This window comes from Molossus molossus, unplaced genomic scaffold (genome assembly GCF_014108415.1).
Source record: "Molossus molossus isolate mMolMol1 unplaced genomic scaffold, mMolMol1.p scaffold_m16_p_26, whole genome shotgun sequence".
Classification (NCBI taxonomy): Eukaryota; Metazoa; Chordata; class Mammalia; order Chiroptera; family Molossidae; genus Molossus; species Molossus molossus.
Genome location: NW_023425362.1, coordinates 3,201,501 through 3,428,764, shown reverse-complemented (window position 1 = coordinate 3,428,764; position 227,264 = coordinate 3,201,501). Strand labels below are relative to the sequence as shown.

Below are 227,264 nucleotides of genomic sequence, written 5' to 3'. Positions count from 1 at the left end.
AGAGCCCGGGGGACATCAGAGCAGCTCTCAATGCCAGGGATTGGGTCCTGGCAGGGAAAGGGTGGGGGCCTAGGATCTGATCACGGAATGGAAGTCTTAGGATGAGGGGCAGGGAGGGGGGAGGCCACATGGGGTTCCAGTGTCCCACCTGCCTGCAGAGGCAAGTCTGGGGGCCAGGCCCTTGGAGAGGGAGTTTTCTGGAAGACTTCTTCCTGAGGCCTCAGTGGGGCAGGGTGGGAACACAGAAAAGGGCCCTTCCCATACTCAATAGATGTTAGCGTGAGAGCTGCCATTGGTGGGCAGAGCCATGGCTCCTCTGTGGATTGGCTCTCAGATGAGCACGTGATCCAGGCTGGCCAATCAGCCCTTCCTGAGGGCGGGCGCTGGGGCGTGGGAGCCGGCAGCGGGGAGGCTGAGCACAGGAGGGCTGCCCGGTGGGGAGTCGGAAGGGAAAGGGGGGCGCCGAGTCCCGGCCCGGCCTGATTCAGAGTCAGAGAGGCCAGGGGCACCCTCCCCTGGCAGGGCTGGCGGAGTGAGCCACTGCCGGCTGCCCATCCTCAGTTTGCGCGTCTGCAAAATGGAGCAGCAGCCCCCGGCCGCGCCTCCAGCCAGGACCCAAGGAGGTAAGGCCGCGATGCCCAGTGGCGTCGAGCCCTCACGTCGGTTCAGGTGGACAGACACCTGGAAATCATGTCGCATTTTTTTTTCTTTCCTAATAGCTTATTAGGAAAAATTTCCAACACCGCAAAGTTGAAAGAATTTGACGATAAATGCTTTTAAAAAAAAAAGGGTAGCCGTCCGGGGTATTCCGCTACGCAGTCCGAGCTGATTTACACACTGAAACAGAGGGGACCAAGCCAAGCGGTGACTGCACCACCAGTGTGGCAGCGGGTGTGAGCCCTGGCAGGGAGTGGGAGCCGGCAACGGGGCTCCAAGGGGCTTCCTGATCCCAGAGTCTCACGGACGTTCTTTCTTTGATCTAACCTAAATCCACCCCCTCACCCTCCTCTTGTCTCCCCTGCTACACCTTCCTCCAAACCAGGGTTGGCCAGACTTCTGCCCCAAACCAGGCCTGAAGCACTGGTCCCTCCCCAGGATCCTCTGTGCACCCAACCGATTGACCTCTCCCAGTGAAAGTCCTCCGGACCCAGGGTTGCCAAACCCCAGCAGCTCTGCCCCCTGACCTCTGACCTTCCACTTGACCCAAGGACCACTGTATCCTCTTCAAATTCTATGCTGCCAGATTGTGTTAATACCGCTGTTATCATCAGAAGCGGTAATGATGATGATAAGTGCTTGTGTGGCGGACACCCCTGTAACGACCATGTAGGTGGAAAACGGCGGGTGCATGCCCGAGCGGGGCTGCCCCCCGGTAGCGGGCACTCGGCCTGCGCCGCCAGGTGGGACTTAGAAATTAGACAGGAATGTTTTCCAGTCCGCGCGGTGGCGGCGACGCTCTTATCCCGCGCCTATCTTGACAACTTGATGGTTGCTGTTCCCCACCCAGCCTCCATAATTGCTTAATTAATTGCGTGCTGGTAACTCACCCGGAGAAGGCGGCTATTAGGCGCGGGAAGCCCGACGCCCACTCCGCTGGGCAGTGGCCAGGCTGGCCTGGAGGAGCCACCAACGCTCAGGGCTTCTGCGCTCAGTCTGGTCAGGGGAGCAGCTCAGCCTGAGAGCCCAGCCGGCCGGCTGCTGCCCACGTGCTCTGCGGGGGTCAAGTGCCAGGCCACTCCTTGGAACCAGGCCCTTGAGCCTGGAGAGTCAGGGTTCCCCTGGGGCTTCAGCCGTGCCCACTTTGGGTTTCAGAGACACTGCCCATCCCTGCCATTGTCCACAATTGTGTGTTCTCTCCAGGGTCCGATGCGCCCATGCCTGGCTGACACACACACCACCCCCGGCAGCCACGATGCTGGGAACCACTGCAGGCTCTCCGCCTTCGGGGTCAGACCATGGCTCAGAGGGCTGTTATCCAGAGCAGGTGTGCCCTGCATGGGCCCTGGCTCCACAGCGCCAAGTGCTTTGGGTATGGGGGGCGTGGGGAGGGTCAGGGCAAGGGTCCCTAAACCAGACTTGATTCTCTGCCTGAACCCCATCCCACCACCGTGACCACCACTGTTGGCCTCCGGCGCCTCAGCTGTCAGGCACAGCGCTCCGAGGGCCTCTCCCCACTCTGCTGCCCCATGTGCTGGAGGAACGAGAGTGGAGGGGGTCGGCCCCGGGGGGCTGTGAGAGGGGCAGTGGGGTCACCATGTCACACCACTGGCCTGCAGACCTTCATCTCCCTGCCTCTTGCTTTCTCTCTCCTTCTGCACAAAATGCAGGGTAAAGCCCAGGGCCTGTTTATGGACAGCTTGTGCCCCTCTGCCTGTGAACCTGGGTGACCTTAGGGTGCAAAAGCCCCATGTGGGGAAGCCTGGAGCCCCTCCAAGCACCCCTCTCCCCCCACACACCCCTACATGAACCTAGCATACTCTGGAACACTGGCTTTGGGTGAGACTATTAAGACTAGGAACAGGTTGAGTGGGTGGTGGGTCAGAGAGAGTGGTGGACACCCCCTATGGCACTGAGAAAGGGGCATGGCAGGGGTCACAGGGGCATGGTACTAGGCCAAGGGATAGGGAGTCACTAGGAGGATAGGACCCAGAAGCTATTGAATTATCACCAGAGCAAAGGTGGCCATCTAACATCCCTGCTTGCAGACCTTTTTGGGGTGGTAGCAAATTCTAGTGTCCGTGATGGGAAAGGTAAGCAGTTAGCAGAGCCAAACATAATGGTAGAACAACTTTGACCCTGACATTGTGTTAACTGCCCGAGACCCTGAGTCCCACGCCCAGGCCACCTGCCCCTTTTCTGCACCTTTACAGGTGAGTGATCCCAGTCAGTCTGCGGAGTAGCCAGTGAACTGGGATCATCCCTGGGATTCGGGTGCCTGTGCCTCATTTCTCGTGGGCTAAGTCGGAGAGATGCGGGAAGGAATTTGCAGATTCCCAGAAGGCACGCTCCTGGACCACCTTCCCTCTCTGCCCCACACTGCTGTGCACACGGGGGGCTTCGTTCTTGCTGTGGAGAGCAGAGCATGATGGGTTTGAGTCTGCACAACAGAACTCTTGCCACAGTGACTCCCTAGGTCAGCAGAGACCCCAGGTCAAAACTGCTTCTGCGCCTCAACCCTTCCTTCCAGCAGCATCGCCCGTTGCCCGGACACCTGAGCCCATCCGCCCCCACAGCCAGCTCATGGCAGAGAAAGGGTTGGCAAGGAGGTCCCCGGAGAACCCTGGCCTGTGCTGATGGTGGCTTACTGTTGATAATGTCAGTGTTTTTGGTGAACGGGAAGAAACCCTTTCCAGCATAATGAATCCAGTTGGGATTTTGGAGGACCGGGGCATTTTCTACATTCTAGACTTCTTCGGTTCCATGGGAGGAAAAAAAGGGGGGCTTTTTTTTTCCTGTGCCACAAAAATTTGGCAGCGAGTACTTACCTGGAGTAACATGAGGACGTTTATTAGGTCGGTCTGGGGCTTTCCTGCCGACCTCTCTGGGTATCGTATGGTGGGACACGGATGCCAGCCCCTCAGGGCCCAGGGCTTTGGGACCTTTGCAGCTACAGGTGAGGCCTGGCTTGGTGGGGCAGCGCCCGGGGGCCTCGGGCCTCGCATGTTCGGGGAGGCAGGTGGGCGCACCAGGAGAGTGCTGAGGAGCTCACGGGGGGGCCTTCCAGTGCGCACGGTCTTCGTGGCGACGGGGAAAGAAAAGGCCTTCCAACTGGACCAAGATGACTCTCTTTGGAGAAATACCACCAACTTGGCACATGCCACCTCAGCCAACCCTGGGAGGTTGATGTCCGATTACCACTTGACAGAGGACAGCCTGAGCCTCAGAAAGGAAGGGACTCGCCAGGGCAGGACGCAGTGGGGCTGCTTCTCGCTCTGGCCCCCCTGGGCTCTTCCCGCCACAAACAGGAAGGACAGACTGCTTCCCGCTAAGCCGCTGGCCAACTGTGGTGTTGGGGAGCCAGCCTCTCCTCCTTGCAAATGACATTCAGTTCAGTGTGCTAAGTATCAATGGAACATTTATTATGTGTGAATCTCAGTATCCAGCTGCGAAATACAAACAACAGCGCAGGAATAGCCAAGGCCCAGGCAGGGACACGGGGCCCAGGCAGGCAGAGGGCCTGGGCTGGCGTTTCATCACTGGGCAAGGACCCTTTCCTCACTTAGGACTAAACCCCATTTGGTGCTTTTCTGCAACTCATGCCAAGATGCTCCTGAGGGTTTTCTTCATTGTCATCCGTTTTCTTGTTGGAAGAGTGGGCCTAATCACTCCCCTGCTGGGCTTTCGTGGGAAGGAAGCGGGACGGTGAATGAACAGGGTGGTGCCCGGTGAGTGTGGAACAGGCACGCGGCGCCCGGCGAGTGTGGAACAGGGACGCGGCGCCCGGCGAGTGTGGAACAGGGACGCGGCGCCCGGCGAGTGTGGAACAGGGACGCGGCGCCCGGCGAGTGTGGAACAGGGACGCGGCGCCCAGGGAATGTGGAACAGGGACACTGTGCCCGGCGAGTGTGGAACAGGGACGCGGCGCCCGGCGAGTGTGGAACAGGGACGCGGCGCCCGGCGAGTGTGGAACAGGGACGCGGCGCCCGGCGAGTGTGGAACAGGGACGCGGCGCCCGGCGAGTGTGGAACAGGGACGCGGCGCCCGGCGAGTGTGGAACAGGGACGCGGCGCCCGGCGAGTGTGGAACAGGGACGCGGCGCCCGGCGAGTGTGGAACAGGGATGTGGATGAACTTTGAGGACATTGTGCTCAGGGACATGGGCCAGTCACAGAAGGACAAACGCCGTGTGATTCCGCCTCTCTGTAGTACTTAGAAGAGTCACATTCATAGCAACAAATACAGTGGTGGCTACAGGAGCCCTGGGGGAGGTGGTGGGGGAGTGTTTATAGGAGTTTCCATGTGGGAAGATGAGCAAGTTCTGGAGATGATGTTGGAGGCAGCACATCTGTGTGAGTGGACTTAGTGCCACTGAACTGTCCTCTTAAAAATGGTTAAAGTGGTCGATTTCATAGTATGCATATTTTGCCACAATAATAATAATTTTTTATTTTATTTTTTTTTATCCTCATCCGAGGACATTTTTCCATTTTTTGTACAGACAGAGTGGGAGGGAGAGAGAGGAAGAGAGAGAGAGAGAAACATCGACATGAAAGGGACACATCGAGTGGCTGCCACCCGCACTACCAACCAGGGCCGGGGGCAAATTGCAACCGAGGTACATGCCCTTAGCGGGAACCAAACCCGGGTCTCTCCGGACCGCAGGTGGACGCTCTAACCGCTGAGCCAAACTGGCCAGGGCAATAATAATACTTTTTTAAAAGGGCTAGTAAAAGAAAAAGAAGTCTGAAAATGGGCACTGGAGCCCTGGCCAGTTGCTCAGTGGTTAGAGCGTCGACCCTTGGACCAAAGGGTCTCAGGTTCAGTTCCCAGTGAAGGGCATGTAGCTGGGTTGCAGGTCAGGGTGGTGCAGGAGGCACCCAGTCGATGCGTCTCTCACATGGATGTTTCCCTCGCTCCCTCCCTCCCGCCCTCCTCCCTCCCTATCTAAAAATCAGTGGAAAAGTATCTCGGGTGAGGATGAACAGCAACAACAAATACAGGAACACTGGGACACTGTGTGAGGGAACGTGCCCTGGGCCGCCCTCGGCTCTTGTCCGGGTGGAGGGATCACGTAGTCACTTCCCAGTGTGATTTCCCTCCCTCCTGCCACAGTGAACTGTGTCCTAGAGCTCTCCAGGGAGCCACCCGTCCTGCACATGCTGACTCGCCACCGGCCGCAGCCCCACAGCCCGCCAGGGCTGCCCCAGAGCAGAGGGGTGTTTGCTGAGCAAGGACACAGGCCACCGCGGGAGCACAGCCCGCCCCCTGCCCCCGGCCCACAGGCCGCGCTGGAAAGGAACACCGTAAATGTATCTTTCAGCGGCCACAGCGACTGTCATCACCGCTTTATTTTATCTCTGGCCTCCGGGTATTCACACTGCTTCCCCGTTATTAGTCCTATTATATCATCATCCACAATTTTGCTTGTCAGCCGGTTGGGGGAGGGGCGCTGAGGAACGAGAGAGAAGCAAGTCCGGAGAGGAGGAAGTCGGGAGGGGGGCTGTGCAGCCGGGTGCTTTAACTGTGGCTGGTGACAGATGGGGGCCCAGAGAAAGGCTTCCTCTGGCCGGGACCTCGGGCGCACTCGCTGTGGTCTCTGGAGACAACCCTGGGGGCGGTTTTACTAAAGGTGGACAGAGGCCGCCTCAACCCTGAGGCTGGTCAGGGACACAGTTTCTTTAGCAACTGACTCTAATAACAGCCAAAGGGTGATGGTGAAGGGCTCAGACTGCGAAGCCAGATGGCCTGGCTCTGCTATTGACAAGCTGTGTGATGTGACCAAGTTGCTAAACCTCTCTGAGCCTGGTGCAGGGAACAGGAACAGGATGCTGTTCATGAAAGTTCCTAGCATGTTCCAGATACCCAGTCCCCTCTTCCCTCCTCCTCCCCATCAGCATCTGGGAAACACTATTCTAGCAGCTAGACGCCAGGCCGCTCATGGTGCCCGACCCTTCCAGCTGCCCTCCACCCTGGAGAAGGCGGCCTGTGAGGGACAGTGCTGACAGCCTCTCGGAACTGCTCTGGCTGGCGTCCTGCAGAGTCGGAAAGCCTAATTCCTAAGGATTTGACTTGGATATTCATGTAGCCAGACGCCAGGCTGCTGCCCAAACAACAGGAGAGGGAAGCGTTGCAAACAAAGTGTTAAATACACAGAGGAAGGACCATGGGCCACAGTGACCGAGGGCGCACCCATAACACGTGTCTGAGTTGTGTGTGCAGCCTCCTCGCAGGGCCAGCACAGCCCGCTTGCAGGGAATGCCAGCTTGCTTTCTCAGCCCCTTCTCTCCGGGAATACAAACGACCACTTTCTACAGCTAAGGGTTGGCCAGCACAAGGCAAGGCGAGGCCCAGGCCCAGTAGAACCAGGGGTGAAAACAACGGGCCCTCTTTAGATTAGACAGCGAAAGCAACAGCCGCAAGGGCCAGTGACAGCAACGCGAATGCCAGGCTGCCTGTTTCAAGGAGCCCATCCTAGACCACAGCTTAGTGGCTTTCTGGTCGGTAGCTGCACCCTGAGGGATGAGGCAGAACATCTCAGACCTCATCAGAACCCAGACGTGGCGAGGAACTGGATGTCCAAATGCTTCAGAAACTGGCAGCCTCCTTGGCGGACAGAGAAGAGAGTGAGGAATGGCCTTGTAGCAGCTCCTCAGAAGTCTTCCAAGATCTCATGGTCCAGGAGGACCACAAGACCAAGACAGACGAGCTGTGCTTGAAGTCTTGCCCATGTGACCTACATTGGGTACCTGCGGGGGCCAGAATGGAGCTGTTTTCCTATAAGAATATAAACAATATTACAATAAAATACTCAATCGGCTCATAGAAGAAGTTTTTTTCAGCTACAATAATAGCTTTAAAGGGTGATTTCTAGACTTGGGTCTTAGTTGTTGTTTTAGGTGAGGTTTAATAGACCCATGGTGATGTGGGTTAAGTCTTAAGTGTACAGCTGAAGGAATGTTTATATTTATATGCACTCATGTAATCACCATCCAGATATAGAACATCTCCAGCATCCAAAAGGCTCCCCATGGACCCTTTTTGTTTGTGCCCAGCCTCTAGGAGGCACTCTTGTCACAATTTTACTTATTCTTAAACTTCATATAAATGGAATTATGTAGTATGTACTCTTCTGTATCTGGCTGCTGCTGCCCCCCCCCTTCTTCTTTATCTTCATCTTCATCTTTAATTGGTTTTAGAGAGAGAGACATCAATTTGTTGTTCCATTTACTGATGCACTTGTTGATTCTTGTATGTGCCCTGACCGGGGATCGAACCCGCAATCTTGGCGTATCAGGATGATGCTCTCATCAACTGAGCAACCTGGCCAGGCTGCAGCTTGTATTTTCATTCACTTAATTGGTTTCTCTTGATGAACAGAATTTCTTGATTTTGATGAAGTGCAATATATCAGTCTGTTTGGTGTGTTTGTTTTTTGTGTTAGGTTTCCTGGCTCTTATGTCCTGTTTAAGAAATCTTTGTTTATTTGAAAGTCATGAAGATATTTTCCTATGTTTTCTTCTGGAAGCTTTATTGTGTTACCTTTCTCATTAGGAATTCTCATTAGTTCCTCATGAATTACTATTTGTGGATGCTGCAAGGTAGGGGTCAAGATTTATTTATTTTTCCTCATGGATATCCAATTCAGCATCACTTAGCAACAAAACCATCCTTTTCTCTGCTGTCTTGCTTAAGTTCTTTTATTGTAAATTAAGTGGCTAAGTATGTGTGGGTCTGTTTCTGAGCCCTATTCTATTCCATTGGTCGATGTCTACTGTAATGGCAATGTCACACTGCTAAATTACCATTGATTAATTATGGTTGCTTTGTAATAGGTGTTAATAGCTACTAGAGTCAGTCTTCCAACTTTGTGCTTCTTCAGCATTATCCTGGTCGCTCTAGGTTTTTTCAATTCCATATAAATCAGTTTGTCAATACCAGTTACAAACACTGCTGGGATTTTTTTATTGAGATTACACTGAATTTATAGATCAGTTTGAGAAACTTGGTATCATACAATATTGAACTTCCCAACCCATAAATGTGGTATAGCTCTCCATTTATTTAGGTCTTCCTTATTCTCTCTTAGAAATGTTTTATAGTATTCAGTGTAGGTCTTGCACATCTTTCAAAAGAGTAATTCCTAAGTGTTTTCTATTTTTGTTATTTTAATTTGTTTTTCATTTTATTTTCTACCCATTTGTTGCTGTTATATAGAAATAAAGTTAATTTTATATGTTATTTTATCCAGTGATATTGCTAAATTTATTTATTAATTTTAACAGTTTATAGATTCTTAGGGGTTTACTATGTAGATAATTTTGTCATCTTAAAATAAAAATAGTTTTACTTTCTCCTAATATTTATACATTTTCTTTTTCTTGCCTTATTGCACTAGCTAGGACTTCTAGTATCATGTTGAACAGAAGTGGTGATAGTGGACAACAATGGAAAAGTGCTTAATCATTTCATTTACATTAATAGCAGAGTTTTAAATATATACCCTTTATTAGATTAAGGGAGCTTCTTTTTATTCTTAATTGATGGACAGTTTTTATCATGAACAAGTGTTGAATTTTATCAAATATTTTTCTGCGTCAATGGGCATGATCAGATTTTTTTTCTTTGTTATTCTGTTACTATGTCAAATTATACTGATTTGTTTACAAATGTTAAACCAACCTTTCATTTCTGGAGTAAACTCTACTTGGTGATGGAGTAGTATCCTTTTGTAATACCTCTGTATTAGGTTTATTAATGTTTTGTTTAATATTTTTCATCCTTATTTATGAGAGATATAAGCTTTTAAATTACTGATAGTATAATGTCCTTGTCAAGTTTTAATATCAGGATTTTGCTGGCCTCATAAAATAAGTTGGGAGGTGTTTTCTTTTTCTCTGTTCTCTATAAGAGTTTGTATAAAATTGGTATTATTCCTCCCTTAAGTGTTTGCAAAATTACCCATGAAGCTATCTGAGTCTGAAGTTTTCTTTGAGAAAACATTTTTAATTACGGATTTGTTTTTAACAATATAAGATTCTTGTGATTTTCCATTTCTTCTTGTATTAGTTTAGCAAAATTGTAGTTTTTAAAGGATGTGCTCATTTTATCCAGGTTGTCACTTTTATTGGCATAAAGATTTCATAATATCTTGTTATTACACTTAAAATATCATTGAATATTATTGGGACCTGCAGTAATGTCCCCTTTTTATTTCCGATATTGGGATGAAAAATGTGGGGGTTATTTTTTTCTGTTTCTTTTTCTTGACAGTCTTAATTGGATTATTTTGTTGGGCAGGATTATCAATTTTATTATTCGTTTCGATCGCCTCATTTGGCTTTATAATTTTTTCCATTGTACAGCTACTCTCTAGTTCACTGATTTCTACTCTTGATTATATCCTTCCTTTCGGTTTAATTTATTGTTTTTGTTGTTGTTTCAGGTTTATGAGATGGAAGCTTAGATCATTGCTTTTCAACCTTCTTATTGTCTAATCCATGCATTGAAAACGGAAAATTCCCACTGAAGAACTTTAGCAACTTCTCCCAAGTTTCAAGGTGTTTATTTTCATAGTCATTCAGTTCAAAATATTTTCTAATAGCCATTGTGTTTTCTTCTCTGGCCCATGGCTTATTCCAAGGTGTGTTGCTTAATTTCCAGACACTTGGGGATCCTCCAATCACCCGGCTGTTACTCATTTCTCCTTTAATTGCACTGTGGTCGGAGAACACGCTCTGTGACTTCAGCGCCTTGTTGAGACCTGCTCCGGCACTGGGCTGCTCTGATACAGGTTCCCGAGCCCCACGGAGCCCTGTGCTGCCCTGGGGCCATCGAGGGCATGCTGAGCACTCAGTCACTTCCCAGTGCTCTGCATAGTTGGCATTGCCCACTGTTTACCCTCTCCATGCCCCTCGCCCCTTCCTGCGGTCCAGGGCTCCTCGGGGTCACTTTCCCGAGGGGCGTCCGTGGGCTTGCTTGTGGTTTCGCTCTGCGGAGACCGGTTCCCCGTGCTTTTGCTGCACAGTTTTGCTCGGCCTTCGTCCCTGAAGAGCTTCTCCGAGAAGGCTGGCAGGGCTGCTTGCCGTGGTCCTTTTCCTCAGCCAGGGAAGATGCCACCCCGTTGTCACGGATTCCAGACACGAGCTGCTCCACACATCTGCGTGTCCCGCTGGGGGCCAGGCCGTCTGCCGCGTGGCCCTGCAGTCTTGGCGGAGGCGCTGCAGCACGTGGGCATTTACACTGCCCTTGTGTTTATTTATTTATCTGCTAATCCTCACCCGGGGGTATGTTTCCATTGGTTTTTAGACAGAAACATAGTGGAAGGGGGTGGAGAGAGAGAGAGAAACCTCGGTGTGAGAGGGACGCAATGATTGGCTGCCTCCTGAATGACCCCGACTGGGGCTAGGGACTGAGGCTGCAATTCAGGTACGTGCCCTTGACCGGGAATCGAACCTGTGACCCCTCAGTCCGGAGGCTGGCACTCTGACCGCTGAGCCAAACCGGCCAGGGCTGTACTGTCTTTTTAAAAACAGTTTTCCTTCCAGCTTGTCTGTTGGTTCTCTCTGAGCAGGGGCAGGGAGAGTCCCCACACCCTCTGGATGTTGTCTTCTGGGGGGAATTCCAAAAGGGCCCCAATAAATAATACCCCCTTCCCCTCACCCAGGTCTGAGGAAGCCGTGCTTGCTGCTGAGTCAATGGCCCTTTTATCTGGACACCTGGGTCCCAAGCTGAGGGGGGCGGGGTGTTTGGAACAGGGACACCGGCTTGCCATATGCCCAGCACCATCCTGGGCACATCCCACACACTTCTCCACCCGCTCGGAGCCCCACCCTCGGAGGCGACTGTGATCCGCTCCACCCGACAGCCAGGGAACCAAAGTTCTTAGAATTAAGTGGTTGCTGCCCTGGCCAATTTGGCTCAGCAGTAGAGCGTCGGCCTGTGTATTGGAGAGACCTGGGTTCGGTTCCCGCTAAGGGCACGTACCTCGGTTGCAGTTTGTCCCCGGCTCTGGTTGGGGTCCTGCGGGTGGCAGCCAGTCCATGTGTCTCTCTCACATTAATATTTCACTCTCGCTCTATCTGAAGATAAAGATAAATGCAAAAATGTCCTCAGGAGAGGATAAAAAATAATAATAATAATAATAAATTAAGTGGTTGCCGGCAGGATCAGATCCTGACCCGTCACCCTGAGCAAGGTTCTCAGAGTGAAAGGGACTTTCAGGTCCCCACATGGCGCTCACCCCTGGCAGGTGACAGATGGGGTGTCGTGTTTATCGGGTGCCCTGTCCCTCGCTTCCAGTGCTGGGGCTGCGTGCATCAACCTCCCGTCAGTCTCTCATGCGTCCCAGACTCTCGCCCCTTGGAGTCCTTGATGCTGTCACCTCGGTGAACATGCCTGTCCTCGCCCTGGGCCCGGCCCGCTCCCACTCCTGCAGGTCTTACTTTAAATGTTTCTTTTTCTACATTGTTTTATTGATTGATTCTTTTTTTTTTAAGAGAGAGAAACATTGACATGCCGTTCCACTTACCCATGCAATCTCTGGCTGACTCCCGTATGCGCCCTGACCGGGGATTGAACCAGCAACCCTGGCCTGTTGGGACGACGCTCCAACCAACTGAGCTACCGGCCAGGAGTTAAATACTCCTTTTAAGGCCTCCATTTTGGTCCCTCTCCACATGTAAATCAAGTACCCTATATAAGCTTTTGTCATACCCTGTCGTCGTTTTCTCTCTAGAACTTACCATCCTTTGTATGATCGATAGTGAGTCTCCCGTAATGGATAGGTGTTTCCTCCTTGGGACTGGAAGCTTCCGGAAGGCTTGGGCCCCTCTGCTTTGTCCCTGGCCGACCTCTGGGCCCAGCGAGACCTGGGCACTCAGTTGCGTTCATGGACCGAGTCTCCTCTGCGTCCTCTCCACAGCTCTCCGCCGTGTCCTCCCTGGAGGGGGTGGGCCGCCTGGTGCCCTCCTCTCTCATCCTGGCCCTGGTGGAGACAAGCCGGGTGTTTTCTGGGAGTTGCACAGGTGAGCAGCCTGGATACCGGGGGTGCCGGTGCCGGCTGGATGACGTGTACCTGTCATGTTTGGCAAAGGCTGCCAGGCCCGGGGTGGAACATGTGTGTGAGAAATGCGTCCTCAGTGGCATGCCCGCCCCTCTCCGAAGTTAGACAAGGGCGGGCTGGCGTGGTCCCCAGGAAAGCAGTCTGGGGGCTACCAGAGCTGAGGAATCCAGGTGCCAGGCGTGGGCTGGGTTTCACGTTCAGGAGGCCGAGCAGAAAGCCCTGCTCTGGTGGGAGCACTTTTACCCCGTTTGTCCTGTGGTGCCCGTGTCAAGTCAAGTCTTCACAGCCGCTTTTGGCTCCTTGGAGGAAGGATTCTGCATCTTTGCCTTGTTTCCCTTGTCGCCCACAAAGCACCCAGCCGGCGCTCAGTGGCACAGGCCTTTGTCACAGCAGTGCGGGTGGTCAGAGCAGTGACGGTGGGCATGTGGGCCCCACGCATGTCATCTCTCACCCTCACCAAGTTTCTTTCTTTATTTTCTTTATTTATTTATTGTTTTTTTCAATCCTCACCCAAGGAGGATTTTCCATTCATCTTTAGATAGACTGGGAAGGAGAGAGGGAGAGAGAGAGAAACATCGATGTGAGAGAGACACATAGACTGGTTGCCTTCTGCTTCACCCTGACCAGGGCTGGGGACGAACCGCAACCAAAGTAGGTGCCCTGACTGGAATCGAACCCGCGACTCTTCGGTCCCCGGGCCGACGCTCTAACTGCTGAGCCAAACTGGCCGGGGCCCAGGTTACTCTTTCTTAAAAATACCTATTTGACGAGTGAGGAAATGGATGCCCAGGTCTGGCCACATTCACACCGTTCGTGGAAAGAGGGTCCCAGGTGCTTACCCAGGTCTGATGGGCGGAGGTGTAAGTAGGGGAACCGTCTCGAGTGGAAATAATGACGGAAGATGTTGAAATGAGATGTCTAAGCCCTGTGCCCTTCTTTGCAGAGGCTGGGCGTGCCGATGGGTGTGGTCAAGGTGTCAGGTGTGCCCCTCCCCAGCCTGAGCTGCCCTGGCTTCTCGGTGGGGGCCAGGGAGCAGGGCAGAGGCGAAGGTCGTGCCCTTGAATTCCTTTTCTGGGACCCCATGGAGCAAAACGAACCCCCACACTCTGCGGACGGGCTGTAACGAATCAGCGAAGCCTGCGGCCAGGCCTGCTCGCGTCTGCGAACTACTCCCAGAGCCCCAGCTCCCGCTCCCTTGCGGGGCGCTGCCCTGGCGGCCGGTGCCGGGGCTCCGTCTCCTCCCCAGCACCTGGAAGTGACTCGGGGGCACTCAAGGTTCCCGGGTCAGCGGACTCGGCCAAGCTGATGTGTGGCCGTCGGGTTGTGAGTACTTGGAGTTCACTAATCACGCTTGATCGCGGGAGGGATACATGGAGCAAAACAATAAAAAACCAAAAAGTATGACCTGCGGCCACGTCGTTGGTCCGAGCGCCACTCCCAGCACACCCGATGGCGACTTCCTCGCATCCTTGAGAGAGTCCTCTCTCCGCTTTCTTTCCTTCCGCGCATGTGTGTGCGCGCGCGTGTGTGTGTGTGTGTGTGTGATGTAGCGAGCTGTTGTGCACAGTCGCGATGTCTCGAGGGAGACACAGCACAAGTGGTGTGAATGGCTGTGAGCAGGCTGCCACCAGCTGACAACACAGGCTCGGGGCGAGGCGGACCTGAGTCCCCGCAGCCGTCACAGCTGTGTGGGTCTGGACAAGTCCCTCAGCCCCCGGCTCTGTTTCCGGGGATCGAGGGGACGCAGGCAGGAGGCCTTGCGCTGCGGCGATTCCGGGGTCGGCTGGCACCCGGGGCTTCCTCGCCATTTAGTACGAGCTCTCTCTCTGAGCCATGCAGGGGTCTGAAGCTGATTCTGGCTGAGAACCCACTGGAGTCTGAGCAGGAGGTGAGACAGTGACACCCCACACTGGTCACGCGACTCGGCCAAGGTCACAAAGCTGGGAAGAAGCTGAGCTGGAATTAAAGGGCAGACTTTCTGTCTGGCCGGTTTGGCTCAGCGGTTAGAGCGTCGGCCTGCGGTCCGGAGAGACCCGGGTTCCGTTCCCTCTAGGGGCGTGTGCCTCAGATGCAGTTTGTCCCCAGCCCTGGTTGGGTCGTGCAGGTGGCGGCCACTCAGTGTGTCCCTTTCACGTCAATGTTTCTCTCTCTCTCTCTCTCCCTCCCACTCTATCTGAACAAAGAAGTGGAAAAGTGTCCTTGGGTGAGGATTAACAAACAAACAAAAAAAGGCAGATTTTCTGTCTGGCCGGTGTGGCTCAGTGGTTGAGCATCGACCCTGCACCAAGAAGTTGCCAGTTCAGGGCACATGTCCAGGTTGTGGGCCTGGTCCCCAGTGGGGGGCATGCAGGAGGCGGTCAATCGATGTTCTCTCTCATCGATCCTCTATCTCTCTCTCTCCTTCTCCCTTCTTCTCTCTAAGAAGAAAAAACACCAATAAAGAAAATAAATAAGTAAATAAGTAAATAAATAAATAAATAAATAAATAAATAAAAGGCAGAGTTTCTTTTTCTTTCTTTCTTGTTTAAATCCTCTCCCCGCCCCGCAAGGTGTTAATGAGTTCAGCGTTTTAAAATGGGACCTTTTAAAAAAAAGAAATCAATCTACAATTTATTTGTTTATTTTTATCTTTGTTGGTGAAAGAGGTCCCCCCTTTGCTCCCCCATTGACCCCCTCCTCCCTGCTCCCACCCCCCTCCTGCCTTCCCCACACTGTTGTCTGTGTCCACTGGTTATGCATATACGCATAGAAGGTCTTTAGTTTATCTCTTCCTGCCCCCCGCCCCCTTCCTCTGCGGTTTGTCAGTCTGTACCCTCCTTCCATGTCTCTGGATCTATTTTGATTGTCAGCGTATTTTGTTCATTAGATTCCACACATGAGGGAGACCACGTGGTGCCTGTCTTTCCCCGACTGGCTTACTTCGCTTCTTTTATACTCCATCGTCACATGAATAGTTATTATAGGGCCCCCCCACTCCCTCTCTGTCAAAGTCGGGAAGGGGACATGCAGGGACGTCCGCGCAGCGGTCAGGCAGGCCGCGTCTCACTGGCCCAGCCTGAGAAAAAGTCTTATCCTTTATCTGAGCCAAACTGGCGACAATCGCTGGGAAGCGAATCTCCGCGGGCTGAGGAAACGCTCCGGAGAATGGCAGTCCGACAGCTTAGTTCACACTTTAGACTCAAAGGAGGAGGCGGAGGGGGAGGGTTACAGAAAACCCACTGGAGAGAGATCCAGGGGGTGGGAGAAAGCAACGCCGGGGCTGGGATTGGATAAGAAGTAAAATGATAGACACACTTCACATGGGTGGGCAGAGGGCAGTTAACAATGAACAGGTACAGCACAGAGATGATGCGTAGCAACAAGATAACAGTGAGGGGCTGTGTCTCTGCTCTGCTGGGAGGGTGTACCTGAGGGGTCTGGAAACGGGGATTACTCTGCCTTCCAGGGTGTTATCTTAGATGGGAAAAGACAACAGACAGGCTCATGGAAGGTGAAGATTGACCTTTGTCAGGGGAGCAGCAACCCTAGAACGTGACTCCCAGCCATGACTTGCTTTCAGTTAGGGACTGAAGGTTCAGACCACCCTAGGGGGTTACTTGCGGTCTGAGTCGATGAGAGAGAACATTGATCTGCCGCCTCCTGTGTGCCCCCCACTGGGAATGGGGCCCACAACCTGGGCATGTGCCCTGACCAGGAATCGAACCGGTGACCTCTTGGTGCAGGGTCGACGCTTAACCACTGAGTGTGGCTCCAGTTTAAAAGTTGGAGGGACGAGAGGAGGGAAGCCGTAGCCGCCCAGGTGCCCAGTGCAGGGAGAACGGCAGAGAGATGTGCCCACAGACATGCACTGCGGTCCCGGGACAGAGCGGGGCGCTTGGAGCATAACACAGGTAACTGCTAGAGCCAGTCCTGGGGACCCCAGTGCTCAGCGCCTCATGCACAGTCTCATGAAGCATCACAAGAACCCCCGAGGTGGCCCCATGGGGGGTGGGGGCAGAGATAATAGGAACAGAGTTCACTGCACCCGAGGAGGGCTGCAACCTCTGAGTTTGCCAGGAGACATTGAGGGAGTCTGGGGCACACGTAAGTAGAAGTCACCCAGACCGTGCAGAGAAACGGATATGAGCAGAAGGTGCTTCTCGGGGCCACGGCACAGCGGCAGCTGGCCCGGAGATGCCAGGGTCTCCCTGACAGCCAGCTAGGGAGCCAGCAAGCCAGTCTGCTCTCGGTTGCCTGGCAACACAGCCACAGAGGTTCATGGAATTATAATGAAAAAGCCACATGCAAATGAGGTAAATCACAATTAGCGGGAATCACACGGGGTCTGTCCTTGAGGAAGTGCTGGTGGGGGAGGTCTGGGAGGGATCCGCACAGCAGACAAAGGAGGAAACCAGCAAAGAGGTTGGCATTGTGCAGGAGCGGCACAGGCGGCCGGGGGTCCCCAGGTCCCTCCGCTCCCGGTGTAACTCCCTGAATGGCCGGGTGGCCAGATGAAGAGTGTGTGTCAGTGTGGGGCCCAGCCTGTGTGACACCCTTGCTACCTAGACAGAGGAGCAGGGTCCACAGCCCGGCAACCAGAATCCTCTCCTGGATGCGGGTCTCCCAAGATAAATCCAAAAGTCGGTTTCTAGAATACTCAGTCACCCACTCCTGAGAACCCCAGGTGGTTAGGCATTGCCCCTGCCCCCCGCATTGGTCTCTAAAGACCAATCTTCCATATCCTGACACGTAGGGGGCTGCCTGGTCCCCCCGAAGTGCAGCCGCCATGCAGCCCTGCCCCCCGCACAGGGCTCCCCCCAGCTGGCGTGTGCCTCCCTGGAAAGTGTGGAACAGCCGAAGGGCAAAGCGTCTGACGTTGGAGACTAAAGACAACAGAGAGAAAATAAAGAATCCTGAAGTAGCAGAGCATCAAGGGAACGGGTGAGAGCTACAACGACCTCAGAAGCCTCCCATCAGGATCCTTAGCAAGACTGGAGGAGATAATGCGTTCATCAAACAAGAATAGAACACACTGAGAAAGGACTCCCAGGACAGGAGGAAGGTCCTGACCCCAGTGGTCAGCAGCAAGAAATAAAGGAACAAGTATGTTTCCTAAAAGGCAGGAGAGAAGAGGAGGAGAAGTGTGGGAGAGAGGCGTTCTATCAGAGGAAAGTGCAGGAGCCAGGATTTCGGGGTGCCACCTACAGGTCCTCGGAGACCAACCTGCCACCCACCAGACAGGACCAAGTCCTGCAGCAGCGGTTCATGGGCCCCGTCCCCACCTCCAGCCACAAAGTGACCTGTCTGTCCTTTTCCCATGGGTCAGGGGGCAAGTTGGCTGATTTTCCTCTGGGTAACCCCACCTTGCAAGTGACTCTTTATCCCCCAGAACAGGATGGAAAAAGCAAAGCATTGTGTTCAGGTTCACATCCCGCCTTCCCCTCCTTGGGGGGTGGAGGGGGCGAGTGGGGGCGCCTGTGTTTATTTTCCTAACTGATAGATAGCCTGGGAGTGTGACCTGACTTCAAACCACCCAAGCAGGAATGTGCTGCTATTGTTCTGTCTCAAGAAGCGACCTTAGCATGTAGTTCAGGGTCGAGTCTGGAAAATACTAGTCATGGAAACTAAGACGCGACCAGGGACCCAGCTGATAAATGCCCGCTAATCACTGCTTCCCAGGAGCGAGGACGCTGACTCCCACCGAGCCAGGCCACAGGGGACAGATGCTGGCAGTCATACCAGCCTGGCCTGACCTGTGGCCACCGGGTCACTGACATGCAGATGGGAAGGGCCAGGCGGAGAGCCAGAGTCCGGGAACACACATGGCTGGCGGGGACACTGAGGCATGGAGGGGCTGCATAATGGCGCTGAGGTCACACACCAGTAGTAGCAACACCAGAATTTGGGGGGGATGGGGGTTGTGGCAGGGGACCAAGGCCAGACTCTCTGCCTTTCCCCCCATGCTCTAGGGCCTCTCAGAACGTAAGAATGTATGTTCTCAGATGGGGTTTAATGAAGACCCTCCATGGTAAGCCACCAGCTTTGGTTACATCGGGCGTTTCCTGTTTTTTTTATTCTCACCCGAGAACACTTGCATTCATCTTCAGATATCACGGGAGGGAGAGAGGGAGGAAGAGAGAGAGAAACATCAATGTGAGAGAGACACATCGAGTGGTTGCCACCCACACGACACCGGTTGGGGCCAGGGACAAACTACAACCAAGGTATATGCCCTCAGCAGGAACCAAACCCGGGACTCTCCCATCCGTGGGCCGATGCTCTAACCACTGAGCCAAACCGGCCAGGGCAGGGCATTTTCTTTCTTAAAAGTCCAGTTGAAGTTCCCTTGACTGGGTCTGTAAGAAGAAACAAAGGTTTCCCAAGGAAAGGCACAGGTGAACAACGGTGGCAGGGGCTGTGCAGAACCTCCCCCACCCGCCGCCCACCGAGCTGTCAAGGCAGCTCGGAACGTAGGTCCCGGCTGGCCGACGCCAGCACAGGCCACAGTTGTCAGCTGCAAGCAGCCCCTGCTTGCGGCAGAAGGGCAGGGACCCCTCACTCATGTGTCACAATAGCATAGAAATGTCCACATGGCTTCTTCCCGCGAATTTAGCCCAATCAGACGCACAGCGGCGGGGTGAGCGCTAGTCCGTGTGCTGCGGATTCTAGGCAGCGGCGTTTGGCTGGTTTTCTGTTTGTTTGTATGTTTGTTAATCCTCACCCGAGGTTATTTTTTAATTAATTTTTAGAGAGCGTGTAAGGGAGGGAGGGAGAGAGAGAGTGTAAGAGAGAAACATCAGCGTGAGAGACACATCAGTTGATTGTCTCCCGCACAACCCTGGGGTCAGGGATCGAACCTGCAACCCAGGTACATGCCCTTGACTGAAATCGAACCCAAGACCCTTCGGTCCTTGGTCCACGGGCTGACGTGCTAACCGCCAAGGGCTCGAGTGTTCTTTGTCAGCCCTTCAGAATCCTGCGGAACCTCCGCCAGGTCGGAAGCTGGGACCGCAGTTGGTTCCAGGAGCTTCTACACTTTCCCAGGCCTCGCTTCTATGCGCAGTGGCTGCAGGTCACACGCGGACAAGTCGGGGGGCGCCCGGTAAGAGGGGACGGGGTACCCCAGCTCCTCCAGCCGCCCCTGACCCCTGCTCATTTGGCGGCACCTGGCTGCAGGGGGGCTGCCTGGTCTGGGTGCCGTTTATAAAACTTGTCGGTCGCATTTCTTCTGGAAAACCTGAGCAGCGGGGAGACCAGACGGCTTGGTCTCGCGTCCCCCTGCAGACATGCAGGCGAGCTGAGCTCCGGCCCTCAGAACCCGGGTCAAGTTGTAGATAAGGGAAGGTCGAGTTTGGTAAAAACAGTGGAAAATTTTTGTGGTTTCTCATGGTTTTGCCCGGGGCCAACTGGATCTCACTCAGGAGGTTCTAACGTTCCCAGCCCACAGCTTCAGATCGCCAGTTAGTTTCAGAAAGGCTGGACCCCTGGCAGTCTGTGAAATGGGCCACCTCAAAGTTCACTTTCCTCTTCCCCAGTGTGACCTCAGAGAGCTGGGGCTGTCTCTCGAGTGTTTATATTCCGAATGCTTATGACTAGCTGACCGATGTGTTTGAGGGCCAAGTCTTCACTGGCTTTGAGTATGGACGGGAGTGAACGGGGTGATGAGCAGTTAACACTGGCCAGTAGTTTGCCCTGGGGCATCTTGCCAACATGGGAAGGGAGTTTGGGAATCCGATTTTTGCCGCAAAACAGTGTCTTCTCCCCTCACCTGGGCACCTGCCAGGGCCTTGCTCAACCTCTGTGTCCAGGTAATGCCTTTCCGCACCCCTCAGGCCACGTGAACCCCACTTCTTTGCACTCCCGTCTCTATGACAACACCCGTTTTGTTGCTGCCCGGATGCTAGCCAACTAGACCAGGGCTCCCCAAGGCCAAGCCCCGTGCCTTGCCTCCGAGGACACCCTCATTTGGGTGCAGGCAAATGGCTCCTTCTTCAAGTCGCCCTGACCACTGGTCACCTTGACTGTGACCGGTGCTTCTCAGCCCCAAGAAGTAGCAGCTACTGCAGAAAAGGGGAAACAGATAAAAATTAAGAGACATTGCCTAGCCAGTGTGGCTCCGTGGTAGAGCGTCGACCCTGCACCCAGAGGTCGCCAGTTCGATTCCCGGTGGGGACACATGCCCAGATTGTGGGCCCGATCCCCAGTGGGGGGCATGCAGGAGGCAGCCAATCGATGTTCTCTCTCATCGATGTTTCCATCTCTCCCTCTCCTTTCCTCTCTCTCTAAAAATTAATAAAGAAAAAAAAAAGAGAGAGAGATGTTCATTGACCCGAGGGAACATTGCCCTGACCTCCTACGTGTGTGTTCGTTGGAAAACATTGACTATGCCTTTTAGTTTTCTTCATCTCTCCTCTATTTCTTTTATAATCTGTCCCCCAAAAAGGAAAATCACAACCTCCTCCTTTAAGAGCATTCTCGGCGGCAGTGGCCGATCAGAGAAAAGGCTGTGGGGTTGGGCATGGCTCGTGTCCATGTTGGTGCTATTCTTAGCCACGCTCGTCTGTCTGCTAAACTCCTTTGTAAGTATTTGCACCAGGGAGATCTGACTTGCTGCCACTTGAGCTGTTGTGGATAAATGGACTCTCTACTCGGCAAATCCAGAACCTTCCACCCTCGTCGACCAAGTCTTTGTGAGCACTTCTTCAGTCTGCGGCACGGTCCTGAACGTGAGCCGAGAGATTACCGAGGGTTTTCAAGTCAGCCGAGAAAACACATCAACATTTTTGTTTGTCAGTAAGAAGCTGATGGCATGTGCGCGCGCGCAGACGCGCACACAAATAAATGACACACATCGGTGAAAGCGATGTTATTTGGTTAAGACTAAAGGCATTGTTGGGAAGGAAGGGGGTGGAATTAGATGTTGATACAGTAGGTGTTCCAAATGTCAGGTCTCAATGGTAATGGGAAGGAAAAGGAAAGAAGAAAAATGCCTCCTTTAGAACATATCCATTCATCATTTTCCCTTTCGCAAACATTGAAAAAAGCCCGAGAAGCGGCGAGCTTTTCCTTGAGAGGTGCTCCTTGGTTCTCCGAGAGATGGAGTTCGGTCTGATGTCAGGGTTGCTAAGGAAACGCTGTATGCCTACGCACAGCAGAGCAAATAGACATGTACAGCGCGGGTAAATCATTAATTCATTAATATTATGAGTGATGGGATCTGGAGAGACTTACGTTTTCCTTCTTTATCCCAAGTTCTCAAAAGTTTTCTTTCATCGCAAAGCAAACACTCCGATGGCCACTTCGCGGATAATTATTCCCTCTTTGCCTCGCTCAAGAGGCGCAGGAGGACTCGCTCTCCGATTTTAATGGATCAAAGAAAACGGTCAACCGGGCAGAGGAGTGTGCTTCGTGGGTTGGTTTTGTTTTCTAATTGGCGGCTGTGGTTTTTGCAGAGAATGGAAAGTGCATTAAGGATAGTTTGACTTAAACACAAAGCACCTTTCCGTTGGGCAAACAGATTTGAGTAGCGGCAGAGCCACGCGATTTGACCCACAAGTATGCCTGCTTTAAAGGTGGCCTTTTTCAGTGGCCACATTTCGTGGCGCAGGGGTAGGAGGAGACGATGAGGGGCGCCTGCCACGGGGTGCTGTTGGGTGCACAGACCTGCAAGTTCTCTGGGCGTTGATGCAAAACATGGAGGGACACAGGCCTGGCCCCCGGGCAAGGTCAGAACACCTCCAGGAGGCCTTGGTTGTGAAGGGGTGATGGGCCCAGCTTCCTAGTATTCATGGCCGCCAGGGTGACTCCGTGTTTTCTTTTCTGGTGCCCACAGGCTGGTTCCCAGGAAGGCACACGAGAGGTAAACTGTCTCTGGGGTTCGCAACTGGCCCTCTTCGGGGATCCAGCCCACCTTCATAGAAACCCTCCCTTCACTACTGCCTCCTCCTCCTCTCGGGACTGCGGTGCCCACGGTTATGCCACGATGGCCCCCCAGGGAGCGTGAGGCTTCCTACCACACGGCCACGCCTGGGGTAGCAAGAGCGCCGGCCAATAGCATGTACCGTGTGGGGCTCCTGGAGCTGCACCTTCCAAGCTGTGTGACCTGAACAAGTTGCTGAACCTCTCTGCCTTGGTTTCCTCCATGAACCAGCATCAGCCACAGCACCTGCCACGAAGGGCCGTTGATCGCGTGGCCCAGGAGGACTCCCTGCATCGCTAGTGTACAACAGCGAGGGACGCAGGGGCCAGCAGCCGTGCAGCTTGGCGGGCAGTGGGGCCACTTTCCGGCCCTGCTCAGTGCCCAGTGCCTCAGAGCCTCCGGACCTTCAGTGAGGAAGCGCCGCGGGCCTCCGGTCCATCCCCTCTCCTCCCCGTAGTCCAGGAGGATGAGTTGTGTGTCTCCCATCACCCAGCAGGTGCAGAGAGAAGTGTGACCGTGCATTTCCTCTGCGTCGGGGGAGAGGCGAGCGTCCGCGGCCAAGGTGAGAGCCACCTGGTGAAACGCTGGCCAAGAGAGGACCGGCACAAATGTCCCCTGATGGGATGAACACGGATGTGCTGTTGGGAAGAGAGACGGGAAAGCCATGGCCACAGGCGCACACGGGCTTGAGCTGCCTGGAGCACCAGGTGGGAGCAGACGGGGGTGAGCAGTTCTTATGATTGAGGCATCAAAGGTGGGACCCGGGAAGGCTTCCTGGAGGGGGTGGCTTTTGAGGTGAGTCTTGAATGGAGAGCAGCTGGCAGGGACTCAGGAGGTCAAGGGAGCAAACCCGTGGAGGTGCGGGGTTGCAGGGATCCGTCCCAGTCAGCAGGGCTCGGGGGTCAGTAGGAGGGACCGAAGGAGTCCCATTTCCCCTCTTCCTCCTCCCCATTCATACTTGAGGTCCTTGGAATCTCGGCAGGGACACAGTTTCGTTGTCAGGTCCTAAGGTCTCTAGAGCAGACCCATCCTAACTTCCCTAAAACCAGGGCCTGGTGGGCGGTGCTGGGAGTTTATCTTCTGGGGCACCGGGGGCAGCAGTGCCCCGGCCTCAGGGACAGTTGGTGATGCAGCCTTTCCGCCCTGGTGGTCCCTGGTCCCAAGGGGCCTGTCCCAAGCTGCAGGTTGGCACCAGTGGGGGCAGGTCCTAGGGCCCAGGGCAGGGGCAGGGAGAGCTTCGGGGAGAGTCCCTGTGTCCCTGAGGGAAGGGGCTCTGGAGGTGCTGGTGGAAAGCAGTGCCCAGATTTCCCTCCTGAGCCTGCTGGTTCCTGTTCTGAGTCACACACACGCCGCTGCCCTTCGGAGGGACCGGGCCTGCAGCCTGGGGAGTCCGGGTGGGAGACTGCAGGTGGCCTGTGGGGTCAGCTGGGCGCCCCGTATCTGTGGCAGCCACTCTCAGCTTGGAGGGCGGCCAGGCGGTCACGTCTGCCAAGAGCCGAGCGAGCGCTGGCACACCGTCTACACGCCCCCTGTGCTCAGACGGGGTGGGGAGGTCAGCACCTCCCTGCCCTGCCCTGCCCTGGGCATGCGCAGAGCACCCTCTCCCCTAGAGGAGGCAGGTAGGCGCTCCCGTTCCTGTGCTTACAGACAGAGCAGACGAGTTTCAGAGAGGTTAGCCTACATACCCGAAGCCACACAGCGAGGAAGAAGCCACAGTGGGCCAGACCATGCTCCTCTGCTACCCTGTGCCCCTCCCATCATGCTCCCAGCTCAGCCCATGGACGGTCCTGCCCCCTCTCCCAAGCAGCAGAAAGGCTGGCTCAGTGGCGTCCTCACATTCCGTAAGCACACTGGTGAGCTGAGGGACAGTGGCCCTGGACCCAGTTCCAGCAGTAGGAGCTCTAGACTCAGGCTTGCGCTCTGGGCCCCCCGTGGCCTGGCACTGCCAGCCTGTGGGGTGTGAGGAGACAGGCGGCAGAGGGCCGGTGTGCGACGTTCCGGGAGGACGTGGCAGGAGTGGGGGTTGGGGCTTCAGCAGATGTGGTATCGCAGGTTCGATACTGACATGATCTCTTTGTGAAAGTAACAGATTCCGCTCTGGCCGGTTTGGCTCAGCGGTTGGAGCGTCCGCCCGCAGACCAGAGAGGCCTGGGTTCTGCTCCCACTAAGGAAACTGACCTCGGTTGCATGTTTGTCCCCGGCCCCAGTTGGGGTCGTGTGGGTAGCAACCACTCGATGTGTCTCTCTCACATCAATGTTTCTCTCTCTCTTTCTTCCTCTCTCTCACCCTCCAGCTCTATCTGAAGATAAATGCAAAAATGTCCTTGGATGAGGATAAAAAATAAAAAATAAAGAAATAAAAAGTAACAGATTCCAACCTGTGCTCTGATTCTGTGCAGAGGTGATATCAGGGCCCCACAGAGTGACGGACCGCCGTGTCCGAGTCAACCCTGGGCGAAGCCAAGGCATGGAAGGCAGGACTCCACCAATCACCAACGCTCGCTCTGAGGTTCTTTTGTTGTTGCTGTTCATCCTCGCTCAAGGATATTTTTCCATTGATTTTTAGAGAGAGAGGAAGGGCGAGGGGGAGAGAAAGAGAGAAACATTGATGTGAGAGAGACACATTGATCAGTTGCCTCTCACACGACCCCAACCGGGGCTGGGGATCGAACCTGCACCCCAGGTATGTGCCCTTGACCAGAGTTGAACCTGCGACCCTTCCGTCGGAGGGCCGACGCTCCAACCGCTGCCGGCCAGGGCATGCTCTGAGGTTCTTGATTTAGTGAGAGGCCAGATCACCAAGACGGCGGAGGTCCTGGCGCGGAAGGTCTGGATGGAGCCACAGAAGGTGCGCTTCAGCCAGCCCTGCTGCTGACGGACCTCACGCGGGGGCTCTGCGGCCGGCGCTCGGGCCTTGGTCCAGGGCTGGCTGGGTCCCGGTGGTGGCTGGGAGGCCCTGGGAGGACAGGGCCCACAGGGAGGGCTCCCCCAGGCTTGGGGTGGAGGCCACATCCGAGGGGCACTGAGGGAGCAATCTGGAATTGTGGGCCTGGGACAGCATCCTCTTTCCTCCCCCAAATAGTGTCATTATTAAGAATAAAATACCTTTTCACTTGCTGCCTTCTAGGCCCTTCTGTGGGCCTGCCTACAACACATTCCGGAGCCAGAGACGGTTCAGAATAATCAAATAATAGGTTCGAATCGAAACCCGCCCCTTCCCCCGTTCCCAGAGGGCCTGTGTAGTCTAGACCCCAGTGTGGATGGAAATGGGTCTGTCCTCACCCTCTCTTTCACTGAAACTCTTTTTACCTGGCTATTGTTTGTAGATACGATGTTTCCATTATCCTGTTCAAAAAGTCACCGATCCCATCTACGGTCTAATCTTACGGAGCACAAACTCACCTGGACGGGAGCCCTGTGGTTTCGGATGGCTGGCGTGGGGCCCGACAGGGGGCGACGGAGGGGATGTGCCGGTAAACTGAGGAAGCCTCGCAAAGCTGCCCCAGAGGTCCCCACATTCCACCCACGTTACCCCCGCTCTCTGCATTGTTGACAGCTGAGAACAGATTCTTCCCACAGGGAAGCGGCCCGAACACGACATGAATGGGCTCGTTTTATATCAGAAGGCTGAATTTTAACTGACAAATTGGACAGGTTCCCTAAGGCAAGGGTTACTGAGCTTTGTCACTCTCACTAAAAATGTGATTTATAATATATTCCTCTTTGCTAGACACTCCTGTTCCCAGGAATGAGGGCCTAGCGCAGAAACAGGGTGTCTTGAGCCCATATAAAACACGCGCCCCAGCCTCCAGGAGCGTAAACCAGATGTGCGTGCGTTGAGCTTCCACAGGGCCAAGTGAGCTTAATTTCATTACGTTTAATGATAGTTTAGGCAGGCAAACACTTAAAATTCAGGACAGGGCAGGAGTAACCCGCAATTTCCTCCAGGGTTTTCTCTTCTGAAGGAAAGACCTGAGGCGCGGGTGAAAGGACCTGTGTTTCCTCTGCTTCCAGTTTATAAAACTAAAAAACAGTGTTTGTTGTCCCTTCCCTACCGACATTTATGCCTACAGACTGTCGGCTCTCAGAGATCAACCCGCACCTCCAGCCAGGCTTCGTCAGGGACCCTTTGTGAAAACCACACACACAGAAGCGGCGCAAGCAGCCTGACTTCTTGAAAGTCGAGTTAAAGTTGCAAACTCATTCCGCCCGAGATAACCAGAGCCGCTCTCGGCTAAGTGGGCAGAGATGGATTTGATCTCTGGATCTGATTGCTTAGCAGACGGCAAGCGGCCGTTTTTTTCAGCGACGTCTCCATATCATGAAACTTCCTAAAAATCTTCAAGGGGGTAACCCGAGCTCGTGAAAAATGATCCCGAATGTCAATAGGACAAAGCTTCCCTTCCAAGATGTAATTAGGGGAGCCGGAGCACACCTTTCATATTTTCCTCGACAAGCATCTTTCCCTTTGTTCTCCTGCTCTGGAGATCGGCGGCGGGGCCCCGCCGTTTCTTTGTTGAGAGGAATGGTTAAGAAAACATATTAATAGAGCAGGGGTGGTTTAAAATGGAATCTGCCCAGGAGGAATGTTCATTTTACCCAATATTTTGGCGTGTGAACATAATACGAGTTTTTCTAGGTGATAGGCGTCTTTTATTTCATGGCACGCACCTTTCAGTTTATAAGTTCTTTGTTCCGAACCGTTAAGGACATAGTGACCGTATGAGAGAGGTGATGGGACCTTTAGGCTCCGTGGAGAGACGTCCAGCACGCAGACCCCAAGATGGTCAGAGCCGGGCTGGACTTCGGCACCGCATCGCCGTAGGGATGTCAGCGACCAGTGAAGAGTGTCCACCGAAGGGACAGGATGCTGGGAAGTCTCAGAGCTCCGGCAGGTTCCCCAGCCTCAGCGCTCCTGCATTGGGGGCTGGATGGCTCTTTGTGTGTGTGTGAGGTGGGGGTGGGGCCGTCCTGAGCATCGCTGGAGGTTTCAGCATCTTGGTCTCTGCCCACTAGGTGTCAGTAGCAGCCTCTCTCCACCAGGTGTGACAGTCAGAAGGTCTCCAGACACTGCCAAAGGTCCCCTGGGGGACATTGGTCCTGGACTGAGAACCACTGCCCTGAGGAATAAAGGTATTTGTGCACAGTTAGCCCACAGTGTAAAGATGACAGTATTTACAGGGAGCATGCAAGCTGTTCGCAGGCATGGCGTTAAAGCCAGTCACTCTGAATTGCTTCAGAAGGCTGAACAAGGACAGATGGGGTAAAACTGTAGAGGCCAATTTTGACTAAGGCACAGGGAGAACTTTCTAGAACTGTGCAGCATCCAGTTGCCAAGGTGCCTATGTTTGGACTGGGCTGAAATCCTGGCTCACATCCAGGGCTCTCTCTCCCAGCAGGACCTCCGGTAGCTCACGCGCGCAGAGCACCGTCCTGGCAGCAGCCCCCACGAGGGAACGTGGTCTTACGTCAGGAGCAACCTGAAAGCTTAAAGGTGGGTCTCGGGCCCTGAGCACCTGCCCTTCCTGCCCGCTCCCTCCAGCTAGGGGGGCAGGGCAGCAGAGGGAGGGCTGTGCGAGGCGGGCTGGGAATCCAGGGCTCTTGGAGCAGAAAGAAGAGCCCTCCCTGCTTCCCGACAAAGTTCCTGGCCTGAGGTTGCCCAGCTGGTGCCCGCCAGGACTGGAATCCTGGCTCCTCCCAGCACGAAGGGAGGCGAGCTCTGGAGGTGAGCACCTGGCCCAGGTTCTCTGCACTGGGCACCCCGAGCTCCCGGAGCCCACCTGAGCACCACCAGCCTCAGCGGCGGGGAGCACCTCCCCAGGCGTCCAGTAGGTGTCGCTCTGTGGTCTTGAATGACTGCCTGCTGGTGTCCCAGATGGAGAGAGGGGCTTTTTTTTCAGACTTTCACATTTTTCTCCTCTCTGCCTCGGGCACAAACATTCCAAAATTCTCCACGACAGATATCTTTGCTCTCCTGCTAAATGGTCTTCCCTCTTCTCTCCCTGCCCCTGCCTCCTCCACACACGTCCTCCCCCTGTTGAGGACCTTTCATTAGGTGCTCCTGGGGTTACAGGGCCCTGGCCGGACCCCATGGACAGGCCCCCAGTGAGTGCCCAGGGAGCAGGAGAGTCCAGCCTGGCCTGGCCTGGCCTGGGAGCCTGTGCCCGGCGGGCATGCCCTTCGGGATGACTATGTCCTGCCCCACAACTCCCGGGCACGACGTCCGCTTCTCGTGGTCTTCAGCCACAGCCGGGGCGCAGTCTGTCTTGCCTTCTCAAGCCCTGAGAGTGCCCACGTTCTATCCTCTACACCCCGTAGCACAGCACGGGGCAGAATGTAGTGTTTGGGGTTGATATCACTGCAAGGGAAAAGAAGGAAAATAAACTTCTAAAAAAAATTAATTTATTTTTGTTACAGATGTTTCTCCCTTTCTCCCCAGTGACACCCCCTCACCCCCCGGCATTGTTGTCTATGTCCATTGGTTACCTATACATGCATATAAGTTCTTTGGTTCATCTCTTCCCTCCCCCCACCCCCTCTTCTGAGGTTTGTCAGTGTGTACCCTTCTTCTATGTATCCGGGTCTATTTTGTTCATTAGCTTATTTTGTTCATTATAGTCTACAAATAAGTGAGATCATGTGATATTTGTCTTTTTCTGATTGGCTTATTTTGCTTAGCATAATACTTTCCAGGTCCCTCCATGTCATCTCAAAGGATAAGAGATCTTTCTTTCTTACAGCTGCATAGTACTCCATTGTGTACATGTACCACACTTTTTTTATCCATTTATCTACGGATAGACACTTGGGCTGTTTTCAGATCTTAGCTATTGTAAATAGTGCAGCTATGAACCTAAGGGCACATAATTCTTTCTGATTGAAACAGAAACATTTTAAACATAAATCACTGAGTCAAAGAAACATTCAAAACCAATTACAGTTCTAATCATAAGAGTGAGAACCCAGGGAGGTGTTGTGTCCACACGGAGGAGAAATCGGGGCTGGGAGGAGGCGGCTTGGAAAGCTTAGTGGTGGCAGCAGGGGTCTGTGCTGTGTCCAAGCCCCAGGCGCATGGAGGGGCCGCGCAGGGAAAGGCGTTTGCTCTGGCTGGGGGCAGACATGAGAGACACCTGTGTGAGGAGCAGAGACGGGGTAACCAGGAACCCCTGTAAGTTATGAGAGGTTTAACCCACTCCCCACCCAGGGTCTCACCTCCTGTCTCAGGTCATGTACCATTGCCTCCCGTCTAGAAGCCTAGATTAAAAAATCTCCAAACCATCAACAAGTTAACGTTCTTTTCTGGGCGGTACTGCCTGTGGTCATGGGTTTGTACGTGACATAAAAATAACAGAGAACAAAGTGGGGAAGCAGGGAGGAAGGGTGGGGTCACTCCATGGATGAGTGTCCAGCATTGGAGGCACTCAGCCCGGGACATCGAGTTGTCTGGGACAACACTTTGCTAACTTACTTGAAGCTAAACATCACCATTTGCAAAGTATCTTTCCCCTACGTAACCATATCTGATTCTCCCAACAGCCTTGTTCAGTGGGCAATGCAGACGAAGAAACAGGCTCGGAGGTCAGCGGGTGGCATGAGGGTGCAGCAGGGCTCAACTCTGGCCCGGAGCCCCTCCGCCAGGCTGCGCACCGTGGGTGAGTCCACAGCGGGGTGGTTCTACCGGAAGGGGTCAGCATCTGTCGGGCACCTACTACGTGGAACCCACATCTGTCTGGCTATGAAGTTGTGCCCCCCTCCCCCCATCTGAGGGCTTCTCCCCACCCGTTTCCCTGCACCCACCACAGACCGGCCCGTGTCTCAGCCCTCACTCCCAGGTCTGTGCTGCCAATTCTTGAGCAGAAACTCCTCTCTGAAGACGAAGGGCCGGCCTAGCCGAGCGCGCAGTGGACGGAGTGTGCATGAGGCTTCGTCACAGGCCAGCTGGTGGAGGCAAAGCCAACAGAAAGGAGCGGAAACGCCTGGCATTAAAATTGGGGGCTTGGGAAGACGACGACAGGGTGGTTGAGAAAGGGAAGGATCTGGGAGAAAGAAAATAAGCTCTGTCTGCGGAATGTTTGGTGGTCGGTGGCGGCGAAGCCTCGCTCACATGTTAGGTAGAAGGAAAACATAAAAGAGGGATTGCGGGCCAGAGGTGGGGGCCGGGGTGCATCTGTGAGTCATCAGGAGGCCCGACCGAACCCCGGAAACTGGGCACCGAGGCCTGGAGAGGGGGAAGCGATGAGCAAAGGAGATGAGAGGGAGCTGCCAGACCTGTCCATCCTTCCCACACCTCCTCCTCACCGGCGACTTTCACCTCCGCTCCCCTCCAGCCGCCCACACTCTGGGCTTGTCATCGCTCGGACAGTTCCAACTGCGCTCCAGGATCCCACTCCCTGACCACAGCTTCCGACAAGGCTGCCAGTCCTCGACCGCCTCCGTCCCACCACACCCCCTGCTAACCTCGTCCCGATCTCCACTCCCCAGACTTTCCCATGCGGACCAGCACCCCCTGGCTCCCACCTCCAGCCTTCCAGACCACACAGGCCACCGTTGCTCCATTCGCTTGCCAGGACCCTCAACTGCTCTGCCCCTTTGCCCTTCCGCCCCGCTCACCCGGCCACGGCTTGCCCAGCACCTGTCTTGCCCGCCCTTCTGTGCGCGGTGGAGGCCATCCCACGCCAAGGATGCTGCTGCCCCAGAGCCAGGCACCCGGAGCCAGCTGTCACCCCGCACGACTCCGCCTGCTCCTCTCACCATCTATTCCAAGCCTCCGCACCTTCCCCCAGCAGCTGGCCCTGCCTCCTGGCTCCCAAAGGAGAGAGCAGGCTCCGCACCCCTCCTCCTGCGCCCGTGTCTCTGTGTGCGCCACGCTAAGAGCTTTGTTATTGGTTCTCTGGTTTCTCCTCGAAACAACCCTCATCTGTCCTCATGAGGAACCAGGGGCTCGGTGACTCGGTGGGGAAGAGGTGGCGCGGGGCCAAAGGAGGCTGCGAGTCTTCAGCTGTGTGCTCTGAAGCCGGAGCCAGGGGCTGTGCTAGATGCTAAGGGTCCCGTGGTGAACAAGGCAGACACGCTTCCAGCCCTCTGGAGGCTCGCATTTTAGAAGGACCGACACAATAAAAGTAACTAATTCAGCACTGCGTCAGCTCCAGCGAAGGGAGGCGCAGAGTTCAATGACCCAGAAGGCGGAGCAGGCTGGCTTAGAGGGTGGTCAGCGACACACCGCCGCCTTGTCAGGGCTGCATTCACCCGAGCTCTGGGTACAGTCCCTAGCAAACCCGTCCTAGCCACACTGGGAGCCGAGATCTTCCGTGTGGACGACGCGCTTGCCCAGTGAGACCAACGGAGAAAAGGCAGGACAGTCACCCTTCGACTGTGCAAACCTCAATTGAACAGACTTGGATGTAATGCACAAAATCTCCGGTCCCTAAGTCATGTGTGAAAATTAACACCCTGTTAATTTTTAAATGTTTTCAAGCAAATTTGCTTATAATTAAATTAACAGGTTATTTTTTTGTTATTAATTCACTGTTACCTTTGACAAGTTTTAGTGACTAGGCCATATGTTGGACAAAACACTGTAGCAATTTCGCCAAGATAAATATTACACGTCTACAGCTAGAGCCTACATATTTAAATCCAAGAGTCGCCGCCGGTAAACCATGTTCGGGAAGCGATTAGCCCGCGGTCACGCTGCACGGAGGGTGGGGATTGGTTCTGTGGGCGCCTGGCCTGGCTTCCGGCAGCAGTTTTCACACGTTGGCAAAGCCACGCCCCAGCTGTGTGCATCTGTGGACGTGCAGACTGGCATGCGCACGCACTTACTAGACCTACTCAGTATACATTTAAAGTTATGGTAACACGTATAGAAAACTTTTCTGTGAAATTAAATGTTTCATACATACTTGATTTTAGTTACACAAATGTGGCGACGTAAGTGAAACCAGGCAAATGAACTAATTTGTCAGTTTTTTAATGTACGCGTTTGGAAACCCTACTTTATTATATAACAGGCTTTAACCCCTTGCCCAAATTATATCGAGGTTTTAGTGTATTTCTCAGTCAATCATCCAGGAAGGACACCAGTCCTTAGAGACAGATCACTCGCCTTGGACGGCTGTCACCCGCATTCCGCCACGGTAGGGAGAAAGACAGCTGACCACAACACAGTCAGGTGAGTTCAGATCCATCCAGCAAAGTGTTGTTGAGTATCTTGTCCCGGGTTAGGTTCCCCATAGAGAGTGGAGGGATGACGTTTATTGGGAAGTACTCTCGGGATCAACACCTGTGAGGAGAAAGGCGGCAGGATGGGGGGGCAGGTTGGGAGAAGATTGAACCTTTGCCAGAGTCAGTAGGTAGATCAGCTCTAGTGCATGGTAGCCATACTGCTGGGTCCCTGCACAGCCTCAGGCCCTGCCACCGTGGCTAATCGCCCGTGAGGACATTGTGCCAGTTCCAGGATGGCCGATGGCAAAGGCTGGTGGCTAGAGTCGTTCTGCCTGCTTGGTTGTTTAGTACCCCTATTGTATTGGTGGCATTAACATAGGACACAAAGATCTTGTTTCTTGGTGCCCAATCTCTTAGGTTCATTCGCATCTTCTTCCCGGGGTCGTCTTGTTCCCAACTTGCTGCTATTTCTTCTTCCAGGCCGCTGCCCAAGCAGCGAGCTATTTGCCATGGCTCATGAATCCAGATACATTGTAACCTTGGGCTACTTCTCTTTCCACGGGAGATGAACCAACAGGTCCACCACTCTAAGCTCTGTCCCTTCAGATTTCAACTCACTGCTGTCTTCCAAAGCCACCTCCCAATCGGGCTGTACCACAGCCACATTCCACTCTGGCTTGTACCCACATACCAAGGGTCATAAGCAGAAGAATGGTCCCCCAAAGAGGTCCCCAACCTAATCCCTGGAACCTGTGTATATATTAAACGACATGGCAAGAGGGAATTAAGGTTGTAGACGGAATTAGGGTGCTGATCAGTTGACCTCGAGATGGGAAATTATCCTTAATTAACTGAGTGGATTATCTAAATTGTGCATAATAAGAGGAAGGCAGGAGATTCGGTGGGAGGGTGAGAACAGGTGCGGTGATGGAGCAGGCCACCGGAGGGATGGCGGCGTGAGAAGGACTCAAGCCTTCAGCTCGGTGTTGCTGTCTAGGATGAAGCAGGGGCCATAAGCCGAGGATGGCCCTAAAACTAGCCAAGGCAAGGAACCAGATTCTCCCCTAGAGTCTCCAGAGGAATACCGGCCTTTCCCTGCCAGCACCTCCTTTTGGCCCAGTGAGATCCATTTCCGTCTTCAGAACAGTAAGATACTAAATCATTTCAAGCCACTAAGTTGGTGATAATTTGTTACAGTGGCATCAGAAACCAGTATTACACCAAGCAGTCCCATCTGTGACCCAAGCTGACTGTTTTCCCTTCCCATCTGATCATCAAAGACTCCCATCCGTGTGGCCAGAGGTAGTGAGAGCTTAGGGACATGTGCAGGACGACAGTGGTGGATGTCACGACGTCCAGCTGCTTGCTGGCACCTTGTGAGAGCTCAGTCCCCGTTATGCTGCTGCCCCCTTGGAGGGTCTGAAAGAATCCTGCTCATGATGGGCGGTACAGGCCTCATGATCGCGTGATGTTGTCAACTGCTCCATAGGAACAGGGCCCAGGAGCATGCTGGGAGCTTTCACACTTAGATGAGTTTTGTTTTTTGTTTTTCTTTTTCTTTATTAATTTGAGAGAGAGAGAAAGTGAGAGGGAGAGAGAGATAGAAACATCGATGAGAGCCCTGGCCGGTTTGGCTCAGCGGTTGGAGTGTTGGCCTGTGGATCAGAGAGTCCTGGGTTCGGTTTCCGCTAGGGGCATGTACCGAACAAACAAACAAAGAAACATTGATGAGAGAGGAAATCGACTGGCTGCCTCCTGCATGCCCCCTACTGGGGATCGGGCCCACAACCTGAGCATGTGCCCTGACCGGGAGTCAAACCGGCGACCTCTGGGTGCATGGGTCGACACTCAACCACTGAGCCACACCAACTGGACTTTGATGAGTTTTTATAAATTTATTCATCTGGCCCTGGCTCAGTAGTTAGAGCGTCAGCCTGTGGACCAGAGAGTCTCAGGTTTGGTTCCTGCTAAGGGCAGGTACCTCGGTTGCAGTTTGTCCCCGGCCCTGAGGGAGGCAACCACTCAATGTGTCTCTCTCACATCAATGTTTCTCTCTCTTCCTCCCTTTCTCCCTCCCGCTCTATCTGAAGACAAATGCAAAAATGTCCTCAGGTGAGGATAAAAAAAATTTATTCATACCATGTAATCCTCACTATTCCCGTTTTAGAATCCTTTCATCATGCCCGGAAATTTCCCTGTCTATTTGCAGTCTATCCCTGTTCCTGCCCTCCACCCCAGGCAAATACAGATGTATTTTCAGTCTCTGTATTGTTTGCCTTTTCTAGAAATTTCATATAAATGTAGTCACGCTACACGTAGTCTTTGCTGCTTGATTTCTTAATGTATTGGGGTCCATCCATGTTGTGTGTGTCTCTCCAATCTAACCGGCCAGAACTCAAACATCTCCCGGCCCTGTGTGAGCTCTGGGGTTGTTTTGTCTTGCTTCATGGACTCTCACTCTGTGCATGCTCAGTTTAACATTTAGTCCGAGGCTCAGATTCCTATCTGGCTGCTAGAGTGTGTCTTCTGCAGGGCGCCCACCTCCGCAAGTGCCAGCCACTTCGGTTTGCAATCTGTGATCCCTGTCTCCTTAATTCAGGGAGACTGTCCTGCTAGCCTGGGCCCATGCTTTCTGTGCTGTGATGTGGAGAGTGAATCCAGGCTGTCTCAGGGACCCCAGTGCTATGTTGCCCACTTGTCAATGTCTGAAATTCTTGATTTCCATATGTGTTGTCCACTTTTCTAGTTGTTTATAGCAAGAGGACCAGTCTGCTACTAGTTATCCATTATGGCCAGTCATGCTTTTCTTGTTAAGAACTTTTTTTTTTTTTTAATCCTCACCCGAGGATATTTTTCCATTTTTTGTACAGATAGAGTGGGAGGGAGAGAGAGGAAGGAGAGAGAGAGAGAAACATCGACGTGAAGGGACACATCGAGTGGCTGCCACCCGCACGACCAACCAGGGCCGGGGACAAACTGCAACCGAAGCACGTGCCCTTAGCGGGAACCGAACCCGGGTCTCTCCGGACCGCAGGCCGACACTCTAACCGGTGAGCCAAACTGGCCAGGGCTAAAAACTTTTTTTTACTATCACTTATATATAATCAATTCACCTTTTTAATTTTTTTTTTCCTTTATTGATTTTAGAGAGAGAGGAAGGGAGAGGGAAAGAGAGATAGAAACACCGACGAGAGAGAATATTGATTGGCCGCCTCCTGCATGCCCCCCAATGGGGATCGGGCCCACAACCTGGGCATGTGTCCTGACAAGGAATCGACCCGGTGACCTCCTGGTGCATGGGTTGACACTCAGCCGCTGAGCCACACCAGCCAGACCAATTCACCTTTTTAAAGTGTATAATTTGAACAATTCTAGTAATTGTATATAGTTGGTAGCCACCACCACAATTATTTTAGAGAACAGTTCCCTGACCCTAACATGTTTGCTTATGCCCCTCCACACTCCACGCTCTCCCCTCCCTTCATCCAACTTCTTTCTGTCACTATTGTTTTGCCTTTTCTATAACTTTGAAATTGCATAGTATATAGTCTTTTATGTTTGATGGCTTTCATTTAGTATGATTTTTTAGATTATCCACATGATTGCACAAGTTAATATTTTGTTCCTTTTTATTGCTGAGTAGTCTTCCATTGTGTGGATATACCACAGTTTGTTTATCCATTCACTAATAGATGGACATTTTGTTCCTTCCAGTTTGGGTCTATGAAAATGTTACTTTGTCTAGAAAGACATGTACATATACTTTGTGTACATGGAAATGCTTGGACATGTTGTAAGTATATAACTTTTAAAGATAATTGCCATAATGTTTTGCAAAGTAGCAATACCAATTTGCAGTTCAATCAGCAATAATTGTTCTGTATCATAAGTGACACTGTTATATCTTTTAAACTTCAGTCTTTCTAATGGTTGCCTAGTGGTGTCTCGTTGTTTTCCCTTTTGAATTACCTTGGTGCTTTGTCAAAAACGAGTTGACCATGTAAGTGTGGGTTAATTTCTGGTCTCTCTATTTTAGTCCATTCGTCTATGCTGTCTCGAAAACTATAGCTTTATAGCAAGTCTTAAAATAAAAGACTTAAGTTTTCCAACGTTGTTCTTATTTTGCAAAATTGTTTGATATTTTAGGTCTTTTGTCTTTTTATATATATGTGAAAGTCATCTTGTCAATATCTTTGTACCAAGTCTGTTAAAATTTTGATTGGAATTGCATTGAATCTATAGATCATTTTGAGGAGGACTGGCATCTTACCAATATTAAGTCATCTTGTCTATTAGCATGGTATATCGTTTCATTTATTTAGTTCTATTACAATTTTCTTTGGCACTGTTTTATAGTTTTCATCATACGGGTCTTGTACAACCTTCATTAAATTTATTTCTAAGTATTTTTGATGTTATCGTAAGTGAAGTTATTAAATAGAATTTGTAATTGTTCATTGTTAGTATATAGAAATACAATTGATTTTCATTTAACTTTGACTCTTCCAACCTTGCTACATTCACTTAGTCTAGTACTATTTTTATAGATTAATTAGGACTTTTTACATACATGCCTAAGTAGTCTGAAAAAAATTTTTTTTCATGTCTTTTCTAATTTGTATATCTTTCATTTCTTTTTCTAGTCTTGGCTAGGACTTCCAGTAAAATATTAAATAGACGTAGTGAGAGCAGACATCCTTGCCTCGTTCCTGCCTTCCGTAGAAAGCATTGATCTTTCACCACTGAGTTAGATATTGGGTGTAAATTTTTTTTTGCTAGGGTTTTGTAAGTTCCCTTCTATTTTTAGGTTTCTGGGTTGTGGTTGTGGTTGTTTTTAACAAAGAAAACATGTTGAATTTTATCAAATATTTTTACCTACATCTATTGAAAATGATCATATGGTTTTTCTCTTTCATTCTGCTAATATGGTGAATCATTGAGTTTTGGATGTTAAAAAGATCTCACATTCCAAGAATATGCCCCACTTGGTCCTGATTTATCATTTTTATGTATCGTGTGATTTGCTAATATTTTGTTGAAGATTTTTGTGTCTATGGTCATGAGGGATATTGGTCTGTAGTTCTTTTTTCTTGTGAGGTCTTTGATTGGTTTTGGAATCAGGGTAATACTAGCCTCATAAAATAAGTTGGAAAGTGTTACCTCTCTATTTTCTGAAAGAGTTTGTGTAGGATTGATATTATTTCTTCCTTAAATGCATGACAGTATTTACCACTGAAGCTGTGTCACTCTGGAGTTTACTTGATGGGAAGGTTTTTGCGTATAAAACAATTTATTTCATTGCTATCAGGCTGTTCAAGTTTTTATATTTTTTCCTTGATGAGTTTGGTAATTTGAGTCTTTTAAGGAATTTGTTACATGTAGGTTGTCATGTTTATTGCATAGAGTTGTTCATAATATGCTCTTATTCTTTTAATATCTATAGAATCTGTACTATAGATTATCTGTACTATAGTATCTGTACCATATATTAGTATCTTCTCTTTTACTCCCAATATTGAAAAGTTATCCCCTTCTCTTAGTCAATTTTATTACTCTTTTAAAAAACCTGGTTTTTGCTTACATTGATATACCATATATTTTTTTCTATTATTTCATTGATTCTTTTTTCTCATATCTTTATTGTTTCCTTTCTTATGCTTGTTTTGGGTTTAATTTGCTCTTCTTTTTCTAGTATCTTAAGGTGAAAGCTTAGATAATGTATTTGAAATCTCTTTTTCTAATCGAGGCATTTAAAACTACATGTTCCTCTAAACATTTCTTTAACTTTATCCCACAAATTTTGATGACTTTTGTTGTTGTTGTTAATACTCACCAGAGGATATTTTTTTTCTACTGATTTTTAGATAGAATGGAAGGGAGGGAGGGAGAGGGAGAGAATCATTGATGTGAGAGAGACACATTGATCGTTTGCCTCCGAAGGATCCCAACCGGGGCCGAGAATGAAACCTGCAACTCAGGTATGTACCCTTGAGCAGGAATGGAACCATGACCCTTGGGCCGACGCTCTAACCGCTGAGCCAAACTGGCCAGGGATGATATGACATTTAAAAATTTTTTATTTTTATTTATTGATTTTTAGAGAGAGACAATTGACTTGTTGTTCCACTTATTTATGCATTCATTGGTGGCTTCTTGTATGTGGCCTGACCAGAAACTGAACCCACAACCTTGGCATATGGGGATGATGCTCAAGCTACCCGGCCAGGGCTGATATGACATTTTCATTATCCCTCAGTTCAAAATAGTTTCTAATTTCTTTTGTGCTTTATTTTTGATCCAGTGGTTATTTAGAAATTTGTTTTTCAAATATTTGAGGGTTTCCAGGTTATTTTATCATTACTTATTTCTGCGATAATTCCATTGTTGTCAGAGAACATACTTTGTATGACTTTAATCTTTATAAATGTATTAAGACTTCGTTTATGGCCCAGAATATTGTCTACCCATGTGCACTTTAAAAATATGTACATTTTATCACTGTTGGGTGTTGCCTTGTATAAATATTAAGTAAAAGAGGTTTAGAATATTGTTCAGATATTGTATGTCTTTGTTAAATATATACTATTTCATTTTTTATATTTCAGTCTCTTATTTGAACTTTTGAATTGTGTTTTGTTTCTTTCAATATAGGAAACATTGGCCCTGGCTGGTTTGGCTCAATGGTTGGAGCGTTGGCCTGTGGTCCAGAGAGGCCCGGGTTTGGTTCCCACTAAGGGCATGTACCTCGGTTGCAGTTTGTCCTTGGCCCTGGTTGGGTCATGTGGGTGGCAACCACTCGATGTGTCCCTTTCATGTCGATGTTTCTCTCTCTCTCTCTCCTTCCCACTCTATCTGAACAAAAAATGGGAAAATGTCCTCGGGTGAGGATAAAAAAAAATATATATATATGTATATATATATTTATATGATATATATATATCAAACATTGTTCATTGTTTATGTGTGATAATTCCAATACCTTAAAACTTTGTGGGTCTGTTTGTGTTGTATGTTGCTGCTTCCTCTCATAATGTTTTTTATCTTTGTAGATCTAGTCATTTTTGTGCTATTCACTATTTCTGAGTATTATTTATAGGAATAATTTTATGCCTAGGACACCACCTTTCTTCAAAGATAGTTTTCAATAGCCTCTGCCACACGTCTAAATGCGCTACCGTTCTGGGGTGTGTCAGTCCAGTTCCAGTGTTTTGGTTGCCTGGATCAACTAGGTGACAGGGAAATTTTTGAAATATTTCATTCAGTATTTAAAAATTTTTTTTCTCATTCAGAGGATTGCTTTAAGTAACCTAGCCTGGCATTACTAAAAGTGAAACTTTTTCCATTTTGTGCGGCTTCTTGTTTAAGACAGAGATGATACCCTTTGTGTTTGGTGGAACTCATCTATAAAACTAACTGCTTAGGCCGTGCTTTCGGTGCTTCATTTTCTGGAAGTACTGCCACAACTTGCCTGTCCAGCATTCATCTAAGTATTTAAGACTCAGCTTCAATGTCTTCTTTAGTAGTTCTTCTTCACCTAACTCTTTGTGTATCCTTTCTGGTGTTATCACATTGTATCACCGGTATATGTTCCTATCTCCGGACTCCCTAACAGAACCAGAGCCGCCTGACGGCGAGGCATCGTATTACTCATCTTTATAATAGTGACTCTAATCTGTGATAGATACTTAAACAAGATTGGCTAAACTGAAATATAAAAATTAAATTGAAAGTGGATTGGTAGCTATAATAGGGAATTAGGTTGCTAACTTACAAATTGTATAAAAGTTGTTGATCCCTACAATGCAACTATTACTAGGAAGATCAGAATTATTGCCTTGAATACCAGTAGTCTATTGTCAGTCACTTATTACTAATTAAGTAGTATTATTACTGTTTCATTTTACAAATTAAAAAAAAAAAAGGGCTTACCCTGGCCACCGGCTCAGTGGTTAGTGCATCCACCTGCAGACCAAAGGGTTGCGGGATCAATTTCTGTCAAGGGCACGTACCGGGGTTGCAAGTTCCATCCCCAGTCAGGGTCCTGCGGGAGACAACCAATTGATATGTCTCTCTTACATGGATGTTTCTCTCCCTCTCTCTCTCCCCTTCCCTCCCTTCCAGTCCATCTAAATATCAATGGAAGTATATCCTCAGGTGAGGACTAACAAAAAAAAGGCTTAAAGAGATGGTTGCTTGTCCAAGGTCAGGTGCTAAGAGATGAGAGCAGGATTCATATCATCTAGGTTTGTATGACTTCATCTTTATCAGAGATTGGCAAACCTTTTCTATAAAGGACCGAAGAGTTAATATTTTAGGTTTTGTGGGCCATACAATCTGTCACAATTACTCAACTCTGCCATTACAGCATCAAATAAGCAATATGCAAATACATGTCTGTGACAGTTTCCAGTACCATTTATAAAAATAGATAGTGGGAAAGATTTGGCTCAAAGGCTGTAATTTGCTGATTTCTGCTCTTAACAGTTACACTATTCTGTTATTTTTTTCCTTCAGTCTCCAAAGTTTTCAGTTCAACACATATTTATAGCATTGCTTCTAAGTACAAGGCACTGAACTTAGTTCTGGTTGGAATGAGGAAGACAAGATCCCTGCCTTGAGGGACCTCAGATGTGAGAAGATGGTACGTAAACACGTTTATAGCACAAGGCTGTCTGACAAGTCAGAGCCAAGAGAGAGGTTAGAATAACTGGAGCTTTTCCTGGTTGACACATGATGTTTTGGTGGAGTAGGTGGCAATGGCATAAGCTTTCTAGTGAGATAATCATAGGCAGAGATGATAAGGACAAAGGGAGGTTGAGGAGCCAGCACAAGCAAGAATTTTTCTCTCCATCTGTCATTCGCCTTCCATTATCTTTACCAGTATCCACTTCCTCTCTCTTTTCTGTGCCAGAACCATATGCACTTTGGTCCAAATATTTTTGCCTGCACCTCACCTACTTTCTCCCTTGCTTTCCATTTTTTCATTTCCTTTCTTTTATTTATTTTTACTTTGTAATTACTGAATCATTGCTGATCCAGTTCTTCTGCAATAGGCTCAAGACACAAATTCATATCAGAGATTTCATCTGAAGTCTAGTTTAGGTGCATCAACATGGTGGCACGTTTATCTAAGGCAATGATTGTCAACCTTTTTCATCTCAGGGCACACACAAACTAATTACTAACATTCTGTAGCACACCAAAAGTATATTTTTTGCCGATTTACGAAAAAAATAGGTATAATTTTTATTTATTCACACCAGACAGCTATTGTCATTTTTTTTTTTTTTTTTTTTTTTTTAATTTGACAGTCTAAGGGAAAAGAGGTCAGTGCCCCTGATTAAATAGTCAGGTATTGCATGGTTTAAAAATTCTTGCAGCACACCGGTAGAAAATTGCTCATCTAAGGTAAACAATTACATAACATTATGTAACACTAAAAAATGCCTTTTAGTCCAAGTGAAATATTAACTTAGCTCTGTCAATTCAGTCAAGGTTGAAAATCCTCCAGTCGATTTCAGGCAGTAGATAACCACTGTTTGACCACTTTAATATCCTTTTGTTTCTCCTGTTTGTCTGTACCTCTAGCCTGTCCTGTTAATGTCTTTCTCTTTTAATCTTCCTCATACACTCTTTCCTGTACTTTGTTGATTGTTGTACTTCTTCTTCTGAAAAATATCTCCTTTCTGAAAATACCTTTTTTTCATAGGCTGTAGACCACTTTTATGACATGAGGCAAGATAGTTGGGAGGAAGATTTGTTTGCCTCTCCAGGCCTTGATTTTCCTCAGCTAGAACTCCAGCGTCTTGCCCTCCAGCACACCGCCAGTGCTGCTCGGTCACATCGGCCTGGTCTTGAAGGGATGCAGGCAAGACACTTGCCCGGCTGGAACTGTTTCTCTAGAGGACTGCTGATGTTGGCGTTATTTTTCCTTTCATCATATTTCTTTTGAGTTTTCTTTGAACGTCTTTTGTTTAAAATCTCTTCCTCCTTAGGCGTCAGCCTGGCCCCCGTCTTGCGGCCCAGGGGCCGTGCATAGTGGGACTCGTACCGCTGTCTGTCCGGGTGTGCTGTCCATGAGCACGATGCAGTTCTTCACTAGGGCCCTGGTGCAGACCAGTTCACTGCTGGATGCATTGCAGACAGCATCAGTGACCCTTGTTTTGCATGTACAATTCTTGGACCCCAGGAGAAGCTGCCCACGTCTAGCCTCAAGGCATGGTTCTTTCTGCTGCCTCCTTACACACACACTGTGTGTATGTGGTGGGCGCCAATCTTAGTGTTGGCAGCAGGGCGTCCCCGCTCATGTATCTGCTGCTTGTGGTAGGGCTTTCTCTTGTCCACAGCCTTGTGGCACTTGTGCCCGCTGTCCTGAGAGATGCCCGTGGCTCAGTGCCTCATGGAAAGAGAAAACGCAGAGTCACAGTCCTAAAATATATCTTTAAAAAATATCCTTTGTTCATTATTTATTGAACAATTACATTATAGTAGGTCCTTTTCTGGGTGCTGGGATACATTCTGCCAGTAAACAAAATAGATAAGTAACAATAAACGAATTAAACATAAACTATGATATAGAAAGTGTTAAGTGCTATGGAGAAAAATTCCTGAGGATCAGGAATTTGGATGGTATATTACAATTTTAAAGATTGATTAAGGACATTCATTAGGTCATTTGAGCAGATAAGTTGAAGGAAGTAAGAAAGCAAACCCTGCAAGTATTTGACTCGCATTAAACATTTTTTTCTTTATTGATTTAATTTTTTTTTCCTTTATTGATTTTATTATTATTATTATTTTTTTATCCTCACCCGAGGATATTTTTTTCCCATTTTTTGTACAGATAGAGTGGGAGGGAGAGAGAGGAAGGGAGAGAGAGTGAGAAACATCGACGTGAAGGGACACATCGAGTGGCTGCCACCCGCACGACCAACCAGGGCCGGGGACAAACTGCAACCGAAGTACGTGCCCTTAGCGGGAACCGAACCTGGGTCTCTCCAGACCGCAGGCCGACGCTCTAACCGCTGAGCCAAACTGGCCAGGGCTCCTTTATTGATTTTAGAGAGAGAGAGAAAGAGAGAAGGAGAGAGAGAGAGAAACATCAATGAGAAGGAACATTGATTAGCTGCCTCCCACATGTACCCCACTTGGGATTTGGCCCACTACCTGGGCATGTGCCCTGACCAGGAATTGAACCGGTGACCTCTTGGTGCCTGGGTCGACACTCAATCACTGAGCCACACCAGCCGGGGACATTATCCTCACCCGAGGACATTTTTCCATTTTTTGTTCAGGTAGAGTGGGAGGGAGAGAGAGGAACAGAGAGAGAGAGAGAAACATCGACGTGAAAGGGACACATCGAGTGGCTGCCACCCGCACGACCAACCAGGGCCGGGGACAAACTGCAACCGAGGTACGTGCCCTCAGCGGGAACCGAACCCGAGTCTCTCCAGACCGCAGGTCGACGCTCTAACCACTGAGCCAAACAGGCCAGGGCGTGACCTGCATTTTTAAAGGATCTAGAATATAAACAGGCAAGAGGAGAAGCAAAGAAACCAATCAGGATTATATTGCAATAATCCAGGCAATAAATTTGAATATTAGGGGGAATGTTTTCTAAGGATTGCTAGGCATTTTGAATCCTCTTGAGCACACTGCTAGGTGACCTCATGCTTGGCACACAGTATAGGCACATGACTGAATTACAATACCAAGTAACATGCTTGTGCACGATTCATTTCTCCTGCATCCTCTGGAGGTGTTTATTATTGTGTCTAAATTTTATGTAGGAAAGCTAATCAAGGGCACCATATTATAAACACTCTCCTACTCTTCCAATCGCATTGTAGAGGGCATGTGTTCACACTGTAGAGGGCATGTACACTGTAGAGGGCATGTGTTCACACTGTAGAGGGCATGTGTTCACACTGTAGAGGGCATGTGTTCACACTGTAGGGGGCATGTGTTCACACTGTAGGGGGCATGTGTTCACACTGTAGAGGGCATGTGTTCACACTGTAGAGGGCATGTACACTGTAGAGGGCATGTGTTCACACTGTAGGGGGCATGTGTTCACACTGTAGAGGGCATGTACACTGTAGAGGGCATGTGTTCACACTGTAGGGGGCATGTGTTCACACTGTAGAGGGCATGTACACTGTGGAGGGCATGTGTTCACACTGTAGGGGGCATGTGTTCACACTGTAGAGGGCATGTGTTCACACTGTAGAGGGCATGTGTTCACACTGTAGAGGGCATGTACACTGTAGAGGGCATGTGTTCACACTGTAGAGGGCATGTGTTCACACTGTAGAGGGCATGTACACTGTAGGGGGCATGTGTTCACACTGTAGAGGGCATGTGTTCACACTGTAGGGGGCATGTGTTCACACTGTAGGGGGCATGTGTTCACACTGTAGAGGGCATGTGTTCACACTGTAGAGGGCATGTGTTCACACTGTAGAGGGCATGTACACTGTAGAGGGCATGTGTTCACACTGTAGAGGGCATGTGTTCACACTGTAGAGGGCATGTACACTGTAGAGGGCATGTGTTCACACTGTAGAGGGCATGTGTTCACACTGTAGGGGGCATGTGTTCACACTGTAGGGGGCATGTGTTCACACTGTAGAGGGCATGTGTTCACACTGTAGAGGGCATGTACACTGTAGAGGGCATGTGTTCACACTGTAGGGGCATGTGTTCACACTGTAGAGGGCATGTACACTGTAGAGGGCATGTGTTCACACTGTAGGGGGCATGTGTTCACACTGTAGAGGGCATGTACACTGTGGAGGGCATGTGTTCACACTGTAGGGGGCATGTGTTCACACTGTAGAGGGCATGTGTTCACACTGTAGAGGGCATGTGTTCACACTGTAGAGGGCATGTACACTGTAGAGGGCATGTGTTCACACTGTAGAGGGCATGTGTTCACACTGTAGGGCATTACACTGTAGGGGGCATGTGTTCACACTGTAGAGGGCATGTGTTCACACTGTAGGGGGCATGTGTTCAACACTGTAGAGGGCATGTGTTAACACTGTAGGGGGCCATGTGTTCACTGTCGAGGCATGTTCCCACACTGTAGGGGGCAATGTGTTCACACTGTAGAGGGCATGTACACTGGGAGGGCATGCACACTGTAGGGGGCATGTGTTCACACTGTAGAGGGCATGTGTTTACACTGTAGGGGGGCATGTGTTCACACTGTAGGGGGCATGTGTTCACACTGTAGAGGGCATGTACACTGTAGGGGGCATGTGTTCACACTGTAGAGGGCATGTACACTGTAGAGGGCATGTGTTCACACTGTAGGGGGCATGTGTTCACACTGTAGAGGGCATGTGTTCACACTGTAGAGGGCATGTACACTGTAGAGGGCATGTGTTCACACTGTAGGGGGCATGTGTTCACACTGTAGAGGGCATGTACACTGTAGAGGGCATGTGTTCACACTGTAGGGGGCATGTGTTCACACTGTAGAGGGCATGTACACTGTGGAGGGCATGTGTTCACACTGTAGGGGGCATGTGTTCACACTGTAGAGGGCATGTGTTCACACTGTAGAGGGCATGTGTTCACACTGTAGAGGGCATGTACACTGTAGAGGGCATGTGTTCACACTGTAGAGGGCATGTACACTGTAGAGGGCATGTGTTCACACTGTAGGGGGCATGTGTTCACACTGTAGAGGGCATGTGTTCACACTGTAGAGGGCATGTACACTGTAGAGGGCATGTGTTCACACTGTAGGGGGCATGTGTTCACACTGTAGAGGGCATGTGTTCACACTGTAGAGGGCATGTACACTGTAGAGGGCATGTGTTCACACTGTAGAGGGCATGTGTTCACACTGTAGAGGGCATGTACACTGTGGAGGGCATGCACACTGTAGGGGGCATGTGTTCACACTGTAGAGGGCATGTGTTTACACTGTAGGGGGCATGTGTTCACACTGTAGGGGGCATGTGTTCACACTGTAGAGGGCATGTACACTGTAGGGGGCATGTGTTACACACTGTAGAGGGCATGTACACTGTCGAGGGCCTGTGTTCACACTGTAGGGGGCATGTGTTCACACTGTAGAGGGCATGTGTTCACACTGTAGAGGGCATGTACACTGTAGAGGGCATGTGTTCACACTGTAGGGGGCATGTGTTCACACTGTAGAGGGCATGTACACTGTAGAGGGCATGTGTTCACACTGTAGGGGGCATGTGTTCACACTGTAGAGGGCATGTACACTGTGGAGGGCATGTGTTCACACTGTAGGGGGCATGTGTTCACACTGTAGAGGGCATGTGTTCACACTGTAGAGGGCATGTGTTCACACTGTAGAGGGCATGTACACTGTAGAGGGCATGTGTTCACACTGTAGAGGGCATGTACACTGTAGAGGGCATGTGTTCACACTGTAGAGGGCATGTGTTCACACTGTAGAGGGCATGTTACACTGTAGAGGGCATGTAGGGCTGTTCACACTGTAGGGGGCATGTGTTCACACTGTAGAGGGCATGTACACTGTAGAGGGCATGTGTTCACACTGTAGGGGGCATGTGTTCACACTGTAGAGGGCATGTACACTGTGGAGGGCATGTGTTCACACTGTAGGGGGCATGTGTTCACACTGTAGAGGGCATGTGTTCACACTGTAGAGGGCATGTACACTGTAGAGGGCATGTGTTCACACTGTAGAGGGCATGTGTTCACACTGTAGAGGGCATGTACACTGTAGGGGCATGTGTTCACACTGTAGAGGGCATGTACACTGTAGAGGGCATGTGTTCACACTGTAGAGGGCATGTGTTCACACTGTAGAGGGCATGTACACTGTAGAGGGCATGTGTTCACACTAGAGGGCATGTGTTCACACTGTAGAGGGCATGCACACTGTAGGGGGCATGTGTTCACACTGTAGAGGGCATGTACACTGTGGAGGGCATGCACACTGTAGGGGGCATGTGTTCACACTGTAGAGGGCATGTGTTTACACTGTAGGGGCATGTGTTCACACTGTAGGGGGCATGTGTTCACACTGTAGAGGGCATGTACACTGTAGGGGGCATGTGTTCACACTGTAGAGGGCATGTACACTGTAGAGGGCATGTGTTCACACTGTAGGGGGCATGTGTTCACACTGTAGAGGGCATGTGTTCACACTGTAGAGGGCATGTACACTGTAGAGGGCATGTGTTCACACTGTAGGGGGCATGTGTTCACACTGTAGAGGGCATGTACACTGTAGAGGGCATGTGTTCACACTGTAGGGGGCATGTGTTCACACTGTAGAGGGCATGTACACTGTGGAGGGCATGTGTTCACACTGTAGGGGGCATGTGTTCACACTGTAGAGGGCATGTGTTCACACTGTAGAGGGCATGTGTTCACACTGTAGAGGGCATGTACACTGTAGAGGGCATGTGTTCACACTGTAGAGGGCATGTACACTGTAGAGGGCATGTGTTCACACTGTAGGGGGCATGTGTTCACACTGTAGAGGGCATGTGTTCACACTGTAGAGGGCATGTACACTGTAGAGGGCATGTGTTCACACTGTAGGGGGCATGTGTTCACACTGTAGAGGGCATGTACACTGTAGAGGGCATGTGTTCACACTGTAGGGGGCATGTGTTCACACTGTAGAGGGCATGTACACTGTGGAGGGCATGTGTTCACACTGTAGGGGGCATGTGTTCACACTGTAGAGGGCATGTGTTCACACTGTAGAGGGCATGTACACTGTAGAGGGCATGTGTTCACACTGTAGAGGGCATGTGTTCACACTGTAGAGGGCATGTACACTGTAGGGGGCATGTGTTCACACTGTAGAGGGCATGTGTTCACACTGTAGGGGGCATGTGTTCACACTGTAGAGGGCATGTGTTCACACTGTAGGGGGCATGTGTTCACACTGTAGAGGGCATGTGTTCACACTGTAGAGGGCATGCACACTGTAGGGGGCATGTGTTCACACTGTAGAGGGCATGTACACTGTGGAGGGCATGCACACTGTAGGGGGCATGTGTTCACACTGTAGAGGGCATGTGTTTACACTGTAGGGGGCATGTGTTCACACTGTAGGGGGCATGTGTTCACACTGTAGAGGGCATGTACACTGTAGGGGGCATGTGTTCACACTGTAGAGGGCATGTACACTGTGGAGGGCATGCACACTGTAGGGGGCATGTGTTCACACTGTAGAGGGCATGTGTTCACACTGTAGGGGGCATGTACACTGTAGAGGGCATGTGTTCACACTGTAGAGGGCATGTACACTGTAGGGGCATGTGTTTACACTGTGGAGTATTCACACTGTAGGGGCATGTGTTCACACTGTAGGGGGCATGTACACTGTAGAGGGCATGTGTTCACACTGTAGAGGGCATGTACACTGTAGGGGGCATGTGTTTACACTGTGGAGTATTCACACTGTAGGGGGCATGTGTTCACACTGTAGAGGGCATGTACACTGTAGGGGGCATGTGTTTACACTGTGGAGTATTCACACTGTAGGGGCATGTGTTCACACTGTAGGGGGCATGTACACTGTAGAGGGCATGTGTTCACACTGTAGAGGGCATGTACACTGTAGGGGCATGTGTTTACACTGTGGAGTATTCACACTGTAGGGGCATGTGTTCACACTGTAGGGGGCATGTACACTGTAGAGGGCATGTGTTCACACTGTAGAGGGCATGTACACTGTAGGGGCATGTGTTTACACTGTGGAGTATTCACACTGTAGGGGCATGTGTTCACACTGTAGAGGGCATGTGTTCACACTGTAGAGGGCATGTACACTGTAGGGGGCATGTGTTCACACTGTGGAGTATTCACACTGTAGGGGCATGTGTTCACACTGTAGAGGGCATGTACACTGTAGGGGGCATGTGTTCACACTGTAGAGGGCATGTACACTGTAGGGGCATGTGTTTACACTGTGGAGTATTCACACTGTAGGGGCATGTGTTCACACTGTAGGGGGCATGTACACTGTAGAGGGCATGTGTTCACACTGTAGAGGGCATGTACACTGTAGGGGCATGTGTTTACACTGTGGAGTATTCACACTGTAGGGGGCATGTGTTCACACTGTGGAGGGCATGTGTTCACACTGTGGAGGGCATGTGTTCACACTGTAGAGGGCATGTGTTCACACTGTGGAGGGCATGTACACTGTGGAGGGCATGTGTTCACACTGTAGAGGGCATGTGTTCACACTGTAAAGGGCATGTGTTCACACTGTGGAGGGCATGTACACTGTAGAGGGCATGTGTTCACTGTGGAGGGCATGTACACTGTAGGGGGCATGTGTTCACACTGTAGAGGGCATGTGTTCACACTGTGGAGGGCATGTACACTGTAGAGGGCATGTGTTCACACTGTGGAGGGCATGTGTTCACTGTGGAGGGCATGTGTTCACACTGTAGAGGGCATGTACACTGTGGAGGGCATGTGTTCACACTGTAGAGGGCATGTGTTCACACTGTGGAGGGCATGTACACTGTAGAGGGCATGTGTTCACTGTGGAGGGCATGTACACTGTAGGGGGCATGTGTTCACACTGTGGAGGGCATGTGTTCACACTGTAGAGGGCATGTACACTGTAGGGGGCATGTGTTCACACTGTAGAGGGCATGTGTTCACACTGTGGAGGGCATGTACACTGTAGAGGGCATGTGTTCACACTGTAGGGGGCATGTGTTCACACTGTAGGGGGCATGTGTTCACACTGTGGAGGGCATGTACACTGTAGGGGGCATGTGTTCACACTGTAGGGGGCATGTGTTCACACTAGAGGGCATGTGTTCACACTAGAGGGTATATATTTGCCTACTTTAAGCTGTCCCACACCAGTCGTACAGCCCTCTGTCATAGCCCTTGGCTGCACTGTTAGGCTTGCCTGCCTCAGTAGTCGGGAGCTCCTTAGGGTTGGGACCATCTCACCTAGCACAGAGCTTGGCAAGGATGCCTGCTGAAGGCACCCCTGATATGATCAGGGCATGGAAAGAAGAAAGCAGGTGAGTTACCGACACCCTCCAGAGAACCTTGTCTGGTTCCTGAATAAAATGTTCATTTCCCTTAGGGAATAACCTGTTCCTTCCCTTCGGCTGTAGAATTGAGCCCCTTGGCTTCTCCTTGCGCCTTAGGCCCTGGTGAGCTGGAGCAACGTGTTCTCGCCCGCCCTGGGTGGCGGGCCTGGTAAATGGTGAATGACCAGTGATCACTACATCTCGGAACTGAACACAGCGCAAGCTGGACAGACTGCTCCCAGCAGTCAAAGTGGGGCGTTGATCACTACAACCGCAGGCCCCTGGCCTTCAGTCGGCTGGGCTCCCCTCCCCCACGGCCCCCTCAGGTGCACCGGTCCAGTGCCCTCCCTCAGGTGACCATGCCCAGTGCCCCTCCCCCTCAGGTGACCATGCCCAGTGCCTTCCCTCAGGTGACCATGCCCAGTGCCCTCCCTCAGGTGACCATGCCCAGTGCCCCTCCCCCCAGGTGACCATGCCCAGCACCCTTCCCCCCAGGTGACCATGCCCGGTGCCCTTCCCCCCAGGTGACCATGCCCGGCGCCCTCCCCCTCAGGTGACCATGCCCAGCGCCCCTCCCCCTCAAGTGACCATGCCCAGCGCCCCTCCCCCTCAGGTGACCATGCCCAGCGCTCCTCCCCCTCAGGTGACCATGCCCAGCGCCCCTCCCCCAGGTGACTATGCCCAGCGCCCCTCCCCCAGGGGACCATGCCCAGCGCCCCTCTCCCCCAGGTGACCATACCCAGCGCCCCTCTCCCACAGGTGACCATGCCCAGCGCCCCTCTCCCCCAGGTGACCATACCCAGCGCCCCTCTCCCCCAGGGGACCATGCCCAGCGCCCCTCTCCCCCAGGGGACCATGCCCAGCGCCCCTCCCCCTCAAGTGAACCTGTCCAGCGCCCCTCTCCCCCAGGGGACCATGCCCAGCGCCCCTCTCCCCCAGGGGACCATGCCCAGCGCCCCTCTCCCCTAGGGGACCATGCCCAGCGCCCCTCCCCCTCAGGTGAACCTGTCCAGCGCCCCTCTCCCCCAGGGGACCATGCCCAGCGCCCCTCTCCCCCAGGGGACCATGCCCAGCGCCCCTCCCCCCAGTTGACCATGCCCAGCGCCCCTCTCCCCCAGGGGACCATGCCCAGCGCCCCTCTCCCCCAGGGGACCATGCCCAGCGCCCCTCTCCCCCAGGGGACCATGCCCAGCGCCCCTCCCCCAGGTGACCATGCCCAGCGCCCCTCCCGCAGGGGACCATGCCCAGCGCCCCTCTCCCCCAGGGGACCATGCCCAGCGCCCCTCTCCCCCAGGGGACCATGCCCAGTGCCCCTCCCCCCAGGGGACCATGCCCAGCGCCCTTCCCCCCAGGTGACCATGCCCAGCGCCCCTCCCCCCAGGGGACCATGCCCAGCGCCCTTCCCCCCAGGGGACCATGCCCAGCGCCCCTCTCCCCCAGGGGACCATGCCCAGCGCCCCTCCCCCTCAGGGGACCATGCCCAGCGACCCTCCCCCCCAGGTGACCATGCCCAGCGACCCTCCCCCTCAGGGGACCATGCCCAGCGCCCCTCCCCCTCAGGGGACCATGCCCAGTGCCCCTCCCCCTCAGGTGACCATGCCCAGCGCCCCTCTCCCCCAGGGGACCATGCCCAGCGACCCTCCCCCTCAGGTGACCATGCCCAGCGCCCCTCTCCCCCAGGGGACCATGCCCAGCGCCCCTCCCCCTCAGTGAACCTTGAACCCAGGCCCCTCCTCTGGGACCCGGGCTCCTCCTCTGGAACCGACTCCCCTGGCGTGGCGCCCTCGGCCCACGCACAACTCCGCCCGCGCCCCCTCCCCTCCGGCCGCACTTCCGCTGCGCGCGTCCCCTCGGGCGCACTTCCGCCGGCGCCCCCTCCCCGGCGGCGCTCCCCGGCGGCGCAGGCGCTCCCGGCGTGTCCCCTCGCTCTCCCGGGCCGCGGGCTGCTGCGCGAGCAGGTCCCAGGGTGCGGGGCGCCCTCCGCTGCCGGCCCCGCCGCCGCCGCCCCTCCTGCGCCGCGTCGTCCGGCCCGGCCTCGGCAAGATGGCGGCGCCCAGGCCGCCCGCGCGGCTGTCGGGCGTCATGGTGCCCGCGCCCATCCAGGACCTGGAGGCCCTCCGCGCGCTCACCGCGCTCTTCAAGGAGCCGCGGAACCGGTAACGGCCGCGCGGGGCGCGGGGGCCTGTGCGGGGCCTGTGCGGGGCCGGCCCGGCCGCTGCCCCCGCCCCGCCCCGCCCGCCGGGGCGGCGAAGCCGGCACCTGAGCGCCGCGGGCCCGGCGCCCTGCGAGGTGCAGCTGCGGGCGGGGCGCCCTCCCCGCGGGCCCGCGTCCCGGCCAGGGGGCTGCGGTTGGCCCGCGGCCGGCCGCCCTCGGCCCGCAGCAGGCCCGGTCGCGGGGAGCCCAGGCGCCTGGCGGGCCGGTGTGGTTCCGGGCCAGGGCCCGGGAGCCGGGACTGCTGGTCCAAAGCGGTGCACGGCGCAGATCCCCGCCGCTGGGTCGGGGGGCGGGCCGCGGTGCCGCCGGGGGAAGGCCAGGGGTGCCCGTTGTCCTCGCCTGGCCCCCGTGCCCCGCTGCGGGGTGGGAACGACGCTGGCCCCCGGGGGAGAGAGGGATGGAATGACGTGGGAGCTGGACCGCCGCCCTGGCCGGGCGCAGTGGTCAGCGCCGCCCGGCCCTGCGGGTCGCGGGTTGGACTGCGGGGCCCAGGGCGCGTCCCTGGGGTGGGGTGTCCCGCCCCGTGCGGGTGGTCGGGAGGCCGCTGGTCCGCGGACAGGATGGTCCTCCCTCCCGCCCTCTCTGAAGATAAATGGGAAAATGTCCACCGGTGAGGATTTTACAGAAAGAAACCGGACAGCACGTGGGTCCGGGGTGCCTGTCACGAGGGAGCCAGTTCAGCGGAGACCCACTGCATTGTGTGTGAGCGCTTATTCCAGCAGGCCGGCCAGTGTGGGGGCGGCAGGGGCCCTGCACACCTGCGCGCCCCTCCCTCCGCAGCCTGGCTTCTGGTGGGGGTCACGTGGGGACACGGGGAGCAGCGTTGGGGGAAATGTTGGAGAATCGGCCGAGGGAGTCGCAGCGAGTAAAACAGTTACAGATCCCGGGCATGCGGAGATGTGGGCTGTCTCCAGGCACAGCCTGCAGACTGCAGGGGGTTAGTGTTCCTGGGATGGGGGGCAGTGCTCGGGTAGGGGAGCGGGCAGCATTCCCGAGGTGAACGCCCAGGGTGCACAGCTCCAGCCGGGTCAGAGGGGCTCTCGTTAATCAGAACAGAGCAGTCATGAACGTTCAACCTTCCTTAGAATTATGGCTAGCGCCCCATAACGATCAGTTCTCCATCATTCTACCTCCCCTTTCTTTTTTTTTTTTTTATCCTCACCCGAGGACATTTTTCCATTTTTTGTTCAGGTAGAGTGGGAGGGAGAGAGAGGAACAGAGAGACAGAGAAACATCGATGTGAAAGGGACACATCGAGTGGCTGCCACCTGCACGACTGACCAGAGCCGGGGACAAACTGCAACCGAGGTACATGCCCCTAGCGGGAACCGAACCCGGGTCTCTCAGGACCCCAGGCCGACGCTCTAACCGCTGAGCCAAACCGGCCAGGGCTCTACCTCCCCTTTCAAGGTGATGCCTAGTAAACCCTTAGTATGTAGACTTGACATCAGCTAAGTGAACATTAGCGGATACTATTTTGTATATTTACGTCCCCCGTGTACCAGGTTTTGTGAAACCTGGCTGTGTGTAGGAACGAGTAGAGAGCGCAGAAGAAAGGGACAGCTAGACTTGAGTTGGTCCAGGTGATCCCTGGAGGTCCTCTTGTGTTTAAGCCAGACCCTTGAGTCTGACCACTTCTAGCTTAAATCACAGGAGGAGGTGTCTATTGAGAGAGTGCTGAATGCCCAGGGCACTACTCCTTGGGCTTTTTGGGAGATGATAATTGATAGGACACTTTCCGGGAGATAATGTTGATTGAGTTAATGCTTCAGCATATCTTTATTGAGTACCTACTATGCGACAGGTTCTTTGCTAGGGGCTGAGGGTAAATGAACGCAGCGTATTAGGGAAATTGCGGTGTAAATAAACTGTAATGGGAAGTCTAGACAAGAAGAGGTGGTGGCACAGGAGACCTTGTGGATATGTTTGTGGGATACATGGATGGGCCAGGAAGGGCTTTAGATTTCATTGGCTGCATGGCTTACAGATGAGAGCGCCCCTGAACACGTGCAAGAGGGACCGTATGCCGATTTTGCAGGGTCCCTGAGAGGATTGAATGAAGTAATGTAGGTGAGATGTCTGGTGCAGAAGATCCTCTATAACCTGTCGGATAGAATCCAAGACCCTGAGCCAATTCACAAGGCCTTTTTCTACTCTTCTGTTGTGAGGGGAATTAATAGGGAACGAGTGGGGGTTCTTTCCAGGGAATGGCGTGATGAAATCTGCACATTACAGAGTTCTCTGACTGCCCTTGGGGATCCGTCAGAGAGGGAGAGACGAGGCAGGGGACGTTTAAGGAGCGGATGCAGAAGCCCAAGTGGAAGAGCAAGGTGCCTGAATTAGGACATTGTCTGTGGGATGGATAGGATACGCCCTGAAAAAGATTTGCCAGTTGTATGGACAGGACTCAGGGACCAAATGGATTACTGGGGGAGAACGAGGAAACAAGGGTGCTTCCCACATTCGGCTCCAGTTTTTCTTAAGCATTGTCCCCGTTCCAGGCAGAGTTTGGAGACCAGGAAAGGTGACCTGACGTGCAGGCCTTGGGATGGGGAGGCAGTTGTGTTGTGTGACAGAACCAGAACATAATGTTCTCGATAGAAAAATAAATTACAGAGCAGCAGAGCTCTCTGCAGTGATGGGAATATTCTGCATCTGCACACCAGTGATGTAGCCACTGGCGATGTGTGGCTATTGAGTACTTAAAATGTGACTAATGTGAATAAGGGACAGATTTATTGATTTTACTTATTTCTAAGTAGTCACATGTAGCTAGTGGCTACTTAATGGACAGCAGAGGTATAGAGTATGACAAACCACTCTCACTTGGCTAACACAGGATGGGGTCTGGATACATCATAAAGGTTTGTAGATAATGTAGAGACAGATATATAATAAAGGTGACTAAAGTTAGAAAATAATACCTCTAGGAAAAGGCCAAAAATCAAAATTTTAATATATTTATATCTTACTTTGCTCCAGAAAGAATTTAACGTGACTTGCAAAGAGTCAGAGCACAGGTTCAGGTGGACAAGGGGACATAATAAAGATGGTCTCTGGCCCTGGCCAGTTGCTCAGTGGTTAGAGCTTCGGTCCTTCGACCAAGAGTCTCGGGTTCGATTCCATTCAAAGGCACATACCTCGATTGCAGTTTGGTCCCTGGCCCGGGTTGGGGTCATGTGGGAGGCAACCAGTCAATGTGTCTCTCTCACAGGGATGTCTCTGTCTCTCTCCCTTCCCCTCCCACTCTATCTGAAGATAAATGGAAAAATATCCTTGGGTGAGGATTAGAAAATACATATATTTCCTCCCAAAAGCAGAATCTAAGGCAAGGACTTGGGTGAAGAATGTGGGAGAGGGGAAGCTAGGCTCGAAGGAGAAACACCAATGTAAGGAGCCCTCTTTACTGAACTGGTGACTGTTGTGGGCAGCTGGGGCTCAGTCCTACTGGGTATCTCTGAGGCATGTACCTCTGAATTGTCTGTACAGCTGGTCATCGCTCTATTAATTCTTGCCCACGGAGAATTGCCCCTGCGGTCCTTAACGAGATGGACCGAGGGTGTGGCGTGAGGGACACCGTGAGCATTTTACAGTCTGTTCTTCTGTAGTTCACTCTGTCACTCAGTGTTCTAGGTCATAGCTATTTGGAGTCTGAAAGGGCCTAGATAGGAGTGTCAGTGCACCCCTCACCCCTGCTGCGGCCCGGCCTTTGTCTGTAATTGGTAAGAATCCTCCTTCCCCGCCCCCCAGTCTAGATGACTTAGCTAGGCTCTGATACAAAGGGGTCTTCCAGCTCATGTCATAGATAAAAATAAAGGAAATTGTCATCAAAAAGTTCTTTTTATAGTGTAACTTAATTGATGTTCTTTCTCTTGTCAAGATGGTTGCTGCAGACAAATATAAATGTCCTGTGCCTTCATTCCTTTGATGATACACACTCTTGATTTTCCCTGAAGATTTAATTTCCATTCCACCTCCGAGTGAAAGCCTTTTCGGCCCTCTAGATGCCCCTGTACTGTATTCCCTTTGATGCTCTTTCCTTTCCAAAGAACCTTACGTAGAATATTGTAATCACTTAATCACCGACAGGCCTGCTAGGATGACAGCAATCTGAAGGCAGATTCTTCTTCTTTACCTCGGTGTTCTCAACCTACTTTAAGACCTAGCCCATGATGGACACTTTATAGTATTTTTATTCTTTTTTTTATTTATCCTCACCCGAGGACATTTTTCCATTTTTTGTTCAGATAGAGTGGGAGGGAGAGAGAGGAAGAGAGAGAGAGAGAGAAACATCGATGTGAAAGGGACACATCGAGGGGCTGCCACCCGCACTGCACGACCCAACCAGGGCCGGGGACAAACTGCAACCGAGGTACATGCCCTTAGTGGGAACTGAACTGGGGTCTCTCTGTACCGCAGGCCGACGCTCCACCCTCTGAGCCAAACCGGCCAGGGCTATTCTTTCCTTGAATATTTAATTTTCTTGAGTCATTGGATATATATAGAGTGAGAGCGTAGAGGAAAGACTCTAGTAAGGAAAGTATAGAAAATGACCAAATGGTGATGATGGCTATGATTTCAAGAGGTGAACAGTGTCTTGGTATTGCTCATTGCTTGTGTAAGTATGTTTACTAACTCATAAAGGAAATGGAATGAACAGAGGTCACTGTACTGCAGAACTCAAAAATAAACCTAGCCTCTGTGTGTACACACATTCACTAGGCTTCCTCCCACATCGCTGGACCCTTGTCTTTGGACGCACCAAAAACGAAACAAAACAAAAAACCCACACGAATTGTCAGCTCAGTTCAGGGTGCCATATCATCTTGACTCAACCATGATTCAGATCAACTTTGTTGAGAGAGAACATCAATTAAGTTACGCTATAAAAAGAACCTTTTGATGACAGTTTCCTTTATTTTTATCTATGCCATGAGCTGGAAGACCACATGGAACTATTTGGTAAGGTGTTCTGACTCAACTTCAAAATACAGATGTGGTCAGTGTGAGCCACCCCTCACATTCAATTATCTTAAATGGACAAAGTAGACAGGAAGAAGTTAGAGCCAGCAAATCAAAATAAATAAGGTTAGAGCTGTGACCAATAGTGCCCTCAGAGGAGAGTTTCCCAGCTCTTTCATTCTCCCAGTCTTTTGTAGTGGTCCCTGGACCCAAGGGTGTGGTCACTGGACTGTGGGCAAGGACACTCACTCAAAGGCAAAGGAACCCTGGGACTAACTCTAGGCTGAGTCAACCTCTCTGAAGGCCACCAGCTAGAGAAGTCACATTAGAGTTGAGAAGACCATTTTTGCAAGCAAGCGATACTCATTCCAGCCATTGAGTTTACATGTGTAGCGTTTGGAAGAGCGCTGGGCACGTAAGAAGCACAATGCAAGTGTCAGCAGCTATCATCATCATCGAGAACATGGCAAGACGTAATCAAGAGATGGTACAGAAAACTTAAATGGTGCGATATACCATGACATGGCAGGAAACCTCAATAGCGTAGACATCAGTTCTCCCAAAATTGAGCTGTGGTTTCAGTGACGTTCAACATAAAATTTCAACAGGGTTTTTATTAGAAATTCACAAGCTGATTTTCTATTTTTTTCTTTTTTAAAACTTTTCAATTATAGTTTACATGCAATATTATTTTGTATTAGTTTCAGGTGTATAGCATAGTGGTTAGATAATTACATACTTTCCAAAATGTTCCCCCGATATTTCCAGTAGCCACCTGGCACCATACATAGTTATTACAATATTATTGACTATATTCCCTACGCTGTACTTTATATCCCCTTGACTGTTTTGTAACTACTAATTTATACTTCTTAATCCCTTCTCCTTTTTCACCCAGTCCCCTAACCTCTCTCCCCTCTGGCAACCATCAGTCTGTTCTCTGCATCTATGAGTCTGTTTCAGTTTTGTTTGTTCATTTATTTTCTTCTTTAGATTCCACATATAGGTGAAAACATGGTATTTGTCTTTCTCTGACTGACTTAATTTCCTCTAGCATAATTCTCTCTAAATCCATCAGTGCTGTTGGCAAGTGGTAAGGTTTCATTCTTCTTCTTCTTCTTTTTTAATCCTTATCTGAGGACATGCTTATTGATGTGAGAGAAAGAGAGGGAGAGAGAAAGAGAGAGAGGGGGAGAGAAAGAAAGAAAGGAAAGGAAAGGAAGGAAGGAAGGAAGGAAGAAAGGAAGAAAGGAGGGAAAGGGGAAAGGGAAAGGAAAGGAAAGAAACATTGATGTGAGAGAAACATCAATTGGTTGTCTCCCGTATGTGCCTGACTGGCGATCAGACCTGCAACCTAGGTATGTGTCCTGACTGGGAATTGAACCCACAACCTTTGGTGTATGGGACAATGCTCCAACGAACTGAGCCACACCAGCCAAGGGAAAGATTTCATTCTTTTTTATGACCAAGTAATATTTCATTGTATATATGTACCACAGCTTTTTTATTCACTTGTCTATTGATGGGCACTTGGGATGCTTTCATATCTTGGCTCTTGTAAATAGCTGCAATGAACTTAGGGGTGCGTATATTCTTTCGAACTAGTGTTTTGGGTTTCTCCAGATATATACCCTGAAGTGGAATAGCTGGATCAAATAAGGCAGTTCCACTTTTAATTTTTTGAGGGACCTTCGTACCATTTTCCATAATGGCTGTACCAATCTGCATTCCTATCAACAGTGCATGAGGGTTCTCTTCTACACATCCTCACCAACACTGGCTATTTGTTGATTTCTTGATGTTAGCCATTCTCACAGGTGTGAGGTGATAGCTCATTGTGCTTTTAATTTCTCTGATTATTAGTGACATTGAGCATATTGTTATATGTCTATAGGAGAAGTGTCTATTCAGGTCCTCGGCCCATGTTTTAATTGGATTGTTTGGCGTTTCTTTTGGTGTTGAGTTCTTTATGAATTTTGGATATTAATTCCTTAACAGATGTATCATTGACAAATCTTTTCTTCCATTCAGTAGATTGTCTTTTCATTTTGTTGATGGTTTCCTTTGCGGTGAAAACTTTTTAGTTTGACGTAATACCATTTGTTTATTTATTTTTTCTTTTGTTTTCCTTGCCCGAGGTAATATTTCAGAAAAAATATTGCTAAGAGAGATGTCAGAGATTTTACTGTCTATGTTTTCTTCTAGTAGTTTTCTGGTTTTGAGGTTTACATTTAAGTCTTTAATTCATTTTGAGTTTATGGTATATGATGTAAGAAGGTGGGCTAGTAGTTTCTTTCTTTTTTTTCTTTTTGCATGTATCTGTCCAATTTTACCAGCATCATTTAATGAATAGATTGTCTTTACCCCATTGTATGTTCTTTCCTCCTTTGTCATATATTAATTGACCGTAAATGTGTTGGTTTATTTCTGTACTCTCTATTCTGTTTCGTTGATTTATGTGTATGTTTTTAATGCCAGTACCATGCTGTTTTGATTACTGTAACCTTATAGTATAGTTCGATATCAGGTAGCTTAATACCTCTCCAGCTTTGTTCTTCTTTCTCAAGATTGCTGTGGTTATTTGGGGTCTTTTGTGGTTCATATAAATTTTTAGATTATTTGTGCTAGTTCTGTGAAAAATGCCATTGGTATTTTGATAGGAATTGTGTTTGAGTGGTATGGACATATTAATGATGTTAATTCTTATCCATGAGCACAGTATATGCTTTCCATTCATTTGTATTTTCTCCAGTGTCTTATAGTTTTCTAACCGCAGAGCCAAATCGGCCAGGCCTTATAGTTTTCTAAGTACAGGTCTTTTACCTCTTTGGTTAAATTTATTCCTAGGTATTTTATTTTTTTGATGTAGTTGTAAATGGGATTGTTTTCTTTGTTTCCCCTCCTGATAGCTCATTATCGTTGTACAAAAATGAAACTGATTTCTGAATATTTTATATCCATTTACTTTATTGAATTCATTTATCAATTCTAGTAGTTTTTTGGTGGAAGCTTTAGGGTTCTCTATATACAGTATTCTAGTCTCTGCAAATAATAACAGTTTTACTTCTTCCTTTCCAGTTGGGATGCCTGATATTTCTTCTTCTTGCCTGATGATGTGGCTAGACTCCCAGTACTGCATTGAATGACTGGCGAGAGTGGACATCCCTGTCTTGTCCCTGGTCTTCAGGGAAATGCACAAGCTGACCTTCTTGTTTCTGTGCAGAGCGCCTAGGTTTTCTGTTACTCTCTCACGTCCTTAGGGCCTTGTATGACCTTTTCCAGACTCCTCAGCTTGCAGACCCTCCCCGTGTGCCCTCAGCAAAATTCCCTCTGGCCCAGCTTTTCTGAAAATCCCCTGCACCTTGATCTGAGTGCACTGTGGCTCACTTCTGAGGACACACCTTCGCCAGCGAGTCTTCAGATTGGGAGGCTGGGACGCTTGGCCTGGGGGTGTGGTGGTGTTCTCCTCCGTTGTCATTGTTGCTCTCAGACCTCTTTCCTTCATCATCCCTTCCACTTTTCTTGTCAGGCCATCAGAGTATGCCACATACATAATCCCTTTTGCTGTTAAGAGACCTGTAAGTCACCCACCTCATTTCTTGAAGAAATTTAGCTCTAGTTCACTGTTAATTCTGCATTACTTCTCCTGTCTTAAATCTTGGTTATTTCTGTGTTTACATAGGCTATCCTTTCAATACCCTGGCCTTTTATTTCTTTGACTTTATCTCCTTCAATGAGCTTGACGCTCCCCCCTGCCCCACACTGCCATGTGCTACCTAGGCCCTGTCATTAACTACGGCTGTGTTCCCTCCACAGCCTTATGGTCAGGTGTCACCCTGGCTGCTGATTCATCTCTCAGGTCCCCTACTCCACAAGTCTCCCACCTCACTGCTCACATTTCCTTCTCAGTTCAGCTTAGATCTATGGACTTTGAGTTAAGAATGGTTTTTACATTTTTAAATGGTTGGGGAAAATAAATAAAATTTCACGACATGTGAAAATTATATGAACTTGAAGTGTTGGTGTCCATGAAAGGAGTTGTATTAGGACACAGCCACTTTAGTCCCTTTAGGTGTTGCATGAGGCTGTTTCTCTGTTACAGCAGCAGAGGTGGGAAGTTGTGACCCAGACTGTGAGACCCTCAAAGCCCAAGTGTTTCCTCTCTGACCCTTACAGAAAAAGTTTGCCAGCCCTGCAGAATGGAGTGGTCTGGGCTGTCATGGACAGCTGCAGTCCTGGAGGTGACACGAGGGAAAAGAGTGTGAGAGATGAGAGTTTTGAGGTCTGCAAAGATGAATTTCAAAATGTTGCCCTAGGCTGTTTTTGGCAGGAGATAGAAATGTTTTATTTTCTGTTTTGCTCTATCAACCCTGTCAAATCAGTAGGCAGGGCTTATGGTTTTAAATAACAACCAGTGATTGTTACTTTAATCTCTGAACTTGTGTGTATTTTAATAGTTTTTCTTAGTGACAGTGGTTAAACTACTCTAAACCACATATGCCAGTTTTTTAATTAAATGTAAGGTATTAGAATAAATCTTTTAACAAGTATGAAAGTCTTAGTTGTAGCATTACAATGACTAGCGTTCAGTTTCCTTTTCCTAGGAGGTTCCGCCTGATGAATTAACTGTAAAATGTGTATACGTATAGTATCTTAGACCTATCTAACCTGTTACATGTAATCGTGTAGTTTTCTTTAATTTACTCAAACGGGACTTGCCGAGATTAAACCCACAGATCTGTTTAAACTTGAAGGAAATGAAATTCTACCTTTTGTATAATTCAAAGGCTTTTTGGGGGCCTTTTTTTGGTTGTGTAATGTAACATTTCATTTATATGTTGTCTTCAGGGTATGCATTCCTATCTAATAGGAATGTCTAACGGTTGAATTTTAATTGTCCTCTTAAGTACTTTCTGCCTCCTGTGAATGAAGTAGCTAAGCTTGTTAAAGTCCTTGTGAATATTTTGTGTTAGTTTGGTTAAAAGCAGAAATGACAGCGGTTCTTATTACTAATAACATTTGTAATATAGGAACGATGGACTAATCTTTACCAGCTCTTTCACTGTTGTTAATCATCACACACGCTCCGCTGTGCTGTCTCGACAGTGAACTTAGGATTTGAGGCCGGGTGCGCTTGGTTACTTGGATCTGCGATGCGGGAAAGCTGCTCCCGGCTGTTCAGGACGTGGAGCAGCAGGGGGAGTTCAGTCTTTCATAGTATTTACTGTAGTGAGTAAAAGCTTTTTGTCTTCATCTGATGAAAGTAGGTATTGTGTAATATTGTATAAAAATATTGTAAATAAAATCCATAACTCTTTATTACATGGCTCGAGATGAAAGGGTCCCTACCCCACCCCCACTCTTCATAGAAGGATACAGACATCTAAGAAAGTCTCTGCTCTCAAGAAATTTAAAATATAGTTAATCAGGTTACAACTCCTCTCCCTTTAAACTTATTTATCATGTATGGAAGAAGAGAAATTAAATGCTGCTTAAATGTTGAGATTTCAAAGAGGGACATCAGGGAAGACCAGTCCCAGGAGGAAGGTGCTGCCCGTGTGAGCTAGCTCGCAGAGGGCCGGCTTCAAGGAGACATAATGGCTCCTTTCCACAGGTGTGAGTGCACATGGTTACCATCTTACTAGAAAGAAGAGGCTTTCCTGTAGATTATTCAAGTTGTAGGGCTCTACTTTTATTTGACTGCAAGATTAAATAATACATTTATTCTTTGTTGTAGAAGTCGTGATCACTCTTGGCATCCTTTGAAATGTTTTATACTCTTGGGTATTTTCTTAGCATATTAGTGTCTGTACTAAATTCGTATTCCTTACAGCTTTCTTGAGAGAGTTAGTGAATGTTCTGTCATGGCGTATTGTCACTGAAGATGGCATACATACTTCATTGTTTTATACAGTTATTGCGGCACGATCAGTGTTGTTCCCTTGAACTTTTCCTTTTCTGTTTGGTCGCTCAGTCACTGTGACACTGAGTCAGAGCTTCCCAGTCCACATTTAGAGAGGGCTGACAAGGGAGATATGGGGACATTATTTTATTTTACGTGGGATTTCTCAATTTTTAATTGGTTAATTTGCACTCTGCCACTTTCCCAAAACACATTTGTAGCACCTGAAAAAAATAAATACAGTTAAATAAAATAAAAGGTAAGGGAGGAGCCTGGCCCGTGTGGCTTACTGGTTGAATGTTGACCCTGCACCAAAAGGTCGCTGGTTCGATTCCCAGTCGGGGCACATGCCCAGGTTGTGGGCCAAATCCCCAGTGGGGGCATGCAGGAGGCGGCCAATCAGTGTTCTCTGTCATTGATGTTTCTATCTCTCGCTCCCTCTCCCTTCTTCTCTCTCTAAAATCAATAAAGAAGCCCTGGCCAGTTTGGCTCAGCGGTTAGAGCGTCGGCCTGCTGTCCAGAGAGACCCGGGTTCGGTTCCCGCTAAGGGCACGTACCTTGGTTGCAGTTTGTCCCCGGCCCTGGTTGGGTCATGTGGGTGGCAGCCACTCGATGTGTCCCTTTCACGTCTGTGTTTCTCTCTCTTCCTCCCACTCTATCTGAACAAAAAATGGAAAAATATCCTTGGGTGAGGATAAAAAAGAAGAAAAAAAGTAAAATCAATAAAAAGGAAGAAAAACAAGATAAGGAAGGAGATTGGAGAGGAGGGAAAGCCAGATGGGAAAAATAAGGCTAGTACTCAGAGTCGCGCCGTGGGGTTCACGGTGTTCAAGATGAGCTCTAGATTTGGCTGCAGGCGTCTTGGGCCCAGGCAGAGATTCGTGTCATTTATGTTAGCTGTCCACGGGACACAAGCACGCCACTGGGAGTACAAGTGCTCGTGGTCCTGCGCTCAGGAGGGGAGTGACTTCCGGGTGGGAAAGGAGGGACATACAGTGTCTTCCTGGCGCCAGAGCAAGCCCGGCACCTCGAGGCGTCCGAGGTCATAGTTCTGCGGAAGCGTGCAGCTCCCTGACGGTCTGGCTCAATCGAGGCTGCCACGTAGGGTGTGTGATTGCAGGGTGAGAGCAAAAGGGAGGGTTCATCTGGTCAGAATTAATCTGCAGGGATCTGTTACATTGTCCGGCGTAGTGATATTTCTTCCAGCATTGAAACAGATGGCTGTTTCTCTGGGGGAGTCACGGAACGAGGAAGTTGGCTTACATTTGGGTGCTGTATTGTACAAAACAACTCGTACCTTCATAGCTTTGGGATGATAGTAAGTGCAGGCCCCTCCTGGCTTGAGAGGCATGTGGGAACGGAGGTGCCTGAGGGGACAGCGCAGGCTCACTTCTCCCTTGGGGGCACACTCGGTTCCTCTGCCTGCCCCCTCCCCACAGTTGAATGAATACGTGCACACACACTCTCACTCAGAGCAGGTGTCACCAGCTTCTCTATCTAGTTGAATGAATACGTGTGCACACACACTCTCACTCAGAGCAGGTGTCACCAGCTTCTCTATCTAGTTGAATGAATACGTGCACACACACTCTCACTCAGAGCAGGTGTCACCAGCTTCTCTATCTAGTTGAATGAATACGTGTGCACACACTCTCACTCAGAGCAGGTGTCACCAGCTTCTCTGTCTAGTTGAATGAATACGTGCACACACACTCTCACTCAGAGCAGGTGTCACCAGCTTCTCTATCTAGTTGAATGAATACGTGCACACACACTCTCACTCAGAGCAGGTGTCACCAGCTTCTCTGTCTAGTTGAATGAATACGTGCACACACACTCTCACTCAGAGCAGGTGTCACCAGCTTCTCTATCTAGTTGAATGAATACGTGCACACACACTCTCACTCAGAGCAGGTGTCACCAGCTTCTCTATCTAGTTGAATGAATACGTGTGCACACACTCTCACTCAGAGCAGGTGTCACCAGCTTCTCTGTCTAGTTGAATGAATACGTGCACACACACTCTCACTCAGAGCAGGTGTCACCAGCTTCTCTGTCTAGTTGAATGAATACGTGCACACACTCTCACTCAGAGCAGGTGTCACCAGCTTCTCTATCTAGTTGAATGAATACGTGCACACACACTCTCACTCAGAGCAGGTGTCACCAACTTCTCTAGTTGAATGAATACGTGTGCACACACACACTCACTCAGAGCAGGTGTCACCAGCTTCTCTATCTAGTTGAATGAATACGTGCACACACACTCTCACTCAGAGCAGGTGTCACCAGCTTCTCTATCTAGTTGAATGAATACGTGCACACACACTCTCACTCAGAGCAGGTGTCACCAGCTTCTCTATCTAGTTGAATGAATACGTGCACACACACTCTCACTCAGAGCAGGTGTCACCAGCTTCTCTGTCTAGTTGAATGAATACGTGTGCACACACACACTCACTCAGAGCAGGTGTCACCAGCTTCTCTATCTAGTTGAATGAATACGTGCACACACACTCTCACTCAGAGCAGGTGTCACCAGCTTCTCTATCTAGTTGAATGAATACGTGCACACACACTCTCACTCAGAGCAGGTGTCACCAGCTTCTCTGTCTAGTTGAATGAATACGTGTGCACACACTCTCACTCAGAGCAGGTGTCACCAGCTTCTCTATCTAGTTGAATGAATACGTGCACACACACTCTCACTCAGAGCAGGTGTCACCAGCTTCTCTGTCTAGTTGAATGAATACGTGTGCACACACTCTCACTCAGAGCAGGTGTCACCAGCTTCTCTATCTAGTTGAATGAATACGTGCACACACACTCTCACTCAGAGCAGGTGTCACCAGCTTCTCTAGTTGAATGAATACGTGCACACACACTCTCACTCAGAGCAGGTGTCACCAGCTTCTCTGTCTAGTTGAATGAATACGTGCACACACTCTCACTCAGAGCAGGTGTCACCAGCTTCTCTGTCTAGTTGAATGAATACGTGCACACACACTCTCACTCAGAGCAGGTGTCACCAGCTTCTCTGTCTAGTTGAATGAATACGTGCACACACACTCTCACTCAGAGCAGGTGTCACCAGCTTCTCTGTCTAGTTGAATGAATACGTGCACACACACTCTCACTCAGAGCAGGTGTCACCAGCTTCTCTATCTAGTTGAATGAATACGTGCACACACACTCTCACTCAGAGCAGGTGTCACCAGCTTCTCTGTCTAGTTGAATGAATACGTGTGCACACACACTCTCACTCAGAGCAGGTGTCACCAGCTTCTCTATCTAGTTGAATGAATACGTGTGCACACACACTCTCACTCAGAGCAGGTGTCACCAGCTTCTCTATCTAGTTGAATGAATACGTGCACACACACTCTCACTCAGAGCAGGTGTCACCAGCTTCTCTGTCTAGTTGAATGAATACGTGCACACACACTCTCACTCAGAGCAGGTGTCACCAGCTTCTCTATCTAGTTGAATGAATACGTGCACACACACTCTCACTCAGAGCAGGTGTCACCAGCTTCTCTGTCTAGTTGAATGAATACGTGTGCACACACACTCTCACTCAGAGCAGGTGTCACCAGCTTCTCTATCTAGTTGAATGAATACGTGTGCACACACTCTCACTCAGAGCAGGTGTCACCAGCTTCTCTGTCTAGTTGAATGAATACGTGCACACACACTCTCACTCAGAGCAGGTGTCACCAGCTTCTCTGTCTAGTTGAATGAATACGTGTGCACACACACTCTCACTCAGAGCAGGTGTCACCAGCTTCTCTATCTAGTTGAATGAATACGTGCACACACACTCTCACTCAGAGCAGGTGTCACCAGCTTCTCTATCTAGTTGAATGAATACGTGCACACACACTCTCACTCAGAGCAGGTGTCACCAGCTTCTCTGTCTAGTTGAATGAATACGTGCACACACTCTCACTCAGAGCAGGTGTCACCAGCTTCTCTGTCTAGTTGAATGAATACGTGCACACACACTCTCACTCAGAGCAGGTGTCACCAGCTTCTCTAGTTGAATGAATACGTGTGCACACACACTCTCACTCAGAGCAGGTGTCACCAGCTTCTCTAGTTGAATGAATACGTGTGCACACACACTCTCACTCAGAGCAGGTGTCACCAGCTTCTCTAGTTGAATGAATACGTGCACACACACTCTCACTCAGAGCAGGTGTCACCAGCTTCTCTGTCTAGTTGAATGAATACGTGCACACACACTCTCACTCAGAGCAGGTGTCACCAGCTTCTCTATCTAGTTGAATGAATACGTGTGCACACACACTCTCACTCAGAGCAGGTGTCACCAGCTTCTCTGTCTAGTTGAATGAATACGTGCACACACACTCTCACTCAGAGCAGGTGTCACCAGCTTCTCTGTCTAGTTGAATGAATACGTGTGCACACACTCTCACTCAGAGCAGGTGTCACCAGCTTCTCTAGTTGAATGAATACGTGCACACACACTCTCACTCAGAGCAGGTGTCACCAGCTTCTCTGTCTAGTTGAATGAATACGTGCACACACTCTCACTCAGAGCAGGTGTCACCAGCTTCTCTGTCTAGTTGAATGAATACGTGCACACACACTCTCACTCAGAGCAGGTGTCACCAGCTTCTCTATCTAGTTGAATGAATACGTGCACACACACTCTCACTCAGAGCAGGTGTCACCAGCTTCTCTATCTAGTTGAATGAATACGTGCACACACTCTCACTCAGAGCAGGTGTCACCAGCTTCTCTGTCTAGTTGAATGAATACGTGCACACACACTCTCACTCAGAGCAGGTGTCACCAGCTTCTCTATCTAGTTGAATGAATACGTGCACACACTCTCACTCAGAGCAGGTGTCACCAGCTTCTCTATCTAGTTGAATGAATACGTGCACACACACTCTCACTCAGAGCAGGTGTCACCAGCTTCTCTGTCTAGTTGAATGAATACGTGTGCACACACTCTCGCTCAGAGCAGGTGTCACCAGCTTCTCTATCTAGTTGAATGAATACGTGTGCACACACACTCTCACTCAGAGCAGGTGTCACCAGCTTCTCTGTCTGGAGGGTAGAACGTATACCTGCCTCCCAGGCGATCAGTGCTTCACGAATAGTTTCCCTAGTTGTACTTGGGGCGCACTCCGGGTGACGGCAGGCCGCGCTCCCCCTGGAGCATGAGTGTAGCTGTTCCGTTCGGGGTAAGGGCAGACCCGGAAGCACGACAGTCCCCTGAGCGGGGTTTCGGATGAACTGTGGAGTGGAGGGTCAGAAGTCAGACTGCTGCAGTTGGAACTGTGGCTCTGCCAGCAATGACCTGCGGACATGGGCAAGTTGCTTAAACGCCCTCCGCTTTAGTTGTCTTTATTTATTTTTTTATCCTCACCTGAGGACACTTTCCTATTTTTTTTGTTCAGGTAGAGTGGGAGGGAGAGAGAGGAACAGAGAGAGAGAGAGAAACATCGACGTGAAAGGGACACATCGAGTGGCTGCCACCCGCACATCCGACCAGGGCCGGGGACAAACTGCAACCGAGGTACGTGCCCTTAGCGGGAACCGAACCCGGGTCTCTCAGGACCGCAGGCCGACGCTCTAACCGCTGAGCCAAACCGGCCAGGGCTGCTTTAGTTGTCTTTAAATGAGGAGGACAGTATTGGCTTCATGCAGAGATGAAAGGAGACAACGCGTGAAACGGCGGACAAGGACCGTGCTGGCACGTGGTGTTGTAGATTAGGGCGCTGGATCAGACAGGCCTAGCCCACATCTCCACGGAATAGGACAGGCTGTGTTCTGAACAGGACATGTGGAAATTAGGTTATTTTTTTCTGGTTTGTGACAGTTTTGTCTTTTTTTTCAGAGAAACTGCACCCAGGACTATCTTCCAAAGAGTCCTGGATATCTTAAAGAAATCTTCTCATGCTGTCGAGCTGGCCTGCAGAGATCCATCCCAAGTGGAACATCTGGCTTCCAGTCTGCAGTTAATCACAGAATGCTTCCGGTGTCTCCGGAACGCTTGTATAGAGTGCTCTGTGAACCAGAACTCCATCAGGTAGCGTTCTTTGTCCTTACACGTACGCCTTCGCTTCCTTTCTGCCTGTGCATGCCTGTCTGACCTGCAGTCTGTCCGCGGGAAACTGTTGGGCATCGCAGTCTCACCGGGGACAAGCACTCTGAGGGTAGAACGGCATAACCTGGAATAGAGGGTGTTTAGCACCAAGGGTTGTTTAGATTTCTCATTTGTACTTACATGTTTTGAGGTACTTGGTTTCCTACATAGCATGGTGATTGGAATGTAATTTTGAGCCGTTGATCCTAGACTGCCTAAGTGCATGTGTAGCTCACTTGTCTTAGTTGTAAGTGTTTCAGTTCGTTTCGGTGTTTTCACCAGTGGCCTCGTGTTTACTTTGAACAGGGAGCACGTTCTGTGAAGGTCTGAGATGACCTAGCTTAAGGCTGCCCTGAGACTGTGTGAAGCTGCCCGCGCCCCTGCCACCTGCTTTATAATAACATGGCTGCAGAGCTGAGCAGAACTGCTCAGAGCTGTGCATGTTCTTTGACATGTTCTCTCTCCTCCCAGAACTGAGCACCTTCCTCTTTGATTTTATGGAATCTGCTTTTTATTAAAAATTTTTACTTGAGATGAAGTCAGAGCCACAAAGAGCATGCTCACCTTTCTTTCCTGAACTTGAATGTAGACGAGCCTCCAGGCCTCCCTGTCACTGCTGTGACGGGTGAAGCCGGTCTGGTCCAGAAGCCACTTGAGGGACGCCCTGCGCTGCCTAGACAGTTCTGATACCTGAGGCTTCTATATGATTAATGGGATTTTTAAGATGAAAGGAGAAAGGAAAAAAGCTTGGGTTGTTTAACTTTAATTCTAAACCAAACCTGCCATCCATTTGCAGATAAATGGATAGAAACAATTATAATCTTGATAATAGTAGTCAACATTTAAAAAGCATAACTAGTTATGTGCTGGAAGAGTGGGCCAGAGGCAAGTTTCCTTGGTCCCTCTGTAGGCAGGGAGGCGCTGGGGTGATGGGCAGGGGAGGGAGCCCTGGGGCAGGACGGGCTGAGGGCTGGCGGGTGATCGCAGCGCTTTGCCAGCCTCCCTCGCAGGGAGGGAGCGGCGTTCTGCCAGCCTACCCCAGCACCAGGCTTTGTAACCCTGGGCTCGACTGGCAGTGTCTCGTGTAATCCTGAGGACAAACTCAAGAAATACTTTGCTGCTATTTCTCTGGTCTTACAAAAGAAGAACTGTGACTCAGAGAGGTTAAAGAACTTGTCCGAGAGTACTCATTCCCTAAGAGCCCAGGACGGTTCTTTCCCGCTGCAAACTAGCTCAGCTCAGAAGCGGTCCCTTAGCGAGCCCGAGACACAGACCCTGTTTGTGCGACTCTGCACCCCTCTAACAGCTCTCGACCCTGCAAGGGCTTTTGCCTCTCCGAGTACTGGCTTTCTCCTCTGTAAAACAGGGCGAGGTGTTTTTCACAGGACTCTCGTGCGTTTTAAATGAGATTACTTCTGTAGGCTGCCCGCTGCGGCCTGTGTGCCCGGCTCGGCGGCAGTAGGTGTTTCTGCCCTGCTGGGGACGGTCGTGCAGAAACAAACACTGACCCTGCTCCTCTCTGTGAGCACAGTCCATTTTCATTTTCCTTCCTGAGTGCAAAAGTCATGTGTGCCAGCCAAAAGCATTCAAACTCCAACAGTCAGTACTATGGCAAATGAAATACCAGGGGGCCGGCTCCTGGCTGTTCTGTTCTGTGTGCTCATGGTGTCTCATGGTCAGGTTGAAATGAAAATGAACGTTTAATAGTGTTACTTTTTCTGCCTCTTACCTTCTAGATTTGTATTTATTTACTGTTGATTTTTTTTTTAAATCCTCACCCGAGGACATTTTTTTTTATTTTTTATTCAGATAGAGTGGGAGGGAGAGAGAGGGAGGGAAGGAGAGAGAGAGAGAAACACTGACGTGAAAGGGACACATTGAGAGTGACTGCCACCCACATGACCCAACCAGGGCCGGGGACAAACTGCAACTGAGATATGTGCCCTTAGCGGGAACCGAACGCGGGTCTGTCTGGTCTGCAGGCCGATGCTCTAACCGCTGAGCCAAACCGGCCAGGGCTTACTGTTGATTTTAAAGGGAAAGTCCAACCATTTAGGGAATTGATTCTCAGAAAAAAATATTTTCTAGTTAGATAGACAACAAAGATTCTGTAAGGACTCCAAGGCCAACCTTAACCAAAGCCAGTATTTCTGAACCTGTCAAGATTCAGATCACAACCAATATATATTTTTATGGTGTTTTATTTGAAATTTATTTAAGAGTTAGTCAAAAGGTGTGATTCTACTAAGGCTTAGATCTTTTCACATCATCTGTATGAATACTGCACGTTGTGTGAGCCTGGCTTATACTTTACTAGGATGTGTGTAACGGGGTCTAATACAGCAAAGCACATAGTCTGGGTCACGCGCATTCCAAGTACTCCAAGAACACTGTGGGAAGTGGTTAGCTCTGCATGTAAACATAATCCGAATTGCTATACTTTTTCTGTAAAAGTCCAGATAATAAATAGTTTAGGCTTTGTGATCTCTGTCAGAATTTCTCCGTTCCCCTCTTGTAGTGTGAAAGCAGCCATGAATAACAGGTGAGCCAGTGAGCCAGGTGGTTATGAGCATGACATGTGAAACTAGAGAACAAGTTTTTATTCTAAAATACAATGGTGGGTCCCAGCCGGTTTGGCTCAGCGGTTAGAGCGTCGGCCCGCGGACCAGAGAGACCCGGGTTCGGTTCCCGCTAAGAGCACGTACCTCGGTTGCAGTTTGTCCCTGGCCCTGGTTGGGGTCGTTTGGATGGCAGCCACTCGATGTGTCTCTCTCACGTCAATGTTTCTCTCTCTCTTCCTTTCTCTCTCCCTCCCGCTCTATCTGAAGATAAATGCAAAAATAAAATAAAATAAAATAAAATACAATGGTGGGACAGGCACAGGGTAACAGTTTTAGACATTGCCCTTTAAAAGAGGAGAAAACTGAAAGAAAAAGGAGTCACTGGTCCTGAGCAGTTTCCAAATCCAGCTGGGATCCTCTGAGCCTTGAGACCTGCCCTTGGCCCCGCCTCCGAGCCTTTCTGCCTTTTCCTGCGAGGAGAGCACATTGCCGCCCAATGGTTTTCTCAGCCTCTTTTCCTTTTTTAAAAAGAGAGAATGGAAGGGAGGGAGGGAGAGAAAGAAAGAGACATCGATTGATTGCCTCCCACATGACTCTGACCTTGGCCTGGGATTGAACCTGCAACCCAGATTCATGCCCTTGACCAGAATTCAACCTGCGACCCTTTGGTCCACAGATTGACACTCTAACCACTGAGCAAAACCAGTCAGGGCTCAATATCAGCCTATTTTCTACCTGTAGAATTTTGGGGGTCTGACTGCCTTTTATTTCATTCCTGTCTCTGTGTGTTTTGTTCAAGCTGGTAGAGTGTCTAGTGATATAACATTTTCAAAGTCCTGTGGGTCTCACATGTATGTCACGGGGATTCGCTTTAGACAAGAGGGTGTACCACAGAGCCTTCCTAGATAATGCCGTCTGACTCCTGGTGTCTGCTGAGGTGACAGGGCGATCACGAGAGTCACACCCAGTGCCCTCAGGGCCCGCTGTGTGTGTGTGTGTGTGTGTGTGTACCTTCTCCTTCTGCCACACCCATGGCTTTCTGAGAGCACACTCTCCTGACTGTGCATTCAGTTTTAGCATCTTTTGCAGTCTGCATAGGCTGAGAATCTCCCACATCATCAAGACCTGGTTTCCTCTTTGTTCCTTTGTCTGTCTCTCTCCTCTCGAATTTTAAGCAGCAAGAAGAAACCAGGCCTTCAAGGAGTTGCTTGGAAATTTGCTTAGCTAAACGCCCCAGTTTGGCGTTGCTGTGGTTTGCTCTCCGCACGCACGTCAGCTCAGCTTCGACCCGGTGTGAGGATGGCCTCCCCTGCAGTTTTCAGGAGTGCGCCTCCTCTCCCCGGCCTCGCCAGCGGTGCCTGTCGTCCGTGTTCCCGCCCAGTCTGTTCGAGGCTGGTTGGCTGTTTCCTGTCCTGCTCCTCGGAATGCTTCCAGCGCCTGCCCACTGTCACATTTCAGAGCCACTCCCCCTCCTTGGGCGTGTCCTGCAGTGGCCCTCCGCTCTGCCCCTGAATCCGCATGTTTCCTGAGCTCCTTGACAAAGTGACACAGCTTCGTGCTTAACACGGCAGATTTACTGTCTTGCGGTTCTGGAATTCAGAAGCTTGAGATGGGTTGGCCTGGTGCAGTCCTTCTGGAGGCTCGGGGGAGGACGTTGTCCAGCCTCGAGAGGCTGCCGGCATTGCTGGGCTCTTAGTCTCTTTCCTGACTCTGATCTTCCGCCTTCCTCTTATAAGGACCGGGTGATTCCACTGTCCCTACCTGATACTCCAGGACACTCCTCCCCCTCAGGATCCTCAGTATACTCCAGACTGTGAAGCCCCCTTTGTCCTGTGAGCTCACGTACTCACAGGTTTGGGGAGCAGGGGGGCACCTTTGGAGGCCATTGTTCCGCTGGCCACAGAAACTGTCAGCGTAGGCTCAGTGCTGTTTTTGGATCATTAAAATGCAGGCTTAGGAAGGTGTCTAACTTTGTCTCTTTTAACAACATAATACAGGAACTTGGATACAATCGGCGTTGCTGTTGATCTGATTCTTCTTTTTCGGGAACTTCAAGTGGAACCTGAAGCCCTGCTGACAGGTAACGTGCAGTACGGCTCATGAATCATGTCTCTGGAGAGGGTTTAACGACGACACACTGAGTGCAGTACGGTTCATGAATCATGTCTCTGGAGAGGGTTTAACGACGACACACTGAGTGCAGTACGGTTCATGAATCATGTCTCTGGAGAGGGTTTAACGACGACACACTGAGTGCAGTACGGCTCATGAATCATGTCTCTGGAGAGGGTTTAACGACGACACACTGAGTGCAGTACGGCTCATGAATCATGTGTCTCTGGAGAGGGTTTAACGACGACACACTGAGTGCAGTACGGTTCATGAATCATGTCTCTGGAGAGGGTTTAACAACGACACACTGAGTGTTACAGTATTCATTAGAGCAAATGGTCTGTAACGATACAGAGAAACTTTATTAAGATATTGAAGAATTATCACTAAAAGGTTGCCGTAACTTCCTTTCTTACCTCTGTTACGGGTTGAGCTGTGTCCCTCCAAGTTCACATGATGAAGCCCTCACCCCCAGTATCTCAGATGTGATGTATTTGGTTGGAGACAGAGCCTTTAAAAAAATTAAGGTAAAATGAGGGCATATGTGTGGCCCTAATCCAGTGTGACTGGTGTCCTTGTAAGAAGAAGACCTCAGGACACAGACACACATGCAGGGAAGACCATGTGAGGGTCCAAGGAGAGAAAGCCGTCTGCACGCTAAGGAGAGAGGCCCAGAAGGGACGGCGCTGGAGCGCCCTCCTCGCTTCCAGCTTCCAGAGCTGGGAGGTAGGCGCGTGGTTGCTCACGTGCCCCAGTCTGTGGCCCTTCGTTATGCAGCCCTAGCAGAGATTCGGTGTCTGTCGTACTCTGGATGGGGTAGGACCTGATCGAGGTGTTGGTGTGATCCCAGCAGTGACCCCAAAACCCCACCCTCAGGGTGCTTACATTCCATTGAGGGGAGCCAGATACTAAATGTGTTCAAGAAATTATCATGTGACAGATGGCAAGTTAGCTCTGATGGCAAGTTAGCCCTGATGGTTAGTGGCTGTTGATGTGGGATTAAGAGAAAAACCAGGCTTCTTATTTTGAAGGCCAGGAAGCCTTTCTAGACTCTTGAACTATTAGCATCACCCCTTTTCCTTTAAACTAGTGTTATTATCTTAACATCATATTAAAAAAAAAATAGAATTTTAATATATGAGATTTTTACCCAAAGAATTAAAATACTTTATGGGTAAACCTAAGTCACTTAATAAGAAAAATCTCAATGTAAATATCTGGCTTTTAAATAGATGTAGTTAAAAAAATCCTTTTTAGTAAAGAAAGTGTAATCTCCGGCTTTATTTAAAATGATTTGATATATAGATTAACTTATACGCAGTTCTTCATTGCCTGTACTTACATGAAGTGAGGCGTACTTACTCAGTGTGAGATGGCCTGCCCCGTGGGGAGGTGGGGGGAGCCGGGGCGTGGGGTGAGATGGCCTGCCCCGTGGGGAGGTGGGGGGAGCCGGGGCGTGGGGTGAGATGGCCTGCCCCGTGGGGAGGTGGGGGGAGCCGGGGCGTGGGGTGAGGTGGCCTGCCCCGTGGGGAGGTGGGGGGAGCCGGGGCGTGGGGTGAGATGGCCTGCCCCGTGGGGAGGTGGGGGGAGCCGGGGCGTGGGGTGAGATGGCCTGCCCCGTGGGGAGGTGGGGGGAGCCGGGGCGTGGGGTGAGGTGGCCTGCCCCGTGGGGAGGTGGGGGGAGCCGGGGCGTGGGGTGAGGCGGCCTGCCCCGTGGGGAGGTGAGGGGAGCCGGGGCGTGGGGTGAGATGGCCTGCCCCGTGGGGAGGTGGGGGGAGCCGGGGCGTGGGGTGAAATAGGCCGAAAGAGGCGCTGCCTGGCGTGCTTTGATTCTCATTCCATTCTGTGATTTTGTGATGTTTTTTTATTTAAAGCTCATTTGTTAAAATTCTTGTGTCTTTCTAGTTGATATAGAACTTTTCCTTTGAGAAATCATAATTATTTTTTGAATTAAGTTATCTAAGAATTTACAAAGTGTTTGCTCTCAGTTTTTTTTTAACAGCAGTAATTTTTCGAATATTCTCAAGAAATTGATAGGATGTAGGACTTAGTTGTAACGTGTTTTTAAGATCTAAAGTTATCTTTGTTGCTCTATTTTATAATAAAACAGAGGTGTCATTGCTCAATTTGGGGGATTAACAATCAGCAATAAAAGGCAGATTTCACTTCTTCGTGGAAATGCCGCTGTTTTTGAAGTCTGTGTGGTACGGTAACTCAGAGAGAGTTCAGAATGTACTACGTTCTGTAATTGCTGAAAAATACTCGTGGTAGAGTTGTCCCTGGCAGTGCTGTGGAGCTGTGGTGGGCAGTGGGCTTCTCCCGTGAGGATGTGCCCCGAAATAAGGCGCCCAGAGGGGGTGCCCTGTGAGCGAACGTTGCGGTTAGACAGCTGCCCGCTGGACACAGTGCTCGGCAGGCGGGCAGGCGGGCATCGGGCGGGCAGGCGGGCATCAGACGGGCGGGCGGGTGGGCATCAGACGGGCGGGCGGGCATCAGGCGGGCGGGCAGGCATCAGGCAGGCGGGCAGGCGGGCGGGCATCAGACGGGCGGGCATCAGACGGGCGGGCTCTCAGACACGCGGCCCGAAACTGCCCGCTGTCCGCCGCGTCTGCGTCCCTCCTCTCCCTCCCGGCGCGTAGGGGCTGCCGTCTCCAGCTGCAGGCCTTCCTGGGTCCACGTCCCTCAGGTCACCCGTCCTCCCTCTGCTCTCTCCCATGCCTGCTACAGGGGCTTGTTATTTACTGTTTACAGGACATGATAGGGGACACTTCATCTCACAGGATTAACTTTCTCTTCACTGAAGCAAGTAGGTCTGTCACAAAACTTAAAGGAGCCGATTTCTGAAACTTTTTAGTTGTTTTTTTTTTATCCTCACCCGAGGACATTTTTCCATTTTTTGTTCAGATAGAGTGGGAGGGAGGGAGAGAGAGAGAGAGAGAAACATCGACGTGAAAGGGACACACCGAGTGTCTGCCACCCACACGACCCCAACCGGGGCCAGGGACAAACTGCAACCGAGGTACTTGCCCTCAGTGGGAACCGAACCCAGTCTCTCTGGACCGCAGGCCGACGCTCTAACCGCTGAGCCAAACCGGCCAGGGCCGATTTCTGAAACTTTTTATGAACCAGTTTGAAGTTGGCTGTTTGGTTGTTGGCTTGGCTGTTCACGGACACCCCGCAGTTGGAGAGGCTGGACCTGCAGACCTGTTTCGAGTGAGGCGTGTGAGAGTTGCAGCGACTTAGGCTGCAGTTGTGTCAGCTCAGTGTTTTTATTGACAGGAGAGTCACAGGAGATAAAAATAACCAATTTAAGCTGAGTGGCATCTAGTGCCTTCACAGGTTTGCACACCTGCCACCGCCTCTGTCTTGCAGATATTTTCATGATGCACCCCAAAAGGCGACCCTGTGCCCTCTGAGCACCTTATTCCCTTTCCTGCCCCGAGCCCCAGCAGCCACCATTCTGTGCTTCGTCTCCGTGGGCTCACCTGGTTTGATGTTTCCTATAAATGGAATCATAGAATTATGCATCTTTTGAGTCTGGCTTTTTTCACTTATAATTTTTATTGAGGCTCATTCATATTGTAGCATGTATCAGAACTTTGCTTTTTTTTTAATGCCAGGATAATTCCATTGAATGCTTATACCACATTTTCTTTATCCATTTGTTTGTTGATGGGTATTTGGGTGGTTTCCATCACTTAGCTATTGTGCCCTCTGTAAAAACATGCTCGCACATGGACTTGTCTGAGTACTTGCCTTCAGTTCCTTTGGGGATATACCTAGGAGTGGAATTAGTGGGTTAATGTTATGTTTCAATTTTTAAGGAACTGCCAAACTTTTCCACAGCAGCTGAACCATTTTATATTTTCACCAAAAATGTGCAAGGTTCCAGTTTCTTCATATCCTTGCCAACATTTATTTCCTTTTATTCAGATTATAATCATCCTGGTGGGTCTGAAGTGGTTTTGATTGGCATTTCCCTAATGACTAATGATGCTGAACATCTCATGTACTTGTTGGCCATTTGTCGATCTTCTTTGGGGAAATGTGTATTCAAGTCCTTGGCCCAGTTTTTAACTGGGCTGTTTGTCTTTTTCTTGTCAAATTATAAAAGTTACTTATATATTGTGGATGCTAGGAATTATGTGGAATTCATAGATCCTTCTGGAGAGACTTACCATGTTAATGATACTGTGTCTTCCAGTCTGTGAGTGTGGAACATCTGTTTATTTAGGTCCTCTTCAGTATTTTAGTTGTATCAATTTCAAGTAGAGAATTTGTGTTTATTGGTGGAGTTGGAAGACCATTACTGAGGAGAGAAGGAAAACAAGCTAAGTTTTCTCACTACCTTCTTGAAAAAGGCAGCTAACAATATTACCGAATTTTATTTGGAATTCAACAATGAAACTTTAAAAATATTTATAATATGTTAGTTCAAACCTAATACACATCTTTTAAAAGGTATTTTGGTTCCTAATAAAGTTTGTATACTATTTTTTTTACTATTTCTTGGTGAGAACCTTATTCTTGGTAGAATTTTAGCAGGATATCTGTGCCAGTTTTTTGTTAACCACTTTTGAGGTAAGAACTATAATTACATTGTCAAAATAATATTTAGAGTATTATTTTCAGAGAATAATTACAGTGGTGTGACGAATATATTATACTCATCAAATTTTATGTAAACACAAGCATGAGTTATTTTAATTGAGTTATTGGTGTTATTTTTGGCTTTTATTCTTTTCTAATCTGTAAAAATAATGTTGGGATTTTTGAGGGGCTTTGTAACATTTGCAGTATTTACATAAAGATCATTTGATAAGCTGTTTGGTAAAAGTAAACTGTCATTTGTACTTGTCTGGAGTTTTCTTTTCTTGTTTCTGGGACATCTTTAAACCATTTCTTTCCCAGAATTGTGTTCTGATTCAGAGTGCTGAGTTCTAGTTGCCTGATGAATTGTTGGGTCAGTTGGTTTTCAGACCAACTGACGTTGTTACCCTTTTATTTTGTGTTAAATTTTACAAGGTGTGAGTGTTAATATTCTAAAATACTCAGTAGAAATATAAATGTCATTTAAAACTATGACTTATCTTAGGGTTAAAGAGTTTTTTATTATAAACATTTTATAACTATAGAGTAATTTTTAAATCAGAAAAGTAGGAAGAAAAATAATCATCTTTGTCTATGCAGGCTACATTAAACAAACACTTGATGAGTTTTTTTTTTTTCTTTTTTTTATCCTCACCCGAGGACATTTTTCCATTTTTTGTTCAGGTAGAGTGGGAGGGAGAGAGAGGAACAGAGAGAGAGAGAAACATCGATGTGAAAGGAACACTTCGAGTGGCTGCCACCCACACAACCGACCAGGGCCGGGGACAAACTGCAACCGAGGTACGTGCCCTTAGCAGGAACTGAACCCGGGTCTCTCAGGACCGCAGGCCGACGCTCCAACCGCTGAGCCAAACCAGCCAGGGCTTGATGAGTTTCTTTAGTCTCTTTTCAGTACTTGTGTATATGGGTATGTAGGTGTATGTGCAGTTTTGGACCCGGCGTCTTTGTTTTAGATAATATTAACTTAATTCAGTTTTGATGTCCTTGGCTCATCATTTTCTTTGTATATTTTTTGAATTTCAGTGTTCTGATTTTGGGCTGCAGCGTTGCAACTCTTCTCTGAACCACCAGTTGTTGGGGTGTGTCAGTGAAGAGTGCGACACATCGTACACCGATCCTTTTCATCATTGCAGCGCGGCGCTCTGCCTTTGGGGTTTGGAGTCAGCAGCCTGCCCTGTGTTGAGCCAGGGCCTAGGCTACAGGGTTTAAGGGAAGGCCCAGGCTCTGACCTGGGCAAGGGTGGGAGCTCTGGGCTGGACCAACAGGCCAGCTTCTCTCTCCTCGCAAAGCAGAGATCTGGAAGCTTTAAGGTCTTTGGAAGCTCACTTGCCCTTAGAAGATGCCTCCTGGTTGGTGCCTGGTGGGAGTTTCTTTAACGGAGGAAAATCTTTCATTTCAACTCAGATTCTCCAGTGGCTTTGACCTTTTGTCATCAGCCTTAACCCCTGTCCCTGGGAAGGGCCGTACGGTTTTGCCAGCTGCACTTGCACCACTTACAGGCTTCATGTCCTGAGTAAGTCAGTGACCATTTGAACTTTGGTCTACTCTGTGTAAAGTGGGGAAATGTCACTATCTCCCCTCTAAGGTTGTCGTCGGGCGCAGGAAGGGACCATGCTCGGCCGTGCTGAAGCCCTCCTAAGGCGGTCTCGGGCTGTGGGCCATGCTGGTTGTCAGGCTCTGCAGGAGCGCATCAGCAGAGGCTGATAGAGGACCCGGGACTGCAGAAGCCTGGCCCAGGTACCCAGTCTGGGGAGGAACCCGCTCCCCCCGCATTCCTCCCAGACCTCTGCTGCCAAGGCGGCCGTGCCACCCGACATGGAGACGCTCGAAGGGCCCAGCTTCCCTTTTGCAGAGCAAGCGCTGAAGCGTGTGTTTGGGGCTGAGAGGCACTTACTGATAACTGGTGCTCACTCTGAGACAGTGCGCGCAGTCTGACAGCTCCTGGGTCTGGGTGTGGGTCTTTCCAGAACCTTGTGTTCCTGTTGCATTACATCCTCACAGACACTCCGTTACCTTCTGACGGTCACGTTCGCCAGTCTGGTGGGTTGTAGTAGAATCTGATGCTTTTTCCATGGCGTTGAGCACTTTTCCTATATATATTTGCCTTTTGGTGATCTTATTTTATTAAGTATTTTCCAAGTTCTTGGGGGTTTTTGTTTTGATTTTTTATCCTCACCCCAGGACATTTTTTTCCATTTTTTTTTGTTCAGATAGAGTGGGAGGGAGAGAGAGAGAAACATCGGCGTGAAAGGGACACATCGAGTGGCTGCCACCCCCACGACCAACCATGGCCGGGGACAAACTGCAACCGAGGTATGTGCCCTTAGCGGGAACCGAACCCGGGTCTCTCTGGACCGCAGGCCGACGCCCCAACCGCTGAGCCAAACTGGCCAGGGCATGTTCTTGGGTTTTTTTTTTTGCCTATTTTTCTACTGGATTGTTTGTCTTCTTTAAATGATTCCTAAGAGTTTTAATATACTCTGTATATGAAGCTTATTTTAGTTATATGTTCTGTGTCTTTTCCCAGTCTATGGATAGTAATGTCTTTTGAGGAAAAAAACGTTCTTAATTCAGTGTAGTCTATTAATGTAATATAGTTTATTAATACAGGGGTATTATTTTATGTGTCTTGTTTTAAAATCTTTATTCTACAGTGTTGTTTTTCAAACCTTTCTATTTTGAGTTTTTACATTTAGGGTTAGTACATGACATTGAATTTTCTGTGTTAAGTGAGCAAGGAGTCCAATTTCCATTTCTCCTTACTGATACCCAGTTGTCCCAGTTGACTATGTTTTTTATTTTTTAAAAATATATTTTTATTGATTTTTTTTTAGAGAGAAAGGAAGGAAGAGGGATAGTTAGAAATATCGATGAAAGAGAACATCGATTGGCCTCCTCCTGCACGCCCCCCCCATTGGGGATCGAGCCCGCAACCCAGGCATGTGTCCTGACCAGGAGTCGAACCCGTGACCTCTTGGTCCATGGGTCAATGCTTAACCACTAAGCACACCAGCTGGGCATCCCTGTTTATTTTTGAAGACTGTCTATACTCAACTGTCTCTTTAATCACATGTTAACATAGGTTGAGTCTGTTTCTTGTCCTGTTCTATTGCTTCGTTTATCTGTTCCTGCCCCAGTGTCACACGGTCTTACCCACAGCTGCCTACTGTCTGTGAAGACAGATCCTTGCACCTCAGTGCTTTGAACAGCATCTCAGCTGTGCTTGGCCCTTTGTATCATCACACAGATTTTAGAGTCATGTCAGATCACGTAGGCACACAAACACATGCATATCCTCCAGTGTGTGAAGTTACCCCCCCCCCCCATTGTGATTCAGACTGGAATTTCATTTACTCTCTGGTCCTCTAACCTGTGAACATGGTATAATTCTTACTAATTTAGTTCTACTTTAATTATCTGTCTAGTTTTAGAATATTAAAGTGGCGTACATTTGTAGTTGTGTTTTTGATGCTTTTATAAATGGCATCTTTCTTGATCTTTGTTCATTGTTTACTTATAGAAATATTATGCATTTTAAAATATTGACTTTGTATCCAGCAACATTTATAAGCTCTTTTATTCAGTTTTTAAAAATATGTTTTTATTAATTTTCTATAGAGAGAGGAAGGGAGAGAGAAAAAGAAACATTGATGTGAGAGAGATACATTGATTAGCTGCCTCCTGCATGCCTGCTACTAGGGATCAAGTCCACAACCCAGGCATGTGCCCTGATCGGGAATTGAACCGGGACCTCAGTCCACGAGACGATGCTCAGTCCATTCAGCCACACCGGCTGGGCATAAGCTCTTTTATTAATTCAGGTAACTTTTACAGGTTTAAAATATATTTTCCACATAGATTAGAAATGACATTTCATCTGCTGAGGGTAAGATGACAGTTTCTTTTCCTTTCCTGAGAAAGGCCTTCATGCCTTTGTCTTGCTGACTGAGATTTTCAGTGACTGTTGACTAGGAATGGTAACAGCAGGATCTTTGACTCATTCCCTTTCAAAAGGAACATTCTTTTTCTACAGTGGCCGTTAATTATAATGTGTGCAATAGATTTTTTTTCTTGATACTTATTTTTAGGTTAAAGAAGCCCCCTTTTATTCTTTGATGGCTAGGAGGGTTTTTTTTTGTTTTAAATTATGAATGGGTGTTAAATTTTATCAAATACATTTTCTGCAGTATTTGAGAATGTCATATAATTTTGTCCTTTGCAAGTTAAGGTTGATTTCTAATGTTAAAGCAGCTTTCTAGGCTGGTATAAATTCAACTTTGTTATGTTACCAGTTACTGGATTTATTTTGTTAACATACTGTTTCACACCATGAGTGTTATTTTCCTTTCTGTTACTGGCTTGACTCTGATTGGGGTCTCACAGTTATGCTAGCCTCATAAAATTGGTTTGGGAGTCTACTACCTCTTTTTGTGTTCTCTGGAAGAGTTGTGTCAATTGGAATGATTTTTTCCTTGAATGTGAACTGGCCACATTCTAGGTCTGGGGTTTTCTTTTTGGGAACATATTTGACTACTGATCCAATTTCCTTAATGGTTAGAGGACTCTTCAGGCTTTTCTTGAATATTTTACAGAATTTTTTTACAGAGTCAGTTTTTATTAGTTATATTTTGGGGTTTTGGTTATTTTATTTAAATTTTCAAATAGTTTGACATAATGTTATTTGTAATGATGTGATTTTCTTTTTTTTTTGATGCCTGTAAGATCTATGGCAATATCCTCTTATTCTTTTCTGAATATTTTCTTTTGTTATTTGTGCCTTTTCTCTCTTTTGATCAGTCTTCTCAAAGGTTGATTGATCAGTATTGATCACTTTTGGGTTTGTTGATATTCTCTCTTTTTTATTGTTTTCAATTTTTTAAAAATATGGTTTTTAAATGGATTTGAGAGAGAGAGACAGAAAAGTCTGTGAGAGGGAAACACCATTCACCGGCCGCCTCCTGCAGCCCCACTGGGGGTCAAGCCTGCGACCTGGGCACGTGCCCGGACGGGGCTGCGCCAGGGCCTCTTGGTGCGGGCGCCAGGGCCTCTTGGTGCGGGCACCGAGCCACACCGGCTGGGCTTGCTTTCAGTTTTGATAATTTCTTGCTCTTCATCTTTCTTTTATTCCTTCATTTTGGGGAGTTATTTTACCACTCTTTTCATAAAGAAATTTTTCGAGAAGAATCGCAACTCATTATCTGCACCGTCTGTCTTCCTCGGCACAGGCGTTGGAAGCTGTGCGTTTCCCCCACGTTCCGTTTCAGTTGCATCTCGGAAGTTCTGGTTCGTAGTGTTTTTGTTAACATTCGATCTGAAAATTTTATTTCCATTATGATTTAATTTAGTCCCCATGGGTTATTTAGAATTATATCTTAGTTTTAAACAATGGGGATATTCTAATTACTTTGGGGGTTTATGTTTATTATAAAGTGAACATTATCCATATATCAGTTCTTTGAAATTTGTCGAGGTTGTTTTCTCCGCTACTAAATGGTGAAATATTGTTTTAGTGTGCCAAATGTCCTTGGGAAGACTGCATAGCTGAAGTTTTTTTTTTAAAAAAATCCCTTTTTATTAATCAGATTCATATATAACTACCAACTACAGCTTCTAATAAGCATGAGGTAACACTCATACCACATTGGTTGCTAAAATCACAGGGATACATCCAGAATTGTGATTCTTCATAGTTGTGTAACTTTGGTCAAGTTATTGATAACCTCTGTGGGTCTTGGTTTCTTGTGCTTCTCAATGAGATTGAAAGTGCCTGTCTCAGTAATAAGATCTTACAAGGATCTGTATGGTAAGCCATCAAGGTTTCCATGGAGAGGCTGACCATGGGACCAATGGGAAATCTGACTTTTTAAGCCAACGTTTATCAGGGTCATATTATGTGCTGGTAAAGAGGGGGGCCAGGTGAGCATTTAATGTTCTCTGCTGCTTGCTCACCACGTCTAGTGAGTTCACACTTCACCCTTCCAATAGCTCTGCAAAACAGATCCTGTTGTCCACATCCGTTATGTGATGAGGAAATTGGATCTTACTGAAGTTAACTTTTGCATATTCTCACTGAAAGTTGGGAATTGAATTTAGGTCTTCTTTTCTTTTGGGTCACTAAACAGTTTTATTTTACTTTTATTTTTTTATTAAAAAAAATTTTTTTTAATCCTTACCCGAGGACATTTTTCCATTTTTTTGTTCACATAGAGTGGGAGGGAGAGAGAGGAAAAGAGAGAGAGGGAGAAACATTGATGTGAAAGGGACACATCGAGTGGCTGCCACCCACACAACCCAACCAGGGCCCGGGACAAACTGCAACCGAGGTACGTGCCCTTAGCGGGAACCGAACCCGGGTCTCTCTGGACTACAGGCCGACGCTCTAACTGCTGAGCCAAACCGGCCAGGGCTATTTTTAATTTTTAAATAGACTTTATGTTTCAGAGCAATTTTAGGTTCATAGCAGAATTGAGAGTCGATGCAGAGATTTCTCGTGTGGCTCCTGCCCCCACAGCCACACAAGCTTTCTCACCAGCAGCGTGCGGCAGCACATGGTTCACGTGTTGCAGTTGATGAGTCTGCCCTGGCACGCCATTGCCACCCAGTCTGCCGTTCATGTTCAGGATCACTCTTGGTGTGTCACATTCTGTGGGCGGGACGAATGCGTAATGACACGTACCCACCACTGTAGTATGAGAAAGAATAGTCTCACTGCCCTAAAGATCCTCTACGTGCTCCTCCCTCCTGCCCCAGCCCCTGGCAACCACTGTTCTCTTTGCTATCTCTGTAGTTCTGCCTTTTCCAGAACGTCATAGGGTTGTTATCACAGTGTGTAGCCTCTTTAAATTGGCTTCTTTCACTTAGTGATAGGCATTTAAGTTTCCTCTTTGTCTTTTCACGGCCTGCTAAGTAATTTCCTTTTCAGCTCTGAATGCTGTCCCATTGTCTGGGTGTACCACAGTTCGCCGACTGAGGACGCCTTGGCTGCTCCCAAGGTTTGGCAATTAAGAAAGATGCTATAAACATTTGTGTGCAGGTTTTTGTGTGGACAGAAATTTTCAGTTCCTTTTGGTAAATACCAAGGAGCGTGATTGCTGGATTGTATGCCAAGAGTATATTTAGTTTTGTAAGAAATCATTAAATCTTCCAAAGTGGCTGCACCATCTGCATTCCCAACAGCTATGAGGGAGAGGTCCTGGTGCGGCACGTCCTCCCCGTCCTCGGTGTGTCAGCGTGCTGCTCTGTTTTGTCCAGTATTTTGCACTTTTATTTGGTGAAATATTCTAAACATGTCAATAAGGTTGTCAGTAAATCATATTCAAATCTTTTAAATGTACTGATATTTTTGTCTGCTTATTCTATAAGTTACTTAGAAAGATGTATTATAATTGCCCGACTTAATTGTGGACTTTTCTCTTTATACGTCAGTGTTTCTTTTATTTATATATTAGAGGCCATGTTATTAGGTTATTCTTGTTACATCTTTCTGGTGAATTAAGTCATTCTGAAATGACTTTTTATAAAAATCTCCAGTAACAATTAAGCATTAGCCTTAAGGTTTATCATGTCTGATTTTAAATGGTCTATAATGTTCTTTTTAGGCTGTATTTACCTAGTGTGTGTGTGTGTGTGTATTTTTTTCTTTTACCATGATTTAACTTTAAAAACTCTAGTCTAAAAGTAACTTTTTTTTTAATCCTCACCCGAGGACATTTTTCCATTTTTGTTCAGATAGAGTGGGAGGGCGAGAGAGGAAGAAAGAGAGAGAGAAACATCGATGTGAGAGAGACACATTGACTGGGTGCCTCCCGCACGACCTCCCCAAGGCTGGGGACAAATCACAACCGAGGTCCGTGCCCTTGACCGGAACCGAATCCGCGAGTCATTGTTCCGCGGGCTGATGCTCTGACTGCCGAGCAAACTGGCCAGGGCTGAGAGTAACTTTTCAAAAATTGAGCACAGATTCCAATATTTAATGTAATTACAGGAAATTTGTGTTTATATTTATTATCTTTTTCAGAAGTTAGTTAACTTTGTAGAGTATGTTGTTTTCGTGTCATGTGCAAAGTGTCATGTGGGGAGAGACCTTTATACGTAAAAGAAGCTAACAGAAGCGTTCTGTTTAATCATATTGGGAATATTTCTTATTAGGATGAGTTGATTCATTGTTTAAAATTGTTTTTAATCATGTCTTTTTCACTTTTGTAAATTCTCAGCCTTTCGCTGTGGCCTGCAGTTTCTAGGCAACGTGGCCTCCCGGAACGAAGACTCCCAGGCGATCGTGTGGGTGCACGCGTTCCCAGAGCTCTTCCTGTGAGTCTGTGGGCCCGGCCCGGCCGGCGTCTGTACGGGAAGTTCAGCCTGGGAAAGACCAGCCTTTGCTAAGAAATAGCGAGAGTGGTTTTTCCTGGTGGGTGGTGGCCGAGTCAGTACTGGCTGAGAGAGGGCATGAGTGAGTCCTCAGGTTCTGAGAATGTCCTCTGCTCTGCTCGGGTGCTGGTTACACAGGTGTCCGTGTCTAAAAACGTATTGATTTTTGATTTGTGCCTTTTGTTGCATGTCAATTTCACTTTAAGAAAGTAAAACTTTGGGTTAAAATGAGAAATACTGTCCTTAGTGGACACTGATTTATAAGAAAAAAAGCCATAAAACATTGAGGTGTGGGCAGTGAGTTAATCATTCGCGTGTTTATTGAGCACTCCCTGTACGCTCGGCTCAGTGCTGTATGTTTGGGGAGATGTGGAGGACTGTTGGTGTGGACACCGACGGCTCGTCTGGCTCGGTCCGTGGCTTTTCCTGGATCTCCTACTTTGTTCTGAGCAGCCCCGTTAGTTGATGAGAAACTGAGAGAGTGGGAAGGAGAGCAGGTGGAGGAGGCAGGAGAGGGGAGAGGACTAGCGGTGCCTGGAGCAGAGCCTGGTTTCTGACCCTGGCTGTGTTGCCACCGAATGGGTTGATCTTGGTGCTGGCAACTGTACAAGCAGCAGAACAGCTGCTGTTTGAATGTCCTGAGCTGGGCATTTCTGTATATTTTCCCTGTGCTGTGCCCAGCCCTGTGGGGTAAGTGGTGCTGGGACAGGGACAGGCGAGGGAACCAACGCTTAGTGCTGATAAATGGCAGAGCTGGGATGTAGCCCTGTGCTGCTCTCGGACCCAGAGCCGACACTCTGAGCACCTGCTGCCTGAAGTCTTCGCTGCCTCCCCGGTTGCATAGGTTTTTCTGCGTCACCTGCAAATTCTGGTGTTTGCATCACATAACTCCCTCATGTTACTTCTGGCTCATTGAGTATAACTGCTACTCAAGTTCCTGCAGGTAATTAGAGGTAAAGGCATATATATGCCTGTTACCTTTATGATTAATAATAATTGAGCTTAGATGGAAGGAAAGAATTGTGAGATTCAAGCTACAGAAATAAAAATTACCTACTTTATTAATTACTTTTAAATCTTTACCAGAGGATATGTTTTCATTTATTATTAGGAGATAGAGAAGGAGAGAAACATTGATCTGTTGCTTTCTGTACACGCTCCTACCGGGAATCAAACCCGCAGCCTTTTGGTGTACAGGATAATGCTTCAGTCAATTGAGCCATCCAGCCAGGGCTAAAAATCATTTATTTTTGAGAATTTATTTCTGTTAATCTTCACCTGAAGACATTTTTTCCATTAATTTCTTTTAGAGAGGGTAGGAAGGAGTAGGGAGAGAGGGAGAGAGAGAACATCAATGTTGGAGAGACACTGATTAGTTGCCTCCTGCACACACCCTGACCAGGGCCAGGGATTGAACCTGCAACCCAGGTACATGCCCTTGACCAGGAATCAAACCCCCAACCCTTTAGAGCGCAGGCCGATGCTCTGACCACTGAGCAATGCCAACCAGGGTGAGAATTCATTTTTTAAAAATTTGGGTGCCTAGTATCTGCCAGGTTCTGATGGTGGCATACGGATGGGTAACTTAGAGATATTTCTCATACCCAAAGAGCTCTTGCTGTGGTGGGGGGATAAAGGAGTAGGTGAGCACATGGAGTGTAGGAACTGACTGAATCAGATGAGTCCAGGTGTCGTAGAAACCTAGAGGAGAGGCCCTGAGTAAGTGTAGATGCCCAGAGAGGTCATGAGAGTTTCCCTGGTGCTTTACCAGTGTTACCTCAACCTCATAGAGGCCCTGTGAGGTAGGCTGAGGCTCACTATTGTGTTCTATTTTTGTCTCAGAAAACACTGTAAAGGGTTTGGTGACTCCACTCTTGTGTTGTTTCTAAGACAGGTATAACTAAATTTGAATTCCAACTTAGGCTGGTACTGGCTTTGTGTTTTTGGGCAAGTAAAGTCAACACATTTTTATTATCTGAAACATAAGGCTAATACCTTCTCCATAAGAGCATTATGGAGTGTAAGTGAAAAATAAAACTCTGCCGTAGTGCATGGCCCATAGCATAATGGACAGCAGCTAAATTGAGACCTTCCCAGGATCACTGAGATGACAAGCAGATGAATCAGGACTTACACGGAGGCTCTTAGCTCTAGATTTATTTCTTGCCAATATACTGCCTTCTCCTTAGACAGTCTGTTTTTCATAATTATTAATGGGTATTTTCTTTGTCTTGTGACTAATTTTATACTTGCTATTTTTACAGTAAATAATGTACTTGTTTCCGTGTTGTAATTCTTCATTAAATTCTTAAAAATTCAGTATGCACTGAATTTGTTATTGGGATTATTATTATTTATGTGCTGTAATTGTATTTCACCATGTTAAATTGGGCTAACACTTTCATTTCTGTATTTGGAAGGTCTTGCTTAAATCACCCAGACAAAAAAATTGTTGCCTACTCTTCAATGATTTTGTTCACATCCCTTAATTCTGAAAGAATGAAAGAACTGGAAGAAAACCTCAACATTGCAATTAATGTCGTAGAAGCTCACCAGAAGCAGCCCGAATCAGAGTGGCCGTGAGTATTGTGCTAGGAGTGTGACTCTGGCAGATGCTTTCCCCACACAGGTTCTAAGTACAATTTGAATTATATAATTGGACAATAAGTTACAACAGTGCATGTTGACAAATAAGACAGATTTCTCAGCAGACCCTGGAGGCTTTGTGAGAGGTGAAGGGAGGTTGAGCGCCCTCGCAGGCTGAGGAGACGTATGGTGGGGAGGGGGCAGGGCCCTCGAGTGAACAGCACAGCGCGCAGTGGGCAGGCACTCCGGACTGCGCGCCGGGCCCGCATGGCTGCAGTAGGGGTTGATGTGTGTCTTGTGAGCATCGTTTAGGTGAGAAATCAGTCACGTCATCTTTGTGGTTGGTGAACACACTGTAGAACTTTATTCTATTCAAACGTATTGCGGCTTTATTATGGCCTAATATCTGGTCTGTCGTGGAGAATGTTCCACGTTCCGGAGGAGGCTGTGGATTCTGTGTGGTGGTGTGTTCTACAGATGTACTTTAGGTCCTAGTTGATTACAGTGTTCAAGTGTCCTGTTTCCTTGATGCTCTTCTTTCTAGTTATTCATTATTGAAAGTGGATTACTTTTTTTTAATCCTCACCCGAGGATATTTTCCCATTTATCTTTGGACAGAGTGGGAGGGAGAGACTGGGAGAGGGAGAAAGAGAGAGAGAGAAAGAGAGAGAGAGAGACAGACATCGATGTGAGAGAGACACATCAATTGGTTGCCTCCTGCACGTCCCCAACCACAGCTGGAGACCAACTGGGGTACGTGCCCTTGACTGAGATCGAACCTGAGATTTTTTGGTCCGCTGGCTGCCGCTCTAACTGCTGGCCAGGCGGAAGTGGATTACTTTTTATTTCCCCTTCCATTCTGTCAGTTTTTCTTCACTTATTTTGGTCTTTGTTGCAAGGTACATACATGTTTGTAATTGCTGTGTCTTTTGAGGAATTGACACATCATTATACAATTCATCAAACATTTTGTTGTTTTTCTTTATTCGTGCCCTTCTCCTGTTTTCTTTACAGTCGATCTTATGTTTGATTTCCACACAGTGGTCAGTGTGTCTAGGGCATAGATTGTCTCAGGCGGGGACCTCGAGGTGCCAGAAATCCCACTTGCATTTCACAGGCGTGAACTTGCCCTGTTTTGGCCTCTCTTAGTGTGAATGTTATTGTTCTGTTGAAATTATGCCTAATTTTAAAGTAATTTATATTTCTGAACATTTTTTTATTTGAATTACCATTTGCACACAAACAGAAGTTGGTACAAAAATAATTACGTCATTGTGCTTGACTTAGAAAACCTCCCTCAGTATGAAGTGTTTTTACATGACGGGTGAAGCATTACAGTAGGTTACTAAGAGACATTTCAGTAGCTGAATTCTCTTTCTTTTGTTAAGTCTCTTGAATCTGTATTTTAACCATCTAATTTTTTTGTTGTTGTTGTTATCCTCACCCGAGGATATTTTTCCATTTTTTGTACAGATAGAGCGGGAGGGAGAGAGAGGAAGGGAGAGAGAGAGAGAAACATCGATGTGAAGGGACACATCGAGTGGCTGCCACCCTCACGACCAACCAGGGCCAGGGACAAACTTCAACTGCGGTACGTGCCCTTAGCGGGAACCGAACCCGGGTCTCTCCGGACCGCAGGCCGACGCTCTAACCGCTGAGCCAAACTGGCCAGGGCTAACCATCTAATTTTTTTAGTAGCATGGAATAAAGGGCAAAAGATCATGAAGGGCAAGAATATAAGCTCGACTTCAGAATAGTTCAAGTTGAAGTTATCAGAGGTCACTGGATGGGGTTACACAGGGAAAAGGATGGGAAGCAGTAGTCAGCTGTTGTCTTCTGCAGTCAGTTCGTACGCTGAGCACTTGGACTTGCGTGAGTGGAACTCTATTTGGTAAACAAAAACGGGACCACAAAATATTCAGAGGCGTCCAGCAAATTGTTACTTTTCACTGTTAAATATGAACCCATCCCAGAGCATTAAGAGAAAAAACCTTTTGCCCTCCCACCTCTCAACACGCGATAGCCGACAGTACCAGACGACACCTGTGTGAGTTCACGGGTTGGCGTCTTTTCTTGGAAAGGGACAGATGTCAGGTTCCAGTGACTTTGGGTCTTTTTGTTTTGGTTCACACAGGAAGGTGTAGGCGAGGAAGGCTTTGGCACTGCTCAGTTTGAATTATTGGGAGAATGTCTTTCTAAAAATGCCTTGTTTCTCTTGTTTGTAGGTGTGAACGATGTTTATGTTCTTAGATAACCCTGGATGAATCAATCCAAGGGTTGGATTTTGGCATTTGAATCCATTTGAACCCGACAGCCCAGTGACTTGCATTAGTAGGTTAGAAAAGAAGTGGGGTCAGTGTGGGATCACAGAGCGGGGGACAAAGTGGGACTGGCGTGTGCTGCCCCTGTGATGTGAGGGGCGTGGTGGGTGTGTCTGGGGTTCTGCTTTCCCGCTACTGCCATCCTAGGATTGTATTTTGCCACCATGGACAGGTGAGAGCCCGGAGACTCAAGCAAGGGCAACCAGCCTGGCCAAGGTCTCAAAGCCAGTGCAGAGAAGAGCCCGAGCCGAAAGCTGTGCTGGACTTCAGGCTTACACTTTTTATTTTTATGTTTAATGTTTTTTTCTTTATTGATGTTAGAGAGAGAGAGAGGGAGAGATAGAAACATCAGTGAGGGAGAACATTGATCAGCCACCTCCTGCGTGCCCCCCACTGGGGTCGGGCCCCACAACCTGGGCATGTGTCCTGACTGGGAATCAAACAGGTGACCTCTTGGTGCAGGGTCCATGCTCAACCACTGAGCCACACCGGCCAAGTGAGGCTCACGCTTTTTATGTCACGTATTAAGAATTCTCAGCTACGGGTGGAGGCCTGCATTTAGAGGTGAGTGGTGAGCTCTTTCAGCTTTGGCCTCTTTCAGAGTAAACTTATACCATTCTGTTGAACTTATACACGGTTTCACTACAAAAACAAATTTATAACTGTGAATGGAGTATTACTTTTGGGTCGTATTTGGGTTATCTAGTTGATTTATTTTGCGTGACAAAGTTTCACTCCCAGATTGCTATCTCCTTTGCTCTAGGGATGTTTCTTGCCTTTTGCATATAAATGTTACCATTTCCTTAACTATAAAGATATTAAGGAGATAAATATAATTATCCTTCCTGTTGGCGGTTTGACTCTCTTGCCCCTCTTCTGTTCTCCTGCGTACTCAAATTTCATAGCATGTAACACTTGTCTGTGAGACTGTGAGCTCCCTGATGGCAAGATTTAGTGTTGTTCGTTCTTGTATCCTTAACAGAATAATACTTGGCATGTGATAGGCATGATGTTAGTCATGGGTCTTCCGCGTCTCCAGGGCAGAAGCCCAGCCGAGATGGCACGTGCACGGCGGGAACTGACCGGCTTGCTAAGCGGAAAGTCCTAGAGTCGGCGGCTTTGCAGGCACCGTGGGTCCGCGGCCGCAGGCCTCCGCGGGGCTGGCTCGCCGGGTCTCCTTTTCCTCTCTGCAGGTCTCAGGCTCAGGCCCCTTCCTGCCCTGTTGCTAGCATCTGTTCTTATTTTTATTTATTTTTTTATCCTCACCTGAGGACATTTTTTTCATTTTTTGTTCAGATAGAGTGGGAGGAAGAGAGAGAGAGAGAAACATCGACGTGAAAGGGACACATCGAGTGGTTGCCATCCACACGACCCAACCAGGGCCGGGGACAAACTGCAGCCGAGATACATGCCCTTAGCGGGAACCGAACCCGGGTCTCTCAGGACCACAGGCCGACGCTCTAACCGCTGAGCCAAACCAGCCAGGGCCCACCTGTTCTTTATGTCTGTCCAGAGTTGGCCAGTCTGCAGACCCTCCTCTATCACTGCCCATTCCTGGCCCACCTTGCCCAGTTCCACAGCTTCAAACTCCTAAGTTGATGGTTTCCAGGTGGACGTGTGTGGCCTTGTCCTCTCGCCAGAGCTCCAGGCTTACGTGCACACACCTTCCTATTGCATGGTTGTAATCGACACCTCCCACCTCCCAGGACTGTCCGTGTCCCCACCCTCAGAGCCCGCTGTCGCTCGGCCAGTCTTTCCTGGGTCAGTGAGCACGGTCACCGCTCACCCCGGGGGAGGCCGATTCCCTGCTCAGGCCCTGAACCAGAGTCAGGCTCGCTGCTCTTACCCTCCCGCACACATCAGCCCTGTCTGCTGACCGAGTCCCCAGGTCACCTGCTTCCCCGTCTCGGCCCTGAGCTTGAGGCACCAGCATCGCTCACGGAGACAGATTACTGCCGAACTTTCTCACTCACCTTTCTGCCTCTCCATGTGCCCTCTTAATCCCCACACAGTACCCAGGGTGACCCTGACATTTGCCATAGAGCTTGCCACTCGCTTGCTTACATAAATCACGCAGTGGCTTCCCATTTCACCGAGGAGCAAACTTCAAAGTACTTGCCATGTCCTGGCTCCTGACTGACCTCTCGTTTTATTTCTGACCACCTTTTCCCTTGCCTGTTGCGTCCACCTGGTCTCGCTGCTGCTCTTGGAATGCCTCGGGTTTGTTCCCCGAGCCCCGGCACCTGCTGTTCTGCTTGCACCGCTCTTCCTGGGGCTTCGCACGGCCTGCGCCAGGTCTGCGCTCGCCGGAGACCTTCACGGCCCTGTGTCAGAGTGTCCCTCCGCACCTGCACCTCTTCACTCTCCTCTGAGCCTTCTCTAACAGCACTCATCGTCGCTGAAACTCGTTGCTTGTTTGCTTGTTTGCTTGTTGGGGAATGTAGGACTAGCCCCACAGTGCCCTGTAGTTGGTCGTGTGAGTGTGTTGGCAAATTAGAGTCCATGGGCCAAATCCAGCCCGTGGCCTGCTTTTATAAATACACTTTTACTGGCACACAGCCATGCTCGTCAGTTTATGCATTGCTGGTGGCTGCTTTCATGCTACCGTGACAGGCCGAGTGGCAGCGACTTTGGCCCACATAGTCCTAAATATTTACTGCTGGGCCCTTGGTGGGAAAGCACCTGCCGTGTCTCATTTGTCGAATGAGCTGGGTGATTGGGTGTCCTTGGCCTTCAGGGCCTCAGGCTTATCTGGTCCTCAGTGCCTTGGAGAGACTCCCAGAGGGTCCTTGTCAGTCCCCAGAACACTTCTCGGGGCGCCGCTCTTTGGTTCCAGACACTGCAGCGCAGCGAGGCGCGCGGTTTGGTTGCCTCGTGCATGTGAAAGTGGTTTGTCCTGTGCTGTAGTCTGTCGGGTGTGCTTCTCAAAATGTCTGCACACACTTGTGACTTCCAGTTGCATGTGGAATGTAACGTGATGTTTTGTATGTACATCTTTTTGTGCATTGTTGGAATACTTTAGGATGTAAGTAAAAATTTTCTCTTTGTAAACGTTGGCTGGCAAATGTATTGCAAATTTGGGGAATTAAACACAAAGGTATTCTACAGAAGTAAGTTAACCTGCCAGATCTTTTTGAGGTGTGCAAGTAGCCCTTCTAAGTTCATGTTCTCATCACTGGGTTAGCCGTTTTCCCAGGGCTGTGGGGTTATGTGATCACCTCTGCGGTGGCGCTTTTGGAGCCATGACTGACAGCCCCAGCTGGCGGGTTTGGGTTCATTCTTGAAAGGAAAAATGTCTGCTATTCAGAGAAGGGATATTAGACAGGAAAAACAAATGGCAGACACCTACAGGAACTCAGTAAATGTTTGATGAATGAATGAATCATTTTCATCGTCTGATCTGCTTTCGAAGTTAAATATTATTTAATTTCTCTTATTTGGTTGGAGTTACATTCTGATGTTATTACTAGAAGCTGGAGAAGCAGGACCCTGGGATGCTGAGGAGGAGGATACCGTGTCCGGTGTCCGCTGCCTGTGGGGTTGGGAAGGACTGAGACTCGAGCCCACCTCTCTCAGACCGAAATCTGTGCTCTTCACCCTCAGACAGCTGGTTCCCTGCCAGCGGGGGTCAAGCTGGGGGCAGAAGTGCGCCTGTGCCACGAGCCGCACTCACCTGTGCCCTCCACGCGCGGCACTCGGGCCAGCTGGCAGCATGTTTCTCAGCGGTTTCTGTCCCATCGTTTCCAGCAGCAGCAGCGTCACTGTGGCACCGAGTGTCTGACGGTGCCATCTGAGTGTCTCGTGGGCCCACTCAGTGCTCCTGCGCGAGCGGGAGCAGGAGGCCATTCGCTGGGGCCGCTCTGCCAGCGCAGTCCAGGTGGCCGTGTCGAGCGCTGTGGGCTGGTCCCCGCTCTCACAGCACGTGGGACAGTGCATGTTTAACTCAGGTCGTTTCTTCAGTCCGTGAGCTGTGAGAACATCTAGGTTTTTGCAGTCAGTGAAATCAATTTTATTTGCGTAACTAAGATAGCTTTGACATTGTATGCTTGTGATGGGAATAGAGATAAGTGGCTTACATTTTTGGAAAATTTCCCTCAAACTGTGACTTTAGGATTACCTGTTTCCTAGTGACATGGTCACCTTTAATGGTCTCTTTCCCTGTGCTCCTTGATGGTCAGGTGGCTTTTACTACCTTCTACTTGGTGTGCAGACACTGAATGCCGACGATGGCTACTCTCTGTCTGTTTATATACTCCAGACCAGCCGTGAGGGAGAGAGGGGGAGGAGGGCCTTCATGCGCTGGGCTGTCAGCCGGCTCGGACACCTGTAAAATTGTGGTCCGTGCTTTCGCAACAACTTCTTTGTGAATGACGGTGTTCTGGAATCACATTCAAATGAGGAATTTTCCTGTTAGACTGAGCTCTGCCTCTGACTGCCTTCGGTGGGTCCGCTCGCACCAGATGCTGAAGGTGGTTGGGGTGGGGCGAGGCCCCCCCACAGCACCTGCTGCCCGCACAGAAGGGGGGAACTCAGGAGCGGGCGAAACACAGGACTTGGAAAGGATCACATTTCTAGGGTTTTTTTTTTTTAAATAAAGATGTGTTTCTCTGATGCCCCTTTCACCCTGACTTCTGCCATGTGGATAGAATGTATTTTTGACCCTCCCCCAAGAGAATTTGTTCTGCTTCCGGTAGAGTGGGAGTGTTACTTGAGTATTACTAACAGTCTCTAAATGTCCTTTGGCATTTTAGAATTTGGATTAGAGGGACCCTGCCTCTCTCATACAGTATCACCACCAAATTTCCAAGTTTACAGAAATAGCTCTGCAAAAAAATTAATCACACACTAGAAGTGTGCAACTTAGACAATATTGAACATGATAGGGTTTATGAAAGTTTTCATCTGTGGTTTCTCTCTAGTGGATATTTGGTAAGAAGGTAAATGCAGTGAATTCTGACTGAAAATTGAGAATGTTCTTGTAACTTTGTGCACCGCCCTGGGATGGAGAATGTATGTATTATATTTAGAAGATTAATCCAGGCAACTACCGCATAGAAACCTCTGCGTAATTGACAACCCCTTAAGAGAGCATTTTCGAGTTGCTAGGAGAGCATCTCAGCATCATTGCCTTGTGTGCGTTGTATCACTTACAGTCAGTGTCACACAGCGGGGTAGGCAGCAAGGTGGTGCAGCAAAGCATTCACCCAGTGTTTGTGTAGGTGTCGGCACACAACACTCTTTTCTGACTATATTTGTAAACTGAATGTGAGGAACAGTTGTTTTATCCTCTAAATACATAGTTCTAAAGTTAAAGTCAGAATGCCACTCTCTTTACTCAATAGTAGATGTTTACTGTTTGTTGAATAAAAGGAAGAATGGCCCAGCTGGTGTAGCTCAGTGGACTGAGCGCCGTCCCGTGGACTGAGAGGTCCTGGTTTGATTCCTGGTCAGGGCATGTGCAGGTTGCAGGCTCGATCCCCAGTAAGAAGCAGCCCATCGATGTTTCTCTCTTTCTCTCCCTTCCTTTCTCTCTTTAAAAAATCAATAAAAACATATTTAAACAGAAAAGAATGAATTTACCCCGTCATTTTGAACTGAAGGCAACATAAAGAACCAGACCCTAACTCCGGTTTTACGTCCCCCTGAAACTTCTTTCCAGAGAGGCTGCTTGAGCAAACCCCAGCTCTACATAGGGGGCCACTCTAGGAGGGTTCCAAAGCCAGGAAGCTGCCTACCTGTTTTGACTTTTAGATAACCGAGGGGCCTTCACTAAGACAGTGAGCTCCTGTGGGCCTCTCTTTTTTTTTTTATCCTCACCCGAGGACATTTTTCCATTTTTTGTACAGATAGAGTAGGACGGAGAGAGAGGAAGAGAGAGAGAGAGAGAGAGAAACATCGATGTGAAAGGGACACATCGAGTGGCTGCCACCCACATGACCCAACCAGGGCCGGGGACAAACTGCAACCGAGGTACATGCCCTTAGCGGGAACCGAACCCGGGTCTCTCCAGACTGCAGGCTGACGCTCTAACCGCTGAGCCAAACCGGCCAGGGCCTGTGGGCCTCTCTTTTCTCATTTCTAAAGTGAAGGAATTGATTTAGATTTGAAGTTTGCAGACTTTTGAAGTTCAGGTCCCATAGTTTGTTGAAAGGTATGTTGTCATAGTTGCAAACTCACTGGAGTGTTTGGTTTGGCACAAGGACTGTTGGGTAGCAAACCTGCCTATCTTGCTGTCTGCCTGGGCCTGCGTGGCGGTACTCCACCCTCTGGAGTGTCATGGGAAGATGCCATTTCTGCCCTTTGCTCTGATGACTTGGCCTTTTATATTATATTTGGATGAAATAGATAAGCCAGTGTTCAGTTCTGGTGACTTTTAAAGCACTTGGTTTTGCATTTGACTGGTAACACACTGAGTGTGAGCTTGATGTGATTGCCTTTCAGTGTTACTGGAAAGGGGACCTGGCCCTTAGCAGGTCTGCCTAGGGCTGGCCAGTAGTGTGGGGTCTTGACTTCGTGCAGGAAAAATTTCACAACATGACTCCAGGTGACTAAAAGGGAGTATTTACTAAAGTCGGGGACAGTGGAACAAGAAAGGGTTAGCATAGAAGACACAAAAGGAGAGCCCAGGCTGGGCTGCTGTGGCTCCCTGGGAAGTCAGAGAAAAGGGGCCTTGGGGGCAGGTTCAGGGGATTAGTCCTGGATGAGCTGCAGATGCCCATTGCTCTCCTGGTGGCAAGTCTCATGGGGTCCCTAAGAGTTTAGGAGATGCATTCCTTTAGGGGAAGAAGAGGGGAAAGGGAATGGTGGGGCTGCTCCCCAGAGAGAGCACAGGCTGGGTCCTCTGTCTTGAGGCTTTTCTTTCTGTCTTGCAGGTGGAATCTTAGGGGAAGTGTCGGGAGGGCTTCAGCAGACTATTCATCAGTTTTCTAGGTGTGCTCCTTCAGGGTCGTGGTCTCCACTGATTGGTCAGTGTCAGGGCAGCTGGTCCTGATGTCACCCACCTGATTTCGCTGCTTTTCTGGGTCTGGAGCTGAAATATTGAGGCCTCGACGTTACCGCTCGGGAGGGACCTTCTGTGCCTGCTGTGAATTGTTCTGCCAGTTTGTTCAGCTCTCTGTCTCAGCTTCCCTGTTCCACCTGCCCTGCTCACTGGCCTGTCTCATCAGTGCTTGATCTGAGTACCTCAGAAGTACAAGAGAACGCTTAGGAGATTCCCCCGGGAGCTGAAGTCGCTCTGTGCCTTTACAAGTACTTTCTGAGATTTTCCCGGGTTGATCCTGCCGGTGTGGGAGCTACCTGTGTGCACCTTCCTGGCTTGGGGTCTGGCTCACACTGAGGAACAGCACCGAAGCGGCTCTGCTCTGTCTGATTTGGGGCCTGCCGTGAGGACACTGCTAAGAGCTCTGTTTGCCGTGTCGTGGGACACGGGCTGGTCTCCGTGAAGGCATGACTGCCCTTTTCATGAGGATGTGATTTGCTTTTATCTTGGAGAAACTATGGTGTAGAAATTGCTCCTACTATGTGCAGGCTTCTAGGAAACTCAGAAAATTTAATAGATGCTCATTTCAAACATAAATAATTAATTCAGCAATTTTTGATTATTTGACATGTGCCAGGTATTGTTCTGGAGATTCAATATTAATAAGATGTTATGTTTTAGTGAGACACAGATAATGAACAGAAAAACCCCAGAAGTATAAAATAGTCATTATAAATGCTTTGAAGAATGTTTTGCATACTAAGCTGTCTCTTAGAATGGTGCTTGGCTCATAGTGAATGCTATATATATATAGTACTAGCTGTTTTATTAGTGGTAATTCAGATATGGTTGGTAGAGAGGACAGACAATGAAAAAATAGCAAGAACATCAGATCTTGGTGAAGTGTTGAGGTGAGGTGATGTGACTGTGAATGACTAGATGCTACTTGATCTAAAACTTGGAGGTCAAGGGATTTTCTGAGCTGGTGACATTTGAGCCGAGAACTAGATAGCCCACCATTTGCACATCTGTGGGTGACGGTGGGGACAAGTCGGGAAGAACAGTCCAAGCAGTGACTCCTGAGTGCACAGACCCCACACCACAGGCCTCTTCTTCCGGACTAGGGGCCCAGGGTGGGTGACAGAAGAATCGTAGCACACACAGTCTAAGAGGTGCCTGGAGGCGGTCAGGCAGGGCTTCATAAACAGAAAAGGCATGGGCTTTACTCTCTGCCGTGGGGGCGGGTTTTTTTGTTTTTGTTTTTTTTAATCCTCACCCGAGGACATTTCTTCCATTTTTTGTTCAGATAGAGTGGGAGGGAGGAGAGAGAGAGAGAGAGAGAGAGAGAGAGAGAGAGAGAGAGAGAGAGACATGTGAAAGGGACACATCGAGTGGCTGCCACCCACACGACCCAACCAGGGCCGGGGACAAACTGCAACTGAGGTACATGCCCTTAGCGGGAACCGAACCCGGGTCTCTCTGGACCGCAGGCTGATGCTCTAACTGCTGTGCCAAACCAGCCAGGGCTGATGGGTGTTTTAAGTGGGATATACAACAAACTGCTTATGTTTAAAGACCCTCTGACTGCTGGACAGAGGTTGAACTGGGCGGGGTGGGTGAGAATGGCAGTTGGGACACCTGTTAGTGGACAGTTGTGTCCAGGTAAGAGGTGATGGTGGCCTGGGTGATGGTGTTTACAGTGGGCATGAAGAGAAATGAGTAGGTTGAATATGCTGAGCAGGGAGGGCTGGTGAGACTTCAGCATAGATGAGATTTGTGGGGTGAGGGGGAGGAGAAAGGCCTGGTGGGAGCTAGGTTTCCAGACAACATGAGACTTAACCTCAGAGTTGCAGGACGAGCGGGGTGGGGGAAAGGAGAGGATGTTAGGACTCTGGAGAGAGGAGAGACATACGTGGTGGTGTTTAGTCTGTGCCATGGTTTGTGTGCCCAGTTACTCTTTGCAAGGAGTAGTGGAGACAGTGTTTCAGTGATCGGATTTGGACGGAGATTTTAGACAACTTGAAGTTTGTATAGCTGAGTTGCCATGATAGAGAGGTGAATTGAATTCATCTTTCCTTTCTGTTTCTTATTAACTGTTTGAGAAGAGAAGTAGAGATGTATTATAAAGTTATTTTGGAGAAATGACTGAACTTTGCCTGCCCAGAAATAGCTACCGTTAAGACAAAACCTAGCTGAGTTCTCCGCCGTTGGAACCTGAGCAGCCGGGCCACTTGACTGGTCTTCCTCCCCAGCTGTGGCGGTGCCCTCCCGCGCAGAGTAGGCACTGAACCGAGATAACTTTGTCTGGGCGTCTTACTTAAATTATACATTTAATGTTCTGATAGCTATACATTCATATCGTTCACATACTCAGATGCATGGTTTCCTCCCCACCATCCACCTCATTCCTCCAGGCCAGTCCCTACACTACTGAGCTTCTTGCTTTATTTACATTTTTGAGATCTTTCCATATCATTGTATAAAGAACTTCCTCTTTCTTTTGTTCCATCATATGGATATTCGAGGATTTATTTAATCAGTCTCTTATTGGTGAACATTTAGGTTGTTTCCAATTTTTCATTGCAGTGAATAGCCTTGTTCATACATCTGTTAAAGTGGGCAAGTATGACCGTTGGATCATTTCGTGAGTGCAGTTACTGGACAGAGGGGTGTGCTTTGAGGGTTTGACAAACTCTTCCCAGTTGTCCTTCATTGATGTCCCACCCACACGGCCCTCAGAGTACCTGGTTTCCTGCAGCATGGCTAATGGAGTGTGCTGTCCAGGTTTTGGCTTTGCAGATCCTGCCATGTTTTAGTATCTCTGGCCCTGGCCAGTTTGGCTCAGTGGTGAGAGCATCGGCCCGCGGTCCTGAGAGACCCGGGTTGGGTTCCCACTAAGGGCACGTACCTCGGTTGCAGTTCATCTCCGGCCCCGGTTGGGGTCGTGTGGGTGGCAGCCAGTCGATGTTTCTCTCTCCCTGTAGCTCTATCTGAAGATGAATGCAAAAATGTCCTTGGATGAGGATAAAAAAGAAAATAGTATCTCTGTGTAGTTTTATCTTTTATTTTTTTATCTTTTATATGTTGAAGGGTCTATTTTTCTTCTATGTGCATTCTCATTTTTCTTTTTCCATCTTCCTAAATAGGATGTTGGTCTTTTTAAAAATCTACATGTAGCACCCTGGCCGGTTTGGCTCAGAGATTAGAGCGTCGGCCTGTGGACCAAAGAGTCGTGGGTTCAATTCTGGCCAAGGGCATGCACCTTGGTTGTGGTTCATCCCTGGCCCTAGTCAGGTTTGTGTAGGATGCAGCCAATTGGTGTGTGTTTCTCTCACCCCCTCCCTCCCACTCCGTCTGAAGAAAAATGGAAAAAATATCCTCACGTGAGGATTTAAAAAAAAAAAAAAATCTACGTATAGGAATATTTTCTAAATTAGGAATATTAGCTGTTTGTTGGAAATAAAATATATATGTTTTCTTTTAAAATTTGTCTTGTGGCACCTTTTTTTTTTTAATGTAAAAATTTTTGATTTTTTAGTAGATAAATTTGGCAGTCTTTTTTTTAATGTCTTACAAATTTTTGGTAATAGCTGTAAATGTCTTTTCTTTATTTAGATTTTCTTCTAGTATTGTGTTAGTATTTTTTTTTTTATCCTCACCAGAGGACATTTTTTCATTTTTTGTTCAGAAAGAGTGGTAGGGAGGGAGAGAGAGAGAAACATTGACGTGAAAGGGACACATCGAGTGGCTGCCACCCGCATGACCAACCAGGGCCCACCAACCAGGGCCAGGGACAAACTGCAACCGAGGTACATGCCCTTAGCAGGAACCGAACCCGGGTCTCTCTGGACCGCAGGCTGACGCTCTAACCGCTGAGCCAAACTGGCCAGGGCTGTGTTCTAGTATTGTATCATTTCAATTTTGACATTGAAGTGTTTGATCCGCTTAGAACCCTCACTACACCTGTACGTGTAAAATCTTTTCAGTTCAAGCTCCACTTCTTCAACCCGCATTCTAGCTGTGTAAGTAACTCCTCCCTTCCATAAGTGGGTCTCATTCTGCTAATTAGGCCTTAAGGATTGTATAAACATTATTCAAAGCACATTTATGACACCTTTATTAGAATATTTTGTGTTTTATTTTCACTACCTGATTGAGTTGGGTCTGTTTTCTATTGTATGAAAACTGTTGTTTGATATATTTTGTATCTTTTTATATTTAAGGTAGGAGGGTAGGTTGTTATTGGTGATGGCCAGAATTTGAAGTGAGAGTTGGAGATTTTAATAACGCTTTCACCCATTGATAGAATGAGTAGAGAAACATTAGTGTAGATGTAAATGACCTCAGTAGTACTGCGATACTGAGATAGATAACCACCTTCATCTGAGTGATGTTTATAGTACATTATCTCAGCATTGGTAAAATGCACTTTCTTTTCAACTGTGTGTTTTGTTCACAAAATAGACCATAGCTTGGGCTATTAAAAATATCTCTGTTGCTACAGAAAGGATTAAAATCAGACAGAGAATGTTCTCTGACCACAATGAGCTTACATTAGAAAACCATAACAAGGTGATACCTAGAAAAATTCCAAGTTTTTGGAAATTAACACTTCTAAACATTCAATTTGTCAAAAAAGAAATCACAAGGCAAATTAAAACTATTTTAAATTGAAGGATAATGAAAGTACAAAATTTTCTAGGGTAAAGTTAAAGCAGTACTTAGAGGGAAATTTATAGCTTTACATGTTTACATCAGAAAAGAAGGTCTGAAATCAGTGACTTAAGGCTCTACTTTATGAAAAAAGAGAGAGCACAGTAAATCCTGAATAAGTAGAAAGAAGAAAATAGTAAAAGATAAGGGCAGGAATTAATGAAATAGGAAATAGAAAACAGAAAAAAGGCTAAGTTGATTTTTAAAAGAGAACACTAATGACCAGTATCATGAAAGGAGGCGTGGTTATCACATCAGTCTTCAATAAATTCAAGCCTTGGTGGAGGCAGCTTTCCTCAGCTGAGGCGTCCTGCAGAGGCCAGTGGCTGAGGGCTGTTTATCAAAGATAAAAGCTTTCAGTCCTGAATCCCTCTTTAAACACTAATAGTGTTTTATTGCTTATAGCTTCTTGAGCACACTACTATTTTTTCCGCCGTGCCGTTTTTCCGTTTGTTTTTGTCACATTAAATTTAATGTTCTCTGCTCCTCCTTGAACTAGAGATTCACAGAACATCCACTCCAGTTTCTTTGATCTTGCCCGTTTCCCCCCATCCTTGAGGTCAGACATACTTTATTGTTTTTGTAATCCATAATGTGTGTCTGTATGTTGCACTTAGTCTTCTGTAAATACCTGCGTATGGGTCATTCTCTACTGTTAGAGTTTGGGAATATGGGTTGTGACAGAGTCTCTAGCACAGTACCTGGAACACTGTGTTTTTTGAATGATATTCGTATGGGAAAATACCTTAAGTTCCAAATAGCTGAATTATATGAATTAGGATCACAATTTTGTGTATGTGATTTAAAATGCATGAATTTCTTCTATTGTTGCAGTTTGATGAGCTTCCTAAATTGTTATGAAAATTATTGGAGAATTTTGAATATTGTCCATGATTGTTAGAAATACTTTACATTGAAGTGTTGACCAGTTCTTTTAAAGGTTGTGGAGGAAATAGAATAGGTGTTTAGGTTTGTTTTTATGTGAGGTGACAGTATATTGTGGTAGCTAATGTGCTTCATTCGGCTAGCATTCTGAAAGCATACTTTCGTTTAAGCAGCGACTGAAGAAACTGTGATTGTAAATATGTTTACTGTCTAACAATCACTGATTACGCTAACCTTGGTTATGAATAGTGTATTCTTTAGTTCTTAAATCTTCAGATACCCTCTGGTAAATATGATTCAGAATTAATTAACAGTACTATTCAATCTTTTTAGTTGTCATAGTGGCACTTTGAAGAAATATGCTTATAATCTTTGCCTGGGGGTTCCATAGTTGATCTCTACGTTTGGATGACTGTGCTGCTTGACAGTGAGGATGTTTTCTTGGTAACTTGAGAGCCCTGCAGAGGAGGTGACCGAGCGAGCCTTCACGACCGTGTTGTCGGCATATGTTTGAGGGAGAAGTGAGACGTGTCCGTTTCTCCAGTTATGTTAGCACCAGGCTTCTGGCTAAAACAATTTAATATATTTTCGGTTTATGCTTGATCTTATAGCTAAATTTAATTCTGTTTAAACTGTAATGAAGTGTTTTCCTTCCTTTCTTAGCTTAGATAAATGCTATAGCATTTCAGTAAATCTTTCTGAAGTAAAATTGGAGAAAAAATATTTTGAGAGTTATAATTTTCTTTTAGCTGCGAACAGAAAATAGTATATGAACCTCTTAAAACATTTTAAGATGACAACTAATCAGAATTCAGTCAAAAGGAGTGCTGTTATGTGTAAGCGTGTCTGTAAAGTAGATAGGCCGTGTCTATTTCACTACCTTTCTAGTAACCAAACTTTTTCCTCCTTTTCTCTTAGGTTCTTGATTATCACAGACCATTTTCTGAAAAGCCCGGAATTGGTGAAAGCCATGTATGCCAAAATGAGCAATCAAGAAAGGTAACCCCAAAAACCAGTGTGGTTTTGAGTATTTAGCATTCCATATAGAATATCCTGTACACATGACTGAAAAACTGTGTGGTTTCTTAGTTGGCACAAAATCTCTAAATACATGTTTCTGTGTCAGTAATGGTTTTAAATTGGTTGGTTAACATTACAGCTCAGCCACAACAGGCAGTGATTAACGTGGGGCTGCAGAATCCAGGTTGGCGCCATTGTTCAGTGAAGCTTATTAAAAACGTTGGGAGCACAGTGTTATGCTTGTGCCGTGATTTTATTATAGTAATTCATGCAACTAGATACCACAGCTGTATATTTGAAGAGAGCTCATTTGTCCACCTCACTGGTATACTGGTCGGGATGTCCTCTGCCAGGGGTGTAGTTTCCGATGGGTAATTCAGCCGAGAGAGTCAGTGCCCTCGGCGATGTCACCGCTGTGGGGCAGGACGAGCAGTGAGTGCCCTCCGGAGCCGGCCGGGGCTCCCCGCCTCGTGATAGAAAGTCTTCATGTCACTGTAGCCAGGGTCCTTGACCTGTAGAGCTAGAGGATTGGAAAAAAAGATTCACAGTTCTCTTTCCATTCCAAACCTTATTGGAAATGTTGTCTTAGGAAAATAAAACTTCCTCAGAAATCTTATGATCAGAAGCTTCAAAAACGTCACTCTTCTGATTGTAGTCACAATTTTTATAATTGCTGTGGTTTTGAAATTGTCCCTGTGTATCTGGGTCTAACGATAAGGTTCACGCACTCCTTTGTAGTTATGTTAAGTAGTGATTTTTCTTCTTTAATATTGTTAATAAAAAATAATCATTTATGCTTTTAAAGTGAATTTAAATGCCATGTTTATAAATTCATGCCCCCCTGCCTCCACCACATAGGTATGCATTTTTTCCTGAAAAAGAATTATTCGTAGTTTTTTTTACCTGAAATAAGTAACATGATGAGCAGTGCCATAGATTATCATTGCTTTGCAGTAAGGACCACAACGAGTAGAATACGGAGTTTAATTGTTTGTTTGTTTTTTAATCCTCACTTGAGGACATTTTTTCATTTTTTGTTCAGATAGAGTGGGAGGGAGAGAGAGGAAGAGAGAGAGAGAGAGAAACGTCGATGCAAAAGAGACATACTGACTGGTTCTCCCCTGCACGACCCCGACCAGGGCCAGAACCAAACCACAACCAAGGCACATGCCCCTGACCGGAATCAAACCCGCGGCTCTCTGGTCTGTGGGCCGACACTCCAACCTCTGAGCCAAACAGACCAGGGCAAGTGATCTGTTTTTAACTGATCCATTATCTAAGTAGATGCGGATGACAGAAAAACGTTTTCATTTACAAAAGTACATGTTTATATTGATTTGTTTTAAGAGAGAGAAGAAGGGAGAGAGAGACAGAAACATCCATGTGAGAGAAACATTGATCGGCTGCCTCCTGCACGCCCCCTACTGGGGATCTAGCCTGCAACCTGGGCACGTGCCCTGACCAGGAATTGAACCAGGACCTCTCAGTCCACTGAGCCACACTGGCTGGGCAGAAAGCTTTTATTTTTATTTATAAAATAGTTTTAGCTGCTGCTTTTCTACTTCATGTAAGCTTTCTGCTCAAGCGTTATCTCCTCTTCCTCTAGTTCTCTCCCAAAAGAGAAGTGCTGTAATCTCACCATGTACTTGGTCATACACTGGACTGTGTCGTGTACCTGCTGGCTGCTGCATGACACCAGCTGTGTGAGGTTAGGGTGTGATCTCTCTTATTCCCTGGTGTCCACGCTTCCCAGGCACTGCTTGGCATAGAACAGGTGCAAAATAAAGGCATGAGTAAATGAATGGATTTTCTTACTCAAGAAAGGTTTACTTAGTGTACTGGTTAGTGCAGTATCATCTGCTGCGTGAGAAACCTCGGTCGCCCTCTGCCCCGCCGTCTCCACTTCCAGTGAGCCGCACTGGGACTTCCGCTCCGTGCCTCGCGGGTTCCTCTCTTTGTCACAGCTCTGATACCCTTAGATCGTCTTTGACCAGACTGCTAAATATACGTAATATCAAGTTGGCCATCTTGACCATTTTAAACTGTATAGTTCAGTAGTAGTAAGTATATTCACATTGTGGAAACAATTTCTAGAACGTTTTCATCTTGCAAACAGAGACTGTACTTCCCCCTTCCCCCTCACAACCACCGCTCTACTTTCTGTCTCGGAATTTGACTATATCCCGTAGAAGTGCAGTCACACAGTATGTGTCCTTTTGTGACTGCCTGTTTCACTGAGCGTGATGTCCTCAAGGTCCACCCGTGTTGTTGCATGTGCCCGAGTTCCCTTCCTCTTTAAGGCTGAGTCACATCCCGCTGTGTGCACGCAGCACATTCTGCTTATCTGGTCATCCACCATGGACATTGGGTCACTCCCACCTTTCAGCCAATGAGAAGAGCGCTGCTGTGAACATGGGTTAGTATGAGAAGTCTGATTGCTTTATTTTTGTTTTTCTCCTGTTATCTCCTGTCCGGCCAGCATGGGTCTTGCCCTGCCGTGTTAGTGCATGCATAACCTCTTGCGGGATGCAGTTCAGTTTCGTGATAGGGTACCTGAGGCCCTTTAGAAAGCTTCATTTCCACCTCCTCCCACCTCCCCTGCCGGTCGCCACCCTGCGGCCACACACAGCTCGTCGCGGTCCTGCGGGCCTTCCCCGCGGAGTGCTGCGTGCGTGTGTTCTCTCTGGAGCACCCGACCACTGCCTCTCCTGAAGATGCTCCTGCTCTCCCGACCCTCACCGGGCCCACCACCTCCTTTCGCCTTTCTTGACTTTCCCAAGCAAAATTTTTTGCATCCTCATCTGCAGGTTTATCACTAACTCTTGCTTTTCTGCTAGAATATGTATGCGTCAGGGAAAAGACTGATTATTATGACTTCTCTGTTCTTAGCACCCACCAGAATCAAAGGGATACTCAGCTGATACCAAACACTTACGAGATGTGTCTTTGGGGGACATCTCAGATGACACTTGTGACGGCAGATGGCTCAGTCAGGGAGACGGGATGGCTCCAGCAGAGCCCAGCTCCAGCAGCAGGGTGCTGTGCAGCTCGCTGTGGGCTGGCGCGCCAGCTGCTCCTTGCTCAGGCGGTGTTGAGCTTCAGGGCCGCCACTGCTGCCGAACCGTAGCCACCACTTCCTGGTGATCTGTGTCCTTGTGGGAAGGTGTCACATAGTGACGTGGACTGCTCCGGGCTGCTGACACCCTGGAAGCAGGCCTGTAAGGAGCTGCTGGTGCCGAGGGCAGGGCAGGAAGTGGACAGTCTCCGGGCTAGTCACTTTGCCCTGGTAACAGGCAGAACTGTGAGCCGTGCCGCCACCCTCTTTCTCCAGGTCTCTGTCCTTTGTTTGGTGACAGCCATCATTTTATTGTGGCTTCACTAGAGCACTAGTCTCTGGAGTGGGTCGTGCAAAACGGGCCTGTTGAGTATGGCCAGATATAAGAACATTACTTCTATTTACTTGTTATCTAAAAAAATAAGAAAGCACCCTGGCCGGTTTGGCTCAGTGGTTAGAGCGTTGGCCTGCGTTCCAGAGAGACCTGGGTTCGATTCCCGCTAAGGGCGTGTACCTCGGTTGCAGTTTGTCCCCGGCCCTGGTTGGTCGTGTGGGTGGCGGCCACTTGATGTGTCCCTTTCATGTCAATGTTCCTCTCTCTCTCTTCCTCTCTCTCCCTCCCACTCTGTCTGAACAAAGGGTGGAAAAGTGTCCTCGGGTGAGGATAAAGAAAAAAAAAAGGTAAGAAAGCAACTGAGCTTTATTAATAATTAATATTTAGTTTGACAGTTATAGGTCATCTGTAAATTGCATATTTCGGAGGTGTGTGATGAAAATTTTTTAATTGATCAAGAAAGCTTGGAGAATACCAAACTGCAGTATGCTATGGCTAGATTTTTTTGTTTCTGTGGAGCGTCATTCTTTATTTTCTTAAAAAATATCTTTATCGATTTTTTTTTTAGAGAGAGAGGAAGGGGGAGGGGGGAGAGAGAGAGAGAAGCATCGATGTGAGCGTGAAACATCAGTCAGCTGCCTGCCTCCTGCACGGGCTCGAGCCTGAGACCCTGGCAGGTGCCTGGACCAAGACTTTGTGCACAGGATCATGCCCAACCAACTGAGCCACACGGGCCAGGGCTCATTCTTTCTCTTTAATTGAACTTACATTTAGTGAGTTTCTATGGTGTGTGAAATGCTGAGAACACCAAAGTCACCCAGCACACTAGTATTCAAGAAGGGGATACTGCTTTTAGTTGCATTATTTTGTCACATAGGTGATGGTAACATTGTCATTCTGGAGTAACTGTCAAAAACAATCACAGTCCCTGATGTTTTGGGTGCAGCAGAGCTATGCCCAAGGCCAGCGGAAGGCGGAGCTCAGGGAGGCTCAGCAAGGCTGTCCCAGGACGGGTGGCAGGAGGAGGGACTGCTGTCCTTGGCATCGGATGGCAGTTACAGCCTTCCAGGCACAGTGGGGTGTCAGGGTGGTATTCCAGGGCCAGACCTTGTTCTCACAGTGCTTGTTTTATATGAGCATATGTGTGAGTCAGACATTTAGCATTTCATTGACCACATCCTAAATGTAACAAGTGTCATGAAAGAACCACCCTCCCCTTTCTTCTACACTTGGTGCTAAGGTTAGTAATTGCTTTTACTATGAATACATTGTCAGTGAAAGCATTTACAGTTTTTCCTCTAACAGACTTGTACACAACACTTGTTAGGTAAGTCAGGCACTGTCCTAAGCACTACAAACATAGCTCGGTCACACATCAGCCTTAGAAGGCTGCACCGTGCTGGCCCTGCATGTACACGTGGCCGCTGAGGAAGAGGGTTAGGTGTCTTGTTCAAGGCCCCGCCGCAGTGGCCGGCGGAGCAGGCAGCCTGGCTCTGGAGGCTGTCTTCATGGCCACTGCACTGTGCCCCCTGCCGAAGGCCCTTCCTGTCGGGTGCTCTGTTCTACGCAGCATCTTGAGACACCCAACCATACACTGTGTGAGTACATATACAATGAATACCTTAAAGAAAAGAGAGGTGATTTTCTCGTCGAGTGGTTTATTTGTCCTGAAAGCGGTGTATTTCTCTAATGTTGATGTCTCCTTGTTGAGCATGGAGTTTTAGATGTCGTGGTCAGTCAGCAGCTCGTGAATGAATGACGGTCTAACCTTCCGTTTCATTGGGAGGTAGATTTGCCAGAGGTGGGTCTTTGTGGTTCATATTACACATGGTTATATGGCCTCAGCCAGATTTCTAGCTGCAGCAAACTTTGTTTTCAAGAAACACCAACCAAAAATATTCTGGCTTGAGACTTGTACTTTGTTTCTCATGCGCTGTGAAGGCACTACACACATGGGAGCAATTTAATCATGCCGGCGAGCTTCGTGACGTGTTTGACCACTCAGGGTGAGAGGGAATGGGGCCTGCATGCAAAAGGCATGGTGCTTTACACAAAAAGCAAAGGCTACAAACACTTCTCATCCCTCTGTGGTTTCCGTCCCAGCAGCGTTTCTTTGATTTGCTCCATTTCAGTGAGTAATTTTGACTCCCTGCTCCGAACAGGGCACTGTCTTAGGCTCTTCCCGGAGACGCCACACTTTAAATTAGACACAGTGCCTTCCCTCAAGGACCCTCCAGCCTTTCTGTGGACATCGTCAGAAAGCCCGGTGGGGAGGTAAAATAAGGGCCTTGGTAACTGTAACACAAGACAAGTTTGGTGATGTCACAGGAGAGGAACAAATCCCGTGGTTTAGGGATGTGGGTGTAGGGGCGAGGGAGGGCCGCTGTGGCCTTTGGAGCGAGCACAGACTGTGGAAGAGGCAGGCTCGACGAGCTTGTGGGGCAGGATTTGCCGGGCACATGCTCAGGACAGTGTGGACCTTTCTCGTTGAAGGGTCAGGACTGGCGCGTGCAGAGGCAGGCAGCTCGGCGTGTTCGGAGCACACGGTAAGTCCACTGGGTTGGAAGGAAGGACACTTGTGAGAGGGGAGCGAGAGAGGCTCTCGGCAGGAGCGCCAGGGTTAGGCTTGGTGTGGGGACATGTTTTTCGGTTCACTCAACAAATATTTATGGAGTGCCCACTCGATACCCCAGACAGAAGCCTCTGCCCTCGTGGCGCTTATGTTCTGGTGGTGACGTGACACGAAGCAAGGACATGAAACCCCGGCTCTACCGGATGCTGATACACGCACGGCAGGTTGGGAGGGGACTGCTAATGGGATTACCTCGCTGTTGACAGAGTCCTGGCCAAGGGTCACGTGAGCCTGAGCTTTCATAGTGACTGACCTGCATAGCCGCAGGGCCCGATGGGTTCCTGCCGACTGTGCTGTGCTGATGTGTGGTGGTGGGGTGGGTGCCGGGCAGGAAGGGGCTGGATTCGGACAGAGCCTCTCAGTTCCCTGGGGAAGTCGAGGCTGTCGGGTTTCCTATCGACACCTTTCGGGATGTGTTCTGTGTCAGAGTTGTACGTTTGAAGATTAAAAAGATTGAAAAGATTTGTTTTTCTTAGCAGAACTAATGAATTAACTTCTCTCCTGTGCACCTAGAATGGCACTGTGTGCCGTCCTCGTGAGAATGAAATAGTCACTCAGAACATTGCTGTGTTCTGTGTTGGGATGAGGAACTTCGCTAGCGAGCCCTGGGAGACATCATGGTGCTTCTCAGCTGGGAACGCATGTCGGAGTCATGCGAGGAAGGAGGCTGCGCCCCAGCCTCCGGAACTAGAAGATCCGATAGGGACGGGAGCTCTTCCGTTTAAAAACATTTGAGGGTCAGTCAGTGAAACAAGCACTGTTTGCATCCGGTACCTACTTGCGGCCCTGGGCATCCTGGGAACAGTGAGATAGTCCCTGCCCTCCACGGTGGTGAGGAGGGCACGAGGTGTGTAAACTCTGGAGCTCTTCTTACGCCGGCTGGTCCCCTCAGTGCCACAGTGACTCCTTCTCCCTGGCAGTTGATTTGGGCACATTACTTGCCAAGAATATTTGGGGTACAGAGTCAAAATCAGTTCATGTAGTGTGATTGAGCAGAAGCCTGCATTCATACAATTTTCTGATCCCTTTTCCTGTTGCGTTGAGTAACATTAAATTAAACTAGCTGCTCTTGGGAAGCAGCTCTCCTAGTTCTCAGCTGTATGGTCTGTGGCAAAGCAATTAACAGCAGAGGTAGGTAGTTGTGCCACTTGTTACTTTGGGTGAGTTAACCTAACCTGTTAAAACTCTGTTTCATCTGTAAAATGGGGATACTATCAGTAGCCACCCCAGGAAATTGTTGTGGTGACTAATTGAAATATATATAAAGCTCTCAGTGCCTGGCATACATTATCACTCAGTAAATGTGCGTGATAGTTCTGCTTCTGTGCTTCTCTACTGTTACTACCGCCAGTTCCAACCACTGCCACTGTTCCAACCACCGCCACTGTTACTACCACTGCCAGTGTTACTACCACCACCACTGTTCCAACCACCGCCACTGTTACTACCACCGCCACTATTACAACCACCGCCACTGTTACTACCACCGCCACTATTACAACCACCGCCACTGTTACTACCACCGCCACTGTTACAACCACCGCCACTGTTACAACCACCGCCACTGTTACAACCACCGCCACTGTTACTACCACTGCCAGTGTTACTACCACCGCCACTGTTACAACCACCGCCACTGTTACTACCACCGCCACTATTACAACCACCGCCACTGTTACTACCACCGCCACTATTACAACCACCGCCACTGTTACTACCACCACCACTGTTACAACCACCGCCACTGTTACTACCACCACCACTATTACAACCACCGCCATTGTTACAACCACCACCATTGTTACAACCACCACCATTGTTACAACCACCGCCATTGTTACAACCACCGCCATTGTTACTACCACCACCACTATTACAACCACTGCCGTTGTTACTACCACTGCCACTGTTACAACCACCGCCACTGTTACTACCACCACCACTGTTACAACCACCACCACTGTTACTACCACCCACACCGTTACAACCACCGCCACTGTTACTACCACCGCCATTGTTACTACCACTACCCGTTACAACCACTGCCACTGTTACTACCACCGCCATTGTTACTACCACCACCACCACTATTACAACCACCGCCACTGTTACTACCACTGCCACTGTTACTACCACCGCCACTGTTGCAACCACCGCCATTGTTACTACCACCCACACCGTTACAACCACCGCCACTGTTACTACCACCGCCCCTGTTACAACCACTGCCCGTTACAACCACTGCCACTGTTACTACCACTGCCACTGTTACTACCACCGCCATTGTTACTACCACCGCCACTATTACAACCACCGCCACTGTTACTACCACTGCCATTGTTACTACCACTATCATTGTTACTACCACCACTATTGTTATTGGAACCACTGCTGTCACTACCACCAGTTACTACCACTACCATTATTATTACCACCACCATTGCTACTATTACTACTACCACTATTGTTACTACTACTGTTGTTTCTACCACCACTATACTACTATTTCCCTGATGACCTGACTTCTTCCTCTAGGCAGCATATAGCCACAGTGATTTACTTCTCGATAAGACCCTGTGACATATGTATTATTATTGCCATTTTCTCCATTGGGGATCTGAAGCTTTTAAGTTAAGGTATTTGCCCTGAATCACTACAAAGGTAGCTGTGGTAGTATTTGAACTCAGTTTATCTGATGCCAAAATCAGTGACCATTTTTCCTGCAACACATGTACTTATATCTCGAGTTTATCAAGGGACTAGTTTAATTTATTAAGAGAGCTATCTGTCTGCCTATATCTTGGTTAGCTTGTTGACCTGGTTAACAACATTTTTGGTCTTTGTGGCACTTCATTCAACAAACTGTACATGTAGAGTAGCTCAAACTTGAATTCAAAATTCATTGGACTTGTCAGTCTTTGAATTTGAATTATAGATATTTTCTTTCCAGAATTACAGAATATTGTTTTCTGCCCTAGAATGCTCATAAAACTCACTCATTCGCTCTTTCCCCCTCCTTCTTTGTTCTCACTCCAATCTGATAAAGAGACTTTCCAGGATGGTGTAAGTATGGCTTTTAAATTGTAGCCCAGCCCTGGCAGTTGGGCTCAGTGGTTAGAGCATTGGCCCTCGGACCAAAGGGCAGAGGGTTTGATTCCCGGTCAAGGGCATGAACTTGGGTGGCAGGTTCATCCCTGGCCCTAGTCAGGGTCTTGTAGGAGGCAACTAATCAATGTGTCTGTCTCACATTGATGTTTTTCTCTCTCTTCCTCTCCCTCCCTCCTTCCTTTCCCTCTGTCTCTTCCACTCTCTCTAAAAACCTCAGGTGGGAAAATATCCTCCGGTGAGGATTAACAACATCAACAAAAATAAATAAATAAATAAAATAGCCTGCATCAACTTAAGCGTAAAATACAAATTTTGCTATTGAAATTGTCCCTAAAATTATTCACATCTATATTGCTCTGTGTGTGTGTGTGTGTGTGTGTGTGTGTGTGTTTTCAATGAAATAGTCATGATATTGAGAACAGCATATGTAACTATTTAATTAGAAGTGAGTTAGGGCCCTGGCCAGTTTGGCTCAGCGGTTAGAGCGTCGGCCTGCGGTCCGGAGAGACCCGGTTTCCGCTAAGGGCACGTACTTCGGTTGCAGTTTGTCCCCGGCCCTGGTTGGTCGTGCGGGTGGCAGCCACTCGATGTGTCCCTTTCACGTCGATGTTTCTCTCTCTCTCCCTCCCTCCCACTCTGTCTGTACAAAAATTGGAAAAATATCCTCGGGTGAGGATAAAAAAAAAAAAGTGAGTTAGGAATAGAATGTTAATGACAGCCAGTGGTTGAGAGAGAAAATTAGAGAAGCTTGACTTTGAATTGAGGAACTGTGTCTGGCGAGCCTGAGGCAGCCCTACTGATGATTTCTGCTTTAAAAGAAGCAGAACTTCTACACTGATGTGTCATAATTTTAGACTAGTCTTTGACCTCTTTGACTGGATCTTTTTTGCTTTTGCGTCCTTCACCCCTGAGTGAATAAATCAATGAATGAATAGCACTTATTTGACCACTTGTATTCTGCTGTTTTCAAGGAAGTATTTAGTGTGGCTCCCCCTACCCTGTCCCCACCTGGAAGAAGTAAGACACACCACACTGTATCCCATTTCTCCTGACTACACAGTGCATTTCAGGTCACGTGCTTTCTGGCATAGGAATAGCGATGGCAAAGGTGATGTACAATTAAAGTAAGTGATTTTGAAAGAAATATTTTCTACTTGAGTTGTGTGTTGTGGGTGTGATTTATTTAAGAAAAGGATGTTTTTCTTGGTGGCTGGAGGTAAAGGGGGTGGAGCATTAGTTAGGTAAGGACTCTGGTTGGGAGGCCCCATGTACCAGGCCAAAGAATTTTGGACCCACCTCTTTAAAAATGAAATTAATTATTTTTACATTTATTTGGGTAACATTGGTTAGTAACATAAGTTTCAGGTCTACTCCGTTGTGTGTCCACCACCCAAAGCCTAGTCTCCTCCTGTCACCATGTGTTTGACGCCCTTTACCCTCTTTGTCCTCCTCCCACCCCACTCCGCTGGTGACCACCATTCTGTTGTCTGTGTCTGTGACTTCTGTTTTGTTTGTTTCTTTTTGTTTTATACCCCACATTTGAGTGACATCATATGGTGCTTGTCCTTTTCTCACTAATTTTGCTTAGTATGATGCTCTCAAGATCATTCATGTTGTCTCACGTCAGTATTTCATTTTCTATGGCTGAGTAGTATCCCATTGTGTATATGTATTACATCTTCTTTATCCAGTTATTGGTTGAAGGATACTTAGGTTGTTTCCGTGTCTTGGCTGTTGTGAATAACGCTTCAATGAACAGAGGGGTGCATGTATCTTTATGGGTAATGTTCTCAAGTTTTTCAGATACCAGAAAAACTCACTCCTTAATAGTGGGAGCCATTAAAAATGTTTATTGGCAGAGACCCAGCTGGATGGCTCAGTTGGTTCGATTGTCATCCTGTGCACCAAAGGGTTTCAGGTTCGATTTCCAGTTCGATCCCCAGTTAGGGCATGTACAGGAAGTGGACAGTTGATGTTTTTCTCACACATAGATGTCTCTCCCTCTCTCTTTCTCTCTCTACCCCTCCCTCCCTCCCTTTCTCTTTATCTCCCTATCTCTCTCTCTCTCTCTCCCTTCCTTCCTTCCTCTCTTTCTTCCCCCTTCCCTCTCTAAAAATCAGTATTCTTAGGTGAGGATTAAAAAAAGTTTTTATTAGCAGATGCTTAATGTGAATAGCATCATTTAATAAAGTGTAATGTATTCTCAAGCTTGGCTTATACTTTTATATTTTAAAGATTTTTTTCTGACTTTCCCCTTTTCTTCTTCAGAATCACTTCCTAACCATCTCTGAGATCTCCTATCTGGTAGTCATGCAGCAGAGTAGAGAGCCACCTGCTGAGCCAAGCGAGGCCAAGGAAGGATGGCCTCTGTGTGAATTTGTAAAGAGGGCAAAACCCGCTTCGACCTCCCCTTTGGCTCCTGCATCCAGGTGTCTCGTTTGTCCCCTTGGGCCCTGAGCCTTTCTGTTGCTGCTGGACAGCCTTGACTTCCACCACCTGTGGCCTCCCCTTCTGTCCTGGCCGCACAGGGCTCCCTCGGGGTCTGCTCTTCCTCAGGATCAGCCACGCATTTGGTGCTTTGCCCAGGTCGGCTCACCTGTTTGTTCCTCATTCCTCTGCACTGCTCTCTGGGCGCCTGTGACTTACCTGATGAAACGCCCCTTCTGTTCTGAGAGTGCCTGTTTCCAGTAATGATCCCTCGGGTGCTGCATCCCCGGGGCCATGGCTTCTTCTACCTACCATCCGTAACGGCCGCGCCACCCCAAAACAAAGGGGATGTTCTTAGAGCAGACATTTTTGGGTTCCTTTGGAGTCACACTTAGTGGGTGGCCTTCTGCCTGGCTTTGTGGCCCAAGAGGACCTCGTTCACTTTCAAAGATTGTGTGAATGAGGGAAAGTAAGGCTCCCTAGTACTGTGCTATTTGTTGTTCATTTGTACCCAGTTGAGGGGATTGTTTGTTTGTGTTGTTTCGGAATAATAATTGCTCTAAGAAATCTGAGGTTTTAGCAGTTTTGAAAATTGTTAAGGTCTGTGGGTGATTTTCTCTAGGCTGATGATCCTTCCCATCAAAGTATTTTTCTGATCTTGATGCAGTAGGCAACTGCTGTTTTCTTTCAGTAAGAAGTGTTCCATGCCTCATGTAGTGTATTTCCCACCATTTGCTAAGTGTTTTAGGTATTCATCCCTTTTTGGTGTAGAAATAAAGATTCATACATGTAATCCAAAATCAAAATACGATTTTGAGGAACGTCCTACTTGATTTATGCTGGAGAGATTGCCCTGTGATTTGTTTTTTTCTAGAAGGAAAGAGGTTGTCGAATAAACATATTTACTGATAATTTAAATATTGATGTAAAAAATGACATAGGCTGGACTTCAGACTTCTGGTTTTATAAACTAAAATGATGATACAAACAAAAAGGCCAACCTTCCCAAGGACAATAAAACGAGGAGCTCAGGCACCTGACCCAGAGCCGGAGATTGAGCCTGAGGTGGCAGCTCAGGGTGTGTGACCCTGGGCAGGTAACCTGAGTTAGCCTTCGTTACCCACCTAGTGCGAGGCTAGTGACAGCACCTGTCTCGCAGTCTTTGTGTACATCAGGTGAGAAAATGTTGAAAATACTTTGCTCTCTAGTAAGTAGTGAGTGTTAGCCCACCTAACCTTGCCATTGTTATTGTTGTAGATGTGTCATGAAACTGACGGCATTTGAGATGTGGAATTATTTTAGCACTCAGAGGTATAAAAGGTGCTTTTTTCTGTAGCCAAGTCACATTAAAGAAATCAAGGTTTAAAAAATAGATAATTGATGAGGATTAATTTTATTCACAAAAAATGTTTTCTCTAGCTAGACATTATAAGCAAAGTAAGGAAGTTAAAAAGTAAAAATATTCTCTTAAAATAGTCTATAAATATTTTTAGCATTGTAGAATTTCAGTATCGTATATTCTTTGTTTTGCAGGGTTACGTTGTTAGACCTTATAATAGCCAAAATAGTGAGCGAGGAGCCTCTGACCAAGGATGACATCCCTGCGTTTCTGAGCCACGCCGAGCTGATTGCCAGCACCTTTGTGGGCCAGTGCAAGGTTGTGCTGGGACTGACCTCGGAGCCGCATGCCGACGATGAGGTGAGGAAAGATTCCCTAGCGCATCTACGTCCTTTATGAGGATTCTTTTTTAAAAGCTTTAAAAATATACTACATAAGTATCTGCTACAACTTGACTGCCTCTGCCCCACCCTCCCTGTGTGCTGAAAACCTAATGATAAGAGGATGGTTTTAGGAGGTGGGACCTTAGCACGTGATCAGGTCGTGAGTGGGCTGAGTGCCCCAGAAAGATCCCTCGCCCTCCGCCGTGTGCCGCACAGCACGAGGTCCTCACCCGAGCCAGCCACCTGGCACCTGCTCTCGGACTTCAGCCTCCTGAGCCACGGGAAATACATTTCTGTTGTCTATAAGCCACCCGGTTTATGCCATTTTTGTTCAAGTAGTTTGAGTGGACTAAGTATCCTTATTTTAGGACAGTTAAGAAAATACAGGTAAAGGAAAACAATGTCTTTATTCACAACCACTCAGGGTTAATGACAAAAATTCTAGTTAAGACATTTTTCTAGGCAGATAACATCAAGTACATGCATGCGTACTACACACGTACACACACAGATACATTAAAAATGAAATGGTTCTACTGAATGTAAGCTCCATGCGGGCGGAAGTTTTGACAGTTCATAGTGCTATGTACGTAATAGGCACTTAGCCTTAGGGGGCCGTAACTAGATCCATTCATTGTTAGGGGTTGTGAAATGTCATTCATATTTCATTTATTAGCTTCAATATTTTATAAAGAGAATCTTCCCCTGGTCAACTATTAGGTTATACAAGGTACATTTAGTTTTCCCTCTTTGATTTCCACTATTAAAAGTAATGAGTTGAGTTTGTGGTATTATCCAGAGATGATAAGTGCCATGTTCTGTTTTAGTTATAAAGTATTTAAACCATTTGATTTGTTTCCAATTCATTGTAGCTGTTATTTTTTCTAATGTCCTAATGTGCCCTTGCTGGCTATGGGGAGCCTCTCAGGTTGCTCCTGTTTTTTCTAACAGAATCCTAATAGTTTCAGATAGCTTCCCTGCCACCGGTATGATAAGATGTGCTGGGTCATCCTGTGTGCTCTGCCCACACCCAGAACCAGTCGGCCTTTCTTGAAAGAGAAGGGTGCTGGGAGATGACAGCCCGGGCAGCTCCGTGTAAGGAAGGGGGCGCTGCGGCGCACAGCTCACGGACGTGCCCCGGTCTGCCGAGCTTCTCAGACGTCTTACCGACACGCTTCCCCTGCGTCTTTAAGTAGCGAGTGAAGCTATTAAATAAAATTAGAGATGCAAGGCATTAAAAATGTGTTGTTTCTTGTTATTTATTTTGCCATTGCAGAATGTACATTAAAATAGGATCTTAAATCTCCTATGTAGAGAATAATAAATACACATTTAGAATGTTATCTTTATGACCTAAATTTATAGCATCTACCACATTTTGCCAAATAATGTGTATTTTTAAAACAAGGCTCCAAACCTGTACAAAAATTGCATTTTGAACTTTTATTTTGACTCCTGAATGCCATGCCATTGGTATGGTAGTTGGTAGTTTCTTGGCCATGTAGTCTATTTGATCATAAATTCTTTAGTAGTTATGTGAACTAGCATTTTCGAATAATATATTTTTTAGCTTACCAAGATATTGCATATAGGTTTCTATTTACCCAGAATCAAGCAGGTTCTTGTAGCCAGAGTTCTCTCAGCCACAGCATTTTACAGGATTCCTGTGGGCAAGAAATTAACGTACTTCATGGTGTACTTGTGTCTTTAATGTAGAACTTGCTTCTAGGAACGCTTTAAAAAGAAAGTATTTGCATAAATGTTATGTATGTAGCTAGTAATTTTGAACATTTATTTCACTGTTGGAAGGTATTTCTGCTTGGATAAGAACTTTTCTGATTCTTTGCTCCAGTGAGACACATAATGACACGTAATCTTGCGTTCTTAATGGTGACGTCTGCAGTTAGTGTGGTGATCGTTCCTGTACATTCCTGATACGTCTGCTTTGTTTCTGATCGTTTGTTTCTCGCTCTGGATGGGCTAGAAGCACTGGCTCTTCAGTACTTCCTCTAATATTTCATCCTCTTACGGTCATTTCTAACAGTCAGATCATTTGGTCTGACTTAAAATTGTATGTCTCCTTCCTTCTTAGGAGGCCCTGGCTACCATTAGGCTCCTTGACGTCCTGTGTGAAATGACTGCCAATACCGATCTGCTTGGCTACCTTCAGGCTTATCCTGGCCTGCTGGAAAGAGTCATCGGTGCGTGAGCCGTCACGTTGTTTCTCGTCGAGAAGCCTTTGACTTGTTGTAATATAAGTTCAAACACAGACCTGTGACTTTCAGGGTATTGTTATATTTTTGAGATTTTTGGGAATGTTCTTTCTTGGGAGGAATTACGGGGTTTTGGTAACAGCTCAGGCTATTGCCACCTCCCTGCTCTTTAACTCAGGCTGCCTCATCCGTACATGAGGGTACTGGTGCCTGTGGGGGTGTTCCATCCACAGGGGCCTGGGACGATGATGATGATGATAGCATTTTTTTCTTTTTTATCCTCGCCTGAGGACATATTTTGCATTTATCTTCAGATAGAGTAGGGGCGGGGGGGACATCGATGTGAGAGAGACACATCGACTGGCTGCCACCCACACAACCCCAACCAGGGCCGGGGACAAACTGCAACCGAGGTACGTGCCCTTAGCGGGAACCGAACCCAGGTCTCTCTGATCCGCGGGCCGACGCTCCAACTGCTGAGCCAAACCAGCCAGGGCTGATAGCATTTCTATGTCCCTATAGTTTTACCAAATTTGTTAGTAAAATGTTTTCTAATCACATTTATGTGGCACGAAGAATACACATAGTAATTGTGTATTCGATTCTTATAATAAAGCTATGTTTAAGCCAGAAGCCAGTGTTTGAAATATCACCATCTTTGCTAAAAAACTGTTTGCAAAATAATTCAAGTCGAACCTATTCCTTGTGGTTAGCCATGCTTATGGTGTTGCTGTTCACTGTTTGCTATTTTATTCTTTAGAAAAGATTATACTTTTCCTGGAGACCCATATGCTAAAAAAGATGGATTTGGATCTAGATGGGTAGATGAGTTAGCAGTGAGCCGTAGGTGATAGTTAGAATCTCAGGTTGGGGTTTTAGTTTTGATTCAGTGCTTTTAGTGATAATTAAAACACCACAAACCCGAGAAGCCAAACCGTTGTGGACATGCACGCGTTTGGAGCCAGGGCAGATGTGGGTCGCCATCTCAGCTCTGTGACGTTGCTAACTTCTCTGCACCTGATTCCTTCATTATAAAACTGGGGAAGTGATAACTACCATAATGGGTTTGTTGAGATGGTTAAATGAGATAATGCAGAAACACTTAAATACAACTTCGGGAAGACTGCTTGTTTTCCATGGCTGCTGAGGGGCAGCAGCTTGTACCGTGTAACAGTATTAAGTTTCTTCCACATGCAGCCAGGATAGGTCTGGGGAGCACACGTGCTGCCTTCTGATCGCCTGGCCAGTGAGACGCAGTCATGTGCTCCTGGGTGTGTGTGGCTCCTGACGGACAGGGATTGTTTCCAGACTTAGCCCACTGGGCATCACGTCGGCTCTTTCAGAAAGAAGTTGACATGGAAACCTTCTTCTAACAAAGAGGGTGGGAAGTGCTTAGCTAACCTTTCTTTGTGGATAAATGGAAAACCCAAGTTGGAGTAATCATTGTGACTTATGTGCCTAAAACCAGTCATGAACATTTCTAAAGCAAAAATAGAAGAGCCTTTTAATCATTACTTAAAGAAAGCTTTCAGTACTCGACCTTCATTTTATTTCAGTCAATTAAATACATTAGATTTGTTTGTGGAGAACTAGTACAGAATACGAAACATCTTTCTGTGGAGAATGCAGCGCGCTGTTTTCGTTGTAGATCTCCTACGACTGATTCATGTAGCTGGCAGCGACACCACAAACATCTTCAGCACCTCTGGGTGCATGAAAGCGGAAGGCGACGTCTCAAACATGGCCGAGGGCTTCAAGTCCCATCTCATCCGCCTCGTCGGAAACACGTGCTACAAGAATAAGGACAACCAAGACAAGGTGAGATGCACTGCTCCGGGCCGTCCGCATGTGGCTCCGTTTAGGATATGATACTTAAAATTAGAACTTACTTTTTTGAAGCGAAAGCTTAAAATGCTTAGATAGTGGCTTGAGATACGTATATGTGTATTTATGTATTCCCACAGATAAACATAAAATGCCATAATTGTTTGTATTTTTGTAATTGGCATTATATTTGTCCTTAGTATGTTTGAGACAGTCTCCTCATAAATTGTTGATCTTCGTCCTAAAGCTGTGCACTTAACCACTCATATCACGACATGTAGGGAATAATCAACAAAAACAGATACTTAAAAGGCCTAGAAATTATCAAACACATATTAGACATTTAAAAACAGTTATTTTTTTTTTAATTCTCACCCGAAGACATGCTTAGCGAGAGGAAGAGAGACAGAGAGAGAGAAACATCAATGTGAGAATCTTTACCTCTTGAATGACCAAGACTGTCTTTCCCAAGGAGCACAGAGGTGGCGTTTCTTGTGTTTAACTGTCCTTTGTTGCTGTTTTGGATTGGCCTCTCACAGGGATAGAATGGAGCGACCCTTAGAGGCCTGTGAGATAAGTCACTGGCGTCGGCCTGAGGCTGCACCACAAGCAAACGTGGAGCGTGTGCAGGTGCTGCCGAGAGCCACGCTCACAGGGGACTGTCCCCTCGCGTGCGCAGCCGCCAGCGGCGCTGCTTTCTGGGGCCCCCCCCGCGGGGTGTGAAGGAGCTCCTCCCCCAAGTGGAGCAGCGCCTGTGTCTCCCCTTCTTCCCGAGGCGGCAAAAGGCCTTCAACTGAAAGCATTACCTCGCCGATTGTTCTCTCCTTCCAAAGAATCAGACACGGCCTCACAGTCTCTTCCTGAATGTGCTGAAAGCTGCTTCCTTCTCAAGGTCGAATCCTGACGTCAGCTGGTGTTGCAGGCGTTGGCTCTGCTCGATCAGGGCGTGCAGCGCACGAGCACGCAGGTGACTTGAGTTACCATTTTGGAGACATGGTGACTGTACAGCAGGTCTTGATCACCAGTTAATTCTCATTGGACTGTCTGGATGGATTGTCCCATTGCTCCCAAATTGGAGCCTAGGGGGAAATTTCGCTCTGTCTCTGCTCTGAGACTACAGGTCTGAGTTGGGGGTGTTTTGTACCATCTAGCCTAACTTTGTTCATCCTTCACCCAGAAGAAAAAAGGGGCCGATGGTTTGCTTAGTGTCTACTGTGTCCCAGCATTGTGCATAATGAGTTACAGGTATAATCAATTTAGTCTTTGCATTTAGCCTTGCAAAGCAAGTCCTGCTAACCCCATTTTAGGGAGAAGCCATTGAGTCAGTGAGCTGCAGAGCTCAGAGTAGAATTTAGACTTGTCTGACTGTGAGCTCCTGTGCTTTCTCCCCATGGTGCCTCTCATTTGGGAGTTTTCCAAGGGTTTGGAGGAGGAGGTTTAAAATAGACTTCCTGACGGACTTGAAACTGAAGATGCCGAAGGCTGGTGAGTCTGGGTTTCCCAGCTCGCCAGGCCTTAGTCCCGTCTCAGGTCAGTCTGGCACTCTGATGATGCGCGCATCTCTGCCTCCAGTTCATTCCTTCATCAGATGGGAACATTCCCAGCTGTGGGCGTCCTTCGATGGATGCGACAGATGGGTGTCTCCACCTGTGAAGATTTCACTCTCGGAGCATCTACAGACAGTCCTTGTCTCTTTCAGCCGGAATTCCAAAATTAGCAATGACACACCTTTTCCTAGAATCTTTGTGCATTGCCTGATTGCTCTGCAGTTTGATCAGAAGCCAGGTGAAGCCCAGCCAGGCCTCTGCTTGTCTAAGTTCATTCGTCACGCCGAGTGTGGTGCTCACCTGGATGGCACCCGTTAGACTCTAGGCCCTTGCCCGGTCCCTAGTTCTTTTCGTCTGCATTCATTCCGTGAAGCTGCTGTACGCTGCGTGCCCTGGAGAAGACGGTCGCTTTCACGGCTGAGCTCACCCGGAGCACAAGGGGCTCCGACGGTCTGGGTTGGAGACCTGTCGAACGGGAGCAAGTGAATGATGCGATCCTCTGGGCTGCTTGTGCCAGAGACAGCCCTCAGCCGGGACGGGAGCTGGACTGCCAGGAGCTACCTAGTCATAGGAAGGCTTCCTTCCCGTCTGTGCCCTGGGCGTACAGAGGGAGCCGAGGTGCCTGGCCTCAGATGGGGAATCTGCTCAGCCATGGGTTTCACCCAGTCTTCACGTGTGTTGTGTACGCTTACATATGGACACATGGTGGACTGTCGTGTTTCCTGAATTGTGCAGGCATTGCTAGACTTCCCCTTGCCAGGTCCCGGTAGGGAGGTGCTCCTAACCCTACCAGCTTCTGCTCTCCCCTTGTGTTTGTGCTGTGCTTGTGTTTGTGTTTGTTTCCTTGCCACTTCTCTAGTGATGAGTGTACCTTGCAGACCTTTGTGGACCTGAAACAGAGATTCTGTTTTGGTTTCTGTTGTAAGAAGCACATGGCATTATGCTGTAACCATGAAGAAAGCATTCTTTGGCTTCTTTGTTAGAACAAGGAATGTATGGTTTACTTTTTTACTTCCCCATTCTTCTTTTCTTCACTATTATCATAAATTCTTTAAGTGAATGCTTTATTAGGAAAAAACACCACACTTTTTTTTCATAAAGCTACATGCGTTTTTCTTTTCCTTCCAAAATGGGCAGGCAGGCAATCTAGTTTATCTACCTTCTTTTCCCCTGAAAGAAATGGTCTTGACTAGGGTGGACCGTCCACGGTTTTGGTTGTTGAATCCTTTCTGCTGGAGGTTTTATGGAAGTGCTGTTCAGTTTCTTCTCTTCCTCCTCCCTGATGGAAAAGATTCCTGACATTCACACGTATGTTTGATCGAATGTGTCCAAACATATGCACACAGAGAGCTTTTGTTACAGGCGTAACTTCATTTAAAAATAAGTTCGGCCCTGACCGGTTTGGCTCAGTGGTTAGAGCGTTGGCCCGAGGACCAAAGAGTCTCAGGTTCAATTCCGGTCAAGGGCACGTGCCTCAGTTGCATTCCATCCCTGGTCCTGGTCGGGTCGTGCGGGAGGCAACCAGTCTGTGTGTTTCTCTCACATCGATGTTTCTCTCCCGCCCCCACCCCCAACTTGGTCTAAAAATCCATGGAAAAAGATCCTCAGGTGAGGATTAACAACAACAAAAACATTCGTGCTATATGGAAAAGTTCATTAAGTAAACACAATGATTTGGCCACTTTGATCCACACTTATCTGTATGAAGGTAGGTTGCATTTATATACATAAAAAAAGTTTTTGTGATGCATTTTTCATTAAAAATGTTTTGCCCCCTTTGTTGTCCCCAAGACTAAACTGCACCTGCCACACAGTAAGTGTTCAGTGAATTTTTCTTGAATAAGAGTTTGTTCTAAAATATTTGTTGAGTGTCCAGTGCCCACCGAACAGTTTCAGGCTCTGAAAGGCCAGTAAGACATGGCCGTCTTTTCAAGGGTCTGTAGTTTACGGTAAAATATCCCAACTACACCCTGGCCTGTTCGGCTCAGCGGTTAGAGCATCGGCCTGAGGACCAATGAGTCCTGGGTTCGATTCCAGTTAGGGGCATGTACCTCGGTTGCAGTTCATCCCAGGCCCTGGTCGGGTCGTGTGGGAGCCAACCAGTCAATGTGTCTCTATCACATCGATGTTTCTCTCTGTCTTTCTCTCCCTCCCTCCCTTCCACTCTATCTAATGATAAGTAGAAAAATATCCTGGGATAAAAATTTTTTTTTAATCCTGACTTATGTTTGCAAACAAAGACATGGTAAAAATAAAATAATGTTTTCAAATGAAAACTAATGTTTCTCTAAATTCTGGGTATTTACAAAGTTTAAAGTAATCCTCACATTCCCTATTCTGTGTACATTACTTTTCTAATAGATGGGGCTTTTTGGAGGAAGTAAAGTGAAAGCAAATATGAGCACTTTCTTTAGGACAAGAATCATTTTTTTTCTTGTCAGTTTTACCACAAATGCTTTCTGAGTTTCTCTTTTGTTACGACTTGGTAAAGAGCTGAAGTGTTTTCTGTGTGAACACCTCAACTGTTCCAGCTCAGTTCTGCGAGCGTGGGGGGAACTTTCACATTACAGGTCCATGGTCTCTGTTTCCCTCTGTCAGAAACAAGCTGCGTGGAATCCTCGCATATTGATTTGAAGATTGAATGTGCAGGCAAGATCTGACTTGCTTAGAATTCCACTTTCTTTTGTAATGTAATCCCAGTTCAAGAAATATGTCAAAATTCATAAATCAAGCTGTCACCATCCATTTCCTGAACTTACAGTTCCTGTTACAGTAAATGAAAATAAAATTCCTGTCGGGAGAACACATATAGTGGTTAAGTTTGTTGCAGCTGTAAATTTTTTAAAAACTCATTCTGTGTCTTGTTGTGGGGTAATCAGCTTATTCTTTTGCAGAGAAGATATAACATTATTTAAAAGGAGGGGTGATCAGCTTATTCTTTTGCAGAGAAGATATAACATTATTTAAAAGGAAGGATCATGCTAAATACGTAAATAAAATGTAACAGTTTACTACTGTCATTATTATTACTGTTACATACTAACCGGGCTTCAGGCAGGCTCTCCCCCAGGGTCCCGCCACTCTTCTGGGAACTGGTGTAAGCCCCTTGGAGGCAGAGCACACCCTGTCTGCCCCGCACCTGCCGCCACACCTGGTATTCGGTGGGAGGAGCTAGTCAGCGGACAGTGGAGGAGCACTCACCGATGAATCAGAGCTCTCAGTAATTCAGTGAATGCTTGGCGTGATGTCAAGCTGAATTCGGGCTCTCCAGTCCAAGCTTCCCCCATTGTGCCCCACGTTCACCAAAAAAAGACATGCAATGCTTGTCCTTCGAAATCTCTGACCAGCTCTGTGAGTTATTAGAGTGGACGCCTTTCGTAAAACAGCGCGTGCGAGACTGACTGTGAGCGTCCTTCTTCACGGTGGCTGCACTTCGTCGCTCTTGCTGGACGTTTCCTTAGTGGTCTGAACTGTTCTAGCAGAACGACACCTCGGGGCCACGTGTATTTCTGAGCAGCGTGGTCCCCCGTGGCCTAGATACCCGCAGGGAGGTGCAGGAAGGCGTGTGGCCGGGGCAGCTGGCAGGCAGTCTGTAAAAGCCTGGAGCCCATCTTCTCGGCTGCTGCCCGGTGCTCTTACTGTGCCGTGTGGTGGGGTCTCGACAGGAGGGGTGTTCAGTGCAGTTTGTTCAGCAGTACAAACCAGTATTTCACAGTATGCACAACAAGGACACTTGAGACTTGGGTAAGCCACAGAACTGAGAGCTGTGTCCTGTTCCTGGATGGAAACACAGAATGTTGTAACGATGTTAGTTGGTTTTAAACTCGTTTATTTGTTTATTGCTGGACCAGTTAAAATCCACTGAGGGAAACAACTCCAGAATTTTGAAAAATTGGGGAATTGCTTTAACTGGATTAAAGTATACTTTAAAGCCAAATAGTCAACAATGTACAGAAATGAGTAGGTTAGTGGAAGAGAAACGGTGCCCTGAGAACTTACTGTGGGCTGAGGGTGGCCCACTCACTAACCCAGGAAGAAAAGGAAGCTTATTTTAAAAGTGAACTAGGGATAAGCTAACTGGGAAAAGTCACCCTCGCCTGTAACACACACCAAAATAAATTTGGGATTAGTTAAAGAGTAAAATGTTAAAGATGGAACCATGAAATCTTTAATAGTATTGAATAGATTTTTCAGAATAAGCTAGAATGTTTTATGAATTAGAAATAATGAAGATTACCTTAGATTTGATTATAAATAAATGGGGGACTTGAGCTTAGATCAGTCCAGATAGGTTTAAACCTGGGTTTTGTTGAATAATAGCTGGGTGACCTTGAGCAGATTATTTAGCCTCGCTGTCACTCAGTTTACTGTCACTTCAGTAGTTACGGCAGAGGTGCATATTCGGTAATGGGTGTAAGACGTGATGAGCACTCAGCCCCAGTCAGCGATCATCATACCTGTGCTTATCTCAGCATCGTTAATCACGCTAAGAACAGTCTAGTTTCCCACAGTTCGGAATGTGTAAACAATTACAGTAATATGACATGCACCGTTACAAGTCATGTTTTCAGAGAGCATCTCCTGTACTGATGCCGTGGTCCGTGGGAGTTCAGGACAGGACACAGCGCATTGCCCAGTAAGCCCTACTTTCATATGCTTCATAGCTATGTTGTATGTATATTTAAAGTCACAAATATCGAGGTGCAGTACTGTGATAATAATAGCAGTTACCTCGGCTGATAAAATTAAGGATTGGTGCTTTTTCCTGTATACTTTTTCTAGTCTTTACAGTGAATGTGAATCACTTTTAATAATAACAAGAAGATGCTATTAAAACAGGAAAGGGAGCCCTGGCTATGTGACTCAGCAGTTAGAGTGTTGACTCACGGACTGGAGGGTCGAGGGTTCGATTCCCGGTCAAGGGCACGTACCTGGGTTGCAGGTTCAATTCCTAGCCCGTCAGGGTGTGTTCAGGAGCCAACCAATAGATGTGTGTCTCTTACATTGGTGTTTCTCCCCCCACCCCCAACCCCTTCCACTCTCAAAATCAATGAAGAAAGTATCCTCCAGTGAGGATTAACAAAAAAAAAAGAGAAAGGGACACGTGTCTAGAATTGCTGTTTTCCTCTTATGATCAGAAGAGAAATGCTTAGTTCATTAGTGACTGAAGTAATTCCTTATTCTGCTTTTATTATTAAAAGTAGTGCACCATCTTAGCATTCCTTGGTCAGGGCCTGAGGGTTTAACAGTTACAATGTCAATTATATTTTTAATTGAAAAAACTAAAACAGTAGCCTAGGATATGCTAACAAATACTTAGTAGCCGAGATGGGAATGGTAGGTAGTGTGTGCACGTGCACGGGAGAGAGGAGAGGAGGAAGTGTAAAGGTTATTCCAGTGTGTTCAGCACCTTTCCCCGCGCAGGAACAGGAGTTTGCAGTCACTTCGTGGTCACGTGCTCGATTCGGGTGCGCTGCTTTGCCGCGTGGGCGCTCTGTTGCCTGTCTGACCCTCGTGGCGGCCGGAGCGCAGCTGACACTGGCACGTCTTTCTGCCTCCCCGGGCTTCCTTCCTTTGTTACGTGGAAAAGTGCTCATTCTGTAGGGGAGAGTTCTCTCCTTTTCTAAGGAGTCGAACGGGACCGTGTCGCACGTCTGAAACAGCTGTGATCTCGAGCGTGTTCACGTGTGTGTCTTCTCCTGGCCGCAGTGGAAATTAAGAGGGTCAAAGCCGCGTTCCTGTGAAGACTTTCTTCATCGGCACCAGTGGTCACCGTCCTTAGAGCCTCTTAGAGCCTCTTGCGCTCCTTGTTCTGATGGAATTTAATCTCATGCCCATCCCATTCTAAGGAGTGAGATTGAGTCCCAAGCTGTGGGTTTTCGTTTGCATTTAAATCTGCTGCTGTGTTGCCGTTAAAAGCCAGGAATGGTCTGACTCCGAGTAGGAGTGACCACGCTGTTCGGCACAGTGCTCAGAGGGTGTTCAGCTCAGCACACCCGTGTCTGCCCCGTGCCAGCGGGCTCCAGACTCCGGCAGCGCAGGCGCTTTGGCCTGGCTCACTCAGGACGCCAGTGTGCCGGGAGATGGCGGAAAAGGGATCGTCTCGCGGAGCAGAATGAGCAGCGTGTGAGAAGAACCAGAGGAGTAGCAGCGTGCTGAATGCTTGGGGTGCGTGGCTCACCGTGGAGCCTCAGGAAGAGCCTCTGGAATCTGGGCTCTAAGGGGTGAACAAGAAAGAGGCAGGCAGATGACCCGGCCCGCAGGTCGATCAACGAGGACTCTAGAGGGGGAGTGAGGATGAGGTGGGACAAGAGACATGAGAAATGGAGACAAGACAGGATTCTGATCAAGTCTCGTTTATTCAGGGGGAGTTCACGCAATATATAGGGGGAAAACACGTGAAACAGCCAATGAGCATCCCACCTGAAGCCAACCCCAGCAAACACCCCAGGTGGAACAAATGATAAGCAAAGAACGGAGCAAACAATTATCTAGAGGAATGCAGGCACTGCACGCGGAGAGGCACGGCACGCGGAGAGGCACGGCACGCGGAGAGGCACGGCACGTGGAGAGGCCCCGCCCTGGGGCCGGAGACAGCAGAGCAGACTTTAACAAGATGGATACCATGCAAATGGTCTCCCACAGGCAGAGAGAGGGTCGGCCCTGCAGACAGAGCACAGCTGTGAGCAGGTGTGTGCGACTTCCTGGGACCCGCAGGGTGGGAGCTGGGGCACAGGCTGGAGAGCAGGGCTCTGTTGGCCCTGGTGAGGGGCTCTGATCTGCAGGGGAGGAGGGGTAGCAGCTTGCATCTCCGGAGTGAGATCCAGTTCTTTCTCTGGTCTACTTACCTTCCCGTGTGCTTAGTCTTTACCTTACTTACTTCCTCTTTCAGATTGTTTTTATCATTCCTAGTCTTTGGCGTGTCATTTTCTCACTTATCTCCCCGCCCCCACTCCGTTCTCTCCCCTCCTCCTTCCTCTCTCTCTGGTTCTTTCTCCCATGATTTTTGTGTGAGGATATTTTTCCAGTCTCATGAGCCCAGGGCTGTAGGCTAGTTCTCACAGAGCAATTTCCTTCTGCTTCTGTCTCCTGGGGTCCTAGGAGTGCCACTTGTTATGTTAATGTCATTTCTGGACCAAGACTCTGGTACCACACCAGCAGTGTACATGAGAAACCCAGTTACCTGCTTGTGGTGTGGCCCCCCTGGCCCCCCACGTGGATCTCTGGTAACACAAGCCTGATTAAAGCAGTAGAGTCGCGCCCTGGCCGGTTTGCTCAGCGGTTAGAGCGTTGGCCTGCGATCCGGAGAGACCCGGGTTCGGTTCCCGCTAAGGGCATGTACCTCGGTTGCAGTTTGTCCCCGGCCCTGGTTGGGTCGTGCGGGTGGCGGCCACTCGATGTGTTCCTTTCACATCGATGTTTCTCTCTCTCTCTGTTCCTCTCTCTCCCTCCCACTCTACCTGAACAAAAAATGGAAAAATGTCCTCGGGTGAGGATAAAAAAAAAAAAAAGCAGTAGAGTCGCGGCCTGTGGCGGGGCCTCATTCCAGACTGGAGTTTTTCATTCTTTGTCACTGCCCTTTGTAGGCCGAAGGCCACCTCCCTTGCTTGTACCCTGCAGGGTCCTCAAAGCCCGCCCCAGGGACGTTGTCCCGGTTGGATCCCAGATGCCTCCGCGCCTGTCTCCCACTCTGGCTTCTCACTTCTGGCATCCTGGCTGGTGCAGAGGCTGCCTGCCCAGTGTCAGGGTGACACCCAGGTCCCCTGAGCCTTCCAGGGCTCAGGCACGAAAGTCAGTCCTGCCAGCAGAGCTGCTGGGAGACAGCCAGGCAGGTGGGCCCCAGGGTCACCGCGTGAGCCTCCCTCCGACTGCCTGCTCCCAGCCTCTCACACCCTCTCCTTCAGCATATGTGCGGGACACTCTGATTTGGGGAAAAGTTTAAATTCCAGGAGTTTTACTTACTGACGAGGTGTCCTCGAACAGTGATCATTCTCGGAGGTGGTGGTGCGCTCCTGGCTGAGAGAGTGCAGCCTCGGGCTCCTGGGCAGGCAGCACCCACGGGTGGGGGCCGAGGGAGGGAGAAGACTGGGTCCATGCCAGCTCCTTTGCACCTGTGAGCTGCCAGGTGCCGCTGCCCGCCCTCTGCACAAGCCCTGGCTGGCTCTCCTGCAGGCGGCATCTGGAGCTGGGGTGCTGGGCGCCGGGGCCCTGCCGCTGTCGGCCCTCGGAGCAGGCAGCCTGCGAGGTCTCTGCAGGAGCTCGGCCCGCGCTCGGTGGGCACGGGGTGCCTGCCCTCGCTCCGCGGCCCTTCCAGCAGCCCCATGTTTTCACCATGCTAGAAATCCCATTGTTGACCTCGCGATCTCTTCAGTTCAGGTTTATGTTAAAGTGAAAATGCACCTTGGAGGGGAAACATTTTAAGCTTTTATCAGTCTTTTCCATATTATGTGACATATTTTTGTCTTTCCCTAAGAGCAAACAAGGTAAGACGGTTAGGAGAGACCAGGCCTCCCTCCTAATGAAGCCAACATGCTGTGATTCTTTCTCGCCTCTTTATGCTACTAGTAGCAATATTGTCTACATTTGGAAGTACCTATGTTTTCTTTTGGAGAAAAGGCATCAGCTACCTTGGCCACTTATTTAGAATGAAAAACTAAAATTCTAAACATTAAGACCCTTTGGCAAATTACGTCAAAAATGAGTAACAGGTAAATTCTATCTACAGTGAACAGGCACAGCAGAGGCAAGCACCATGCAGGCTTACCAGGGGACAGACACGTGGGCCCTCTGCACACGCAGTGTTTCCCAGAGTGCGCAGCATTATTGCCCACGCATTACAGATTTGTAAACCAAGGCCCACCAGAGTTAAAGAGCTTGCCCAGGGTTACACACAGCCCGTCAGTGGGAGAACCACGTGAGAACCCAGGAGGCCCGAATCCAGAACCAGTCTCCTGACCAGGCTCTGCATCATTGGTGGTCAGGCCTCCGTGATGGCTGTCCCCAGGACACTCAGCCACAGGCATGAGGGGCCCTCCAACTCTCTAGTTAGCATCACAGATTCGGTTTCTGTTTCATAAGTGAGCGTGTGCAGAGTGGGTCAATCTTTCGGGTGTAGAAGTAAGATGTTTTTGTAAACAAGTTTCAACTAGGATTCTCTCTGCTATCCAGACTATTTTTAAGTAACTAATATTCTGTGCAGCCTTGACTGACAATTGCAAAAAGATATCTTTCTTAAACAAAATTTCATCTGTTAATATATACTATATGTACATATATACACATAGGAGCAGAGAATATATGTTCTTTAATTACTTAAAGAAAAACAGTAAACTATTGTCATTAAAAGAAAGCTAAATAGCTATGGCGAACTTTTAAAAAAATTACTTTAGAGAGAGAGGAAGGGAGAGGGAGAGAGAGATAGAAACATCAATGAGAGAGAACATCAGTTGGCCACCTCCTGCATGCCCCCCACTGGGGATCTGGCCCACAACCTGGGCACGTGCCCTGACCTGGAATCGAACCGGCGACCTCTTGGTGCAGGGTCGATGCTCAGCCACTGCGCCACACTGGCCGGGCGCTATGACAGACTTCTTAAAGGCCATTTCCAGGGTTTGTTTGACTGGAAATTTCTGCGGAGTCCCTTAGGCTGCATCCCAGCCCTCTGCTGAGCGCTGCGGGGAGCCAGCTCCTGGCCTTCGGAGGTGACGTGCGCGCGTGTGTATGTGTGTTGGGGGTGTGCTGTAACTGTCCTTTCGAGGTTGAACTGTTTGTGCTGCTGTACATCTTATGTTACAAATCCTTCCCGTGCAGTACTTAGCTCGCATTTCTCAGCATTTGAATAACTGGTTTAATGTGAGACTGATTTCTGGGAATTATTCATTGCTATTTACTTGGTAAGATTTAGTGACAGTGTTGAATTTACCCACTGGAAAAATCCAACAGGTAACTTAAAAAATAAGTCATTTCTGTGGTGGAGGTGAGGGCTGAGAGGGAGGGTGTCAGAGCGGGGCTTCCCTCTTTTCATCCCCACGCCAAGCCTGAGAATGAGGCGGAGGGGCCAGCCTAGGCGGGGGACACCCCTAAGAGGGGAGGCGGGATCCAGGCGTTCTCTGCAGCGGAGGGATGGCTTGCTCTGCACCTGCAGCTCCAGGACCACAGCCTGGGGGTTGGGGTGTGGAGGGTGGGGGAGCTGAGCAGGCGGTGGGTGGTGGGGTGTTGACAGGAAGAGGCAGACTGGCAGGCCTCTGGGAGCAGGAGGCAGGGGCGTGTCTCTTGCCTGCTGGAATTTCAACCCTGGCAACTTTCAGCTACATCCTTCTCCTCCCCCACCCCCAAGCGAAACATCTCAGCTCCAGTGCCCACGGGGGAGTGCCAGCTGCTCTGCTCCGAGCCGCGCGAGCTGGTGAGCCCTGCACTGCCTGCTGCTGGGTGCCCCTCTGCTCTCCGCTCCAGCAGCTGCGCGCCCTCTCGGAGAGGCTCTCGGAGAGGCCCAGGGGCGCCGAGGCCGGGCTGGGGTCTGGCCGGAGGCTGGAGGCAGGGCGGGGTGGGGTCCCTCAATGTGGTCAGATCTAGAGTTTTGTTGTTCCCCCTTGGGGGCCCCTGGAGAATGAGAAGAGTGGGTGTTTCAGCCAATGTGTCCTCTCTGTATTCTCTTTCCGAGGCGTTTGTGTTTAGTCTTGGAAATCACTGCTAGCAGCTTCAGAAGAACGCTGGGGCAGCGCCGGTGGAGATGGGTGCACGCAGGGCTTAAGGAGCTTTTACTGTACTGACCTTACAAGTCAGACTGCTTTAAAACTTTAGTTACTACATCAAAATCGTGATTAGAATTCTCATGTAAAGTGTCAGGTATTTTATTATCTTTTATGTATTATTCTCTTTTTATATATATGTTTTCTTAATCCTCACCCGAGGATATTTTTCCATTTATCTTAAGATAAAGTTGGGGGGAGGGGAGAGAGAAACATCGATATGAGAGAGACACATCGACTGGCTGCCTCCCACACAGCCTTGACCAGGGCTGGGGATCGGACCGCAACCAAGGTACGTGCCCCTGACCAGAGTTGAACCTGCGATTCTTTGGTCTGCGGGCCGCCGCTGTAACCGCTGAGCCCAACCGGCCAGGGCTCTTCTAACTTTTTTTTTAATAAATGATTTAGCTTGGCCTTATTAGAAAATTAAGCACTGATAAACTTTCTTCAAACAGTCTACTCATGGAGGCTCCATTTGTTACCTTGGCATTTATTAGACGTCTGTGTACACCATGTAGTAATTTTATTTAAGTCTATAAAAAGATGAAAACACGGAGCCCGGCCTTTGTGATGAGACACGGATTTAGACTGGAGTTAATGCCTCAGTTTTTTGTAGCAGAGGCCGCCGTAGGCTCCTGTGACAGAACTGGCGTCAGGAGGCTGGGCGGGGGTGAGGGGACCCCTGGTGCACGCTGCAGCCCTGCATCACCCCTCGTCGTCCCGAGCTGCCAGTGCTCCTGCCTCCCTCCCTCCCTCCCTCCTCTGCTCAGCGGGTCCACCATGGCCCCAGTGGGTTTGTTGCCAGAGGCATCCGAACCACCAAGTGCCGACCCCACACGTGCGGCCAGCAGGTCCATCAGGGTACCACAGGCCTCCAGCCATTGCAAATCCACGTCGGGGGAAGAAACCAGTTCACTTTAATGAGATTACGTGCTCGTGGCTGGATCTTGCTCCACGTTAGTGTGTGTGGCGTTATTCCTGGTCCAGACGTTAGATGCAAGTTACAGAGCTTGAGAAACTGAAGTCTCCTGTGAAGCATCACACCTGCTCCAAGCTGCTGTGGCTGTGCGCGCCAGTCCACGCCTGGAGGCTCCGGGTTGGCGCTGTGTCCTGCTAGGAACTGCTCCTTAAGATGTCGTTCAGGGGTTGCTGCGTGTCAGCGTGAACACACACTGGCCTGTGTGCTTGTGCCTGCCCACAGACTCACGCGCAGCAGGGTGCCCGGAGCTGGGTTCCGGGGGTTCTGGGGGTTCCGGTGTGGCGGGCGCTGCTGGCACGGGGGAGGCCCTGCCGCAGGCTGCACGTGCGACTTCAGGGTCAGAGTGCTCGTGATGTCACAGAGGCCAGGGTCACCACCTGTTCACAGTTCCTCCTCCCTCCTCATAAGGCCCTAGGGGAACTGAAAAGTGTGTAGGACAGCTGGTAGTGTCCATGGCTTGCCCACCCCCTCTGTACAGTACAGTGTGCAGATTTTCAGTGTCTGACACATGCACATACTGTGTGACTGTCGCCCCAGGCAAGGTACGTAGGCCAGTTTCATCCCCTCAGCGAGCTGCACCCCGTCGAGGCTGCCCCACAGCACACCCTTGTGCAGGAGTACAGGCCCTCATAAGGAATGAGGAACAGGGTGAGCTCGAGATCACATTCTTCTCCGTGGGGGAGATGGGCTTGTCCTGATGCATCACACGCTTTTGTTTGGACTTCCTGGGAGCAGGAGCCGTGTCCTGGTGCTCCTGGCCCCACTGAGGCCTGGCCCAGGGCCCTCATAGGCAGCAGCAGCCCTGGCCATCTGCAGCTGATGTTCGGACCCTCATCGTGTGCTCTCGGTGTTTGCATCCCACAGTGCTCTGTGCAGATCAGCTCATGTGGAGTATTCAGGCAACAGGGATGGTCATTCCACACGATTCCCTTTAGCTTAGCAAACATCTGCTTAGTGTCTAACCATTTGCCAGACTCTGTGTTAGGCTTTGGGGTTCAAAAATGGAGTCAGATGCTATCTTTATGCTCCAGTCACTTCTGATCTCACGTGAGTACAGATGGTTCAATAGCTACAATGTGGTGTGATCAGACTGGGACGGGGATAAGCTCTTTGGCTTCTCGTCAAGAGTGGGATATCAGCAGAAGCTCCTGGGAACAACAACAGAAACAGTAATAATAGTTATCACTATGAGGTGCTTATTAAGTGCTCGGCATGGTTCTAAGGACTTCTCTCTTAACTCATTGGATCCTCTTGTTATTTTTCCCATTTTGCAAATGAGGAAACTGAGGGCCAGAGAAGGTAAATCATGTGCCCAAGACCATACAGCTCTTAAATGGCATGAACAAGAGTGAAAATTAAACCACTTAGACTTTTGTGGGTTGTTTGTTACTGCAGCACTAACTAGCCTGCCCTGACTGCTCAGAGCATCAGTATGGGAGGAGCGCCACCAGGGGGGGCACCAGTTAGCTGCCAGAATCGAGTGGGAGGGTCGCCTTGGTGCTGAGGGTGGAAGGCAGAGGGAGGGGGACAGGAATGCAGCAGCGCTTTTCTCTTTCAGGACTTTCCTTTGGGAGTAGGCCTGTTGTACTTGATTATCGTTATCCTTTGGGGAAAGAAGTTAGCTTTTCATTGTTGCCTTAAAATTTCAAGGATTTCCTCGCTACTTGAGCGTATTTATATTGGTGATTTTGAGCAGAGAATAAAATACTATTTCAAATACGAAGAGTCTGCAAACTCTGCTTTTCTGCTGATCACTCTCTCCTCGACCCTAGCATAGTGCCTTGCCCAAGGTGAGTGTTCTGTACATTTTTAGGAAGAACAAATGAATATTCTTAACTATAATTATTTTTTCAGTTAAACTTGTCTAAGTTCTTATTAATGCCACATTTGCTTATTTTTCATTTTCCTATAACCTTTATAGGAAGAGTAGGTACAAAAATGATCATTGATAAAATTATAATACAGTATAATAGGTATAAACTCCTTTAAAAGAGTGAAAATTAATGTTGTAAAGCATTATAAGACATTTTTTGGACAAGAATATTTTATACAACTCTTTGCTCTTTATTTATTTTTTAACCATGCACTTCCTCCCTGCTTTGCCTAGTCATTATTAGTAATTACATAAACATCTGTTCTAAGCTACACCCCAGGGAATAGCAAGAGTTGGTTGCTTGTCTAAGTGGTCTTTAATTAAAGTTGGGGAAAAAATGTAGGCCATCATGATGGAGATATTTTTTAAATGTTGTCTAAAACAAGGCTGATTTAAGTACGATCGGGCTGAAACTGCACTTAAATGGATTAAAGTCTAATCTGGCTTTTTGAAAACCACATCTGTCTGGGGTGTTGTAGGTGTGGTCCCAGTTTTAAGCAGGTGAAGGACCAGGTAAGCCTTTCAGAGTCTTCTGACTCCTAGGTTTTTCTCAGTTTTAAAATATGCCCTGTTTGAACATATGTTCTTCCTTCCCTTTCTGGTTAAGAGAGCTGAACAGCAAAAGGTGTCATAAAGGACAATCGTATACGCACAACCGCTGCAGGGGTGGAAGGCTTGGCGCTGTGGGGGGAGGGAGGGAGTTTCCTGTCTGTCCTGGTCCGGGTCATGCTTCTCTGAACTGTTTTTGTATCTTCCCCTTGCAGGTCTCCCTTGATTGGTCTCTATTTCTTTTTTGAGGGGCAGGTCCCTCAGCTTACTTCCCTCTGCGCATTGCCTGATAGAGAGCCCGGCCCATCATTGGTCCGCACAGATCTGAATACTGCCCCGCGAGAGTGAAGGGACAGCTGTTCCTTACTTACATGGGACAGTGACAGAGGAAGTGTAGGCAGCACACTCCGTTTGACTGTTGTATGTTCTTTGCTTCATACTGCTCAGTACACACACAGGCACACACAGACACATTTCAACGTGGCTCCTTTGAATGTGTCTTTATACTATGCCAGTTTCTCAATAAGAGTGTTCGCACCCTGCTTGGGTTCGCACCGTCATCAAATGCTGGGCCTTCCCAGGTAACCCCCAGACTCGGTCTGGTCAGGGCTCTTCCTTCTAGTTGCTCTCAAGTTGCTGAAGAAAAGCTGGGCCAGATACGCAGGTCCTCGAATAACATCGTTCTGTTAGAAGTTGATGAGACGCTGTAGGAGCTTAGCTCACGTTTGTATCCATCAGCCTGTGGTAAAGTCGGTTTCATTATACGTCGTTTTGCTTCAAGTCTCACCGTTGAAGAGGTTGAGTGAGGACCTCCTGCACAGTGAGAATGTGAGACCTTCAGCAGGAACTGAAGGGCCCCAGGGTCTCGGCCAGCCAAAGCCAGCAGGACCCAGAGCTGCCCCGGGGCCCTGCAGAGGCCAGCAGCCCTCGCTCTGCCTTCTGCCTGCTCAGACTTTGTTCTGAGTTTGCTTACGGTGCCGAGCGGCCACTACCTGACCCTTCACGCAGCCTCACCTCGCCTCCCTGGAGCCTGTCCTGGACAGATAATGTCCCTCTGTGTCTTGTTCCAAATCCCAAATGAGAAGTGAGTTCTAAATCCATCCCTGTAGGCCCCTCACTGCTCAGTGTGGACCCTGGACCACCGACAGAGGCATCCCTGGAAGCTGGTCTGGAATGCAGACTCCCAGGCTCCAACTCAGGCCGACTGAATTGGAACCTGCATGAGGACAGCTCCCCAGATGACCCGAGTGTACAGTGACATTTAAGAAGCGCTGGTGTAGGCCATGCCACTCCAGCAGGAGGGAAAGCATGGCACTGCATCCTGGAGCCAGAGGGGGAAACCACAGCCTTGGTCTGGGAGGAAGCCTGTCCCCCTCCCTCTGCCCCTGTCGGCGGAGGTCGGGGAGGGAGATGGCGGTGCACAGTCCAGCTGGAGTGTGCTCATGGAGAAGCATGGGGGCGGGCAGAGGCTGTTTTGGAGGGCTTCTGAGAGATAAGGCAGTTTGGTTAAGATAATAGAAGGCTTCGGGTATCAGCCGAGGAATTTGGACTTGATTTCTTGGGTCCCCTTTGCTCGGACACCCAGGCGGCCCTGTGCCCGCACGCTCCGGGCTTGCGCCCACCTGGAGCCTTTTGTCCCGCTCTCGGCCGGGTTCTCCAGGGAGCCGCGTGGCCCACTGGCTCAATTCCTCCAGGTTTTGGCTCATCTCAGACCTTTCCTGCCCCTGTTCCCTGAAAACTGTACCCTCCCCCTACATTCCTGTCTGTCTCCTGTCCCTCTGGCACTCACCCCTCTCCTCCCTGCCTGCTGTCTGTCACACTGTATTTATGTGCATGTTTCTGTCTTTGCTCCCATCCCCTCGTGTTCCTGGGCCGGAGGCACCGTGAGGGCAGGCAGGGCTGTTTTCCTCTTCGCGGGGCCGAGCCTGCCCCAGCGCCAGCCGTGGGCTCTCCCTGCAGAGAGCCAGAGGGCGTGAGATGCTGGGAGCCGGGCCCTCGGGCACCACTCCCCAGCCCGTGTCCTCCAGGCTCCCTCGCTGCTTATCTGGGCTGCGAGTGTTACTGGAGAACTCTGCAGTGCCTGCTTACTGAGTCCAGGCCGGAATCCGGCCGGCCAGCCTTCCCAGCCCTTCCCAGCACACCGCGTGTCCTGAGCGCCTGCACGGCCTTCCCCATGACCTCGTCACTGTGCAGAGCGTCTCCTGGCCCTGCAGCCATCTGGCTAGCTTCAGGGCCAGGGCCGGATGCTCTGGACTTGACTGCGGCCTCTCCACTGGTCAGCGCAGAGCCGGATGAGGTGGAGGGCCTCTCATCACCACGCTTCTCGCGCAGTGTGGCAGCGGCTCCGCCTTCCCTCCCGCAGCCCCATCATCCTTTGTGGGTAGATTTAAGCTAAGATAGGGTTTTTTTTCTTTTTCTGTATCAAACCTTCGCATGCTTTGGGTGAAAAGGAGCTAAACCAGCTTTAAGCAACCAAGGAATTAATTCAGAACTGTTCAAATGAGACTCTGGATGGAACAAATAACAAAATTTCAAAACCACACTTATATTTAGTAAGCTGTGTAGTTAGCGACATTCACAGACACTTCTCCTCACATTCTGCTGTTCTCAGTGTCAAATGGTAGACTGTCAGCCCCACTGCCCAGGGTGCGAGCGACCGGCGAAGGTCGTGTCCAGTTTAAACTTGACGGCGTTTGGTGGTGCACAGCCTCGGGTGTTCATGTATGCTGCTCATCGATCAGTCAGTCCGCAGCATCCTGCTGTTTACACGATAAACTTTGTTTAGTAAACGGAAAAACCCCTTTGAGGAGTTTTAAGAGCCATGTTGATAGGAAAGCAACATAAAGGGAAGCCTGCCCCCTTAGAAGCATGCACATACATGTTTACACGTTTGTGCACATCCATGCAACATACTTCACATTTAGGATAAAGAAAAGCAGTTAGGTTTATGCTGTTAGGAAACAAGATTTTCAGCCTAAACGGGGTACAGATGCCAAAGTGAAGAAGTTAAAACCCCTCAGTGTGAGGCTGGAGTTGGAAATGGCCATGTGAATTCCTGAGGGGTCAGTTTTTCCTTCCAGAGGTCGTATTTCCTGGCTGTGTTCACTGAAAAAGGCTGAGAACAGTGCGCGTCCGTAGCATCCGGGCTGGGCAGGAAACAGGGATGCACCTTGGGCGTACAGGTGTCGGGAACGTGCTCAGACTGGAGCTGTGTGGCAGGACTCAGCACCCCGGGAGGGTGTCCCCTAGCCAGATGGAAGGCTTTGGGAAGAGGCAGAGCAGTGACTGCAGTGGCCTGAAGCTCCTCGAGCGCGTCACAGTCCTGTGTCCGTGCCACGCCGAGAGCGGAGGCCTGGCCGCAGTCCTCGTGGAGACTGCCAGCACCGGTGCATTACTCTGGAAACGAACAGGGGAGAATTAAGCATCACCCTCCTTTCCGGTTGGAACTGTATTGAAGAGCAGCCGAGAGTTGACGAGGGCCATTTTCTAGAATTCTAGCTAATAAGTGCGGGAGGGACAGTATCATAAGAAATTCACCATTTACTTCTGCAGCCCTTGAATGAAGAGTGGATTTAGGTAGTGAGCATCAGTCACAGCTGAAACCCAGGCGGGCAGAACGTAGATACGGAGAACTGGGCATGGTGGCATCACGGCCCCGAGCCCCGAGCCCCGAGCCACTGGTCAGTCGTTGGAGGGAAGGAGCCCTCAGAAGGTTTCTTGCTAAAAGAAGTTCATCGGATGAGCAGTCAGTTTCGAGAAAATACAGGCGATAGAAGAGACGTGGGCTTGCAGGCAGCCAGGCAGGGGCAGGGCGTTACAGGTGTGAGCACCGAGGACGCCCGTGGGGCCAGGCAGGGACAGGGCGTTACAGGTGTGAGCACCGAGGACGCCCGTGGGGCCAGGCAGGGGCAGGGCGTTACAGGTGTGAGCACCGAGGACGCCCGTGGGGCCAGGCAGGGGCAGGGCGTTACAGGTGTGAGCACCGAGGACGCCCGTGGGGCCAGGCAGGGGCAGGGCGTTACAGGTGTGAGCACCGAGGACGCCCGTGGGGCCAGGCAGGGGCAGGGCGTTACAGGTGTGAGCACCGAGGACGCCCGTGGGGCCAGGCAGGGGCAGGGCGTTACAGGTGTGAGCACTGAGGACGCCCGTGGGGCCAGGCAGGGGCAGGGCGTTACAGGTGTGAGCACTGAGGACGCCCGTGGAGCCAGGCAGGGGCAGGGCGTTACAGGTGTGAGCACCGAGGACGCCCGTGGGGCCAGGCAGGGGCAGGGCGTTACAGGTGTGGGCACTGAGGATGCCCGTGGAGCCAGGCAGGGGCAGGGCGTTACAGTGTGAGCACCGAGGACGCCCGTGGGGCCAGGCAGGGGCAGGGCGTTACAGGTGTGGGCACCGAGGACGCCCGTGGGGGCCAGGCAGGGGCAGGCGTACAGGTGTTAGCACCGATGACGCCCGGGGGCCAGGCAGGGGCAGGGCGTTACAGGTGTGGGCACTGAGGATGCCCGTGGAGCCAGCAGGGGCAGGGCGTTACAGGTGTGAGCACTGAGGACGCCCGTGGGGCCCAGGCAGGGGGCAGGGCGTTACAGTGTGAGCACGAGGACGCCCGGGGGGCCAGCAGGGGCAGGGCGTTACAGTGTGAGCACCGAGGACGCCCGTGGGGCCAGGCAGGGGCAGGGCGTTACAGGTGTGGGCACCGAGGACGCCCGTGGGGCCAGGCAGGGACAGGGCGTTACAGTGTGAGCACCGAGGACGCCCGTGGGGCCAGGCAGGGTCAGGGCGTTACAGGTGTGAGCACCGAGGACGCCCGTGGGGCCAGGCAGGGGCAGGGCGTTACAGGTGTGGGCACCGAGGACGCCCGTGGGGCCAGGCAGGGACAGGGCGTTACAGGTGTGGGCACCGAGGACGCCCGTGGGGCCAGGCAGGGGCAGGGCGTTACAGGTGTGAGCACCGAGGACGCCCGTGGAGCCAGGCAGGGGCAGGGCGTTACAGTGTGAGCACCGAGGACGCCCGTGGGGCCAGGCAGGGGCAGGGCGTTACAGGTGTGGGCACTGAGGATGCCCGTGGAGCCAGGCAGGGACAGGGCGTTACAGGTGTGAGCACCGAGGACGCCCGTGGGCCAGAGGCTGCGTGAACTTCGTGTGCGGGCTACTTGCCCCAGACCCGTTGTGAAGGGCATTGTGGAGACGGTCGCCAGTATTTGAACATGGACTCTCATCACACAATATTAAGGAGTTACAGTTACTCTTACCAAGCAAAATACTGGTTATTTTAAAGATGCTGTCTGTTAGAAATACTGAAGTCTTAGCCAGTGAAATGCCATGAAATCTGAGAAACATTTTACATATTCCGGGGCAGCGATTTTCAGCTGGTGTGCATGAGAATTTTTAAAACATGCAGTACCTGACTAGTCAGGAGCACTGACCTCTCTTCCCTTAGATTCTCAAAGAAATGACAACAGCCAACACAATACCAGCCGTCCTGTGTGAATGAATCAAAATTACACCTTTTTTGGTCAGATCAGCAAGAATATATTTCTTGGTGTGCCCAGAATTTAGTCATTAGTGTACGTGTGCCATGAGATGAAACAGGTTGAAGATCGCTGCTCGGGGCGGCGGGGGCGTGTGGGCAGAGGACAGACGGGACGAGGCTGGCGGCATGCTGGTCACTGGAGGAGCCGGGGTCGGCTGTGTGGGTGTTCACTGGACCTCTCCCTGTGCTGTGTTCGGAAACTGCCACTTAAAGAAAGGCTGCCCTGGCCATTTGGCTCCACAGTTAGAGCATTGGGCCGCCGACCAGAGTCACAGGTTCAGTTCCGGTCAAGGGCACGTACCTCGGTTGCGGTCAGTCCCCAACCCTGGTTGGGGTTGTGTGGGACGGAGGCAGCCAGTCGACGTGTCTCTCTCACATCACTGTTTCTCTTTCTTTCTCTCTTTCTCCCCCCCACCCCCCACTCTATCTGGAGATAAATGGAAAAAAATATCCTTTGGTGAGGATTCAAAAAAAAAAAGTTAAGCATTTTTTTTAATTTGCCGTATTGTTGGCCTTAGATTGAAAGCCCTTGGTGGGGGTGGGGGTCACCATGGAATCTGAAAGACGTCTTCGTCAATAGAATAGCATCTCTACTGCATATGGGTGCCCCCGCACAGTGATCACATTCTGGAATCGCTACACTTGTAGACACAGCCAGTATTTGCACACTGCCTGCTGGGCGCAGGGCACGGCCAGGCTGCTGGGATCCGGAGGAAAGGGCCAGAATCCTGCCCTCTGGGTGGGACCGGAGGCCGCAGCCCTCCGTGCGGGGAAGCGGAGATGGCCTGGAAGAGAGAGCCCTTGGCCTGGGCCCTGAGGAGGGCGAGTCACAGCAGCTGTGTGACAGGGAAGAGAATGTTCGAAAGAAACGAATTCGAGGTGCAGAGGAAGGAGAGCGGATCGCAGTTTGGTGCAGCCAAGGACACTCTTGAGTAGACTTGGGCAGAACGGGCGGGTGGAGGCCAGATCCCACAGGACCTCGGAGCACCTCCGCTGGGGCCGTGCTGTTGTTCTGTCCTCCTGGTATCGTGCCTGCTGGGTGCTCAGACCTAGTGTCCCATGAAGGGACCGACTCCGGGTACAGTCGGGAGCCTGACGGGATGAACATCTGTGAGAGTGTCAGGGAGCTTGACGAGTACGAGAAGCTTTTCTGACAGAACACAGGGCATAGATGTGTTGGTTGAATAAAAATTAAACTCTGCCATAGTATTTTGCCACTCAATAAATACATTTTTAAATAAGGCTCCCAGTTCCCAGATTCACAGAGTGGGCTGAGAGCCCATGGAGCGATCTTGGGGTCTCTGGGCTGATGATGCGACAGTTCCTGGAGAGCTTACTGTGTCTCAGACCCTGTGTCTTATGCCTGTCATTTCCTATGAGAGTGTTTTGTTTTTTGGTTCAGATAGAGTGGGAGGGAGAGAGAGAGAGAAACATCGATGTGAAAGGGACACATCGAGTGGCTGCCACCCACATGACCAACCAGGGCCGGGGACAAACTGCAACCGAGGTGCGTGCCCTTAGTAGGAACCAAACCTGGGTCTCTCTGGACCTCGGGCCGACGCTCTAACTGCTGAGCCAAACCGGCCAGGGTTCTATGAGAGTGTTTTACAGGTGAGGAGCCAAAGCCATGGAAGTAATTTGCCCAAGCCAGTTAAGCAGAGTATGATTGAAAACTAGACCTGTTTGAATTCCATCTGAAGTAGAGTAGTTTTTCCAAAATGTGGATTGCAACACATGAATGAAATATGAAACCAATTTCATTGATCATAGCGAGAATTTTTTAAAAGTGAGATAAGATGGGATAGAAAATCTTTCATGTATCACAGGAGTACTCAGCAAGAACTACACACATTGTAACACATTGTGGCAATTGAGACAAATGCGTGAGAACAATAGGGGCAGGTTTGTGATAAATACACACATTGGACATACCCACATGTATGTTTTTGTGTACATATATGTATATTCAGTTCAGTCTAAAGTATATTTCTTACTGTGGAACAAGTTAAAAAATGTTGGCATTGCAGTGGGCCATGTGGATGAGCTGGTGGGTAGCCAGACGAGGTTCTGAAGTCCTGGATGGAGCAGACAGGAAAGCTGTCCCAGGGCACATGTCCAGTGTAGGAGAGAGCACCCGAGAGGCTGGGCCCTCACGGGATGGCAGCGCCCACTGCTCAGCCCAGCCCAGGGGCAGAGCGGGCTTGTCCAGGAGGACGCCTGAAGGGCAGGACCCAGCAGCCTCACACCCCATCTCTCGCCTGACTCTTTGGCCAGGGAGTTGTTTCATTTGGACGCATGGCCTGGGAGTGACCCCTGCTTCCCTCACTGCAACCTGAGTGGCCTTTCAGAAAAGGAGGACGGCAACCTTCCCATACCAGAGAACTGAATCAGTCCTCGGACGCCCCCGTCAGCCCTTCGGGCTCTTCAGGGCTGCCTTTTCCTGTTCATCGGCCCAGAGTCGGACCAGCGCTAGAGGACCAGCCTCTGAGGTCCCCTCGCCTCCTTCCTTCCCCTCCTCCGTCTCCCCCTTCTTCTCCCCCCCTCTGCCCCTCCCCATGCAGTCCTAGCTGCATCCCATCAGGGCTGTCACCGGTCCCTCCAGCCATTCTGGCCGTTCCCCTAAGAAGGACATCTGTGTCCGGGGGACCCAAGACATTTCCATCTTCTCCAGTTTCCCCACAGGGCTTCTTTCTTTGTATCAGAGTTGGAGAAGTTTCCAGAACGTGTGGATATGCTGGATGGCTGCCTCTTTCTGCATGGGAGACGGGGCCCTTCCTGCGGGACGCGCAGTGCAGAGGCCCCGTGGGGGGAGCAGCACTCCGGGAGGGGCCCACAGGCCTGCTGGCGACGCCCTCGTGCAGGTGCGCTGCTCCTGTCTGCCCGCCCAGGGAGCCCGGCGCACCTGCAGGAGCCGGCAGGAGGATGCACGGAGCCTCTTCCTGCGCCCCGCGGGGCGCTGTGCTCTGAGCCGCTTTCCTTCTTTAACTTGTCATGCGGTAAAATTAAATTTGGGGGCGGGGCGGCTATACAATTCTTTAAGTTTTAAAAATACAGGGTGGGGCAAAAGTGGGTTTACAGTTCTTTTGGAAAATAATACAATGGTAAATAAATAACGCAACAATAAGCTCTGTGTTTTGCGTACTCGCAACTACAAACCTACTTTTGCCCACTCTGTGTATGTGGATTCATGTAACCACCACTACATAATCAGGATCAGAACAGGTGCATCACCCCAACATCTCCCCGTGCTCTGTAGCCACACCCTCCCCCCACAACCCCTGACAGCAGTGAGCTCCTTGCTGCCCCTGTGGTTTATCTTTTTGAAGGTTTCATAGAAATGAAGCCATGTGGTGTGTAAGGGGCTGACCTGTGACTCGTCATTACGTCTTTGAGAGTCCTCCAAGTTATCGAAAGTCAGTTCCTTTTTACTGCTGTATGGTATTCCGTTGTGTGGATTGCCACAGTCTGCCACCCCCGATGAAGAGCAGTGGGGTTGTTCCCAGCTCTGGGCTGTCACAGGTGGAGCTGCCGTCAACGTCTGTGTATAGGCTGCGTTTCCGTTTCCCTAGGGCACACGGTGGGGGGGGGGGCAGCGGCCTTAGGAGAGTGTGTGTCGTTTTGTAAGAAGCTGCTGTCCAGAGTAGCTGTACCGTTGTACATTTCCACCAGCAGTGTATCAGAGTTCCAGTTGCTTCACATGCTCCTTAGCACTTGGTATTGTTAGTATTTTTTTTTCTTCATCCTCACCCGAGGCCTTTAGCGGAACTGAACCCGGAACTCTGGTCCGCGGGCTGACGCTCTAACTGCTGAGCCAAACCTGCCAGGGCTTGTCAGTATTTTTTATTGTAGCCATTCTAATAGGTGTGTGGTGGTGTCTCATTAGTTTTAGATTGTATTTCCCTCATGGCTAATGACGTTGAACATTTTCCTACATGCTTAATTTGCCATCTTTATTTCTTCTTTGGTGAGGTGACTCTGTAATCCTCTGCCCGCTTCTTAATTGAGTTGTTTTATTGTTGAGTTTTGAGAGTTCTTTATATATCCTGCACACAGTTTCTATGTCAGATACGTGATCCACAGTACTTCTTTTAGCCTGTAGTTTGTCTTTTTCTTTTCCTTATTTATTCATTTATTTTTGGTGCCATGACTTGGATACAAACTGTCTTTTTATTTTCTTAGCACTGTTTTGGGGGGAGCAAGCATTTATAATTTTGATGAAGTTCAGTTTATCAGTGCGTGCATGCGCTTGTGTGTGTGTGTGTGTTGCTTTTAGTGCCATTCTAAGAACTCTGTGGCTAATTTAAGATTACAAACACGTTCTTATGTTTTCTCCTAAAAGTTTTATAATTCTGTGTTTTACATTTAGATATGTTCCATTTGAGTTTGTGTGTATAAAATGTAGAGTTTAGGTCAAGGGGTTGTGTGTGTGTGTTTGCACTATTCCATCTCCGTTTGTTAAAATGCTATATTTGTCCATTGAATTGCTTTTGCACCTTTGTCACAGCTCATGTGGCCCTGTTGTGGGTCTGTTTCTGGATACGCGATTCCGCTGTCGGTCTCTACCAACACCACCTCGTCCTCATGACTGTAGATTTATACTGAGTCTTAAAATCAGATCCTGTGTTTTCCCAGCTTTGTTTTTAGCCATTCAGCCTCCTTTGCCCTTTCGTGCCAACTCTAGGGCCGCCTGTGCATCGCCGCGCAGAGCCTGCCGTGGGGAGCTGGAGTAGTGCTCCGTGTGAGCCCCCGCTGGGGGAGGGCGAGTGCTCTTCCTGCACACGGTAGTCTTCCTCCTTGTCCGGCTCTCCGCTGACTTCCTCCTCCAGCGGTTCGCAGTTTTCAGCATACACATCCTGCATGTTCCTTGTTAGAGTATATGTGAATAGTTCACTCTTTGAGGGGAGTTATAAATGGTATTTTTAAAAATATGTAGTTCCTGGTTGTTCATTCTGTGTACATGGAAATAGAATTGATTTTTGTGTGTTGCCCTTGTCTCCTGTGGCCTTGCTAACCTCACATATTCTAGGGATTTTTAAAAATCGTCTCCCTGGGATTTGTACGCAGAGGAGCATGTGCTCTGAATAAGGACGAGCTGTGTTTCTCCCTGCCAGCCCTGCCCTTCTGCTGCCGTTTCAGTTTCATCGCGTCGCTAGCGAGCCTGTTCCGGTTACGCTGTGATGTCCGTCTCTCATCTCTCCTCTGAAGAGGGACGAGCTGTGTTTCTCCCTGCCAGCCCCTGCCCTTCTGCTGCCGTTTCAGTTTCATCGCGTCGCTAGCGAGCCTGTTCCGGTTACGCTGTGATGTCCGTCTCTCACCTCTTCTCTGAATGGGAGCAGAAAACACTTCACTGAACTGAGGATTGTTAAAACTAGAGAAATTAAAAATAACCACAAGAAAAAAGAATATAAGAGAACAGCCTTATTGTTTTTTTAAATGACACAAGTATTGAAAGAACAAGAGAAGAATAGGAATGTCTGTACAGAGGCATATCTATACGTGAAGATTGCCTGGTCTAGAATGAACCTTGGAGAGTTCCTATTCCAGTCCTGTCGGTGGAGAGAATGGCAATAGAACTGGATTGGGCAGCAACGCAGGGAACAGACTGGCTGTGTGGACAGAAAGGACCACGGCGCACCAGGTGCTCCCGCACACGCGTGTGCTCGTGGGCACATCTGCTGGTGTAGGGCTGGAGGGCCCTGCTCAGCGTGTTGCCTAGTAACGTGGCGAACCACCGCCTCCCATCGCCGGTCCCCCAGGGGAGTCTTGGCCACACCGTATCCTGGCCATTTGTTTAGGGGACGAGGCAGCAGCTGCTGCGCCTGGCCGTGCCTTCCACTGTCACGGTGCTCGTGAGGACAGTCCGGGGACTGCGCGGGCAGAGGGCTCCGCGGGAGGGGGCTGCGGGAGGCGGAGAAGCACTGCTTCGTTGAGAGACCAGTACTGGGATCCCAGACCCCCCCCCCCCCCCGCCTCCCCCAGTCCTGACCAGCAACCCAGTGCCAGGAAATCAGCCTAGTGGAGTTCCCGAAAGGAAAAAGGAATTTTAAATGTTTTTTATAAAATGGAATTGAGGTGGGAGTGGGTAACATTACGCTAAGTACGCTTCCTGCTCTTTCCTTTCTGACTCCCCACTCCTGGTGGCTAGAAGCCGCAGTGTCCTCAGCAGAAGGACTGCTCGCTGCAGAGCTCAGGACCCACCGTCCCCAGAAGCCCGGCTCTGGCCCGTGAGCAGCACTGCCCCTGGTTCCACCAGCCTTAGAAAGGGGTGCGGTGGGCGGGGGGAGACGACGCACCTGTGCCCACGAAAGAAGGCTGGGATCTATCTGTGACACTTCAGGGCACCTGCCATGTTTAACTGGCAGCGGGACCCGGAGCTCCCGGAGCTGAGCTGGGCCTGTCTGGTCCCTGGGCTCGCATCCTGGGCCTCGGCACAGGGGCTGTTAGCTGAAGGGCTCCTTCTGTTACGTGGCTTAGTTGAAATTTTATAGGAAGTTAAGACCAAAGTTGGAAAGCACAAACATTGTGAGGGTTTGTAGAAGGGGCATGCACTTGCCGAAAGCTTGTATTTAGTTCATATTTAGCTGTCTTTATTCTGTTCAAACATTTACTTAATTGCTTGTTGAATTATATTCAGAAATAAGTATTCTATAGTGTTTCAATTTTATTAAAGTACATTAGTACTGGAAAATATGGTTAGAAGTGGTGACCGCCCAAGATGGCCCTGGGCGGTTTCAGTCTGTGTGATAGCACCTCTTCCCCAGTATCACTGCTCACAGTGCACGAGCGACTTAGCACAGCTTTGGGTGTTTCCGCGCCGACAGGCTTTGTCTCTTCTCTAGTGCCTTCTGTGGTGAACCGTGTCTTGCGCCTATTTCATGTAGTGATGCCCACAGTGAATACTCACGGCGTCTCACTTGGCCCCACACGAGTGGCAGGTACGATTACTGTCTCTTTGTTGTTGATTAGAACCTGGAGCCTGGGCGATTGGGGAGCAGCCGTGGGCACTGACACTGGCCACTCAGACTGGGATCATCGTCATGTGGGGATGGCTTGAGGGTCAGTCCAGGGCGGCCCGTCACTGTCCTCGAGCAGGCGCAGGGGCTTTCTGCGCGTTGGTTGGCACGTCCTCGGGGGCAGGCTGGTGGAGCTCTGCTCAGGGGTGGCAGGCAGTGTTTTGCAGAAGTGAAATAGGTGACTGCTTGCCTCTTCCATCCAGAAGGTGGGACGTGTGGGTCACAATTACCCTCCGCCTCGAGTCACCCACTGTCACGTTAACAAGAACTGAGCTCTTGAGCACTTGGCATTTTACAGAGCACTTGTGCCTGCCCGTCGCCGTAGCAGGTGTGCAGAGGCGTCTGCTGCGGTCGCTCTTCCAGCCGTGGGGTGTGTGCGGCAGAAACCAGTAGTGATAGGAGTGTCCGGGAGGTTCCGGGTGCCTTGGCGAGCACCGATGTCCCTCCAGACAAACGAGAGATTGTAGAATGAATCCTCCTGTTTCTAGAAGAGCAAAGATGACTCCCAGGTAGTTGGACTTTCTGCAGTGTTTGTCTCGGGACTTGTAACTCAGGCCGTGCCGGTGAGGGAGTGTCGGTGGGGCTGGTTGTAGCATCTCACTTCTGTTCTTTCAGCAGAAGAAGGAAGAATAAGTCACTGTTTTTCCAGAACCGCAGGAGCAGACGGGGCAGCAGGTTTTCGAAAGGGCTGTGCAGGACAGTGGGTGTATTTTGCAGGTGCGATGCAGCCTGTGCACCTGTATTTTGTTGGACCCTCCTTCACTTTTTTGTCCTTTAATAATTTTCCCTTTCAGAAAATTTCACACATCATAGCCATTTCATACAATGTGCAGAGGTCCGTGAACTTCCTGGACCTGCTTTTGGACTTCAAAGTAAGAGCCCTGCTTTACGAGAATTAAACCACGGTCTGGGAGAAGTTGGAACTTGAAGGCTAGGCAGACCTGACTCTAATCCTGCAGGTGCTCGCTCATCTGTGTGATTTGGGGCAAGAATAATTGAACCCCAGTTTTCTCAGTAGAGAAAAGAATGAAAACATTATATCTTGCAGGGTTGCTGTGAGCATTAAAGGTAACACTGGTGAAGTGTATCAAGCGATGCTTGGTGTGTGACAGCCACCCAAATACTGACTGCTGGTGCTGGTGCTGTTTCCTGCGCATCCGTGTGCCAGCGAGTGGGTCTGAGACGGACGGGGTGTTGACAGTCGCTGTGGGGAGAGACTGCCTTCCTCGGCTTTCTGTTTTCTCAAATTATTTTGCACATAGTTTCCATTAAACTGAATTTTTTGAGCCAAGTGATGTTTATGTTAGTCCAAATAATGGACTCCTTTGAACTAGAAATATATATATGTGTATATATATATCTTAAACCAAAAAGCTGCTTTTAAATTTTGAAAAATTATTGATTTGAATTTTTCTATTTAAATTTTACTGTGTTACTCCTAAGTGATACCTTACTGAGATCGGCCAGCTTTAAAAAAGAGAAGTTTGTCATACTTTGTTGCAGACTGAATAGCCTATAATTATCAAGATTATCATCCAGTTAGCATTAAGTACAGTTTAGTTTTTGTTATGTAGTTGTTACCATAGCTGGAGTCGGGTGGGTGCTTAAACCTTTGTGAACTTAAAATTCTTTTATGATGATGGAATATTTCATGTTTAATATTCTTGGTACAGAGTATGTGTTCAAATATTTTACCAGGTATGTGTTTTTTACAGGTTCATATAATATATAAAATGCATTTCTGTTCCAAGAAAAATATAAGTGGTAAACAGTTGGGAGAGAGCTTGCATATTTTCCTTTATTATCCTGTCTGATGATTAATGCATTCAGCTATGTTCAGCCTCACGTTTAACCAGGTTAGTGTTTAGTTTTGGTTAGGCTGTTTTCCTTGTGAGAACAGAAATGGCCAATCCTGCGCTCTGCCTGTCTTCCAGGTGGAGTCTTTGCATTGTTTCCAGATCACGGTGCTTAATGTCAGGTCAGACTTTCTTGTGCAAACAGATTCTGGATTAACTAAGTCTGTGCACTTGCGCACACCCTTCACACCTGCCTGTATACTTGAGCTCCAACAGCCTGCTGAGGTCATGCTCTCATTGCGAGATGCCGAAGAGAGCCGAGGCTCTGCTTGGCAGCGTGAAAGTGCAAAAGCAAATTCTGAGTGCACAGTAGATGTGCAAACCTCCCTTTCATGGAGACGGCGAGGCGTAGTGGGAAGAGCATGTGTGACCTTGGATGGAGCCCTTATTACTAGCTGAGTCTCTACTTCTCATTAAAAGCTGTGCTTGATTATTGTGAGGATTCAGTGCAGGGCTGGTAAACTACAAACTGGGGGCCTGTTTTTGCAAATAAAGTTTTATAGAGGCACAGTCATGTCCATTCCTTTGGTATTGTCAATGGCTGTTCACATGCTGCAGCAGCACAGTTGCGTGGTTGTGACAGAGACCGGCTGTAGGCTTGCAAAGCCTAAAGTATATATTTTTTGTCCCTTTATAGAAAAAATGATCTCACCCTTGATATAATGCATTTAAAAAAAAAATGGCTGAGTCTCAGCTCTGCCACTCAATAACTTTGTGACCTTGATCATGATTTATAACTTCTTTGTACCTTAATTTCTTCTCTACAGATGTTCTTTATCCATTCAGTCAACGAATGTTATGTGCCTCTAAGCTCAGGAAATGCAACAGTGAGCCAAACAGACGTAATACCTTTCCCTCGTGGGGCTTACATTCCGGTGAATTTGTTTGGTGAGGATAGTGATGGTGCACGCTCCTTGGGAGATTTCAGTTAATCCATGTCTGAAAGCACAGCTAGAACACTTCTTGGCGTAGACGTCATAAGTACACTGCTTGCTCAATGTTGTTAGCTGTCGTCACTGTGGTAAGTGTAGAGTTCCCTAGGTTAGGCAAAGTAGAACCTCATTCAGAGTTGGAACCCATAAGATTCCCTGTTTACTGTCCCTAAGTTTTGTTTTGTTTTGTTTGTTTTAATCCTCACCCAAGGAGATTTTTCTATTTATCTTCAGATAGAGTGGGAGGGAGGAGGAGAGAGAGACATCGATGTGAGAGAGGCACATTGAGTGGCTGCCTCCCACATGACCCTGACCAGGGCCAGGGGTGAACTGCAGCCGAGGTTGATGTGCCCTTGGCCGGAATCGAGCTCGGGACTCTCTGCTCTGCAGGCCGACGCTCTAACCGCTGAGCCACACTGGCCAGGCAGCTGTCTCTAAGTTTTTTTTTATTTTGTTTTGTTTTGAATTTTTCTTTTTCTTTATTGATTTTAGAGAGAGAGGAAAGGAGAGGGACAGAGAGATAGAAACATCAATGAGAGAAGACATCAATTGGCCGCCTCCTGCATGCCCCCTGACCGGGAATCGAACCAGCGACCTCTTGGTACATGGGTCAGTGCTCAACTACTGAGCCACACCAACCGGGCTGTCCCTAAGTTTGTATTGAAAGAATGAGTAACCAGAAGTAATGAGGATACCTGGTGCGTTAGCCTGGTAGAGAGAATAGCTCACAAGGTGTGTGTGGTCTCCGCTGAGTGTGACAGTGTCCCTGGGCCCAGGTCAGAGCAGTGTGCGGCTCACAGGTTGTTCTTGGTACAGAGGTCTGTTCAGATGGAGAAGATGAGAACAGAAAAAGTGAGAATGTGATGCCTCCAATCTCTGCATATTTATTTCTAGAACTTGGAGGTAACTCCTGGCATTTTATGTTCATTCCATGTTTTTAAATTCTCATTAGATTTAGACCCCTTGGACTTTAAGGCCCATTGACTCCACGCAGGAGCCGGAAGAAAAAGTGTGCAGGAGTGTAAGGAGCAGTGTAGGTCCGTGTTCTTTGCAGTGGTGATTATATTTGCAGACTGAAGATTGATATGTGAAATGATGAAATTGATACTAGTTTCTTTATATACATTAAATGTCGATAATCTAAGTTTGTGTTTGTGCACCAGGTCCTAGGACCTGTTCTCCAGCTCAGTACCCAGGCATGTGTGGCGGGGGGTAGAGGTCATTGTTGAGTGGAATGATTGTATGACTTGTACAAAGTAATTTTGTTAATTTTCTTATTTGTAAAGTAAGGACATAGGACCCAGTTTTTCCAGGTCCTTTTGAGCTCTCATTATATGATTTGTGAATTTTCTCTTTGACCAGATTCCCCAAAGTAGAAGGCCTTGTATTGTTTTACTCTCCTGCTAGAAACTGCCACTTCCTTCTTCACAGGACATGACACCTTCGAGTTCCTGCCTCTGAGGACAGAGTACATGGTGTCGGGAATAAGGCCCTGTCATCTGAGTTACCAGTGTTCTCTTACGCAGAATGATGACCTTTTGTAATCTACATCTGTAGGCAAGGGTATATTTTTTATTTTGTTTTGTTTTTTCTTGTTCAGATAGAGTGGGAGGGGGAGAGAGAGAGAGAAGCATCAGTGTGAAAGGGACACATCGAGTGGCTGCCACCTGCACGACCCAACCAGGGCCGGGGACAAACCACAACTGAGGTACGCGCCCTTAGCGGGAACCGTACCCAGGTCCCTCTGGACCACAGGCCGGTGCTCTAACCGCTGAGCCACACCGGTCAGGGCGGCAAGGGTATATTTTGATAGAGCATAGGCACTTTGCACTTCTGACAGCCTGAGACTCCGGAGTAAACTTCAGAAGAATAAGGACGGCTGGAAGGAAGGGGCGTCTGGTGGTTGGTTGTTTCTTTCTAAGGTGGAAAGAGGGAAGCCCCCATAGCTGGGAATGATCAAAGGCCAGACTTGCTGTGACCACCGCAGTGCTGGCAGGTTCTCTGGGCACCGCTGGCCTTTCCTGTGGTTCACGCGGTGACCCTTTTCCTGGAATGCGTGTCTTTGGGCGGGTCGCTGTAGGAGCCGGTCACCCTAAGGCATGCGCAGTGTGAAGTGGCCGATTCAGGGTCACCTTGTACAGCTGCAGCGGGGGACCTGCACGAAGCTGTAGTCTGCGATCCGGCAGAGGGTAAGATTCACGTACACGTTGGCCAGCACAAAGGAGAACTCACTTCTGTTTTATAAGAAACATGCCCTTGTTCTGGAGCTTCCGTTTTGAGACTATTTAGTTACCAGCAGTACGTTCTTGAAAAGTCACTGGCTGATAAAGAATAAAGTGGGAAAATATACCTCAGTGGTTTGACCAATCAGGAGTTGGTGCCTTTAAAAATAGAAGGTTAACGCCCTGGCCGGTTTGGCTCAGCGGTTAGAGCATCGGCCCACGCACCAGAGAGGCCCAGGTTCCCAGTAAGGGCTCGTATCTTGGTTGCAGTTTGTCCCAGGCCCCGGTTGGGGTCGTGTGGGTGGCAACCACTGGATGTCTCTCTCACATCGATGTTTCTCCCTCTCTCTTCCTCCCTCTCTCCCTCCCGCTCTATCTGAAGACGAATGCAAAAATGTCCTTGTGTGAGGATTAAAAAAAATAAAATAAAGTATTTTAAAAACTAGGTTAATATTATCTGTGACTTTTAATGTCTTTAATGTCTGTAGTATTCCAAAGTCATGAAATTCTAACCAGAAAGGCTTTAATAGAGCAAAGGGCAGACTCTGATTTGAAGCTGCTGCTGTTAGCCTGTAGTGAGTGGTCTGTTCTGAAGACAGAGCCTCGTGTGAGCAAAGGCCTCCTTGTCCCATGTGCGAGTGTGGCTCAGGGGAGGCATTTAAGTATGTGGTGGTCAGGAGCTCCGGGCGGAGCCCTAGGTCCAAGCCCAGGGCCTGCTGTGGACCAGAATGACCCTGTGAGCCTGTTTGCCCCTAGAAAAATAGGACAGCAGGAAGTCCTGCCCAGAGCTGCTTGGGAGGATTAAGTCAGGCAGTTCATGGAACGCGAGCAGTGCTGGGCGAAGCCTTAGTAAACATTAACTGCGGTTATTTTTGTTTGCATAAGTGCATTCTGATCTTCTTTATCTCCTGATGGAAGTCCTTTGGCAGCTTAGAAATAGAACGCTGGGAATGGCACTCAGCTCTGGATCGAGATGGTGGAGATATACGGTTCTCCACATGGTTCCTGCTGAGTACCTACAGCAAAACCCTGCCATCGAAGCAGAAGGAGGCTCCGAGGTGGCGAGAAGGCAGGCAGGCAGCCTGCCTGGGGACCTGGGACTTGAGCAGCAGCCTGAGGGCAGGTTCTGTGGGTTTTCTTCAAGCCTCCTATGTCTCAGGCTGCTGTTACAGAAGCCGTCGACCCAGAACCACCAGTGGGTGCGGACAAAACACCATCAGAAGCTTGTCAAAGGACTGAGAAAGAGGCAACTTAGCAAGACAGACTTTTAGACAGTAACCGCCCTATTTCAGACAAACACCATGGGAAAAATGTCGCCCCACCCTCATTGGCAAAGGCCACAGGGAGCCTAGACTTAACCCTTCACCTGGATGCCTTGAGGTGCCCTCACCCCGCTGGGTGGTGTCCGAGAAGGCTGGGTGGGGAGCCAGGACTCTCAGCCCCACTTGTCAGTGACAAGGCCCCTCCCTCCCCCACACGGCTGTCAGTGGAGCCACGTGGGGAACCGGAGCTCCACCTGCTTGAGAAAGATGGCTGTAAACTGTGGTCGGGAGCCCCTCTCCTCTCGCACCTCGATGTCAAAGGAGCCGAGTGGAGGGCCCGGTCCTCCTTCTCCCCCACGTGGCAGTAACAAGACACTCCCCACCCCTACAGCTAGAACAGGAGCTTGACCTCAAATTCAGTCTCCTAACATTATACCCAAAGTGTTGGGAGTACAATCAGAAATTGTGTTATACCAAGAACCAGGAGAATCTCCACTTGAATGAATCAAAGGCAGTCAAATGCCAACACCTGGGTGACACAGATGTTGGAATTAGCTGACGAGGACTAAAGCAGTGTTCATAACAGTGCGTCAGTGAGCAGTTGTGAACACTGGAGGCAAATGAAGTAGGAAATCGCAGCAAAGAAGTAGAAGATATAAAGAAAAGCCAAGTGGAAGTTTTAGGGCTGAAAAATACAATAACCCAAATTAAAAATGTGAATCTCAATCGGTAGGCTCAGTGCAAAATGGAGAGGACAGAGGAGAGAGTTGGTGACCTGGGGTAGAATAAGAAGTATCCAGTCTGAGCAACAGAAGGAAAATGGACTGGGAAAAAATGGCTATCCTCGGGGACACGTAGGACCCTGTCACCAGAGTCCTAGAAGGAGACAAGAAAGAGGGTGGAGCTGGAAAAGTGTTCAGAGGAATAATCTCCCAAATTTGGCAAAACACAAACCCACAGCCCTGGCCGGTTTGGCTCAGCGGTTAGAGCGTCGGCCTGCGGTCCTGAGAGACCCGGGTTCGGTTCCCGCTAAGGTCACGTACCTCGGTTGCAGTTTGTCCCCGGCCCTGGTCGGTTGTGCGGGTCGCAGCCACTCGATGTGTCCCTTTCACGTCGATGTTTCTCTCTCTCTCTGTTCCTCTCTCTCCTTCCCACTCTACCTGAACAAAAAATGGAAAAATGTCCTCGAGTGAGGATAAAAAAAAACAAACAAAAAAAACCCCACAAACCCACAAATTCAGGCGGGTGCAGACTGGTTGTGTTTTCTTGGTTTGGCTTGTGGACAGGAAGTAAATGACCCATCTCTCTGCAAATTTGTATGATCCATTAACTCATCCCTATTAAAACAAAGCCTCTTGTTTTCGTCTTTTCTTCATGATGACCTGCCTTATTTAGTCCAGGTTCATCAACCAGCATTTTTAATAAAAGCATGACAAGATAGACTTTTTGCTACATACCTTTCTCTCCTAAGCCAGCAATTACTTGGGTATATACCCAGTGAAGTGAGTGCTTATATTCACCAGAAGTCATGTACATGAATGTTCGTAGCAGCTTAATCATTAATAGAATGGATCAGTTGCCCATGGTATGTTCGTACAGTGGGGTAGTACACAGCAATGAAAAAGGACAGGCTACTGTGATATGCAGCAATGTGTTTAGTGAAGGAAACCAGACACAGGAGAGGGTACACGGTATGACTCCATTTACCCCAAATTCCAGAAGAGGCAGGAGTGATCTAAGGTAATAGAGGGGTTGCTAATTGGTGGGGACATTAGGGAGCCTCTGGGTGCTGGGATGTTCTCTGTCTAGGTCATGTGCATACATATACAATTCTCCATGCTGTGCCCTTCAGATCTGTGCACTCTACTGTAGTAAGTTACATTTTAAAATAAAACGTGTATGTGTCCTGATAACTCTGTGTAAGATTTATTCCCATGCATTGCACGTGGCCCCCAGCTATGGGGCCCATGGCGCTTTCTGCTTGTCTCTATGGCCTTTCCTGTCTCCCTTACCCCCCTTCATCCTGACATTTGTCAATGCATGAATGTGTCTGATTCACCCTTTAGTCCCCGACATGGAATCTGCCACAAAGTAGCTTTCCGCTCAGTTTTTGTGAAACGAATAGTTGTAGATTAAACGCTTTTCGAGTGTTAGCAAACAGAGAGACCAGGCATGGAGAAAGGACATGGAATGACGCTGCGGTTCTCACGTTGTGCTCACTGATGGTGAGGTTCCTGAGGGCACTGGAGGCACGGCTGGAGTGCTTTCCTGGAAGGAGTGTGGCCGCAGAGGCCTTCCTGGCTCTGCTGGGGCTCAAGACACACTGTCCCCAAGTTCCCGACTGCTTCCGGGCCGGGGCCTCCCTGTGCGCGTCCAGGGCACCGTGTCTTCTCATTGGCCTCTTCGTCCCCCCTTCTCAAGTCTGAGCACCCTCAATTGTACACTTTGAGGTTTTCCAGCACACTTCATATTATTTCAGCTATTGTCTCTTTTCTGAAGACCAGAAATAGCCTCCTGAAGCTTGTGTGGTATGATTTCTTTGTAAAGCGTGGATATTTAATCCTAACAGCCCTGGGCTTTCCCACTTACTCAGCTGTCTGACGAGTTGGTTGACTCTCACTGACCTCGTTCTCTTCATCTGTCCGATAAGAACACCAGTCCCTACCTTGCAGAGCGGTACGGGCACCCAGTTGTGACATAACACGCCGGCGTATATGAAGGAAACTGGTATGTCTCCTCCCTCGTCCCCGTCCCCATTCTCCAGCAGCGGTAACGTTTCTGACAACAGGGTGTGTTTCGGGAACGTGTCGTCTTTCTCAGACACGTCCCCTCGTGGTGATGTGCACCTGGCGACAGTGGGGCTCCCCCACGGCGCACTTCAGAGCCGCCACAGCTGTCAGCGGTCAGTCAGAATTCCAGGTGGCAGGCCGGGGCGGAAGGACAGCGTGTGCGAAACCCCCACCCAGGTTCACCTGTGCCTCTGCTCTGAGCTGTTCTCACGATGGAGATGCTCCCTCCAGGGGCCATGGGAGGGCGTCCTGCCGCTGACCAGGTCCCGCTCAGTGCGCCTCCCATTTATCTCCAGGTGGAGTGGGGGCGCAAGGAGCAAGGGACACCGACGAGAGACACATGGACTGGCTGCCTCCCACCCAGCCCGACCAGGGCCGGGGACTGAACTGCAACCGAAGTGTGTGCCCTTGACCAGACTTGAACCTACGACTCTTTGGTTCGTGGGCCAACACTCTAACCACTGAGCAACCCGGCCAGGGCCCATCTCCCTTTTTTCGGTCTGGAAAGCAGAATATACCAGTTTCCTTTAAAACGAGCCAGCTTCATTCATTGTTTGTGCAAAGAGCTTATCTGCTGGTGAAGAATTCCTGAGGACCTTGCACTGAACTCAGGTGCAGATACTTGCAGGGGGTCATCTTCCTGGAATGTGGTGGTTGCACTGAAACATTGTTATCGCGTCGGCCTGCAGACCAGAGTCCCAGGTTCGGTTCCGCCAGGGGCACATACCTCAGTTGCAGTTTTTGCCCCCGGCCCTGGTTGGGTCATGTGGGTGGCAACCACTCGATGTGTCTCCCTCTCCTTTCCTCTCTTCCTCCCACTCTGTCTGAAGATAAATGCAAAAAAAAAAAAAAAAACCAAAACAATGTCCTCGGGTGAGGATTAAACAGAACATTGTTATTGAGCACGTGGCTCCTGTACCGCGGGGCCTCAGCAGTGCCAGCTGCTGTGCTGGAGCAGCCCTTCGTTCCCGCGCACGACCCCGTGCTTTTCCGTGGAGTTGTCACTCTTCCGAGTTCTTCCTGAGTGTGCCTGCCGCCCCAGCCGCTCGGTGTGTTCTCCACATGCCCGTCTTTCCCGGCGCCTGGCCTTGCCGCCACTCGGAGCAGGTTGCTCGGAGCGCGGCTCTGAGCCAGTCCCGTCTGCTCCTGGCCCTCCGGCTCCCTGCGGGACCTGGCCCCCGGGCTCTGCAGTCTGCCGTCTGGGGAAGCCGGGCGGAGGGGTGTGCTCCTGGCCCTCCGGCTCCCTGCGGGACCTGGCCCCCGGGCTCTGCAGTCTGCCGTCTGCGGGAAGCCGGGCGGAGGGGTGTGCTCCTGGCCCTCCGGCTCCCTGCGGGACCTGGCCCCCGGGCTCTGCAGTCTGCCGTCTGGGGAAGCCGGGCGGAGGGGTGTGCTCCTGGCCCTCCGGCTCCCTGCGGGACCTGGCCCCCGGGCTCTGCAGTCTGCCGTCTGGGGAAGCCGGGCGGAGGGGTCTGCTCCTGGCCCTCCGGCTCCCTGCGGGACCTGGCCCCCGGGCTCTGCAGTCTGCCGTCTGGGGAAGCCGGGCGGAGGGGTCTGCTCCTGGCCCTCCGGCTCCCTGCGGGACCTGGCCCCCGGGCTCTGCAGTCTGCCGTCTGGGGAAGCCGGGCGGAGGGGTCTGCTCCTGGCCCTCCGGCTCCCTGCGGGACCTGGCCCCCGGGCTCTGCAGTCTGCTGTCTGCGGGAAGCCGGGCGGAGGGGTGTGCTCCTGGCCCTCCGGCTCCCTGCGGCGACCTGGCCCCCGAGCTCTGCAGTCCGCTGTCTGCGGGAAGCCGGGCGGAGGGGTCTGCTCCTGGCCCTCTGGCTCCCTGCGGGACCTGGCCCCCGGGCTCTGCAGTCTGCCGTCTGGGGAAGCCGGGCGGAGGGGTCTGCTCCTGGCCCTCCGGCTCCCTGCGGGACCTGGCCCCCGGGCTCTGCAGTCTGCCGTCTGCGGGAAGCCGGGCGGAGGGGTCTGCTCCTGGCCCTCTGGCTCCCTGCGGGACCTGGCCCCCGGGCTCTGCAGTCTGCCGTCTGCGGGAAGCCGGGCGGAGGGGTCTGCTCCTGGCCCTCCGGCTCCCTGCGGCGATGTGGCCCCCGGGCTCTGCAGTCTGCTGTCTGCGGGAAGCCGGGCGGAGGCTCGTCCCTCCGCGTGTCGCCTCGCCTGCCCGCACTGTTCACTGGTCAGAACTGTGGGCTCTTCCGCTGGGTGTCAGAGCCGCTCCCGAGCAGCTGTGCGGCGGCCCAGCTGGTCAGCAAAGCGCATCCTCTGCCGGCCTTGGCCGCAGCGCTCAGGCAGCGGGATGTGCCGCCTCTGCGAATGGAGACCGGCCGCCCCGAGTGACGTTTTTACTTATTAAAAAAGTATGCGCTGGTCAGTAGGACAGTGAAGCGCGCAGTTCTGAGGGTAGAATAAGTCAGGAGAACCCTTTTGGGGGCAGTTTGGCGCTGTGTATCCAAGATGTTTATAGTTTTCATCTGGTCATTCTTTGGGGAATTTCTCCAAAGTAAATAATCAGTAATATAGTAAAAACATTTTTTGTAAGGATGTTTATTTATATTCTTGGCTGAAATTTAAGAATGATTTCAATGACCTAAAAAAGGGAAGGTTAAATAAATTATAGTAGATTGTAGGAACGGAATTATATATATCATTTAAAAAACTCACATTTTATAATAATTTTTATTACACAGAAAGATGTACAACAGTGCATATATGATGATGATCTCATTTTTAAAAACATGTTCTGTGTGTAATAGATGCAGGTCAGAGACGAGAAGACTGAAGATGTTTGTGGATAGATCTTTTCCTGCTCACGGACAGGTGTAGGCCCCAGAAGAAAGGGGTCAGTCCCGCCGTGCCCGCTGGGCTGTGGTGTGGTTTTAGAGTGGTCATCCCAGCCGAAGTGGCCTCTGGCTCTTCTCATTGGCTCCGAAGTTGACCTTTCTGGTTCTACCATGCTGCCTGTCCCCTCTGCCCTAAGGGTAGAAGGGCCACTGGTACTTCACTCCCCTCTCCGGTCCTCAAGGCTGCTATCTTTGTACCGGGGCACCGGGTAGACCTGCTTCACGGGAACACTGTCCGTCCGTCTTCTTGAAGTTGAGTTTGCCGTCAGTCATCTTTGCTCTTCTTGTGGCCTGGGCGAGCACAGAATGAGTCGGTTGGAATTGAAGTATTTTTTATTCAGCTTAGTGGGATATGTTTATATGTGTATCTCTGTTATTGCTATATAATTTTAGCAGAACAAGATAAGAAATTTGCATATTTCACAGCCCACAGTATAATTTGGTTGAGAAATAAGCTTCTAAAAGAAGTTACCTTGGAAAATGATTCAAGAACAAATAATCCAGTGATCGCTATAACTTTTATTTTTAATTCGCATTCAAAGATGTTTTTTGTTTGTTTTTATTTTATTTTTTTTAGTTTTAGGAAGAGAGAGAGAAACATCGATGTGAGAGAAACAGCACTCTGACCAGTGATCGAACCCACAGTCTTTTGGTGTATGGGACGATGCTCCAACCAACTGAGCCACCCAGCCAGGGCGATCACTGTAACTGTTGAGAAAATCTCGTCACTGTGCATTTTCAGTTATCAGTTATCTCCCTCCAGGGAAAACAAGCAAAATATTTTTCTACAGATGAGTCCATCAGGAATGAAGCTTACACTTGTCTGCAGTACTCATTGTTGGAGTATCCAACCTTTGACTAAACTTGGAGACGATGCCAAAGGTACCGAAAATTAGGGAAGGAGCATAAGGACTTCTCTTCCGGGACCTCTAGATGCTCCAGTGTCTTGGAACTTGGTCCTAAGCCCTTCACCGTCTCCGTCCACCCCTCTGGGAGACCTCGTTCCTGGGCTGGGAAGGCCACCTGTGTGCAGACTTGCACAGCACCTCTCCCGACCTGTCCCCTGGGCTTCGCACCGGGATACAGAACTGCTGACATCCGCCCAGGTGGCTCCACGCACGTCCCTCCTGACATCTGGGAATGTGCTCCGAGCCCCTCAGCTCCCCCTCGCTTCCCTCCTGTACCTCAGTAGTGAGGCCACCTCATCCCGCGTGGCTGAGTCTTTGAGCCTCTCTTTCTCTTACCACCTCCGTCCTAGAAAGCAGTTCCTTCTGCCGTACCTTCAGCCACATCTCACATCGGCCTGCTTCCTCTGTGCCCACGCCACCGGTGGGCCTGGCCCCCGCCGCCGTCAGGGCCGGCCGTCCTCGCAGGCCCGCTGCCGCTCCTGGGCGCTGCACGTGCAGTCAGGGCGGCTTCTTCACCCGGCTGATGTCTCCTGCACCTGCCTCCCACCTTCACTGCTCCTTCACGGAGCAGGAGTCTGGGTGGTTTCCTGGCCTTCAGAACGACCCTCTACCTGCTGGAGCACCCAGGGAGCTTCGACAGTGCATACACGCAGATATGTACGTGGGCCTGGACTGTCACCCAGGGGTGTAAAAGCTCCCCCAGGGGTTCAGATTCGCAGTTAGGACTGAGAACCACCGCGTGTACCAGTGATTCTTTAAGTCTAGCATTCATCCTGATCGTCAGCAAGGCTTGTCCAACCCTGTGTGCTGGGCCCCAACCCCGGTTTCTGATTCAGTAGAATTTGCATGTCCAGAGAACAGGGTCCCGGTGCTGCTCTGCTTCTGCTCCAGGGACCACTCTCAGCCTGCTCCTGGGATCTGGCCCCCCCTCCAGCCCCACATTCTGCCTTTGACCCTGCGCCCTGCACACGCCTTGCTGGCTCCTGTCCCTAAGGCAGCTCTTCCCTGTGAGTCTTGACACTGCTGGTTCTCGCTGCCTTGAAGGAGGTGGTTCCCCAGATCTCTGTGTGCACCTCAGGTCTCAGTTCCAGCGCCGCCACTTCAGAGCCAAGTCTGGCCGTCCTGCGTCTAAAATAGAGCCACTCTCTAGTGGGTCCTTCTGCTTTTTCTTTATAGGAATTGTCATAATCTGTATGTGTGCTCTTGAGTCCCTGAAATAATATATATTATTTCTTGCTCATGCACGGGGACCTGGTCCACCTGTCACTGGTGGATGCACAGTGGGGCAGTCACAAGGGCTGTTGCCTGCTTCACACACGTGTACTTTTTCTGCCAGTAGTTATTCACACGTAGGGCAGGGCACGGGGTGCAAGAATGAGTAAATGTGCTTCATGCCGGTGAAAACCCCCAAGTCTAATGAAGGAGCCACTCAAACAAACACACAGCTGCTGTTACACGGTGGACTTCATACAGCCAGACTCTCCACCCTGGTTGTCACTGCCCTGGGAAGGAGCCAGGGAAGGACCTAGAACGCGAGGAGCAGTATGTTCATGCAGCTCTGTGCACAGCATACAGGAGGACAGGGAGCTCCTGCCTCCCCGCATTCCTTCCTGTTCGATGGTGTCTGGTGTGTGGGCCCGGGGAGAGAAGCTTAGGTCATCAGGACCATCTGCTCCCACCTTTATGAGGCCCCCCTTGCCCATACCCGCCACGCTTCTTCCTTCTGGACCACTGGTGGGGAGTGGATATTGTGCCCCCAGAAGACTCTTAAGTGGGTCAGACAAATACATGAATCAAATTAACCCCCAAATCACTTTGACCTCAAGGCAGAAATTCATTCCATATTAAGATAGCCCAGTGAAAGGCCTACATTCCCTGTAATAGTAAAAGGCCCACAAGAGATACCCTATATTTGAATATTAATTCCATCTCATTATGAGATTCCCAGGGAGATATTAAAATCCAAAGATTACATTTCATTTTAAATTAAAGTCCAAAGGCGTTCAAGTTTAATGCTCTGCCTGTGTGAGTTAAAAATCAAAGAAATTCAAGCTCAAAATGTGTTCTCCCAGTTCTCATTCTGCTAAATCCCAGCTGGGGGGCTCTGTCCTGCGAGGGGTCGGGGTTCTGTCTGCTGCAGCCTGTCCATGGTGCCAGGAGCCCTGGTGCCAAGTGGTGGATGTGCCTCAGCCCTTACAATTCAAGAGGGCTGCCAGGGCACCACCCTCACGCCAGTTAGAAAGCAGGCCGTCCCCTCTGGCAGTGCCCTGATGCAGGCGTGTGTCCAAACAGCACTTAGCCTCCCTCACCGGACAGCACAGTCTGTGCCATCTGAGCGACAGAGGCTGGGGGTAAAGAGTCTCACCACTTAAGTGGCAGTTGGTGGCCTGTGGCATTGAGGGGGCAAGTTCTCACTGGTTTCTTGGGTCTTGCTCTCCTTGGATGAATTCCAGTGAGCCCAACCAGGCCTCTTCCCTTCCTGGGTGTCGTAGGGCCCCGGTCACGGTCTGTGTTGTGGTGACTAGAGCACTGACCTCTTCTCTAGAGCTCACGGCACAGGACGAGCCCTCAGTCCAGGTGCTCTTGGCATTTCCCTTCACATCCTTTTGTCCCGACCTCCTGGCTCATTGCCCCTGTTCCGTATCTGCGTGCCCAGGCCTCTAAGATTTCAGCTCTGCTCCTCAGAGCGTCCCTCTTCCTCCAACCAAGTCAGCCTGACCGCTGCTTCTGTCGCTGCCCTGCCGCCCCTGTGCCCCGAGGGCCAGACAGCCCCTGGGGCCGCTCCAGCTGCTCTGGGGCTTCCTGAGCGAGCTCCCAACAAAGGCCTCCTGAGCCTGCAGGGTTCCGGAGTTCCTGCCGCATCAGAGGAGGCGGAGTCCCTGGTCTGCCCTGGCCTTGGGCTCCACCTCGCTCTTCTCTCAGGTGGGGCATTTACTCTCGGTTTCTGGCACGTAGCCTTTCTCAGCTTACAAAGGTCTCTGGTTTTCTGAGAATTCCAAAAATCGCAAATAGATGCTGAACATCAGATGCTCTCTGTGTGATAATGAGATTATTGTTGGTCTATTAAGAGGATAATTGCATTGTGGGTTTTCCGATTTACATTAAGATCATGATGAATTTTTGTAGCATATTTAATTTATTCAGTCTAATAGGTTTTTTCTGGGGGGGGGGTAAGGGCGGTCTGTATTCATAAATTAAGTAATCGTGATATTTTCTTACTGGTCTCTCTTATCCTGGTTTGGACCACATCATGGGAAACTTGTAACATGAGATAGGAAACTTCCTCTTGTTTTGAACAACTTATGTGCATAATAGATAACCTGTTCCTTAAAAAGTTGATGGTACCCACTTTGAGAGCTGTTCGGATCTTTGATTGTTTTTGTCTAAGAGTCTGGTGATTGTCATATTTTTTAATCATTGTTCTTTTCAGGCTTTTTATTCATTGTGTCGATTTTGACATTTTCTATTTTTCTCAGAAATAACTATTCCACTTTTAGATTTTCTTTTTTTATAGTTTATGATATTATTTTATCTGTGTTTTCTATACTTGTTTATCTCTTTTTATTCTGTTCGTTTTAAACTGATGTCTTTTTACTTCCTCAGTCTTTCCAGAATGTGTGCATTCTGGTCATGTCTGCAAAGAACTTCAGGCTTCTGGTTTGGGTTCACCTCCCCTCTCGTGCTGTAGCTCTCTGGCTCTCTGGCTTTGCCTGTCGGTCTAGAGGATCAAGGTGAGAGTGAGAACAGGTTTCTCTTCAGAAATAAAGCAAAACCGGGATCAGTGAAATGATACCTTTAAAATGATAGAAGGAAACTGTCCGTCTGTAACCAGCCAGCCAATGCAGCCTTCGGAAATGGTGAGGCCGAATAAAGACATCCCCAGGTGCTGTGAAGGGCAGAGGTTTCCAGCAGACCCGTCGGGGTGCTGGAGGGCACACGAGGTGGAGGAGGGAGGTGCCTGGCGGGAAGCGGATTCTCGACGACGAAATCAGAAGCACCGGGCAGTCACGTGTGGGAAAAATAAAATGTCTCTGTCCTCACTTTCTAATTATTTAAAATATAATTTTAAATATAAAGAAGATACACTTTGAGGTTTACATGGGGGGGGGGGGGCTGTGGCCGGGCGCCAGGGGAGCGCAGCGTGAGTCCGCCCGCTGCTGGGACGTGCTGTGTGCACGGTGGGTCCCCACCTGGGTCCCCACCAGGGCACCAAGGCCGAGTCAGCAGTAAGTAGAAAATGTCCATAGCCTACATTTTAGAAAAGGAATTTGTGATTAAAAACTTCTCCCACAACACGCCCTGGCTGGTTTGGCTCAGCGATTAGAACGTCGGCCTGCGGTACGGAGAGACCCGGGTTCGGTTCCCGCTAAGGGCACGTACTTCGGTTGCAGTTTGTCCCCGGCCCTGGTTGGTCGTGCGGGTGGCAGCCACTCGATGTGTCCCTTTCACGTCGATGTTTCTCTCTCTCTCTCTCTCTCCCTCCCACTCTATCTGTACAAAAGGTGGAAAAATGTCCTCAGGTGAGGATAAAAAAAAAAAAAAAAAAAAAAAAAAAAAAAAACTTCTCCCACAACAGAATCTCCAGGTACATTGTTTCAGTGGTGAGTTTTATGAAGCACCTGAGAAAGGAAACATAACTTACACCCAGTCTTTCCCTTTCAGACGATAAAGGGGGGGACACTTCAGCCCGTCTGTGAAGCCAGCAGTACATTTGTCTTGAAGTGTCCCAGACAAAGCCGTGCAGGAAAAACAAACTGCAGAAACATAAACATCATGGAATCAGGAACAGAAACAAAAATTTCTTTCAAAATATTAACAGATTGAATTGTGTGTTGTATAAAATGAAATGCATCACAAATAATGATGGCTTATCTCAGCCATGTACACTTGAGTAAACATTAGAAAATCAGACACTGATCCCCACGTGTTAACAGAATAAAAGGGGAAAAGATACGATTATCTCAATAAATGGAGGGAAAGCATTTGACAAAATTTAACACTCATTCAGAATAAAAATTTGCAGCAGATTAAGAGTAGAGAGGAACTTCCTCAGCTTGATAAAGGGCATCTATTTGTTAAAAACCCAACAGCCAGTTCTGTGCCTTACTGTGCAGACTGACTGCTCTCCCCTAGACGTCTGCTCTCACCGCTCGGCTAGCCCTGCTCGGAGCACTGGCCATGAAGAAAACTGACGGATTGTGCATCTAAATTGAAAAGTTCGTTTTTGCAAACACGCCATCGAGAAAATGAAAAGGCCTCCCTCATAGTAGGAGGAAATAGTCACAGTACATAGATCTGGCACAGGACTCACTCATGTCTCAGTAACAACCCAAGCAGGCAAAGTATTTGAAGACACTGAATAAAAGATTTGGGAATGGCCCATAAACGCATGAAAAGACCTCCACATCCTTAGTCCTCAGACAAGCAAATGAGTCACAGTGGGATGCCACCTACGAAGTCCCACAATGGCATTTCTGAGGGTGGCTTCATCCCTGGACAGAGACCCGGTCTGTGCATGGTCATACCCACCTTAGTCTTTATCCACTTGAGCAGGAGGATGCTGGTGACCTTTTACTGGTGCACTTGTCTTGAGGAACCGTGTTAAAACGTGTGTGCACCAGATGCTGGTTAGGCTGGATTCGCTGTGTACTGACGGGCGGTCCGGTCCTGCGGTGGTCGTGCACTCTGGCCTTTCTTCAGGTCTGTTTTGTTGTCATTGTTCACCGGTCAGTGGGAGAACAGCCAGAACAACAGGCTGTTTGCCCTCAGCCCGACACATTGTCCCAGAGGAGCTTAGATGTCGTGGGTGGGCCCACAGCTCCACAGAGCGCGTTCTCAGGCTGTTGGCTGCGGCGGGAGAGGACAGTTAGCGGATCGGTTAGCTGTCCTCCTGCGCACGTTGTTTCCGGAGGAGAGACGTCGTTTAAGCCGGTCTTCTAAGGTGCGCTAGCCCGGGACAGCGTTGACCGAGCTTGGCTCCTTGATCCGGGCTGCAGCTCGTGACTCATTTATTACGGGTCTAGAATCAACTCCCAACATGTTGGGTAAAAAAACTTCCTTGTTTTATGAAGTGCGAACAGAAGGAAACTTGTTAATTCTCTCCTTGTTCTCCCCGCCCCGGCCTGAGCTCCACACACAGCTGCAGCGGTAGCTGAGCTTGGTGATGAGGCTGCGGTGTCCCTGCCGCAGGCACGTGCTCTTCTCCACGAGGACACTTCCCATGTATCCCGAGGGAGGGAGGGAGGGGGAGAAACATCCACTGTTGCCTCCCGCACCACCCGACCAGGGCCAGGGATGAACCGCAGTCGAGGTGCGTGCCCTTGGCCGGAATTGAACCCGCGACGCATTGGTCCGTGGGCCGACACTCTAACTGCTGAGCCAAACCGGCCAGGGTCCCTGCATTCATTCCTAAGTGTATATATGACCTGTTCGTCATAGGTCGCTTCTGTTATAAACATTTCATGAATTTATATAAAGATTTATTTTGTATCATTTCATAATTCATCGGAGTGAAGGACAGGTGTCTAACTAGGGAAGCACACCACAGTTCAGCCACAACTCTGTGACCGTCATTTACTGCGTGCTTAGATTTCAGTCTTTAGCATGTGAATTTATTTCCCTCAAAGAACGTCTTACCCATTTAGCATATCTGAGAATTCTTTCTCTCCCCAGCAAAATGAGATGTTTCCCTGGCATTGAATAATAGGTCCTGAATCCTTAATCCTTCCCCAAAAGATGGTTTTTAAAAATGAATTTACGGTTTTGCCTGATACAGAGTGGAATTGTGTATTGGGCTGTGTGACAGTCACCCTCCAGTTTCTCAGCTTTCAAGAATCCTGGTCACTGCTTGCTGGCCAGCTGGCCCTCCTCCCGCGAACAGCACGGACATTGCCCACTGCCGCCGCCACCCCACCCGCCACTGAGACATCGCCGTGCGCCAGCTGTACTCGGTCCTCCACTCCATTCTCAGTCACCTTTGGAATCGCCCTGTCACCTCCACTTCACAGATGAGAGAACTAAGTCTTAGCGGTTTGGAAGGGCTGTAGGCCCAGGCTTTGGCCCAGCCCTTGGCTCTGCAGGCCGGGCTCTTCGTCCCTGCGCTGCGTGCTCCCAGGCCTTGAGCACTGCAGGTCCCTGCTCATGCGGCTGTGCGCATGCGCGCCCTGCCCAAGCGTGCTCTGCTGCCGCCTCGCCCAGCCCCTTGTCCATTCTTCTCATCCTGAGGTGAACGTCACCTCTTCCAGGAGCCTCCTCGTAAGCCCCACACACAGTGGTCCCCTCGCTGAACCAAACCCTGAGTGCAGGTAGTGTGGCCTGGAGACACGCGTGTCCCAGAGGGTTTAGCTCACACATTTGCAGGGCTGGTGAGGGTCATCTGGTGTTGCTGTTTCTTACCCTCTGTGCCAGTCACCAGGCCCTTGGTCCTTTTTGAGGTCTCTCCTCTTCACCCCAAGGCAAGGGCTTTGGCAGAGTGCTCCTTTCCCATTTGGAGACTTGCTTCTTAGCACCCCGTCCTGCTGGGAGCTGCGTGGCGGGGCATGGGTGGAGAAGTGGGGGTGTGGGGATTGCATTGGGAAGCTTTTCAAAAGACAGAAAATCCAAGCCCAGATTTCATGGTAAGAGCCAGCAGACAAGGCGTAACTCCTTCCTCTCCCTGTGTGCTCCTGCAGACTGAGGCTGGCCTCCAGACCTCACTGAGTGGCACTGGCTAGTTGTGACCACGGGAGGGTGATTGGCCTGTGAGGCCCGCTTCCATCAGCTGTCAGACGGGCCTTGTCAGAGTTAAATGGGTCCGGTGTCTGCCATTGCCTGGCATGTGCAGGTGGGTGTCTGTTAAATAGGGCTTCGTTTTCCTGCCACCTCGGTGCCTAGGGAAATGCCGGCTTCGCTGTCTCCCCTCTCCCTGCCTTCAGCAGGGCTGCGTCTCGGTCAGCTGGACGGTGGCTCCCGTGCGGAGCGTGGTCTAGATGACGGCTCATTTCGTACTGGACTGGCCACGGCTGCTGGCTGGCTGCATCTAGGCCTTGCCAGCAACAGCTCGGCAGGAAATATTTATTTATTTATTTATTTATTTATTTATTTATTTTTATCCTCACCCAAGGATATTTTTCCATTTTTTGTTCAGATAGAGCAGGAGGGAGAGAGAGGAAGAGAGAGAGAGAGAAACATCAATGTGAAGGGACACATCGAGTGGCTGCCACCCGCACGACCAACCAGGGCCGGGGACAAACTGTAACCAAGGTACGTGCCCTTAGCGGGAACCGAACCCGGGTCTCTCTGTACCGCAGGCCTATGCTCTAACCGCTGAGCCAAACCGGCCAGGGCAATATTTTTTAGAGAAAGAAAAATATAGCCTGGCAGGTGTGGCTCAGTCGCATGGACTGAGAGGTCCTGGTTCGATTCCGGTCAGGGCACATGCCCAGGCTGTGGGCTCGATCCCCAGTAGGGAGCATGCAGGAGGCGGCCCAGTGATGTTTCTTTGTCATCAATGTTTCTCTCCCTTCCTCTCTCTCTAAAAAAAATTTTTAAAAACCATATTTTAAAAGAATTAAATGTAAAATTAACTTTTAATGCTGAAAATCTTGGTTCCTAATGATTACTTACCCGTTGCTTTAGACTAAATATAGAAATAATGGTTCCACACAGCAGCACTGTGGGGTCAGGCTCAGGTGGCAGGCGTGGCTGTGAGGTCCCTGAGCCCGTCTGTGAGTGTAGGACACAGCAGAACGATGACTCAACTCTACAAAAGAAGTCGTCTTTGTTTCACATGTCATCAGATTCATTTGTTTGTCGAATTTTATAAATTTAATTTTTTAAAATCATATAAAATACATACAAGAGTCCAAAGTCAGAATCGTACAGCCAGGGACACTTACAGAGGTCTGCCTCATCTCGCCCCTCGTTCTCTTCTTTGCCCTGGGGAAAGCCATTATTAGAGTTTCGGTCAGCCCTTCTTTGTTTCTTTTTGGAATAAAAGAGGATCTGTACATTTCGCCTCCTTTGTTACACTAGAGGCGCACATATGAGCCATTCTGCACCTCGCTGTTGGCACTCCCTTGTGTCTGGCCCTCCTCCCCGGCATGCCTCAGTGGTCCACTCCATTCGCTGTCCACATCTGCGTAAAAATCCGTGTCCATGCCAGAGCTCGTTGACCAGACTGTACTGATCACGTGGAGTTGTTTCCATGGTCTTCACTATTGTGAATATTGCCGACACTCGGAGTCAGTCGTTAGTTGTCAGGAGGCTGCAGATCAAAGCCATGGTCACATGGCACTTCACACCCACTGGGGTGGCCAGACTGCAAGCCAGGCAGTGACAGATGCTGCCGAGGATGGGGGAGTGGAACCCTGCGCATTGCTGGTGGGATGTAAAATGGTACAGCCACTTTGAAAAAGGGTCTGGCCGCTTCTCAAACGTTAGATGCGGGGTTACCTAAAACCAGTGGGTATATATAGCACAACAATTAAATACTTGTGTCCACGTAAACATGTGCACACACACATTCACAAGAACATCATCATAATAGCCAGATGGTTGGAATAACTCAGGCGGCCATCACCACGTGCACCGATAGACAATGTGGTCCACTCAGACACTGGAGTGTGACTCGGCCATGAAAGGAAGAAAGCACCATGATCAGTGCAAGAAGCCGACACCAAAGTCCACGTGTTGTGTGTGATCTCATTGGCGTAAAACCTCCAGAACAGGCCAATCCATAGGGACAGAAAGTAGGTCAGTGGTTGCCAGGGACTGGAGGGGGGGTGGCTGCTGGTGGGAAAGGGGAGTGACTGCTGTGGGTACAGACTTTCTTTTTGGGGTGATGAGTGTTCCAAATGAGATAGAGGTGAAGATCGCACAACTTTGTGAGAGTACTAAAATCCACTGAACTAAAACATGGGTTTTTATAGTAGGATTATAATCTCAGTAAAACTTCTAAAAATATAAATTGTGCTGCAGTGAATCACCTGTGCAAACAGAATTTCATGTGATGGTGTGTATTTTATCTGCAGTCCTGGAAATGGGATTACTGGGTCAGAAGAGTAAATAACGCATGACTTGGCTGGGGACTGCCCAGCTCGCCTCCGCGGGTGGCGCCTTTCAGCATTCGCCCAGCGGTGTATTTGGTGGCTGTCTCCGTCTCTCCTCCCTCAGCGTGTGTTGGCGAACTAGGCACCTGCCATCCGGACAGCTGAGCATCGGCACCTCAGTGTGATAGGAGTTTGCCTTCCTCTTACTGGGGATAAAGTTGGACATATTCTGATATCTTTATGGTCCCCCTGCATTTCTTCTTCTTCTGTGTCATTGCTGGTCGAGTATTTCATCTGTTTTTCTATTGGTTTGTTGGTCTCTTCTCAATTTTTATTTTTTATTTATTTTTATTTTTTTTATCCTCACATGAGGACATTGTTCCATTTTTTTGTTCAGATAGAGTGGGAGGGAGGGAGAGAGAGACAGAGAGAAACATCGACGTGAAAGGGACACATCGAGTGGCTGCCTCCTGCACGACCCAACCTGGTCCGGGGACAAACTGCAACCGCGGTACGTGCCCTTAGCGGGAACCAAACCCGGGTCTCTCTGGACTGCAGGCCGACGCTCTAACTGCTGAGCCAAACCGGCCAGGGCCTTTTCTCAATTTTTAGAAGTTCTTTATATATTAAAGTATTAACCTTTGCCTATGATATCTTACAAATAATTTTCCCAGTTTTCATTTGCCTTTTAAAAAAACTAGTAAGACCTGTTCCCTCTTGCTTCTGGATTTTGAATCACAGGAAAGCATTCCTACTCCTGGCTTAGAAAAGAATTCACTGCCCTGCTGGTGTGGCTCAGTGGTTGAGCATCGACCCATGTAGCAAGAGGTCACTGGTTCAATTCCCGGTCAGGACACATGCCCAGGTTGTGGGCCCGATCCCCAGTGAAGGGCATGCAGGAGGCGGCCAATCAATGTTCTCTCTCATCGATGTTTCTGTCTCTCTCTCCCTCTCCCTTCGTCTCTCTCTAAAATCAATCAATTAAAAAAAAAAAAAGAATTCACGTACTAGTACTAGTAGCTATAGTAAACTCAGATCCATTGGAGCTTATCCTGCTGAACAAAGTCAGAAAGAGGTCTGCTTTATCCTCGTTAATGTGGCGCCCCGTCGCCCCCCACTCTGAGGAAAGAGGGAGAGAAAGCACCACTTGGTGTCTGCACACCTGCTGTTCGCCGTTCCTGGGCTGACTGCGCCGACAGCATGGGTATGGGTGGGAGATAGAAACAGAAGCAAGCATCCTTGATCTCCGACACGCCCAGGCTGTTGCCACGTGTAAATCCGTGTTCTCCTCTCTCTCCAGGTCAGGGAGCTGGACGGCATCCCCTTGATCCTGGACAGCTGCAGCCTGGATGACAGCAACCCCTGTATCCTTTCGTGGGAACCACCGGCATCCGAGCACAGCCAGGGCCTTGTCCCCGCCCCTTCCTGGTGTGCCTGTGTTGTGGGCCACTGTCTCGGTTACGGCTGGACTGTCCCTTGTGCAGCCTGTGCGGTGTAGAGCCCATTTTCAAGGTGAACCGGACGGTATGGGAGAAACGTTGCAGAGGCGCCAAACTCTCAGTGTGGGCAGGTCTTGTCCTATGACCTCTGTGACTGCAGCTGGGGCTCTGGCTCTTGGCCACACCTGGGACGAAACAAGCCACCTGTACCCTGGGCGTGTTCGCAGGGCGCTGGCCTCTCCGAGGAGCGCTGCAGGGCCCGACCTAGTGTGGCGGCAGGGACCAGGGAGCTCATAGGGCCTCGCAGGTCAGAGACGCGTGCGCTGTCTGGCCCTTCCCCGAGGAGAGCCTCACGTGGCCGGCCCCGCCCCTACTGCATGGTGGCCTGTGCTGATTGAGGTGGGAGGGGCAAGTAGACCACTGGGGCCTCGGAGAGTGGAGCCCTGTGGGCCTAGGATGGAGGAGCCGGAGGGGGTGGAGGGGCATTCTAAAATAAAACTCCCCTCACTGTGGTTTCTGTCAAGAATAGAAAAGGAGCTGATGAAAATCATGTGTTTCAAAGTAAGTAGACTGAAAATGCTTATTTGTGCTAAAGATACTGTCATTTGCCTGATTAGCAGTAGAGAAAGACGTCTTCTTTCAGAGGGCACGCAGCCATGCGCAGCCGGGGACAGCCAGGGGCCGCCCCTCCTTCACGCGGAGCGAAGCTGGCTCGCTGATGCACCGAGGCGGGGGCTCCTCCGGGGCGGGGGCTCGGGCTGTGCCGCCTCCGACACCTGCCGGGCATTTAGCTCCAAGATGGGAGGAAAAGGAGAAGAAAGCTTCCTGTCACAGCAAGGCGGTAAAAGAACATGCAGATGAAGTTGATTTGTTGGGAAAAAAGAAATTTACCCAGTTTTACTTTTATGTTCCCTGAATTGACCTTTAATGAAAAGAGGTTTGTGTCAGTAGTCTATAGCTTTTAGCAAGGACCAGACAACTCGGAGGCTGTTGGGCACGGCAGCCAGATGCGTGGGATTCCTGCCGAGGGTCTTGGCCTGGCTCCTCCTCTCCGGATCCTCGCTCCCTCACTCCCTTCGTGCAGGAGCCTCTGTGAGTCCTCACTGTGTTCACACACATCACCTTTCTTACTCCCCACCGCGCACAAGGCAGACGCGGTGTTAGCACCCTCCCGTTTCGTAGATGAGCAAGCCAGCGAGAGGCTCAGCGCCTTGTCCTCAAGGTTGGACCCAGGTTTCAACTCGGTGTGCGCCTGATTCTTAGTCACTTGCCTACACGGCCTCCTCACCAGCCACTGGGAGGGGACGGAGCACGCACAGAGAAACTACAGGAGTGTATTCCCAGGGACAGGGAACCCTGCAGGGAGGCTGTTGCCATCAACCAGGCAAGAAATGACATTGGCTGGAGCCAGGCTGCGAACCATGCAGATGGTGAGACCGTTGTGTTCTGGGTAGTCTCATGGCGTTAAGTAGCATCTCTTCACCTGTGGCTCCTGAACTTAACCTCTAGACAGACTTTTCTTCTGCGTATCGGACATACATCTGATACCCTGCTTACCATTCTCTGTGCATGTCTTACCAACATGCCAAACGTGGCCTGTCCAGGGTTAAACTCTTACCGCCTCTCGGCAAGACTGCCCCTCTCAGTCGGTGGTGACTGTCCCCTCCCCCTAGTGCTCAGGAACCCGGGAGAGGCTCCGGAGGCTGTTTCTGTCGAGTGAAAGCATGAACAGGCGGTGGCCCCTGGCGGCCGGGTGAGGGGTGCGTGTGTGTGCTTTGTTGGTGGGGACGTCTGTGCCAAGAGACATCTCTCCCATGAGCCCTCCGATTCCTGTGAGCTCGCTCCGCTGGGCTTGGCAGTGATGTTACTTCAGATTTGTTTGGTTTAACTTCTTCGAATAATTAACACCAGCCAAGCTTTTATCAAACTCTAATTTCAGTATTTTGTGTTAAAAAGCAGTAAATATTTTGGATGTGCTTAGACTAGGAACAATTCTGATGTTAAATACCAGTTAATAACAAGACCTCCATTTCCGCCCTGGCCGGTTTGGCTCAGCGGTTAGAGCGTCGGCCTGCGGTCCTGAGAGACCCGGGTTCGGTTCCCGCTAAGGGCACGTACCTCGGTTGCAGTTTGTCCCCGGCCCTGGTTGGTCGTGCGGGTGGCAGCCACTCGATGTGTCCCTTTCATGTCGATGTTTCTCTCTCTCTCTCTCTCTGTTCCTCTCTCTCCCTCCCACTCTACCTGAACAAAAAATGGAAAAATGTCCTTGGGTGAGGATAAAAAAAATAAATAAATAAAAAAATAACAAGACCTCCATTTTCTGTCACTGTGGATCAACTGGCCGTGTCCATCAATCTCCTACATGGGATGGGGGCGAGGGCTTCTGACACCTTTGGACAGCAGCCCCTGCTCCCCACTGGAAGTCTCCGATTAGGACCCTGCAGAAGACCTCTGCTTTCAGCCACCCTGGGGATGGGGAGCTCCAGGCTGGCAAAGCAGAGAGAACTTGTCCAGGCGGGACGAGGCCAGGGTGAGGCTGGAAGGCGTGTCACGGTCCCGTGGCTGGAGGCCGATTCTGGAGGCCAGCGGGGATTTCCAGGTTCAGGGGAAAGACACCCTCCAAGGGGTGGCTGACGGAAGGTCCGCCTGGGCTGCTGCTCTGGAGCGAGCCAGCCAGCACCCAGCTGCTCGCTCCCGCGCACTGCGGGTCGCCCACGGTAATGACATAGCAGAGGCCGTCGGAAAATTCCAGCTCCGCCACCACAGAGTCCGTTTCTCATTTGTCAGTTTACTGTGGCAAGTGGGATTTTTGTTGTTGTTTCCAAACAGAAACAGCTGAACTTTATTTGAAATGTTTTTCTTTCATTCTTTTTTGATCTGTGTTTTGATCAGCTATCCTTGATGTGGCTTTTTTTAATGTTGTTTTTATTGGAGGGGGAGGGGATGGGGTAGAATGAGAATCCAAACAGGGTTGTTTCCTTCTGTTCTTTTCTTTCTTTCTTCCCCGTCTTTCTTTTTCATTTTTTGTATTGAAAGACCTCATTTATAAGTTTCACATGCCTATAGAGATGTAACTGTTTACAGGAACAATAAGCAAACAGTGATTTTCCCTGTGATCCTATAGCATGATATCATCAGCATCATCTCCGGGGCCAGCAGACCCAGGTTCTGCCTCTTGTTGAATTCTGAGCACTTCACTTGGCTCCTGTGAGTGTCCGCCTCTTTGCCTGTTAACGGGACCTGCCCTGCGGGGTCGTGTGAATGTGTCATCATGTCTGTAGAGTTGCCCAGCATCTAGTTTCTCCACAAACAGCTGTCCCCGTACAGAGATCCTGTTGTGACTGCTAACCCCTGGGAGCAAGGCAGCCCTGCGCGTGACCGTGCGGTGGGGCAGCGCAGACCCCGCGCTGAGGGTCTGGCCGAGCGGAGGCTCCAGAGACGGGTCCCACACACAAGCAGCAGCCCGTGCCGTCCGGCTAGAAGAGGGTGGTCTTTTGCGTAGACAGTGTTAGACCAGTGAGAGACCCTTGAGGGCCCTGGCTGGGTGGCTCAGGTGGTTCTGGTGTCGTCCTGTATACCACAAGGTGGCCAGGCTCAGTTCCCAATCGGCGCGTTCAGGAGGTGTCGATTTATGTCTCTCTCACATTGCTGTCTCTCTCCCTTTCTCTCTCTAAAAAGCAATGAAAACATATCCTCACATGAGGATTTTTTTTTTTAAGTTCATAATGGGGAAAAAACTCAGCACCCCTCCCTCAGCTGTTTCCCAAACAATTCACGATGAATCAGAGACCTCGGCATGAGAGGTGAAGCAGTGTCTCCTTCAAGTGTGCGTGCTTGGGGGGCACATGCGCATCTGGCTGCGCTGGGTGCAGAGACCGGCTAACTCGCCGAGCGTGTAGCACAGCGTCCTGCTCGCTGCTCAGTTTTGACCTTGGGTCATGACCAAGGTAGATCCCAGAGCCCTCAGATAGTAACCCTCTTCGAAAACAACAGGCACCGCGTCCATTTCCCACTCTGTCCTGGAGACGTTCTTGCCGTGCCTCCCGGGACGCCTCGCGATCGCCCCTCACGGAGCTGAGCGCCGCCATGCGCTGGCTCACGGTCCGATCGTTGCTGCTGTCAGCACTCACACGGGTGCCTGCCAGGTGACTCTTCCCCTCCAGAAGCTTCTCCTGGCAGGATCTTTGCTCCTGCACCCCGAGTGCACCCCACCCTGGACCCCTGGACCCCTGGACCCAAAGCAGTGCTGCCAGATATGTCCCAAAGCACTTGTTTTCTGTATGGCTTCCAAACAGTAAAGACACAGACATACAACAGTAAAGGACCTGTGTTGAACATGTGTCTTTCTTTTATTAGTAGTAGTAGTAGTATTTTAATCCTTACTCAAGGATATGTTTGTTTGTTTATTTTTTTAGAGGGAAAAGGGGCAGGAGGAGAGAGAGACACCGATGTGAGAGAGAAACAGCGATCGGTCGCCTCCTGCACACACCCTGACAGGGAATCCTATCCACAGCCTTTTGGGGTCCGGAAGACGCCCCGCTGCCGGAGCCACCCAGCCAGGGCATCTTTCCTGCAGGAGTTAGGAGTCTACTGTTCTCCGTGCGTTTTGGAAATTCCAGACGATGGTGCCCATCGTGGAGAAGGCAGGAATTCTAGAACACTGAACGGAAACACGTTCGTTCCGCACTTTTTCACGGGCTCCAGCTCGCGGCTGGGCCTGCCAGCAGCGCCGTGGGAAGCGGCCAGGGGTGCGCCGGGCCGTCGTGGCCGCGGTGAATCTCCGCAGCAGAGGCCGGCCTGCCAGCAGCACGGTGGGAAGCGGCCAGGGGCGCGCCTGGGCCGTCGTGGCCGCGGTGAATCTCCGCAGCAGAGGCCGGCCCTGCCAGCAGCGCGGTGGGAAGCGGCCAGGGGCGCGCCTGGGCCGTCGTGGCCGTGGTGAATCTCCGCAGCAGAGGCCGGCCTGCCAGCAGCGCGGTGGGAAGCGGCCAGGGGCGCGCCTGGGCCGTCGTGGCCGCGGTGAATCTCCGCAGCAGAGGCCGGCCTGCCAGCAGCGCCGTGGGAAGCGGCCAGGGGTGCGCCTGGGCCGTCGCGGCCGCGGTGGGTGAATCTCCGCAGCAGAGGCGCCTGCCTGGCGCTGGCAGCAGTGAAGGGAGGGCTCTGCCCAGACCGGCCTCTCTGGACGGCAGGCCGTCCTGCGCTTCTGCGTCCCCGACCAGACAGCTGTCAGCACTCGGGTCATTTGTTCAGTGTTGAGCCGACATCAGTGAAAAACTAGAAAACCTCATAGTGCTGATTTGCTTTAAAAAGGTAAAATTTTGGTTTGCCTTCTCAGCAATTTAACTTGGTTTTTTATAGCCGATGCTTGATTCTCTGAGCCCTCACCTAGGGCGGTTGAAGATGTGTAAACCCAGTCTGTCTCCCCACCGAAGTACACAGTGTGCACTCAGGGTTTCCAAGGTAAGCGGAGGTCTCCCCGGGACCCCGTGGAGGTGAGCCCAAGTGTGGGGCTTGGGAGTGGGGTTCCCAGATGCCACTTCCAGCCCCGTGAGAGTGTAACCCGCTGCCACTGAGCACTGCTCCCCCAAACACACACAGAGCAGGCAGTCAGCATCTAAACAGACTCATTCAAAATGAAAGCAGGAAGAAGACCTGTTTTATGTAGCTTTATGTTTCCTAGCAACTGGTTCCCCAGGGCGGGAAGCCGATGTGGGCGGGGTCGGCTGTGAGGGAGTAAATCTGGCTTGCACAGAAGCGGGCTCTTCGTTCAGGTGTTTTGGCAACTAGTCAGACTGTTTTAAACAGACAGACATTAACGACTTCAGACTGTATCCACTTGGCTTTTAGTTGTGTGCATCTCTGTCTTGATCTCTACCGTCCTCGAGGCCAGAGCTGGAGGCAGCGGCCGGGCGGGCAGGGCGGGCAGGTGAACGCAGACGGCCCTGGCGGCCTGCACGCCCCTGTCCCGAGGCCGTCCTGCTCAGCCTGGGGTGCCCAGCTCTTTCCCTGTCTCGGGTCAGAATGCCTGGGGCTCTGCTTTCTCTATTTACTTGCACTAAGCGTGGTTGCTTGAGGGTTATTCTCACTTCAGTTAGAAAGAGGGAGTCTGCCCTTCCCCAAGGTAAGGCACCCAGTGTGAGCACGTGGTCTGCCGGTGGCCACTTCACCCTTGCTCTCAGGAGGGACAGGGACCAGGGCACCAGGGCCCTCGCGCCGAGTCGTGTGGGCGTGGCCCTTTCCTGGCCGCCTGGCGCTCGGGTGACCGGCACTTCTCAGTGTTGATTTCGGTGGCTGCCGGGGAAGGTTGAGAGTGCTGCCTGTACAGTTCTCTGAAACCAGAAGCAGAGCTGCCGCGAATTCTTAAGGACGTGCTGCTGTGCCGAGGCCAGCGTCAGGGAAGGCACCAGGAGTGCGTCTCGCCCGGTTGTGTCACCTCCTCCGTAGTCTTCCACGCGGAGCGCGGCTGGCCTGAGCGAGGACGTCTTTTACTTAGAAACTACGCAAAATATTTATTGTTATATCATTCTGTTTCTTCCCTCTGTGTTTTTTTGGAGGAAATTAATACTTTATTTTTTAGAACAATTTTAGGTTTGCAATGAAATTGAGAGGACAGTACAGAGATTCCCATACACCCCTGCCCCCCCACGTGCATAGTCTCCCCCCCATCAGCATCCTCCACCAGTGGTGCCTTGTGTACAGCCTACACTGACACACCGTCGTCACTCAGTCCGTACTTCACATTAGGGCCGCTCGGTGTGGTGCCCTCTGTGGGCTCGGACAGTTGTGTGGTGCCGCATGGCCACCGTTAACGAGACCACGCCGAGAAGTCTCGCTGCCCTGAAATCCTGTGCTCTGGCGTCATCCCCCCCACAAACGTATCTTTTCACTGTCTCCGCAGTTTTGCCTTTTCTAGAATGTCACATAAAAGTTGGAAAAATACATCGTGTGGCTTTTTCAGATCGGCTGCTCTCACCTAGTGACACGCGTTCAAGTTTCCTCTGTCTCTTCATGGCTGGAGAGCTCATTCTCTTCAGTGCGGGCACTGCTCCGTGGCTGGGTGGGCCAGACACAGGTGACACTGAGCAACGTGGCGCTGGAGGCGCGACCCCTGCAGTCAGAGCTCCACATTCAACTTGGACTCCCCAAGCCCGGACGACCTGCTGCTGACCGGAGGCCCTGCCGATGCCGTGAGCGGTGCACTGACGCGCTCTGTGGGCTGTCGCGGACTGTGTTACTGCGGTGCAGTGAGCCGCGGAGCAGAGAATCCGGAGGAAGCCCTCACAGTGCGCGTGGGAGAATCTGGCTGTGGCCCGAGCAGGTCAAACCAGTGTCGTGAAGGGTCCGCTGTGCCTGTTTTTCAGTCATTTTCTCGAACTGCATGTTTGCATTCTACACACCGCCCCAGTTTCTCTGGAGTGCAAAGTGTGGTGTAAAGAGAGCTTTTGTAGTTTTTCACTTTGTATTTCAGAAACGTACCTGACGTGTAGCTTAGACCATGAAGTAACAGCCAGTCGGCCGAAGCCCCTGCGCACGCGCTTCCTGAGCTGCTGCCTCTGGTGGGCTGCGCTCTGAGCCCAGAGAGCCTTTCTGTGCAGACCTGGCCCGCACCAGGGAATCCAGAGTGCGGGGGGTTCTTGTCCCTGGACGGCACCGCCAGGCTGCTCACTCGGCACGTCGCTTTGCCGCGAGTCCTCCGGTGGCCAGTCACAGCTGCCCCGGGTGAGCTGCCCTCCACACCGCTGCCGAGCTCAGAACAAGTGTGACCCCTGGGGTAAGGCACCCGGAGCCGTTCCTGCCACGTGGCTTGTGCTCATGAGGGTGGTCATTAAGATGTGTGTGTTTTCTTACAGTTATTTGCCAGTTTTTCCTCTGCATTTGCTATGTTTAGGATTTCACAACTTCTGATCATGTCAATACCATTGCTTCACAGGATCTGTATTTTGAAAGACATTGAGAGACTGGATCGTCAGAGTTTGGCACAGAGAAACACGTTCCAGGTGACTCTGGCTAACGTCAGTATTTTTGCCTAAAATGACCTCAGTCAGGTTGAGCAGCGACAGAGGGGTCTGGCGCGGCCACACAGACTCCTGGCTGCTTGGCTTTGAGATGGCCATTCTGAGCACGCAGTGTTGTCTTCTCTGTACCACTCGTGTTCCTAGAACCAACAGATTAAAAAAACAACAAAAAGCCCGCTCGGGTGGGTGTTCGAGTCCGTGGAAGAATGAGCTCAGTGCGAGGCGCTCGTGAAGTCCTTACGGAGGACGTGACAGACGCCCAGTGCCCCGGAGCCACCAGGTGAAGGGGGTGACCCTGGCTCACCGACGGTGGGAACCCCACCTTCCAGCCAGCTGAGGAGGAGAGAGCCAGGCAGGTGTCAGGGCACTGAGACTCACTGATGGCACGTGGCCTTGGCCGCGTGGGTTCTGAGCTGTGGGGAGGCTGCCGCTGCTCCAGGCTCTTGTTCTCTGGTGGGGGTCCACGTCAGCCCTCGGCTTGGACACGGTCCCAAATCCCGAAAATATAAAGATGGGGCCACTTTCAGATGCCCTCCCTTCCCCACTCTGGCCCAGCTCTGGCTGAGCGCCTTCTCAGAGGCGGGGAGGGGACTTTGGCGCCGGGGCAGCCGGATGTGAGCTCGGCCATCCCCGGTCGGCCTGCTGCCACCCCCCAGGGGCCTGGGTTTCTGTGAGCTCCTCGGGGAGAACTGAGCCGCCGAGAGCAGGCTTCGTGCTGTGCGGCAGCTTCGCTAGTGGACAGAAGCCGGGCAAGGGCCAGACGGGACGTGGAGGGCAGGGTCACAACCTGGACCGACCCTGCCCTGGAGGTTTTTCCCACGACTGTGACCAGCCTCCCTTTTACAAGAGAGTCTTGTCTTCAGGGAAGCTCACGGGATGACGCCTTGGTCAGATGCAGATCGACATCTGTGCTTTCTGATTCAGGATGGGGCCATAAAAAGTGAAAACGCTGACCGAGCTTCGGAGAGAACCCAGAATGTGCCAGAATCAAAACTGCGTCCACTGTTTCTCTCCTAAAGCATTTTTAGAAACTACACAGCTCCTGCCCAGGGGTTTCCTCGGGACGAATCAGGAAGCTCCAGAAGTCCTAATGAATTTCAAGAAGAAAACAATGGAGAAAGTCCCAGCCTCCCTCCCCCGTGCGTCTCTGCGCAGTTGGGCAGGTGCCTGAGCTGCACCCCCGGCCCCCTTTTGCACCCACAGAACTCGGGAGTTCCGGGCTGTCAGGCCGCCTTTCTCCGCACAAGCCAGTTGATGGAGCATGTGAACTGCGTTTGGCCAGCCCACCCTTCAAGTCTCACTTCCATCATCATCTTAATTTCCCACAGCTGTTTATCTTGTAATACAATATGCATACCAAAAAGGGAAAAGAGTATGTATGTGCTCTGTGCAAATAATCATAACGTAGACGTGACCAACACTCGGGTCAGGAGGAAAGCCAGGCTCGCTGAGCCCTTCCCGGCACGGCCGCTCGGCAGGCCTGCCCTTCCGTTAGCCCCACCCCAGCCGTGCGCCCGGCGCTGGCCCCTTCTGAAACCCGTGTAGATGGAACCGTGGCTTGCACCCTCGGTCGTCCGTCACTCAAAATCGGGACTGTGAGATTCCTCCAAGGCGTTGTGTATGGTTATCCATTGCAAGGAAATGGAACCTTCGGTCGTTCTTTCATTCAGCTGTTGGTGGACATTTGGCTTATTTCTACTTTGGGGCTATTAGAATCAATGCTGCTGTCAGCACTTTTGTCCAGTGCGTAGGTCCTGGGCTGAGCGCAAGTTTTCCTCTGGGGTGGAGCTGTTGTGGCTGCGCCGCCACCGCGTTGCTCTGGGCGACGCCAGGCCCCTCAGAACCGCCCGTTCACGCCCCCGTGGAGAGCGCGCGAGTTCCCCGGTTCTCGCCGGCACTTGGTGCAGCCCGACTTCCGAGTTGTTGCCTTTCTGATGCGTATGTTTGTTGTGATATAATTTTAATTTCTCTAATTAGTGATAAGCATATTTTTATGTTTATTGGCCATTTGGGTTTCCTGTGTCGTGAAGAAGCTGTTCAGTTTGGGGTTTTTTTGGCCCATATTTTTTAAATTGAGTGATAGGAATTTTTTTATATTCAGGATATCAATTTTCTGTTTCTTTACGTGTATTGATATAGTCTCTCCCATCCTGTGGCCCGTTTGTTTCCCATTTTCTTTAGAGTTTCTTTCTATTGAGATGTAACTTGTATAGTAAGACGCAACATGTGTCAAGTGCCTCAGCACATGTCCACGCCACGTCACTGCCCAGGTGAGGCACACGGCATCCCCCTCGCTTCTCATTGTGCTGGTCCCCACGGCTGAGCTCTGCTCTGACTTCCAGGTATTCTGATGAATTTTTTCCCTCGGTGATTAGCAGTTTTTGTGTCTTACCAAAGACCCTGAGGTCATAAGAGCATCCTGTGTTTCCATCCGAAAGCTTCTCGTTCCCCTTTCCCATGCAGATGCGGACCTCAGAAGTTAGCTTCACGTGGCAGACGGCAGAGGCGCAGTCTCTCATCCTCCCTGTGGCTCGCAGTTGTCCCAGCAGTGAGAGGACCTTCCTTTCCCCTGGCCCTGCGGGCCCGTTCTGTCAGCTCTGTGCTCTGTTCAGTGTCGGTCCCGTCCTGTCTGTCCTCCACGCAGGCATCAGAGTGTGCGGTCTCGGTCCGTGACCGTCGTCTCAGTCGGTGGAGGACGTCGCGTGCTGGCCAGTCCCACACGCTCCCTCTCCCTGTTGCTGGGCTCGGTCTCGGTGGCTTTGTCATCACTCACTCTCCGCCCAGCAGTCTTTCTGAGTATCTGCTTCGCTGTGTGCTGCACGGTTCCAGCCGCTGGGACACGCGGTGGCCGGGGAGACCTCGTCTGTGCTTGCCCTGGAGGAAGGAGCCCAGCCTCACCCCAAGAAGCCTCTCCACTGTGCCCCAGGAGCTTGGGACATGCCTCCCTGGGTCTGCCACCTCTGCTTCCTTACCTGCTCCCTCCGGGCAAACCCTGTCTGATCGTCTGGTTCACCTTTTCGTCTGGTCGTCCTGGTGCAGAGAAGGTGCACCCTCCTCGGCCCCTGCTGTCCTTCCGGCTTGTCGGCCTCTCCTTTCACCGGCACCCCAAGCTCCTTCCACCCCTGCCCTGCGCGCACTGCCCCTCTGCCTGGAGGCCTCCCGTCTCCATGGGCCAGATGCTGCCTGTCTTCCGTCGGGTTCAAATCATACTTGTATTCTCGACGTCTCCTATGACCCCAGTGCAAATGAGGCCCCTTTTATTGTCTCATCTTATCCTGTCCTGTCGCACTGTCGCAGTTGGAAGTTCATAATTACCTGTTTGTTTCCTCAAAGGTCAGGGCCACCGCGGCACCTGGACACTGACTGAGCAAGCAGGTGAGTGCAAACATACTCGCCGTGTCTGCCCTTCCTCCTCCGGTGACCGCCCCTGCCTTCCCCCCCTTAGCTGGACATCGGCGCGGGTGGGAAGGAAGAAACTGAGAAACGGGGTTGTGTTGGATGCAACCCGCGGGTGGCGTCAGGGGCTGGTAGGGAGACCGTGATGTAGAAGGTACACGACACAGCTCGCACGGCCTTGGGGAACGGCGCAGCTGAGGAGCTGGGCTTTTATGGACGTAGGAGATCCGGGTTTCCTGCCACCCGCAGCCCGCTTGCCGCCTCAGTAGATGCCTGCAACCTAACGGCGTTAACGGCTGTTTGCTCCACAGAAGTAGCTGACACTTACTGAGTGCCTGCTTCATGCCGGTCCTGCAACTCTGTTCACACTTCCTGCTCTCTGTGAGAGCCACACTGTTCTTGTCCCCATTTCATAGATGAGCAAGTTGAGGCTAAAAGGTTGTGTAACTGGCCAAGGCCATGAACTGGTGACCAGCGGGAATGGCAGTTTGAACCTGGACTTTCTGGCTCTAGCGCCTGGGAACTTAATCTCGTCCTGTGCTATTAGGGAATCACTTTGTGTCCCCTGGTTGTGTGGACGAGGGAACGGAGGCGACGGAAGTGAAGCTGCGCACCATCCGAGGAGCCTGGCCTCCACAGCCCGCCTCAGGCCCCAGGCTGGAGCTGGGTGTGCCGGGGGCGCTGTGCGCCGTTGCTTTCGAGGTCCATGACAAACGTCCCCTCCTGTCATCCTCACATGACCTTTCCAAGTCGGTTATGTAAACAGTTCAAAGTCGCACAGCTCGTAAAGTGGCAGAGTTGGCGTCTGGGTCCGGGTCTGACCGAGTCCAGTCTTCCTCTCCCGTCACGGCTCCGGCTGCCCGCAGTCCCTCCGCACGGCCGCCGAGAGCTGATGATCCCACGTCAGCCCTTTCAGGGGCTGTTAGATCGAGGTGCGGACTGCTGACTCCAGCTGAATCCCTACCAGGTCTGGCCTTGCCCGCCTCCTGCCTTGTCCCCGCTCCCCACACCCTGCAGCCGCAGAGGTTTTCCCCGGCAGTCTCGGCGCTCCGTGGCTCTCCGTGGCTCTCCGTGGCTGCAGCCGTCCTCTCCGACTCGCCAGGTGGCTGTTCTTTTACCCTGTGGGTTCCTGCTCGGTGCCCCCGCAGAGGCCGCCCAGCCCCCCTGCCCCCATTGCCCTCCTGTGATCGGCTTGATCAGGTCACCTGTTCAGGTTTTGGTTGTGGTCTAGTGCCGGCCTCCTGTCTGGAATGTGAACACCGCGGAGGCAGGGACCTGACCGTCCTGCTAATGACTCTTCCCAGCCTTGATGGTGGCGCCTTCGTAGTGGGCGGAGGAGCGAACATGTCGTGACCGACACTCATTGTGATTGGCAGGCCTGTCTGTGCCTGACTCCCTTCTCCAAGCCAGTGCGCGACTCCAAGCTGCGTTTCCAGAGAGGAGTGAGCACATGGCAGTGTCGGATTCCGCAGTGAGGGTGGTTGCCCGCTGAACCCCTCAGCAGGTCAGAAGTTCTGGAAGAGACCTGGCAAGGGAGCGCTTCAGGGTTCGGGGCTCCACTGCAGCCAGCTTGGCTTTTAAACAGTCTGAAGTGTGCCTTCCCTCGGGTCGGTGCCGGAGTCACCTGCGCGCTGCGGCGTGCGGGGTGGTCTGGGCTTCCACTCGGACGCAGCGGTGCCCCTGCCTCAGCGAGACCTGGAGCCGGCTGCAGGAGAGGGGACCGGGCGCGGAAGTCCTCCGGAGGCGACCTGCTGCGGGCCTCTGCTGCCCAGGCCTGCGGGCCTCCGCTCTTCCTGCTGCCCTGCCGGGGGCCGCGGGGCCTGCGGAGCACATCTCCCCAGGCGGCCAGCGCCCTGCGGCCAGCACCGCGGCGCGTGCGCAGGCCTGTGCAGCGTGAGGCCGCCCTGACCCCCGCCGGGTCCGCCCCTGCCCTGCAGCGCGAGGCCGCCCTGCCCCCACCGGGCCCTCCTCCCCGGCTGGCCCTGCCGAGCGCTCAGAGCAGGGTGCGAGGGCGCTGGCCCCACCGCCCACGGCCCGTTGACTGGGCCAGCCGTCAGCCCTGGGCCCTGTCTTCTCTGCAGCAGGCGAGGAGGACACCACTGCGTGGAGCATGCCTGGCCGCCCCAGCACGCACCAGGGTCCTGGGATATGACAGCTGCTGCCGTCGTGTGTGGTTTATGCTGCTGCTATCTTATGCAGATGACCTGACCGTCTTGGCTCATGAGAGACATTCAGTCCTCCTGCAAAGTGTGGCCTACACTAGGTAGCAGTGTGCTCGTGAACAGAAATGTGTGTGGCCAGGTACTGTGTGACGACTCCTTCCTCCCACCAAGTGGAGCACTTCATGAACACCTCTCACCTGGCAGAGGGGCCGTGGCTCCTGCCCGTGAACTCCTCTGGCGGCCAACGCAGCACCTCGGGCCACTGCAGCCCGCTGCTGCCCTGTGGCGGGGAGGGCGCCCAGGCCCGGGCAGCCTGTTCCCTCGCAGCGGACTGTGCCCAGGACGCCTGTCCCCGACGGTTCCTCTTGCAGGGCGAGGGCTGCTCTGCACTAGGTGTCTGCACGCTCTGTCCGTGCAGGGGGAGGCAGGCAGCCGGGGCATCAGCCGGCACATACGGGGAGCATTCCTCCGTGTGCCTGTGCCTCGGCGCCAGGGCGACGACGGGAGTCCCGCCACGAGGCGAGCGCGCGCTGGAGGCGGCAGAGGGTTGCATGGCCGCGCGGGAAGGAGGGTCACAGAGAAGACGCGGTGCGGTGGGCTGAGAGGGCTGTTCCCAGGGCATCCCTTCTCCACCAGCGCGTCTGCTCCGTGCTAGGCGCCCTGCTGAGCGTGACGTGCAGCGGCTGGCTCGGCAGTGACACTGGACAGCTGCCCCGGACAGTGCAACTCCTTGGTGGCTCCTGAACCCTTCCGTGTGGTTGCAGTTAGAAGTGGTGTTGGTTGTTGCTGACCCCGAAACCCGCTGTGTGCCGTGGGCGCCAGCCTGCCACTGCCCCACACCACGCTGTGCTTTCACGGGGTCGCAAAGCGACTCCAGAACATGGACGCAGAGTCAGGTTCTGTGCCGTGGTCCCTCACCTCAGCCGCACCGCCCCCGTGACCACAGTGACAGCAGCACCCACTCCGCCCGCTCACCTGGGACTCGTAAAGCACGGGTGCAGCCCTACCAGGCCCAGGCACGGGTGGCCGTCCGCAGCCCCGCCGTCCTCCTGAGCCCGTGGGATGAGACCGAGGAAGTGGGGGCCCGCGAAGACGAGGCGCTGGCTCAGGCTCCTGGGAGAAGGGGTGGCCCGCCACGTCCTGAACAGCTGACCTCTTCCTTTGGGGTCAGTTTGCGCACAGGAAGCTGTGCCTACTGAGCAGAGACGTGGCCTTCATCCAGCGGCACGGGAATGTGCTGACCCAGAGATGGAGCTGCGACACGTGTGTCCATGGCCGTCAGGTGCAGTGTGTCGGCGCCTTTGTGACTGTCCACTATGCCCAGCGCCTTGTGGAGCGAGAGCCCGGAGACCGGCTGAGGCCGCTCTGAAGGAACCGTGTTTCCGAGATGACTTTCCTGAAATCAAGACTGAAATGCTTTGGTCTCTCCTCAGCACCCGAAACGAGTTTCACTTTGCACGTTTCGGATTGTGACCTATAATTTACACATCTGGCCATTTGTTCTCCCACCCTCTTCTGTTACTGTTGTTACCGCTTTCAGTATTAGCAATTAGCCATTAATTGGCAAATTAGAGGACCATGTTTGTTTGTGATTGCCGTTAGGGTGCACTTCAGAACTCGGAAGGGTCATGTCAGCGCGGTGCAGAACACTCGGGCCACACATGTTCCCTCGGGTGTAAACACGAAACATGCAAGGACTAGATACCAGGTAGACCAGCACTTCGGAGAGGGAAGAACGAGCCCAGATGGGCGGTTTGTGGGGGCTGTTGACACACTGGTCGCAGCACCGAGCAAGGGCAGCTGGGATAGAATCTGCACGGTTAGAGCTTCTGTTTGGCTTTTCTGAATGAGAGGGGTGTCCATCAAGTGAAAGGCAGAGCCTCGTGAAGCCCAGGGTCCCGGGCAGCAGGTGCAGGGTGGGGTGGGGAAGCGCTCGCTCTCTCCCGCAGAGTGAATGCTCGGGGAGCAGGCGAGGCTGGTCAGGACTCCTGCAGTCAGGGCGGAGAGCGAGTCCCGGCGCTGTGCCAGGGGCAGGCAGACACTTGTCATGTCAGCAGGAGGAGTGGCCCTGCTCAGTGCCACGCCCCACGCGTCCTTCTGGCTGGCAGAGATGGGCCTGTCTGGAAGTGGTTTGGTTTGAGCAGTGCAAAGCATTTTCAGGTCAATGTTAAAGCTGAGCTGCTTCACATTCTGGGAAGTTCTGCAGTCTCACCCCGCTTGGGAAGGTGCTTGTTCAGGTGCAGTGTCCGCACCTTCAGGAAGGCCTGCTGGACGCCCTGCGCCCGGCCAAGTAGTGTGGTTGGGAAATGGGGCAGGACATACGCCATACATGGGTTTGGTGTCTAAAAACATTTTTTAAAAAATCTATCTTAGAAGAAAAAATTAAATATAGATATTATATATAGTAAATGCGTCTATTACATACATTATATATTAAATATAGACATACACTATAGATATGTAAAACATACATAGATATTACACATACAGTAGATATATACACACATATATCCTAAAAAGTGAGTAAAATCTTTTAATGTATTTAAATTGTTTTAATTTAAATAATACATGTTTTTCAGTGACAGTACTTTTAAAACCCCATTTATTCATTCAGACACTTATCGGTGCCTTCTCTGTCTGGGGCCAGAGAGGGGCAAACCTTCCCGTAAAGGTCAGACTTAGGGAGTGTCTTGGGCTTCGGCCACCGCACTGTCTGCAGCCGTATCGGCAGGAAAGCAGCACAGGCAGGGCATGGATGAGTGCGCACGGCTGTGTGCCAATAAAACTTTATTTACAGCAGGTACTGACATTGGCATTTCAGTATTTTTTTTTATCCTTACCTGAGGACATTTTTGCATTTATCTTCAGATAGAGCGGGAGGGAGGGAGAGAGAGAGAGAGAAACATCAGTGTGAGAAAGACACATCGAGTGGCTGCCACCCGCACAACCCAACCAGGGCCAGGGACAAACCGCAACCGAGGTACGTGCCCTTAGCGGGAGCTGAACCTGGGACTCTCTAACCACTGAGCCAAACTGGCCAGGGCTCAAATAATTTTAATGTATCACAAATTCGTGTTCCTCAGGTTTTTTTCCAACCATTTAACAATATAAAATCTTTTTAACTTGCAGCCACACAAAAACACGGGCCAGCATTCACCTGTTCTCAGCAGTGTTCTGGCCACAGACGGAGCAGCGACCGGACCGTCCCTGTCTCCGGGGCCGAGCTCTGGCGTCCGCGCAGGCACTGCCGAAGGGGCCCGGAGAGGGTGCTGCCTCTTAGTGAGGGGGCCTCTCCTCCACGCTCCAGTTGTGACGTTAACTCCCGACTTGACTGTGAGGGCGAATTGGGCACATGCTCTGCTGGCGAGGACTTGCTTGTCGGGAGGAGTCTGTGCCGTGGTGTCTTCCGGCCTCCGCCTTTCTGCCCTGCTGGTGCGGTTGCCCAGCTTGCACCGGCCTCAGGTCCAGTGCCCAGCCGAGCCTCTGGACCCCGTGGCACAGCTGCTTGGAGTCGGAGCCGCTCTCGCTTCCCCCTTCCCAGGCCCGGGGGACCCAGGCTGCTGCCACCGCTGTCTTTGTCCTGCTCGAGGACACCCGGGAGCTCTGGGGAAGAGCTCCAGCCCCGTGGAGCCCTCGCTGCCCGCCCGCCCGCCCGCGGTCAGTGCATGGCCGGCCTGTGACAAACAGGCTCACGCCTTCTGTTTATAGTAGCCATGGCAACCTTAGAAGCTTTCTTTCTGAAGCTAAGCATACAAGAAAGCACTTCAAGTGTTGGTGGATTAGAGACTTTAGAAGATGTTTAATTTTCTCCCCCACTCTCTTTCTCTCTGTCTCTTTGCAGGGGGACGAGAGGGCAATGTGCGTATTAGCTGGGACTCGCTTTCATCTCCCCTGGGCTACTTGGGGCGTCTGGGCGCGGCTTTCCCAGGGCGCGGGAGCGCATGCATATTCATGAGCGGACTTGTGCGGGCAGCTTCCAGCCCTGGCCGCCTTCCTCTCCAGCTCACTTTGTGAAGGAACGGCTATTAAAATTTGTTTTCAAAATTATGATTAAGTCGGAGATCCTAGACAGTAGTTCTAAAGTGCCCTCACTGGAAACGGACAGATGAGAGGCGTTTGTGTGGTGGTTTAGCCAGCACCCTCCCCAGAAGGAGGGGCTCCCTGGGGGAGCGCGTCTGCAGGAAGGGTGTGGCCGCACTGGTGTTCTCAGCGCCGGGACCCTCCTTAAGGAGGAAGTAGACTCAGCTCCCTGATCTGAGGATGCGAAACAGTTCAGGGACATTGGGGGTTGCTGTCGTCCATGCGCTCCTTCCCGTTTCCAAGGCCCTCAGAAGGAGGGACGGGGTGTGGCTCTGCGGCTGCTCCCCCAGCCCCTCTGCTCGCTGCCCTCCCTTCCGCTCACGACCTCGCTGCTGGGGCTTCGGTGCTCCCTCAGCTGGGGGTCCAGGGCGCCACTCCCTGCACCTGCTCCTCCGGAGAGTCTGACCTTCCTGCTGCACTGGCCCAGCTGGAACCCGCCTCACCTGGGCGCCCGCGGCTCTGACGGGGCCCTTCACCCAGCTCCTCTTCCATGCCCCTCCTGGCCTGCTTGTCACATGGCAGTCGTGCCTGTTTTCCAAAAGAAATTAGCTACCAAAACCTTTAAGGGTGAAGTGCTATTAAAATACTGTAACAGTATTTTCATAGAATGTGCTGGTTGCCTCCCCAGATGAAGATGATTGAAGTCCGCGCTCCCCCGTCCACACGGGCTTCTCCTGAGCGCTGGGGCTTGTGGTCAGGCCTTGATCCGCACAGGTCAGCCTCCTTGCCTGGGCTGCATTTATATCGGTTCACTTCCATCCAGTCTCAGCCCTGCAAAGCCCGACTCAGCAACCACACGAGAACCGGCCTGTCAGACCCCTCCCGGCCCTGCTTGGATTGGGACAGAGGTGAAGAAGGCATCGGCTTGCTCACGAGGAGTCCGTGGGTGCTGGGGAGACAGAAATGTGAGCATAGTCAGCTACACGACAACACTTAGGGTTGGAGATTAGACCGGTGCTGGGGGGCAGGTGTCAGTCAGGTGTGGCTCCTGCCCGTGAACAGTGGGGACAGTGCAGTGAGAGCCGAGAGGGAAGCTTTGGGGACGTGCTGCGGGCATGCCTGGCCATCTGGGGTCCAGGTAGCCGGGACGGAAGGAAAAGGCAGGTGAGGGTGAGGCACACCCAGTGCAGGGACCTGAGTGTGGATTGTGGTGTCGCTGAGGCTCAGGTGTGAAGGGCACCTAGCGAGAGCGGCCGCAGGGCCTGGTGGCGGGGTCTTGTTTGCCCTGTGACTGACTGATGCCCGGAAGCTCCAGGTGACGGCTTCCCTCCAGGGACACTGGCTTTGCAGCAGGGACGAGGCTCCCTCGGCTCCCCGGTTCCCAGGCCAACCGGCCCTCCAGTTTCCCGGGGCTCTCAGTGCAGTGATGAGATTTTGGGTTTTCCACTTTAAGTGATATTTAAGTGAATAACCAGGAAGCCTCAGGAAGAGGTCTTCTGCTACTAGCATTTAGCAGTAGAGAGTTAAACACATAAGCTAAAATTCTCTAATCTTACCTACACTTTCCTGCCTAAATTTACCCCTTTTCTAGTGCCTACTCCCTCAGCAGACCTCATGATCCCTGCCTCTCTTTCCCGACACACGTGAGGAAGTGGGTTTGCGTGACGATTCCGTCCTGGGTGAGAAATCAGTGGCAGCAAACGATTCACTGTTTAGAAACTCAGTGATAGGTTGGAAGTGTTTGTCACCGGGATGATTATTTGTATTCTCTGTACCGGCACAAGGTTGGGGTGTGGCGATTGTGGAAGAGGGAGAAATTTAAATTTAGGTTTTATGCGTTTGAATATTTTCTGTCTCCAGAAAAGAAATCACGTTTACCAAGGACGCGGGCTTCCTCCTGAAAGGGTGACAGGAGACGGCAGAGAGAACATTCCCACCGGGGGCTGATCACGGGTCAGCATCAGCCCGGCAGCTCCCTGTGCCCTCCGGAAAGGGTTCGGCACTCATACCCACCGTGGTGTCAGTGCTAACCCGGAGACCGATGGGTCACTGGCTCCGCACTGGGCTGCCGGCCCGCGGCCCCTGCTGTGGGAGCCGGGAAGGCGCCCGCGGGACCACGGGCCGGGAGCTCGCCTGTGTGCGCGAGGACAGCGTCCCGAATGAACAGGGAGCCGCGCGTGTCCTGCGTTTGTCTTCTGACTTCAGGGGGGCTCCTCTTCGCTGTGAGGTTCTTGCGCCAGGGAACCGCTCGCCCGCGCTCTCCGAGCCCTCCCCAGGGGCCGCGGGCTGTGTGCACGGGAGCAGACAGCATGGGGCGTCGGCTCTGTGGGGACACACGCAGCTTGGCGTCAGAAACGCCTGCCTGGGAAGCTCCGGGCACCGGGGCAGGACGCGCTTTCCGGCTGCTTCCATCCAGCGGGGGAGGCGCTCACGGGGAAGGTGTGTGTCCCTCCCAGGCCCTGTGCCCTGCGCTTCTGTGTCCCTGGATCTGACGCGAGCTGTCCCTGCCGCTGCCGCTTGTTAATCCTCATCCAAGGACATTTTCCAGTGACTGTCAGAGTGGAAGGGAGGGAGGGAGACACATCCGTTGGTTGCCTCCTGCACAACCCCGACGAGGGCCAGGGGTCAAACCTACAACCCAGGTGTGTGCCCTTGACCGGGAGTTGAACCTGAGAGTCTTGGGTCCGCAGGTTCACACAGAGCCCGGAGGCCTGGGCCCTACAGGCCTTTTATTGAGACGCCCTGGAGGGCAGCTCACTGCTTTCGTGAGGTTGGCACAGCCCTTGGAAGCTGAGGCGCAGACCTGGTAGGTCCCACCAGGAAGCCCGCCTGCTCGGTGGCATCTCCTGCCCGCTGTAAGGTCCGTGCTGAACCGTTAGACCAGGGCTGGGCCGTGGCGAGTGCGGGCGAGCTGCCCCTCAGAGCACATGCTCAGCCTGAGCGGCAGATCCTCGCAGGCTCCCCGGCTCCGTCGTTAAAGGAAGGACAGGGGTGCCATTGTGACTCCCAGGAAAGATTATCCGTGTGTGTGTGCATGTGTGTGTGCGCATGTGTGTGTGTGTGCATGCGTGCACACACTGGTGTTCTTAAACTTCAGGCGCAGCTAGTCTGAGCCTTTGCTTCCTTCTCCATTCATCAGCTTGTCCTGTGTGCAGCTCCTCGACACGCGTGTGCCTGTGTGTGTGTCATATTATCTTTGTGTGTTTCCTGCTTTGGATGCGTGGCCGTGGCACATCCTCAGGCAAAGCCCCACGGAGCTGGGGTCTCGGTGTCGCTGTGCCTCCCTCCACCCGCCCAGCAGAGCTCACAGGAGTTTCTGAAGCTGAACGCGTGTGGGCAGACTCCTTGACTCTGGTTCCAGTCCTGATCCAGTGGGTGGTGTACGCCATCCGGAACCTCACGGAGGACAACAGCCAGAACCAGGATCTGATCGCCAAGATGGAGGAGCAGGGCCTGGCCGACGCATCCCTGCTCAAAAAGATGGGCTTCGAAGTGGAGAAGAGGGGTGACAAGCTGGTTCTGAAAGCGACCAGTGACACCCCTCCGCCGGTGAGTATCTGGAGCGAGCGGTTCCCGGGACCCTGGACCTGACCCAGTGTCTTCTGGGAGCAGGGCCGGAGCGTTGTGCCCCTGAAATGGCAAAGACGGCCCTCGATCTAATTGCCGGTGATTTTTCCAGGCTTCATGCTGCCGTTTCCTCAGTAGTTGAGATCGCAAACCTGTATGGTGGGGACACGAGTAAACAGCGCGTCACACTGGGTGGGTCTGAAGGTTGGCAGCAATGAGACTCCTGTGGGACGCCCGTGTTGGCTCGGATGAAGAGCAGAGCCCTGCTCAGCACCGAAGGGCTGTCAGGCGTTTCGGTCATTTCTGACCACTGACCAAATTCTCTGTTTCTTCCTTTCGTGATTCTTGGAAATAGATCCGTTATATATGCGATTGTGTTTCTTTTTTCTTAGTGAGTGAACTCTCCATCCAAATGCCTGGATTGCTGACGCCTGCTTCGCGGATTTTCTTCGGCAGCGTGTGAAGTTGCAAGTGTTTGAAGATGCAGTGCCCATTCGGGAGCTCGTGATGCTTTTAGATAATAGAGTTCAGTGTGTTTAACTTAGAAGCGAACGTACACGAGTATGCTGTTATTTCTGTGCTTTGAAACGTCTGTCTGGTGAGCCTCACCCACGGACCCAGCGTGCATGTAAGTCGTCGAATGTCGGTGCTGTGGCAGTGCTGGCCTTCTGCTGGGGGCCCGGCTGGGCAGAGGTGCGGCCTTTGCTGGGGGCCCGTCTGTCCTTCAGATGGCGAGCAGCCTCAATCCTTGCTTCTCCTCTCCTTGGGCGTCCTGAACTCTGCAGGCAGCTAAGTAGCTCACTGTGACCAGTTCTCGCCATCTCTGCACCCTGCGCCTCTCCAGAGCGCTGGCCAGACGCGTTCCGGCTCACTGCTGCGAGAGGCTGGGGGAGAGCTCAGCCTCTCGTGTTAGGTGCTGGCTGCGTTGTCACCGGCCTGTCCCTTTGGAGTTCTGCAGGGTGTAGAGGACATGGGGCCATTCACTGTTTTGTTCCGTCACCCTAGAAGTCAGCTTCTCAAAACCTGTGCTGTGCAGAGCGGCCGTCTGTCCTCACCCGCGTGCCTCCGGGGGCAGGGCGCTCTGTTGTCGGGCCGGGCGCCTGCACTGCAGGGGGCCTGTCTCCTCCCGGGAAGGCCCCACTCCGTGCTGGCCGTGCCTCGCTGGGATCGCAGCAGGACTAGTCTGACCTGGGTCTGTCTGTCTGTCTGTCTCTTCCTTCTGTGTCCCTGTTCGAATAGACCTGGAGAGTGAGCACCACAATCTCACTCTCGGTACGTCGCTCAGACACCTGGAGGTTCTGCATAATTCATGTTGAACCTTCCCAGTGAAATGACGGAGAGCCACCAGACACTTTTCAAAACACTGAGTGTCTCTCAGTGAAGTGCTTCTGTTTTCTGTGCCACACTTACACTGCTTTGTAAAACTGCCCAAGCATGTTAAGACAATAAAAGTTTTCCACTGTGTTATCTCACGTGCTCTGTGTCACCTGAAGTAATGTCAGCGTCTAGGGTTGTGGGAATCCGCAAACCACATGTTAGCTGTCCCTAGGGACACTCCACCAGTGACGAAGCCACTGCAAAATGTAATCTGCACAAAGAAGCCCTCTCTCGGGGGACACAGAGTTCATGTCCCGCTCTCAGTGGGACAGGCCAAGGGGAGAGCAGGGGGAGCCCCTTCCACGGGTTTGCAGGGGACACTTTGCTGCTCCTCTCAGTGGACGTGTGCACACCAGTGGAGTCACACGGAGACACAAGGACATGCAGGGAGCTGTGGGAGCAGAGTGGGAAAGGGTCTGTGTTTTCTAATAGGAGGCACGGGGCTTGCAGGGAAACTGGACGGCCTGGGGCTGCTCGGTGCTCTGGGCCGATCAGGGCTGGGCACAGCGGCTTCCCCGCCCTCCCCCGCCCCCCAGCGGGCGCAGAGCTTCCGGGAACCTGGATCCACGTGCTGCAGATTAACTCGCCTCCCCCGCCAGTCACTCAGGAGAGGGAGGCCAGGCAGGCCAGCCTTCCGAAACGTGGGGAGACAGAGTGGCCACCGCCAGCTTTGGGACCCTCTCCAGCCCACACCCACAGCAGGCCCCTGCTCAGCCTGCTCTGTGCATGGGCGGGGAGGCCGTCTGCGTGCCGCAGACCCAGTCCAGGCGCTGCAGGGTCCTGTTCATCTTCACGGTGGCTGCTGGTCTTTCAAGGACAGTCTTAAAGTTTTAGTAACATGCTGCACACACGTGTGCGTGTGCGCATGTGCATGTAGATCCGCATGGATGCATCTCATGGGCTTGGTGTTTTTGAGGGGCGCTAGTACCGAGGCATGTTCTTCGTTCAGTAACTTCTGAATCGGACCACACGGCTTTGCACATTACTCAGACATGACTGCATGCAGAATGGGACAGAGCAAATGACTGAGGTCATTTAGTCCACCAGTTAGTAAATTTAAATCAAAATTTAAATCTTAAATCTGTATATTTTGTGTCCATTATTTTGAAGACATTGATAGGCAAATCTTATAACTATGATTTAAATGTTATTGAAATGATTTTTGTTTTTTTACTGTCTTTTCATTTCTATCCTCAAATGAGTAAAAGATGCTGAAACAAAAATGCCAGTCTTTCTTGCAGGAGGAAGACTTTTTAAAAGTAGGTATTCAGCGTCAACCCTGCACCAAGAGATCGCCGGTTCGATTCCTGGTCAGGGCACATGCCCAGGTTGTGGGCCTGATCCCCAGTGGGGGGCGTGCAGGAGGCGGCCAGTCGATGTTCTCTCTCATCCATGTTTCTCTCTCTCTCTCTCTCTCTCTCACTTCTTCTCTCTCTAAAATCAATAAAGGGTAAAAATAAATTCTATCATTGGTAAGTTATGCATGTAAACATGAAAGAATCCATTTTTACATGACAGTCAGTAAAATTAAGACTTTTAAAATGCAGAGAAGTTTGGGACAAACCTTAACATTTAAGATTTAATACAAAACCAGTCCTTTGGAGAAGCAAGTCCTTGCGGTGCTGTCCAAGGTTCTGATAATCCCAGCTTCTGTGGCCTGTTGTGGAAAACACAAAAAACCCTGTTCTCAAAATTCAGGTTTCCCCCTTGCATCCGTGTGACACGATACCTGTTTTCTCCTCCCGCTTCGTTTTCTGTCCTCACTTGGGTTTCTTTCAGTCACACCTTGTTTGGGCAACGTTGCACAATATGACTGATGTGTCATCTGCAACATATATGAATCTTAAAGGGACACTTTCTGTAAAGTCGTGGTTACAGTATTAACTCATTCATCAGACCTTCTTCATGACAAGCAGTCAATTATGTCAATGAAAATGACTTTTGGGAGGTTTTGATAAGTGTTTATTTTTGCTTACGTTAAAACCTAAATTAGAAACAAGTGAAATGTTTCTTTTTGTTTAAACAATGTAACTCCGTCCTTCGCTCACACAGGGAGCTGCAGGGCTCGCGTCCTGTCGAGCTCCCGTGTGCCTGCGGCCTGGAGCCGGCTTTGCGAGGGCCCTGGTCACCGTCCCTCCCTGTGCCGGCCCCTGGCACACCCACCTGCAGGAGGGCTGGGGCTACCGGGACGTGGACGACGAAGTGCTGGGCCCACACCTCGCGGGCTAAGTTCGCTGGCCCTGGTCGTGCTCGTCATGCTCAGATGTGCATCCCTGAGCACTTAGAACCTCGCGGCGTCCGTCCGATGGCCGTGCCTGGAGGCCACGTCTGGTCTGCTTCGTGCCCCCGCGCCGGGCATACGCCAGCTGCTCTCAGGAGCAGGTTCTGTCGTTTTCTGTGTACCAGGCAGTGTTCTATGTGCTTGGCAAGACTCCGTCATTGAACCTTGCTAGCAACCATGCAGTGTGCTCTAGTGTGAACCCCCTGACGTGCACGGGCACGTGGAGTGCGAGGTTAACGCCGAGGACCACGTGCAGTGACTGCCCCGTGACCGGTTGCTGTAGTGACTGAGAGGGAATGAGTGCGGGGACGGGGCCTTTCCCCCAGAAGCCCTGGAGGGAGTGGAAGGCCTGGGGGTGGCTCTGGGCGTGGGGGCTCCATGGGGAGAACCTGCTGTTGGCGAAGTCCACGTCCACATGTCGGCCTCACTACGCCAGCTGTGTGGCTTGAGCAGGTTGCCTAACCACTCTGAGCCGGTTTCCTTCTCAAGTGCTGCACCAGAGAACAGTGGATGACATGGGGGGAGACTGGAGTGTCCTCCTGAGGTGGTCGCATCTGGCCTGAGGCCAGAGGTTGAAATGGTGCCAACTGTGCAAAGAACTTAGGGGAGCATCCCAGGCACGGGCACCGAGTGCAAAGCCCAGAAACGGGACGGCTTCATGGGGTCAGGCCAGGAGGGTGGAGGAGGGTGCCACCGGCCAGAGCCTGGCGACCAGCTGGGCGGGGTGGGCGGGGCACGAGAGATGTGGTCAGAGGGGCAGCAGGGGGCAGGCTATGCGGGGTCTTCAGGGCCATGATGGGGTTGGGTTTTACACCCGCACTGGGGAGCTGCTGAGTCACGATGAGCAGAGGGGTGAGAAGACCTACGTCATCGTCATGCTTTCACCGCGCGTGCGCCCTGGCTGTCTGGGCAGAGCGGACGGGAGAAGGGGCGCGAAGCGAGGCCACCGTGGTGCGAGGCGGGTGCCGGCCGAGGATGGGGAGGGGCGACCAGACACGTGCGTTGGAGGTGGAGCCCTGGGGGGAGCTCACGGGTCGTCGTGGTGGAGGTGAGCCGTGAGCAGAGGCACCCCGAGGTTTGTCGAAGGACGGGGCAGCCGATCGTGCATTCGCCGCGGTGGGGAAGCCTGACCTGAGACTCTTCCACGGTGTTTCATTCGTAGCAGAGAGAACTGAGAATTCTGTTTGGGGCAAATTAAGTGTGAGGTGCTTTTGAGACATCCAGGTGGAAGTGACTTGGAAAGTAACTGGATGTTCAAGACTAGAGCTCGGAAGGCAGGTCGGTGCTGGAAATCCATGTGCGGGGTCAGGTTTTACATGCAGGTGCAGTCGGAGCCGCGGCCGGAGTGAGACCGGCTAGCGAGGGGTGCGGCCGGAGGGAGACCGGCTCGCGAGGGGTGCGGCCGGAGGAGAGGCCGCAGCACACCGCCGCCTTCCCCGTCTGCGGCTGAGATGCCTCGCGCTGCAGCGTGAGGTTTTCCATGTGTGAGAAACGCCTCATCAGAAGTTTCTGGGTTGTTTCTTCGGTACGTGCCCCTAGAGGGAACCGAACCCAGGACTCCCTGGTCTGCAGGCCGCCGCTCCGACCGCTGAGCCAACCCGGCCAGGGCTTTCGGAAGACTGTAATGGCCGCATCCTTCCAACGTTCTGTACTGGACCTGGCCGTTCTCTTAGCGTTACTAGACGTGCTGCGTCCTGCTTCTCGGGAAGCCTCCGTGAACAGCCGGGCACATCCCTGTTTGGGGTGCGTTCTGTGTGGGGTCCGAGAAGACTGGGGGCTGGAGACCCCCTCTAGGAATTGTGTGTGAGAGACGAGCAGGCACGTCCGACTCCGGCCGTGGTTGACTAGGCGATTCTGACCCACCCTCCGTGAAGACAGGAGAAAGCAGGCCCAAGTGTTATAAAACTACTGTGTGAAGGTGCCGGGAGTTAACGGGATACAGTGAAGAATCACAGGACCGGGACCCGGAATAGACGGAGGCCAGGGGCTGAACCTGGTATCCGGGCTGCTTTTTCCTCTCGAGGTGTTTTCCGATTTCAGAGGAAGCAGCGAAGAGGCTCGGCCGCTGAGTGGTGCTCACCATACCCTCGAGAGGCCGAGGTGACAGGAATTACCGCCCGGCAAACCGCCTGCCTGGGACCGCAGAGGGCTGCTCAGAAGAGTGATAGCCAGAAAGAGCTCCTCCCGGAGGCGGAGCCTCTGACCCTGGCGTGCTGTGCCGTCGGGCTTCCTGGGGTACAGCTGCCCCAGGTGTCTGGAAATACACGTCCTCTCTGGAAAAAGGGAACATCATCCTCGGTTTTAAATTATTTGTCAGACTTTTCATATATGTTCTCTGGTGCTCAATGAAAAATAACATGAGGTACCCGGCCGATGTGGCTCAGTGGTTGAGCATCAACCCTGCACCAAGAGGTCGCCGGATGAGTCCCAATCAGGGCACATGCCCAGGTTGTGGGCCTGATCCCCAGTGGGGGGCGTGCAGGAGGTAGTCAGTCAGTCTTCTCTTTCATTGATGCCTCTCTCTCTCTCTCTCTCTCTCTCTCTCCTTTCCTCTCTCTAAAATCAATTTAAAAAATAACATGAGGTGACAACATGAAAATCTAAAGAAAACCATAGTTAATTGGGGGGGGGGGGGCTTCAGATAGCAGACAAAAGACAAGATTGGAAATGTCAGCCAAAGACAGGGTACACCGTGAAAGGGGATCCAGTGAAAATTCAGGAACGGAAGAAAATACAACCAAAATTAAGACATCAGTAGTGGAGTTCGGCCACAAAAGGAAGGACTCGTAAATGGAAGGTAGACCAGTTGAAAATAGCCAGAATGGACCACTATGTGACAGAAAGAGAGAAAATAACTACGGGACATAGGGGATGCAGTGAACAGGTCTGGCATCCATTTTAGAGTCTAAGAAGCAAGAGAATGGGTGTTTTAATTTTCAGTAATAGCTTCTGAAAGTCAAAACCTAAACCTGAGGTTTGCAATGTCACCAAGAAGGCCGTAGTGAGAGGAAGTTCACGGGACACCGTGAGCCTAGACAGATGGGTTCTTGTGTGTCCTTCCTGGTTGAGCAGGGATTGTGAGCAAGGATGGGAGGGCGGTGCCTCCGGGGCTGGTCAGTCGTCCACCCTGTGCCTCAGCTGCCCTGCGGGTGCTCTTCCCTGATCTGCACAGGGGGTTGGAGTCATGGCAGCACGTGGCGTGTGTCCTCTCGCAGTGAAGGATCAAATAAGCAAACAAAAATGATCAGTAAGGATATTAAAGACCTGAGCAGCACACTTGGTAGGATCGACCCATTTGGCATATGGTGAACGTGGCGCCCACAGGCTGCAGAACACATCCTCTTAAAGTATACGCAGAAGCACCTGCCGAAAGTGGTCCTTTGCGGTGCCACAGGACAGCGCAACGCATTTCAAAGGCGTGAACGCGTGCTTAGTCGTTCTGACCCTGGTGCAATTAAGTTACATATCAGTACAACAAAAAACCGCTAGAAAAGCCCCACAATTTAAAGTTTTAAATGCTGTATTTCTCAGATACCGAAGGGTCAAAATAAAGTAATGGAAATTAGAAAACATTTTTAATGGAAGGTTAAACTACTACATTTTAAAGTTTGTGAGCTGCAGCTAAAGCTGTTCTCAGACGGGGATTCACTCCCTTAAGTGCACGTGAGAAAAGAACAAGAGACTGACAACCTGACGCCCATCTGAAGAGTTACGAGAACTTCAACCCCCAAGTGCAGGGGGAAGGAATACCTGTGAGAACAACGTCACTATGGAACAGCCACAATAATGTTCAAAAGAAGAAAAAGAAGCAGGAAACAGCCAGAAAGATAGAGCCAGAAGTTGGTTCTTTAAAGAAATGTATTAAGCCCTGGCCAGTTTGGCTCAGCGCCTACAGCATCAGCCCGTGGACCGAAGGTTCGATTCCCAGTCAAGGGCATGTATCTGGGTTGCAGGTTCGATACCCAGCCCCGGTCAGGGTCATGTGGGAGGCAACCGATCTATGTGTCTCTCTCACATTGATGTTTCTCTTTCTCTCTCTCCCCCACCCTCCCACTCTATCTAGAAATCAATGGAAAAATATCCTTGGGTGAAAATTAACTTTTAAAAAATGTATTAAATTGGCCCTGGTCGATTTGGCTCAGCAGTTAGATCATCGGCCCGCGGACCAGAGAGACCCGGGTTTGGTTCCCGCTAAGGGCGCGTACCTTGGTTGCGGTTTGTCCCCGGCCCCAGTGGGGTCGTGTGGGTGGAAACCACTCAATGTGTCTCTCTCACGTTGATGTTTCTTTCTCTCTCTCCCTCCCTCTCTATCTGAAGATAAATGCAAAAATACCCTCGGATGAGGATAAATATATATGTGTGTGTGTATTGATCAAGCTGTGAGGAGGTCAATGAAGAAACAGTACCCCAAAATCATTATGATTACAGATCTTGTGGACATTAAAAGGTTATTGTGAATATTTTACGTTAATAAATTTAAACTTAGACGATATGGACAAATTATTTTTAAAAAAGAAACAAGCCCGGCTGGTGTGGCTCAGTGGATGGAGCATGGTTTCATGGACTGAGAGGTCCTGGTTCAATTCCCCATCAGGGCACATGCCCAGGTTGTGGGCTCAGTCCCCAGTAGGGGGCGTGCAGGAGGCAGCCGATTGGTGTTTCTTTCTCACACTGATGTTTCTCTCTCTCTCTCCCTTCCTCTTTAAAAAATTAATAAAAACATATATTTAAAAAAGGAAAACGCCCCGGCTGATGTGGCTCAGTTGGTTGGACGTCACCCCAGTACTGTCAGGGCACACACCCGGGCCGTGGACTCAGTCCCTGACAGGGACAGTGCAGGAGGCAGCCAGTGGAGATTTCTCTCTTATTGGTGGTTTTCTTCCTCTCCTCCTCTTCCTTTCTCTCTCAAAATCAATCAACTATTTTTTAAATAAAAATAAAAGACACAAAATAAAGTATTTTATAATATTTTTTTAAAATCTTCACCGAGAATATTTTTCTATTTATCTTCAGATAGAGTGGGAGGGAGAGAGAGAGAGAGAGAGAGAAACATCGGTGTGAGAGAGACATATCAACTGGTTGCCTTCCACGTGACCCCGACCAGGGCTGGGGACTGAACCACAAAACCGAGGTACGTGCCCTTGACTGGAATCTAACCCACAACTCTGGTCTGCAGGTCAACACTCTAACCGCTGAGCCAAACCAGCCAGGGCAGTATTTTAAATATTTAACCTTTAAAACTTCCACAGAGAAAACTCCAGATAGTTTCATAAACAAATTCTACCAACATTTTAGGAAGAAGTACTGCTAATCACACACAAATTCTTCCGGATAAAGAGGAAACACCTCACAACTCACTTTATGAGACCAGCATAACCTCGACAGCAACACCTCAAAAGAAGAAAGGAAAAGCAGAGGCCCGTGTCGGGCGTGGACAGAGACCCGGAGATCCTAAGTGCACTCGTCACAAACTATATTTTAGGATGCAAGGTTCGTAGCGCATTTTGTCGAAGTCTGAAAACATCACTGCATTAACGGAAAACCGTGATCAGTTCATTCAGGGAAAAAAAAAGTTAACGATGAAATTCAACATCCAACCGTGACATTAATAAGAACTGCACAGACTGGGACGGGGAGGGAGGTTCCCTATTCTGAGGCGTCTCCAAAGCTCACCCCACAAGCGTCGGGCGTGGTGAAGTAACGTCCGAAGCGCTCCTTGGCGTCAGGAACGAGGCAGGTCGGTCTGCGGTGTGCCACCTGCCGTCGCCGCCGTGGGGAGGGCGAGGTGCCGGGGAAGGCCAGCAGGCGGGGCTTGGGACGGGATTCGCGCGGACAGCACGCGTGTGTGGCTGATGCAGAAGACGCTGGCCACGCACTGCCAGGACCAAGAGCGAGGTTACTAAGTACAGGGCAAATGCGCACCGTTCGTGGACTCTGCATCCCAGCAGCAAGGATTTAGAAAGTAAAGTTCTTCAACCCAAAATGCAGACGGACAGGCAAAACGCCAAGAATGGCTGAGACCGTCTGAAGGGGACAAGCTGGGTATTCAGACGGTTCAGAGCAAGATTAGTTACAATGGTATTGTCTTGGCACAAGGACAGGTTAGTAGACCAAAGAAACAGAGTCCAGAAAAGGGCCCCCCTGTGTGGACACGTGGTGTATATTAAAAGGTGCCACTGTCAAGCAGGGTGATGGGCATGTTTTCAACACACCTCGCCGGGACCCTTGAACCCCTGTGGAGGATAGAGGACACAACCCCTACTTGTGCCAAATAAAAACAGCATCCAGGGACCGTGCATCTGAATGTGAAAAGCAGCGAACACTTCTAGGAAATAGTCTCACAACCTTAGTTAGGGTGAGATTTCTGAACTATGCTACAGAAGCTGTTCAATGGATTTTACTGAAAATTAAGTCGCCATGAAGAGTGAAAAGGCAAGAGAAGATATTTCAAACAAAATTGACAAAAGGTTTCTATTCTCAATATGTCAGTTACAGAGTCGGGGGTGGGAGGAAACAGGCCCATGTCTCAAACTGGCAGAAGATATTGAACCTCATCAGTAACCAAGGAGACGCAAGTTAAAACCACGGGGAAGCGTCACTGCTCCCCACCGGAACGGGGATCCTCCCGGGGCTCAGGGTGGGTGCCGCGAGTCCTCGGAACCTGGCTCCTGTCTGGTTGCCTGCCGTCTCCTGGATGTCACCTTTGTGTGCACAGTTGAAGCTGGGTGACCACCACTGCACCTATTTCCCTGCCTTTGGGAAGAAGGAAGAGAGGGAAGGGGAGCGTTTCCTTCGGAGGACGGCCCGATGGTGCGCATGTCCACTGCTCCCATTCCATTGGTGAGAACTGAGCCCTTGGCCGCTTCTGTTCCTGTGTGAAAGGGGACCGTGCAGTCTCATGGGTGGCCATCTGCCCCACTCAGGGCCAGTGACCCCCACCACAAGGCAGGGTGGGGACAGTTAGCAGAGCTGTCACAACACCCAGAGAGTGGCGGTGGTTGAGCCCAGCCCCCTTCTTGTGCAGGTGTGGCTGTCCGCGCAGGTGTGTTCTGGCTTGAGCTGATGTTTCAGTCCGAGTCCAGAGGCGGGAAAACCAATGTCCCAGCTGCAGGCAGTAGGTAGGAGGAAATTCCCCTTTCTCGGGGGGGGGGGGTGTCCACTTTTTGTTCTATTCGGGCCTTCAGCTGATTGGAGGGAGCCCACCCACAATGGGGAGTGCAGCCTTCTCTACACAGATGTGAATCTCGTCCTCAGTCACCCTCCCAGACACCCCCAGAATCGTGTTCGTTTGTTTTCAATCCTCACCCAAGGACATACTTTATTGATTTGAGAGAGAGAAAGGGGGAGAGAGAGAGAGAGAGAAACATTGATGTGAAAGAGAGAGAGAAACATTGGTGTGAGAGAGAAATGTCCATCAGTTGCCTCCCATGTGTGTTCCAAATGGGAGTGGAACCCATAGCTTGGGTATGTGCCCTGACCAGGAATCGAACTCGTGGCTTTTTGGTATACGGGGTGATGCTCCAATCAGCTGAGTCACACTGGCCAGGGCCAGAATCATGTTTGACCAACCATCTGGGCACCCTGAGGCCGTCAAGTTGACATGTCACGTGACCATTATGCCTTCAGGGAACTTTGAGGTAGTGGACAGGCAAGTGCCCTGTGGCAGTGGAGCCCCAGGGGGCAGGGGGGGAGGTGCCCCTGCAGCGGGGCCATCACGGGAGGGGCCCCGAGCTGGTACTACTGCTCGTTTGAACCCCACTTGGCTAGCTGTGCCTGATGTCTCCTGTGTATATCTAGTCCCGCTAGGGGCCGAATCATGTCCCCCTTCCCAAAGTCATATGTTGAAGCTTAACCCCCAGAACGTGACTGTATTGGAGATGGGGGCTTTTCAATAGGTGATCGGATTAAAACGAGGCTCTTGGGCCGAATCCGACCTGACTGGTGTCCCCCACGAGAAGAAGTTTGGACCGACACCGGGGCGTGTACACAGAAGGACAATCACGGGAAGAGGCGGCGAGCGTGTGGCCATCTGCGGGCCAGGGAGAGCGGCCAAGAGGAAACCAGCCCTGTCGCACCTTGGTCCCGGGCTCTGGCCTCCAGGGCTGGAGCGGGCCTCCCGTTGTTTATGCCACCGGCCGCTGTGCGCAGGTGCACGGTGCTCGGGTTGCTGGGGGTTGGACCGATCGCACGCTCTTGCCCTTGCCCTCGGTGAGCTCCCAGGGTGCAGAGAGGCAGGCACGTAAGCAGGAGGCCGCCGCGCGGGGTCCCAAGGCAACCACAGGAGCGGAAAAGCTTCCTGCACGAGGCCGGGGGGCGGCTCACGGGGTGAGGCGGGGGCCAGTGTGTGCGTCGGCCTGGAGCCAAGAAAGGACAGCTGCCTGGGGCCTCCGCACTGCGCCGCTGCGGAAGGCTCGCCCGTCTGCCAGGCCTCGCGCCCACCCAAGGCAGTGGGGGCTCCAGCAGGCAGTTCTCACCTGCGTGGCGGCAGGCGAAGGAGGCGGAGCTGATGGCGTGAGGCCAGCAAGGGGCAGCCTGGCCGGCCGCGTGGGAGGGTGCACGCTGAGGTCGCGGAGCTCAGGGAGTTCCAGGGCATCTGGCGTCATGTCTACCTCTTATCTCAGGCGAGAATTGGGGTGAGGACCCTGGTTAATAGCAGCTGTTCTGGGGGGCTTCCTGCAAAGTGGGGTGGGACAAGTACGACCCAAAGAGAAGCCCGCGACCCACCCTGCTCCTGTCCACAGGATCCATGAGCGTCCTTCCTCGCTGCTCTAAGTCCTGCTCACTCCGAGCCCCTTCCTCCAGGAAGTCTTCCGAGGACTGGGATGCACATCGATCTGTACCTCCCACGGATCCCTGGGTTCTGCAGCCACTGCCTTGGATTGCTGCCTGTGTTGGGACCACCAGCTCAGAACAGGTGCCAGGGAGGGAGAGGAATCTGCTGCCTCGGGAAACACCGTGCCCCTCACCGGGCTGCGCTCGGAGCTGGGGAGAACCGGTGATGGCCATGCCACTCCTGGTTGCTAAGGGAGAGCAGGGTCAGTGGAATCCTCAAAATGCAGCTGCAGCTGCGGCACGCGCCCCATCACACCTGCCTGTTTGGAAAAAACCTACACTGACATTTCACCTAACTTTTCACCTTAAGTCTTTATAGTTGCAAGTAATATGATTTGCAGCAAATAGTAGAGATAACTTTAAAATAGAACTATGATACCACTCTTAACTGATTTCAATAGAATGAAAATCTAGACAATTGTGGTACCCATCCAAATCCATTTCAGAAATGAATGTGCTTTTTAAAAACATTTGTAAATAATGCTTACTTTTCCCTGGAATCTGCATCTTCATTTCTCTCGCAGAGTTTTGCCCTAATGTATTATTTTTTAAGCTTGAAATCATATGCAGAATTAAATTCTGGCCATAACAGAATTAAATTCAAATCTATAAGAAACAGATACCTGGAAACTTTCTGGATATGTGGACATGTAAAAGCGCACTCCTAAATACCCTGTGGGTTGAAGAAGAAATTATAAAACAAATTAAAAATTTATTTATCTGCATGACAAGGAAAACGATATGTGAACATTCTTTACGTGCAGCTAAGACAGAGTTTAAAATGCTTTGTTAGAAAAGGAGAGAGATTTTAAGTCAGTGACCTACGTTTCCAGTGTAAGAAGCCAGAAAAAGAGTGGAACGCAAAGTTGAGTAAATGCAGAAATCGACACAGAAAGCGGGCAAATGGTAAAGAAGTTCAAGAAGTAAAGAGCTGGCTCTGAACAGATCGATCCAGGGGATAGATCCCCAGTGAGCCTGCTCAGGAGAAATCCCCGCACATTAATATCAGCTGTGAAAGACGGGGCATCACTACAAAGCCTACAGATGTGAAAAGAGCTGTGAAGGAATATGAACACCTTGGTGCCAAAAAGAAAATAATTGAAAATTCGAGGGCTTTCTTCGAAAACGTGCAGGCTCAGAATGGACACAGAGCGCGACGACTCGGCGCTCTCTGTTGAAGACATTGAATGTGTGATGAATCTTTCCACAGAGAAAAGCCCAGGCCTCTCTCTACCTGCGGTCCAGCCAGTGGTCTTTCCAGAGCAGATGTCCGTCAGGTCATCCCTGTACCCAGAATTCCTCAGCAGCTAACTCCCCAGTGTGACCTTCAAGGCAGGTCGGCCCTGGTGCTGCCTGCCTCAGCCCCAACCACCATCCTTCCCCCCTGCACAGGGCATGGCCTCCTCCTCCTCTCCCCTCCCCCACCTCTCTCTCTGTCTCTCTCTCACACACACACACCCACACACACACACTCTCTCTCTCTCTCCGGAGGAGCACAGGGCACATCCCTTCTACCCCATAGCCTGGTGGCAGTACCCCCCACCCCCACCAGGGGGCATTTGGGGATGTGTGGTAGCCGAGTGTCACAACCTCTGCAGGCAGGGGCCAGGGTGTCAGGCGCCCTGCAATGCCTGGAACAGGCCCCACCGCGAAGGATCACCCCGTGGAGAATCCCAGAAGGACCCCACTGAGCCTCGCCCCACTGGACTGGGTCAGGTTCCCCTCTGGGAGTCAGACATGCTGTTGGCTCTGCAGGGAGCCATCGTCCCTCTCCTCCTCACCCGCGGGTTCTGACCCAGCCTCCGGGCTCCGCTTCCGTTCCCAAACCTGTGAGGAGTCACTGCAACCAGGGTTCGTCAGATGGAGGTCCCGTTGCACGTCGGGGGCAGAGACTCTTCATGTGAAAGCACTACTGGGGGAGACTGCTGTGTGCCGGTCGCCATGGTGAATTCTACCTGCTCCTGAAGGAGGCTTTGCCCTGGTCTTCACTTCGCTTGGTGTCCGTGGCTTCCGTGGAGCTCTGGCTGCCACTGGGCCCTCCTCTCCCCCCACTGCCCTTCCTCCTCCCTCTCATCTCCGCAGCTTCCTCTTCCCGCTCATCTCTCCCAGGTGGAGCTCAGGTGAGCCCCCCAGCTCGCAGCCGGGAGCCCAGCTACCTGTGGACCCCCTGCCCTGCAGACGCTGGGAGAGCCACAGGTCAGCGGGAGGGCAGAGCCACCCAGCCTCCCGGCTGGGTGCTGACTCGGGAAAGGGGCCGGCGCAGGGCCTGCTGCCGGTAATGACGGGCTGTGGTCTTAGGGGACCTGAGCGGCTCGGGGCGAGGTCTCCCCCGCGCCTTGCTATTGATTCTTTGCTTCTTGCATACGGCTGGGTCTCAAGACCTGTCAGTCAAGGCAAGAGGATTAGCCTCACCCATGTGGAGGGAAAATTGGGAAGGGAAAAAAAAAGAAACCTTGTCTGAACTTGAAAATAAAAATGCTGATGCGGTTTTTATTCCAGAAACATATCTTCCTGATTAAGAGCACAGAGAGCTACTGGCTTGTGGGTGGGCCAGCGGAGCCGGCTCCCGCTCCACGGTGCCAAGGCTCTGCAGGGCAGGACGGGCACCGCCGTGTGCGCGCGCCATGCTCACATGGTGACAAGGGAGCCAGTCACCGTGGGAAGAGCGCGGGCACTCGGAGTCAGGTGCTGCCGGTTGCTGGCCGAGTGACCGGGCAAGGCACACACTCTTTGAGCCTTAGTTTCAACATCTACAGAATGGGGAGCGGGGGCCCTCCTTGGTCGAGGCTGACGAGATAACGCAGGTGCCCACACGGAATAGGTGCTCCGTGGATGGCCAAGAGGGAGGCATGTGGCTGAGTGGACTCTCCCCTCCCCCCTCGCCCCCTCGGCCACCTGAGGCCCTGCCTCTCCCAGGACGCCTGCCTGTGTCTGGTTCTCTGTCTGCGCCTCAGCCTCGGGAGCGGCCTGGGCCCTCGTGGGCCTTGGTTTCCATGGCCGTGAGGTGGGGCCGACACCTCTGCACGCTTGGACCACACAGGGCTTGCGGCTGGGCACGGCTGCAGCGGCTCCTGCCAGGAAGGCAGCCTCGCCAAGGATTCCTCCCGGCCCAGCCCAGATGGCATTTTCTCCAGTTTCATTGGGCTGGGCCAGGGCGCGATGGCAGCCACCGATAGCGCTGTAATTGGGTGACTTGGGTATTTTCCTAGGTGCCGCTGCTGCTGACTCACGCTCGGTAAGTCAACATTCCACTGTCCCGAGCGAGCGAGCGGCAGCGGCGAGGGCCTGATCAGGTAGGTATTCAGGTTTCACAACTCCGCTGCCTGGATGTGAGGTCCTGAGTCACCAGGATCCCACACCTCGGAGCCGTTTGCTGGAGCCTTTGTTCCCAGGGTCCTGTGCGGGAGGGCTTCTCCCAGGACCGAGCTGGCCCTTGGGTTGTCCACCGAGGTCTGTTCCTGGCCATTAATACCGGAAATAATGAATCTGCCCGGGAGCCCACTGGGGCCCTGCCCCCCAGCCCCTCCAGCTGCTCCCCCTCTGCTCTTCTCCCCTCCCTGTGCTGCACCCTCCCTCCTCGCCTCTCCTCTGCTTCTCCCAGGGGTCCTGCCTGCCCTTCTCCCTGGCTGGTTCCCTGGCCCGGGGCACAGCGTGGTGCTGAGCACACTTCCTGCCCTGCACAGAGCGAAGGGCAGGTCCTGGGGGCGTGGAGATGCCCAGGGACACGAGCAGTCCAGAGCTGCCCTGGCCCACTCACCGCCCTTCAAGGGCCAGCTCCACAGCACAAGGTTTGGCTTCAGAAGGAAGGAGCACTGTGCCCTCTGATGGCCTCACATGCAGGAGGGCGCGGAGCGGGCTGCAGGGCCCGGACGGCCTCTGTCCCACCCTCCTCTATGGAGTGGGCCCCAGGCCCTGGACAGCCGGGCCACGTGCCAGGCCCTGTGCAGAGGGACTGACGGCCCTGCTCTCCTGGCGGGCGGGGGGCGGGGCATAAACACCAATACAAATGGGCTACAGTACAAATGGGCTACAGTACAAATGGGCTACAGTACAAATGGGCTACAGTACAAATGGGTCACAGTACAAATGGGCTACAGTACAAATGGGTCACAGTACAAATGGGTCACAGTACAAATGGGCTACAGTACAAATGGGTCACAGTACAAATGGGTCACAGTACAAATGGGTCACAGTACAAATGGGCTACAGTACAAATGGGTCACAGTACAAATGGGCTACAGTACAAATGGGTCACAGTACAAATGGGTCACAGTACAAATGGGCTACAGTACAAATGGGTCACAGTACAAATGGGTCACAGTACAAATGGGTCACAATACAAATGGTCACAATACAAATGGGTCACAGTACAAATGGGTCACAGTACAAATGGTCACAATACAAATGGTCACAATACAAATGGTCACAATACAAATGGTCACAGTACAAATGGTCACAGTACAAATGGGTCACAATACAAATGGGTCACAGTACAAATGGTCACAATACAAATGGTCACAGTACAAATGGGTCACAGTACAAATGGTCACAATACAAATGGTCACAATACAAATGGTCACAATACAAATGGTCACAGTACAAATGGGTCACAGTACAAATGGGTCACAGTACAAATGGTCACAATACAAATGGTCACAATACAAATGGTCACAATACAAATGGTCACAGTACAAATGGTCACAGTACAAATGGGTCACAATACCAATCGGTTACAATATAAATCGGTCACAATACCAATCGGTTACAAAACCACAGACGGCAGGGCTGAGGAGGGAGCAGCACGTGGGAGCGGCCCGGGACCCTGCCGCCGAGCGGAGCGGAGGGATCGGCGCCCACGCTGGCCGGTCCTCGGGTGGACCCTCGCTCCTCCCTGCTGTGTGGCCTTGGGCAGGTCGCTGGGCCTCTCTGGCTTCGGGTCACGTCTCTGTGAAGCGGAGATGATGACAGTGCGCGACGGGGCTGCCGCGGAGGCTCCGGGAGGCCGCACCAGGCACCCAGAGCGGGGCGGAGGTGGCCGCTGTACGGGGGCGGGAGCCCGGGAAGCGGGCCGGTTCGGAGCGGAGTCACACTGGGCCGGCGGGCCGCTCACAGCGGCTCCAGGGACCGCGTCCCGGCTGCGAGAGGCTGTGGCAGCGGCGGCCCTGCACTGCCCGCGGCGATGGCCTGGCGGGACCACGGAGGGCAGGGCCCGCGGGAGCCCTGGACACGCAGCCCCGCCCCCCGGCGGCCGCCCCTTCCGCCCCGTGGGGGGGGGGTCCTCTGCGGACGGTCCCGGCAGCCTGCTGTCCGCTCTTCGGAGATGATGGGGCGACGACAGCTAGCGTTCACCCCGCAGCCGTTCCCCAGGCGACCGGGCCGCGCCCACCCTGCTGTCGGCTCGTTCTCCAGATGAGGAAACTGAGGCACAGCCTGGGTCTTGTCGTGGCCAACTGCCCGTGTCCCTTTCAGGAGCCCGAGGCCGCCTGTCTTCCCCACAGTCCTCCAGCTCACCCAGAACCAGGCCTCGCCTCCCGCCCGTCCCCACCGACTCGGTCCTTCTCCCGCAGGCTCCTCGACCCCCCGCCACCCCGCGCACCGCGGCCCTGGTCAACCCAGCCTCCTGCCTGGAGGAGGGGCGCCCGCAGCCCTCTGAGCCTGGGCGCCTCTGCCCTCTGGCTGCGCCCTGCTGCGCACTCCCCGAGCCCCGCCCCCCACGGGTGCCACCCTCCCTGGCTGGGGTCTTCTTCCCCAGCTCTGGACACAGCCGCCACCGGAAGACTCCTGTCTGGCTGTCCTGAGCTGTGCTGTCCCTGCGCCATTGTCCCCGCACCACCACTGCCCCGCCACTGACACCCGCCCCGCCACTGCCCCACCATGAGACTCCTCCTCTCCCAACCCTCCTGTGGACCCCTCCACCCCTTCAGCTACCGTCATGTCTGTCCTGTCTGAAGCAAAGCCCCTCCAGAGTTGCCTACCTGTCCCCGCAGCCTCCCCACGTCGCCCCTGCTCCACACGGCCCACTGCGGCCGCTGGGGGTGTGCTCAGACCTGAGATGTGTCTCACCCCCCTGCCACGGCTAGCTCTCATCTCCAGCCCCTCACCCTGCCGGTCTCCAGGGTACGGTTGGTGGAGTTTTTCTACATGTACACGCACTCCTTGAAACTCAGCTCATTTCTAAAGCTTTAAACACCAATAATACTCTGAGCACCCCCCCCCCCCAATGTCCCAGCCCTGACGACCTCACCCCCGGGCTTCCCAAATGAAGAGTGACAGCCGCACCCTTCCAATTGCTCAGACCAAGTTCCGCAGAGTCGCCGTGGCACCCCCCTTTCTCCCAACCCCCATGCCCTCCATCAGCACATCACGGGTCCTGCCCTCCAGATACATCCCGAATCTGGCCCCTGCTTGCCTCCGCCAGCCCAAGCCGCACAAACTCCACTGTCTTTGGGATGGTCGCGATGGCTTCCACGGGTCATTCTGCTGCCCCCTTTGCCCAAAGACTCTGTTTGCTCAGAGTGTGGCCAGCATTGCCAGGCCTCCCGGGTCCCTGGGGGCTGCCTCTCTGGCTTCCCCTTCCTACAGCTCCCCTTCAGACCCACGGCCTCCTAGGTGCTCCTTAAGCTATCCAGCCTCTTTCCTGACCCAGGGCCTTTACACCTGACGTGCCCTTTGCCCACACTCCTTCCTGGGCTCTCTGCCTGGCCCGCTCCCTCCTCTCCTCCCAGTCTTGACCAAAAGGTCCCCTTCTCGGTGAGACTGCAGCCCCGTCTTCCCTGCTCCTGCCCACAGCCATCTGGCCCACCCCGCGTCTGCTCATCTGGTCACGAGGGCAGGGACTTCCACCCTGCCCACTGCTGCATGCCCTTTCCCCAGAACAGCTCTGGCACGTGGCGGCTGCCCCCAAACATCCACCAAGTGACCAGCACAAGGAAGGCACTTTGCCCCTGGCTCAAAACCAGGAGCCCCAACAGGAGGTGCCAGGGGCAAGTTCTCTCCTGGCCCAGGGCAGCCTGGCCCCCCACCCCTTGGCCTTTGAGGAGCTTCGAATCAGGTTGAGGGAGCTAGATGCATGCTCACTGTCTCATCCAGGGCCAGAGTGGGTGGTCCTGACCCTAGCGCCCTGGACACTCAGAGGGTCAGCATCAAAGCCAGATTAGCTTCCCAGCTTAACCCCGGCTGCCCGTTCTTGTGACAGTTGTAAACTGGGGCTACTCAGCGGCTCCAGACTGAGACTCAGACCTCTGGGAGTCCCGCTGCCTTGCACACACACATGCGCACACACATGCACACACACAGATACAGTACACACAGGCACTTGCTAGCACTACCACTGGGTAGGGAGTCAGGGGTTCTCAACTCTGCCAGCGGTTTACTGCGGCCCTGGCATCAAGCTGGAGCCCAGGGAACCAGTGCTCGTTGGCCCTTTCTGTTCAGACCGCCTTGTCCAGCATCTTACTGCACAGGCAGGACGCTGCCCGGAGAGAGGACGTGGTTTGCAGCGCCTTTTGCTCCGATTCCAAGGGCACGTTGCTCCATTGTGCCATGGCTGTGGGGAGAGAGAATGCCACCTCCCTGGTCACCACCTCCCCAAATGGGAATGGAAAAAAGTGACCCCACCAGTCACTGTGGCCCAAATAAGGCAACCAATAGGAACGCCCAGAGCACAGAGGCCCTCGAGAACCGGGGGTGATGACTGGCCAGTCCCGGCTCAGCCTGACGCAGCCCGAGCTCCAGCGAGCCCTCGACTGGCTGGGATTTTGCCTCCAGCTGCGTAGACCGATGCTCACCCCTCTTCCTGACCCGCCACACCTCGAACCTTTCTTGCTGGGTCATCAGGCCCTTTCTCTGGTTCAGGGAAAAACACTCTGAACAGCAACCCGAACCATAACCCGGGGGTTCTAGGCTCTCTCCACGTTGGCGTCACTAAGAACATGAACACCAGGCTCGTGTTGACTTCTGGGCACCCGCAGCAGACAGCAGTTTCTGGCTGGCTCACCTCTGTGCAGGTCGTGTGTCTCGCCCTGACCAGCCCAGCACCCAGCAACCCCTGTTAAATCACATGTCAATCATGCTTTCTTCTGAAACCTCTGTGTATAAGCTCCCCCCCAACCTTGTTATCCCTTGGGAGGTGAGGAGCACCTGCAGCTGGGTGGGGGAGGGGACTGGAGTTTGGGGCAGCTTTGCATGGGATCACACACCCGGCTGGGAAGAGGCCAATCCTTGGTTTAAGAAGAGGGAACTGAGTAACAGGCTATTTTTACTCCCACCTGAACCGACTGAAAGAACCAGACAGGATACATTAAATAGCAGCCGTCAAAACACGGACACCAGGCAATGCAATGGCCTGATCCCCGGGAGAGGAGACACGGTGAGCCCTGCCATTGCCCAGCTCTCTACCGGGGCTGTCCCCAGGCCACACAGCGGGATGGGAGCCCAGACGGAGCGGACGACTCCTGAGCTGAGGCTGAGAAGCCAGGAAGACCAGGGTGGCAGAGTCGACAGGTCACAGTGTCAGAGAAGAGAGAACCCCGGAGCTGTGCAGAGGGTCCCCCTCAGGTGTTCCCCAGACTACCAGTCTCTGCATACATGTGAGGAAACCACCCAAGGCCCATAAGAGAATCATCCTAAGAGATTAAAGGAAACAGTGTCTTCTGCCCTCACAGGCCTGGGAACTATGCCTGTTCCCACCAGCTAGATTGGAACAACTCATAATGCTGGCGAGCCGTTTGGGTGAGGAGGGTAGAGTACTCAGAAAGGCCTTGCTCAGTAGAGGAGAATAATTGGCCCTACGCTGAGGACTTGCCCAGACCCACCTAACGGCTCATAAAAGCAAGATCCAAAGGATCACACTGATTCCAAGCAGCTTAGCCGTATACCAGATCAATGCTCAAGAACATCAGTTGGCTACAATAATACTCAGCACCCAACAAGGGAAAATTTTAGAATTTCAAGCATTCAACCAAAGGTGATGAGACATGCAAAGAAGCAGAAAGCACGATTCATAGTGAGGAAATGATTAATCAAAACTGACTCTGAGAATCAGTGGAGGGAAAGGAGAAACATCTGTAACAAAAATAAATTAATTAAAAAAAAAACTGACTCAGAATTTACACAGATGTTCGAATGATCAGACGACATCCTAATTGTATCCCACGAGTGCAAATAGTAAAGCAGAAACCTGGAGGGTCAAACTTCATCGAAAACGATAAGCATGAGGTAAAAAACACAACGGATGGAATGAACAGAAAGTTAGAGACTACGTGAAAGAAGGTGAGTGGCCCCTGGCCGGTTTGGCTCAGCGGTTAGAGCGTCGGCCTGCGGTCCAGAGAGGCCCGGGTTTGGTTCCCACTAAGGGCATGTGCCTCGGTTGCAGTGTGTCCCCGGCCCTGGTTGGTCGTGCGGGTGGCAGCCACTCGATGTGTCCCTTCACGTCGATGTTTCTCTCTCTCTCTCCCTTCCTCTCCCTCCCTCCCACTCTATCTGTACAAAAAATGGAAAAATATCCTCGGGTGAGGATAAAAAAAAAAAAGAAGAAGAAGATGAGTGGCCTTGAAGGATGGGGAAAGAAACCATCCACAGTGGAACACGCAGAGGGCAAGAACCCCCGTGAAGAGAGTGCCAGGGAGCTGTGGGGAGATCCAAGCAGCCTCATACATGTGTGATTAGAGTCCCTGAAGGAGGGGAGGCAGGGAACCGAGAAACTGTTTGAAGAAACAATGAGCACAATTTTTCCAAAATGATGAAAGCTATAAACACACAGATCCAAGAGCTCAGCAAACTCCAAGCACAAGAAGTATGAGGAGAACTACACCCATGGACATCATAACTGCTCAAACACCGTGATAAAAAAATCTTAAGAGCCCCTGGAGGAAAAGAAATATTCCACAGAGAGGCAGGAAATACAAATAACAGCAGATTTCTGGTCAGAAACAATGAGCGAGAATGCACTGTAGAGACATCTCCAAAGATTAGAACCTCCACCTACATTTAAATAAAAATATCTTTCAAAGATAGTTTCAGCAAAAATATACCCAGTGAAATACTTTTTAAAAACAGAAGTGAAATAATGATGTTTTCAAACTCACAAAAGCAGGAGAAATTCACTAGTGGAACAATATATACCACAGAAAGTCCTTTATGCAAAAGGAAAATAATGCCAGGTGGAAATATGGATCTACACAAAGGAATTAAGATAACACCAGAAACAGTACCTACATGGGCAAGTATGTAACGTTTTTTAATATCTAAATATCTTTCAAAGATAACTCAAAAGAAGACCTATATAAATAGAATATCCCATGTTTATGGATTGGAAGACCTAGTATTGTTAGATGGAATTACTATTCAAAGTAATCTACAGGTTCAATGCTATCACTATCAAATTCCAACAGCCGTTTTTGCAAAAATGAAAAAGTCAACCCTCAGTTTCACACGGAATTGCCAGGGGCCCCAAATAGCCAGGACAATCTTGAAAAAGAAGAACAGAGTTGGAAGACTCATGCGTCCCAATTTTATAACATACCACAAAGCTACAGTTATCAAAATGGTGTGGTACTGGCATCAGGACAGATATATAGACTAATGGAATAAATTTGGGAGTCCAAAAATAAACTCCTGTATCTATGGCCAATTGATTTTCAATAAAGGTGCCAAGACCATTCAATGAGGAAAGAATAATCTCTGTAACAAGTGCTGGGACAATTGAATGTCCACATGTAAGAGAATGAAGTTGGAGCCCTACCTCACACCATATACAAAAATTAACTTAAAATGGATCAACAACCTAGATACAAAAGCTACAACTGCAAAACTCCTGGAAGAAAAGATTGATCAGTGTGAATCTTCATGGCCTTGGATTTGGCAATGGATTCTTGAATGTGACACCAAAATCATGGTGAACAAAATAAAACAATAGATAAATTGGACTTCATTAAAGTTAAAACCTTTTGTACATCAAAGGACATTATGAAGGTCATGAGGAGACAACTACGGAATGGGAGAAAATACCTGTAAATCAAATATCTAATAAGGGTTTGGTATTCAGACTATATCAATAACTCTTACAACTCAACAAAAATCTTAATTAAAAGATGGACAATGGACTTGAGTCGACATTTCTCCAAAGAAGAAACACAGCCCACACACCCATGAAAAGAGGCTCAACATCATTAGTCATTAAGGGAAATGCAAAATCAAAACCATAATAAAATACCACTTTACATACTTTTCACATGACTCTGGTTAAAACAAACAAAAAAAGAAATAAAAGTGTAGACAAGGATGTGGGGAAACTGGACTGCTTGTACATTGTTGCTGAACAAGATGAGATTGCTCAGCGTTTGTGGAAAACCATGTGGCTGTTCCCCAAGAAGATAAATATAGAATGACCACGTGACCCAGCCATGCCACCTTTAGGTGTATGACCAAAAGAATCAAAAACAAGTTCTTAAATTAGTGCATAGCAGTGTTCAAGCATCAACATTCACAGTTGCCAAAAGGTAGAAACAGCCCAAATGTCCATCAGTGGAGGGAGGGATAAACAGATTGCTGTATATCCATAAAAGAGAATAGTGTTCAGTCATAAAAAGGAATGAAGTATTAATTCATTCTATAATGTGGATGAACCCCGAAACCAATGCTACAGTGAAAAGCCAGGTACAAAGACCCCACTTTCATGAGCTCCCCAGAATAGATGCCCTCACAGAAACGGAAGTAGAGTGGTGGTCGGGGGAGGCGGGGATGGGGAGCAACCTCTGAACGGGTAGAAGGTTTTATTCAGGAGGGATGGAAATGTTGTGGAGCTCAGTAGAGGTGGCGGTTGCTGTGACTGTGCTAAATGTCTCTGAATTGTTCACTAAAAAATGGTTAATTGTGTTATGTAAACTTCACCTGCATTGCAAAAGAAATAGGTGACCTGCTCAAACATATTTACAAGTAAAATCTCTGGCCACACTGTAAAGGCCGGGAGGGGGACTGAGTACGCTGTTAAAGGTCCTTATGCCACCCGGGATGAAGTAGCATGATATCGCCCGAAGGTAGACTCTGTGTACCATAAGCCTAAAGAAACCTCTATCACACAACAAATAGACACAACTAAAATGAGAGGATAAAAAGTAATCCACAAGAAGACAGTAAGAAAGGAAAACAGAACAAAGAACAGATGGAACAAAAAAATAATCACACTAAATATAATTGTCTAAACACCCCAATTAAAGGTCAAAGATTGGCCCTGGCCGGTTTGGCTCAGCGGTTAGAGCGTCGGCCTGCGGTCCAGAGAGACCCTGGTTCGGTTCCCGCTAAGGGCACGTACCTCGGTTGCAGTTTGTCCCCGGCCCTGGTTGGGTTGTGCAGGTGGCAGCCACTCGATGTGTCCCTTTCACATCAATGTTTCTCTCTCTCTTCCTCTCTCTCCTTCCCGCTCTATCTGAACAAAAAATAGAAAAATGTCCTCGGGTGAGGATAAAAAAATATATATATATATATATATAATATATCTCATAAACATAAATCCAAAATTCTTTAGCAAGTCAAACCTAACAGTGTATAAAAAGGATAATTACACCATGACTAAGTGAGGTTTATCTAAGGAATGCAGGGTTGGTTTAATATTAGAGAATTAATCAATGTAATTTACCATATTAACAAACTTGAAAAAAAAATCATACAATCATCTCAATAGGTGCAGAAAAGCATTTGACAAAATCTACATTCATTCCTGGTAAAAACCCTCAGCAAACTAGAAGGAGGAGGGAAACTTCCTCAACCTGAGAAAAGATATCTACAAAAATCCCACCGCTCACACGCGTCTGAAGGAAGAAAGTTTTCCCCTAAGATTGGGAACAAGACAAGGGTGTTTGCTCTCAACACTTTTACTCAGTGTCGAACTAGAGGTTCAGGGAATTACACAAAAAATAAACAGACGTCATCCAGATTGGAAAGGGAGAAGTAAAACTGTCTTTATTCAGATGATGACAATGGTCATTGTGGTCACATCACACCTTAAATGTGCACAATGTTATACGCGAAATAAAAAGATGTCTTGATCCTCTATGTGGACAACTCAATGAATCTACAATAAAGCTACTGAAACGAATAATTGAACAAATTTGCAGGAACGAGGTCAATACACAGGAGTCAATTGTGTTTCTAGAGACTAGCAACAAACCAGAAATTAAACTTTAAAATTCTATGTACCATAGTATCAAAAAACCTGAGATACCGAAGATTAAATCTCACCGAAGACGTGAAAAACCTGTCCTCTGAAAACTACAAACCGTCGCTGAGAGAAATGAACGTCTGTGTGCGCAGAGAGGTTGGCAGCACCCATGTTGAGATGGCTCTCCACCCCCCGCCCCAAAACATGAGAATTCCAGCGGGGTTGTTCGGTATTTTGGGGTTGGTGTGGGGTTTTTGGGGAGGGGTAGAAACTGATAAGCTGATTCACCGTTCATATGGAAACGTGTAGGACCTGGAGGAACCAAGGCAACTTTGAGAATGAGGACGGAGCTGGGGACTCACCCGCTTGGAGACCAATGAAGCTGTGTGATCCAGAGAATGCGGTGCGGGTGTGTGGGGGGTCCCTGCAAGAGACAGAGTCTAGAAACAGACCCGCACGTGTAGGAACCTGTTTCTGAGGGAACGCAAAGGCAACCCGGCGGAGGAAGGATTGTGTGAAAGTCTTTTTAACAAATGATGAGGGGACTTCTGAGTGTGTGCATGCAAAATCGGAACAACGGCTCACGAGCAAACCTCGGCCGGTACCTGGCCGTAAACATTAGTTCCAGCTGGCCCGCGGACCCCAGTGGAAAGCCTACACCGGACGTTGGAAGACGACCTCGTGATCCTGGGTCAGTCACAGCTTCCTGGAAGCCAGCTTCTGCGTGTGGGCTTCGGAAGACGTTGATACGAAGAGAAAAGGACAAGCCACGGACGGGGAGACAGTCATTTCAAAGCCTGTGTTTGATAAAGGACTCCTATCCACAATGTATAAAGCATTCTCGAAAGCCAATATAAAAAACCCAAACAACCCAATTTTTTAAATGGACAAAGGATTTGAACTTTTCATCCAAGATGATATATGGAGAGCAAATAGGCACATGGAAAGATGCTCGATATCATTCTTCATCAGGAAGATGCAGGTGCGAACCCCAGGCACCTCTATTTGCGTGGCTCACGCGGGAGAGGTGGAGGGTGTGGGGGAGCCGGGGCTCCCCCTGCTGCCAGCGGCACAGCCCTTCGGGAGCGTCTGACAAGCTCGTGGGAAGTTAAGCGCACGCCGGCCTGTGGTGCAGGCACCGCCCTCATGTCGCTCTCGGGAAATGACAGCGCGCATCCCCACGGGGACTTGTGGCGCCTGTTGTGACCACCACGGGATACAGCCTCCAGGCCTGCCCACAGGTGAACGGGCACACCCTCCAACGTGGGTGAATCTGGAAATAATGACACGGAGTCTAAGAACCCCGACAAAATACTGAACCTCCCGCACGACTTCATTACACAGCGCTAGCTGCCTGTGGTATAATGGCAGAAAGCAGGTCAGTACTTGCCTGGGGACAGGGTGGGGACAGGGTGGGGACGGGGAGGGGGAGGGATTAATCACAAAGAGGCACTTTGGGGGGGTAACGGACTTGTTCATGATCTTGACTTGGTGGCTGTGGTTTCAAGGATACAGACGTATGTCGAAACGTATCCAGCTGTACCCTTTCAACATGGCCAGTTAACGTCTGACAATTATACCTCAATAAAGCTGCTGCTTTAAAAAAAGGGCGAGAGGAAGGTTCCAGAAGCGAGCCCCTTCCTGCCCACGGCCACCGCGTGGGGAACTCAGGGATGGATAGCTGACGCAGAATGGGCATCGCCGGCCTCGGGGCTCAGCAGAAACCCAGGGGCTCAGGCCTGGGTCGGGGATTGGCCGGGGAGAACCCCCGACCGGGGAGGCCAGCCTGTGGCCCGCTCCGCCAGCACATAGGACCCCCTTCCCCCCGCCCGCCGCACGGCACGGAGCACTGAGTCCGGGGAGCAGCTCAGGAGCCTGGCCGGCCACCTCCCCCCTGGTCGGGGAGGCTGACACTGGACTCCGAGCGCAAACTCGGGCACCCGCTGGGCGCTGCAGCCACAGCAGGGCAGGTGCTGACCGCCTCTGTGTGACTCTGGTGTCCCTGCTCACCGCAGATGGGGCAGCTCCGGTGCTGGGCACTGGTGAGCCCGGTCCTGGGCTTGTCCCCAGCCCTGCCTCGTCCGCTCCCGGGGCCTGGACCCCAGCCCATTTCTTTCACCTCTGAAACCTCAGTTTCCCTGCGCCAGAGGAGCCTGACCTCTGGGCCCTAGCGAAGGGGGTGGGGTACGGTGGCCGGCACAGCTTTGAAGCCAGAGCCCTCAGCTGCAGGCCCTCTGCCAGACAGCAGGCTTGCAAGGCCCAGGGAGGCGCCTGTGGCCACCTGCTCTGGGGTGGGCCCCAGGCTGGATGAGGAGGGAGCGAAGGAAGATGTGGGGTGCCACCTTCCCCTTGCAATCAGAGAACGTTCCCATAGCAACCCTACTGGGGCCGCCTCCTGGCCTTTGAAGCCCCCCCCGCCCCCCCCCGGGGCCTCGGCAGGAAAGGATGGGGGTGACCGCTGCCGGCTCGGTCCCCCTCCCCAGGCCCCCCTCCCCTCGGAACACGCGAACCGTGAACAGAATCCCACCGAGGCTCCGACACACCCTGCCCCCCAGCTCCCCACGGGGCCCTTTTGCATAAAGGGCTCCACTCCCTTGGAATCAGACTCGTTCGGATCCGCCCGCCCCAGCGGCGATCGTCTTGGCCATCAGACCTCATCAGCACTAATGATCTGCCGTCTGTGCGACGAGGCCGTGGCCAAGCGGCCCGGAAGGATGGGAGCGTTCCCGCGGTTCGGAACACCGAAGGGAATCGGACCTACGCCCACACCCTGCCCCTTCCCCGTCCTCACCCACGGGAGGTGGCAGAGGTTGAGGAAGCCGTGCTTTGCCACACCGGGCCAGGTGCGCGCTCGGTGGCGAGTCCGGACCCCCTGCCTGCTGCTGGTCCTGGGAGGGCTCCCCTGAACACCGCATCACCCACACAGAGGGCCCCCACTGAGGACGCTCACCCCACAGCTGAGAAGAAAGGCCCTGTGGGCAGGAGCTGAGGTCCTTCCCTGGCCGGCCTGGTGCCGGGCTGACAGCCCACGGAGGGTACGAGGCACTCACAGCCTGGGGAGGTCGGGCGCCTGAGGTCTCGGAGCCAAACAGGCCCAGCACAGCTGCAAGAAGGGACAGCAGAGGGCTGGGTGGTTCCCACACCCGAAGGAAGGACAGAACACGCCAAGGCCCGGGGCAGGTGGTTTTCAGATTGTCACCTGGCCTCCAGCGGCCAGCAGGAGCTGGGTCCCACTGTCCTCCCCGGTGCTCCATTTCCCAGCTGGGGCAAGTCGGCAGCAAGGATCTGCCTGCGTGGACCCGAGCGGGGGCAGGGCGGGGGCCCGACTCCGTGCCCTCCCAGGACACCAGGTGCTGACGCCTCCGCCACAGCCCAGGGTCGGAGGGCAATCTCCTTTCAGCCTGACACATCTCTCTTCTGGTTCCACATGGACGTTCTAGGAACGGTGGGTCCCCTAGGCGGTCTGTCGCCGCAGACGCACCTGGGGACACGACAGGACATCCCGGTCAGTCCTCTCTGGAGGCCGCGCACCGGCCAGGACGGGCCCAGCCTCGGGACGGCTCGGGATGGCTGGGGCCGCTCCTTGTGAAGCAGGGGACAGGTGTGGCCACCTCCTGACCCCACGTCAGCTTAGGAGTGATGGCCCATTGGGAACAGCCTGAGGGGACCTGCTGACAGGCCCAGGGACCCAGCTGCCTGCATGACCTCTGGGCAGTGGCCAAGGGGAGGGGGCAGAGACCAGCTTTCATTTCTTCTTCCTCTTTTTTTTTTTAGGGGCGGTAGGCAGCCTTCTTCACCCAGAGCCCAGCAGCTCCCTCGACCCCTCCAGGGTCGGGCACAGCAAGGCACCAAAGATGGCCTGGTCTGGGGGCCACCGCCCCTCTCAGGGCAGCTACTGCTTTCAGACCACGGTCTTCGGGGAGGGACGGAGTCCGGGACGGGAGGGGACTCATTTGCACTCATCCATTCCCTGTGTGCTGGCTCCTTTGGGTGCAGGAGGGACTGGTTGGGGGGGGGGGGTTAGGGAGGGAGCCGCAAGGACCTTGATCCCGCTGATGTGCTGAGGATGCGGGAAGATGTCTGTCCTGCAGGGTTTCTTTAAAGCGCTCAGGCGGGCTTGGGTTTCTCCTCCTAATTGAATTCCGCGTGTGCAGGAGAGAACAGGAAAAACACTGTTTGGCTCGGCCGGCCCCTCCCCCTGCGCAGTTCCGACTCGGAGGGGGGCCGCGGCCTGGAGGGGCTCCTTTCAGGCCCCGTGAATGAGCGGGCAGTGCTGACCCCGCGTTCACGGCCAGCCCCGCCCCCCAGACGACAGGTCCCCGGGACAATACCCACAGGCCGCTGGGCATCCTTCAGGGCGGACAGGAGCTGGGGATGGCGTCTGGGGACCACCCCGGGGAAGAATGCTGGAGGCTGCCAGGGTCCTGAGGGGGCCCCAAGGAAGCGGCCAGGAGCCGGGGACCCCTG

At 50.6% G+C, this 227,264-nt stretch overlaps 1 protein-coding gene and 1 pseudogene across 4 annotated transcripts; one reads left to right on the top strand and one right to left on the bottom strand.

Moving 5' to 3' along the window:
* Window positions 1-42,485: 42,485 nt before the first annotated feature.
* On the bottom strand, window positions 42,486-44,503 carry LOC118641118 (annotated as a pseudogene).
* An 8,357-nt stretch (window positions 44,504-52,860) lies between these two features.
* Window positions 52,861-198,623, top strand: ATXN10 (ataxin 10). Of its 4 annotated transcripts, none has more exons than XM_036278178.1 (13): window positions 52,874-52,973; window positions 69,768-69,959; window positions 74,575-74,657; window positions 87,514-87,610; window positions 90,088-90,246; window positions 106,070-106,150; window positions 116,272-116,424; window positions 119,261-119,426; window positions 121,542-121,650; window positions 123,311-123,480; window positions 175,856-175,919; window positions 196,946-197,133; window positions 197,544-198,623. In XM_036278178.1, the coding sequence occupies exons 1-13, from the start codon at window positions 52,900-52,902 to the stop codon at window positions 197,544-197,546; spliced, it is 1,539 nt and encodes a 512-aa protein (XP_036134071.1). In that variant the 5' UTR covers window positions 52,874-52,899; the 3' UTR covers window positions 197,547-198,623. The 4 variants fall into 4 exon arrangements, 3 of the variants coding, with proteins under 3 accessions (XP_036134072.1, XP_036134071.1, XP_036134069.1); XM_036278176.1 differs by lacking the exon at window positions 52,874-52,973 and adding an exon at window positions 53,594-53,733; XM_036278179.1 differs by lacking the exon at window positions 116,272-116,424 and having other exon boundaries at window positions 52,861-52,973.
* Window positions 198,624-227,264: the final 28,641 nt, after the last annotated feature.

Coding starts and splice junctions, on each gene's coding strand:
- ATXN10 (XM_036278176.1), top strand. CDS start 53,624: ATGGGAAAATGTCCACCGGTGAGGATTTTACAGAAAGAAACCGGACAG. Junction 87,611..90,087: donor GCGTTCCCAGAGCTCTTCCT/GTGAGTCTGTGG, acceptor TGTATTTGGAAG/GTCTTGCTTAAATCACCCAG. Junction 123,481..175,855: donor ATAAGGACAACCAAGACAAG/GTGAGATGCACT, acceptor CTCTCTCTCCAG/GTCAGGGAGCTGGACGGCAT.